A 288,358-nucleotide genomic window follows, 5' to 3' on the forward strand; every position below is an offset into this window, starting at 1 on the left:
CTACTCATTTCTCTTGTAATAAACATATTACATTTTTTTTTTTTTGTATTTATTTTTTATTATTATTTATTTTTTTTTGCAATTTTGCCCTTTTTTGTTTTGTTTTGTTAAACTGTTAAGATAAAGGTTGAGGAATACTAGAGGTGTGGGCCCGGGTCAGTAGGGATATAGAGTGCAGTACTGGAGTCGACCGACAGCCTGACCAGCAGGGGCTGTAGAATGGAGCATCTCTGAATTAGGGCGAGCGCTTGGGACCTCCCCGTACAGACGCTCGCGGGAAGAGTGCGAGTGTCTGTCCGGCAACAGTGTGCTTTAACCCTGGACACTTTTCTTGGATGATACTTATGCCCCATTAAAAGAGTAAATAATCTCTCTGTCTATGGTCGTTATATTATTTATGCACATAATTTTAGGATGAAACTGCAACTGATGCTGAACAGAAAATGACTTTTACGAGAACGGAGGCAGTGTGAGTCTACAACGGTAAGATGGTTTAAATACAATATTGTCATACGCACGTTTTCAATTGATCGCCTAACGTCAATAAAGGCTTTGCAATGTAATGTTTAAAAGGTAAAGTACCACGATCCCACATATTTTTCTTTTGATGGCATTATTTTACATTTGTCTCGTCCCCGTTCCCATGGTGAAGTGTATACCAAACCCGCCGCGTGCTGCATTGTGGGAGATCTACAGGATTACATTTTTTAAAATGAATAATATGGGTTAATTCACAAATACACTGACTGTTTATTGTTATAGGCATATATAACTATTATGCTTTGGTGGTCTTTCATATTAATAGACCTTATTCACACTAGCGTCAAACATTGTATATACAACGAGGCTGTGAAAGATGGTGCTAGCGTTAATAAAGTCTGTTATGTAGCTTTATATGTACCATTAATGCATTATACAATTAAAATTTAATAAAAGGTAACATTCTTTAACCTAACCTTTAATCATATGAAATGGCTTGACTCTGTTTTGAATTCCTTTTAGAAAATATATTTGAAATCAATTGCCTGAAAAATTAAATCCTTGTCCCGTTCTTCTGGTACACCACTTCTATGATTATAGTTATTTATGTATTTATTTTGTACTTCTTTTTAACAGAAGGATTAGTGCAAGGTGGAACAATTGTGCAAAAAAGTTCAACAAAATTATTATTAATAATTTGAAAAATAACAATAATTTAAAAAGAATAATTGTCCCTTAATTTCATGGCATTGGTGTTATCAACGTTAACAATTTTTTTTTTTTAATGTTCTAAAATATTTTTAGAGGCTGCTTAAATATGCATATAATGATTTTTCAGCATGGTAAAAAGTTATTAATTCACATTTTAACCGTAATATTTTCACACACAAATTTGGTGTTGTAACCCATTTAACCATCATTAGTGTGAATTTAGTGTTAACTTGCTTCGTTTGTGAAATAATAAAAGAACAACAGCCAAGTTGTTCTTTATGAATAAAAATAATGTCAACATGTTACAAAATCTTTACCCTCAGCTTGTATGGGCAAAAACTGAACTGAATGGGAAATTTCAATATTTTGTAAGTTGGAAAGCCAATTTTTTTGAGAATGACCCATTTGCAGTTTGGGTCAGTTCCTCACATAAATCTGTTGTGTGACTTTAGAAAACATGGAACACAGCATCACATGAATCATATGGACTACTGTGTACGGACACAGTTATTCACTTGTTTGGAAAGCGAAGTACGTTTTAAGGGAGCACACTACAATTACACATCAATTTCATCATGAATGAACCAAGAATTGTTACTGAGAATATGTAGTTAAAGATGCACATTGAGATATGTTGTACTTGTAATAAATTGTGTTTTATAAAAATAAATGAACTGAATGAATAAAAGATTTTAACAAATAAAGAATTAGTTTTAATAACATCTCAAGAATAGTCCTTAATTTTTTTTTGGGAATTTCACTTTGAAGCATCTGTACGAACCCTATCAAAGCAATAGTACAACAGGCACCAGCATGATAACAGAAGATACAATGAAGATATAGGAAGAACGTCTCGGGTTATGATTATAACCCTTGTTCCCTGAGAAGGGAACGAGACACTGCGTCGTTGAAAACGACTCTTTGGGGAACGCTCCTTAGCGTGCGCCTCTGAATTATGAATGAAACTATTCCAATCTTGATTGGTGTTGCGTCATGACGTAACATGTGACGGCATAACCAGATGCATAAAAGTGACGCCGGCACACAAACACATTAGCCTAGCGATGAAGCAAGCCGCTCTCAGGCATTGAGGGGCATGGCAGGACGACGCAGTGTCTCGTTCCCTTCTCAGGGGACAAGGGTTATAGTCATAACCCGAGGCGTTCCCTTCGAGGGAACTCGCACTGCGTCGTTGAAGCGACTCTTTGGGGAACGAATGCCCACTAGGCCACGCGCCGAAAAAGGCCTGCCCTAGAGTGAAACTGAACTCAGGCACTCAGCTAGGGCGAGAGCACACGTGCGCCAGGCGTACTAAGGAGGTGCAGAAAACCTGATGAAAGTGTGCGGGGTAGCCCAACCGGCTGCCTCACAGATCTCCTGGAGGGGCACTCCCGATAAGAGAGCCCTAGAGGACGCCATGCCTCTAGTTGAATGAGCCCTTATGGCCAAAGGTGAAGGCAAATTAGCACCTTATAGGCCGAGATAATAGCCTGAACAATCCAATTACTAATGGTTTGTTTCGAAGCAGGGAGCCCCTTCTTAGGTGACCCAAAACACACTAACAGTTGGTCCGACCTCCTCCAAGAAGAGGACCTCTCGAGGTAGCAGCTCAAAGCTCTGACAGGGCAGAGCAAATGGAGCCTCTCTTCTTCTGCCGACACATGAGGTGGAGGATGAATGCCTGCAGGACCATAGACCGTGCCGTGTTAGAAGGCACCTTAGGCACAAAGCCAGGTCTCGGGTGCAGAATGGCTTTAACTCCGCCAGGGGCAAACTCCAAGCAAGCTGGTGTTACTGCCAGGGCTTGAAGATCTCCCACCTTCTTTAGAGAGGTAATAGCTAAGAGAAAAGCCATCTTGAGCGTCAGGTCCTTGGGCGAGGCCGACTGAAGGGGTTCGAAGGGGGCCAGGGATAACCCTTCGAGAACCACCGCCAGGTCCCAGGCAGGAACCCTGGACCTGGTTGTCGGTCTCATCCTCCATGTACCACGGAGAAAACGAATGACCAGCTGGTGCCTCCCCAGAGGCCCAGCACTCAATGGTGCATGGAAAGCCGCAATGGCAGCCATGTACACCTTAAGTGTGGAAGGGGAGAGACCTGCAGAGAAACGATCTTGAAGAAACTCCAGAACTGAAGCCACCGGGCAGTTAACTGGATCTACTTCATGTTCTCTACACTCAGTGGAGAACACATTCCACTTGAGGCCATACAATCTCCTAGTAGACGGAGCCCTAGAGTTAAGTATGGTTTCAACCACCCCCGCTGATAGACCAGCATTTAGGTACTGAACCCCCTCAGGGGCCAGACCCACAGTTTCCACAGCTCTGGACGAGGGTGGAAAACTGTGCCCCCTGCCTGAGACAACAGATCCCTCCTCAGAGGAATCTGCCATGGCGGAGCTATCAGGAGTGAGATTATGTCTGAGAACCATACTCGGGCCGGCCACATCGGGGCAACCAGAAGTAGACTGATGCCCTCTTGGCGGACCCTTTCCAGGACTCCCGGGAGCAGAGCGATCGGGGGAAATGCGTACAGGCGAAGCCTCGGCCAGGCCTGTACCATGGCATCCAACCCCAGTGGGGCTTCAGAGGGAGAACCAAAATGGACAGTGGGACGTCTCTCGAGACGCGAATAGATCCACTTTCGATGGTCCAAATTTGTCCCATATCAACTTCACCACCTCTGGATGAAGTCTCCATTCCCCGGGCCTCAGCCCCTGCCTCGACAGGATGTCTGCTCCCTGATTCTGAACCCCCGGAACATACATGCTCTGATAGACAGTATTTTCCCTTGGGACCAAAGAAATTATCTGATGCGCCGGTCTGCACAGAGGGCGCGATCTGAGTCCCCCTCGTCGGTTCAGATAAGCTACCACTGATGTATTGTCCGAACGTACTAGGACATGGTAACCTTAGATGTCTGGAAGGAAGCTCCTCAGAGCCCTGAACACAGCCAACATCTCTAGACAGTTTATGTGCCAAGAATGATGATGGTCCTGCCACAGACCCCTGGCAAAGCGGCCGTCCATGACCGCGCCCCAGCCAGTGAGGGAGGCGTCTGTCGAAACGGTTTCCCGGCGACATGATGCTCCCAACACTGGCCCTTGGGACTGGAACCAAGGTTTCTTCCATATTAGCAGAGAACGAAGGCATCTGCGTGTTACTCTGATTTTACGAAATGGATTCCCCTTGGGGGAAAAAACCCCTTGGCTTTCAGCCACCACTGGAGGGGCCTCATGTGTAGAAGGCCCAAAGGTATAAAGTTGGATGCCACTGCCATGAGGCCCAGCAGTCTTATGGCGCTTTTCCACTACACAGTACCAGTTCGCCTCGGCTCAACTCGACTCGACTTTGTTTGGTTTTCCACTGTGTAAAAGTTGTACCTGTACCTGCTTTCGGGTACTTTTTTTCGTACCACCTCCGGCAAGGTTCTGAGCGGGCTGAGGCGATACTAAAATGTGACGTAAAAACAATGCCGACTGCTGATTGGTCAGAGAGAATCGTTACTATTCACTGCGTCATCATTGCGCGCGCCAGACGGAGTATCCAGAATAACTCCGCCATTTTTAAATAGTTTGCACAGATATAGCCTACAAAACTATTATTATGGCACAGCGGGAGCGCCATTTACAGATGGCACTCGATGATGCAGCACATGCCCGAGAGCTCGAAGCGGCTTTAAGGAGAGAGGAGATTGCTGCAATGTCGTCCTTCAACCAGGCCTTTCTGGGAACCCTGAGCCAGCTTGTCCAGGCACTGAACCGGTGGGATGCTGTTCCACCGCCCCTGGACTGAAACCCCTTTGTTTATTTTAATTAAATGTTTGCACTACATGTAACATATGTATATAGTTGGATGTGTGAATTTATATTAATATTATATTTTTTTCTATTTGTATGCGTGTTTAAATAAAACCTTTTTGAAACTTATTACAAACAGTGTCTTTTTTTGATGGTTTGCTTTTTTACAAGGGTTTGAACAAGTATTTTCAGATTGTATACTGTGATAACCTTTAATGAAAAACAGCAGAGACAACATATTTAATGATAATGTATTTATTTAGCAATTAAAATAACGCACAGACCCTCTCGTACATCTCTGCCCTCCTCCTCAACACCCTGTGCCACTGCCACCACAGGCTCTGCTGCTGCAGGTGCATCCCAGTCATTGTCATAGTCCTCTCCGTGACTCTCACAAAGGTTATGCAAAGCACAGCAAGTAAGAATCATAGATTTCACAATTGTAACATCACATTCATTTCTTTTCATGAGGCAACGCCACCTTCCCTTCAGTCTACCAAAAGCGTTTTCAACCAATACCCGTGCTCGACATATTTTCTTGTTGTAGATCTGCTGTTCTACTGTCAGCCGTCCAGTGTAGTATTCAAAGTTGATTAAATACTTTGCATATAGTATAGTATTTACACATATGCAAACATTAGCTATGTTAGCATAACTTAACCTCTTGCGTCGGCTTTGAACAACCGGATTCGTCTCGTAGTCTGAACTCTGTAGTAATTCCCAAACTCTCCTGTTTTTTTCAGCAGTGTTTCGTTTTGCTGCCCTCAGCCTCTCATGAAACAACGTTTGTCTTCTTGCTGTGAGAAACAGCCACATCCCGAGGATCAAAAACAGCATACACTCGATTTCCTCCATTGTCCTGTGTGTGTGGGTAGCGGATGTGTGTCGCGTATAAGATTACATCACGGCAGTTTCCTGCGGTGTCGCTATGACGACCGGGTATTATTTGTGGCGGTACTGTCTGCAATGGAAAACGGAGCGAAAAGCGAGCCGAGTCGAGGCAAGCCGAGGCGAGGCAAGCCGAGGCGAGCTGGTACTGGTAATGGAAAAGCGCCAATAGAAACTGCTTTACAGTGATGGCCTGGCCTAGCTTTAACCCGGACACCATCGCCAGAACGGACTCGATACGTGCAGGAGACATGCGTGCCTGCATCGTAACCGAGTTCCACACAACACCCAGAAACGTTGTGCACTGGGATGGTTGTAACACACTCTTTTTTGTGTTGAGTCTCAACCCCAAACTTCGAATGTGGCCAAGGACGACATCTCGATGCGGAACCGCCATTTCTCGAGACTGGGTCAGAATGAGCCAATCGTCGATATAATTCAGTATGCGGATGCCCTGAAGTCTCTGAGGAGCAGGAGCTGCATCCATACATTTGGTGAATGTGCGGGGAGATAGTGCTAGGCCGAACGGAAGAACCCGATATTGGTAAGCTTCGCCCCCGAAAGCGAACCTCAGGAACCTCCTGTGACATGGAAGGATGGATACATGAAAATAGGCGTCTTTTAGATCTATCGTGACAAACCAGTCCTCGGATCTGATCTGGCTCACGATGGCAGGAATAGTAAGCATTTTGAACCTGAACCTCCTCAAAGGCCGGTTCAAAACTCTGAGATCTAAAATCGGCCTCAACCCCCATCCTTTTTGGAACTATAAAGTACCGGCTGTAAAATCCGGACTCCCTGTCTGCATGAGGAACACGTTCTATGGCCTCCTTTAGCAGCAGAGATTGCACTTCTTGTTCCATCACCTGAGTCTGCTCCGGAACCACTGTAGTCTGCACCACCCCAGAGAATTTGGGGGCGGTGCCCGAACTGCAGTCTGTACCCTGATTTTATTATATGCAGGACCCATGCAGATATGTTGGGAAGATGATTCCATGCCTCTACAAAATCTACTAAGGGAACCAGCCTCTCGAGGCTGGTCTCGGGTGTTTTTCGAGCACCGTTCTCGACTTCCTGAAGCGAGAGACCGGCAGGATTTAGTCGATACGGTTCTTGTGACCACAATTGATGCTTGTTTTTTATTTATTTTTTATTTATATTTTTTGACACGAACGGCACGGCGTGCGTCCGCTGGAAATTGATGTGGCCCGAGGCGTCAGAGACGGCGGGAACCGACACCGATTTCCTGAGGACTCCGCTGCGAGAGCAACCTCGGTTGCTCTGCAGCGGGGGGGGGTCAGCCCTCCGAGGTTCTACCACCTTGGTAGGACCTCCTTCCCGAAGCTTCTACTAAGGGAACCAGCCTCTCGAGGCTGGTCTCGGGTGTTTCCCGAGCACTGTTCTCGACTTCCTGAAGCGAGAGACCAGCAGGATTTAGTCCATACGGTTCTTCTGACCACAATGGATACTTTTTTTTTTTTTTTTTTTTTTTTTTTTTTTGACACGAACGGCACGGTGTGCGTTCGCTGGAAACTGATGTGGCCCGAAGCGTCAGAGACGGCGGGAAACCGACACCGATTCCCTGAGGACGCCGCTGCGAGAACAACCTCGGTTGCTCTGTAGCGGGGGGGAACTCTGTGGTGCGAGGAGCTGACTGATGGCTGGGGCTGATCTGCTTGCCCTACTCGATTTAGACTTACCTTACGGGGGAAGCATCAAGCAGAAAAGATCTAACCTTTTCCTTTATCCCCGATAAATTCAGCCACAGATGCCTCTCTGTGGCCACCATAGTTGCCATAGAGCGGCCAATAGCCATTGAGTGCAGGCAAGAACCAGCCCGACCTGCCGCCATGTAAGCCCTACTTATTAAAGCAGATGTATCCCTGCAGGGCTTACTAGGCAGCGCCGGGGTTTTAGCCCATATCCCGTGCCCCCAAAACATCATCTGTAATCACCACACTGGGGCTGGAGACACGGGACGAATGCGGTTTACCCCACGATCTCGAGATATATATTTATATATTTTTTTTGTGGAGATCGGGGAAAAACGGCAAACCCCGCCGCTGAGGTTGTGATCTGTGCCGCAGGAAACGCTCATCTAATTTGTCTTTCAACTTGCGTTTCCTGCTCATTTTGTGGCCAGCTGATATCAAGTCTGGCCACGGCACGCGTCACAACCTCAATCAGCTCCTCATAAGCTTGGCCGAAAACTGGCGTGCTTGACTCACGGTCGTCCGCATCAATGCTGAGCATATCCACTTCCTCGGAAGCAGAGAGCTCAAGCATTGGGACCTGATCGTGGGCAGAAGAAGCCGCAACGCGGGCTTCTGCACCACTCTCAGTAGGCTCGGGATCCTCAAACGAAGAATGAGAAAGTGCCGCAGTAGTCTCATTCTCATCTGCAAGATCCCGCTGCGAACCCCACGATCTCAACCGCCGCGCTGCCTCAACAGACACGGGACCAGATCCGTGGGGAACGCGAGCCTGACTGTGATCATCAAAGCACGCCAACTGGGAGCGCAGCACTCTCATGGGTAGTGCTTCACAACTTTCACAGGCAGGTCCCTCGAGAGCTGCCTGTGCGTGCTGCGCTCCCAAACAATTCACACATAAAGCGTGCGTGTCCCTAATGAAACGAGGGCAGGGGTGCACGCACTTCATGAACTGTTGGGTGGCCATAATATTTTTAAATCAGACAAACAACACCAAATAAGACAAACAATACACATAGAGCGCTTGCTGAAGAGCGAAAGCTAATGTGTTTGTGTGCCGGCGTCACTTTTATGCATCCGGTTATGCCGTCACATGTTACGTCATGACGCAACACCAATCAAGATTGGAATAGTTTCATTCATAATTCAGAGGCGCACGCTAAGGAGCGTTCCCCAAAGAGTCATTTTCAACGACGCAGTGCGAGTTCCCTCGGAAGGGAACTGTTTTAATGTAGGCTATGTTCAGAGTATGACCTCTGGTGAAATGCTTGTATTTTGCATTTTCAAATGTATTACTATCTTAATCATGAAATAATATTATATTATATTATTAATAAGTTAAATATCACATTGAACTGAAGATTTTACATGAATTTTAGAATTTCTAACCCCTTTGCTTTAGTTAAAAAACCTTTTTAGCTCACAAGTTTGTGCAAAAACTTGAGAATGAGAATGTTGAGGAGAGCATCTTGTGAGCTACAATAGAAGCTAAGAAAATCTGACCTTTTGTTCAAAGTTATTAAAGGGATAGTTCACCCAAAATGAAAATTCTCTCATCATTTACTCACCCTCATGTCATCCCAGATGTGTGTGACTTTCTTTCTTCTGTGGAACACAATTGAACATTTTTAGAAGAATATTTCAGCTCTGTAGGTGGTACAATTCAAGTGAATGGCAACCAAAACTTTGAAGCTCCAAAAAGCACATAAAGGCAGCATAAAAGTAATCCAAACAACTCCAATGGATTAATCCATGTCCTATGAAGTAATCTAATCAGTTGTGGATGAGAACAGACCAAAATATAACTCCTTTCACTCTATAAATCTTGACATCTGCAGTCTCATTGGTGATCTTGATTTCAAGCTCTATTACACATCCTAGCTCCATTCAGCGCTCTGCGAATGCATCAAGCACTAGGAAGTACAATTGAGTTTGAAATCGTGATCGTGCCTAGAGACTGCAATGGCAACATTTTGGACTGTTCTCACCCCAAACCGATTATATTGCTTCAGAAGACATTAATTTAACCACTGGAGTCGTATGGATTACATATATGCTGCCTTTATGTGATTTTTGGAGCTTCACAATTTTGGTAGTCTTTCACTTGCATTGTATGGACCTACAGAGCTGAGATGTAAGTGGTCCACTAATAAAAACCCTGGCTATTGACTCTTTAAAATTTTAATTAGCACAGTATCAGTTGCCCTTAAAGCCATTTATTTGTGTTGAAATTAGAAAATGCATCATGTCCCTCCACGCGAAAATGTGTTGTGATTAAATTGTCAGATCAATAAAGCGTATCGATCAAATCAATATCCCACTATGTAGGGAAGTGTGTCTGGTGGTCATATATGCAGGCTGCTGTAATGAGGGATTGACCACTAACTTTGTGGTCACTGATCATTCTACATTCATGTCACAGACCTTGCTAGCTGTGCACTATGTGGTGGGATGGATGAGGAGGAGCAGAACCGCTATGTGGCCCAGTTGAAGGCTGAGTTTGACAGCTGTGACACCACCGGCACCGGTTACCTTGACAAAGATGATCTTACTGCCTTATGCCACAAGCTGAGCTTAGATGCCCATCTCCCCTTGCTGTTGGACACTCTGATAGGACCACAGCATTATGCCAGTGTAAGATGTTCTCCAGTGTTGGAAATGTGTCTGAGCTCTTGGGGGTCCCCCACTAACTACTACTGTTAACGCTAAATACCTGCTAGTATGTGTGGTGCAAATAGGTCAACAGAGAAAATTAAAGTAATTTAAGCATATGAAGTGAACAATCATAAATTAACAATTTTATTTGAACAACATTAATTTTAATTAACAAGTGAATATAAGGATCTGTGGTGTCAGTCTTTTTCTGTGAATACCTCACAAAAGTGATGGAGGAAAAGTACAAATGTCAGACGGAAATCACTTTCAAATCTCTAGTTGGAGAAGGGAAATAAATCACAATGTCAGGGCAATACATCTTTGGATTTTTTTGTTTGTTTCTTTGTAATTCAATGATACAGAACAGGACCCCCAAGTTGAATACTCATCCTTCCTTTGTTCTAAACGTCGCATTATTGAATTGAAGCTCTCTTGTGTCATTTTGCAGGTGAATTTTGAGGAGTTCAAGGAGGGCTTTGTGGCTGTGCTGTCAAGGTCTTTAGACTTCAGTACTTCAGAGGAGGAGAGCAGCTATCTTGAACCAGGTACCCAAATGACAAACAGAAGACTGCAATATGCCATCAGAGTTATCAAAGCTTTCAGTCCTGTGTCTATCTTCATGGTTTTTGTTAATACAGTAGTTAGTCTGGACCTAGTCCACTCCAGGTTTGTTGATGATAAATCATGTGGAACTGATGTAACTTCGGTCATATGAAGGACTTTTAGGCTGCTGGGGATGTTTTATAAAGGCTTATCTGCATTTTGTTAATCAACAGCCCATTATGTTTATGGTTAGTTTTGTTTGAGGCAGGGTGGTTTTGTAAACTTAACACTTCTACTTCAAACATACAGTAGCCCTAAAATGTATTTGGACAGTTAAAGCCACATTTAAAAAAGTAATTTCATAGCATTAGATAAGAAAAATGTCACACCAAAACATTAAACGGAAAAAACGTTAATATAACCTGTCTAATGCAACAACATTTATACATTTTAAGTGTGTGGCATAAGTTTCCAAATGCAAAGGGGGAAAAAGAATGTAAAAGGAAGTACATAGATCCATTTTAGACAAAACCAGATTTAAATCAATGGCAGTCTTTACATTTTTAGAAAGACAAAATACAAGCATGACTATTTTTATGTTCATGAAATGATAACAGCTCATAATTAATTAAGGTACCTACCAAATGATTGTTATGGCCTCCTTCACCAGAGGCTTGCTCAGATTTTGATTGAATAATACAGATGCTGGAAAGTATTGTGTAGGGCTTCTGCAAACCAAATCCAGAATATCATTGTTAAGATTTTTCATTCCATTTTTCCAGTGTTGTTGCAGTTTTTCTCAGAGATAAATGTGCATTAAATGAGTTTGGTACATTAGTGTATGTTATGAAATCTAATTTAAATTGCTCAAGGCTAAATGTACCTTTGCGGATGGTAAAATGTGAAACCTGTAATGAGAAACAGATGTTAAAGCATTTATCCTGGGTTTAGAGATGTTGCTTTTAGGTTTTAATTTCCTTTCAGACTTGTTTCTCATTTTATAAGAAATGTTATGACTTGCATGGACAGTATTTTTCCAGTAAAAATATCCCAGCATCCTTAAAACAAGATACATTTACTTGAGAACAATTGAGGCTTGTTTTTTCCTACCTCATTCGCAAATATTTTTTTGCCTTGTTTTAAGCATATACGAACAAAATGTGCTTAGGTTTATGCTTAAACAAGAAGAAAAAAACATTAAGAACAAAAAAACTTAACTGAAGATATATTCACTGGAAACAAGTCATATTAAGAAGCAAAACCGACCTTGGAATGGATGTTTAGATATGTTTACTGAAAAACAAGACATAAATACAGATTTTTTAATTTTTTTTAGCAATTTGATGGAAGATCAGCTTTTACATATGGATTCATATTATAATCAATGTGTATAATTTTCTTTATTTTGACTTCTGTTTATTATCTGATATATTTTCATTATCTGTCACTTTAAATGCATAATTTTCTGTTTTTTTTTAGCTGTCCCGGAGGAGGTGAAGCCTAAATATGTGAAGGGAGCCAAAAGGTACGGACGCCGATCACGGCCAGACAAGACTGACTTGGAGCTCACAGCAGACTCAGAAGACTCCCCATCATTTGCAACAGACAAAGTAGAAACAAATGGTGTGAGGAGAGCCAAGCTCAGGCGCTCCACCTCACTGGAGAGTGTTGAGGTAAAATTAACCATATTTACATGATCTTGATTATCAGCCTGTCCCTGTTGAAAAGACCAGCATTGCTGGTCACCAGCAAATGTTGTGTTTTAGATGCTGCTCCCAAGCATGGGATGCTGGTTTTGCCTGATGGTTGATTTTAATAAATAAAAAAATAAATAACAAGGCAATGTGAAACAGGAGATGTTCAGCAGGTGAGATGTCATAGTATATAAGGAGCCTCCAAAAACCTAGTCCTCAAAGGATCAATGAGACTTGTCAATTTGCCGACAGATGCCTCAGCAAATAATCCAGCACTTTGAGAACAATGTTCCCCAAAGACAAATTGGAAGTATTTTGGGCATTTCTCCCTCTACAGTGCACAATATAGTTAAAAGATTAAAGGAATTTGGTCAAATCTTGGTGCGTAAAGGGCAAGACGTCACTGTCTTAAAAAACGTCATTCATCTGTAATGGATATCATGAACATGGGCTTGGGATTACTTTAGTAAATCTTTGTTAGTCAACACCATTCACCGCTGCATCCACAGATGCAAGTTAAGACTTTACTATGCAAAGCAGAATCTCTACATCAACACTGTCCAGAAGCACCACCGTCTTCTCTGGGCTTGGTCTCAACTTGGATGGAAAGTAGAACAGTTGAACCGTGTTTTTTGGTTCAATGAGTCTCTGGACCAAAGAGGAAAAGGACCATACAAGCTGCTATCAGTGTCAGGTCCAAAAGCCAGTGTCTGTATGGGCCAGGGGTGTGTAAGTGCCCGTGGCATGGGTAACTCGCACATCTGTGAGTGCACCATAAATGCAGACAGATATGTAAAAATTTTGAAACAACATATACTGCCATCCAGCACGTCTTGTCCAGGGACATCCCAGCATTTTCCAGCAGGACAACTTCAAACCACATACTGCCCGGATACAAGTGCATGGCTGTGAAAGCAGAGAGTGCGGGTGCTAGATTGGCCTGTCTGCGGTCCTGACCATCTCCAATTGAGAATGAGTGGTGTATTATTAAACACACCATATGCCATTGAAGACCCCGTACAATTGTGCAGCTGAAGAGATACATAATGGATGAATGGAGGAAAATTCCACGTTCTAAACTTAACAAACTTGTGTCTTCAGTGCCCAAATGCTTAATAAGTGTTATTAGAAGAAATGGAGATGTTGCATAGTGGAAAACACTCAACTGTCCCAAATATTTTGGAGCGTGTTGCAATCATCAGATTTGAAATAACTACATTAAAAAAAACTAACTATGAAATTCACGAGGTAAAGCATCATATAATGTGTAGTTGTAGAGCTTTCAATATAGCAAAGGGTGATTATAATTTACAAATCACAATTTTTTGTTTTTATTAGCATTTTTCATATTGTCCCAACATAGGACTGTATGCAAATAGAAATTGTTAAATAGCAGTAGCACTTTAGATGTTCATCACTAGGTGTTGTATTGTTAGAGTCAGTGTGATTTTGGTGGATGTAGCTGGGCTGACCTGCTTCCCCCCCCCTCTCTCTCTCTGTCTCCAAAGTGCAGGAGCTTTCATAAAAGAGGTCTTTATTTTCAGCTGTGTCTGTACTTTCTCCTCTGGAGTTATTTAACTTGTGTGCAGACAGGAGAGCCAGTACAAATGAAAATCTATGGTGCTGGACCTCTCGTGCAGTCCATTTTGATTTTAAATGTTTTCTGGATTCATTATCATCTTGCCTTGGCACTAGAAACAAAGGAAGATGCTTGGGGGTCGCTATGTAAAATATTAAAAGTGTTGGTCCTCAACCTAGGCTCAAGCTCCGTTCTTCACTACGACTACAACATAACAGAAATGGACCGTTCATCCGGCGTGTTCTGCATAACGCGGCGGCTCATTTTAGCTTATCGTGGCCCATTCGGCCCGTTTCACGGCTGACACACTGGCCCGCTTGGTTCTCCCAATAGCAGTCCATCCTTGATCAGCCCCAAAGTGCGTCGGCCCACTGGGAAAATGGCCGGTATGCCACATTACCAGTCCAGCCCTGGATGTGGTAAAGAAACCACTCTACCGAAACACGTTAGATGAACAGCCACTGTTCTTAAAGAGACAGTACCATTTTAATGTTTGTTATACTGTTATATGTATGTAAACTCAGTGTAAATACTACATTATGCATACAAAATGCATATAATTAAAGGGCCAATAATACATTAGAAAATATTTTAACTTCATCAAGCACTTTAAATATTGCTGAATTTAACAAATACAGTTGTCTACATCTATGCAAGGGTTTGGTGAAATTCGGCAAAGTGATCAGGCAGTTCTGGCTTGCGCTGCTATATCTGTTCTGACTCATCTGAATGATGGGGTGCATTCCATTCAGAAGTGGTCATCCCTACACTCTAATTTCCTTCAAAAATGTTACCCTAAATTGTGAGAGCTTTGAAGGGCTGAAAGGCAAGACGAGTTCATCTCAATGTGAAGGTAGCTATTTTGTAAATTATTTTACAAGGTCTTCTACTTCTAGTAGAGCATGGAAACTTTACCAGGTGGCGTTATAAGATTAAAGTGTGGTTCAAATTATGTAATTAGAAACAGGAAGGCAAAAGGGTCCTATAAGGGGGCTGGGGGCACTCATAGTCACAGGGCCCTGTTGAGGGGCCTTTATATAAGCTGTGGGGCCCACATATTTAAGCATATACAAACATTTGTTTTCAAAGTCAATGGGCTGCAAGTGTCACACACGCAGGACATGTCAACTTCCCAAAAGGGTGTCTTGTCCACTATCTAAAAATCTAGTGTAATGGTGCTTTAGGTTGAGATATCTTTAGAGAGTAGGTCACAGTCTGTGGAGGAGTTGAACCATCAAATTCCTTTGCTAAGAAGGTATGCTGGTCTATCTGGAGTATGCTGGATTTTATGTTGGCAGCGACCAGCATTTGGCATTTATGAACCAGTCTGTCAAGGTCCATTTGGCCCAGTGTATTTAGTGCCTGTATGTTTAGTGTGGTGTTTCTTTATGTGTTGTATGTGTTCAACCAGGATAGAGGTCTTTTTTAGTTGGTCAGGGTGGAGCTCAGTGTACTCCGTTCTTCTTCTTCTAATGTGAAGTAAAACAAGGAAAGGGTTTGACTATAATTTGGCATGGCATTTCCTTTAACTGTGCCTCTCATATTAGAAACACACACTTGCATACCAGAGTTCTCCGACTCTCTCTGTTTTTCTCTGTTTCTCTCTCTCTCTCTCTCTCTCTCTCTCTGTACGTCTCTCCTTTTTGCTCTGTGACTTTCTGTTTCTCCCTCTCCTATCTTCTCTTTTTCATTTAATTGTTTGAAATATTTAGATCATTTATGTAACCGAGTGCAGGCAATTTTACCGGGGCGGGGGGAGATTACGTGCAGATTCTAAAGCCACTCACTACACTGTTGCTAGCGATTCAGTGCTACTGTGTAAGAGGAGGATTCAACTCATCATGTCACTATAAGTAACATTCACAGTTGAAGCATTATGTAAAAGACTTTACTCTACTGGGGTGCTTGTAATTGTGAATACATAATGGTTGTTCTTGTTATAATAATAATAATAATAATAATAAAAAAACAATTGTTTTTCCTGAATGAAATACAAGTGCTTGCGAGGCAGCAAAAGAATAGTGTTAAAGATTTAGTTAAGTTTGGGTTTTAAAGGAACAGTTCACCAAAAAATTATAATTCTCTCATCATTTATCACCATCATAATCTTAAACTTGTATGGCTTTCTTACTTCTGCTGAACACAAAGAAAGATATTTTGAATGATGTATGAGATGTTTTTGTCCATACAATTTAAAATCAATGGGGTCCAAAACTTTCAAGCTCCAAAAGTACTTAAAGGCAGCATAAAAGTAATCCATACGACTGAGTGGTTTAATCCATGTCTTCAGAAGTGATATGATTACTTTGGCTGAGAAACAGACCAAAGTATAAGTCCGTAGTCACTTAAAATGCAGTTTGCAAACCTTATAACTTCTGTAATCTAGGGCATTCCTGAATGTAACAGGATATTAAACAATAAAAAAATCTAGAGCGGGATTTGATTTTATCCATCGGGAATTAATTGAATTATGAAAAGTGGGTGTTCCATACCAGAATGGAGTCAAATGGTTGGAGGGGAGGGGTTGATAAGTAACAAAAGGAAGAAAAATGAAATGTTTCAAATGGTTTCAACTACAGCTGCAACTAATGATTATTTTGATAATCGATTAATCTAACGATGATTAGAGCGATTATTCCACTATGCAGTCGATTATTGCTATGATTAATCGACTATTTGGCTTGGCCTTGACTTAAAAGGTTGTATTAAACGTGCTTGCTAACAATAAAAAGGACAAAATCATCTTTTAAAAATACCTCTAAATGACGTTCACTGAATTAAATAAATATGTCAAAAATACTTTGTTTAATTCAGTAAAGAAATTCACTGCAAAAAAATCAAGAGTTTTTGTCTTATCTAAAAATCCTTAAAACAAGATACATTTACTTGAGAAGCAACACATAAGATATTTAGTCTTGCTTTTAGAGAATGAATATTTAATATATGTATATTATGTATATAAATGTATTTTTTCACTTTTTTGACAATGTGCATTGTTTTAAAAGAGTTTTAGATATTTATATTGGAAAACAAGCCAAAACAACAACAAATCAAAAACTCAGTATTTCTTTAACTCAGTATTTTTTTGCTTCACGATATGATACACACTCCCCATTAAATCCATTCAGGTTTCTTCACGCGACTCAGAAGACGCATTGACCAGATAGAGAAATGCCATTTTTGGAGATTGTACTCATTTACATGACCTGCTTCTTTATTATTTGAACTTTATTAAAGGATGCATTAAATGTCCTTTAAAGACGCTCTGACATGCAAGTTTTGCTTGATTATTTCACAACGAGAGTGCTAATCTATTTACTTATTTTGTATTTTTTTTATAATTCCCTCAAACTTTGTGATCTACATCACTTGAAGCTGTTTGAAAAGTTTGGAGTGGGTCTGTGACTCTCTCCTCAGTCAGGCACAAGCTGCAGTGCTGGTCCTGCACATCATTATCAGAGTTTAATGTGATCTCATGTTACATTAAATGAGATCAAATGACTATTCGCAAGGAACGTTTTTGTTGACAAATATTTATTGTCGATAATGTTGACTAATCGTTTCAGCCCTAGTTTCAACACTGATTTATTTTTTTTATAAATTCTTACTGAATATTTTTGTCTTATTTTCTGATAAAAATATGTAAACATCCTTAAAACAAGAAAAAATTTACACGAGAAGCAGAATGACAGAAGATATTACAACCTAGTCTCATAGAATACATGTTCCTATAACTACGTTTTTGCAAACTGACTTTTACGTGCATCGTTCTTCGCTTCGTAGCAGTTTCCTGGTGTAATTAACACTAGAGGTGCCACAACAACTGTGCGTTTTATTCACTTTTACACAAATCACAAGTACAATGTGTGATGACTTTATTAAAACTTATTTATCACTCTATTGCTCACACACCTCTATGTTATGATATTGAAACACTTTTTTACTATAACGCATCATTGGAAAAATTGCTTATTTTAATGCTTGCATTACAGACTTCCCTATATTTACAAACTTATTCCTTGATTATTTTGCGCAGTAGCCAAGCACGCAAGCTGGCATGTGAGATAAAAGTGACTCGAGATGATGTGGTTGCTTCAGAGAATTAGCTTTTTATTTCTCATTTTCTTTTTGGACACTATCGGTTAGGTTTAGGAGTTGGTATAGGGTAAAGGCCTTTGTCCACTAATATGGCGAAGAAAAACATTTGTTTATTAAAAAAGGTGATACAAAGGAAAATATGCCACGATATTCAGTATGTTATATTAGAGATATAAGAGAACTTCCTTAAGATTAAATGCCATGGCAAAATCTGCATTAATATGGAATAAATTATGAAGACAATCAATCAAAGATCAACTCAATCAGAGAGTTTTTAAAGGGTTTGTAAAACAGTGATGCAGCAATAAAAGTTATATATTAATAGATCCCATATGATAAATATGTTTCAGTTTTTAAGACATTTGATGCAAATTAACTACACATCCTCACTGCTGATTCTTCAGCATTTAATGTTGGTGGTCAGAACAGCTTTTGGTGCTTCACCTGTTGCACTGGTTTTGGTAGCTGCAACAGCTCCTGACACGTGATCCAAGGCTCACAATTTCATTGCCTGATGAAGAAAAAAAATATACACACTCACCATAAAAAAGCTTTGCCTTGTCCGCATGCGATTCAGCGCGAATGTTTGCTCCAGGTGAGAATGGCTCATTTGGAATACGTTTTTTTGATTCAAAATGTTGATCATAGTGAGAAATCGCGGTGAAAATTCACCTTTGGTGTGCAAAGGTCTATAGGATGTCTGTTTTGTGTCTACATCTCATTTGATTTGAGTTTAAAGTTTTAGGTTATGGATTTTAGATCACTATTGGTTAGGTTTAGGTTCAAGTTTTAGGTTAGGGAGGTATGTTCTACTTATTATAACCTCCATCTTAAATTCACCTTAAACACTTTGTCTGATTACGACACCATTTCACTCGCTTTTGGTGCCCCCCGCTGGACATTTTACTGGGAAACTGCATCAAGCAAAATGTAAAACATGCAGTTTCATTTTGCTAAATTGTTGCCACGGTCACGTAATGTTCATGAGATCAGGCTGAATTAAGTCTTGTTTTCAGAGAAAAAATATATAAAAAAGCTGTTTGGCAATGGGATAAGAAAAGTAAAAAAAATGTCTTGCCCCATTGGCAAATATGTAAAGAAAAATTATTGTTATAAGCATAAACCTTACAAAATGTTGTATTATAGTTTTGTAAATGTAAATGTATCTTGTTTTAAGAATGTTTAGATATTTTTACTGGAAAACAAGACAAAAAAATATTTTTCTGCAGTGAGGTGAAATACCTAGGTTTATGGTTTACCAGAATGTAGGGATGAGGAATATCGATACAGTGCTGCCTTGCAGCACTAAGTCAAATAAATATGTCAAATGAGGAAGCAAGCTAGATGGATTTATTTGAGGCTGGACAGAGAGTGATCAGTCCTGCTGTGTAGATTCACAGCTCTGATCACAGATTCCTGTTCCTATATCCTTTTACATTCATTTGAGCAGCAGCACTGTTGATGTTCTGTAAATTATTGAATCGGCTCTTATGAATATTGCACACAAGCTTTTTCACCTTTTCATTCCGCGTAAATTATTTAGTTTTTAGGGATGACACAACATTATGTTTTTTTCACCATGCAGAAGTTATGGAATGCTGTTGATATGTTGTAACCATATTCTTTGAAGGTTTTTGAGCCCACCACATTTTATGTAGCTACCTCTTCAACAAGACATCAACACTTTCATAGCATTGAATGCTTGTGAGGGATTGTGTACACAAGAAATGCCTCAGATACAAATATATATTTAACCCTTCATTGTTTTGTATTCAATTAAAAGGACAGTTCACCCAAAAATGAAAACTCTGTCATCATTTACTCATCTCAAACCTGTTTGATTTTCTTCCATGGAACTCGAAACGAGATGCAGACTGATTGACCTCTGTAAGTAAATGGTTACAGAACATTCTGCCAAACATCTCCAGGAATGAAAGTCATACAGGTTTGGAAGGACATGAGGATGAGTAAATGATGACAGAATTTTATTTTGGATTAAGGTCATTTTTAAGGTTCTGGCTGTTTATAGTTTTATCAAACACTTAATCTACACAATTCAATGAGCGATATAAAAAAGAGGGGAGGAGATAGACAATACAGAAATGAGACAACATTTTGAATAGTTGTTTGTAGGGCTGAAACGATTAGATAACTAAAGAATTTGTTGACAAAAATGTTCGTTGTCGACTAGTCGTTTAATCTCATTTAACGTAACATGAGATCCCATTAAACTCTAATGATGATGTGTGAGAGCAGCACTGCAGATTGCCGTTGACTGAGGAGAGGAAGAATTACAGAGCTCACAGTCCAGATGCACTCTTAACTTTGTAGATCGCAAAGTATGAGGGAATTATACAAAAATACCAAATAAGTAAATACAGAAGCACTCTCGTTGTGGAATAAAGCACCCCGGTGTTATATCTTTAATGCATCCTTTATTAAAGTTCAAATAATACGGAAGCAGATCATTTAAATAACCGCAAACTCTGAAACTGGCAAATTAGCGAAACTAGCAGTCAGCGCCTCTTCTATCAATTGCATGAATGTCCTGATCTAAGGGGGGGAGATTGAAACTGCACCCGGCTGAGATACACTCTGTCACGGGGACGCTCGTCAATCGAGCGCTTACGCTTAATGCAGCTAGATTATAACGTGATGGCTCACGACTTACTGAATATGTGTCACTGTGCATTTCTTATCGTGAAGAAAATTGCCAATTTGCAGCTTTATTAATAAGAGTTGGGCTGTTGATCGAGCGATAGTTTTTTCTTTTCCATTATTTATTTTTTTATCTATATATTTGTTTATTATTCTGAACATGACACCCCCCTTTTTGAAAAATGAAATTCATTTCTTGAAAAAACACAAATATTTCTAAATTAAATTTACATTTCAAACTAAACAAAAATATAATTAAAATAACAAAGTGGTCAAAAAAATCGTATACAACCAACTCCCCAAATCCAAACATTTTACCCCCTCCAACTTCTTCCACCGGCCTTTTTGCAGTGACTTAAAGATCAGGTGGAAATTACCACTACATTATATCATAAATACTATTGTAAATATTAACATAGTAATGATCATTGAAAAGTAAACCATGACCTCTAGATATTTGAACACAAATCTCATAAATTTTGTTTCATAAAATGGCAACAACATTGTCAGGGACATCATTTGATGTTCCACTATATTTTCTGAGTTGTGACATGAACTTTATTACCACCTGCTCATAGAACCTGCAAATTCAGGAACTGATTGTAGACTTTGCGCTGAGAGTAGAAATGCTTCTGAAACGTCTTAGTACAATGACCTATTTCTCAGGAAAATAGTAAATTGTGCTTTGCGCCACTTCATGAATGTAATGTATATCATTGCATGCTGCCTACAGTTTCACAGGCAGTATTTGGTGTAAACTGTTCAGTATGCAGTAAGCTGTACGAACGTATTCCAGTCGATTCCAAAGAAAGCCATACAGACCTTTACAGTTTATACTGCTACTATTAGTTGTATTCCATTTGTCTTTAATGGTATCAGCCATTTGTAAAATGCTCTCTGTGGTGGAACTGTTAAATAACTGTTCAACTCTTAACCATCTCTTATGTAAACTCTTTTCCATTATAGATTTAGCAGGGTTTATGTGAACAAGGTTTAAGCCCTTTAGTGTGAGTATGCAGTGCCTCTGTGCTGATGTGAAGAATACATCACTCTTGAACTTTCTCAGTCTGCTAGTTGTTCCCACCCAGTGTTGCAGAAGTAATGATAGGAGGGATGGAATGCCTTATTCTCTTCTGTTGTTCTTTCGGGTGCCACTACACCATGTTAGTTCATTCAACTATTTTACTGTGCTTTCTCAACTCATCAGCATAGAGGCAATACCTAAAATCAAGGTACGTAGATCTCTTTTTGTGCCTCTTTGTGATCTTATGCTCAGCACACTACCATACCACTACTTTTACTATTTCTTCATTTTATATATATATATATATATATATATATATATATATATATATATATATATATATATATATATATGGGGCACAGTATACACTAAATAACTGGATGACCCACTACATAATCTGAAAAAAAAAAAAAGACTTTTACCAAAAACTCCACTGTCTATAGAACAACGTGTGACAGTGCCATAGTGTTTACACTTCGGGGAAAATCAACTTATGAGTTGCTGACTTATAGTTGCCTCTGCATTTTAAGCTGAGATAGGAGAAAGTATTTAAACATTGAAAAAAATTAATCACCTTCGCATTGTTTTTACACAAAATTGGATTAAAAATACCAAATAACCATTTTTATTTCAAAGATGTAACTGGATTACATGGACCAATTAAATGATGTTTTAACTGTTAAATACACTATTTACAGAGTCTCAAGTCAGATGAAGATCCTGGAAGCAACAAAGAGTCAACACACCACTATTTTGTGGCACAAGGTACATTATATTTCCAAATTTGGTGGAACAGTACCATTCATTTAGAAGGTTTGTGTAAAAATCAACATTTGGCTCTATTTCCATCTGATTTACATATACCCAAGGCCAGTTGAAGCTCTGGACTCAAGATGGCACAGAAAGTCCACAGCGCTCCCTCGATCCTCAGCTGAAAGTCACAGACGGACAGGTGAGGGCAGTGTGGGAGGAGCTGGGGGTTGGAGCCGGAGGATCATTAAACCGTGAGGAGTTGTCACTTGTTTGTGACCACATCGGCCTCAAGGACTTACAATCAGAGGTACAGTCATGTAACATTCTGTACTGATAAATATTCACATTAACCATGAAGGAAATCAAGGCTTGTTAGAATATCATACTAACATACTACTCTTGCTTTTTCTGCAGTATATAGTATGTGTACAGTAGACAGTGTGCAAATTATTTTCGGTATACTTAGAACGGATATATGGGATGACCTACTACTTTCGCTGAAATTAGTGGTATACAGAAAAGCACACAGTCCAGTGTAAGAATAAAGCAATTATAGACACTATTTTTAACATCTATTTGAGATCATTTTTGATCGGATTTCCAAGATGAAGATTTATGAAATAATGTATACAGTTTTTTTTACATAGTAGACAGTATACAGAGGAGTATTCAACAAATAGTAAGCAAGTATTCCATTCTGACCTGAGCCACTCTGTTCTGCTTGTTTGCTACTTACTAACATATTTTTGTTTCACATCATTGTGTCTGTGAGGAGTTAGATAGTCTCTTCAGGAAACTGGACAAAGATCAGGACGGGAGATTAAGTCTCAGTGAGTTACAGAGCGGTTTGTTCAGACCACACTTTCATGCTGCACCCCTCTCTACCTCCACCCCAACCCAACCCAAACCTCAGCGGTCCATCTGCAAGGTCAGGATCAACTCTTATGGTCATTTAAAAAATCTGCATTCATTTCAATATTATCCAAAGCGAAAACAGCTTTGCTGACTCTTCTGTACATGCATATGAAGTTTATATACACTACCAGTCAAAAGTTTGGTAGCACTTGACTGAATTTGTGTTTCTCATGACGATCTTAGGGAACTAAAGGATAGTTCACCCAAAAAAATGGACATTCTCTCATCATTTACTCACCCTCATGCAATCCCTTGTATGGCTTTTTTCTTCCACAGAACACAAATGAAGATTTTATATGAAAATGTCAGCTCTGAAGGCCCATACAATGCAAGTGAATGGGTGCCAGAACTTTGAAGGCCGATAAATTAGATAAAAGCAGCATAAAAGTAATTCATAAGACTCAAGGGGTCATGTCTTACAAAGCAATATAATAGGTGTGGGTGAGAAGAAGATCAATATTTAAGTTCTTTTTAATATAAATTCTCCTTTCTGCCCAGTAGGTGGTGATATGAGCAAAGAATGCAAATCATTAAAAACAAAAGAAAAAGAATTTAAAAGTGAAAATGGATATTTATAAAAATATTATGTGTTTTTCACCAACGTCTATCATATTGCTTCTATTGATGGAGTCTGGAGTAATATTGGTTACTTTTAAGTAGATTACGTTATGTGCTTTTTGAGCCTTCAAAGTTCTGGCCACCATTCACTTGCATTTAATGGACCTACAGAGATTAAATATTCTTTTATTTTTGTTCAGTAGAAGAAAGAAAGTCATAGCACATCTTAGATAACATGAAGGTGAGTAAATGATGAGAGAATTTTCATTTTGGGTGAACTATTCTGTTAAACACTTTTTCATCTGAAAGTGTATGCGTAAATGCTTGATACTAATTTTGTAGATTAATATAAATAGTAATAAAGTATTTAAGTAAAAGAGTTAAAATGTTAATTCAAAATATATATATTAATTTAGAAGATGGACAGAGCATCCCAGGTTGCACCTCATGAAGTTGGCTGAGAGAATGCCCAGAGTGTGCAGAGCTCTATTCCAGGCTTAATCTAATCTGTAAAGGTGACTACAAAATAAAATATAAGATTTTAGAACCATTATTTAAAATTTTTGGTCACACAATTAAAAAAACATTTTTTATGTGCAAAATAGTTTTTGTAGCAGTGAGACTAAAGAGGTGGCTAAATTATTGCCTGACTGTCAAATAGGATTCATTTCAGAACTCCAAAGTCAGGTCAAGTTACTGAGGGCTGCAGAGACTGGAACCAATTAGCTAAATTGGGAAGGCGGAGCCTCTTTTATTGCTCTCCAGTTTTTAGCAAAGCACACTGTTTTTCTGTGCTATGGCCAAACCTGCTCTCAACACTGAGGAGATGTACTGCACCACAGGCCTCATACCTGCATGCAGTGTTTTTATATGGGAACGTAAAGACAGTTTGGAGTCCTTTAGTGATGTCATTTCTGAGGTAAATCACCAACAACAGGAATTTATCTAAAGTGCAACCAGGCAAACAAAGTAAAACCTTGAAGAAGAAAGAAAAATGCAGTGCAGATGTTCTCAATTAGAGAGTTAGTTTATGCAAAAAGGAAAATTGTCATAATTTACTCACCCTTGTGTCGTTCCAAACCCCTAGGACTTTCTGTATTTCTATAGTCTGTGAAACAGAAGAGAAATTATGAAGGCACTGCTCTTTCCTATACATTGGAAGTGAATGGAACTAATCTGTCAGTCTCTAAAATATTGCTTAACATTTGTGAATTTTCATTTTTAGGGGAACTCTTCCTTAAACGATTCTTTAAGAATGCTGTTTGTCAAATTTAGACTCTAAAGATCAGGCAAGATCCGTGGACCTTTAAAGAGGGAAAAAAATTATAATTTTGAATGTTCAGTGGTTGATGATAAATACTGAGTTGCATCTCGGTGACTGGAACTAAAATAAGGATAAGCTAGTTTAAGGATTACATCATGAGAAGGATGTTTATTAGTGGTCAGTGCAATATTTTTGTTCTTGATTTGAGACTAAAGCTCTGGCATTTCAAGGACCATATTGTTCAGTGTGTGGAGGGACTGTGAGATCAAATTTCTCAATCTTTTTTCTTCGCTGATTTTGGAGGAGAACTGACTTAACTGGATAATTCATGTATTTTTCTGATGTTGCTTCCTCTGCTCTCTCAGGCCCTTGAGGAGCGTGTGGTACGTTCCACCTCCCCTTCGTTTCTCTCAGCTACTGTGGGTCAGAGGCTGTTGACCCGGCTGGATGATGGATCGGGATGCACATTCCCAGAGACAGTCATCACCCTCTGGACAGAGGAGGGCATTCACAACAGCATGGACATTCTCCAGGTAATGGAGCACTTCGATTTTACTACTTGGGATCAGTGGCAAAACTTTGGTCCATAGGGCCCCAGTGCAAATAATTTTCAACCTGTCGAGTGGGGGGGGAGGGGGGGTTGATGCATATCGCAGTCCCCCTTCATCATATCACGGCCCACTTTGGCATACAGCATCCCCATTTTGCGGCACTGGTTTCCAAGTCCGCCTCTGCTTTTGGGCCTGCATCTCTCCCCAGGCCCTAGTGTGGCTGCACACCCTGCACTGCCGGTAGTTACGCCACTGCATAGAATGATGTGGATCCCTAAACCAAAGTATTCCAGTTTGGCTCATAGCTTGTCCTGCACTGTTTTAAAAGCAATAAGACTTTTTTTTTTTTTTTTTTAAAGTGTTTTTGTTTTACCCTAGCTGATAAATTGATACATGTCTGCATGAAAATTGGATTACTGTTTTTGTGTAAACCATTAAATGAATTTCATGAGTTATTTTGCATTGTGAACCTGTGTACAGACTCTGGACTTTTCTCTGGAGGAGCGTTTGGGTCTAGCTGAACTCACTCTGGCCCTGGACAATGAGCTGCTGGTCAGCGGAAATGGCGTCCATCAGGCTGCTCTGGTCTCCTACAAGAATGAGATAAACTACTTACAGTGAGGGTTGTTCATGTCTCACTGACTGTGTCTTTACTGTCAAATGAGGATGGTTGAACTTTAGTGGATTAATTGATGTCTCTATCACTTGGGAGGTGATATAATGTTAAACAGTGTTCTTTATATGGCATAATTCTTGTAGTAGAAACCATTCCATGGAAGATTTCACCCAAAAATGAAATTTCTATCATTTACTCACCCTCATTTTGTTCTTTCTTCAGTGGAACACCAAAGGGAAATTAAGAATTTCCTGGGTACTCTTTTCCATATAATCATATAGATCTGTGCAGCTCCAAAATGACAGAAAAGCACCATAAAAGTGGTCCATAAATGCAACTTGACTGAAGCTTTCAGAAAAATATGTTTCTGTTAGACACATGCAGAGACATGTGAGAACAGGACTGGGAATTGATACAGATTCCAGTTTCCATTCAATTTTGATTCACAAGCTTTCCATATAAATTCTTATGGGTTAATTTCAGTTATAATGTTCCTTTTACATATTAAAGAAATTCTCTCCCAGCTAATGCTGTTTATTATACAGATATCAAATTACATTATGAAAATATTATTTTAATCATACTTTTAGTTTTTCATAATTTTGGTCCCATTTTAGCCTTTTTAAAAATGAACAAAGCCATATATTCCATCAAAATATATATTATATTGAATATGTTATGTTTGTTTAATTGCATAGTTTGTACTATTTACAGGTATTTACATTGATTTGTTGAATACAAGCTGAATTCCGGTGCTGTCTCTTTTAGAAAACCGGCTGTTCTGTAAAGGGCGTCTGTAAATGAGTGCATGTTAACGAGAGACTTGAATGGCTTTACCTCATCCATGCAATGGGTGAATTAGAATTAAATGGCTGTTTTTGATCAACATCTGACTGTAAAGAACTGAAAGGGAATTAAGAGAACTTATTCAATGACGTATAGTTTACGTGGAAATTTGGTTGCAAATGGGAGCGATCTCTCATTTAAGTAGAGGGTTGTGCATGGCGTATAAGATTGGTTTTGGGATTTATTAATTGATTTTGAGATCACCCAAGATCGCGACTGCATTAGAAAATACTCAACCCTGTTTGAGAACAACTGGTGTTTGGTGTTTGTGCCATTTTGATCCAATTTATTTCGGAGCTTCAGCAGGGAGCAAGATTATCAGTGAATAATGTCTTCAATGTGGGTCTGTTCCTCAAACAAAGCCATTGTATGCCTTTTAGAAGAATATAATGTACAAGTCAACTATATGGTGCAATTTTTTTTGTCTCTTTTGATCTTGTTGGTCTTATTTAACTTTCATTTTATGGAAAAGAACTGCTTGGATTTTCTGAAATTCAGATGAAAAAGATTGATGATAGGATTTCATTTTTGGATGAACAATCCCTTTAAAAAGTTTTACTTGTGACAAAAGATACATCAGAATGAATTCTCCTCTTTATTGTGTGGTGGTTTTGTGATCCAACTTTTAGAGTCCTGGCAGACCAGGCCTGTCAGGAGAGGGACAAGGTCAAGGCTGACCTGGAACTGGCTGACCGCCGCAACCTGCAGCTGGTCCGAGAGGTGGATGATCGCCATGCCACCATAGAGTCTCTTAATGAATCTAAAATCAAGTAAGGCTTTTGTGTTCTAGTCCATATATGATCAACTTTCTGGAAGCTGTGTGTGCAGGTATTATACCTGTTCTTGTCTCTTCCATTGATGCAGAGGTCTGGAGCAGGAGTTTCGGGGTAAGCTTGCAGCACTGAGGAGTGATTTGGAGTATGAGAGCGAGGTGCTTCTAGAGCAGGTAGAGGAGGAACGGGAGAGGCTCCGAGAGGAGCTGCAGCTGCTCAGGGCTCAGGATGCAAGCCTACAGGAGGACGTTTGCACTGCTGCCAAGGTAACAACTGATATCACTATTATTCAGGGTTCCCCAGTAATGAAAAATCTGGAAATATTAGGGGATTATTTTGATTTCCAGGCCTGGGAAAGTCATGTAAATTTCGATACTGAATATACATTTTTGTAGTTATGCTCTAAAACATTCCATGGGTAATTGCTCTTAAAGGGATAGATCACCCAAAAATGAAAATTCTCATGATTGACTCATGCTATCCCAGATGTGTATGATTTTCTTTCTTCTGAACACAAATGAAGATTTTTAGAAGAAGTGAATGGATGCCAAAAATGTCAAGTTCCAAAACCTATGTAAGGGGAAACATAAAAGTTCTCCAGACGACTCCAATGGTAAAAGCAATGTCTTCTGAAGCGATATGATTGGTGTGGGTGAGAAACGGATCAATATTTAAGTCCTTTCTTTTTTTCTATAATTTCTCCTCCTCTGTCAATCTCCACATCAGTTTCACTTTCCCATTCTTCTGATTTTGGTGATTTATAGTCTTGACTCATATTGCCCCCTACTGGGCAGAGAGGAGAATTTATGATAAAAATGACTTTAATATTGATCTGTTTCTCACCCACACCTATCATTGTGTCTGAACATGTGGATTAAACCACTGGAGTCTTAATTACTTTTATGATGCCATTATGTGGGTTTAGCAGCTTAAAATTTTTGCCCTACTTTAGAGCATTTATGTTTGCTATGATCTTAAAAACCTTTTTGATCTAAAGACTTGTGCTTAAATGCTTGACATTAGTATGGAGACGAATGCTTGTGTATGAATTTATTTTGAGTTGGGATTAGCCTGAAGGAATGTGTAGTGGAGGAAAAGCAGTCAACTGGGCCTGGGACAATGGGTATCTATCTTCTCTATCTCTCAAAAACATTCAGGCTTGTAATTTAAAATTTCATACCTTGATTTGAAATTAAAAGCTTTAGTATTAATTTAAACGACTAATTTTATCTAATTTAATACACCATCCAATAAAAAAATGTGAGCAATTGGAAAATGAGTAGATGGTATGCACTAATTTGTACTTTCTTGCAGCATAAGACACAGACATATTTGGTGTTCTAGTGTGCTTTTATTGAACTTCAAGTGAAATGCTGTGTGTTCATGTTATCTCTGCCAGCAAATCCTAATATATATATTATATTGTGGAGTGATTTAAGTGTTTACATTTTCAAGTAATTTGATAATTATTGATATTGTATTAATCTTTAAATTATATAATAATTTTAGGTTTATTCATATTTTATGGCCAGTGTGGGAAAATGATTGTGAAAATTAAAGTGTCTTTAAACAAATGCAAGACTGCCAAAAATGTATTTCTTGCAAAAAATGATCATAAATGGCTTTTTTTGTAAATTTATAAAATAAAACATTGTCTCAGAAGTGCACTGTAAATTTGGAGTGAGATACTGGGGGAGTGACTGTCACCAGCTGATTGGTCCAGTATCTGGATGAGCTCTCTGATTGGGAACATAACCTGCCCCGGAGCAGGCTAGCTGATTAGTTTGTTACTATGGCGAGGAACCCAGATGAAAGCCCTATACACTTGTACTGCAAATTCAGAGTTCACTTAAACTTAAGTTTAAACTTATCAAGCTAGTTGTGTGTTTCTTTGAGCATGTCCGTGTGTGTTTCTTTGAGCATGTCTGTGTGGTATCAGGTTAAATAACTCTAGCTCTGTTACAGGAGAACAGTCGTTTGGAGGAGGAGGTCCATCTTCTGAAGGAAAAGCTCTCTGAAGCAGAGAGCACCATCTCTAAACTAGAGAAAGATCTAGACCACCTGCTGCAGGACAAGGTGACATCTATGGGTATCTGTTTTCAGTTTGCTTTTAATGCTTTCATTCCCTACTGATAACCGATCTATGCTTGTGTTAATGAACAGTATGATGGCCTTGATCCAAATGGCACAGGACTGCTAAATCAAGAAGAGCACTTCTCAGAGATCATTAAGGAGTTCGAGCAGAAGTGCAGGGTATGAGTGAGTCTACATGTATGTGTTTGGCATGTTGGTAGATATTTTACTTTAAGTGAAAGTTTAGGACAGTCAAGTCATTATGACCAGTGCTTGCTCTGAGAAATAAAGCATTGCATCAAAGTGTGCAGCTTTTCTGCTTTAGAGAGTTGTGATTTTGACTTCAAAAATGGCAAGTGATCTGGCTTACGATTTTTCATAATTTTACATTTAAAGTAGGCATATATGAAGTAGACATATCTAGGGACCAGATTATCACATCAACATAGAGGTGGAATATTTTCACTGGGACCAGGAAGCAACCACCCTAGCAACCCCTTACCAATGCCCTAGCAACCACCAATAATACCCTAGCAGCACAGTAACTGTACATGCTAAAAACCATTCTTAACACCTCAGCAACGCATTGGCAACCACCCACAACACTGTAGTGTCATTACAGTGAATGACAAGTACTAAAAAAAAAAAAAAAAAAAGGTGTTTATAAGTTAAAGCATTATGGTGGAGTGTTGGGGAAACCTGTTATTAATTTTCATCTAATTAAATGGTTTTGCGATTGTATACTTATACATTTGCGAAGTTTTATTTATCTTTTGTGAGTATTTAAAAGCAGAAAGTTTTACCCCCCCCGAAATACAGGAGCTGCAAGACAGGAACGATGAGTTGCATTCAGAGCTGGAGTTGAAGTCTCGGGGCTCAGGGATTAGAACCAAACAATCAAGGGACAGCCTCTCTGGTCATACCTGGTCCAGCCAAAGAGCTTTAACCACTGAATCAGATTCTGGTAAATGTACCTGTATCTTGCATTAAAAGTTATTTTAACTGTAAATTCCACTCTTTCCTATTTTTCAAGATTTCGCACACTATACTTGTCTTGATCTACCTTCCCTTCTATAGTCAATGCTTAACATTTGAATTGGCTTTTCCTATCTGTTTTGTTCTGTAGATGATCCTGAAATGAAGAGTGGTACATCTCCTCAGGTCAGAAAAAAGCTCCAGGTCACTAACAAAAGTGGTGAGGAATTATGAAAGACATTAGTTCTTATTTTCCTATATTATTCTCATGAAAATTGGTTCCTGTTAGCTTTTGCATGTCTTTGCAGCCTTTGGTTCCTTGGAAAGTTTGGCTCCCCCTGTGAGCATTGAGACCGAACTTGCCATGGAGAAGCTGAAAGAAAGATACGTGCAGGAAGTTCAAGATTTGAAAATCCAGCTGGAGTCTACGGTACTAGCATAACATGTAAACACTTGGAAGTGCTCCTAGGTGTGTACTTGCCACGGGCACTACTAGTAATTGGCACCAAAAATCATGGTAAATTCATCATTATTATGCAGATGAGTGATCCCAGGGTGTACTGTATAATTTCTTCCGTTCACCGTCACTACATCTTCCCATTAAAGTCATTGGTGGCTGAGGCTGTCATTTGGGCTAACATCTCCTTTTGTGGTCCAATAATGAAAGTAATATAGGATTGGAACAACATAAGTGAGTGAATGATGACAATTGTAACTTTTGGGTTAACCACTGCTTTAATGTGTAAACAGGTGAACTTCTATGAGCGCAGTATGGAGATGATGCGGCTGCATATGGAGCTTGAGCAAAAGGACACCTCACAGAGCTTTAAGATTGAGATCAGTGAAATGGAAGACCAGAAATCCCAGGCAGATGAGCGGGCAAAGCAGATGCGACAGGCTTTGGAAAGCCTGGAAGCTGAGCTGAGGGGTAGGACTGCAGGAGTCTGGGATCCTGAGCAGGTGTGGTGCGTTCAACGCAAGCAGGCCGACCTGGAGCAGAACTACGATCGTGAGAACAGTAACCTCGTACTACGCCTCACCTCGGAGAAATATCAGCTGGAGGCAGAACTCAAGCTGAAGATGGACCAAGAATTGCTGCTTGTTCAGTAGGTACAGCTTTAACATATTCTGGATCTCAGAACTATCAGGTTAAGATCAGGGAATTTAGAGGTACAAAAGTACATCTTATCCACTTCAGATTAGACAAATGGGTAATAATCTAGGTCTTGATGCACCACTAAGAGTATTCCATATTAGATGGCAGACAAAGCTACCTTGTGAGAAGCCGAGTGGTATGTGTAAATCCTATAACGCAGTCCTTAGACTCCTATTCAATCTCGTAATGGAATCTAATGCAGAAACTGTTATCCATGAAGAAAAGTAAGAAATATAGTTTCTATTTGGGTGAATCAAAACGCATCCAGGGTAAGATTTCACCCCTCAATCAAAAGGAGGAAATCAAATCAAGCCAGTTTTAGGACCATTCAGATTTTTTTGCATTGTAATATTAGTTTCATATTCTCATTAACATAAAATGGAAAAAAATACAAATAATCAAATGATGGTATTTGTCACTTGTGCTGATTTAAAATAAGCATGATTTTAAAAAAATATATATATTTCAGTAATTGAGACACATTACGGTAATAAGAATTGAGGTTGGATATGCACTTTTGTTTGCACAGTGCAAAAATATTGGTCTTTAAAATAGAGGGGGGTTAATGACTTGTATAACTGTTCTGGACAGGTTTTGTGAGATTTGTCCACTTACAATTTTATTTTATGAGCATTCTTAATGAAGGAATACTCTACTCATGGATCTCCTTCATTATAACTAGGACAGTGACCCATGTACAAATCCTGCATTGCACATGACTTGATGAACCTGTTTAATTGTATGTTCTTTCTCATGACCAACATGCCTGTGTGCTAAAACTATATATTTTTTTTCCCCATTGGAAATTAAGTCATAGAAATGTTAGCTTGTTGCGGTGTCCCAGGGAGAAGGCAGTGCAGCAGTTATTGAAGGCACAGCGAGGCTCTGCATAGCCTGCTCCACCAGCTGAAGGAGCAGTCTGAACCACATCGCAGACAAGTTGGTGCTTGGGAGTCCCTGGTACAGGAGCTTGAACGGGAAGCACAGGGAGCATCTCCTCTGCTTTGGGATGAGGAACAGGCTTCAATCTGCCATAGGGTGGCACAGGAAAAGGGGGAAAAAACAGGGGACCACCAGGAGGAAATCAGGCAGCTGAGAGAACCCATCCAATTGATCAAGCTGACCTTGCATCTACGGCTAAGGAGTTGCTCGTCCAACAAAAATGGCTAGAAGATTAGCTGGAAGAGATGTGCATTCTGCTGGAAGACAACACTGTCTTCATGAAAGCCCAAGATGCCCTTTTCCAGCATTTGACCTCAAGAGCTGCATGCCAGAGGAAAATAAATGGAACTTTGAAATAAAAAAGAACAAAGGCTTGGCAATAAACCTAAGGTAGAGCAAAAGCTTAAAGTTGAACGAGAAAGGAGGCAAGAGCTTCTAAAGTAGAAGGAGCAAATGGAGAGGGATACTGCGAAAAGTGTCCAGGATAAGTTATCCCAGCTAGAGGAGAAACTTGTACAGGAAAAAGAGAATGAACGGGTGGTTCTTGATCAAATGTCCCAGTTGACGAAAGAGTTTGAGAACCTGAGCACTGAATCAGTGACTTGGCAGGAGATTGAAATGCAGGTCAGTAGTAGTCATCAATCCAATGCATTTTGTTGAACACAGCTGAGGGAACAAGGCAAAAAACTAGAAAAGCTTCGAGAAAACTTGTCAAACACATGAGCCATTGGAAAAACCGAGATGGAAGACCTTTCGAGCTAAAAGCTGTGGAAATGGAGCAAGACTGACTTGTAGAGGAGCTCAAGGGTCAATGCCGTGTCCTCAACCAGCTACAATTGCAGGTCAGTAGTCTCTGAGGAATGGGAGAAAATGAGCACAAAATGGAACAACCTTCAATGCTTGAATGGTCTTTTTGTATAGTGTAAGATTGCACTGCTCCAAACCCTTCTGAACTTGGAGCAAGAAGAGATGAGGCACCTCAAACAAGAGAACTCCAGTTACCGGCATCTTGCAGAACAGCCGGCATCTCCGATCATTGAAATGGAATAATTTAAAGTCAAAGAGAACATTGATAAATTTGCACTGGAACTGCAAAACAAAGACCACCAAATGTTAGAACTGAACTGCCAGCTTTAAGCCAAAGCCGAAGTGCTTGATTTGCTCTGGAACAAGGTTCAGCTAAAGATTAACCCGTTTTAAAAACCTCAGTGAACTCTAGTTCAGCTTTTGACCAACCAATTGGTGGACAAAGAGAGCTGTGCTCTCTGAGGGAAGAGGCTGACAATACCACAACCGGTTTCAGCAATCACTATTAGACTCCCAAGCAGAGCTTCATCAGATGGAGGCATTTGAAAGCAAGAATGCAATTTAAAGAACAACTTGATATGGAGGGACTTGTCTTTGCTTTAGAACTGGAGATGGACCCAGCCTATCCCCACAGGTTTGTGGTTATCTGGCTAGTAGATGACTGTCGACACAGACCAAAAAGACTAACCATTGCTGCATTGATTGAAATTTAATTTCCACCATATGGATGCCAAGAGTTGATTGCCTTAGAGGCGACGTCATCACCCACTAGTTTGTCCAAGAATGTTTGTCACAGAATGAGTTCATATCATTAACCATAGACATGTGCCTTGAATTTTCAGGCCTCATGCTACATCTCATTAACTGAATGAAACTTCATCACTGGCATGCATTATTCAAATCTAACTATGAATAACAGTAACATATTCTGATTAAAGTGTGTTCTTGCATCCTATTCATTTAATGTTTTGTTTGCCATTGTACTCTTTTTGCCTACTTTTTTTTTTTTTTTTTGAATGTTTGTCGAAAGATCTTGAAACATAACCTGTAATTGTTCCTGAAACTTTAATTATGCAGGTGATTTGTAATATATTGTTTTGGAGAACTGAACTTCTTTTGTTTCCTGACTCTAGGGCAAAACTTGATGTGTTCAACTCTGAAAATTGTGCACTGAAAGATCAGCTTGCCGTCTTACAGCAGGATGTCAAGTTGCTTGAAGATGAGGTGAACAAAAAGAGGTAAGTGAAAATTGGATGATTTCATTACTATGTATCTTGCGACATGCAGCCTTCTAGTTTTACCATTTCACTTCATATTTGCAGAAGAACAATTGAGGAGACTGAGAGCGACCATATGAAGCATCGAGAAGAGGAAGAAAGGCTTCACAAAGAGGCAAGATGGGCAACAAAGTACTTGGTTTTGTTTAGATATTTTAAGAGTGTGGATCTGGGATGTTTCGAAGACTGATATTTTCTATCCCCTACCCATAAACCTAACCCTCACAAAAACCATTAGATTTGAAGCGAAACATGATTTGGCCGATTTGTGGGCCTTTTTATTTTTCTAGTGAGGACCGCATAAAATGTCCTCACTAGTGGGATTTCACAAGTTTCTCCATATTAGTGAGGACATTTGGCACTCACAAATATAGTGAAACCTGTGTACACACACATTAGCCAAAACATTATGACCATTCATGGGTGAAGCGAATGACATTGATCATCGGACTAGTTGAGGAGATGAGGGACAAACCAGCGACAGGGTGATGGGCACCCAATGCTCATCGACGTGTGGGCAACGAAGGCTATCCCATCTGGTCAGAATCAACAGAAGGTCTACTGTGGCACAAGACATGGAACATTTTCATTTGGTTACAGGAGGAATGTGTTACAACACACAGTGCATCGCACACTGCTGCGTAGCCGCAGACCGGTCAGAGTACCCATGATGACCCCTGTCCACCGTCGAAAGCGCATACAATGGGCATTTGAGCATTGGAACTGGACCTTGGAGCAGTGGAAAGGTCTCCTGGTTCGATAAGTCGTGCTTTCTTTTAAATCACGTGGATGTGCCCCGTGTTCACTGTTTACTTGGGGAAGTGATGGCACAAGGATGCACTGTGGGAAGACAACAAGCCGGTGGAGGGCGTGTGATACTCTTGACAATATTCTGCTGGGAAATCCTGGGTCCGGCCATTCATGTGGATGTCAATTTGATATGTGCCACCTACCTACATTGTTGCAGATAGGATATACCCCTTCATAGCAATGGTATTCCTTGATGGCAGTGGCCTCTGCCACACTGCACACATTGTTGGGAATGGTTGGAGGAACATGACTAAGAGTTCAAGGTGTTGTCCTGGCCTCCAAATTCCCCAGATCTCAATTCAATTGAGCATCCGTGGAATGTTCTGGACCAACAAGTCCAAACCACGACAGCTCCACCTTGCAGCTTGAAGGATCTGCTGCTAATGTCTTGGTGCCAGATACCACAGGACACCTTCAGGGGTCTTGTAGAGTACATGCCTCAGCGGGTCGGTGCTGTTTTGGCCGGCACTCGGAGGACCAACAGCATGTTATGCAGGTGGTCATAATAGCCGCATTTCCACCATCGGGCTGAACCGGTCATCACAAAACTGATCCGGGTCAGCTGGTGTGATCAAGGTTTCTTTTTCCACTATGGTACATAACTGATCCATCTTTTACCGATGGTAAACATTAGACGATCGCATATTCCAGTTTTTAGGACTGCTTTTTACCCTTGTTTTGCTTAAAAATGGCAAAGACACTATGTCGCAAAAAGGCAAGTAAAGAGAATCTGGCGTGAGGTTTACCACCTGACATGAACGTGCAGAAAGGATATTTATTGTCAAAATATTATAAGTATTAAATGAAAATATTGAATTGGAATATATTGATGTATTGAGTTTAAATGAGCTTGTAATGTACTTCCGTGATGGAAAAAGGTGTTTAAATAAATGTAGTTTAAAATACTAGTTAATCTATCATAAATACTTGAAACACTAAACGAGTTGCCACTTACTAAAGCCATTCTACCAGCACGGTGGAGCTAACAGTGCTGAGAATTCCGGGCCAACGTGCTCTAGTGGAAATGCTGCCATAGCACTGAAGGGCCAGTGGTGGCTCCGTGGTTAAGGCTCTGGGTTACTGACCGAAAAGTTTGGGGGTTCAAGATACCACTGTTAGGGCTCTTGAGCAAGGCCCTCGGCCCTATCTGCTCCAGGGGCGCCGTTTCATGGCTGACCCTGCGCTCTGACCCCAGCTTAGTTGGGATATGCGAAAAGAACTGCATTTCATTGGCTCTGTACCTGTACTCTGCACAATGACAACAAAGTTGAATCTTAATCTTAATAACCATTCTTGTGTGTGCGAGGGCGTGCAATAAATGAGCATAACTGTCATGGAAAAAAATAGGCCCCAAAATGTTTTTTTTTCTGTAAGAAAATAATTATATTTGGTTCCTTTTTGATTTGCATAAAATACGGCCTGTGTGTTAGTTTTCATGAGAATTGCCCAATTACTACTTCCTGTCCCCTTATCAATTTTTCTTTCAAAATAGAATTCCAAATGTCGAGAAGAGATCCTTGATCTCAGTGCAAGAAACCTGAAGCTTAGCAGCGAGAATGCTGAACTGAGCTCCCGGCTCTGTAATGATCAAAGAGCGCTCCAGACGCTGACTGACAGGCTAACACAGTTGTGTCAGGACAATAAGACAGCTGCCTCTCACAGACAGCTGCAGCAAACTCTACATAAAGAGGAGAGTGAGACACTACAGCTCCAGGAACCATGGCAGAAAGTGAGTGAGCTTCTAGAGAGGGAACTTAAAAATGCCAAAGAGAAGGTATGGTTGCATATATGCCCAACAGCCACAACATTAAAACCACTTGCCTAATGTTGTTTAGGTCCCCCTTGTGCTGCCAAAATGGCGGCAACCTGCATTTTAGAATGACATCTCAGAATGCCATTCTTCTCACCACAATTGTAGAGCGGTTGTCTGCTTTACCGTAGTCTGTCAGTTCGAACCAGTCTGGCCATTCTCCTTTTGACCTCATCAACAAGGCATTTACATCCACAGAACTGCCGCTCGTTGGATGGTTTTTTGTTTTTGGCACAATTTGGAGTTAATTCTATAGACTGCTGTGCATGAAAATCCCAGGAGAGCAGCAGTTACAGAAATACTCAAACCAGCCCATCTGGCACCAACAATAATTGTTGGTGTCAGATGGGCTGGTTTGAGTATTTCTGTAACTGCTGATGCGGAATGCCATTCTGAGATGTGGGGTGATGTTTTGGCGACATGAGGGGGACCTACACAATATTAGGCAGGTGGTTTTAATGTTGTGGCTGATCTGTGTATATACTGTATACTATAAAAATTTGTTTTGCAGTGTAGTTTAATGGTTACTTTTATTATTATTATTATTATTATTTATTTTTTTAGCTCCAGCATTTGACAGTAGTTGAGTCTGCATTGAATAGTAAGACTCTGAAAAACCAAAAACTAGAGAAGGACAAGGACTAGTTGAAGGATATAGCAGATAGAGACCAGAAGTTGAGCTGCTGAAGTTTCTTTAATGTAGCACTTTTCTGCTAGTGGATCTACTGGATATATATATATATATATATATATTATAATTAATGCTAAAACACAATCTGCATTTATTGTAGCTGGAAAAGCTTCAGGAATCTCTCAGCAACTCTAAAACCCAAATAGAACATCTCAACTCCCAGCTCTTGTCTATGTGGCAAGAAAAGGATTTTCACACCAAGGAGATGGCTACACACAAAAATATGCTGCAACAATCTCAGGAAAAGGTAGTTCTTTTGACATTGAATGATTTCAAAGAAACAAGTTAACAATGAAAGCAATTCATGACTATTGGTGTATAAACCCCAGGTCCAGGAGCTTGAAGACAACATGAATCAGCTGCGTGAAGAGAGAGAACAGTTACATCAGACCCACAGTCTTCAGGAGATGTGCAAGAGCTTGCGAGTACAGAATGAGGAGCTTCTTAAAAAGGTTAGTTAGGAAGCTATAAATGCTTTTTTGCAAAGCAATATTAGACATATTATTACTCAAGCCTCAATGTCAACTTTAATTTTATTCTTCGGTGGCTCAGCTGCAGACTCAGGAGCTGGAACTTCAGAGGCTGGTACATGAGTGCCACATTTTAAGGAACAAACAGGCAGAGCTAGAGAGTGCTAATCAAGAGGCAATCGAACAGGTTCGGAGATTCATTTTTGTCAAAAGGCCGTTCTGATAAAACATGTTTTCACTGCATGTGATCCATTAATCGGTGTTAACAATTTAAACTAACCAATAACTACGATTTTTGCAATTTGTTGTATTTTGTGGTTCAGACACTAAGGGCAGACAGCGCTCTGTCACTGATCCAGGCTCAGCATACATGTGAGGTGCAGGAGCTGCGAGAACAGGTGGGGTCTGGCACCCGGGAGCACCTGGCCCACCTGCAGACCCAACTGGCCGAGCAGCAGCGCAGGACGCGAGACCTAGAAGATCTGCTTCGATCTCAGGCCAAGCAAGCCAATGTTCAGTTGGGCCTTCTGCAGGTAGACTTGCTAAACTTCAAATTTAAAATCTGTGGGCCATATAACAGGAAGTGGACAAAGCAATGCATGCAAGGGCTTATGACACATTTTAGAATTGGATCTTTTTTATTTTCTACTTGATCAAATATTTAATGTGTTAACAATTTAAAAAACAAAAAAAAACAAAAAAAAAAACAAACAATAGGAGCAGTACAAGACATTGATGGGGAACATGCAGGAGCGCATGAATGAGGTCGAAACCATGTTGAAAAACACCCGCATGATGCTACAGGAGAAAGTCAGACAACGAAAAGAACAGGTAATATTAAACATAGTTGCAACCAAATTGAGGCTGTGATCGGAACGGGATACTACCTTACTCCTCGCCTAATACTGTGTATAATACAATGTATTAAGCTTTCTAAATATAAAAAAGACTGTATGATACTATCAATATTAGGCAACGATAAATGTTTCCAACTGTAATATTTAGCATTTTTGTCATATGACCCGTTCATGTCGCGCGTGTTAGTCTTAAGAGCGGTTATCTGAGTTACCATAGACTTAACGGTCCAGTTCAAACCAGTCAGGCCATTCTCTGTTGAGTGTGAAAATCCCAGTAGATCAGTAGTTAAAGAAATACTCAAACCAGCCTGTCTTGCACCAACAATCATGACATGGTCCAAATCAATGAGATGTTTTATCCCTGCTCTTATGGTTGATGTGAACATTAACTGAAGCTCCTGACCCATATCTGCATGAGTTTATGCACTACACTGCTGCCACACTGATTTAGATAATTGCATGAATGATTGTTGGTGCCAGACGGGCTGGTTTTAGTATTTCTGTAACCGCTGATCTCCTGGTATTTTCACACAACAGTCTCTAGAATTGACTCCAAATGGTACAAAAAACATCCAGTGAGCGGCAGTTCTGTGGATGGAAACACCTTGTTGATGAGAGCGGTCAACAGCGAATGGTCAGACCGGTTCAAACTGAAAAAGTCTACGGTATCTCAGAGAACCACTGTCCAATTGTGGTGAGAATAATGGCATGGGTTGGTGCTGTTTTGGCGGCATGAGGGGGGACTACACAATATTAGGCAGGTGGTTTTTGTGTTGGTCACAATGTGGCTGATCGGTGTATTGCAGAAACACAGTAGTTTGTTACTATGTTTGAAAGAGCATTATCGTATAATTCTATGACACAATCTAACCACTATTACTTGATCTATTTTATCTTCCCAATAGCTGGCCAAAAATGCCAAGTCAGATCTACTGCTGAAAGACCTCTATGTGGAGAACTCCCAGCTCATAAATGCGCTACAGGTGACCGAGCAAAGGCAGAAAAGTGCAGAGAAGAAATCCTTCCTCCTAGAGGAGAAAGTGATCGCCCTTAATAAACTGCTACGTAAAATTGCCACATCATCCCTCACTGCTTAAGAACAATTTCCCTTCATTCAATTCCAGTGCCTTTACCTGTTGCACTGGACCGTTAAGTCCAAACCTATTGCACTTTTGTGTTTTGGTGTGAAATAATTTTTGTAAAAGCAGGAAGCTATCCTAGTGTTAAATGGAAGGCACAAATAATGCAAGTCCTACATGTTTTATTTTCAACAGTGAAAAGACCTTAAAGCTTGGAACAACTTTAGAATTTGTCCTTTTGTAGAGTTAAATGAATAGTAGTGAACAAGATCTTTGCAGTATGAATAAGGTTGATTGTCAAGCACAGAACATTTTACAAGTTTACAAATTCCATTTGTTTGATTACTGTGATGTAGGATATAAACTGCAAGTGTTAACTGTTGGATCAAGTCAGGCTGTTAAGAAAAAACAGAAGCATTATAAGTTTAAATGCCTGATTAGGTGTGATTAACCAAAAGCACACTATTCATACAATGTATAGTTTTGAGAGAAATGCTTTCTTGAAATTGCAAATTTTCAGTCATGATGCACTAATGTCCCCTTTGCTATGAGCGGTCTGTAATGCGTACTGATTTGAGTAGTTATTTGATTTCTCAAATCAGTAATCTAAATTGATCAACTGAAGAAGAATAAACTGAAGACATGTACATCTTTTTCTTGGATGACATGCTCTATTACACCCTAGCGAATAAGCTGCTCACATTTCCATCTGGGAAAAAAGTCCTTTGAAAAAGAGACTAAATTAGGGGTAGAATGTGTTTAGCAGCATACAAAACATTCAGTGTAGGCTAATTTTATACATGCTGTTAAGAATATAATTACCTGGCTATTTTTCTTCAGAAAATAATCATTTAAAATTCTCCATGGACTTTTAGACAAGGCAACATCAGTCGCATGTTCCCATAGTTAGCAATACTAAATGGTTGAATCTCACAGAAAGGGAAATAAATTATCAAATTAAACTTTGCATTATTAAAGGAATATTTCACCCAAAAAAGAACATTCTCTCATCATTTACTCACCCTCATGCTATTTCAGATGTGAATGATTTACTACTTTAGAACGCACAGATTTTTGTATTTGTGACGAGCAGCAGCTGGTGGAGTTTCTGGTGCCCCATCGGGAGTACTTATGCAGGCTGTGTAATATGCGTATAGGGAGCAGCAGAACCGGTCAGTAATACTATTATTGAAGACCAACAATACCAAGAAATGCACTATGTAGTCAGGTGGTCCCAAACCACATCCTTCACAGTTTTAGTAATAAATGAATGGAGTTAATAAAATGTGTATACCTTTCCAGACTCATGATTTCTAAAAAATATAATTCTTCTATTTCTTTGATTATCTTCTTTATGTACATGTGTTTGTTTACATGTATTTTTACTTTTATTGTTTCTCACTTCACCTGTACTTTATGGCTCAGTGATTGTTTTCCTACATTGCTGGATCTGTGTGATTTTGTTCATCTTATTGAACATGTACACTGTTTGCCAAAGGTTTGGAATAATGTACAGATTTTGCTCTTATGGAAGGAAATTGGTACTTTTAGTCACCAAAGTGAAATTCAACTGATCACAATGTATATGCAGGACATTAAAAATTAGAAAAATATTAAATATTTTTTTCAAAACTTCTATTCAAAGAGTTCTCCTCACAAAATCCTCCATGTGCAGCAATGACGGCTTTGCAAGTCCTTGACATTCCAGCTGTCAGTTTGTCCAGATCCAGTCCACACTTCCTGTAGCACTTGCCATAGATGTGCTTTTTCTTTGCAATTCATCACATAAGTCCTGCACCCCTGAGTCTTCTCTTTACTGTTGTACAAACTGGTGTTGAGCAGGTAGAATTCAATGAAGCTGTCAGCTGAGCACATGTGAGGTGTCTATTTCTCAAACTAGAGACTCTGATGTACTTATCCTCTTGTTTAGTTGTACATCTGAACTTCCACATTAAATTAAATCGATTAATTATTTGCTAAATACAAAACCGCTGAGGCTACTTGAATGTCTCTGGACATTTTTTTTATATTTTATTGTGCATTTATGTGTGTTCTTTTTTAAGTAAATACGTCATTAAAACTATAAATTAATTCATTAAGAATGCATGTAGCCTATTGTGACCCTCCTCTTTAGTCACTTGTTTCCAGCGAGACGTGACGCAACAGACTGCTTTGTTAATGTCACCGCTTATGTCAACACGGAAGTGGTGGCAAAAACCATGCGTAAAAACTTCACTTTTATCGGATTACGTTGTTGAAAAATTATTCAGCGCGAGGGCTCCCATTGGCTGCTGTGGCTTCAAGATCATCAACAGAGCTGACTGGACTGAGATCATTTCAACTCACAACCTTGCAGCAAAAATGTATAGCGAATACGATTATGTTATTAACTCATGATAGTAATTGTATCGCTAAGCATATGTTTGTATTTATGATGGTTTTGTGTCGTACTTTAATTTAATCCACTAATCTATCAAATCTAACACAACAGTCAACGGGCTTTCTGACACCACTTTTTGCACATACGCTGACATTTTTGTGAACAAGATGATTGTTTTATGAACCTTATTCACAGTAGCACCATGTTTGACTTTGATAGACTTACCATCACTTCAATGGCATGCATGGTGTAAATCTGTAAAAAGCTCCTAGAGCACATCTGATTTTCCACAACTCCCTGTTGTCTGGAGTATTCTGTCTACTGAGTGTCCTTGAAAATATATTTTTTCAAAAACACTTTAAACTGCAGTACAGCCCATTGAAAATACCGTACGTCTATCCCGCACAGCCTCGTTGTCATTCTCGTCAAATTAAATATGCTGTGAATAACATTTATATATTTCTTTCTTGGCAGACACCTTTACCAAATACTTTAACATGTAGTTAAGGGCAGTTCATTTAAAAATGACATTTCTGTCATCACTGCTCACCATTGAGCACCTATTATGGCATTTAAAATGTTCCTAATATTGATTTGGAAGTCCCCAACAACAGTTTTACATGCATGCAATGACAAAAAACACTTTTGTTGTCTTATAATATGCATTTATGTTTACCTGATTTGCTCACCGACTCCCAAATGATTCGTTCAACGACTAATTTTTCCAAACCCCTCCTTTGCGTGACGCTAATCTGCGGTGATTGGTCAGATGACCCAGTCAGTTGTGATTGGTATACTCTGTGCAGAGATTGTCGGAAACGGAACGCCCATCACCGCTTTGTAGTAAAAAAATCAAAATCAGAGAAGGAATTTGAGTTGATTTATGTTAGCGATCATAGCCCAAAGTTCGGTGGTAAACACCCAATCAGTTATTGTTTGCGTTAGCCCAACGCATAAACATATTGGTAAAGCACTGCTTTAATACAAGTTATTGCTCTATTCTTTATGATAACTCCAATAACATCGACAAACATTTCACATATTTTAAAAAAATTGACATTGGAGACCTAGAAGCTGCTCTGAGCGTAACTTACACAACACACACAAACACTTATTAAGCATGCTAAAAAACACATAAAAGCAACAATTATTAATAATACTTACAGGTTGTGAACCTCTCCGGGAACCAGCACCTTACTGTGGTGGAGAGGTTTGTGTGCCCTTATGATCCTGAGGGCTGTGTTGTCTGGAGCCATGTGCTCCTGGTAGGGTCTCCCAAGGCAAAGTGGTCTCAGGTGAGGGGCCAGACTAAGAATGGTTCACAAGGACTCATGCAAAAAAATGGAAAGAGGAGGAGTTACCCTGCCCGGAGGAAGCCCGGGGCCCCCGTCTGGAGCCAGGCCCAGATGGAGGGCTCGTCGGCGAGCGCCTGTTGGCCGGGCTTGTCACGGAGCCCGGCCGGGCACAGCCTGAAGAAGCGACGTGAAACCCCCGTCTACATCCCTTGGGCCCACCACCCATTGGAGAAACCGCAGGAGTCGGGTGCGCTGCCATATGTGCGGCAGTGACTCGACGGACCAGACCCGGGCAGCAAAGGCTTGCTCTGGGGACGTGGAATGTCACCTCACTGGGGGGGAAGGAGCGTTACCAGTTGGATCTGGTGGGGCTTACATCGACGCACAGTTTTGGCTCTGGATCCGTACTGCTGGATAGGAGATGGACTCTATTGTTCTCTGGAGTTTCCCAGGGTGTGAGGCGACGGGCGGGTGTGGGGATACTCACGAATCCCCGGCTGAGCGCCACTACATTGGAGTTTACCCCGGTGGACGAGAGGGTCGCCTCCCTACGCCTACGGGTTGTGGGGGGGAAAACTCTGACTGTTGTCTGTGCATATGCACCGAACAGCAGTTCAGAGTATTCGGCCTTCTTGGAGACCCTGAATGGAGTCCTGAATAGGGCCCCAGTAGGGGACTCCATAGTGATGCTGGGTGACTTCAACGCACACGTGGGAAATGACAGGGACACCTGGAAAGGCGTGATTGGGAGGAACGGCCTACCTGATCTGAACTCAAGTGGATGTTTGTTATTAGACTTCTGTGCTAGTCATGGATTATCTATAACAAACACCATGTTCGAACATAAGGATGCTCATAAGTGTACATGGTACCAGAGCACCCTAGGCCGAAGGTCGATGACACGATTACAAAATCATATGAGGGCCATATGTTTTGGACACTCGGGCGAAGAGAGCTGTCAACCGATCACCATCTGGTGGTGAGTTGGGTCAGGGGGTGGGGAAAGACTCTGGACAGACCTGGGAAGCCCAAGCGAGTAGTGAGGGTGAACTGGGAACGTTTGGAGGAGGTCCTTGTCCGTGAGATCTTCAACTCACACCTCTGGCGGAGCTTTTCAGGCATCCCTGCGGAGGTTGGGGTCATTGAACCGGAGTGGGCAATGTTCAAAGCTTCCATTGCCGAAGCTGCGGTGGAGAGCTGCGGCCTCAAGGTTTTAGGTGCCGCAAGGGGTGGTAACCCTCGAACACCGTGGTGGACACTGGTGGTCAGCGAAGCCGTCCGACTGAAGAAAGAGGCCTTCCGGGATTTGTTGTCCCGGAGGCAGTTGCAAGGTACCGACAGGCCCGAAGGGCTGCGGCCTCGGCCATGAGGGAAGCAAAGCAGTGGGTGTGGGAAAAGTTCGGAGAAGCCATGGAGAAGGACTTTCGGTCCGCACCAAAGTGCTTCTGGAAAACCGTCCGCCACCTTAGGAGGGGGAAACGGGGAACCATCCAAGCTGTATACAGCAAAGATGGCACGCTGTTGACCTCAACCGAGGAGGTTATTGGGCGGTGGAAGGAACACTTTGAAGAACTCTTAAATCCCAACACACCATCTATGGTAGAGGCAGAGCCGGAGGCTGATGGGGGATCAGATTCTATTTCCCTGGGAGAGGTCACTGAGGTAGTCAAACAACTCCGCAGTGGCAAAGCCCCGGGGATTGATGAGATCCGACCAGAAATGCTGAAAGCTTTGGATGTGGAGGGGGTGTTATGGATGAAATGCCTCTTCGACATTGTGTGGAAATCTGGGACAGTGCCTAAGGAGTGGCAGAATGGGGTGGTGGTTCCCCTCTTCAAAAAGGGGGATCAGAGAGTGTGTGCCAACTACAGGGGTATCACACTTCTCAGCCTCCCTGATAAAGTTTACTCCAAGCTGCTGGAGAGGAGGGTTCGGCCGATTGTCGAACCTCGGATTGAAGAGGAACAATGCGGTTTTCGTCCTGGCCATGGAATGACGGACCACATCTTTACTCTCGCAAGGATCCTGAAGGGGGCCTGGGAGTATGCCCATCCGGTCTACATGTGTTTTGTGGATCTGGAGAATTCGTATGACCGGGTCCCCCGGGAGAGACTGTGGGAGGTGCTGCGGGAGTACGGGGTGGGGGGGTCCCTTTTTAGGGCGATCCAATCCCTGTACGTCCAAAGCGAGAGCTGTGTCCGGGTCCTCGGCACGAAGTCAAGTTCATTCCATGTGGGGGTTGGTCTCCGCCAAGGCTGCGCTTTGTCACCAATCCTGTTTGTGATATTCATGGACAGGATATCGAGGCGTAGTCAGGGTGGGGAAGGTGTGCGGTTCGGTGGGCTGGAGATCTCATCGCTGCTTTTTGCAGATGATGTTGTCTTCATGTCATCATCGGTCCGTGATCTTCAGCTCTCACTGGATGCTTGGCAGTCGAGTGTGAAGCAGCTGGGATGAGGATTAGCACCTCTAAATCTGAGGCCATGGTTCTCAGCAGGAAACTGATGGAGTGCGTACTCCAGGTAGGGAATGAGGTTTTGCCCCAAGTGAAGGAGTTCAAGTACCTCGGGGTCTTGTTCACAAGTGAGGGGACAATGGAGAGGGAGGTTGGCCGGAGAATCGGGGCAGCGGGGGCGGTATTGCACTCGCTCTATCGCACCGTTGTAACGAAAAGAGAGCTTAGCCGAAAGGCAAAGCTCTCGATCTACCGGTCAATCTTTGTTCCTACCCTCACCTATGGTCATGAAGGTTGGGTCATGACGGAAAGAACTAGGTTGCGAGTACAAGTGGCCGAAATGGGCTTCCTCAGAAGGGTGGTGGGCTTCTCCCTTAGAGATAGGGTGAGGAGCTCAGTCATCCGTGAGGAGCTCGGAGTAGAGCTGCTGCTCCTTTGTGTCGAAAGGAGTCAGTTGAGGTGGTTTGGGCATCTGGTAAGGATGCCCCCTGGCCGCCTCCCTAGGGAGGTGTTTCAGGCACGTCCAGCTGGGAGGAGGCCTCGGGGAAGACCCAGGACTAGGTGGAGAGATTACATCTCCACACTGGCCTGGGAACGCCTCGGGGTCCCCCAGTCAGAGCTGGTTAATGTGGCTCGGGATAGGGAAGTTTGGGACCCCCTGCTGGAGCAGCTGCCCCCGCGACCCAACTTTGGATAAGCGGCTGAAGATGGATGGATGGATGGACTTACAGGTTGTGATTCGGAGGAGGAAGCTGATCCAAATAAACTTAGTACTGAATCTTCCTTCAGTATCAACCGGCTCGTGAATCCACACTTGAAAGCATTCATGTTCGTAAAGCAATAGTCATTAAAATGACGCGAACACAGCACAAGGTTCGGGCTATACTTGTGTGGTATAGTTGTAAATATAAACTCTAGCCACTGATTCTTCACATGCTCGTCCCTGGGCAGTGAAAAAAAGGTTGCTTTTGATATGCACTTCAGAACACAGCGTCTTGTTGTCGACATGATGTTTTCAAGTTTTCCCTGGTGCTCTGCGCGTGCAATGAGTGGGTGTGGCCAATTTGATAATTTTTGGTCTTGACGTCACAACAAAAAGGAAAATGACTCATTGGAAAAACGATTCATTACATTGACTCAGAGTCGACTCCTACTTTTGAGAGACAATAACTTTTTTTACAGTGAACTTTCATATATAAAACTTTGCAGGATGTTTTTGTTCACTTAAATCTATGTTACACACTACATGTACAAAATTCCATAATATAGGTGCCCATTAACAGAAAAATGTTAACGGATTAAATGATGAAAGAGAACTGCTGCATAATTAGTTGTGATGTATATTGAAAACAGATTATATACTATTAATTATAGATCATATATTTTCATATGAATAGGCCTATTATTAAAATTATAATATTTATATAATTATATTAGGCTATTACAAAATGTTATAATTGATTCAGATGGCAGAGAAAATACCTGTACACCAATAGACCGCTCCAACATCGAGCGCTTGCAAATTGCAACGTTGCCAGCTTTGTTGATTTATAAGCAGGAGTTAGCACATCGCTCGCTTATAGAGACGCAGAATACCGGTTTATTAAGGTTTATACATGTGTAACATCGTAAATTCAGTAAAAATGCACTTCCCTGCACGCGCTCACACTAAACTCAAGTCAGCTGCTAAATTCTGAGAGAGAGATGATTATGACTTGTGCAGATTCTGCTGTTTAAGTGTCTACTCTATTCACAGCCCACAATTTAAGACATCTTGTAATTTATTTTAAGATATTTAAGACTTATTATGGCCTTAAATGTAAAAAAAGTTAATTTAAGACTTTTTAAGGACCCACGGGTACCCTGATAGCCTTCATTCCTCAAAACAATGATTGACTGATGAGTTTCAAGAGAAAGTGGGTTCTTTTTGTCATATTTGACCTAATATTGGCAACTCAAAAACAAACACACAGACAATGTTAAGCTTAATTTAATGAATCAAACAGCTTTCAACTGTGTTTGATATAATGGCAAATTAGCAATTCAGCATGATTACTCAAGGATAAGGTGTTGGAGAGATGGCTGTTGGAAATGGGGCCTGTCTAGATTTGATCAGAAATAACTTTTTTCAAATAGTGATGGTGCTGTTTTTTACATCAGTAATGTCCTGACTATACTTTGTGCTCAGTTGAACAACACTTTGGTGAATTAAAGTACCAATTTCCTTGTGAAACAGCAAAATCTGTACATTATTCCGAACTTCTGGCTGCCTGTGTATATTTAACCTACTGTATATCAATTAAAAAACAATCCACTGTTTCAGCACAATCTGTGGACATTTCAGACACCCCCTTGCCTACCATATGAAAATGTCCAACTTAGCAATGTTAAATTAACGATCTGGAACGATTTCACCATGACACCATATGACCAGTTTATGGGATAATTTGCGTCCCATTTTGATTTGATTAATAAAAGATTTAAATGTGGGACGATCCCATATTACAGGACGGGAGGCAACCCTACCTAGAGGTCAATACTGTACATTCTCATGAGCAAAGTGTGGATGCCGAAAAACATGAGATTATCGGGAGAAATTGTAAAGCGGGAGTACAGCGGGAGGAGGGGTGGTAAAATCCGGTAAAATCGAGATGTTGGCAGGTATGCCATGTAACGCTCTGTGCATGCGTCAAGCACTAGTAAGTGTAAGAGACTGAAATTATGATTGGGCCTAGAGATTGCAATGGCAAGATGTATAGTGAAAAAGGGGTTACATTTTTGTCATTTCTTATCCAAACTCAGTTGGATTGCTTCAGATGACATGGATTAAACTAGTCATATGGATTTCTTTTTTTATGCTGCCTTTATGTGCTTTTTGGAACTTAAAATTTTGGTCACCATTCACATACATAGTATGGACCTACAGAGCTGACATATTCTTCTAAATATCTTAATTTGTGTTCAGCAGAAGAAAGTAAGTCACATCTGGGATGACATGAGGGTGAGTAAATGAGATAATTGTAATTTTTGGGTGATCTAACCCTTTTAGCCTATATATATATATATATATATATATATATATATATATATATATATATATATATATATATATATATATAATTTAAACATTATTGTCAAGACAATTAAGCATATTACCCAAACAAATTCTCATTACTGTAATGTCTGGACTTATAGTAAAAACATTTTATTTAAAATTAAAGGCTGTACAACAAATACTACCTGATGTATAAATACTTAAACAACTGTTTCCCATTACAGTGGGAAAATGTCATTTAAATAAATCACATTGCAACAAAATCGTATAAGTTCTACGTGATTACTTGATTTTCGACGAGCAAAATATTCATAAATTTTTTTTGATTTTGTGGTTCATGGACATGATTTTGAGAGATTATATTTGAGATCATTATATTTTCATTGTTGATTGGTTTTTGAGCGTGGGGGATCAACAAACTGGATCACGCCACCTTAAAGCCCAGGGCCCACCCGGGCAGTCAAGGGCCCCTGGGCACTGGCCTCATTGGCCCGGTCGGTAATCCATCCCTGAGTATCCATATATTTATTCATCCATCCAAGAGCAACCTTTATCTTGAATAGTCTTAGATATATTAAATGTAAACAGAACAAATGGCATGAATAGTAAATGATTTAGAGACTAGCCTATTCTGATAACTTTTTCTTTTTCTTTTTTTTCAGAAAAAAATGAACAAATCCAATTTAGCTACTGTCCACCTCAACCAACTGAATTTTAGTTCATCCAGTCTTTAGAAGGTAATGCGATCTGGAGAGAGATAGCGAGATTAACATCCAAGATAGCACCTCCACTACATCGTCTCTCACTATCCGGAGATCGCCCGCATTGCCCAATACATATATCGGTGCACCAACAGATCCACAGCTAGACAACACTCTCCATGAAGTTAGTCTCTTGAGACCACTAATGAAAATACATCTGTTTTGCATTCTATTTGAAAAGGCTATCAGATACATATGGGAGAATGGTTAAGTGTTGCCTATTTTGAGGTAATATTTGACCTGTGCCACGGTGCCATCCCATTAGGCACTGTAAATCTGTTGGCATAATGGCCCATCAAAGGACATTCACCATCAGTACATGGGAAGCAGCATCTCTAAGTAACAGATTCAAAATAATGAGAAAATGATGTGAGAGCTATAAAACTGTAAAATATTGTATGTAAACAGAGCAGGAATCATTTCCATATCAAATGAATAACTGTGCAGTTCTTTCAGTCCTGTTCATACATTCAGTCAGTCTTAATAATATCCTCAGAACTGTATGCGTAAAATGTGAGAGAATGTCGAGCTAAAGCTGAAGAAGAACTAATTAATTGATTTCCAAAGATGGTGGCATCAGTTTGAAAGCTATTTAGAGTTTTGTTTAAGGTACTCATCAGCATGTAGCATTATTTTGGTACATTTTCTCTATTTGGACTTCTGTGGCCTATATACAGGTCCTTCTCAAAAAATTAGCATATTGTGATAAAGTTCATTATTTTCCATAATGTAATGATAAAAATTAAACTTTCATATATTTTAGATTCATGGCACACCAACTGAAATATTTCAGGTCTTTTATTGTTTTAATACTGATGATTTTGGCATACAGCTCATGAAAACCCAAAATTCCTATCTCAAAAAATTAGCATATTATGAAAAGTGTCTCTAAACAAGCTATTAACCTAATCATCTGAATCAACTAATTAACTCTAAACACCTGCAAAAGATTCCTGAGGCTTTTAAAAACTCCCAGCCTGTTTCATTACTCAAAACCGCAATCATGGGTAAGACTGCCAACCTGACTGCTGTCCAGAAGGCCATCATTGACACCCTCAAGCAAGAGGGTAAGACACAGAAAGAAATTTCTGAACAAATAGGCTGTTCCCAGAGTGCTGTATCAAGGCACCTCAGTGGGAAGTATGTGGGAAGGAAAAAGTGTGGCAAAAAACGCTGCACAACGAGAAGAGGTGACCGGACCCTGAGGAAGATTGTGGAGAAGGACCGATTCCAGACCTTGGGGACCTGCGGAAGCAGTGGACTGAGTCTGGAGTAGAAACATCCAGAGCCACCGTGCACAGGCGTGTGCAGGAAATGGGCTACAGGTGCCGCATTCACCAGGTCAAGCCACTTTTGAACCAGTGGCTACAGAGAAGCAGCACTGGACTGTTGCTCAGTGGTCCAAAGTACTTTTTTCGGATGAAAGCAAATTTTGCATGTCATTCGGAAATCAAGGTGCCAGAGTCTGGAGGAAGACTGGGGAGAAGGAAATGCCAAAATGCCTGAAGTCCAGTGTCAAGTACCCACAGTCAGTGATGGTCTGGGGTGCCATGTCAGCTGCTGGTGTTGGTCCACTGTGTTTTATCAAGGGCAGGGTCAATGCAGCTAGCTATCAGGAGATTTTGGAGCACTTCATGCTTCCATCTGCTGAAAAGCTTTATGGAGATGAAGATTTCATTTTTTACAGCACGACCTGGCACCTGCTCACAGTGCCAAAACCACTGGTAAATGGTTTACTGACCATGGTACTACTGTGCTCAATTGGCCTGCCAACTCTCCTGACCTGAACCCCATAGAGAATCTGTGGGATATTGTGAAGAGAAAGTTGAGAGACGCAAGACCCAACACTCTGGATGAGCTTAAGGCCGCTCTCGAAGCATCCTGGGCCTCCATAACACCTCAGCAATGCCACAGGCTGATTGCCTCCATGCCACGCCGCATTGAAGCAGTCATTTCTGCAAAAGGATTCCCGACAAAGTATTGAGTGCATAACTGAACATAATTATTTGAAGGTTGATTTTTTTTTTTTTGTATTAAAAACACTTCTTTTATTGGTCGGATGAAATATGCTAATTTTTTGAGATAGGAATTTTGGGTTTTCATGAGCTGTATGCCAAAATCATCAGTATTAAAACAATAAAAGACCTGAAATATTTCAGTTGGTGTGCAATGAATCTAAAATATATGAAAGTTTAATTTTTATCATTACATTATGGAAAATAATGACCTTTATCACAATATGCTAATTTTTTGAGAAGGACCTGTACACCTATAAATCTTGGTTTTGACTTCTAAAAAGATGCAGTGAGTCCCTTGATACGCTGTAAACCCCAGGGGCATTGCTAGATATAAAGCTCTACTGGGGCACAGGCCCCCCCATTACTCATATCACTTATTTTTTTCTTGAATGCCTGCTGCATGCAAGAAGTGTGCAACACAATGCACTATACAAACTTCCCTTGCTTAACCCACTATTCCTACACTGCAACAAGTACTGGGAAAGATAAACATGTAGAGATATTAATCTTTATGAAAATATTTATTTAAGTATCTTCAACATACTGTACATGAACTTTCTCAACATGTTTTTTGGCATAAAACGCATACACTGTACAGTGCCTTGCGAAAGTATTCGGCCCCCTTGAACTTTTCGACCTTTTGCCACATTTCAGGCTTCAAACATAAAGATATAACACTGTAATTTTTTGTGAAGAATCAACAACAATTGGGACACAATCATGAAGTGGAACGAAATTTATTGGCTATTTCAAACTTTTTTAACAAATAAAAAACTGAAAAATTGGGCGTGCAAAATTATTCAGCCCCTTTACTTTCAGTGCAGCAAACTCTCTCCAGAAGTTCAGTGAGGATCTCTGAATGATCCAATGTTGACTTAAATGACTAATGATGATAAATAGAATCCACCTGTGTGTAATCAAGTCTCCGTATATATGCACCTGCTCTGTGATAGTCTCAGAGGTCCGTTTAAAGCACAGAGAGCATCATGAAGAACAAGGAACACACCAGGCAGGTCCGAGATACTGTTGTGGAGAAGTTTAAAGCTGGATTTGGATACAGAAAGATTTCCCAAGCTTTAAACATCCCAAGGAGCACTGTGCAAGCGATAATATTGAAATGGAAGGAGTATCAGACCACTGCAAATCTACCAAGACCCGGCCGTCCCTCTAAACTTTCAGCTCATACAAGGAGAAGACTGATCAGAGATGCAGCCAAGAGGCCCATGATCACTCTGGATGAACTGCAGAGATCTACAGCTGAGGTGGGAGACTCTGTCCATAGGACAACAATCAGTCGTATATTGCACAAATCTGGCCTTTATGGAAGAGTTGCAAGAAGAAAGCCATTTCTTAAAGATATCCATAAAAAGTGTCGTTTAAAGTTTGCCACAAGCCACCTGGGAGACACACCAAACATGTGAAAGAAGGTGCTCTGGTCAGATGAAACCAAAATTGAACTTTTTGGCAACAACGCAAAACGTTTTGTTTGGCGTAAAAGCAACACAGCTCATCACCCTGAACACACCATCCCCACTGTCAAACATGGTGGTGGCAGCATCATGGTTTGGGCCTGCTTTTCTTCAGCAGGGACAGGGAAGATGGTTAAAATTGATGGGAAGATGGATGGAGCCAAATACAGGACCATTCTGGAAGAAAACCTGATGGAGTCTGCAAAAGACCTGAGACTGGGACAGAGATTTGTCTTCCAACAAGACAATGATCCAAAACATAAAGCAAAATCTACAATGGAATGGTTCACAAATAAACATATCCAGGTGTTAGAATGGCCAAGTCAAAGTCCAGACCTGAATCCAATCGAGAATCTGTGGAAAGAACTGAAAACTGCTGTTCACAAACGCTCTCCATCCAACCTCACTGAGCTCGAGCTGTTTTGCAAGGAGGAATGGGCAAAAATTTCAGTCTCTCGATGTGCAAAACTGATAGAGACATACCCCAAGCTGACTTACAGCTGTAATCGCAGCAAAAGGTGGCGCTACAAAGTATTAACTTAAGGGGCAGAATAATTTTGCACGCTCAATTTTTCAGTTTTTTATTTGTTAAAAAGTTTGAAATATCCAATAAATTTCGTTCCACTTCATGATTGTGTCCCACTTGTTGTTGATTCTTCACAAAAAATTACAGTTTTATATCTTTATGTTTGAAGCCTGAAATGTGGCAAAAGGTCGAAAAGTTCAAGGGGGCTGAATACTTTCGCAAGGCACTGTATATGCAAATAAGAAAACTAGAGAAAACTTTCTTGCGCGTTAGCATTCTTCTATATTACACATTACTCATCAGGAAAACCTCTGTCAAGTAAGTCTATGGAATTGCATTATCCAACATCAGGCAAAATGGCCTCAGACAAAACGGCTTTAGACAAAACGGCTTTAGACAAAAAGGTCTCAGAATGAGCAGAGAGTTGGTCGCTAGGCAGAGTTCATCAAATCAAAAATAGTACTACAGAACACAAAAATATGTTGATTTTCTCTGCAATTCCATAGACTTGAGAGAGGTTTAGCTGAGACTTGATGCTTGCCAACACCTGGGTAGGGTTGCACCAATTGTGCGTAAATTCTCACGTAAGTTAGGATGTAAAGTTCACCCTAAGGTCACATAAAACATGAGCACATTGATGTCATTAAAGGAGTCTGCTTTTTTTATTCCAACCAGTACTCCTGGTCAGAGGCTTCCGTAAATATTTCGTTTATACGTACGGTTACGTCTGTAACGTGATCAATGGAAAGGAGGAGGCAAGAACCGGCTTTTCAATATAAATAATAGTTTAATGAAAAACTTAAAAGAAGACACAAACACACACGACGGACATGTCCTTAAACGATCTCTCTCTCCCGCACAATCATCTGCAGTCAGCCTTTATCCCTCACGGAGGCATAATTAGCCTAATACGGGACCGGGTGTGTAGGATCTCACGCCATTCTAACACCTGGATATGTTTATTTGTGAACCATTCCATTGTAGATTTTACACCACAACTAGGCTAAGTTGTAACGCACGTATAGCTGGTGAAAAAGGCCCCTGAACTTTTGTGTGTGGCTGCACGCGCTGTCGTGGCTTTGGTTATAGCAAGCACACAGGCGCGTGCCACACGGACATGGATTTCTGCGCGCATGCATCAGATTTGTGTTTTCGGTTAAACTGCATTGCTTTTACGTGCGTTGATTGAGTAGGTTAATGTGTTGCATTTAGATAGATCTGTTTCTTTTTTCCGGGATTATCAATCTAAATGAATGCAGTGACAAATAAAGTAAATTGTTAAAACTCAAACTTGAGATTTTACTGGTGCACAGCAGATTTATACTGGGGTACATGCCCCAGTAAAAGGGACGCCACTGGAAAACCCTAATGTTCATTACTGTAAAAATCAAGCTGTCTTAATGAAAATGTACTTGAAATGTCAAGATGTGGTCTCATAACTCATATAACTATGTGCCTTCAACTTATTTTGCTTAAAAATCCATAGACTTTAGATTTTAAGTGTTAATAACCAAAACAACAAAACTGAGGCTATGGGGAATATCCATAATGCATCATGTATGAATTATTTAATTATGTTGTTTTGGTCAAAGGGAACACGTGGGGGCATTTAAATAGTTCTTATTAAGAATTCATAGATGTTTAAGCTCTTTTGTAGCATTATTTATGTTGTCTTGTTGCAAGTAGTTGTTTTGTATGATGACACCATTAGGGTGATCTGTGTCCCATTTAGTTAATTTGGATTAATTAATTAGTTAATTTTATTTTAGTTCACCCTGTGCATGTGCAACTTAAGTGCAGGTGTTTATGCATTTCTGTGGAGAATTAAGTTTATTTAATGATTGCCATATAATAAGTTATAATCTTCATTATTTAAGCTGTGTTATTGTATGAACTAAATTTGAGTCCATTCAATTAAAATCATTAAGTAGAATATAAATATTTAAATAGCAAATCTGAGTTAAGTCCACTTGCATAGTTACCATTACTTAAATAGTTAAGTTTAATCTATATGATCACCAAGTTAAGTGAACTTAATTACACAAACTTAATTACTCAGTTCAGTTGAGGGAGCGAGTTTAATCAATCAATTGAGTAAGTAAACTTTTTAGGGTTTTCAGTGTATTATCAGAACTGACTTTCAAGTCAAAAGGCTACACAAGACAACAAACAGACAAATCTTTGAACGTGATATAATGGCCCAACCTTGAATAGCCCAGACTTGAAATTCATAGAAAAGCCACACCCCATTTAGTCAGCCAGAGCTTGAATGGATCTGCAAGACTAAATGATTGAAGCTGCCCAATTCGAAGTGTGTAAGTCAGCAGAAGCAAACTCAAGAAGGCTCTGAGCTATTAACAAATTTAAAATAGAAATTTCAGTGTTTTAAATACAAATGTAGTAAAGAGCAAAACAATAAATAAATAACACTTCCACTTTTCAGAATGTAGTTTTATATATTGATAGACTGCAAAAGAAAAGATCAATCCCTTTTTGAATTACAGTAAAACCCTTTGAAGTTGTTGTAAGTGCCAGTGTAACATAATAAAAAGCCAGTTGCCACAGACAGAATACAGAGATGGTTTTTAGTATTTACCCATCTCTCAAATGTCTTGTTCTGTATCTCTCATGAATGTTTGATTAGCACACAACAAATTCAAAGAGAAGAATAACAGATCACCGTGCTTTACAGTGTGGGAACTGAAAAGCACGGTTTATGGGTGTGAGCTAGATGAAGGAATAACACCCAAAGGCGTTTATGAGAGGAGCAAGAAGGGAGATATTGTTCCATGTGAAGAAGTCATGCTCTGTGCCTACTCCACAGTTTGATTGGGATGCCACCCAAACTGAGGATAACAGTATAATTAACAGGGACAGCTGTAGAAACGGTCCCCCTGTCAATGGCCACAGCAGAAACCCATCCACTGGGCCTTTGCCCAGACCAGTCTCAGCAAAGCAACTTCTAAAACAATAGAAACAGTTCACAGCCATATCAGTGTCTTGTGCCACAGCAGGTGGTCCATCAAGTCCCCAGTTCATCAACCCCCTTTTAAAGCTTTCTCAAGTTTTATTTTAAATTTCTTTACTATGAACTGCTTGCATCTTAAGGGAATAGTTCACCCAAGCCATTTACAAATGCATTATATGTCATTGATATGCAGTTATAACAACATTAATAAAAATTGAGACTTTCATGCAATACTTGCCAAACAATAAGACATTTTACCTCACATGATATACATGTAAATGCTTAATAATAACACTTATTCAACATAAATAACCTTTGAAAATGGCTAAGAGCGATAGAGTAGCCAAAGTGGACACATATGAAGAATTCAAAAGCTACCAACATTAAGGCTTTTGCATTGCAAATGCAAAATTTCATGGCGAGAACATTTTGAATTGAAACAATTGATTCCCTTGAAACCATCCACAACTGTAATGAACATTCACATGCAGACAAAGTGAGGTATACATGTACATAAAAGTTTGTATTGTTTAATGGTCATCATTATATGATAAATGCTGTGAATGAGCATGAAGTCCTGAAAAGTGTTTTAAGGAGGACTTTAGGGAACTAGGACTAGGTAAATTGGGACATCACTTGAAGTACACCATTCTTTTGACCAGGGTTGGGGAGTAATAGAATACATGTAATGGGATTACGTATTTAAAATTTTACTCCACTACAGTTACAATTTAAATAATTGGTAATTAGAATACAGTTACATTCAAAAAGTATTTTGATTACTGAAGAGATTACTTTGTATTTTATTGTAATTTGTTTCATTTAATATTTAGTCCTTTCAGATGTAAAATATTTATACATATAAATGATGCGATCCAAAGTGCTTTTGAACAGCGGTGAAACACTTTCTTATGATGTGTTACATTCATTCGAGCAGACAGAGAATAGGTTTGAAGTAAATTTGTATCAGAAGAAATAGAAATAAACCTTGTGTAAATTGTCAGCTTTATGCTAAGCTAAAATGCTATTTAAGACCTTTGATATTAGGGCAAAAATCGTATCTTTGATAAAAATGTTTGTATTGTTTTTCTATACAAATATCTAAAAATCCTTAAAACAAGATCAGTTTGATTTATCTTGTTTTAGAAACAACACTGCATAAGATATTTAGGTTTTTCAGAGAATGTATTTTTAACATGTGTATTGTTAATTTTTTATAGTCAAAACAAGTGAAAATAATCTACCAGTTCTGAAGAAGTAATCCAAAGTATTTAGAATACGTTACTGACCTTGAGTAATCTAACAGAATACATTACAAATTACATTTTACAGCATGTAATCTGTAGTGGAATACATTTCAAAAGTAATCCCTCCCAACCCTGCTTTTGACATTACAATATGAGAAATAAAGTAACAACACAAGTGAATCAAGAAATTAGAGGAATTAATACAAACACAAAGGAGACTTTAGCTAAATGACAAGATCCCTCCTTTAAATCTCACTTTAATAATCTATTTTTGCTGCATTGTGACAAATCATTAATTAGGTCATGTTTTTGATTATTGTGTGTATGAATAAGTCAATTTATAAAGAATGTATATATAACATGTAAGATAAAATGCATACTATTTGGCAAGCATTGTGTGAAAGTTGCCTTTTTTCATGTATTAACCACATATCAATGATACATTATTATCATGCATTTGTAAATGACTTATTAGTAATTAATGAATCCCTTTATAAACACATAACCAAGAGAACATTACAGTAAAGTGTTAACAGAAATTCATTAATGTATGTGTTTGGAACAAGAGGGCGAGTAAACAATTTTTCGATGAACTATCCCTTTAAACCCTAGTCACATTTAAACCAGAAGACTCTCATATATCTTCTAAACAACTTACAAACATCCTCTGCTTGGTTTGTACTTTCAAGGCCTAGATAAAATCCCACTTACAGACTCAAACATGTCTTTGTCAGGGCAATGGTATCCCATAAACCCTTTGGGGTTTAGGATGCTGTCACTGTAGTACTTATAGGCTCTCAGATGGTTGCAGGCAACAATGTCACAAGTACCTGGAAAAAGAGCACAAGATTACAGAGGGAGAATGTGATAAGTAGAATGAAGAAATGAATGAAAATGAGAAAGCTGGATCAGAGAAAAGGGTCACAGGGATTTGTCTTGCCTTCTCACAGCACGAGTTAGCCACCATGCGTCTTTGGCTCCTTCAATCTTCCTCATCGACTGGATAAAACAGAACAGATTCAGCTGTGGCCTCCCATCCAAACCCCGCAGGAATTACACAAATGTTGCCACTTGAGCCACGATATCACCCCTCACCCCAACCAAGGCACCACTCAAGCTGATTTCAAAAGAAACCTGCTGTCTTTTTTTGGAATGGAGTTTATCCAATGCTACAGCTCTAGAAAACATACTGATGCCTTGTTGTTTTGGTCAAATATATTCAGTAAGTCACTGTTACATACATAAATGCATGACGGCAGAATCAGATATTATCTTCTTTATAAAGGGGAAATATTTGCTAAATGTGATTTACGTGCCTTTTCTATCCATCGCAGCAGTTTTCTGGTGAAATGAACACAAGAAGCACAACAACAACTAGTATAATTCACTTTCTCACAAATCATGAGTAAAACGTCAGATTAACACTTCACAAACACAGATTTTGTCCCTGTTACTAACACATTGAATGACATCAAAACACGTTTTCTTTAACAGGTAATTTGGAAGATGATATATTTTAAAGCTTCCATTACTGTGCATAAGCAACTACATTTACAAACTTACTCAAAAATGACTAAGATGCACAGTAGCTGAACTGGTGGATCATTGGACTTTGAACGCAGAAGATTGCAGTATGGGTCCAGCAAAGTCAACACACGAGCCAAAAGTGGATAATTGGTTGCTTCAGCTATTGCATTTTTCATAGTTTTTATCATACTGTCGGTTTGGTTTAGGTGAAGGGTTTAGGGTAGGGGTGTTAGTTTTGTTTATTAAAAGCTAGAAAAACAGATGTGGTTTTTAAGGTTAATGCTCTATCATCTCACATTTGTTTTTTATGACATTATTGGTAAGGTTTACATTAAAGTATTAGATTAGGAGTATGGGTTTTGTTCATTTAAATCTCCATAGAGCATTAATCTTAAAAACCACATATTTTGGGGAGAACATTTGACTTGCTTTTAGCACTCCTCAGTGGACACTTCAGCTCTGAACTACTGCGATAAATGTAATAACCACTGAAAATGTGTAACTTTAATCGAATTACAAGAATTGAAAATGTATGCGTTACACTCATTTTTAACTAAAAAGTAATTTGATTACAGTAACTTATTACCTTGCAATCACATTACACCCAACACTGTCTAGCTATACTTCGTGGCAAATATAATGTTAGGGTTAGAGTATATGCCATACTAATTAATATTCACTTAAAAAAGTAACTTTTTTTGTGTAGCACTTTTCACAACACATCATTTCAAAGCAGCTTTACAGGAAATCATGCATTAACAAAATAAAATAAAAATTGTTTTACTAATATCTATAATGTCTTTGTGTAGTTTGATTAAATATAATTGCAAATTGTGTATAAAAATTAAATAATAATTGCATGTAGAACTCCTGTGTGCAAGCTGAAGGCGACTGTGGCAAGGAACACAAAACTCCATTAGATGTTGGTTAATGGAGAAACCAGACTCACTGTGGAGCCAGTTCCCCTCTGGCTAAACAACATGAATATAATGCCAATATTAGTTATTTGTGTGCACTGCAAGTCATGGTTTTAAATGTGTTAATTAAGTAAGCATTAAGGTCCAGTGTTTTAAAAATAAAAATACAATATTTTTTATGAAATTTTAGATTAATGACTAATGTCTTTGAAGTCCATCATAGATTAACTGCAGAAGTTCAAATAGATGCAATTGTCCTTTGTTAGCTGGCTGATGAAGGCTTTTGGTGGCAATTAAACTATAGTCTTTGTATTCAATTTCAAGAGTGTAGTCTATCAATAAATAAAGGTGATGCATGCTTAGATCAATAAGGTGCATTGCAGTTCAACCTTCAGGTAATTTCGGTGAGGTTCTGTGGGGTCCATCCTAAGTCCAAGATTCAGGCAGTGGCATATGAAGTATCTCATGTCTTACAGTTGGCATCAGTTCATCCTCTGAAGTAAAAAAACTGAAGTGATGTCTGGCTAGCACCAGCTGTAGTTTGTCGTCATATCTCAGCGACACGTAGCAGTGGAGTCCGACACAAAGCAGGAATGGAGCTGGATCTGGCAGGCTCTGGTAACCTCGGGATATGAATCAATTAGAACATGGAAACAAATAGACATGGAAACAAACATAATCATATTAGCGTAGATGCCATTCAATTTTATGACAGCGTTATAGATCTTGATGGATGTTTCTGGTTCCGGCAGACCTAATTAAAGCAGCCTAATTGTGAGTTGATGGATAAATTAGGTATATGCCTGGCTAAATAGTGAGTGTTTCTGCATCTCGAACAGTGTTAGGGAGACTATTCCATAGTTTAGGAGCCAAGTATGAAAAGGATCTACCTCCTTTTGTGGATTTTGATATTCATGGAATTATTAACAAGCCAGAATATTGTGATCGTAATGAACGTGATGGAATATAGCGTGTCAGAAGGACACTTAAGTACTGTGGAGCTAGACCATTCAAAGCTTTGTATGCAATTAACAGAATTTTAAAATTAATACGAAAATTAACAGTTAGCAAATGTAATGATGAAAGATGTAAAACTGATAAAAGTTTATTTCGTGAACTTGCTGGACATCCTCCCAGTTTTTTTTTTTTTTTACATTTGGCAGATGCTTTTATCCAAAGCGACTAACAGTGCACTTATTACAGGGACAATCCCCCCGGAGCAACCTGGATTAAAGTGCCTTGCTCAAGGACACAATGGTGGTGGCTGTGGGGATCGAACCAGCGACCTTCTGATTAACAGTTCTGTGCTTTAGACCACTACGCTACCACCACTCCTAACCCACCACTTGAGGTCAAGAAAGCATTAAATAATTTTTCGGCATCAGCAACAGAGAGCATGTGTCATAACTTAGCAATATTTCTCAGATGGAAGAATGCTGTTCTACAAACATTGGAAATTTGATTTTCAAAGGACAGATTGGTATCAAATATATCAACCAAGATCTTTGCTGAAGAAGACGATGTAACAGTACATCCATTGAGAGTCAAATAATATTTTAGAGTTTTTTGGTCCAATAATTAGTACCTCTGTTTTGTCTGAATTGAGTAGAAGAAAATTTCTGGCCATCCAATCTTTGATTTCATTGATACACTCTGCTAATTTGGAGAATTTTGAAGTTTCATTGGGATTAGAAGAAATAAAAGTTGGTTATTGTCAGCATAAAAGGGGAAACTTATTCCATGATTCCTGATAATATCTCCCAGGGGAAGCATATATAAGGAGAAGAAAAAGAAAGGCAGAAGCCCTAAAACTGATACCTGTAGCTCTCCATACTTAAATTTCGTTTGATTTGACAATTCCTCATTAACACATACAAACTGATAAATAGGACCTAAACCATGCTAATGCAAGTCCACTAATGTCAACATAATTCTCCAGCCTAATTAAAAGAATGTCGTGATCTATTGTGTCAAAGGCAGAACTAAGATCTAAAAGCACTAGAAGAGATCAGATGATAAGAGCAAGTAATTTTTAACTCTGATAAGTGCAGCCTCTGTACTGTGATGGGGCCTAAATTCTGACTGAAATTGTTAATATATTCCATTTCTCTTTAGAAATTAAAATAGTTGGGAGGAAAATACCTTTTCTTGTATTTTCGACATAAATGGTAGATTTGAAATTGGTCTGTAATTAGCCAGTGGGTTGATATCTGCCATTTTAAAGTTTCTTGGTACATGTCATATGGATAGCGAGGAGTTAATAATATTAAGAAGAGGTCCTGAGATTACTGGGAATACCTCTTTTAAGAGCTTAGTTAGTATTGGATCTAACATAAATGTTGTGGCTTTTGAAAATTTTATATGTTTTGTTAGCTCTACATGAACTATGACAGCGAAGGATTGAAGTTGCTTGTGAGCAAAATTATGAGACACTGTTTTCTTAGGTGCTGTGACAATTGAAAGCATTGTTCAAATTTTATTTCTGATTATTTAAATTTTAACAGTAAAGAAATTCATGAAGTCATTACTCTTGTGCTGCGACTGAATATCTGGTTCAGTCAATGCTTTATTCCTAACAAATTTAGCCACTGTACTGAATAAACACCTAGGATTGTTGTGGTGATTTTCTATGAGTTTGATAAAATATGCTGACCTGGCAGCTTTTAGTGCCTGTCTGTAGCTACAGACACCATCCTTCCATGCATAGTAAAATACCTCTAATTTTGTATTCTTCCTCTTGTGCTCCATTTTCCATACAGCTCTCTTGAGAGCATAAGTGTAATCATTGTACCACGGTGCAATGCTTTTTCTTTAATTTTCTTTATTGAAGGGGACAACTATATTAAGAGTTCTAGAGAAGACTTTATTTATATTTTCTGTTATTTCATTACGTTTTTCTACTAATGTTCTTTGACTTTTTGGCTTACTAAGTATGTGAGACAATTCTGGAAGATTATTAGTGAAGCTATCTTTAAGAATGGTTGTACCTGAATGATAGTGTGGTGTAGATTGAGTGACATTAGCTGATCGCAACAAACAAGAGTTAATGTAATGATCTGAGATGTCATGACTCTGCAATAGAATTTCTATGATATCAACATCAACTCCATTTGACTAAATTAAATCTAGCATATGATTGGTGATGAGTTGGTCCTGTCACATTTTGTCTGACTCCAAGAGAGTTGAGAATATCAATAAATGCTAATCCCAATGTGTAATTTTCATTATATATGTGAATGTTGAAGTCACAGACAATTAAAGCTCTATCTACATTAACTACTAGATATAAAATGTTCAAATTCACCAAGGAAATCAGAATAAGGCCCGTGTGATCTATAATCTGTAGCAAGGGCAAATGAAGACAACGATTTTTTATTTATATCTGATGGTGTCATATTAAGCAGTATTAGTTCAAAAGACTTAAACTTATATCCTGTCCTCCAAATTACACCAAAAGCTTCAATGTAAATTATAGGAAAACCTCCTTCTCGACACTCGAGGCTCATGTTTATAACAATAACCTGGGGGAGTAGATTCATTTAAACTAATATATTCCTCCGGTTTAAATCAGGTTTCAATCAAACAGAGCACATCCAAACAATGTTCTATAATAACTTCATTTACAATTCGTGCTTTGGTAGAAAGAGACCTAATGTTTAGTAGCCCTACCTTTATATGATGTTTATCTTAAATTTTATTAGATTTATTTTCAAGTTTGACCTTATTCAAATTGTTTTCTAAATTATTTAGTTCAGGGAACAGACACAGTCTTTATATGACATCTAGGTATTACAGTTGTAGTTTATTTGACCTGTGTGAAGTTTCAAGGCGGCTAGAAGATGTTCGGATTAACCAGTTCATCTGCTTCTTGACCTGGGTTCCAGTTAGTCAAATACTGTCATTATTAAGACTATGAGTCAAATTACTAGAGAGGAGAGCAGCACCTTCCCTGGAGGGATGAAGTCCTTCTCTCTTTAGCAGGTCAGGTCTACCCCAAAAACTTTTCCAATTGTCTATGCATCCTATGCTATTCTCCAGCTACCACTCAGACATCCAGCCGTTCAGTGATACTAATCTACTATAAACCTCGTCACCACAAAGAGCAGGGAGGGGGGCAGAGCATATTACAGTGTCTGACATCGTTTTTGGGAGTTCACACACCTCTTTAAAATGAGCTTTAATGATCTCTGACTGGCGAAGCCAGACATCATTAGTGCCGACATGAATAACAATTTTAGAAAATTTACGTTTAGCATTAGCCAGTACTTGTAAATTGTATGTGATATCAGATGCCGAAATGCATTTAACAGTGTTGGCTGGAGTCTCTATTTCCACGTTCCTTACAATAGAATCACCAATTATTAGGGCTCTTTCAACATCATTCTCAGTGGGTGCATCACTGAATGGGGAGAATCGATTGGAAACCCTAACAGAAATGGGAGAGTGGTGTCGCTTATGCCACTGTGACGTCACCCAATCGTCCTGCTTTGGGGGCTCTAGAGCCGGAACCAAAGTGTGCGTGTTACTTGCTGTTCTACCCGCATCTGAAACAGTATCTACCAGCTTCTCTTTCTTACTGACCTCCACTAGTGTACAGATGTGTGCCTCTAGCTCATTAACTTTTTCCGTCAGCCTGACAAATTCCTTACATTTATCACATGTGAATCCCTCACTGTGGATGGAAGAAGCTATAATAAACATGTGGCATGTAATGCAGGAAGAAATAACATGAGCATGCCATGACTTACCTCAATTGTTTGTTTTTATGGTTGTTCTTGAGCAGTGAGGGTTGGAGATCGGTGTGGTTCCTAATCAGCAGATGTTTGAGATTGATGCAATAGTCAAATGCACACAGTCGAGACACGAGATGTAGACAAAACAAAATGGGTGCGCACGGTATAATACGCACAGATGAAACTATAGGAAAGCCGGAAAACACAAAGCATGAGGTAAAATGGCAAAGGATAAAAATTATTAGCATATAATAATAAATATAAGCAATGCTAAGCATCGGCAACAGTAACACTGCATGAGAAGTGTCTAATTCTTCAAGCTACAGAACCCAAGCTTGATTTGATAAAGTAAATTAATGCTAATATGAAATATTACCTACTTTATTGTTAAGATCTTTTTTTCCTGTTCTGTTTTGTAACCATGTATATCATAAATGAGACAGGTACTTCTTATTGCAAAAATTTTACAAAATAGCAAAACTCACCTTCCCATATACTGTTACTGTAATATCCAATATTTGTGAAATAAACATTTTTCACAGCCAGGCATGTGCTCTCCTCCACTGGGGTAGAAGTCAATGTGTCCAAGAGTTTTGGTCATTCCTAGACCTGTAAGAAAATGTTACCTCCGACACATGCACTTTCTTCATTTCTTTTTTGTGTAAATCATAGAACTTGGTTTTATAATTTTAATACACATTAGTTTTAACACACGTAAATAAACAGCACAACGATGTGTTTATTTTTTAACTCTGTGATTGTATTGTTGACTTTTCAGACTGATCTCAAAGCTTATGTGTGCAACACATTGCATACAATTAAAAACAAGAATAAACACATTATCACTTCATAGCACCAATATAAGGGATGATGGGAAGTGAGGAATGATGGGGAGTGAGTCTGTGTGAAAGGCATTGACAGTGATGTGCACAGTCCTTATCATGGACAGGGGTTGAAGGATGAAAAAAGGGCACTGATTTATTTATTTATTTTATTTTATTTGAATGAGGGGTAATTGTATATATTTAACTAATTTATTTGCTTTTTTTTTGAGTAGTTAAACATTTTTGTTATATTATATACTTACATATTATGCATAATTTTTTATTTTTTCCCCCTTTATCACATATTCTATTCTGTTATGTTTCTCACAAAAAGCAACATGGTATTACACTTGTTTACTTATTTATTTTCAGATATGGTCTGTGATAACCCCATGTTTTTGACATATGTCATAGTAAAGCCATGGTATTTTTTAAAGTACCATGAGAGTATCATGAAATAGAAATTCTCTTTCAAGGGCTCTGCACTTTGTAGTGTGTAGGGCATAGGTAGAATCACTTGCGATTAGAATCTGCCCCCGATCTGTTGTTGCTCGTGCTGTTAGAGGCACCTCCACATAATTTTCTTTAATACCGCAGTGATTCACAAATAATAACACATTATCACTGTAGTAACACATTATCACTGTTTAATTTAATTATTAAAATTTGTCGCCATTTTCTGGAAGACCAGAAAGGCACCTTTAGATTTGCTCTCCTCCTGCCGCCATTCTGTGCATGTCACATGTAATTTATTTTTACGTTATCCCTTTTAAATTGTTTGCCGTTTCATGAATTGTTTTCTGTTTCATAAGTAAGTGATCATAATATAATATAATGCCTGTTTGCATTAAATGAAATGTCTTTGGATGGTCAGAAAGATTTAAGAGTACTTTAATACCTTACAGCATACTTGTAATGTAAGCCAATGAAAGCTGTGTGTGAGGCCTCTAAACAGTAGCTGTAACCTTGAGTGATGTACTGTTTACTGTTTGTGTGAGTTTCCACTCTGATGACAGATGTTGTGAATTAAACGGTTATGATGTGGTCTGTTGTAAGACTTTATTCTACCTGTTTTAAAGGTGAAAACAAGGTGGATTTGTAATTGTATGTATTTGGTGGAACAACTTCATCATTCAACATGTAACCATATATTCATCTGAGGTAATTTTGAGGATTTCTTGTTTCAGCTTGCCTTAAATAGTAAGATCATGTGGGCCACATGATTTCCAATCACTCTGATGTTATTGGCTGCCTTTGTGGTGTCCGCCCACCAGTTTCCCAGTCCACGCATATACACATCTTCAGCTGTCAACATGAGCTGCTTGCCAAAAGAGAGCAATGGATTTGAAAGCACTTCTAAAAGTCCACCCTGTCCAACATGAATCATTAAAAAAGAAATGCATATACAAATCAACAAGCCAGTTCTCATCTCCTTTGTCGATATATCCGTGGATTATAAATTGGGTCTTTCTGGTTGGCTTGTAATTGGATATTGCAATAAATTGCCTGTCTGCTAAAATTTCCTAACAATGGGAGCGTTAAAAAATATATTACATATATATTTTATAATTTTCTACAGTTGTATCAAAACAGACAGCATTTGAGAGCTCTGCTTGCCTGATAGTTGTCGGGACTTTCTCGTGTGAAGAGGAGGAAGCGGGTACCAATCTTCTCAGGGCTCCACAGTAACTTGGATAAAGGTCTTTCAATAGTGTCTCCCCATGGTACAACATCAGAGAAACACCCCAGGTTTTTATAGCATACTGTCAACAGATAAAATTAACATGACCAATAATATATCTATGTGTGGCATACTAACTAAATGTCAGAGACGAAAAACATGAATCCATGTGTGACTTAATGTATGCTGCTCCAACAAAGCGGCTCACAAGTCCTGCAATCCCCAGCAGCCACATCTGAAACAAAAGAACAATTTTATCTATCAAAAGAAACTAAAGCTTAAATACTGTTAACATATTTCCCAAAAAAGCACATACTTTGATGATGCCTAGCTTTGTAAGTTTGGGCTCCTTTTAAGCTGTGCGGCTCACAAATTGAGAGGGGAGAGAAAAGCCCAGGTGAGGGGCTGGGCAGGTGGTGACCCATTCTGATATGCACTGCATTGTTAGCCTTAAAATGAAGGGTAACATTTAAAAATAAAAATCTGCGAGAAACTGCAAGGTAATGATAATATATTCTATAAGAAATATATACTCTATAGTGTATGAAACACTGCATCTTAACATGCTTTAAGGATCATAAAGGAATAGTTCACCCAAAAATGAAAATGATCTCATCATTTAATCCCTCTAATGCCATTTCAGATGTGTATGACTTTCTTTCTTATGTAGAGCAAACACACACACACACACACACACACACACACACAGACACACACACACACACACACACACACACACACACACACACACACACATTGTGTTTCCATGTTTTATGGGGACTTTCCATAGACATAATGGTTTTTATACTGTACAAACTTTATATTCTATCCACTAAACCTAACCCTACCCCTAAACCTAACCCTCACAGAAAACTTTCTGCATTTTTACATTTTCAAAAAACATAATTTAGTATGATTTATAAGCTGTTTTCCTCATGGGGACCTACAAAATGTCCCCACAAGGTAAAACATTTTGGGTTTTACTATCCTTATGGGGACATTTGGTCCCCACAAAGTGATAAATACACGCTCACACACACACACACACACACACACACACACACACACACACACACACACACACACACACACACACACGCAGACCTGATATCCTTGAAAAGTCAGGCCAGGGGTCAAAGTCCATGGTGAAGAAAAGGGAATTTTATTAATAATTTGTGTGTATGAATTAGTTTTAATGCTGCTTTGTCAACTTTTCATCAAAGTCTAAGTGCACCAAATGCAAAAAGATAAAATGATCAGTTCCACTGAGGTGCATTAAATGTCATTACCAGTAGATGACAGCAGAGTGCATTAAGCCAACTCGCTCTCTCTGAAAATTGTCGTCAGATATTTATTACTGTAACTAATCAAATCGAGAGAGTCATAATTAAAAGAGATGTACGTGACTCAAACATTAACAAATTATTTTATTACTCACAATTTCAAGATTTTATTGTCTCCACCAGTTAGAATTCTTAAACATGGGACTCATTTGCATTTGACGCCAGTAGGCTTAAATCATTAAAGCCAACCGGTTAAAGTTGGATGGTTTAATTATCTCTCTGTTATTGTAAGACTCTGTCATAATGAAGGTGTATACGCACATAAACCCAATTATTTGCAAATGGTCAAGTGTAAATTAAAGTAAAACAACTGAGGCGTAGGCTGTAATTTTTTCAAGATGAGATACCTAAATGGCTACTTAGCAAGTGGTTCACAAACCAACCCAAGATAATCCTATTTGAAAACAACCTCAAGGTATTTTTGTCACTGCAAGATGCCTGTGCAAGAACTGGTTTATGAAAGGTGTCTGACGTATTGTAGAGGTGAGGTCAACATCTAGAGTCCAAATGTTTTGCCGGATGTGCATCGTATGTAGCCACACAATAGTGTATTCATGAGTAAATCATTTAGAACTGTTTCAGACTTGCACAGTTTACGGTATTTGAAATCCATGAGAAATAATCAATGTTGGCTACAGTATATCTTAATAAAGGTTAGGAAGTGATTTCAATTCATTTAGGCCATCGCCTGTCTTTGTTTTGCCCTATTTGCATCGGAAATGCATCTTCAACTACAACAAAGTCTTCAAATGATTGCTTGAGAGGAATAAATGGTTAAAAGGCGGAGGGGAAGTGTACAAGATAACTGGCAGCTTCTTCTTTTGGATTTACCGCAGGAATTTTAATCCTGCTAACATTGGCCAATTATAGTTGAGGGTTACTATGGCATAGACATGGTCTTGAGGGCAAAAAGGTTTAGAGTGATTAAAAATGCAATTCAGACTAAAATGAAACACATGTGTACATGTAATCCACACATGATTGAGCTGGGAGACAACTCAGTTCTTTTGTTATATACTGTACTTTAGGTTCACAAAATAATTTTGTGTTTTTTTTGTTTTGTTATCGTCATAGCAACATCAGTAATGATCCCTATTCAGCTGAGGCAGGAGGGAGAGTGAAACTATAATTGTAAGGGAACAGCTAGGTTGTATGTATTCTCCCAGGAGCGAAATGGGTGTGAGACGTTGTGTGGTCTGTGAATTTACACCTGCCTCAGGCATCAGTGCGTGGGGTTACTCAAACGATTTCTATTGTATCCATTTTCTAAGTCTAATAGGCCAAAAAGAGGAATTGTGACAAATCATGTAATGGCAAATCATGTAATTATCACCTGCAATTATCACCGTCATTTTTTGAGATAAAGTTTTTTCGATGCTTTTTAGACAAGAAGAAGTTTGGCTGTAAGCAGACTCAGGCTTCAGGTGTCATTTATACAATCTGCTATGGTTTAAGAAAGGATGCAATGGGATTTTAATTTTAAAACAGCGTTTTAATGTGAATTTTCCAGTTTGGGGTTTGTTAGCCATCTATTTACCACACCTTTTCCAAGAGACATAATTATACTTATACAAAGGATCAAGAAGCAAGTGGAAACAGAATTTCTTATTCAAGGGATGATACTTGAACAAAATTAACAAAATATCTGTATTGACAAATACCTTATATGCAGAGTATTCACTGACCTAGCAGGGCATGTTGTCACACTTTAAGTTGTCACAATGTGAACTTGCCATTAAATTGATTGTTTATGCTTTTTAGCTCAATTTAAACAGTAAAACAGTTATGAAATACTTTTAAAAAAAATCATAAATGGAATATCATGTTTTTTATTGTTTTGACAAAAATATTAAACCAACATTTTGTCTGTAAAATGGGTATATTATTGTGTATTCTGTGTATTCTGTGTATTGTGTCAAAAAATGTGATTGACAGTTATGGTGAATGTATTTCTGTTTTGAAGGACATGTTCAAAACCACTTCTAGAGAAAAAGAGAGGCGTTCTCATTTTGATGGACTTTCACAATAACAGGAAGATTTCAAACAATCATTAAGTACACCTATCATTTGCCAAGTCGTGGGACAAGTTTTATTGAGACAGGAGATGCTGCTTCTTCATTTGATCAATTTGTCTTGTTAATAAGTCTGGAGAGTCAGCCAGGCAGATTTTAATTTCTTTAATCCTCATTTGGAACATAGTATAAAAAGACATGATATTTCTTCAGTCAATCTGTCTCTCTTTTCTTTCTATTATTTTCAATACTAATTACTATTACAAAGGCAACCTGTTCAGGTTTTAATTACATTTATGCAATTTTCCTTTTTTAATTTTATTTTAGTCCTCTGACATGAATTCACTGTACCATGGACTGAAAAACAAAATCTGAAATCTAATTAAACCATAGACCTCCAACAATATATGCAAATGACTAAACTGGGGCAGCAGTTCTTGATATAAAATGCCATAGCATTTTGAGTGTCTTGTGTAAGTGATGAGTTTTAATAATAAGCTTTTCATTCTTTCAAAATTAGTCAGCCTTTGTGTTACAAGTTTCATAATATCTTGTTCTTCTAGTCCTTTAATGGTAGTTCATTCTTGAAATATTGCAATAAATTACAAATCTGCCTGCAAACTATTTGATTTGAATTTATAATTATTATTTATGTTTTGTTGAGCCCAACCACACCTTTCATTAGCTGTTTATTTACAAACTAATTCTTAATAAAAATCACAAAATTTAAGAAATAAAATAAAACGTTTAACTGTTTTTTAATGAGTCTTAATTGATGAATACAGCACAATGCCATGAATGAAAATGTGTAACGCTTTACAATAAGCTTGTATACATTAACATCAATTAATGCTAATATGAAGAAGCATTTTAAAGCATTTTTTAAATACTGGCTTATATTAATTTATAATTATACAATTATAAATATGTAGTTTTCTTTTGTATTTTTTATTATTAAAAGTTGAATAGGTTAACATTAGTAAATGCATTATGAACTAACACAAACTGACAATGAACAGTAGTATATTTATAAATTAGGCCTAACAAACATGAATCATTTTTGCTCATTATTATACAAATATAGTTCATGATACCTGATGAATTAACTAATGGTAACATCTAGAACCTTTTTGCAATGTGTTGTTACCTTTCAAATCTTTTTAAAGACTTTAAAAAATCCTTTGTTCACACTGATTTTAAATGTATGGTACCTAGATCACTTTGAGAACGAGTTGGCGTTTGTGAATGTTTGTCCGAGTTGACCAATCAAGAGTCTTAAAATAAAAATCTATTACCAAAGTTTGAAGGTGCATTGATATCTCTGAGCTAGTCGATAACATGTGGTTTAAGGTTTTGAGCAGGTCATTCCTATTGTAAATGTGTTTTCTTTTCAATACATAGAGAGGTAAACATAGTGAACTAGAGGATATTTACCCTCCAAAGAGATATTGATTTACAGAGTCAGAGTGGATCATCAGTGGATCATATACCTCCACACACACATCATTCAGTCACATAGATATACTCCACTGCCTTTATTGTGCGATCAACACATTTACAAGAGTGCCTAAGTTCTACTTGAATTGCTAATCGGTCATCCAGAAAGACTGTACTTTAATTTCATTGTCACAATATTGTGAGCAGATCAAAACAGGTTGTACTAGCATGGTTCATAGCTATACAATTGTCAGTCCATCTGGCAGCAGATAAGAATAACATCAGAAAAAGGTTTTCTCCCATATTTTACATGCTGCATGTACTGTACACTTTTTCATCATAAGTGAATATTTTCCTCTATTCATTTGTTTAGAGGTAAAATTATGAATCTTGTCGTGATTGTGATCATCCTGTAAAAGCATACATGCTTTAATTGTAACACTTTACAATAAGGTTGCATTTGGCAACATTAGAAAATACTATATGTATCATGAACTTATAATGAACAATGTGTTTTCAGCATTTATTCATCTTTGTTAACGTTAGTTTAAAAAATACAACTGTTCATTGTTTGTTCATGTTAGTTCATAGTGCATTAACTAATGTTAAAAGATAATGTATTAGTATATGTTGAAATTAAAATTAACCAATATTAATATGTACTATAAAACTTGTTCATTGTTAGTTCATGTTAACTAATCTAGTTAACTAATATTAACAAAGACAACCTTGTTGTGAAGTTTTTTGTTTTCGTTGTTTGCATGAAATTGGTATTTTGTCGAATATATGCAATTTATTAGTTTTCTCATTGTAGAAATGCTAACTAATTTTGTGTTATACAATGGCAAATTCAACTGTGATTTATTTCAAACAGGCATTTACTCTTTTGGTTGACCTGAGAGAATATGCATCTAAATGTATAATGATAGACTGGTTAGTAGGATTTTTTTTCTGTGGCTGTAAACCTGAGCTTGCTGTTGTGACTCTCTGGAAGGATGCCATATGCACACTCACGTAATCTTGGCAGTATTCCCTTGGAAGTACGAGGCACTGCACCAAGAATTCCTACCGTTACAGGACAGTGAGTGGCGCTCGATGGAAGCCCCTCCAAGACTGTAGGTCAAACAGATCAGTGACAGGCCAAAAAGAACATCTATATCTCTCTATCTCTTGCTCTCCCGCACTGTTGGTTCTGTCATATAACGTTGCCATGGATCTGCGGTTGCGTTGCTATGGTGCCACAAGGAAAATTTTGCGTTTGACCATGTTGGTCTTGGCTAATGTCATTTGCCAATCCCAAAAGTCATTTGGATAGTGAATGAACACTCGGTCAATGGCATTTTCTTTCAAAGCATGGGTTATTCATAAAAACAAATAATAGTTTATTTTAGTTTTTAATGAGACAAAGCAGGTTACACCAGGAAAAGCTTGTTTTATAACAACTGCACTCTTACATACATTATATTACAGTCATAGACTCCCTTTTTTAGAACACCACACAAATCTATTTACTCAATGGCTTTTTAGTTAAATCTTTAAAAAAAAAGGAACAAAAAAAGAAAAGTAAAAGGTCCTAATTGTTTGTATTCTGATAGAGCTTTTATGTACTTATTTTCTTTTCTTCTGAAACTACTCACTGCTAGGGGTTGTCTTGTCATCTTACAACAACCTTTGACCCTTGACCTCTGACCTTGGGTGAATGGAATTCACAACAAAGATTAAAATTCCTTGAGGAGGTACATCATGGTACATCAGTTTAGGCTCTTCTCTTGTGGAACATGCTCTTCTCATCATAAAATACTAAATTTCCAAGATATTATTATCACATACAATACAGAGTCGATTATGTACACCCTCTCGCCTGTACCAGTATCACATCATCTGCCTAGGATTGATGGTGATGGGTTATTTTTGCCTTGCAAGGTCTTCCCATTAGTGCAGTGAAAGTATTTAGGTCCTTTTAGTATTTCACTCTAATCATGCAGTGGACAAAAGCTTTTAAACAGTTGGTCGGTTCAGCAACAAAGTCTCTGCATGTTCAAGCATGAGTTCTTTGAGACATGGTCCATTGTGAGGTTAATTCTCTCTTTTCCTCGTGAGGCCTCTTCCTGTAGCGCTAGGCCTTTTCAGAAAACCACATATTTTTTAAAACAAGTGAGCATTGCAGGGTGATGCCTCAGAGTCAGATGTGGGTTTGGCTAGACAAGGGCTTAAAGTTTGGGTTGGGGTTGTATAGGAACAGACACAGAGACTTCATACTGGCCGGTCCACAGCATACTGGCAGGGGCTTAAGTTGGACACAGGGTTCTGCACGGCCGGGTAAGCAAAGTTGGCATGCTGTTTGGCCTTGAGCCGAAGGCTGGCCAGACTTGAGTTACAGGTGTCTCTGTACATGTACGGGCTGGCCGTGGTGGCATAAGGACAGGCAGCTGCTGATACGGCTGCAGAATTGAGGGTGGGGCTGTTCAGGTTGTTCAGGTTTCCCAGGTTGTTGAGGCCAGAGCCGGGCACCCCTGCCACTGCCGAGGGCACCATAGAGGAGGCCATGTTCATGGAAGGGATGGAGCTGGGTGGTGAGAACATGGGCTGGGAGGACAGGGGACCTACATTCATGGAGTTAAAGAAAGGAAAGCTTTTGGCTGACAAGGGGCTGCTGGCCAGGCTCTTAGTTGCCCAGTTGTTGTAGGAATAGCCTGAGTACATGTCATCGTACGGCTGCATGAGTCCATTGAACTGAGCACCAAAACCATTCTTACAAAGCTCAGCTTGCTGGTTCCTTTCTCTCTTCCTCCACTTGGCACGCCGGTTTTTAAACCACACCTGTTTTAAAGACAAAGAGGAATGCGTTAGAAACTGTGCTTACAAATGGAGGTATGACAAAATTGAGAATGTAGAACTGCAGTTTACTGACATGTTCCAAGTACAGTATCAGTAACGTTTATTCAACGTAAATTGCATTCTCCATTTTTTGAACATACTTTTTCTCTAACTCTGACACTGGAACTTTAATATTTAGATTTTCTTATTATTAGATTTAAACAAGAAAATTTCTACTTGGCAGAATTTAACTGCTTGATTTATTAAACTAATTTAGTCACTTAAAATGAGTTTTCTCTGTGAGAAATGTTATTAAAGAGCTTCCCTCACATTTAGTCATTTAACATCCTATTTTTAGGGGATATTGGGTGGATTCAAGTTTTAATGGGAAAATTTACATTTATATATTTAATTTAGCACTCAGTGAAATTTCTACATTTGTTGCATTGTAAATCTTTTCCTTTTTAAAGTTAATAGACTCCAATTAGCATATAAAATAATGCTTTATGTTAAATATTTGGAAGATCAATACCTTCCTTGTTGTTATAGTATCAGCTCTAAAACACATGACAGATTAAGTTAGTAAGTACTTAACTGATATGATAAACATTTATTTGTATTTTTCTCAACATTGGGCCATTGCATGTCCCAGAGGATTGATACTTATCAAAATGAACAGATTTAAATTAGTTATTTTTGTTATATATGTGTCTCATTAAAACTGAATTGTAAACTTTTTACCATGCCATCTTCATTCATTTTTGTTACCTTTCAAATGCCTTTTATGTATAGATTTCCACCACAACAAACAATTCTGCCTCCTAATAATTGAATAATAAATAATAAATTCATGAAAGGTCATGTATTTGTTCAATGAGTCAATGAAGAGTGTGCTTGGAATAAAAAAATGAGAAAAATGACAAACTTTAATTTTGCCAAATTATGCAAAAAGTGTAAAAATATGATTTAATTGTGTGCAATTAGAATATGCAATGTCATTTATGAAATCAGCAAAGGAAGCAACCATTTTATTTTAAAAAAAATTACTTTCCATTACAGTCATTTCATTCAAATACAATACATAATTTGAGATGTGGTGGAAATGACACTTTGTTATCACAACTTTCAGACAAAAATTACATACATCTCCTGCGATTGTCGACAATTGTAGACAAATGTAAAAAAAAAAAATTTGAGTATGTAAAATGTTTTAACATAACTTTACTTTCTGAATCCACAGTGCTAAAAGCGCCCAAGTTCAAGAAACACCCAACATGGGTATTATGACACAAAGTTAAACTACATTAAGAGACTTCATTACCACTGTGATGGATTGTCTCCACATACTGTATTTAAAAAAAATAATCTCACATTGTAATTGTCTGTTGTGCTTAAATGTCATTCATCCTTATTTCTGGGAATATTTAATGTCATCTGTTATCCAGCATACTGTAAATGATAGCAGTTTATATTGGGAGAGAGGGAATACCCTCCTCTTGTGAATGTTCCACTGACACATTGGCAATGGTGTTTAAAGCCTAACCAAAATAACTGAATGTCAAATATAGATGGATGGTCAGTGTGTTCCTTCCCATAATGATTCAGTCATTTATTTTGGATTGAATGCATTGAATGTCCTTCTGACCCCCCATCTTCAAAGTTTTGTCCAAGGATGTGTTTTCCCAAAAGAATGGTGTGGAAATTATGGTAACAATTTACAATAAGGTTCAATCTGTTAATGCATTAGGCATCATGAACAAACAATAATAAATATATTTTTACAGCATTTATTACTCATTTTGTTTGGTCATTCAAATAAAAATGTTCATTGTTAGTTCATAGTGCAACTAATATGTTAACTTTTGATTTTAAAACTGTATTATTATATGTTTAAATTAACACTAAGTTTAATAAATGCTGCAAAAGTATTGTTCATTGTTATATCGTTTTGACTAATGTTGTTAACGTATGTTAACAAATGAAACCTTATCGTAAGGTGTTACCAAAATTATGTTGAAAACCAAGCAAAGGAAGCACCATATGGAGAAGAAACCTTAATTTATGTGTGGTCCATCCTGGAGGGTTTTTAATGCAGCCTGGGTCAGCCTGGCATTAGGTCAGGGCCATGATTTAGGGTTTGTGTGTTTATTAGGAGCACATACTCTTTCAATTGCATAAATCAATATGACGGCATAAGCATGCGCAATATGTGGCATAAGGTTCCAGCTAGGATTAGTGGCATGCATGCACAGTTCAGGAGGCCACTGATAGACATTACGATATAGGGGTATCTCTAACTCTGTTGTTCTTTCAAAATAACAACCAAGACTGTGTGCTATGTGACCTTTCCTCTGTCCAACATGAATTTGATCTATTAGATGTGAGCCAGCCAAGGAGGTAGCCATTGCATTGTCATCCATCAGAATGGGAGTCCACCTGCTCCCTTTTATGTTGCTCTTCACTGACCAAAATTTACGGGGAGTTTTTTAAGCTAAGTTACATCACAAATTTCAATATAGCTGCTGTCTAATCGCACAGAAAATCCCACAGTCAATACCAAGCTGATGTCTAGTATTTAAGTGTTCTTAAATATCCTGGAATAGCCCAGACCTATGATTTATGTCATATGGTTCAAAGGAGCACCCATTCATTAAACGCAGTATCCAAATTCACTTCATTGACAGCATAGTGAGCATAACTGCCGTGCTTATCCTTTTTAACCCTCTCTTCATGAGTCAGATTGTCTACATCAATGGCACGTACCCGTACTCTTGCTTCTGTGAGGTTGGTCCACACAGCAATCTCCTCTCGCGTGCTCATGTCAGGATAACGGTTTCTCTGAAAGGTGGCTTCTAGTTCCTGGAGCTGCTGGCTGGTGAAGTGTGTTCTTTGCCGCCGCTGCTTTTTCTTCAGAGAGCCGTCCTCTGGGTTTGACTCATCCGTGTGGTTCTGATGAGACTTCTCTGTGTCTGTGCAGAGTTACACGGAAGAGCATTGGTTAAACAGCAGATACATATATAGCTACTTCCCACTTTACTCACGCATCATGCATTTGGGCAAATGTGTGAAATACAATAACCAAAAAAGTTGTTAATTTCTGTTTGACTTGAAAACAAGAACAAGATAAACTGCTGAGGCAAAATTTTCCTTCTGTGGTGTGGATTTCTGCAAATTCAAGACCCCATAAAGGGCTAAATTAGCAGGCCACATAATCCTGGGATCAGCCATAAGTGACAGGGCAGGTTTGGGGCTGTTTGGCAAGAGCTTAACTCTCTAGGAGCAGTTCTAATTCATCAGAAAGCTTTCCAGGACTCCACAGGGCCTCAAGGATAACCAATAAGACATCATCACACTGCTATCTGTCAGTGGACATCCCACTTTAACACTTACTACTGTACCTCATCTGCTATTCAGACCCCTCAAAAACGATCGCTATCCTTCTATTTGATTAAAGAGTAGCATGTATTATTATAACTGGACAACATTGATGGAGGACAAATTGCTGAAATTGAAATCAACTAAATTATGGATCTTTTTTCAATGGACTTTGAATCCCGATACTACTCATTTTCTTCAGTCACTTTAATGCATTACCCTATTTACATTGACTTACTGATTTATTGTTCAGTTTTAGTTCATTTGACTGTTAATCTGAAAATAATAGTAAGATTAAAGTAACGTCTTCCGTGAAAGAGATAAAAGCTCGTGAAATATGGATTTCAATTCTGACGAAAACTGTCGACTGAAATTAAACTCGTTCATATTATTCATTCATTAAACACGTACATTTTAGGATACCTGGCTTTTTATTATTTTATGCCATTTTATCTCTATAATGTTTTGTTCAGACTGACTCTTTTATACTGTTGTTTAGTACCAAGGACCTCTGTGTGTTGTATAACCTCTGTGTAAAAAATAGCTAATAATAGTAGCCTAATTTATAAATGAATAGCATTTATACATCTTTATACATATATATGACTTTAGATACAAAGAAAATGAAAAATAAAAATGTACAAGTATTTAATTAAAAGAAGTGGAAACATGACCTTATATTAAAATGTAACTTTCTGTTTAACCTCAATGCATTCACTTTCAGAATTAAAGTAGTTATGTATCTATGGAATATACATCTAAAGAATATGACATTAAACTAAAAGCTAAGCTGTAGGCCTATCAGCAACGCACATTCGTTTTAATTTGCGTTCTTTGATTGAATCTCATTTTAAATATTTTTTAAATGCATAGAAATTCATCTAGAAGCGGAAACTAACTTTTCTAAATTGTTTATTATCTGATTTGTTTATTATTTCTTAGACTACTCAGTTTAATATCGGGTTTTCCAGCCTGAGACTAGGCTATACTTCCGGCTAAATAGTGACGACAGTCTCGAGCTCAAACATCTGTTATCTGTTATGATCTGCTATCATTGTAACAAACTTAAAATACATTCAAATTATAGACACACATTGGCCAGTTGTTTTTAGCACTAAAAATTAAATGTTTGCATTTTTTCAAACGCATGCGCAGCGCGTGTTTAAACGCTATTAAACTGATACGGGATATGTTATTAATTGAACAGATAGGCCATAGGTGTATTAACAGTAAAAACAATATTAAGACAATTCACTGAACTCAGATTTCCTTTTCTTTTGAGGACTGTATATCACCTGACGTGCATACTGCCCTGCTCACTGCCCATCATGCATATTGCATACATCCCCTATAGAGCTTGCTCTTTCCGTTCCAGGTGTTTAGGTTTATTCGCATAGTCCTACTACCTTTAGTCATTTGGATATCAAATTTGAGGCAGAGGAATTAATGATTTATGCACCCTTCCTTTAGCACGTGATTTGGGTAGTCGGGATCATCTCCTACACATGGCGACTGTCATCAATGCAGTGTACCATGACTATCCAACATCTGTAAATCGTAGGCTTCAGGATTCAAATGAACCCAGCTTATTCAAAACTAAAGCCGCTCATTTAAGTCGCCCATTTCAGTTTGAACAAGAGTACAATGGAAAAAACATTTTTTTTAAGTGCCATAAAATTCACAATAGAATGTGTTCATACAAAGACAATCAAGGCTGGCAGCTGGATCTGGAATGCATATTGGGCTACACAACTGAAAGAGTTTAAGTGAAAAAAAAAAAAAATACAATAAATAAAAATAAAAATAAAAAATACAAATGAAGATAAAAAAAAAAATGCCTGTAAATTTAAAATCATATTGGTTGACTCTTTTAAGAATTAAGCATGATTTTAGCATACTTTGTATGAATGTATGATTGGCTCGAGGCCTACATGAATATGAACTGACCACTGTTGTCTTGGCCTTTGCATCCTGGGTCGTGTTGAGGAGTCCCGGAGTCAGAGAGAGACAGTGCCGGGCTACGAGCCTCACTGTCCGTAAGAAGGTTAAAATCCATAACCTCGACCACCAGGCTCTGCGAACAGCAAAGCATCATATTTACATGAATGACAATTCATCTCAAAGATTCACACAAGCTGATGCCAGAAAAAAGGCTCATATCGTACACATGACACTTCATTGTTTACTCAGGTTTACTGTGACAGCTTTATCACGTTACAATGAATGGATTTGATCTGTTCTGTTTTCTTTAAATAGTGCCTAATAGTCCATGAAATTGCATTGTGGCTTAGGAATTTCAAAAAAGTAGGCTACAGAATAAAGTTAGCCTATGTTGGGATCACATTTCTATGTGTCTAGCTATTAAAAAAAACAGCACGCTATTAGGCTATTCTAATAATAATATTGTTAACTTCCCTGTGAAAAAAAAATAAAAAGAGTGCTACCACAGCAAAAACATATTCTGACTATAGAAATCTCGATTTATTTAGACCAAATTATAAAAAATAGTAATCGGCTTCATTTGCATGGTTTCATCACATCAAATGAGATGTAATAAAAATATCCGGCTCATTTGCTTTGTGTTGCAAATCTCCAAAATGTCAGGGTTCATTCGTTTACAGCTGTACCTCTCTGTGGCACTCTGAAGAAGTTTTGAACTTGGCTTCATCACGGCCAGCTCTCAAAGGCTTTGTTACCAAAAGCTTTAAATAACAGCCTCGTAATAGAGCCTAGAATAACAGCTTGTTTATTTATATAACGGCAGTTAACACCTTAAATACTGAGACACGATCACTCTCTTACAGCGTTTTGAATCTGTGATGAGACTGGCTTAAGCGTTAAAGTAGGTCAGAATTCATCAAACGGATTCCGAAAACCGCAGCGCTCGAGACAGAGTCAGACTCCTCCACATGCGATTTACTCCCCTTGTTAATATGTTGATACGATTCCAGTTCTCTTGAAAAATGCATTCATTGTTAAAATTGTGAAGGTTTGACCAATATAACCTTGTGGATAATTGGAGATTCCTCTACCACTTTTCAAAACAAGATTTTACATTCACATTTTTCTTCACGCATTCGCACTCGCAACATTCTCTTGTTGAAATTCTTTTTTATTAGGCCTACTTCATACAAGTATCCAATCAAACAAAGCACGTTCCGAGCACGTTCTTCACCGTCCAACAACAACAACCAATCCCTTCATCTCATAGAGAACGTTTTCATTACCGTACGTCAGTTGGAGCTTACACAAATGCTATATGAAATAGTCCAGAATGGATCATTTTTATAATTAATATGAAAAACAGTTTCTCAAGCCTAAGAAGAAACCCCTGGTCGGGTTTGCAGAAGCACTAAGTAAAACGTTAGTGGCATTTAAATTAAACAAATGATAATCTCTACTGCACGTTCCCCAAATGCAACGTTATATAGCACGTAAAAAACGCTCCTGAATCAACAAGAGCCTCGGACCACTCCTAAATCCATTACGTGCAACTTCAATAGATTTTGCCCTTGCTCTCACTGTTTATCAGAGACGAAAGGACACAAAATAAACTAGATAAATTATTTTGATAATTGCAAATTCAACACAATCTCTGAGAAAAACGTGTTGGTTTAAAAAAGAAAAAAGAAGAAGAAAAAAGCGGCTTTTAAACATTACTCGACCCTGTGCATGACACTTGATATCCCTGAATTTACATCACAGACAATAAGGTTGGCCTATCTTTATGTAGGCCAACTTTGGTAAGCATAACTAATTGCAATATAAAGAAAATAGGCTAATCGTGATACTTTATTAAATCACAAATATGTCAGCAGTCACATAATGGTACACGTCACAAGTATAGCTTGTACTTTGCTTTGAAATCAAATTAGATGAAAGCAAATGTTTCTTTATGACGTTATAGATGCGGTAATTGCCATCTGTGTTTCATACGTTTGGAGGTAACCTATGAAACACATCGTCACACGCCCACTTTATTAACCTCTGTAGAAACATTTTTGAAACCCTATAGTTTTAATTATTTATTTTCCTATATCCAGTGATGTTTATATTTTTCAGTTTATGCCTCGACAAGATAGCATTCATTTCCATTGAAATTTCCATTGAAGAGACAAATTCCTGGAGAAAGTTTTGGTATGAGTTCAGCACTTTTGGACCCGACAGCTGCCGTAACTGCAATTAGTTCTAATTAAAATAATTTATGAAACATCGTAAAACGAAGTAATTTAAAACGATATTAAAAGTGTGACCTTTTATCGGGAATGCCAGCCCAAATCTAGACAAGCTTTAGGAATTCCAATAAACATTTATTTACAACTTTTTCCATAATTATCTGAACACATTAAATATTTGAGCAAAAGTCCATTAAATTAATTGAAAATCAGCCTGGTATTTGAGAAAATAATTCAGTGGAATATTACAGAAACTTATGTAAATATATTTGAAAAGTATTTTCACAACTTGATAGAAAACCGCATTTCCAGAGCATCATTAGTCACATTTCTTTCTTTCTTTCTTTCTTTCTTTCTTTCTTTCTTTCTTTCTTTCTTTCTTTCTTTCTTTCTTTCTTAAAATATTTTAGGGTCAACAGTATCCAAATTATATGTAAAATCAATAAAAGTTGCAAAGGAATGGATTCTTCCAAGCATAGTAAGAAAACTGATTTCAAAAGCAGACCATGATAAATCATGCAAGTAATCAGTATTCATAAGGTGATAGATACTCATGAGATTAACAGTGAGGATAAATAACAGACGAAGATACAAATATGGCTGATTTGGAAAGCTTTCTGGCAAAATATTCAAATAGGGTCTGCCTTATTTCAGGGCCCCAAAATCAAATTTCCAATCAAGTTGTCAACTAGATGAATCTTTGATATTACACATGGTGAAAGATTCTGTGATGTATGTTCAGCATTTCAAAATCTGTATGCATCAGAAAATATCACATGATCTAAATTAGTCACACATATAAAATCATGTGTTCATGACAATTAATGCTTCAGACTGTTAAGTGAAGTGCATACTAAATACTGTACAAATGCACATCCATAAACTGAATAAAATTAATCCATAAGAACAAATGTATGCTTCGCAAAAGCAATTTGTTTCAGTATGCATGCCATCTGATTGTACAGATTCTGCGGTGCAATTATTAAATGTAATTAAGATAACATATACAATTTAAAAAGATACCTAATGTTTACTTTTAGACTGCATTTCTTTTACTTGTATATTCTTGCCTTAATTTATTCGACAATCAAAAGGTCACTTTTTAAGCTCAATATAAAGAGTACATTCTATAAGCACATCTCTTCGAAATCTAATAAAAATGAGGGTAACGTCCCTTGTAAAAGCAGCTGGCTTATGAGGAAGGTACAGCATCACGAGAATGCTGAATTAAAATCAGAACTACAGATATACTTTAACACATACCCAGAGACTTTGGTTATCTGTCAGGTAGCTGCTCAGGTGCTGTTCTCTTGGCCATAGGTGACGTAAGCTGGTTATTTCATCCTGAGCAATTGTCAGTTCTCCCCAGGGAAGTGCAGCATTATTACATTTCAAACTCTATCAAGGGTCCTCTAAGGATTGGAGGCCAACAAGGCAAGTGATCAAAGACTCAAAAACCCAAACCCAAAGACCCAAAACGGAAAGTGACCAGGTTTTTCAAAAGTGTCTTGGTTCATCTCATGGTCCTGTATAGAATAGTATATCTTAACTCCACTGACATGCTAAAATGGTAGTTATAATGCCAGATGAAGTGTTTCCGGCTAATTTTAGAAAGCAAATGTGTGTGGTGTTTAATGGGCAGAGTTTGTGTGTTTATTTGAATTATTAAAATATTTTCTGTGAATCTGGCCCAAGCCTTAATGAAAGCCATGGATGAGTGACATTATGACCTCTTAGGGGGAAAAATGAATGCTGTTTCAGAGATAATTCAAATTGCTCAGGGAATATCACTGTAGGGTTTGTGTTTATAACACGGACATAGATCTCATTAAATATATATATATATATATATATATTTTAATATATATATATATATATATATATATATATATATATATATATATATATATATATATATATATATATATATATATATATATATATCTAATAAGAGAAGAGATAATGGAGGTAAAATCCTCTCGTTTTTCGGAAGATTGGTTGGTCCATCTGTTGGTCCGACAGAGTCAGACAGCATACATTTCTACAGGCTGCTGCATTATCTCAGGAATTATTCATAAACGCGTTTGGAATTAATTCCTTGGATTAAGAGTTGATTAAGATGTGTGTCACTTTGCTGTCTGAGAACTTATTAAGGGCCCACTCGAGCCGGCGGCAGATGGAATTTCTAGCCAATGTTTGCAGATGTTAATTTCTCCCCTCCTAACAGCCATTTGCATTTGCCCGTGTATGTCAAAGCGCGGCTTTTCCTACACGCAGAACTCCAAATATCCGTGTACGAGGAGACGCTCATCTCAGAATAAGACCGGTCATGTTTATTAGATAACACAATACGTACACAGAATTAATCGTTCGACTGATATACAAATGCTTTCGATATTGAAATGTTTTTCATGAACATTCCCTAATATTCTAGGATATTGATTGTAAGCAAAATTTACAGAAAAAAATGCTTGCGTTTTAATAAGATTTCTTATAAATTAAGGCTGCCTGTAGGCTATTTCTTATTATTATTAACATCATCATCATAGTTATTATTATTATTACTACTGCTGCTGCTGCTACTATTATTATTATTATTATTAGGCCTATTATTATTATTATTATCATTTTAGAATTATGGCCAAACACACTGGACTATGTGGTTTAATCACTCACAATTTGTTTTTATTTTATGACAAATAATATATTTCTTCAACATGATTTTTAATATAGTTCTAGTTCAAATGCAAACAAACAAAAAAAAAACAAGCATTCGACAAAAGAAAACTCCAGTTTAAATATCGAAACAATAGGCCTACAAATTAAGACAAATGTCGGAAAAAATATTAATTATCCTAATGATCATTTTTAACACAGGCTACGTAATATTTTTGATATGGCAAATAAAGAAAAAAATTAATAAATAAAGTTTTGCTAATCTTGTTTGTCTATTTAATTCTATGTTTTATAGATGAACAGTTGCGTTTAACTGAGTATTTTGCATCGTGGTCACTGCACACAAAAGAATGGTCCCTAATCACAATTAACTGAAACATTTAGATTAATTAATAACATTTTTGCAGAGCAGCTTCGTAAATGTGAGTTTTATGAACCGAACTGCTCTAAAATTTTCTTTGGGTAATCTCATAAATCATGTATTTTTGAAGGAAATATGTGAGCACAATGCTGTTAAACAGTGCAAAAAAATAAATAAATAAAATAAAAGGAGAGTATATTTCTACGAGTCTCATGCTGCTTCGACCACCTGCCACCTATCAATTTAGGCATATCACGTAAATGTCCTGACATCTATGACGAACAATCCTTGAAAACAGAGGTCATGTGATAGGCAGCATGATTAGACAGGGAAATACTATGGAGGAGGTTTATTTAATTGTTGTTGTTTTTGTAATCCAGTATGTAGGTTCAGCACAATTGTAATATGGCTATTATTTACTTTATACAGCTTTAAAAAAAAAAAATAATTGGCAAGATGAGGGAACAAAGTTTGAACTAAACGCAGATAATCCCAGAAAGAATCGTTTCGCCCTTCTATATCAAATCACAAGATTATTTAAAATTATAAACCAAATCAATGAAAAGTGTTATAACACAACTATTACCAGCCATTGTCGAATCCCTCCCACAGCCAATAATTTACCTGAAAATCATTTTTAATGTGTTAAAAGTTTCACCAAGTATCTATTTAAGCAGGGGTTTTAAAATATATATAAATCATGCAGCATTTTAAACTGCTGAACTGTTGTTCATCAATCTTCAGTAGATTTTGTCTAAGTCCTTAATGGAGCAGAGTGCTCAATAGCTCAGTTTTTTCTAACTCATATTTAGAAAATGGTCTAATAAATGAGTCAGTTTTAAATCTATACTAGGCCTACTGCTGCTAATAATGTAGAAAAAGTGGTAACCTGCCCGTAAGGAGCTACTATTACTCTTCTGACGATTGAAATGATTTGTGTTACTGTAGCCTATTCGGGCTTATTCAGACATGTTAATATTGTTGACTTGAATAAACCAGAAAGGCTTATTTAGATATTAGCACATGAAGTGTTTGTAGGTTTTCATGTGTAGACACGAGATTGCATATTTGAAACATAAAGCAGCATTCTATTAATATAAAGTAACTCTAGAGATATTGAACTGGACTTTGAATCTTTCGGCACAGCCGGACTTCATCACATCAACTTCAGCACGATGGAAAAGCGACGCATTTTAAATCGTCTTTGTTGACCCATCATGGTCTCTTCTCTCAGTCGAGGGTCAAAACTGATGTTCATGAACTGTAAATGTTGCACCGCGGTTCTTTTTGCCCAACACGACATGTCTGGATTGAGGTAGTCTGATTTTTGTGGGACTGAAAGGAGACAACATCTTCACAGCTCGAGAGCACATTTCACCACAATGACTTTTATCTACTTACATGAAATCCCGGTCAAGTGGAGGTAATCCTCGAAAAATATACAACTTTGTCGTGCGTTAGCTTCTTTTCTGAAAGGATGCAGTCGTCATGTAGAAAGTTCCTTATGGTGACATGAAAAGAGACAGTTTCCCCTCTCGCTCGGTGTTGTCTGTCATAAGTTTTAGCGGCGAGTGAAGGCTTGATCCTCATGCGGGGAAGGACTGACTTTACGCTAAATATCTTGTGCGACAGGTCCACGGCAGAAAGGAATGCCCGCCCCTGGACTCTCTCTCTCTCTCTCTCTCTCTCTCTCTCTCTCTCTCTCTCTCTCTCTCTCTCACACACACACACACCCACACACACACACACACACACACACATGTTGTGTTTCCATGTTTTATGGGGACTTTCCATAGACATAATGGTTTTTATACTGTACAAACTTTATATTCTATCCCCTAAACCTAACCCTACCCCTAAACCTAACCCTCACAGAAAACTTTCTGCATTTTTACATTTTCAAAAAACATAATTTAGTATGATTTATAAGTTGTTTTCCTCATGGGGACCGACAAAATGTCCCCACAAGGTCAAAAATTTCGGGTTTTACTATCCTTATGGGGACATTTGGTCCCCACAAAGTGATAAATACACGCTCACACACACACACACACACACACACACACTATATATACATTCTCTCTCTCTCTCTCTCTCGCTCTCTCTCTCTCACATTCTCATTTCAATTTCAATTTATAATAAAATCTAACATAGCAGAAACACCTGTATAACATTAATCAACAGATTTAAACTGTGGATATTTAGAACACAGTAATTAATAAACAAAAAACTAATGCATTGTATGTCAATATTTTAAATCCCATGTAACAGATCCACAGTAATATACTGTATATATAATGAAATAATACAAGAACTTATGTATACATTTAAGTGATAAAGTTTGGTTTAGTGGCTCAGAGTGTGTTCTCTCTCCTATATGATTTGAATTTGTTAAATTTCAGGCAGTTCACATATTTCAGGTATAGATTCACTGCATTTATGGTGGAGTGTTTGATGGGGGCTTGATATAAGGTGTTTCCAAAATGTAATAGATGGCTTTTGAATGTGTAAAATTAATGGATATCTGCCTAGTTCTATTCTTTTGGACTCTTAAAACATTACTACAGAATTCTGTATGGAGGGTCTCAACAAGGTGTTTAACCCATTTAGTGAAGTTGTGACTATACAGAGAAGTCCGTAGATCTCACATCCATAAAGTGCAACTGGTAAAATGACACTGTCAAATATTGTGTTCCAGGTTTTGATTGGGATTTCTATGTTATGAAATGTTCTTATAATGGCTTAAACTGTTTTCCGTGATTTCTCCTTCAATGTGATAATAGCCAGACCAAAGCCACCTGATGCGCTCATCTTTAAGTCTAAAATAGACATAATTTATTGTGTGTTCTAGGGAGGTGTTGCCTAGTGTGAAAATATATCTGATGTCTTGAAGTTTGGCTTTCTTTTGGAAAAATCACAATTTTGGTTTTAATAGGATTGGCCCAGTTGAGGCAATACTGCCGGAGCAGGTCTAGGTGCTGCTGTAGACATTCAGCAGTGGGTAACAGCAGCACCAAATCATATGCATACAGGACAAACTTCACTTCTGTGTTGTTTAGGGTGAGGCCAGAAGCTGCAGATTGTTCCAGTGTTGTTGCCAATTCATTGACATAAATGTTAAAAAGAGTGGGACATAAATTGCAGCCCTGTCTCACCCCTCAGACTGAGTGAAGTATTCAGTTCTTTCGTTGCCAAGTTTTATAGCACACTTTTTGTTCAAATTAATTGATTTAATGATATCATACACTTTACCACCTACACCAGTTTGGATAATTTTATAGTATAGTCCTTCATGCCAAATGGAGTCGAATGCCTTTTTAAAATAAATAAAACATGCAAAATGTTAGATTACTGTGTTCGGTGAACATGCTTATCAATCAGAGTGTTTAGCATATAGATATGATCTGTTGTGCAGAAGTTTGGTAGAAAGCCAATCTGGTTTTTACACAGGACATTGTGCTCTATAAGGAAGGCCTGTATTTGGGTGTTTAGAATACAGCAGAAGACCTTCCCAAGTTACTGCTGACACAGATGCCCTGGTAATTGATGGGGTCAGATTTGTCTCTGCTCTTATAAATAGGGGAAATTAGTCTCTTGATCCAGATTTCAGGAAAGTGGCCAGTTTGTAATATAAGGTTGAATAACTTAAGTAAAACTGTTAAGTCAGGTGAGCTGTTTTTGAGCATTTCTGTTCTAATTAATTCAGGACAAGTGTATGTGTCAGTTCTTTTACTGTGAGGTTGTAATCTAGAGGGTTCTGGCTGTTTTTGATTGTTGGTTCTAGCAAAACTTGCTCATGGACAGTAATTGGTGGGGCGATAGACTAGTTGATGGGAGCTCTTTGTAAAATATTAAAAAATCTTTCCAGATATTTCTGTTTGATATAGGTATATCCTTATTTTTGGTTGTATTTAAATTATTCAGTTATATTTCTGCAGAGTTGATTGTGTTGATCTATTTGGCTTTCAATAGTCAATTTATAGCTTTTCTTCATTTCTATAAGTTCACAAAGATTATGATCAGTTATACTGTGATTGTGGCTTCTTTTCAGGAAAATGTTAATTTGGCAATGATCTGTCAAGTATGTCTGTGGTCTGACTGTGAAAGCACTTATATAGGAGAGGTTCATGTCTGTGATAGAATAATCAACAACACTCGGGCCAAGAGCTGAGCTGTATGTGAAGTGGCCCAACGAGTCTCCTCAGGTTCGGCCGTTTAGCAGGTGCAGGCAGAGGCCTTGACAGAGCTGTACCGACTCCTTTCCATTTCACTTAACTTTGTGGTCAAGGTTGACGCGAACAGTTGCTGTAAGGGTCAGTTGCAGGGAATTGTTAAAAATGTGGTTATTTCCGTGAGTGTCTATGATGTCACATTCGTGCCCTGCCCTGGCATTGAAATCCCCACACAGCAGTATGTTTCTCTGTGCCTGAAATTCACTGATCTCTGTATGGAGGATGGAAAAAAATTATTCATTATGGTATGGTGATTCTGTATGTGCGGTGTCGACCTCCACCACGAAAGGAGTGTTGGGATCTGGATGATGCAGGATTAGAGCTGAGGTGAAGCGATCTTTTAACTGGTCGAAAGCTTGAAGTGCACCGGTGGATCAGTGAAGCTTGGTGTGTCCCCCTTTTGTAACGTTCGGTGTTGTCTGTCCTATGTTCTCTGTTTTCACCCATCACGTTTATGTCATGTTTCCTGGTCTGCTCCGTGTTTTCCGTCTCACCTGTCACCGCTCCCATTCCATGTCACGTTTTCCCTGTTGTCCGCCAGTAGTCTCACTGTCCGAGCGTAAAACTACATTTCCCACAATTCCCGGCCCACGTCACTGCCTGCACTCATCAGTGTTTCCACCTGTGTCTCGTTGAGTCTTGATTGTGTTTGTGTATTTAACCGTGTCTGTTTCTCCTTTCCCTTGTCGGTCTTTGTTGTAAGTTGATGCCTGTTTCCCATGCTTCCATCATTGTTACTTTGTTATACCCGTTGTTATACCCGTTTATGCCTCCCGTTAACCCTTTGTTTGCCTTTCATGTTTTGTTTATCTTTTTCCCATCGTGGATGTTTACTTTTGTTCATATTTTGTATTACCCTTGTTGTCTAAATAAAACCTCCGCTGCGACTAGATCCTCATCCTGTGTCTGCCTCCACCTTCAATCGTGACAGAAAGACCGACCGCAAATGGATCTAGCAGCGGTTTTCACCACACTGGCCCATGCAAATTTTCCCGTTTGCGAGTACTCACGGCTCTTCTCCACGGTCGCCATCCACACCGGGTTCGACGACGCTTCCCTGAAGCTCATCTACCGGAGCGGGTTACCATCAGCCCAGTGGTGGGAAGCGCCGGAATTCGGAGAGCACACTTGGAGGGAGTACGTGAGTCTCACCCTCAAGAAACTCGCACCCGAGGAACCACTCCTTGTGTTTCCGGCTGTCGAGCCTGAGCCCCTGCCTTCCCGGATCGATGAGCCAGCGCAGCCAGCTTCTTCCGCCGGGAGGAGGAGAAGGAAAGCCTCCGCTCTCCAGCTCACGCCTGCCACGGTCAACGAGCCAGCACCCGCGCCTGCCACGGTCAGCGAGTCAGCGCCTGCCACGGTCAGCGAGCCGGCACCTACGCATATCACGGTGAGCGAGCCAACGCCTACGCACATCACTGTGAGCGAGCCTGTCGCCCCTGAAGTCAGTGAGCCAGTGCCTGTAGCCTCGACCGTCCCTGAGCCAGCGCCTGTAGCCTCGACCGTCCCTGAGCCAGCGCCTGTAGCCTCGACCGTCCCTGAGCCAGCGCCTGAAGCCTCGACCGTCCCTGAGCCAGCGCCTGTAGCCTCGACCGTCCAAGAGCCAGCGCCAGTAGCCAAGACCGTCCAACAGCCAGCGCCCCTCGAACCCTCTAGGGCTCTGCTTCCCGAGCCTCCCAGGGCTCCGCCGCTCGAGCTTTCCAGAGCTCTGCCTCTCGAGCTTTCCAGAGCTCCGCCTCTTGAGCTTCCCAGAGCTCCGCCACTCAAGTCACTCGGGCCTTCCAGGGCTCCGCCCCTCAAGTCACTCGAGCCTTCCAGGGCTCCACCTCTCGAGTCTCTCGAGCCTTCTAGAACTCCGCCCCCTGAGTCTCCTATGGCTCCGCCTCTCGAGCCCCCTACGGCTCCGCCTCCCGAGCCTCCCACGGCTCTGCTCCCAGAGACTCCAGAGCTTTCTACGGCTCCACCTCTTAAGCCTCCTACGGCGCCACCGCCCTCGGCTCCACCTCCTGAGCCCTCCTCGGCTCCGTCTCCTGAGCCTTCCTCAGCTCCGTCCCCAGAGCCTTCCAGGCCTCCGCCTCTAGAGCTGCCTACGGCGCCATCGCCCTCGGCTCCACCTCCTGAGCCATCCTTGGCTCCGCCTCCTAGGCCTTCCTCAGCACCGTCTCCTGAGCCCCCAGAGCCTCCCTCAGCTTTATCTCCAAGGCCCCTTGGATCAGCCCTAGCCCTTTGGCCTCCTCCCAGGCCCCCTGAACCAGCCCTTGCCTTACGGCCAGCCTCCGGGCCATCTAAACCCGACCCTGCCCGGGCAACACCTCCCAGACCACCGAAACCTGTCCCTGCCCGGTCGATACCTCCCTGGCCTCCTAAACCTTTCCCTTTGTGCCCCCGTGGACTGCCTAATTGCCCCTTGTGCCCCCGTGGACTGCCTAATTTCCCCTTGTGCCCCCGTGGACTGCCTAATTTCCCCTTGTGCCCCCATGGACTACCTAATTGCACCTTGTACCCCCTTACTCTGTCTTTGTGTGCCTTGTGTCCCGTTTGGTCTGTTAGTTTTTCCTCCCTTCTAGCCCCTCTCGCCCTGTACATCTGTTTATTCCTGTTGGTTCTTCCCTCCTGTCTCTTAGGACCGTCTGGAATCCGGTCCTTTTGAGGGGGGATTATGTAACGTTCCGGTGTTGTCTGTCCTATGTTCTCTGTTTTCACCCATCACGTTTATGTCATGTTTCCTGGTCTGCTCCGTGTTTTCCGTCTCACCTGTCACCGCTCCCATTCCATGTCACGTTTTCCCTGTTGTCCGTCTGTAGTCTCACTGTCCGAGCGTAAAACTACATTTATCTACAATTCCCGGCCCACGTCACTGCCTGCACTCATCAGTGTTTCCACCTGTGTCTCGTTGAGTCTTGATTGTGTTTGTGTATTTAACCGTGTCTGTTTCTCCTTTCCCTTGTCGGTCTTTGTTGTAAGTTGATGCCTGTTTCCCACGCTTCCATCATTGTTACTTCTCCGTTGTTATACCCGTTTATGCCTCCCGTTAACCCTTTGTTTGCCTTTCGTGTTTTGTTTATCTTTTTCCCATCGTGGATGTTTACTTTTGTTCATGTTTTGTATTACCCTTGTTGTCTAAATAAAACCTCCGCTGCGACTAGATCCTCATCCTGTGTCTGCCTCCACCTTCAATCATGACACCTTTTACCATGGTGGTGAGTGGTGCAGCGATGGTGCTGAAGTTCCTAATAAATCTTCGATAGAAGTTGGAGAATCCTAGGAAGCGTTGAAGTTCCTTCACCATGGTCGGTTGAGGCCAATTTAGTACGGTGTGCACCTTGCTCTCGTCCATAGCCACCCCTTCTGGATTGATGATGTACCCGAGGAAGGCGACTGACGTTAGGTGCAACTCGCATTTCTCTGCCTTGGCGTAAAGCTGGTGATCTGCGAGTCGTTTCAAGACTGCCCTGACCTGTGTAATGTGTTCCTCCAGAGAATTACAGTAAATTAGAATGTTGTCGATGTAGACTATCAGACACTGGTTCAGCATGTCTCTGAAAATGTCGTTTTAAAGGACTGGAACACAGAGGGACTATTGGACAAGCCGAACTGCATCACGAGGTACTCATAGTGCCCACTGGTGGTTGAGAAGGCTGTTTTCCATTTGTCCCCCTCCCGAATGCGGATTAGATTATACGCACAGCGTAGATCAAGTTTGGTATAGATCTTAGTGGATCTAAACTGTTCTAAAGCCACTGGGACTAGAGGTAGCGGGTATCAGAACGTCATTCAGGCCATGATAATCAATACAGGGATGAAGGGACCCATCCTTCTTACCCACGAAGAAAAACCCGGCTGCAGCCGGCGAGGTGGAAGAGAAGATTGAGGGTATCTTCAACCGAGACAGTTTGCGTGGCGAGGGTACGGAAGGACAGCGCGAAGTCCGCCGCTTTCCTTGATGGAGTGTGAGCAACTGTTCCCTAGTGCTCTTACCACTTTCAGGATGGTCGAAAACCTCAGACAAACGCTGCATGAAGGCGTCGAATGTGGTTCAGTTTAAACCCTGATTAGTCCAGACAGCCCATTCAAGTGCTCTCCCCGTGAGTAAGGAGCACACAAATAGGATTTTACTCTCGTCAGAGGGGTAGTGCGCTGGTTGTTGGGTCAGGAATATAGAGCATTGCATCACGAACCCCTTACATCTAGAGGGCGTACCGTTAAACTTCTCAGGTAACGCTAGTCGATGACTGGCGGTTGCACCGTGGTAAGACAGAGCCGTGGCCATCTGGCTGGTGTGAGGCGCTGCAGGCACGGGCTGCGGTGCGGACTGGTAAAGACCTTGTATGGACCTCATTACCTCCTCCATCAATGAAGTGAGTCAGCCAAGCTGATGAGCAAACAAGCAAAGAAAGAGCAAACAGGAATATCAGAGGTAACAGTATTCGTGGTCAGACAGGCAGAAGATCAGGGCAGGCAGCAGACAGCAGAATCAGAGAGATAGGCGTTAACACAACAAGGGCAGGAGGCAGACAAACGTACTCGAGAATACAGGGCAAGGTCAATACACAGAAGATCGGTAGTAGTAATAATAATAACGCTCAGAAATGTAGCCGGGGCTTTAATAAATGAATTAATAAACAGGCATGGTTTAAATAGAGTGATGATGATATGGAACAGTTGTGGTGTAATTGGACCAGGTATGCAGGCTTATGGGAAATGTAGTCTTTAAAGTAAATACTCAGGTGAGTCAGATCTCCTGTGGCCGATTGAGGAGGCGCCTTCACCAGCGTTCGTGACACAATGTCCCCACCAGAGTCTCTGCCATGCCTCACATTTTTGTGTTTGTAGGAGGGCAGGATCATTTCTTTATATCCTGAAGGACAGAAGGTATTTACATCTTGCCGACACCATGTTTCTAACAACATTACAATATCTTGGGGGGCCAGACGCTGGCCACCCCTGGAGTTCGCCCGTTTGAATCCCAGGGCTTGCTGAGTGACTCCAGCCAGGTCTCCTAAGCAACCAAATTGGCCCGGTTGCTAGGGAGGGTAGAGCCACACTTGGTAACCTCCTGGTGATCGCTATAAAGTGGTTAGCTCTCGGTGGGGAGCGTGGTGAGTGGTGCGTGGATGCCGCGTTGGATGGCTTGAAGCCTCCACCTGCGCTATATCTCTGTGGTAATGCGCTCAACAAGCCACGGGGACTTAGAGCAAATTTGGAATTGGACATAACACCCCCCCGATCACAAATTTTTTCATGAAGTGTAATTTTGTGAGTTAAAAGTTAGATACAAAGATAAGACAATACAGCATAGCAGTTTAAAGTATCACAGTATAGCAATATATCCTAACAAAGGTTTTTTGTTTTTTCCCCTCTACATTTGTATAAAAAGAAACAAAAAAAAGAGCATATTGTATTTCATTCTAGATTACTATTTAGCCTAATATCTTGCAAAGAAGCTAGTGCAAATGAACATCTAGGTCTGAAAAATCTGGATTCTCTCTCTCCCACTCTCTTTCAGTCTCTCTTTCTTTCAGCACATGCTCTTGCTACACATACACACAGTAAATCAAAGGCTACGGTCAATCACCATGAGCTCACTTACACAGCTTCTACTTTAAGACATGCTTCATTCATAGATATATAAGATTAATGTTATATCATGGCTTCATATTCACAGAGACAACCTATTATTTTCTGCTAATGACAATGTTTTGTGTTCTTTAAATGACCATTTTCAGTAAACTTAAAAGTTAAAAAAAATACTAAAATTGGCAAAATAAAATTTATATAATACCATTTAGAAAACAGATATTCTGATTATTAAAGTGTATAACAACATGAAATACATTTGACAACTTGCCCTATAATTAAATAAATAACTATCTGCCCTGATCTGACTTTTATAGAAGAATAAATATAACATAAATAAACATTGTCCTAAGAACACAGATGAGCCTTTTAAATTAAATTTGTAATTAGTTGAGTCTTGCCTGATTAAGTGGTTTTATGCCACTGAGGTTTTATTGTGTTCATTTGTTTACCCAACAGTATAAAAAAATATAATGTTATTGGAATGTTAGTTTGTAGGATGGACTGAATGCAAAAATAAATAAATAGATGCAAATTTATAGTGGTTTAAACTGTGTTTAAAAAACAAAACACACTACCACTGCTAGAGAAAACAAGCATTTGTGTGATAGTTACTGATATATAGCCATTGTGACAACTTGCCCCACTCTCCCATATTAATCCATTAAACAATAAAAGAAGATCAAACTTAAGCCAGTAGTAGTTTAAAGTATTACAGAGTCAGTGTTTTATGCTTTATTATATTTTATTTCATTATTTTATAGATTAGTAGATTAATTCATATGGAACTCATATTTATAAGACATTGAGGTGAATTCTATGCTGCATGGATGGTAAACAAGCTGACACATGACAATTGCACATTTGAAAATGAACTAGACAATGCCATATCAGATTCCTGTATGACGGCAGGGTTTGCATGCTTTGACTTGTGACTGTCTCAAAGGTTCAATTCCAGTATAGCCTATATTTCCTTTTTAGATTCTGCTCCAAGACAGTAGCCTACTGTATACTACAACACCAATTCCGATAAAGTTGGGACAGTATGAAAAATACTAATAAAAACTAAAATGAGTGATTAGTCAATTATATTCACCCTTTGCTATATTGAAGCACCTCAACCACAGATTATATGATGATTATATGATTTATTGGAAGGATTTGGGGTATTTAAACCTCTACAGTGCACAATATAGTAAAAAGACTCAAGAAATCTGGTCAAATCTTGGTGTGTAAAGGGCAAGACAAAACCTGAATGCATGTGATCTCTGATTCCTCAGATGTCACTGTCTTAAAAAACGTCATTCATCTGTAATGGATATCATGAACATGGGCTTGGGATTACTTTAGTAAATCTTTGTTAGTCAACACCATTCACCGCTGCATCCACAGATGCAAGTTAAGACTTTACTATGCAAAGCAGAATCTCTACATCAACACTGTCCAGAAGCACCACCGTTTTCTCTGGGCTTGGTCTCAACTTAAAAGTAGAACAGTTGAACCGTGTTTTTTAGTTCAATGAGTCCACATTTCAAAACGTTTTTGAAAAACATAGCCGTCATGTTCTCCGGGCCAAAGAGGAAAAGGACCATCCAAGCTGTTATTAGCATCAGGTCCAAAAGCCAGTGTCTGTATGGGCCAGGGGTGTGTAAGTGCTCGTGGCATGGGTAACTCGCACATCTGTGAGTGCACCATAAATGCAGACAGATATGTAAAAATTTTGAAACAACATATACTGCCATCCAGCACGTCTTGTCCAGGGACATCCCAGCATTTTCCAGCAGGACAACTTCAAACCACATACTGCCCGGATACAAGTGCATGGCTGTGAAAGCAGAGAGTGCGGGTGCTAGATTGGCCTGTCTGCGGTCCTGACCATCTCCAATTGAGAATGAGTGGTGTATTATTAAACACACCATATGCCATTGAAGACCCCGTACAATTGTGCAGCTGAAGAGATACATAATGGATGAATGGAGGAAAATTCCACGTTCTAAACTTAACAAACTTGTGTCTTCAGTGCCCAAATGCTTAATAAGTGTTATTAGAAGAAATGGAGATGTTGCATAGTGGAAAACACTCAACTGTCCCAAATATTTTGGAGCGTGTTGCAATCATCAGATTTGAAATAACTACATTAAAAAAAACTAACTATGAAATTCACGAGGTAAAGCATCATATAATGTGTAGTTGTAGAGCTTTCAATATAGCAAAGGGGGATTATAGGTTACAAATCACTCTTTTTGTTTTAATTCCCTTTTTTCTTGGAATTGGGGTTGTATATAAAATAATGAAAATGAATCATATGCTAATTTATAAAACATGTGAATAATGTGTGCCTCTTGTAAGATAAACATAATAGTATAAATGCTTCTGTTAGATTTTGAAGATGTCTATGTTGAAGATTAATACCTAGACCAATAGTGCTTGATGCTTTTTGATACACATGACAATTCTATGTATAGTATAGCCTAATGCAATTATATAGCATATGAGCAATAGATTTCATGCAGCCAGACAATATTGCCCTACTTAGACAATGAGTCTTCTATCACCTGAATTATAGCTTCATGTGTCTCAAAAGATTAATCTTGAAAGATTCTGTGTTTATTTATTGCACATTAGGTTAATAGGTTCCTGTTGCTCAGTGGGTTTGTTATTACTGTTGCCAAACATGTTATATTCCTGAGGTTAAAAGGATGCTTTGCTGCAATGGATTGTATTAAGAATACACAACTGGACTGCAACATTGAGTTTCTGAATTTGTCATTGTATCTCTCAGAATCTCCCAAAGAATAGCAGAAATCGATCATTGTTAAAGTAATATTCTGGGTTTAATACAATTTAAGCTAAATTGAGAGCATTTATGGCATAATATTGATTACCACACAAATTCATTTTGACTGGCCCCTCCTTTTCTTTAAAAAAAGCACAAATCTGGGTTCCAGTGAGGCACTTACAATGGAAGTGAATGGGCCAAACCGTAAATGTGAAAATACATGCGGTTTCAAAAACTATAGCTTCAAGACATGAATAATATGCATGTTAACATGATTCTAATGTGATAAAATCACTAACTAACCTTTTCTGTGTAAAGTTATTGTCAAAATTCACAACTTCGTTCCCATGACGATGTGATGTCAACAAACCCCAAAACCTTAAAATGACTGTAAAAATGACGATTTAAACATCTTTGAAGAAGAGAACAATTAATGTAAGTGCATTTACAAAATCAATTTCAATGGCTATTGAAAATGTAACATTTTAATTTAATTCTGCTCAAATGAACGAAATTAAATAAATTAATTAAAAAAAACATTCGTTCATTTTGCTGAACGAGACTCAAAGATTCATAACAGTAAAATTATCGGATCTTCCCATCACTATTATCAAGGCAAGCTTGCGTTCTGGATATCCCTCTGTTTCGCGTTATTTTCCCCCCACCCGTATTCTGGAAGATCCCGCCTCCTGTGTTCGGATTGGCTACTTAGAGCTAATTACAAGCGGTCTATGATTGGCCAGTTGAGAAGACGTTCATATAATCTTAGTAACCACAAACAGTGGGACATCATTTGAAGAAAAACGCAAAATCGTTTTGTCAAAAAAACAAAAAAACTCACATAGCGCTCATTATTCAGGACAAAGTGATATTTCACATATAACTAACTATTTTCTTTCCAGTACATTTATTCAGACGTTTACTTCTAATAAAAATAAAAACACAAATAGTTTTTCTACTGTCGGAACAACTGAGTGTCCGAAGTTTATAGAATCGATAACCATCCAATCAGAACGCGCCGGCAAGCTGGTGACGTATAGAAAACTTTCGTCCAATCATTTGACGTCTAAATATAGAAATCGCACAAACATATTCATATTCATGTTATGAAAAAAACATATATCGTCATCAGCCGCTGTATCGTCATCAGTGAAACTCAACCAACCTTGATTGCATGTGATTTTTACCGAATACCCGCCTATTTTCGAAGCTACTTTCGTTTCTACCTTATAAGAAGCACTGTGTTGTGACTGTACAACATTTGAACACGCTAAACGTACATTTACATTTAAAAGATAAACTAATATGTTTGTTAAATTCCAAATAACAAATGCACCTCTTTAAACTCAAGGAAAGTAATGTCAAAGAGTCCAAAGATAATTGGCTAAGAAAGCTGTCAGCTGACAGGAGACATCACTTTTGTGTGCGACAGCACCATTTCCACGTCAGTAAGTTTGCCTGTGGAGGAGATTACCACCAGTGACAGAATATTATCTACCCTACAGAAAAACAACAGGGCATGACAGCACCACGTGAAACTGTCTAAAATGTAAGCTTTTATTCAGAGCAGTTATTGCGTGGATATTATATGTTCTGTGACTAGTCTCTGACAGCCTGCTAAGCCAGTGGAAATGAATCTGAACAACATTTTGGATTCTCTGCCTCAGTGACAACAACAGTGTTTTCATGGCTTTCTGTTATGACAGCTGCCCGCGCGCAAAAATAGACGATCTTATTAAACAATAATTAAATAATAATGAAACAAAACGTGACGGACACGATATCGTATTTCACGCGTTCTTCTGTGTGGTTTTACTGCCGAATTAAGGTTGACACACAGCACGGTAGCTTGTTGACAGGTTAGATAGCTGTAGTATCTGTTCTGTTGTTTATTTGTTTGCAAGTCGTTTGGTTTCCTCATACACATTTCACATCCCTAAGTTGATGAACACATACAAATATGTCCATATTTTGATGTACTGCTGGCATTACATGGTCTGTTTTGGTTTTGACAGGCGATGCTAGCTGTCACAAGCTAGGAGGCTCGCCAAGCTTATTGGCCTAGTAATCAATTCAGCTTGAATCAACACCAACCTTTGCACATCATGCGACTCATTGAGAAACATTGCGGAGTATCCATTTGCAATCAGAGGACGGTGGCGTTGTTTATGTGGTTGGAAATGATGGACCCAGTGTACTTGAGGGCTGTCATGATGACGTTGTTCTCAGCAGCATCGTCATGTTGGATGTTAGTACGTGGCCATTAACAAGACTTATTGGAATACTTGTCTATCTAGGCTTGTTGTAGATTGTGCTTGATTACATGGATTGTTTGTGAATAGTGACTTTTAATAGTGGAGTTTAATTTTCTCTCATGCATTACGTACAGGTCTAGTCATTGGACTCAAATGCAGAGAGCAAAGATGCAACTCGTTCAACAGTACAGTTGGTTGTTTTTTGCCTTAGGGTGAATGCTTTAAAAAAAAAAGAAAGTTTTATCCCCTCTTCTCCCCAATTTGGCATGCCCAATTCCCACTACTTGATTACTACAATCTGGGTGGCCGAGGACAAGTCTGAGTTGCCTCCACTTCTGAGATGTCAGTCCATGCGTCTTATCATGTGGATCGTTGTATGACACCACAGAGACACCCATCATGTGGAGGCTCATGCTACTCTCTGTGATCCACGCACAACTTACCACGCACTCCATTGAGAGCGAGAACCACTAATCACCATCATGAGGAGTTTACCCCATGTGACTCTACCCTCCCTAGCAACCGGGACAATTTGGTTGCTTTTGACAGGGGTTTTCAACCTTTTAGGACATGCGCCCCCCTACATTTGTCTAATTTCACTTGCCAATAAAATACAAAAGTAATGCTTATGAATATCATTAACATATTACTTAAATATGCCGCGTATAGCATGCATAACCTTAGTTACATTGAAACATTAAATACATAAACTGTTTACTGAATTCAGTGTGATGGCTGAGCCTGTTTCTGAGAGCACATCATACCAATTTGTAGTTCAATATCCGACACAGCTAACAGTAAATCATCTTCCGCTGTCAATAAGCATGAGCGGTACTTGCTTTTGATGTAAGTAAATACTGAAAATGTGGCTTCACAGAGCCAAGTTGAGGAAATAGGCAAAAGAACATAAATTGCAAGTCTCACAAGTTCTGTATACTCTGTCTGACAGACAGAATTCTGACTATGTATTTTAGTCAAACAGTGCCTTCAAAGTGCGGTCACTTGAAAGTTCCAGAAGGGCATCCTGCTGATCTGATGACAGACTTTGACTGTCACAGTGGATTGGCTAGTCATAGTTTGTTTTTGATTTGTTAAGCTTGATTCTTTACGGTGAAAATAGTCAACCGGTCGCTTAGTCGCTCGCGTAAACAACTTCCGCTGCAGTTTCAATGGCTTTAAAAAGGTCTTAATTCAGAGAATGCGACATCCACAACGGGCAGTTACGCAAATAAATGTATGATGCAGCAGTTTCCTTCAGGATCTAGCACGATTCTTTTTTTCAGGCAACATGAAGTGGTTGTATTTCCAATAATTTACTGTGATAAACTCTTTGGCCTGTCTCTTCGGACTTGAGTTGAGCCCTTTCATCCTCTGGGAGTAAGCCGAAATGCACACGCAGCTCCTAATGAACTGGGAAGATACTATTACACATTAAAGCGGTAGATCACAAATATGGTGAAGTGCTGAGTTACTCCAAACTAGGGATGAGCATTCATCAATAATTTGGTATTCGAATATTTAAGATCATAAAAAACGAATATTTGAATATTCTATTATTTAAATGAAGGTAATAAATGAGAAAGAGACGTTGTAAAATAATGTTTTAGTCATAAAGGTTGCGTCACCATTAAAAGAAACAAGCTTCTAATTATAATCAAAACAAGCCTATACCATGTCCTGTGTTTTTTTTATTTTTTAGTATATATTTAAACAAGCAATGTGTGAAAACAAAAAAACAATAGAATGAAAGCATTAAGCTCACGCAAAGTAAAGAAAAAGAAACCGCGAATGAAGTAGACTGATGCATTTAACGTACGGGACTAGTATAAATGGCATATAATAGTTATCATGTTTATATTGTACCTCATGTCATGTGTTTGTTGAGAAAAACAAGCATATCAATGTGCTCAGTAAACTATACTCATTTATACACACCAGTTTAAATGATAGGATGTCCCTTACCTCAGCTAGCATAGTCTTTCTTGGCTGCCATGTTTGTTGTTTGCAGAATCGTCGCAGGGATTACGTTGCTACGGGGACGCTGATTTCTGATGAGCTGCGCATATGCGAGAGTAATGTGTACACCGCTTATCCAGTACGTTTATACAGGAACCCAGCTTTCTCACAGTAAGCCACATTCTCACAATAACCCGCTTTTCTGGTGTCCATCTGAACATACTGACAAAACCGTTTGCTCAACAAATGTGATCAACTTGTGTCCACACTCAACAGCGCCACCCAGTGCATTCTTTTATAACTGCCAGTTCTAATTTGTGTGTTCAGGATTTAACATTCATCTCACTGCATATATGGCCAGCAAAGCAAAACTTTGCAAAATTCGAATAGTATTTTTAATATTCAAATAATTATTGCAGAACGAATGTTCTAATATTCGACTACTCTTGCACATCCCTACTCCAAAGAAACAATTAAACGTCTGATGTTTACTGCCAAGTGCATCCAAGTTGGCAAAATTTATTTAGAAAATTGTCCATTGATAGATTTTTACGCTACTATTTGGAGCTGGATGTGATAACACACGCGGACTGTGATAAAGGCCTATATCATATTCACCCTAATGGTGACATCACACAAAACAACTAGCCTATTTGCATCAAAAAAACATTAATAATAGTACAAAAGAGCTAAAACCTCTATGAATTCTTAATAACAACTATGTAAATTTCCCCATAAGTTCCCTTTGACCTTGGAAACATAAGTAAATAATTCAAACGCAAAGCATTGTGGGTATTCCCCATAGCTTAAATTATATTTGAGTTATAATCATTTAAAATGTAGGCTATGGATTTATGAGAAAAATAAGATATTTGAGTTATGAGCCCAAAACTTGACATTTTAAGTCATGTTTAAGCCTAATTAAGTAAAAATGTATTTTTCCAGTAATGACAACATTAGGGTTTAGCCTAAAGTGTATGCAGTTATTAACATGTTTCTTGAATCACGATTAGGTAAGTTAATTGCAGCAGCCTTCATCACGATTATTTTTTGACTGATTGTGCAGACATACTTTCTGCATTATCCATTAATTTATCTATGCATTTAATCTTTAATGTGTTGATAATAGTTACTGAAGCTTCTAAATAAATATTCCAGGTCATCCGGATCCCCTTTTCCGTATGTGTCCTATTCCTATCCCTTATGCGACAGTACGTCTTTTAAAAATCATATGATTTCTGTGCTACATCTGCTTTGCACCCACAAGTCACTATTTTCAATAATGGAAGTCTGAGCTGACACTACGTGGTTGCCACATTACCTGATGCTTTGCACAGAGATTATCTCCAGCTTTAAGCTCTGGTCTGAGAATCAATGGGGAAGTTGAAAGCCCACCTTGAGCTGTTTCACTGGGATGACCGTTGATAATGTTCCTGTATCTCTTTTGCCATCAAACAAAGACATACTCTATATGATTGAGGTTGAGTTGACAGACTTTGTAATCGCATTCTGTTTTCACTCTAGATTCACGATGGTTTACAAGAATATATACATTGTTCAAGGGGAGATTTCTATTGTTGTTGCTGCTATCAAGAGGAACTCTAGATGGAGTACCCACACTCCTTTGGTAAGTTACCCAATTTAGTGTCATTACTAGAACATGGTAAGTGTCTTATACTCCAGATCATAAATTTGCATTGATTTTCAGCCTGACTGTCCTGACCATGAAGTCATTTATTGTTATAAGGGCACATTCAATGGATTTATGTTTCTCAGAATTAAAATTTAAAGGTGCACTAAGTTTTTGTTTATTTAAAAAGTTAGCAGGAGTGTGAACCGACACACAGTCCAAACAGAATAAGATACAATTTCCAAACGAGGGACTGATGAAACTAACAACTACGTCCTCCAGCTCTCACGTTGCGGCAGATCACAGATAAATGGCATGACATCAAATGGCATTTGTGAGTACACAGTGGTCGGAGAGAGCACGTGGCTGATCGTTCACAGTCAAGTGTGCAACAATGCACACATTTGTTTGGATTTAATCCAAGAATGGATTTTCTTAATCCGAGAAAACACAGAATAAATGTAACAAAACAGAAGATAAACAAAAATACTCTGTGTAAATGGCAGCACTTAATAAACATTCCTCCAGTATCCAGGACGCTGTATGTCATAAAAAGACCAAAACCACAAGTACTACTGGGACCAATGGGACTTGAGTGCACCTTTAAATCTTATAATAGTTATTAATCCATTACTCATTGAAATAACATTAATATATCAAATGTTATTGTTTCTGAAATCATAACCTTCCTAATTATTGCTAACCATAATGAAAAAATTACTATTGTGATTATTTTATAGGATGAAGAACAGGATCCACTTCTTAACAGCTTCAGCCACTTGAAAGAAGAACTGAATAAGATAAAAGGTTAGACATAATCTAATTCTGAATTACAGTAGATCAGTTTAAAGAACCATGTGTCTGGACATTTTTCTGTCCGTTTGGGGTCAATTATGTTTATCCTATCTAGTAGTTTTGTAAAAGTGGCTGTCATAGATTACTTTTTTGCTTGAGTACGATCTTCCTAGTAATACAGATTTGTTTGGTAAAAGTGTTTCAGACAAACAAAATAATAAATCATCAAATAAGTTTTTTTCCTCCACATTTTCTCACAGCGCCTTTTCATCTTTTCCTTCATGCGAGACTTTATTTAAACAAAACACGTCCAAACTAAACGGACTCATTTGGCATTCGCAAAAGTGCTTCTTTCCTGCTACAGAACAAAAGAACCTGGTTAAATTTCCAGCATATTTAACCAGGTGTATGCTAAATTTCCTCAGAGAAAAGGGATGGCCTTTTCAAATCAGTCAATATTATATTTCCATTGTTTAATACTGGGCTTTTATGCCACCTCGTAATTTTTGGGGTCCCATGGAAACTACGACAGTGTTTGTTCATTTTGTTAACCAAATGCCTCTTAATGAACAGGACTACAAAGGTAAATGTTATGCAACGATGTGCAATTGTTCCTCTGTTCAAAAAGAAATGAAAATTCCTTTCTTACTTTGATGCTCTTGGTTATGATTGGGTGTAGTAATCATGTTATCATGTTAACACAGAATCATGTTATCATGGAAATTTATATTTTTTAATATTCTATATTTTTATGATAACATCCATGTCATGACAGCTGATTAAAGACTTTTAAAGGCAACTTAGGTCGTAATGCCGACAACTTTGATAGAACTTCATTTTCACAATTCCAGTGACTTTTTTTAGTGACACCTATAGCTTGTCTATACAATTACAATAATAACTTTAGAACTTAAAGGGGAATTGTGTGTTTTTCTATGTTAAAATTGAACCCATAGAGTTTATCTGCTTGGCCGACCTATGGAAATGGAGTGTACAGGAAACCTTTTTGGAAACAATAACTTTTTTTTTTTTCATTTGTTTTGCTCCCATGAACGGTGCAGAAATTACACACTTCACCTTTAAGAGAATACGAGCAATAAAAACAAGGCCTTTAGACTCCCTGTTGGGTAACGGTGCAATATGTTTTCCTGACTAACAAATTCTATTCATTAACTGCTCTTTAATCAGGTATGAAAGTCCCACTCAGCATGCCTGGCCCGAGTCATCATAGTGAATTTCGGTGCATTAAGGAGGGGCGGGGGTGTTGTAAGTTGATCAGATGTGCAACAGCTCTCTGCTGTGTCTGAATGACATAATGCCTCTGTAATGGAAGCCCTGTATGGGGAGTCCTCTCTCTGGATAACACTGCTGCTCTGAGATGGACAAGAGCGCCTGTGTCTGGACCCAGGGAGAAATGTGCCAAACTCCCCCACTGACCAACAACAAATGCCCTGTTAGTTCTCTTGCACTGTCAAGTGTTAGGAGCAAGTGTTAGTTTTTATTCACCTACTTCATAGTCTTTCATAGATGATGATAGCGTGTTCTGCAAACCTATAGGTAGGATGGCAAAGTAATTAAGCAAGAGATTTCTAGAAGTATTGAACACATCCATTCAATTTAGTTTTTTTAGAGGGTCCCATTTGTGTGTTTTATCCCATGTAATATTTGGTATTATTTAGGTGTTTTCATGATCTTCAGCCATGGCTACAGGTTATTCTTTTGGTCTTCAACAAAATCTAATTTGCTTTTGATTTAAGCTACTCTATCTGTTGGACTAATATATGTTCTAAAAAACGCAAGCACCAAGTGGGGGTTACAGGAATAATAAATAATCAATTTTCAAGTACTTTTATTATGCTAGAGTAGAAAGGGTTTGATCATGTTAAAATGTCAGTGTTTTATCTTGGTGAACCATTAATTAAATGTTATGTGTATCTCTTAAATATTGTTGTGTGGGATTTAGTTGCCCAGCTGTCTTCTTAATGAAAGCCTATTAATTCCATTCACATTGTAGCCATTTAATCATGGCCAACAACAAACGCTACCGCCAAAGGAAATTTGAATTAGCCCCAAAGGTTTACTGGCCACTTTCGCTGGCTTGATAAAGGTTCCATTCTCTTTCCTCTGCACCAGACGTTTGATTGGCAGGAACATGTGTCGGATGGCGGCAGAATGCAGCTGGAAGTATATCATCTGCAGTTTTGGTTGGTTAAATATAGCAGGGAGACTTGTCAACCCAAGAGATAGATTGTTCTGGGAAAGGAAGTGTTGTCTCTTGTTCCATACTCATGTTGAATGAGACCATTTTAATATTTCCGAAACAAAGAGTTTACAGTCCCAGGTTTAGTACTTCTAAAACATTTGTTGGCACTTTTTCTCACACACCATACCTGATGGATGACACAAACAACGTATGGTAGGCAAGTTTCATTTGCCATACAAGAAACGGTCTGAGAAGTTATTTTCTTGTTTGAAGCAACAGATTAAATGAAAACCAATATTTTCTTGTTTGTTGTTGTTGTTGTTGTTGACAATTACTTTAAAAGGACCCTACTTTTATTTCAACAAATACAGTGTCTTCCCTGGAATTTCCAGATGTAACAGATTTATTAATGATTATTTCAGCTGGAGTAACTTGAACAAGACTTCTTGAGTGAGCTGCAGTGATGTTCAAGTAGTTGTACTGAGTTGGTGATAAGCAGAGCCATATAAAATGTGGGGCTTTGTCCAAATTTTTGGCTCTAATTTTGAGGCACAATTTGTGGAATGGATTTAAATATGGAGAAAGTTAATCTGAGCTGAGAGGACTATACTCCTATTGGTAGCTGAAAGCATAGTCAAATTAGCCAGAATATGAATGTAATATAGCTGTGTGGCAGATTCTTTGTGAGCCTGCTTATAAGTAATACACACCTTTTAAAGGCTTAATAGAAATAGAATAGTATCTAGAACTATTATTTTGATATGTTGGCTAATAGTAATATTTTTTGGCCAATTTACAGGTTGAATGTAAACATTACTCATCTCTGTTGACAGCAGAAGCCACTTGGGTGTTCTTGTTAATCCTGAGCCACACTGGAATTACAAACAAGCAACTTGAGGTGACAAATTAATGTCATTGCATTCTTGGGTTGGTGTTATTTTGGTGTCTGCTTTTAGTCTCCCTCCATTTTTCAAATCCAAAAAACACACTAGGTTTTGGTGGTATCAGGAAAGATCTTTTGGCTAGCTTGGTGGATGGCAGATCTGTAGATAATTATTTTTTTGTAAGGGAGATATTTGAGCTACAAGACATGTTATGTTTAACATTAAATTGAAAACTAGGATTCAGTATGAGGTCAAGCAATTCCCATGTATATTTCTGATATTGGCTCTACAACAAATATTGTACTTTTGAGGCAATAGGACAGGGGATGGAAACAGTGCATTTAATGAAGATGTCTCACCTGCCCATAGTATTCACTTTTTATACACTATTCAGCCCCAGCCTTAGTCCTTTAAAGCTTTGAATCTTTTTCTCACCCCTTTCCCCCTCCCTTTACATCAAAGGTCAGGTTTTTGACAAGTCTGCAGAGAAAGCTGACAGGCTAAATCCTCTCATTTTTATTCATACAAATACAGGTTTTAAGATGACACCCAGTAGATCCAATGCCAGAGCTTTGTTTGATTGACAACTCTCGCTTACCTTGTACTAGCCTTTTCTCTCGTGTTTTTTTTTTGTACTAAAGGAATTCAAATGTCCATCTTTAATAAGTCAGACCACACCATCCGATGGTTGGATGGCAACTGATTTTTGTAGTTAACATTATAGTGATACTTTGATCACGGGTCTATTCATCTCCAGAACAAAAGTCTGTTGAGGAATCCTTTAACTGTGCCTCGTTGATTAAGAAACTCTTTGTGCCCTTGACAGACCCTTAGGCATACAGTGTTTGAAAATATTATTTGCACAGTCTTGTCTCCATAAATTTGGGAAATGGGAAACAATCTGAAAGATAAGTTATTTTTCAGTGAAAATCTTGATGTCCATTGCACATTTGTCACTTTTTTCTTTTTTTTTTACTGAAATTTATTCTTGATATGTTTTCTTTAGATTCAACCTTGAAGTGTCCTTCTCTGTGTCAGTGTTAACACACATATGTAAAGTGTTCTGGAGCTCAAGGTCAAGTGTGTGAACTGTCTCAGACACACAGCTGTGTCTGTGTGCTGCCGGCCCAACAAGGGTTTCACCCGGGGCATGTGGGAATATCCTGCACTCTTGAGGCCCTGTGGACTCCTGCCATTTGACATCTGCATGTATATCATACCTAAATGAGCAGCAAGAATGCACTTTGGCAAACAGAGAGAAAAGAGCAGTCATAAGTTAGAGTAGACCGCCACATATGCAAATATGTTTACATTTGCTGGCATATGTTCCCAAGAAATGTCCCCAAGTGATACTTAAGTTAATGTGACCTGCAATGATTCAATAATAAAGCAACTTTTCCCACACTTAATGGATATATATTTTGTAAAGATTCCACTGGCCTGCGCAAAGTCCTCCCCTAGTGTTTCTATGAATGACAGTGTTTCACTCGTAGGTGACACTTGTTGAGCTTTGACGATGACTACATTTCACAAAACTTACAGGGAAAATGGCTTTATTATTGTTTAAGCCAAAGTGTGCTATTTCTTACAGAATTTCTAAAGGAATTGCAAAAATAAACTTTGGTTTCAAACAGTTTTCGAAATACCCAACTCTCAACGACCCCAACAAACACCCCCCTCTGGTGTTGATCAAACAGACAGATAGTCCCGCCTCCAACTCACGGCATTGGTGAAGTCAATGTTGTTGTTTCAAGCTGATGGGCTGCTCAAACAGAGGAATTATTATATCACCACAGAGACACAGAGTTTGCTGTTTTTGAGAAAAGTAACCTACAAATGGCTTACATTGTTGTTTTTGCAAATTAAACTGGATAAGAGAAAGTATTTTAACACAGAAAAAGTAACACACTCCAGCTTTAAGTGTCCCGTCTGGGCTTGATTTTTAAATAAATTCCCCATTTTCCTTGACTTGCTGATAAACAGGTGCCCACTAGAGATGGGTGTGTTTGTGAGAGAGAGGACTTTGACAGCTCTAAAGTGTATCAATCGATGGATTTGAGAGGCAGAAACAGCAGCAGCAAGTTTAACAGGCACCTCTCCCTGCCGGCACTGAGCGTGACATGCACAGCAAGATGCTCATAAGTTATAAGTCTTAATGATAAAAAAAAGCTTATTCAAAACACAGACTACGTAAGAAACCCGCGATTACATGAGACTTATAATTCTCTGCTTTTATCTTCGAAATGTAAAAAGGTTTGAGAACAACACTCGCACACACTTGTGCAAATTATGTGTATTGTGAAAAATGCTATACAAATATAAATGACTAGAGCAGGGGTTGTCAATCTTTTTGACATGGTGTGCCACTTTTATTACCTGTACCTGTATGCTGGGTTAGAAATCTCAAGGACTAATAGCTGTGTTTTCCTTATTAAATCACATGTTGTTCTGAAAGCAAAAAGAAACAAATTAAATTCAGAATGTAGGCTGTCATACACGCAGCCTGACCGAAGCAAAGTGGGCATGTTTACTTGCTTGATTAACCGAACGTGAAGCACTGCCGGCTCGTAATGCGCGAATGGCTTGCGCGCACTGTACGAGTCTGTTTGGTATACTTCAATCTCGTCACATTTTATCTTTTTGTTTAGTCTCCCATTCAGCTTTTTTTTTCTTCTCCCCTTTTTTCCCCAATTTGGAATGCCCAATTCTCAATGCGCTCCAAGTCCTCATGGTGGCGTAATGACTCGCCTCAATCCAGGTGGCGGAGGACATATCTCAGTTGCCTCCGCGTCTGAGACCATCAATCCACGCATCTTATCACGTGGCTTGTTGAGTGTATTAACGTGGAGACATAGCGCGTGTGGAGGCCTAGCGCGTGTGGAGGCCTACGCTATATCCGTGGAAACCACACACAGCTCATCACGCACCCCACCGAGAGCGAGAACCACACATTATAGCGACCACGAGGAGGTTACCCCATGTGACTCTACCCTCCCTTGCAACTGGGCCAATTTGGTTGCTAAGGAGACCTGGTTGGAGTCACTCAGCACACCCTGGATTCAAATTCGTAACTCCAGGGGAGGTAGTCAGCATCAGTACTTGCTGAGCTTCCCAGGCCCCCTCCCATTCAGCTCTTGAAAACACGCTGTGTGATCATGAGGAAGAATTACATTAAGATTTAGATTGGAATGCAGGTGCAAAATTGATATAAATAAAATATTATAGCTCTCTCGCTGTTGCTGGTGTGCCAGTGGTTACCCCTAGAGTGCAGACAAACTTATTTTCTCAACAAAAACTTGAAAATTGTGAGTTCAAATGAGTTTTTCTCAATCAAACAATAAGTCAATCAGAACACTCAAACAAAATAAATGCAGTGCTGTTGTTTAAGTTACTTCATTATAGAGCTCTACTTTTTGTTGCCAATTTCAGACACTTTTGTGACATTCAAGATTTAAAAGACTTTTACGTTGAATCCTTGAATACGTTTGAACAAAATGTTTGTGGATTCATGAGCATCATAGCATGAGGCTATGCATCGTATCGTGAAATCATGCATCATTACATGCCCAATATTTACAGCATAAAAAGAGCCTTCCTTTGCTCTGTTTTAACTGTAGGCTAATAAAGCAATGAGAATTTCTATTTAATGTGGCCAATCAACTTTGTTTCAAAATAGTCTTAAGGTCGACCACTCATGTCATGGGGGTCGACCACTCATGTCCTTGGCAACATAATCTGAGATGCCAAACAAATAGAAAGTAGAGCGTGAGTGCTTTCAATTTCAAATGTGATGTTTACTCCAACTGGTACGTCATCCAAGGTTTTTAATTACAAAATAAAGTGTAAAGAGAGAACTAGTGATCACTTCAGCAGTGGACAGGGCATACATATAGTATATAAGGAAATATAATTTCATAATTATTTGATGCCTTACATTAAATACAGCTTTTTTCAATTGAATGTAATGTTCTGCTTCAGACATTGATTCTACTACTTATGTTTTCACTTGCTTGGATCGTACAAAGCGACAACAGTAATTCTCTCTTTATTATTTGCTTAATTCAATGGCAGGTAAATGACTAAATAATATTATTCATAACAGAATTACATTATGTTACAGTTGAAAATGTTAGACTCAAAACAGTGACACTTTTAAACCAAATTTCTAATTGGATGAGCCAAGTTCAGAACAATTGCAAATTAGACAAATTGAGCAAACCTGTGACTGCACTGAATATTGTATATTAATGTGACTGGTTGCAACTTCTCTCGGCAACCATAAACAACTAAACTCTGCTTTGCGTTGTACCTATAAACATCATTCTTTATGATCTGTCATCATCTTGGACTACAGACCTTAGTTGATGTAGATGCTATATTTTATTTTTTGCGATTGAATACGAGGTTGTGAGGGATGAACTTAAAGTCCTGTCAATGCTTTCGAACTTTTATAGATCACACCACATGCTTTTCTTTCCCTCTGAAATCGTTTTGACATTACATTTTTAATGATTCATCAGCTGAATGATCAATACCAATGTTTTAGACAAGGTTTTAAACAGTTGAAGAGGCTGAATACACCATTTCAAGGATGTAAACTATAACAAATGAATTAGAACTCTACTGGCCTGGGAGCACTTCTGGTATCATAACCAGATCCGGCAAATAAGGCTCCTGAAGTGACTTATCCAGATGTGTTGTTGATACTGAGCATCTACACGAGAGAGGCGATGAAACTGTATCGTAGTGAACGATGAAGCCGTTCATTGAAGCTGTCTGCATGATCTGCAGACATGGTAAGTGTTCCTAATTTTTAAGTTGTTTTAAATTTAAATTTTGGATAAAAGCGTTTGCTAAATGACTAAATGTAATAGTAAATGAGTTGCGCAGCTTCATTCTTTATAGTGGGAGTGATCTATAGTCACTTTTATAGGTCTGCCTCTCAAACCTACAATTAGTAGGTTATGCAGCCATCTTGCTTCATAGCAGTGGTTCATGAGTATGCTTTTGGCTCCTTTTTCAGAGATCTAAACACTTTAAGTTCTGTTAGGTCTAGGCATACAGGGAGCATCCAGCCACTGATCCACATGGTCCACATTTGAATAATTTCTTCTTTTAGAGAGACACTGGGGCAAATGCAAACCTTAAGTTTGGAGGTGCAAGTTAGGACAAAACATTTCAAAAGAAAAATATGTAACTGCACACTCTTACAAGTTTATTTTATTACCAACGTTTTGGCAGCAAGCCTTTATCAAGGTACTCTGATAAAGGCTTGTTGCCAAAACATTGGTAATAAAATAAACTTGTAAGAGAGTGTGCAGTTATATAGTCCAAATTTTAATGACATTTTATGACAGTCATGCTAACTTTAGTAACATTAATCATGTTAAAGTCACTATGAATAAATCCCCAGCTGTTGTTTTGAATGAGTAGGAACAAGTTGTTTTGAAGGGACAACTAATAGGAAACCGACGAATAGGAAAAAAGGAAAACACAGATTGTCCGATTTACAAATCATATTATTTGTGATCTACAAAACAAGATTGTTTTTCTCTTCTAAACTCCTAATTTACTTTTTAAAATTTGCACTCTACTAGACTTCCGTTGCATTATGTAGGGTGAATGTGAACCAATCAAGTATGTTCAAAAACATGGGCAAAAAGCATTTTGGCATGGGATTTGTTGTGCCAGCATGCTTTGCTTGGGACTTGATTGTGTAAAAGTGTCAAAAGTGTAATATTATGCATTTTTGAGCAAGATGAGAAAAGGAGGAGAATTAAAAGTGTTAATGTTGTTGTTTTGGGATTTAGAACCAATTCTGTTATGCTGGATTACAATAGATGGGTACACAAACAACATGCTACATGTTAATGTTGCTTTACTCAAGAACCAGTTACTACTCTGCATTCAGCATATTATTGTATGCTATTCAGAGGAAAAAATATATTGATGTAACTAGTTTAATTCGTTTGGAACCGATGTTCATGATTTAATCTTGTAATTTCAAAGCATTTCTTGTATGTCTATCCCTCACTGGCTTGTTTTCATTTGCAATGAATTAAAAATGCCGTCCCTAACTCAGGTCTATTATCATTAACCTCTAGTGCTAAGCTGAAGGTTTTAAGGTAGGGTAACTCTCCCTATTAGAAATGTCAAAGAGATGAGATAGGAGCCTAACCTGCTGAATGGCGAGAGTTTCACTGGAAGGAATTAACAACTGTTGTCCCCTGTGGAGAGAGGCCTCCTTCCATTACGCCAAATCTGGCATCCTAGGTTTCCATCACAAAACAATTCTCAACAGTCCCCTGTTCTCCTCTCCACATTCGTCTGCCTGGCTTAATGAGAGATAAGAAAAGAACACAGAATGCACTACTTGCTAATGTTTTAACCTTGCAACTGATCCAACACATGGTTGATTTCTGGGTAATGTTGACAAGCCAAAGTAATTATGCCATAGGTTAATTGCTACCATTGTTCTTTCTATGGTAGTTTGAAACCTTGATCTCAACACTTGTCCGTTTTTAACTTTAGTTGTTGTGAATGTCAGAGGTTGCGTTGTCTGCCAATTGCTCACTACACGACTCTCTGTCGGCACCCAGTGCTTCAATGCAATAATAGCGCAAAAGTAACTAAAGGGCTACTTTCAATACAAATTCATGATGTAACATAATTATTTTGTTATCTGAAACACATTACTTTTTATAAGTAATATTCCCCAACTCTGCCATTATTAAATAGAACTTACCTGTTTCACGAATGGCCTGAAAATGTTAATATGGACAATATCAAGACAAAATCAGATGTAGCCAGCTGCATACAGGAATGATCTTAAAATTGGGAGGGACATGTTATAAAACAAATCAGCTTAAGAACCATTATTTCGATGAGATAATATTATGATAAGTTAACCCATATATCTATCATATATAATACCAAATATTTATGTAGCCTGTCATTTAAATACTTTATTACTGATTTCAAGTTATTATTTGTAATTTAATGCCATGCAGATATAAACCTGACTTTGACTGTTCGGCCTGTCTTTTATGAAATGCAGTGGGTGCGGTCTTTGATAGATTGCTGCTAACACTTGTGTGTTTGGTTTGCTACTGAAAGAATCATTTGGCAGAGGGTTCTGCTCGATATTAAATTTGTCATTTTAATTATGTGGCTACAATTGCTTTACATGATGACTGAAACTGTACAGTATAATGAAACAGTTTAAAAAATAACAGGGGGATGAACCACAATTTTAATAGATGCCCTAGGTACTTCTGAAAATAAAAATAAAATTGATGAATAAAAATAGACCATGACAGAGATTTTCTGTTACTCAGTCCAACAGTGTGATGAATAAAGATTATTTCTAGTGCATTATTTCTCATTTCCTAAAGACCACATAATTAAATATGTTACATTATCCCTTCCTGAAAAAAATGTAAGTTGGTAAATAAATTATTTTGCTAAGTAGGTAAATGTCATACCGAATTGGTGCATATAGTAAATATTTTTTTTTTATATCATTCTTCTTTGTTTTCACTTGGAAAACATACTTTGATTATTTTTTTTACTTGCAATAAACATTTAGGATCTAGTTGGCTGCAATGGCTGTTTGATTGAAATTATATTTCCTCTGATTTTGTTTCCTCATAAAAATCAATCAAACAAACAAATATCTCACTTTTAAGCCATTTCAGAACAAAAAACAACAAAAATAATATATTTGGTCTTTAATCTTGTGCGACCCCCGCATCCTCCTGCGTGGACATTGTGCTATACGGTTTTTCAGTTCAGAAGACTCTGGGCTATCAGTAAAAGATTAAACTTTTGATGCTCGTGTCATGTCACAAAACAACATGGTCACAGCGGAGATTGACCCATCATGCACTGCTGCCATTGCATTCAGACAGCACGCTGGAGGTTAAGTAATTCACCTAATAGGGAGCAAGCGAGCATCCTATTGCTTTCCTAAGTAGCCATGTGCATTCACTGCTGATATCCGACCAAAAGTTTCAGGCTGCAGATGATGTTTGCATCACTCAACATTGTTGGCAGGCAGAGGACAATGGTAATCAGTAATTAGATTCAGAATTTATAATGTATAATTTTATCTTAACATGTTGGGAGTGCTTGGGGGATTCTGGCCATTACTTGTATCAGAATTATTTATGCTATTATTTCTATTATTTATTTATTATTCATATAATTATTTCTGATTGGTAATTTGCTTCAGCACTGGCTATCACTTGTTGTTTGACTGTGCAAAGAGAGATCATTGAGATTTTGTTTCCAAAATAGAAAGAAGACCATAGCATATAGAAAGCACTATAGACAAACTTTGTATAGGTTGGTATTATTTACAATATCAAAATTTAGTCCCGCTGTCCCGATATGGTGACATACATTTTTAGGAAACTATGGGCTCTAAATATCTTTTTGCATGTTTATTAGGGGCTACTAGTTACAAATCAAAAAGAAAATGAAAAATGCACACAGCAGTCACACTTGGGTCTCAGAATGTTTATATATCTATATATATATATATATATATATATATATATATATATATATATATATATATATATATATATATACATACATACATACATACACCAGACATGGAGCCTATAACTCTTTTTTTATTTTTCTCAGTTCCTTCTCCCCTCACAAACATGCTTTGAATGTCACATAGAGTGTATAGTCTCTGGATAAACTGTAGTCTCCACTAAAGTTGCAAAGCTTGGGCATGAATAATGTAATGCATTGCTTCAAGTAGTGCTTTTCTGTATGTGTGCTGAAATGTGACTTGAGCACTGTAAATCCAGAGTACATGCTTCATATGTAAGTCATCCATCCCTGTGGTAAGTTTAACACGCCCAGCATTATACTGGTGTCACTTGGGGTGGCAGCGTGCTCATCATGGCCTCTGTCCCACTGCAATAAAATGCTCAGTAAGTTGCGATGATGGATGCTTGTCTCCTCTTTGCCAAGCAGCCACCCAGCGCCGGTTAGTAGCTGTAAATTTGGCCAGTTAACAGTGCTCTAACCGGGGACTGACAGTCGGGGCTTAGGCCTGGTGTTAGGTGGGGATACAACTGTTGTCCTGTTTTAGATCCACTCTCAACAATGTGCTGAGTGCATGGTGGGGCCCAGCGCACCATTAATCATGCTTTGGGCTGTGAAAGGTTCTCAGGCCAGGAGTACATGTGTATGTGGAAGAGGTGGAGGTGGCATTGCTGACAGGAACAGAGGACAAGAAGATGGAGAACGACGAGCAGACTGACTCCATCTGGCTTGAACACCCTTAAAGAGGAAATGTTAAAAAAGGTGTGTGAGCTGCAAGGTTAAAACAACTATATGAGAAGCAAAATAATATAGACCTATCGCTCACTCCCGTGGTGTCTCTTTCAATCACTTATTGTGGAATTTGGAGTGATGCTGCCTTAAAGAGTAAAGTACCCAAAATTAAAAATCTGTCATCATTTGATGATTGTAAAATCATCTCTTCATACATTTGATGTGCTCACAATTTGGAGGAATAGACAATATAGAACATGATGTGGTCACTTGAGATTTATGCAACATTTATTTTTAAAGACACCATCCACTCAATAATCGTGGTTACATTTGTATATACCATTGTGCATTATTTTTACTCTATCAACAAAACCCTTTACTGGGTTGTACTGTAGCAATTCTACATTGCACTGAGGAAAAATTGATTTGTACTTGAGGCTTTCAAAATAGTCAAGCTCCTTTTGTAGAGAGTGGCGAAGACATGCAAATTGACTCAAGTTACACTGGCAGCTTTTGTTGTGAGGTCTACAGTAATCCCTCATCAGCGCAGCAGATGATGATTAGCAAACAAGACTGCTTAATTACTTTCTGCCTTCTGAATTAATATTGCGCTCATGTAAACAGAAGTTCTGCTGTCTGGATTGAAAGCTATGTTTAAATTAAGCATGAAATTTCCTTCAAACGAGCTTTGAGGCATGACAAGCTCATGTAAGGGGTGTTTTTCTTCATTGAGATGTAGGGGCTGTCAACAGGGCTGAGAAACAAAATTAATTTAAATATTACCAAAACTGAAATTATATTCAAGTTTTAAAGACATTATTTCAGTGTGGGGAAAATTGCTACAAGAAATTAGTAGCTGGGTTTGCATCCACATATTTATTAGCAAAATTATAGGATATTGCATAAAAAAATGCTGGATGACAACACCAAGATGCAAATAAAAACTCATATTCAATTATGTGCTCATTTGAGGTAGATTAATTTCTTATTCAATAAGAAGACATGCACATAAACTATGATGGAAACACCTTTACAGAATAAACTCCTATAGAACATACAATACCGGTCAAAACTTTTGAAACACTTGATTCAATCCACACATCGTTTCTAAGCAGCTTTACAGAAGATCAGGTATTAACAGAAGATAAAACTGTAATGTCTATAATGTCGATGAGTCATCATTGTGTAATTAGATAAAAATACGATTGTTAATCGTGTAAAAAATAAGTAATTAAATAATATTTGTATTAATAACCCCAGTGAGCAAGCCGAAGGCGACTGTGGCAAGGAACACAAAACTCCATAAGATGTTGATTTATTGGACAAACTAACCTTAGAGAAACCAGACTCACTGTGGGGGCCAGTTCCCCTCTGGCTAACATCATGAATATAATGTAAATATCAATTATGTATAGTGCATGTAGTGCTCTTGGGCATGGAGTTCACCAGAGTTTCACAGGTTGCCACTGGAGTCCTCTTCCACTCCTCCATGACAACATCACGGAACTGGTGGATGTTAGAGACCTTGTGCTCCTCCACCTTCCATTTGAGGATGCCCCACAGATGCTCAATAGGGTGTAGGTCTGGAGACATGCTTGGCCAGTCCATCACCTTGACCCTCAGCTTCTTTAGCAAGGCAGTGGTCATCTTGGAGGTGTGTTTGGGGTCGTTATCATGCTGGAATACTCAGTCTCCGAAGGGAGGGGATCATGCTCTGCTTCAGTATGTCACAGGACATGTTGGCATTCATGGTTCCCTCAATGAACTGTAGCTCCCCAGTGCCGGCAGCACTCATGCGGCCCCAGACCATGACACTCCCACCACCATGCTTGACTGTAGGCAAGACACACTTGTCTTTGTACTCCTCACCTGGTTTCGGCGACACACGCTTGACACCATCTGAACCAAATAAGTTTATTTTGGTCTCGTCCGACCACAGCACATGGCTCCAGTAATCCATGTCCTTAGTCTGCTTGTCTTCATCAAAATGTTTGTGGGCTTTCTTGTGCATCATCTTTAGAAGAGGCTTCCTTCTGGGACGACAGCCATGCAGACCAATTTGATGCAGTTTACGGCGTATGGTCTGAGCTCTGACAGGCTGACCCCCACCCCTTCAACCTCTGCAGCAATGATGGCTGCACTCATACGTCTATTTCCCAAAGACAACCTCTGGATATGACGCAGAGCACGTGCACTCAACTTCTTTGGTCGACCATGGCGAGGCCTGTTCTGAGTGGAACCTGTCCTGTTAAACCGCTGTTTGGTCTTGGCCACCGGACTGCAGCTCAGTTTCAGGGTCTCTGCAATCTTCTTATAGCCTAGGCCATTTTTATGTAGAGCAACATTTCTTTTTTCAGATCCTCAGAGAGTTCTTTGCCATGAGGTGCCATGTTGAACTTCCAGTGACCAGTATGAGGGAGTGTGAGAGCGATGACACCAAATTTAACACACCTGCTCCCCATTCACACCTGAGACCTTGTAACACTAACGAGTCACATGACACCGGGGAGGGAAAATGGCTAATTGTGCCCAATTTGGACATTTTCACTTAGGGGTGTACTCACTTTTGTTGCCAGCGGTTTAGACATTAATGGCTGTGTGTTGAGTTATTTTGAGGGGACAGCAAATTTACACTGTTATACAAGCTGTACACTCACTACTTTACATTGTAGCAAAGTGTCATTTCTTCAGTGTTGTCACATGAAAATATATTATCAAATATTTACAAAAATGTGAGGGGTGTACTCACTTTTGTGAGATACTGTATAATATATATATAAATATATATAAAAAACGGTTCACATCTACACTAGGGCTGGGTTTTGATACAGATTTCCCATTTTGATTTGATTATGATTCACAAGCTTGCAATTTGATTCGATTTAGCGATTCATATTGGTTTATTTCAGTTATAATGTCCCATTTGCTTACATACGAAAGAAATGCTCTCCCAAGTAATGCTGTTAATTATACAAGAGACCTTCTAACTAGGAACATTAGGAAAATATAAATTTTACTAATGATATTTTATTACTTTTTCATCATATTGTGCATATTTTGGCTCTATACAAATAAGCAAATCAATGTATTCAATCAGTAAATAAGATTGTATATTTCATATAGCATTTTGTTTTACATTTTTAATGTTTAATTGCATACTTTATACTATTTACATGTATTTACATTGATTTGTTGAACACATGCAAAAATAGATTTACCTCATCTGTGTTATGCATGATTGGAATTAATTTTTTTGTTGTTGTTGTTTTTAAATCAACAACTGACTATAAAGAACAGAAAGGGTACTAAAAGAGACATTTATCAATGGCAAATGTGTTGAATCTAGTCTTTGGACACATATCACACAAACTTTTATTCTAATCACAGAGTGAAAGGATCTTGCTGCTGAATACTTCACCAATAAACTACACAATTACTGGTAAGTGAAATGTAAAAATTTTCCAGCCAGTTTCCAAATATATAAATTTTAGGCGCATAATGCTAAATTTGGTTGCAAATGCGAGTGATTTCTTCTCATTGTAGTAGAGAGTTGCGCATAGAGTAAAAGGTCGATCTTGGGATTTAAGAAATGATATCGAGATTGTTGAAATGAAGAATGCGATTAATCAGAAAATCTATATTTTTACCTAATCTACACATTGTATCGTTTCTACGTTTATCTGTTTCTGTCCACTTTTTAGTAGGGTCTCAGCCCACTTTTCATCATTATTTTTTGAAACCCAATAAATTATTATAAAGTTAAGAAATGTTCACGTAAATATATTTTTGTATATTATTAAGAACAACAATAACAAAAGTAATATTATTATTATTATTATAAAACAGTACCATATTTATTTAATATTTTCTTAACCTGCATGCAGCATGTGTGATCCAATTTAACCCTTAAGCCTTTATTTTGGCAAAAGTTTAATTTGGTGGAACAGTGATGGGTGACATTTGTGTTTGTAAGAGAGTTGACAATGCCTTTTAATTCAGAGAAATGCTCTCTCTCTTCTTACTTTTAGCAACCAAGCATTTTTTTAATTACGAAAAGTTGCATTTAATTAATCTAGAGTGCTTTATATATAACACCATGTGATGTAGCATTTGCGTATCATACTCTACTTTAACCGCTTTAACGGCATGTATCTGAGTCAAGGACTGCTGCAGTAGTGGCTTTTTAAACAGGACACTTGATGGAACGGAATAGAATGAGGGGATCTTGAGACATGCTGTTCAGAATTGAACTGCTTTTTTGACAGTGTTTTAAGATGCTGATAACAGAGCAAGACCCAACAGCCAAGACCTTTACTTCGTATTTTCACATGCTGTTCCATCTCACACATGATCGAACGCTCAGCCTTTCAAAGTATACTCTTCTGACCGCAAAGCCATACGGTTGCGTTCATTGCATGACGATAAAAACATGTCTGTAAGCATATTTCCCGCCCAAGTTGTCATTGCATTTTGCTTCCGAAGTTTTACTTTTTTGTATATTCAAATCCGTATACATTACATGCAGTACAACAAATACTACCATGATGTTTTAATGCTTTAAAATGTATTTTTGTTTTCGCATTACAGTAATGTTTTTTTTTGTTACGGTAATGAGAATAAAGGATGGTGTGTGTGAAAATGTCACAATTCAAATTACAATTCTTGAAGCAAAACCTAATATCTTCTTTCATTCTTTTGATTTTGTGGTAAAACATGCCCCGGACATGAGTTGATAAAGCAGGACATTGCCCGTGTAGCTAAATGCGTTTAGTAGAATGTTGACTGATTAATTTCTAATTAACTTTATAACTTCAAATCAGATTCAGTTTCACTGTTAAATAAATGGTCATCTCAGTGCATCTGGGGGGTTAATCTATGCAGTTTTACTTCCATAATGTGATATGTCAGCCATTATCAGTATAAGAATTGATTGTTTTTGTGCAGCTGTGTTGGATTGTTCTTTTAATGTTCTGTTAAGTATATTCTTATTAGGTGGTAATTGGTCCAGGGACCAGACTTGTGGTAGACGCCTGCCTACTTGTTACAGTAGAAGGAGAGGGCATTGGCCCCTAATAATTCCACATTGAGAGCTGAGGACACCCATAAAGCGAGGGGTATTAATGTAGGTTTTGGACAGTTTCAACACCTCTGACTTTGTCCCTCGGCCCTGATGAGAATCCATTCTTAAAACAATCGGCACCATTGTGTGGTGACATGTTGATGAGGCTGTCTGTATTTCCAGGAGTGATAAAATGAGCATGTATCTGCAATTTTTGGAAGTGTCAAGTGCTAGCTTTCAGTGTGCAAATCAGAACAGTGCTATGTTTAAACAACACGAGGCTGGGGTATATTTAGCAAGAGGTGAGCGGCTCAATTTTTGCATTTTTATGGGTTGTTGCTATCGACTGTATTGTTGGCGTTTCTTGTCAGCTGGGTTTCGCATCTGATTTGTGTCATGTCAAGAGTCTGTTTTCAGTGAAATCACATGTGAATGCCTAAGGTGAGAGAAAAGGTGGGGCGTTCTGCTCTGATGTCTGTCTCAAAAAATCTCACCAAATCTGCAAGGGCCTGCTTTGCATGTAGGCCAGGCTGAATTAACACAAAGCCTGTTTGCTTATGACTGAAAAGATTAGCCTTTGTTAGGTGTAAAGTGTATGTGAGATGTTGTGTTTGCTGAATGTTTGCATCTGGTCAGTGCAAAGCTAAGCAGAACTGCCAACAGAGAAAAGGTGTGCGATTAATGGCATACGATTACTTTGAGAACAAAGATTCAATGTAACGTTAGAGCAAGAGTGGAGATTACTTGGATTTTATTGACAATAGAGAGACTTATGATGTTGAGAAGGTTCTCTTTTTGCAAGGCTGTCAGACTGGAGAAATCAAAGCGCACAGCATACTAGCAGTACACTAAGCCCCGGTAGAGGGGGAATGGTCTGAGATGGGGGGTTTGCAGAAATAAGGGCCAATATTAGTATTTCACAGGCAGCGCCTTGCTTGTGTGGTGTTCAGATCTTAAGCCTAGGGCGTCCCTGTGCGAATCCCAGACTGCCTTTATGGACTGAGCTAATAAACCTCTCCACACACACGCGTACACACACCCCGAACACAGCTGCTTGTTATTTCATGCCCAATAAGGACCCTGTGACCACGAACATTCTAATACACATTTCTAATTAAATAGGCATTGCTGAGTGCATTCAAGTCCAACTGTCTTGTTTCGGTCCTTGCTCTGCGTGCGCACGCACGCCCGCACGCACGCACGCACGCACACACACACACACACACACAACTACACTAAAACTATAAAATTCAAACTATACTTACCATGTCAATGATAGGACAAACACACCCACTCAATGTCACCCATACAGCATGCACACAAAGGCCATATAATTTTATAGGCAGATTACATTTCATAGAGAATGTTGACAGTTTTTTGTCACTGTAATTGTATACACTTTATCTAGCCCTTGTATTTATTTTGTATTATGTACTATATAATTATTTCTTCCTTTTTTTTTTTTTCAACAATCTGTTGAGGGAAAATTCTTTATTTTGGGGAATTTTATGACATTGACATACTTTATCATGAAGCCAAGGCTTTATTTGGATACAATTTTAACTGCGATCTAAGGATACATGGTAAGAATGTAAGCTATTCAAAACTGATCATCAAACGCTCTTTGGTCATGTAGATGCAAAGACTAAATGCGGCTGTCACTCCCCTTCTGATTACTTAACAGATTTCAGTTGTTTATGCATGTAACAAATCCACTCTACAACTACAACCACTCCCAAAATATTTAGGTATTAATAACCAAAGTTTCATTACATCAGTGTATACAGAACCAAACTGAGGACCTTGTTGTAAATGCAGTGACATCATTGATTGCCCATCTGAGATGCAAGTCGCTCTTCTACAAGAGTGGGGCAAGCAAATCACCAAAAAAAGGTAACACATTTACCGGAAAGTCTTCTGGAATATACCAGAATATATGTTTATTTTTTCATAATTTGAAAGGTCTTTCAACTTCTAGTCTGAAGCGACATATTAGTATAACTTATACGTTTCTGATGTCGGCCAGTCAAACACATGCACAACAAAACACTTGTGCTTACACACAAACACATAAAAATATCAGTCATAGAGATGGTTGTAGCATTTTATAGTTGACTATTCAGAGTATATTGCCTTTACAAAGTATTTTATGCAACCAGTTTAAATATTCTGTCCCATTTGGCAGGGTGAGAAAGAGATTCGTAGAGGCATTTATTGGAAATAATAATTAACAGAAAATTGTCAAAAAAGGGAATAAAGTGCCTGTGGAGGAAAGTGTCCAAAATAAAGGGGAGTGTCCATACGATGGTCCAAGAAATGGGTGGGAACAGAAGACCATATGCAGTATCCTCATAGGGGAAGCAGGTTTGGAGGTGCATCTAACTCTGCTAGTACCCTCTATGCTTGGCAAGGATGCCAGTGTGTGCACATGAGAAGATAGAAGCCAGCTTCCAGGGGAGAAGTGCACTCTGCATTTTTATGGCAGTGGCGATGGGGCTCTATCAGGTGCGCCTCATAATCCGCTGCCCAAACGAGGCTTACTAAATTGCACCTCTCCTCTCTCTTGCCCACTACCATTGTGAGCCTTGCTGAAGGACAGCCCCCAGTGGCGGCGCAAGGATAATGAGAGGGAGGGGCGGGACATTCTGCCACATCGATCATAAAGAAAAATTTCCGAACAAACCCAGACCACTGTCAAATGCAACTCCTCGCAAGACCACAAAATTACATTCCACTCATAGCAAAAACATTCACTCAGTGAACCAGATTATAGCATAGAGTGCATAGATAAGAGTGTTAAACTGTATGTCTATATGTTGATATTTCAACACAGAAATATCAACTTATAGATAGTCACTAACATTAATGAATGAATTGAGTACAGCAGACATATTGTTTTACTTGGAGTAAAAGCAGTTTATTTGTATACAGCATAGACTTCATATGTTAAAAACAGATGTGGCTAATTTGTTGCATTTTTTTTTCATGAAACACAAACATAATATGAAAAAACTTACAGACGATTACTTAAAGCAGAATCACTCTGCTTTACAAAAAAATGTGATGCAATGTGTAAATCCTGAGGTAATCTTCACAGAGCAAATGCTGACATACTTCTGAATTAAATGTAATACACTTAGTTAAACCCCAGTTATGCATGTGACTGGAAATAATGAGCTGCTCAGTATTCACAATTGATATATATATATATATATATATATATATATATATATATATATATATATATATATATATATATTTAATTAGGTAATGTTTCAAAGCGTAAACATTAATTCGACATATGGCAATATGATATGACTTCATATTGTCCTCATAACACACCGGTTATTTCTAATTTCTGGACTATACTGGTTTTCTTCTTTTTGTGCTTTCAGTATCATTCAATGTTGGCCTTGTTTGGGTTGTCTGATTTCAGGTTTATATCTACATTCTTAATACACAGATTAGGCCTAATATATATGTATATTACACATCACAACCAATTTATTAGCAAGGTCTCCTCTCATAGGGATTCTTATATTTATTACATTCAGCCAATAATCAAATATTTTTTTTTAATCCCCTTTTCTCACAATTTGGAATACCCATTTTCCACTACTTAGTAGGTCCTTGTGTTGGTGCGGTTACTCACCTTAATCCAGGTGGCAGAGTACAAGTCTCTTGTTGATTCTGAGACGTCAAGTCGTCGTGCATGACACCTCGGAGACTCACAGCATGTGGAGGCTCATGCTATTCTCTGTGATCCACACACAACTTACCACGCCACTATTGAGAGTGAGAACCACTAATCGTGACCACGAGGAGGTTACCCCATGTGACTCTACCATCCCTAGCAACCGGGCCAATTTGGTTGCTTAGGAGACCTGGCTGGAGTCACTCAGCACACCCAGGATTTGAATTCACGACTCCAGGGGTGGTAGTCAATGTCAACTCACTGAGCTGCCCAGGCCCTCTATAATCAAGTATTTAACTCAGTGACTAAATCTTTGATCCTGGTTGTGAAAACATTACACAGGGCCCTAAAGTTGACCGCATGACTGAACGGGTGACCGAAAACCCATTATTTTCTCCATAGAACTCTTCGCTTAAAAAAAAACACATGTGTAAATGACATGGAATGATTGGAGGTTTCTTTAGAAATAAAGGCTCTTAGAGTGCTGTGGAATAATGTATGAGATTTTTGTGTTACCACTGCTGCACAATTCACAGTTTTTATGGAAGTTGTCCATTGACTCACCTGATGCTAGTCACTCTCAATTACTTTTCATTGAAATGCTTTGAAAAAGCTCAACTCTATGGTTAAAGTACTTACCAGTGCCCACTTTCGGCAAAGAACAGACCCCTGGCAATGTCAATAATATTCAAGTGGTGTGCTGGCATCAAAAAAAGCAGCTCCTATTTTAGTGCAGCAGCTGAGTTTAGAGCAGAGTGCATCATAAAGGTGACACGGGTCAGAACTTTCTTGTCGGCGTCAGGGGTGCGGGGGGTGAAAACAGATGCTCTCATATGATTAAACAACTGCCAGCCGTTCAATGGGTGGAGGGGTGGCAGCATAAATATTCAATCAAAAGAGGTTACATGTGCGGCCGGTCTTTTAAACCTGTTGACGAGCCCTTCTTAAATAGAATCAGATCAACACTGCCGATTACAAATTTTGACAAAAGCCGTCATGCTGACAGGGACAGGAGACTGCGAATCTGGCATGGCCCCTACAGCTGACCAGGGGACATGCTAACAACCCAGCACAACAAGGAGGTGATGACTGCTCTGAAAGCAAAATAGACCTGCCGCTGTTCCGCCGTGCCAGAGTCCCTCCCCATGCACTCATGCTTCTTTTACTGCCTTGCATGGTGCGGTCAAGGCTTTCAAATAAGCTTCTTCTTAGAGACTTTACAGCATTCGAAGATCTTGAAAATAGCATTGCGAGTTTCTTCATAGTTGGAGCATTTAAAGGAATCTCATGTAATGGTTTAATAGCTGATATGTTTACGTAAGTCATGAGAACCTATATGTGACTTTGTTTTAGTTGGATAGAATGTTGGTATTTTAATTGTGTTAACCAGGTCAATTAATCGCCAATATCTGAGATTATCAGCATCGCTCATTTTTAGGTCATTGGCCGATAATAGTGTCTGCTTTGCCAAATATCAGGAGTATTATCTACCCTTTGTAGGCATGTCATGATTACCCATCATGATTATTAGATCTAACCTTTATTATTTGAGATAACTGCAATTTATTGTGCAAATGTTCTTGGTCATTGTGGGTTCATACATGTAGTATTAATGACACACCTGGACATAGAGAAGAAGATGCCTTCTTACTCTATTTCTGTGGAGATGACAGAAAGAAGAAACCTGTTTTCAAATTCACACAAGGTATTCTTTGCAAAATAAAGGCTTGTGGGTTTAATTGTTGAGAAAGATTTTAGGACAGAAATACATTACTATTGCATAATATAATATTTAGTAATATGATATATGTAGGGCTGTCGATTTTATGCAATCGGACCGTACCAAGGAATATTTCTACCTAGGGCTGAGCGATAAAAAGATATCGATTTTTATCGCAATTAAAAATCCATGATGTCGATGATAAGCTTTTGAGTAATTTTCGATATTTAGCCGGTGTATAAGGTATATATAAAAATATATAAAAAAATACTGGTCTGCTGTCATTATTCTTCAAAACAAACAGAGGTTCTTTTAACATTCAAATCCAACACCACTCGATTGAAAAACTCTATAAAATATTTCTATTTTTTGGTAGAAGATCCCTCAGAGCCCACTGCTTTGGCTGTCTCTGGGCCCCCAATGCAGTTTTGTAGAGACTATTTTAACTGTTTAGGATTTTAAAAAAAATCTTCTTCTGCCAACTTGGAAATTTAAAAACAATGTGCAAATGTGAATATATATATTGTGATAAATATCGATATCAAACTAAATGAAAAACAAATATTTTTGGACATATCGCCTAGCCCTATTTCTACCATTGGACAAATGTAAGAATGAAGTACCAATTGTTTTTCAGAAAGGGGGCAGTAAGCTAAAATTCCTGCTGAAAATGCAAAGCACAGCTGTACAGACAACGAACCACAATCACACAGCTGGCTGTTCTGTCACGTCACATGCTCCCCATTGAGCTATTCCAACCCTCTACGATCATGTTGGAGAAAGATTCGTCATTGGCTAGTACATTTTTGTTTTTACGTGCCAGACTTTTGACGATATGTAAGCATAATGTAACTAAAAAAATATATTAAGCAAACTGAGAGAGGGGGGCCTCTTCATATATATTCACGCAATATAGTATTTTGTAATTTTTCTTTATATTTTGCTTTATGATTTTAATCTCAAATTTCACATTCTGTCAATTTATATGATGTCATGAAATCACATTTTTAATAATGATACAAGCTGTTGTCCCTGTTTGAAATTTTGTACATGTTTTTAACAAAACAATTCACAAGGTAGGAACCTAATAAAGAAATTTGGCTGACAATTAATTGTCAAACAAATAATTGCGATTATGACGATTAATTGCCTGTTTTAGGGCTATGATGATTGTTTTAGGTTGTTTTAGATGTCTGTTTTAGGTGTTTCACGAATATGACGATTAATTACCATACAAACTATGTGTGCTTGATGCACACAACAAAGTAATTTATGCAAATTTAGCTTGGGTCATATAATAAAATAAGGGTATATGATTTCCTTTTCAGGCTTCAAAAATGTATGAATGACAGTCAAATATAAAAATATAAAATAATATTTTAATTATCAAAATATGTCTAAATAACTCAAATATATATTTCTCTTATTTACCAATTTCCATTTGATCCATAGGACTTTTTCAATGTTTTGTTTTCTTTTGCTTCTTTTGTAACCCAACTAACCTGTATAGCTATTATATGTAAGTAATAATTGACGACAGCCATTTGAATTGTTTAAAAATATTGAACACCCGAGGTGGTGTGCAATACTCGGGAGGTGTGCACACATCGGGTGTGCATTATTTTTAAACAATTCAATGGGCCGTCATCAATTATTTAGCTATATCATGGTTACCACACCTTAAGACATCGTTCAGAGTTTATCTCAAGACATTTTCTGATTTTCATCCCTAAAACGCTCTTGTGAGTGTAACCATTTTCTTCCGCCACATATTCAGCGTCTTGTTTTAATACAGTCGCAGCCTTTGTTGCTAATTCAAAAACATCACATTACAACTAGCAACGGATGCTTGTGTTCTCGAGGACTTACTGGAGTAACAAGTTAGTGCGTTGTGCATGTGTGTGAGAGTTCGCATTTGAGGGATCGAATCGCTGGGATTAACGTTTTTGTTGCAACTCTGGTCAGAAGTGACATAGTTTTAAAAATTGCCAAGATGCGTGCCACCATATTCCCATTATAAACTTTATCAACTTTTTTTCATCCTCACTGAGATGCAGGAGTGTGCTGTCATGACAACTCTGTTTTTCTCTCACAAGTATGTTTTGGCCTTAAGTGTGTGCGTTATGTGTATAGTGTGTGTGTGTGTGTGAGAGAGAGAGAGAGAGAGAGAGAGAGAGAGAGAGAGAGAGAGAGGGGGCGTGAGGATTTTTCACACAGATATTTCAGATAATAGTAGGAACTTTTGAATTGATCTAGTGGATCTAGCTTTAATACAGCTCAAGCCTTCATTGCTAATTCGAAAATTTTATTTTAGAGCTAGCAAAAGAGGATGTGCTGCTTTTAAGCACTTTTTGGAGAAACAAGCTAGTGTGTGTGTGTGTGTACGTGCGTGCCGTGCGTGTGTGTCTATTTTCCTGTTATGAAACAGAAAAGCTTGTGAGCAAGTATCAATATTTATTTGTTTTATTTTTCTATTATCTGCAGTTATAAATAACGAAAAAGTGCCTGTGAAGTAGGCCTGACAAAAGTAGGCTTTTAGGGTTTATTTATTTATTACCATTTCTTTTTAATTATTCTGTCCATTCTATTTAATTTCTATATTTCTTTATTTGACTTGGCTATGGTATATTTATTTAAATTAAACTGCACATTTCCATTAATTGTAAATTAATTGAAAATGGCAGATCAAATGCAGGGGCTGCTTGATGTTCTTTTTTGTTTGTAACTTTTTGCCGCTCAGTTGTTGAAATTTAAATTCTTTCCATAAATATTCAAAGTTATTTCTGGAAAATCAAAATTGACTGTCGTTTTGTTAGATGTTTGATATTTTTGTTTGATCTGTGTGCTGTGGTGGACTGTAGGCTAGCCGGTTCCATAGTGATATGGAACCGTTATGCGGTCAAGACCTGGAAATACTTCTTGCATTTCGTGCGTTTCCTTGAAAAATAATTGCACACCTTACAACATCCATCAACCAATCAGAATCAAGCATTCAACACACCCGTTGTATAATGTATTATTTTATATTATAATATATTACATTATATTATGCAATAGTAAAATATTTATGCTTTAAATTCTTCACATTCACACATTATTTTAAGGCTCTCTTATGAACTCAAAAGCCCTTATTTCTCATGAAGGAAGACTTCGAGATTCTAAACAGAATTAGAGCAGGGCATCTCCTCTGCCTCACTGCGTGTTATTAACACTGCGTGAATAAACCCACAATGACCACAGACATTTGCCATTACATGGCCATTAAGTGAAACTGGGGCACTTCGCATTGACAAAATGAATACGTTTATACCTTGTTTATAATTCCGCTGGAGTTTGGCGCAAGCCTCTGTAGACGGCGTGCACATCAGAGCACTTGAGAAGTGGTTCATCTTCACACGCTCTCAAAAGAGCTGCTCTTGTGACGTCCGCGGTGCGGTTCCCTGAGATTCTAGGAGTTCAACTGAATGAGACACAAGTGCTTTTTCCTGCGCGCTCATGAGACAGCATGCAGGGAAAGACGAGGCTGAATCCAGCTTCTTAATCAACTGATTTTTATTCACTAAAAGGGCCTCTGTGCTTCGACACTACACACCTCTATCACTGGCGAGTGAAATGTGACTATTTACTTGCCAGTGGCTAATAACAGATGTTTTTTGGTCGCATAGATGCTAAATTTACTCGCATATGCGAGTGATTTACCCGCAATGTAGAGGGCTGTACTCTAGTATGTACAGCGCAGTCTTAAGCTATCCCAGTTATGCACATATGTCAGAGTTGGTTTAAAACTGTAAAAATTCCTGCTAAATTGACAGTGCTGGCCATTGTTATGAGTGATGAAATCTTGACCCTGAATTTATGACCTGGGAACAGGCACTGAGTCGCTGTTTTTTTCAAGTGGCCTGGGGGATGAAGGGGTGGGAGGGGTGATGCCACAGTGGGCTGAACTTGTGAACGAGTCGGCTGCCTTGTTACTGTTTAGTCAAGTATAGATTGGGCTAATCCTGGGCTCACTGCGCAGATTCCATCAAACTCAACAGCACAGATATATAGGTCTGGACTTAATATAGCAAGCCCTCAAACTACACTCTTCATTCTACATGGTTCTGCCTATTGGTGGACTCAACAGTGTAGAAAGACAACAGATTACTCAAAGGTTCTGTTAGCCTATTGTTTAGCATATAGGCCAAGATCTGAAGTGATCTTAATATGATCAACTAAAAATAAAGTTTTGATGGGGAACTTTAGCCAGACTCTGCCCATTTTCCAAATGACCTCCTAATTGTCTCATTGTTTATCAGAGAATTTTAGTCGCCTTTTTAGTTGGGCAATTCAGTCTCTTGATGAGGTCATGTTGTGCCATGTAGTGCAAGCTGTAGTCTTTTAGTGATTTGAGTAGCACAAGATCTCAAAAGAAACCCATCATTACAAGACAAAAAAACACTAGCTTTTTTTTTTTAGAAGATTTATGTAATTATAGGAGAACCCTCAGAGTTAGATTATGAACATTTTAGCATGTCTCAATGGAGTATTGATCGATCAACTATTCCACCTTAAAGTCCCATAATATTCATCAGGTCTCAGTGAGGCTCCTGATCCTTTGCCTATGATTGGCCATCTCTTCCCCAGCACACTTTCAGCTATTTTCTTTTAAGGTGACAAAGGGGATAGACAATTGTTTTTCTGTTTATCAGAGGTGACATGACCACTGGCGCAAGTGGACGAGGAGAGGCCCACTGTTGCCATAGCTAAATATACATCCCTGACAGCTTCATAATAGGTTCCAGGAAGTTCAGTTGAAAATAAAAACAAAGCAACATTTCTAGCTGATTGGTTTTGAAAGGCCGTTTTTCCTTGCTGAATGGGAAAAATGTGGACTTCAGCATTCCATGGCAGTGATGCCAGTCGGATTGGATAGACGCAGCCTTGCGTGTGCAGAACGAACGGACCGAGATGGAGACGCAACAGACTGCAAAAACTCGATTTATGGGAACGTATTCTGTGCACCTGGCACAAAAGAAGTAAAAAACAAATTATACATTTGATGAGTTAGATGTAATGTGAAGAAAATTAATGTAGTTATTCGCAATCTTTCACATGGCTCATGTAAGTAGGAGAAAAATACAAAAACAGGTCTCTACACCGAGTCACTGAATATGTCAGTGTGGGATAATAAATCCATATCAGTGTCATGCTTTTATCTGTGGACTGACCAGCTACGAAACTGGGCTAGTTGACAAGTGTGAAAGGGAATGAAGGTCTCAATTATGCACTTATAAACTAAGCCTAGCAAAGCCCGTAATGTAAGCAACATTGTGTCAAGTTTAGTCTGAAGTCTTCAGAGCATTGTCGGCATGTGGATTCTGACCGCTTTAAAGAGGGTGTCTGACAATGTAGCATACTTTTTGGATTATTTGTTTTTGCTGTTTGTATGGTTTTACAACCAGACTGCAATTGATCAGACTATATTTTTGAATTTTTATTTATTTATTTGTTTTAATTAAAATAACTAAAGTATTTTATTTGAATAACTTTATTGAGAAAAAAAAAAAAATAAATAAATAAAAATAATATATATATATATATATATATATATATATATATATATATATATATATATATATTAGGCTGTCAATGACAATTTTAATCTAATTAATTACATGGTGTCCCCATTAATTTATCGCGATTAATTGCATATACAAATATTTGCTGAGAAAGCCCCTCATATAACAATAATTCAATATATAAAGATTATACATATTTATATCAATATATAATTATACATAGTTATCTTTAAATATGTTATCCAAACAAGTTATCCAAAGTGACTTACAAAAGAGGAATAGTAGTATCCAATTAGAATATATATATTCTTCGAGTGTTTTGAACTTCGAGTGTTTTGAACGCAAGAACGTAATGCATGTTTGTGTTGTTCTGCCTACTGAAGTGTTTTCTTCACTGTATAAACTGTGCGTTGCTCATACAGCTGAAATTTCACTTACTGCCCTCTGGAGTAAACAGGTGGTACTACAAGCTTGAATCTCTCAGGAATCTTCCTTATTATGGTGCGATTAATGGTGTTAATTGTTTTAATGTGTTATTTTTTGTCAAATTAATCGCACTGAATTAACGAGTTAAATCAACAGCTCTAATATATATGTATATATATATAGAGAGAGAGAGAGAGAGAGAGAGAGAGAGAGAGAGAGAGAGAGAGAGAGAGAGAAAATGGAAGTATTTTAAAATAGTCATATTAGAAGTCTTTAGAAAATAGAATAATTTTATCAAAATATGAATGTTATATGTATTTTATATTAAAACAAATCATGTTTTTTTTCTGTACTGTATCATTTTCATCTCTTTGTTTGTTCTGTATGTGTTGGTGTGTAAAGAATACCAACATAAAATGTACTTTTACCTAGGTTGGCCCAGATTTAACTTGCAACTAGGAGACGTGAAACATTTTCTTGCACAGTACATAGACGTTTCTGCTAGATCTCCATTTGTTTGAGATGTTCTCATGTGAAAACAGAGTTTGAATGTTTACAAACACCTATGTTGCTGTTGCTATCTAGGAGGAATTTGACATGAATTCATAAAGTTTAATGCACTCCCTGGCCAGGGGCCCATGTTTTCAGCTGTCCCACATTACCACACAGTACGGTGGAAGAGCCACTTAACGCTGCACGGTTTAAAATTACCACACTGCTGGCAAACTGCTGCAGTATTCTAGTCCACCGCCACTTCTGTAAATTGTGTTTGTATTTCTTTTTTGCTTCTCCGGTTTGGGGTAAATTATGTGCTGAGAGATGTTTTATGACAAACAGCAAGCTCCAGGGAAGTGCACTTTAGACATCACTAGAAAAGGTTGAGATGGGATGGGAATTTGGCTTGAGTACTTTTGCTCTTCAAACTCTCAAACCATGAATGGAAACTAAGAGGGAGTTGAGGCCACGCATGGTCTTAGGAGTCGTTCTGTAATCTTTCTTCCCTGGAATCGCTGTACTATCTTTGTGTGTGCATGTCTGTGTAAGTCTGCTTGATTTTGAGTGTTCCAGTAGTTGAACCGGGCATAGCAGATGACAGTCTTGGCCTACGGAGTGCACATTGTGCTCTCTTAACCCTCTTTCCATGGAAAGCTGGTTACAGTATTGCAGACATGCTGACTCACAGGGGAATAATTTATGACAGTTGTCGCCTTGGTCTGCTAAGCTGCACAGGGCATTGCCCGCCACTCTCAGCGTAGCATTTCAACATCCCACTGGGAGTAAACCTGATAGGCTTTAATGTTTGCCCACTGTGGAGACCCTATGGTATCACTGCACAGAAATGTTGTCCCGAGCCTGTGTTGTCCAAAGTTACCAGCTGTTACCACGGAGAGAGAGATACTGGCACTAACAAAAGCACAGTTCTTTTGGTCTGGATGGATGATTACACTGTTATTGTTCCTGAGAATGTGCTTTTATTTGCCCAGAGTTATAATGACAATGCTATGTAGCTGAAACCTTTATTTGTTAATTGAAAGGCATTTCATGTTGTGTAAAACTTTGTCTGAACAGAACATTAGAAGTCAAATTCAAACTTTAATTTTAATAATCAGTATAATGAAACTGGAAAATTGTAGCTCCATAGTTGCAAAACCTTATCAGCTACCTAACTAGATGGCTTTTTAAGGCTTAATTCTTTGTTACCTTGTTTTGGCCAAATTCTTAGGCCAAATCATGTATCCTTTAACCTTCTGAGACCCGAGAGTGACTGCTGTGTGCGTTTTCCATTTCCCTTTTTTATTTGTAGCACATAATAAACATGCAAAAAATAAAATATATAATAATAATAATAAAATAAACTAATAATATATATATATATATATATATATATATATATATATATATATATATATATATATTTTTTTTTTTTTTAGAAAATAGGTTTTCTAAAAATGTATGTCCTCATATGAGGACAGCAGGACCAAGTTGGACACATTTTAAATAATACAAAGATAAGTTTTTGAGACTTTACAGACCTTACAGTTGATTTTCTGTAAAGCTGCTTTGGAGCAATGTGTATTAGGAAAAGCACAAATAAAAACTATATATATATATAAAAAAAATGATTTGACTTGATTTGACTTTTATGTTACAAGTTTGTTCTTTTTGCAAAACTAAAAGTATTGATAAACAAGTAAATATTTTCATACTTATAGAGTATCGTATTTTAGCTTAGTAAGATGCTAACGTCAAAAACGGTTGGATTGAGTTGTATGTGGCTTTGCCTTTGGGCTTGGTATTGTATTTGTGTGGCGCTTTGAGTTACAGCCTATGAAAAGCATTCCAAAGGTTTTGGAACAGTCTGAGCTTTTTGACAAATATTTGACAAATTCTCATTGTAAATTTGTTGACCAAAGCTCACACTGACATACTCCAATCAATGATTGCATTTTACTTGCATGAACTTACGGTTATGCTTAATGAGCAAACAACATAAAAGGGCATGTAAACGCTTTAAGGCCTGTTCACATCAAATCTGTGATGATTTTGCGAGACAACCGTCCAATGAAAGGTCCATTCAGACTGAGTCCATACAGTTTTTTTATGAAAAACTATTTCAAACCTGTACAGTATGTTGCTTTTGCTGTTCTACTAAGATTTACACTGATGAGCCGAAACATTATGACCACATGCCTAATATACTGTTGGTCCTCCGCATGCCACCAAAACGGCATCAACCCACTGACGCATGGACTATACAAGTCCCCTGAAGGTGTCCTCTGGTGTCTGGCATTAGACATTAAGATATTAGCAGCAGATCCAAAGTCCTGTAAGTTGCGAGGTGAAGCCAGTGTGGATCGTACTCGTTGGTCCAGCACGTCCCACAGATGTTCAGTCGGATTGAGATCTGGGGAATTTGGAAGCCAGGATAACACCTTGAACTCATCATCATGTTCCTCAAACCATTCCCGAACAATGTGTGCAGTCTGGCAAGGCAAATTATCCTGCTGAAAGAGACAGCTACCATCAGGATATACCATTGCCATGAAGGGGTGTACCTGGTCTGCAACGATGTTTAGGTAGGTATCAAGCGTCAAATCGATGTCCACATGATTGGCTGGACACAGGGTTTCTCTGCAGAACGTTTGTGGGTTGTCCCACCTCAGACCACTGTTGGTAGGTACTCAGCACTGATCAATGGTTTTCACTTCATCAGTGAGTGGTCAAAATGTTTTGGGCTCATCAGTGTATACTTGTTTTCTGCCTGGACTTTTCAGCATTCAGCTTTCAATGCAGAACTTTTGTACTTTCCATGGTGTTGATGCATTTTTAGGAGTATGTAATCTGTTTTTTATGCGAGTGAGATGAGTAAAGAACGCTGTTGCATAAATATAGAGTATGTCCTCTTTATATTTGAACATATATTTTTTATTTAGGAGTATTTTTAGGTGTCCATTTGAAATATATTTATATATTCCAAATGTACTCCCAAACCCAAGTTCTTTTTTCCAATGACTGGAATATATAACACAAGGTACAGTGATATAAACACATGTGGAATAATGTATATATATATATATATATATATATATATATATATATATGTATTTATATTAAACTCCTTTAAACTCTGCTTTTTTATTGGTGAAAGGTCACAATTGGTTTAAGCAATTTGATTGATTGGGACACTTAGATTTGTGACATTTAGATTTTTTCATATATGTGAGCACACTGATTGACTCGCACATATGAGAGCTGATTTTTTTAACCCCTTGTAGTGCTCTTCATTAATGCTCTTCTGTTCTGTTTGGGCTGTTCCTCACATGGCCTTCTGCACTCTCACTCACTCTCTCTCTCACACACAGCAAACTGAAACAGCTCAGATTAAGATTAATCCTCCTTAATGCACCAGCTCATAATATAGTCATTAGGTGATTTGAGCCTAATCCAGCCTATCTAACCACTGTGCTTTATAAAACACACACGCAGGATTTGCTGTCAATGCTTAGAGTCTGGAAACACAGCATCACATACAAATACAGACTGGTCTGACACTTAATACTGATTAAGGCTTTGCTGTATGTTAAATGTAAATGAAGAGCTCACATTGAGCTGGAGTGTGGAAGGAGGCCTGCTCTTGGGAGGAAGCATCCACATTACATTAGGTGAGTTTATTTTTTATTATAGGGCCTTTGACTATCATCCTGTTTAAGTGTAAGGTGACATGGAAAAGATGGTGGCGTGATTAAAAAGGGAAGAAGAAAGGTTATGACCATTATCAGTTTATTTGGAATGGTGCTGATGAACTGCTTTGAATCCCCTGGTTTGGTTGTGTCCAGACAGCCTGCAGTAGCAGCATCACAGCTGGCTTCTCTTAAACTGAAGAGGTTGAGAGAAAACTCAGCACCCTGGAGATTAATCATCTATACTCAACGAAGAGCACTGCTGGACACAAGCCAATATCAAGTCCCATTAGATAACTCATACTGACAACTCTGGTGCATAGTACTGACAAAAACCAACTTCTGCTGATCTCTGTTTGCCGCATATTGGGTCGCCATTTGTGTAGTATAGCGTTTTCATGAAATGCAAAGTTTTTGTCAGTAACATTTTGAGTGGTAAATACATTTTTTTATGCCATTTTGTGATTTTATGATTTATTTATTTTTTATTCATAAAGTAGTTGAGTCAAGCAGGATCAGGAAATGTAATGAGTTGGATTTAGCAATTTCAAGAAAGTTGCAGGTTGTGACTTGTAAATGGCACCAAACGGAATTGCAAAAATAATGACTTTGGACAAACAAGTAGCCCCGTGCTAAACTTAAGCGATAGAGCGGAACAGAAACACACTTTTTTAAGCTGTCTTGGAAGTATTTTTCCCATAAATGTTTTCCCTTAGAGATTGTGACAGGGTGGGGCCAGGTCATGATTCCACGCACCCGGCCCCTAATCAGGCTAATCAAGCTCAGAGAGGAATGAAGGCCAACTGGAAACTGCAGTGGGACAGAGAGAGAGATTTACGGACAGCTGTCCGACACCTTTGTGTGTTTGTCTTTTTGTTTAAGTTTTGTATAAAAAGATAATTTATATTGTCAAGCCGGTTCTCGCCTCCTCCTTTCCATTAATCCCTTTACACTGGTGCCGAAATCCAGGATGGAGGAGGGATGCACCATAGTAGAGTCCTCGCCACTACCATCCACACCAACGGAGCAGCTGCGGCCATCCTCCAGAGGACTGAGGAGCCCGGCTGCCTGAGAGCAGACGAATGGCTGCCGACCACGTAGGGAGAAGGGGCTCCTAAACGACTGCCTGGAGCAGTCAGGGCCACTGCCAGGGGCGGAGGAGACCACTACCAGCCGCTGAAACCCAGCAGGGTATGAGACTGCCGACCGCGAGCAGGAAGGGGCTCCTGGACGACCGCCTGGAGAACCGCTGCCAGGGGCGGAGGAGACCCCTTCTGTTTCCCGAGAACGCGGCGGGCCGTTTCGTCCGCCAGGGGCTGGAGAACTGCCACCGATTGGTCCAGGAAGGCACGGCTGTCGTCCATTGGAGGTTGGAGTAGTGGCCGAGGACCAAGCTACGGCGTATCGGGAACCAGCGAGTAAGTTTTTTTCTCTCTCTCTCTCTCTCTCTCTCTCCTCTTGTTCTCCCACTGCCACTCCTTGTTGGCCTTTCTCTCTCTTTTTGTTTTGTTAATTTGGCATGATTGCCGTTATGGAGTGCAGGTGCCACTTTTTTTTGTTTCCCTCCCCTTGTCCTCTCCCTCATCCAGGTAGACGGGGATGACCTGCCGGCAGATGGGGTGTTAGGCACGCCCCTCCCCAGGGAAAGGGGGGGTGTACGTCATGCCGGGGGTTCCCCGGCCTGAGAGATCGAGGCTGGAAAAACAGCATGGGCACAGCCGATTAATTCAGATTTCAATCCTTTGTTTCTTTCGATCCTTTGTCTGAAATCCTCAGGGGTAAAATGTTCACTGCACACCCTCCAATATTTGAGAGAATGTGGGGGGGGGTACTGATATACAGGTTCATCGCAATAAGCCAGAGCTTCAATCGCTCATGATCATATATAGACAATCAATAATAATATTTTTCCTGATGTACATTTTCTTTGGGGTTTCTGAAGGTTGAAGCATCCAGGATACACACGCCCAATGACCAATTTGAAAAATACACTTATACAAATTCAAATCTACAGCAAAGACAATTAAACTTTTGTACAGCGCTCCTTCTCTTGCAAACAGTGATGCACTTCCTGCCTCCTCCACGTGACACATGACCTTACCAACAAGCTTTTCATCCCTCTCATGAGCACTTGTCACAGAGATGTACGGAAGTGAACATTTGTAGTAAAATTATATAAGTATTGTTTTGTTTTTAAAATTAATCAATTGTTTGGGTTCAGAAGAACTTTTTTGTCGACTGGAGTCGGGTGGATTATTTTGATGAGGCATGAAAACTCATAAATGAATCTATCCTAATGCAGAAGTTTTTTTAAATTCTTTGAAAATAGAAGTGCACCTTTGAAAGTTGCTTTCTCTTTTTTTCCTTGTATATACCGACTCCAACAGCAGTCCAATGGTAGGCAGGGCTTATTTTAGTATGTGCCTTGGTGTCTGTGGCTATTGTGTCTTGCTAACACAGTAGCTGAGGCTTGTTGACTACATCTACAGTGCATGGTTGCAGGATATGCTCTCACACCCCATAGGAATGCCATTAGTCTCGAGCTGAAGGAACACAGCAGGTGAAACAAATAAGGCCCAGATTTTTTTCCCCTCTCATCACCTCTTTTTTCCTTTTCTTGCTCACTTGCTCTTTTCTCTCTCTCTTTCTTTCTCTCTCTCTCCCTCTCTCATTCTGCATTTCTCTGCAATTGTGGATGATAATAGTCATCAGGAGTGGTGTGAAATGTGCTCCAAGCCAGATCATGTGTGGTGATTTATCCTTCCGAGCTGACCACTCTCCCAGGCTTAACCCCTCACTGTACGCCACCCAAACGCTCACGGCCCCCATACCCTTACTTGAGACACTCAGGAAGGTGTACGCATGGGTACATGTTCAAAGGATGCAACAGAAACAGCTAGTCTTGTATTGGCTGTTTTTTATTCCTCTAAATAGAGGTGCTAATTTGGGGCCCTCTCGGCTTAAGGTCACTCTGGGGGACAGCCTGAGCACTGCATTTCTAAATTAATAAGGAGCCAATCTGATTAGATAACAGAGTATCAGCGGTGTGAAATAGTTATAGGGAATAGAACGTCTTGTCTCTAAATGACTTGCTAGGTTACCACTGATCATGTAGTCTTTTAATATGTTATGTCATTGAAGGGTTGTCAACACTTTTAGTTAAGAGATTTGGGGTGTCATTACACCCATCTCGTTTTCTGAAGGGGTTTTCTCAGTTAACTTTCTAAATTTGAACTGTAACACACTGAATTGTATCAGAAGAAAAGACTCATTCTTTATTATTGCAAATTTCCACACTTCGGAATAATAGAAGTCATAAAAACTATGAAATGACACACATGGGAAGTTTTGCAGTTGTGCAGTGACCAAAACAATACTCAGTGTTGGGCATTTTGGGCAATGGGCATTTTGGTGGAATTTTGAAATGTATTTGATGTGTTCAGGTGTGTATCCACATTACCACGAGCGCTCTCGAAGCACACGCGCATGTAAAGCTCACACATAAGCTGCCTGTCAGTCAAACAGGGTGCAACTAGATTGCTAGTTAATTGAAACAATATGGCTCACTGCCACAGCCTGAGATAATGTCGAATTGCATTCTGATTGTTTGTAAGATATTGCTAGTTCCAACCTAGCTGTATCACTAATATGGCCAGCTATTTTCCTTTATTAACATTTTAATCTAGAATCTTGTCCGGTCTGGCAGGTAAAATTCTCTTTCACATGCCTCTTCAAAAATGCACATGTCCACAAAAATCAACAAGAGGACAAGCGCTAATGTTAATCCCTGTTTTAGATAGTAGACACCGTTTGCACCTTAGCATGAACCAACTTCATGAGGAATGCATTTTAAACATTATTGAAGGCATTCCAATGTATGGCACTTGATGAAGACTTTTCCTTTACTATACGGTCCAATTGAATTAACACATTTCCAAGTTTAGTAAAGAAAATCATAAATAGGCACAATTGATATTTGTCTACAAACTAATCAAAAATATATAAGCATGAGCATTAGATTAAAAAAAAATGTATGATCAGTTGAAACAAATTCAATCAAGTACTTCGAAAGAAGTGAGTGAATTGTAACATTTGCTGCTGCATTGCATGATTATTCGAGTGTCAGAACTGAAACTCTTCTGAAACTCTGTGATTGGCATATTATAGAGCTGTATCATACAGTAAAGAAAATCTGAATGCTACAGAGATACGCTCGCATGCTCCTGAAGACTTTGCACTAGCCTAGGACTCATTGAGCCTATGAAGTAACCTTCAGCAACACATTCCTCAGGAAGCGCTCGTTGGAGACACACTCACACATGCACAGCGGAACTGGAATCCTTATGCTTGCCATCTCTCAAATGTTTTAATTCAGCATGATAAAACATCCGTTATTTGTAAGGTGATTGAGCGTAAAGAATTCTGGAGCACAAGTCTATCAATCATAAGCAGACAGCAAGCTGTGAAACACATTACTGTATGGCCATGCCTGCTCTTCACTGACCAGCTCAGCTCTGCTCTGCTCAGCGGTCGGGCTGGAATAATGTGGCTTCTGTTCAAAGTATGCAGCATAAAAAATACATTCCGTTTGCAGGATAACAGGTGCAAGCCAGGAAGGGAATGTCCACTAATGAAGTCATGGTTCATGAATGCATCATGTTTGGACTTTAGAGCGGTTCCCGCGTGTTGTTTTCATATATTTTCCAATACATTCACAATAAACAAAATCGTATTTTTTTTACGACTATTAATTTGTACATTTTATCACAAATGAAATGTTTTGCAAAAGTTGATATTAGTGGTTGGCTGATAACTAGACCAAAATTATGACCAATAAAATGCAATACAATTTATGTATCTGTAAAATTTTATGATTACAAATGAGGTTCACAAAATTGCTGAAATCAAACATATTTTACAAAATACATTGATGGCAATACATTTTATAATCTTTTGACATGTTACAGTAGATTTTGGAGTTACAAATATACCAGTCGGAACTTACTAGGGATGCACCGATACCACTTTTTCACTTCCGATAACTGAAATCTCAGTATTGGCCGACACAGATCCGATACTAGTGTTTTTTTTTATCAGTTTAGAATATCTATACTTAACTGTGTGATACTAATTGGTGGCATTCTTTTATTTGTAAAGAAACACAAGCCTCTAACTACACATCAATATAAATGTACAGCCTATTAAGAAAAACGTTATTGTTAACTAGTCTACTGGATTATCCAGCTGCAAAATGAACAGTGCGCCTTTAACTTAAAAAAAAAACAAAACTATTTTTTTTTAAAGTTTAAAGTTTTTTAAAGATTTTTAGATGAAGATAGAGCTCTTTAAAAAAACCTACTTTAAAAAAACTATTTGGACAGTCGGAACACTCCAGGAAGTCCTGTAAGTGTCTGTATTTGGGGTAGTTTACAGTAGTTTAATTCGCTTCCAATTCAAAATCTGATAAATGCTTTTCCAGTGCCTTTCTAATGCATGTTATTAGTGAACCAAACTATTGAGCTGATGTTATTTGTGTGGAGCACTCACATATTGTGTGCCGCTCTGAGAGCTTGAGCGCATCACCAGCCTGCACGTGCTATTTATGTGTGTCAACAGAGCTGTGTAACTCCCTAACATGCTACGCATGCATACTCTACATTTGCTTATTAAACTCGGCCTTTTGCGATTCACAGAGCTATCGCATGTCTTCAAGTGGCTTTGAATAAAATGCACGAGTCATATGAACTACTTAAATGGTGCTTTTATGGTTAGTTTATATCACATTTAGAGTTATATTGACAGTTATTATAACCGATCTGTCTAAAAATGTCAGTATTGGAGCAATACCAATCCAGGTAACGAATCTGGATTTAATTAACATTTCTGTTAATTGGCCAGCACAGCTTTTGGCTAATGCAGATAATCTTAAATTGGTCTATCACTAGGTCCTGTTATTAATTTAAGATTGTCTTAAAGTTGAAGTGTGTAATCCTCCGTTAAAAACAAACAGGAATGCTAATAATGATGTCTTCTGAAACAAATCGATACGTTGGTGAAAAAAAAAAATAGATAACTTAAACTTATAAAAAGCGTTTACCACCAGCAGTTGACGCATCACGTAGCTGCCGCGTGATGTAAGTGCATCGGCAAGTTCATACGAGAATTCGGAAGTGCCGCTTATTTACAACAGAAGAACGAACGTCACGCGAGTGTTCTGCAATTTCAAACAGCATCAGAGCCATGAGACGGAAAGCAGATTTAAAGATAAAAACTTTTTAATTATTGACTTGTTTCTTATATAACTCTATCGATTCACTTAAGAAGATATTAATTGATCAAATGGAGTTGTGTGGATTACTTTTATGCTGCCTAATTGTGACTTTTGGACCATCAACTTGCTGGCACCTGTTTACTTGCATTATAAGGACCTGACAGAGCTCTATCTTTGTCTAAAAATCTTCATACACATCTGGGATGGCATAAGGGTAAGTGAATAATGACAGAATTTTCCTTTTTGGGTGAAATATTCCTTTAATAGTCAAATTAAGATCTAAAAGCCTCTGCATCATGTCTGTTTTTACTCCGCCAATGCAGTGCTTGCAATAATGTTCAGATGGTTACAGTAGAAGCTAGCTGATCCTAGTTGAAGCTGGATCTAAAAAAAAACATTTATTTTGCAGCCAGACTTTATTTTTTCTTTATTTTTTGTAACTGCACCTCTTTTAGTTAATCAAAAAAAAAAAACAATTATAAATTGCTGCACCCTCAAATACTTAATCATCTCTCCCTCCTTCCCTCACTCTTTTCAGTTTTTTCTCTCACACTTGCAGTATTTCACCCCTGTCAAACTTAGCTGCATTTGAATCTGCCCGAAATGACTGGAGGGTGATTTGAACAAAACTCTGCAGATCAAAGGTCACCCTCAGCCCTGCTGTTTATTTGTTTGCTTTTGTCACTCAAAATCTCTTTGCCACTTTTTTTTTTAATATCAGCCTCAAGGTGCAGCAAACAAAAGCCCCGGCTGCCCCTTTAGTGCAGGCGAGAGTGATGAGGTGCAAGAGAGAACAGAGAAGGCTGGGATTATGGCTGAGGGCTAGCTAAACAGGCCAGTTGTTTGTCTTTGTGAAGTGAAGGTAATGCTGTGCTGTCACTTTCTCATTGCTCACATAAAAAACACGCTCCTCCTCGTTCCCTGTGCTCATGGTCAGTTGTGGTTTAATGTAAGATCACTTCTGCATACCATCTTCTCATTAGCTTACATATTTTGCTTTGATCTTGAAGAACAGACTGCTTAATGCATCACAAACAATTAAGGTTATTTATGATGGCCCACATTTTTTTTTGTGTGCCTATTTTCAATTATTGCATTGTAGTTTGAAAATGCATTAATTTCACTTTCACCTATGTTTACAAAAATTGAGCATTTTGAAAACGACCTCTATTACTACATACTTTCGAAAACGATCATATAAGGAATCTGATAACTTAGTTTTCAGACAAAAACACAACAGTGACTACTGTTACATATTATACACAATTATGTGGACATTAGGTACAGACAATATTTTACATTCTTGTGAATAAATGGGTATAGTTTATAGTGTATGTGATTTTCCCACTGTACTCCCATGTTGAATTCTTTCCGCTGTGTTGACATGTTGTTGGCTCCATCCTATGGTATCTGTTATCACGGTCTGTTCCATGCACGCGCACTCTTCCAGCACCAATCAGAACGATGCTTATGTGTTTACATGAGTACATTAAGATGCGTTCTCCGGGAGAAACCTAGGTGTGTTAAACCGCTTTCTCTTAATCCCTTAAATGGCATAAGGGAATCAGCGTTCTTGTTTACCTGAGGTTTCAGAAGGCCACTTTCTGCTTAATCCCTGGAATAAACAATTTTCTTGAATGCATGTAAATGTAGTAAGTGTGGAATGTGGATGTGGCCTAATGCTGCGTTCACGTTGTGTCAAAATAACTGTAATTACGTGATGGCAACTCAGATTCTATTTGAAGCTGTTCTCAGATCTTGGGAGATATTTGTTTCTATGGCATCACTCATAACGCCGAAATGGTGTTGAGTTTTTCATGGAATTCCGAGTTTACAACTTGTAATTCCATGTTTTAGAAAGACATTAACTGTTTTTACAAGTTGGAATCTTGTAATTACGGTAATTCTGAAATTCTGTGAATGCACCATAAGTATTATACTTTTGAAAATTTAGCTCCATCCACTTAATCCATTCAAACTTGTTTAGAAGAGTTTGGTTTTAGTTTACATTTTTAAATCATGACTTGCACTACACACAAAAAACTAATATTTGCATTTATTTATGTCGTTTAGCCAGAGGGGAACTGGCCCTCACAGTGAGTCTGGTTTCTCCCAAGGTTATTGTTCTCCATTAACCAACATCTAATGGAGTTTTGTGTTCTTTGACACAATCGCCTTCGGCTTGCTCACTGGGGTTCTAAATACAATTATTATTAACTTATTTATTTTTATACATAATTTACAATCATATTTTAATCAATGTCAAAATGATGACTCTAATGACGTTATAGATGTTAAAGTATGATTTTCTGTAAAGCTGCTTTGAAATTATGTGTGTTGTGAAAAGCGCAATTCAAATTAAAATGATTTGAAGATAATTTTGGTGACAACTATTTTTTTAATGAACATTAGACATTTTAGCTATTCTAAAAAATGTACTATTACATTTTAAAATCTCTTTGACTTACATTGCTAGAATGTTCAGCATTGAAAATATAAAATCATAGTATTTTTAGCGTACTGAATTGCGATTGATTTAAGTTTAACTCATACTTACCACTTACCTCTATTCTTTTACTACCAGCACTGGAATTTCCTTTATTACATGCAGATCTAGTTACTTTTGTGAGTGTATTATAAAGTCTATTTTTGTTTATTAAGATTATGTATTTAATAGGGATGTCATTTTTCCAGACATTTTCGATTTGTCGTGAAAATTTGCGATCAATTAATAGATTAATTGTTAACATTAGTACAAAAAACCCACGTGCATGTAGCTTACTGTTTAAATATAATTGAAATTAATCCACTTAAGAAATGCAAGTATTGCTATTTTCCTCCCTTTATGCCCAATTTGCGAATGAATAATTATTTTGAGTCGGTTCTTTTCAGTGAATTGACCAAATGGACTTGCAAAACGGCCTAAATTGTTTCGTGATACAGTAAGCTTACAATTAGTTTGGAGCACTCTCTCACTGAATAATTTTGAATGGTTTCTCACACATGCAAAATAGTATCGGGATATTTACGAACAATGAACAAACAGCACTGGTTAAAGTGGAAATTTACCTACAATCAACTGAAACAAAAGGCTGGCAGGCGGAACTGCTGTGCATTGAACAAACACAACATGGATGCCTTTAACAGTCACCACACTGTCACCATGAAAACAACCGGGTCTCCCGCTGAAAGCATTTAAACACACTCCTCCCATTTGGCCCCATGGAGTTGTTGGCTGGGCCCCATTGGAGTTGTTGGCCCCTGGGTTTCAGCCTGTATAAGCCCATGCGTAATGCGCCCCTGATGATTACTGAACGCTTTTGTCTTGAAAATTAATTAAACAATGATCGATAAGCTTAATCTTATCAAATAATTAACTTCAATTTATCGATTATCGATTAATCAGTAACATCCCTTGTATTTAATGTTATATACGTTTTATGTGACAAATTAAATGGCTAAATTAGATACACCTCGGCAAAATGAGCACTATAAATACAAACAATATTTCATTCTCTGACTCTACAATACTGCTTTGATACCACACTGTAAGGGAAAAACATCTTCAATGAGTTACTTGGGAAGCTCTTGGAAAAGTTTTAATTTCTCTGGGGCTTTCAAATTGCCTGTTTAGATTGTGGCGAGCATTGTTCGACACATTTATAAAACACCACTGCGGGTTGAACAGAATGACCATATGGAGTTCCATAACATTGTTACAACCTAATTGCCCTGTTCGACAAGTGCCAATTATCTTCAAGAGTCGGAAGAGATGAGAGCAGGCGGGCGAGAGCCGCGTTGACATGCGTCAAACATCTCCCCACAGATGGATCAGTCTGTGGTTTGGGCCTGAGATGAGAAGTCTCCCTGGGCTTGCATTAGCTGTGCTGGCCTTGTTAGTTCGTCCCCTCTCCCACAGCATTACAGCCGGCTGCTGGAAAGACCCGGCTCTAATTCCACTAGCAGATCAATAACCATCAGTGTTTGGTTTTGGGCTGGTGGGTTGGTCATGGGATGATCCCACACCCACCTCTCACGCTCGCCCCCATTCGCAACCCTCGTGGTCTCTAGGTCATTTTGTTTGGAGCTAATTTTCACTGCAAGCTTGTGAACTGTGTCTCAATTGAGTCTGAACTCGTGCTTATTTGTTTTGAGTGAGTTGGTTAGAGATTGTATGGGAAGGTTTGATTCACATTCATTAATTCATTCATTCGAAGAGTATAGAAACGTTAGAGCACAGAAACAAAACATTGACAGACTGATGTGTAGCATGTGTGTGCAAATGTGCAGGTTTTCAGTCTTTTGAAACAATACAAAACTCTTGATGTTCAGATGTTTAGTGAACTTCTTGAAACAATCGTATATTTGTTCTTTTTCTTGTTAAGATTTATAGCTTAATTCGTACATATCTATGTTGTTGCCTTTCTGAATCTGGTTATAACATAAATATCTTGTGTTACCCAATTCCAGAGTTGTGTGTTTTCAGGCTGCAGTTGTTATTTAGAGATCAAAAGGCTGGCTACCACAAAATAACAGTAGACAATAAATAGACAACACGTCTTTCTATTGCATTGTCTTTGTTTGTTGCTTGAAAAAAGCAGTCGTGACAAATTCTATTCAATATGTAGTTAATTTGATTACAAAAACTAAATTCTGTAAGAAACACTGACTTGGTCATTACTTCTTAGTATGCAAAATGACAGAACAATTTATCTATGTACATTGCAAGAGTGTGATCAATTATTTTTGTAAGTTTATTTATGTTTTGTGTATCGATGTCTTAAAAGTAAAGGGCATAGCTGTTTTCACCCTGTCAGAAGACAACTGGCCTGCATGATTGGCTAAAATATGTGACCTAGCAGTCTGACAAATTAAGTTATTCATTCTTTTGTGATTAAATTAAGCAAATACAAAAGGCCCAGCAGGTCTAGTGTTGAGAGTCATCCACGGTTTGTATTGCTGCTGCTGTTGTAACCTCATGTGCTGCTCTGAATCTCTCTCTCTCTCTCTCTCTCTCTCTCTCTCTCTCTCTCTCTCTCTCTCTCTCTCTCTCTCACACTCACACTCACACAGTTTATAAAGTCTCTGGAAAATTGCCTTTTCTTGTTTGCCTGGTGTAACATATGCGTCTTACAGAATTCTAATGTGTCAGTGGTGGTTTAGTTACATTTACTACAGGGGGAAATCTCAAACAGTTTAAGTAACTGGATACCAGATAATTTGGGTCATTTTTACCCTCTACTATTTTTTTTTTGGTTGTTCTTGAGTCTCTATGTAATGACCCACCAGTACTCTACTGTAGGGTGTTGGTGGTATGACCAAAATCTGGAATGAGTAATTTGATATCAAAGTAATGGAGTGTGTGTGTGTGTGTGTAGTTGTGTGTATATATGTGCTGTATACGTGTGTGTGTGTATATACACATATATATATACACACACACACACACACACACACACACACACACACTACCGGTCAAAAGTTTAGGGTCACTTGTTCTTTATTATTATTATTAATCACATTTAAGGATAAAAGAAAAGTCATCAAAACTATGGAAGAACAGAAATGGAACTTTAGGAATTGCATTGTGACAAAAAAATTCCAAACTATGGTGTATTTTAGCATCTTCAAAGTAGCCACTCTTTGCATAGAATTTGCAGAAACATACTCTTGACATTTTCTCAACCAGCTTCATGAGGTATCATCTGTTTTTTAAACAGTATTGAAGTACTTCCCATCAATACTGGACACTTATTAGCTTCTTTTCTTTATTATTCGGTCCAAATCATCTATTTCAAAAAGGTTTTTATTTTTTTTATTTTTGATTTGTAATGAAATAAATTAATAAATGGCAAAATTATATTTTTGTCTACAAAACTAATTTCAAACATTTAAGCATATGCCTTCAGGTCAAAAGGTTTTTAAGATCATGAGAAACATTTCAGTCAAGTGACCCCAAACTTTGTGACCATTGTCTATTTGGAAGACTTATTTGTGACCAAGCTTTAACTTCCTGGCTGATGTCTTGAGATGTTGCTTCAATATATCCCCATTATTTTATTTTCCTTCCTTGTGATGCCATCTATTTTGTGAAGTGCACCAGTTCCTCCTGCAGCAAAGCACCCCCACAACATGATGCTGCCACCCCGATGCTTCACGGTCAGGATGGTGTTCTTCAGCTTGCAAGCCCTTTTCCCTCCAAACATAACAATGGTCATTATGGCCAAACAGTTCAATTTTTGTTTCATCAGACCAGAGGATCTTACCAAAAAGTAAGATCTTTGTCCCATGTGCACTTGCAAACTATAGTCTGGCTTTTTTATGGTGGTTTTGGAGCAGTGGCGTCTTTCTTGCTGAGCAGCGTTTCAGGTTATGTCAATATAGGGCTTTTTTTTCTGTGGATATAGATACTTGTCTACCTATTTCCTCCAGCATCTTCACAAGGTCCTTTGCTGTTGTTCTGGGATTGATTTGCACTTTCGCACCAAACTACACTCCTCTCTAAAAGAATGCATCACCTTCCTGAGCTGTATGATGGCTGCGTGGTCCCATGGTGTTTATACTTTCGTACTTTTGTTTGTACAGATGAGCGTGGTACCTTCAGGCATTTAGAAATTGCTCCCAAGGGTGATCCAGACTTGGGAAGGTCCATCATTTTTTTTTTCTGAGGTCTTGACTGATTTCTTTTGATTTTCCTATGATGTCAAGGAAAGAAGCACTGAGTTTGAAGGTAGGCCTTAAAATACATACACAGGTACACCTCCAATTGACTCCAATTAGCCCATCAGAAGCAAATTTGCTAATTGCCTAAAGGCTTGAAATAATTTTCTGGAATTTTCCAAGCTGCTTAAAGGCACAGTAAACTTATGAAAATGTATGTAAAGTTCTGACCCACTAGAATTGTGATATAGTCATTTAAAAGTGAAACAATCTGTCAATAAATATTGTTGGAAAAATTACTCGTGTCATGCACAAAGAAGATATCCTAAACGACTTGCCAAAACTATAGTTTGCTAATATGAAATCTGTGGAGTGGTTCAAAAATGAGTTTTTATGACTTCAACCTAAGTGTGTGTAAACTTCTGACTTCAACTGTGTGTGTGTGTGTGTGTGTGTGTGTGTGTGTGTGTGTATGTATATATATATATAGGGGGTCTGGGGCTATTTGCAAAGGTCCCAGCTACACTTGGCTGCTCAGGCTTATTGTTAAGGTGTATATATATATATATGTTGAACTGAGTTTGGCTGACATGCTAAAGCTATCTGCAACACATTACATGTGTTTGAAACATTGCTTTCATCAGCTGAAAAACAGTGAATGCTTCTGTGTATTAAAACAAAAGTAAATGTTCCATTTAGGACAATACTACACTTCATACAGTAAGTAGATGGTGGAGTACATAGTGCGTAATTTGGGTTACGGCTCTAGTGACACACATGGATAACTTGAATTAAAAATAGTGTTAAATCTCACAACTTTGCAAAATATACAGTCAATTATCTTAAAATGATCTATCATTTTAAGTTCTGTGCAATTGAAATACAGATTGGATCCTCCTTAGGATGAGTCTGAACCTATTTGTTACAATTTTAATGTACTGTTCTGCTGCATTCAAGTCTCAGACCCACAACTGCTAAAACTGCGTCCTTTGTTTTAAGGCCTTTCTGCACCAATGCCAATTGATGTGCATGTGATATGTGCACCATCTGAGTCTTCTGCTGAGGTTCTCCCAGGGGGCAGGGGGTCTGGGTCTATTTGCAAAGGTCCCAGCTACACTTGGCTGCTCAGGCTTATTGTTAAACCAGACTTTGTACACTCATCAGTGTTTGGACCTGCGCAAAGTAAAAAAGAACCGATGGCAAAATGCACTCCAGTTCTCACTCTGGTGGCCTATACTTCAAATACAATAATATTTGTTAATTATGTTTAACAGCAGTGCATTATAAAGCACTAGTTATCATTAAAGAGAGCCATGTCCTGCCTCTATTTTTTCCAACCATATCTCTGCTAGTTATGTAGAGGCACAATTGAATCTTAAGGGATCTGTTCCGGTTGCTGCCAGCAGGCTGCACGGGTCTGTATTTGTTGCTTGCTAGCCTTCTAGCATTGCTTAGCATCATGCACCCATTTCTCTCTTTTTTTCTTTTCTTTTTTCGCTTGTCTATATCTTGTGTCTTGACTGTGTATATTCATTTTCTGTATTTTAAATGGATTATTGAATCAATCTCAAACATATGCTGATCAGGAACCACATCAAACCACATCAATCTCATACCCTCAATGCTCAAAAACAACCATAACGACACAACAAAAAATTGTGGTAAGTCATGGCATCTGCTCATGTTATTTTTTCCTGCATTGCATGCCACATGTTTACTATAGCTTCCTCCATCAGCAGTGACGGATTCACATGTGATAAATTGAAGGAATTAGTCAGGTTGACGGAGAAGGTTAATGACTTAAGAGACACGCATCCAAATGCTAGTGGAGGTCAGTGAGAAATAGAAGCCGGTAGATACTGTTTCAGATGCGGATAGTACAGCGAGCAACACACACTTTGGTTCCAGCTGTAGAGCCTCCGCAGCAGGGTGTTTTGAGCGACGTCTTGGCGACATACTTGCTCAGCAAAGCGACACCACTCTCCCGTTCCTGTTAGAGTTTCCAATCGATTCTCCCTGCTCAGTGATGCACCCCTAAAGAGCCTTAGTAATAGGCGATTCTATAGTAAGGAACATGGAAATAGAGACTCCAGCTGCTATTGTTAAATGTGTTTCGGTGGCTCAGGTGTCTGCCATCAGATACAAAGTTCAAGTGCTGGTTAATGCTAAACATAGATTTTCTAAAATTGTTATTCATGTCAGCAATAACAATGTCTTCCTTTGCCAGTTGGAGATCACTAAAGATCATGTTAAAGAGGTGTGTGAACTTTCAAAATCTATGTTAGACACTGTAATATGCTCTGCCCCCCTCATTACTCATTGTGGCGACGAGGTTTATAGTAGATTAGTGTCACTGAATGGCTGGATGTCTGAGTGGTGTTCAGAGAATAGCATAGGATTTATAGACAATTGGAAAAGTTTTTGGGGTAGACCTGACCTGCTAAAGAGACAGGGACTCCATCCCTCCAGGGAAGGTACTGCTCTCCTCTCTATTAATTTGGCTCATCGTCTTAATAGTGATAGTGTTTGACTAACTGGGGCCCAGGTCAGGAAGCAGACAAACTGGTTAATCTGAACGTGTGCTAGCTACCTTGAGATTTCACACAGGTCACATAGAGACTGTATCACCTAGATATCATATAGAGACTGTGTCTCCCATTTAGATTTTTTTTATTAAGGTCAAACGTGAAGTTTTTTTGAAGATAAACATCATATAAAGGTAGTGCTACTAAACATTAGATCTCTTTCAAACAAAGCACTAATTGTAAATTAAGTTATTATAAAACATAGATTGGATGCGCTCTGTTTGAATGAAACCTGACTTAAACTGGATGAATATATTAGTATGCAGTATCTCACAAAAGTGAGTACACCCCTCACATTTTTGTAAATATTTGATTATATCTTTTTATGTGACAACACTGTAGAAATGACACTTTGCTACAATGTAAAGTAGTGAGTGTACAGCTTGTATAACAATGTACATTTACTGTACCCTCAAAATAACTCAACACACAGCCATTAATGTCTAAACCTCTGGCAACAAAAGTGAGTACACCCCTAAGTGAAAATGTCCAAATTGGGCCCAAAGTGTCAATATTTAGTGTGGCCACCATTATTTTCCAGCACTGCTTTAACCCTCTTCGGCATGGAGTTCACCAGAGCTTCACAGGTTGCCACTGGAGACCTCTTCCACTCCTCCATGACGACATCACAGAGCTGATTGATGTTAGAGAACTTGTGCACCTCCACCTTCCCTTTGAGGATGCCCCACAGATGCTCAATAGCCACAAACGCTTGACACCATCTGAACCAAATAAGTTTATCTTGGTCTCATCAGACCACAGGATATTATTCCAGTAATCCATGTCCTTAGTCTGATTGTCTTCAGCAAACTGTTTGCAGGCTTTCTTTTGCATCATCTTTAGAAGAGGCTTCCTTCTGGGATGACGGCCATGCAGACCAATTTGATGCAGTGTGCGGCGTATGGTCTGAGCTCTGACAGGCTGAACCCCACCCCTTCAACCTCTGCAGCAATGCTGGCAGCACTCATACATCTATTTCCCAAAGTCAACCTCTGGATATGACGATGAGCACGTGCACTCAACTTCTTTGGTCGACCATGGTGAGGCCTGTTCTGAGTGGAACCTGTCCTGTTAAACCGCTGTTTGGTCTTGGCCACCATGCTGCAGCTCAGTGTCAGGGTCTTGACAATCTTCTTATACACAAATACTTTTCCAGAGTTGTCCCACATACCAGTAAGCCAAAAAGTCTAGATGAACTTGTTTTCTAAGCAGTGTTCTCTAGCACTCTTGATAGTGTTGCCCCCCCCTTCGATTAAAGAAAGACTACCACCCCTGGAGTTGTGAGTTAGAATCCAGGGTGTGCTGAGTGACTCCAGCCAGGTCTCCTAAGCAACCAAATTGGCCTGGTTGCTAGGGAGGGTAGAGTCACATGGGGTAATCTCCTCGTGGTTGCTATAATGTGGTTCTCTCTCTCTGTGGGACGCTTGATGAGTTTTGCATAGATGCCGCAGAGAATAGCGTGAAGCCTCCGCACTCGCTATGTCTCCGTGGTAATGCGCTCAACAAGCCACGTGACAAGATGCGCAAATTGACGTCTTAGATGTGAAGGCAAATGGGATTCATCCTCCGCCACCCAGATTGAGCCGAGTCTCTACACCACGAGGACTCAGAGCGCGTTGGGAATTGGGCATTCCAAATTCGGAAGAAAAGGGTAGAAAAAAAGTAAACAAATTTAAAGAAAAATGTCTCACACTTTGGCACAATAACCACACTCAGGCTCTCAAGAGAGCAGCTCGAAAAATTGAGCACAAGTGGAAGAATACAAAATTAGAGGTATTTCGCGGTGCATTGAAGGATGGTGTCTGTAGCTACAGACAGGCACTAAAAGCTGCCAGGTCAACATATTTGATCAAACTCATAGAAAATAATCACAACCATCCTGGGTGTTTATTCAGTACAGTGGCTAAATTGGTTAGGAATAAAGCAACCACTGAACCAAAAAAATCAAAAGCCACAACATGTTATGTATGTTAGAACCAATACCAACTAAGCTCTTAAAAGAGGTATTCCAAGTAATCTCAGGAAACCTTGCTATCCTTAGTATGTCCCAATAAACTTTCAAATGGCTGATTTCAAACTGCTTATTAAGAAACCACATCTTGAGCCTTGAGAATTGACTAATTACAGACTGATTTCAAATCTACCATCTATGTCGAAAATACTTTAAAAGGAAATCATAGATTGGATGGCCAGAAATTTTCTTCTACTCAATTCTGACATAAGCACTAATTCTTGGACCAAAAACATCTAAAAATAAGCAGCTAAAATATAATTTGACTCTCAATGGATGTACTGTTATGTTGTCTTCAACAGCGAAGAACTTGGGTGTTATATTTGATACCAATTTGTCCTTTGAAAATCAAATTTCCGATGTTTGTAGAACAGCATTCTTCCACCTCAGAAATATTGCTAAGTTACAACACATGCTCTCTTTTGCTGATGCCGAAAACTAATTAATGCATTCATGACTTCAAGACTAGATTATTGTAATGCATTACTGGGAGGATGTCCTGCAAGATCAATAAATAAACTTCAATTGGTTCAAAATGAAGCTGCTATAGTGCTGACTAGAACCAAGAAATATGATCATATTAGCCCAATTTTATCATCGTTACATTGGCTACTTGTTTAAATGTCATATTAATTAAACATTTTGCTAACAACATAGAAAGCTTTGAATGGTCTAGCTCCACAGTACTTAAGTAAACTCAGTCACGCTATGTTCCATCACAATCATTACGATAAAAACATTTTGGCCTGTTTATAGTTCCTAGAATATCAAAATCCACAAATGGAGGTAGATCCTTTTCATATTTGGCTCCAAAACTATGGAAAAGTCTCCCTAACACTGTTCGAGATGCAGACACTCTCAGTTTAAGTCTAGACTAAAGACTCATCTATTTAGCCAGGCATACACCTATTTTATCCATCAACTCACAATTAGGCTGCTTTAGTTTGGTCTGCCAGAACCAGAAACATTTCTCATAATATATAACTCTACAATAAATTGAATAGCATCTGCAGTAATGTTATTTTATTTGTTTCCTTGTTTCAACCTTGGGATTCATATCCAGGTTACCAGATATTCCGTTTTTGCTTGGTGTCAGACTCCACTGCTACGTGTCACTGGGTGATGACTACAAACTACAACTGGTGCTAGCTAGACATCACTTCAGTCTTTTACAATGGACTTCAGAGGATGAACTGATGCCACTGTAACTATAAACTGTAAGACAACGGATACTTCATATGCCACGGCCTGAATCTTGGACTTTGGATGGACCCCACCGAACATCACCGAAATGACCTGGCAGTCGAACTGCAATGCAACTCATTGATCTCTGCTTGCATCACCTTTGTTTACTGAAGGACTACACTCTTGAAATGGAATACATAGTCAATCAATTAACTGACAACAAAAGACTTCATCAGCCAGCTAACAAAGTACAATGCATCTATGTGAACTTCTGCAGTTAATCAACGATGGACTTCAAAGACATAAGTCATTAATCTTACAGTTCATACAAAATCTTTGTTTAAACACTGACCCTTAACACTTACTTAATTTACAAACTTTAAACCAAGACTTGCACTACACACAAATAACTAATATTGGCATTATATTCATGCTGTTTAGCCAGAGGGGAACGGTCTCCCACCAGCCAGGTTTCTGCCAAGGTTATACAGTCACCATCGGCTTGCTCACTGGGGTTCTAAGTACAATTATTATTTAATTATTTATTTTTATACCAAATGTACAATTACACAATGATGACTTTATATACACTACCGTTAAAAAGTTTTGGGTCACTTACCTGAAATGTTTCTCATGATCTTAAAAACCTTTCGATCTGAAGGTGTATGCGTAAATGTTTGAAATTAGTTTTGTAGACAAAAATATAATTGTGCCAACATATACATTTATTTCATTACATAACGAACATTTTATGAACTCTGTTTATATAAGCGTCCCAGGGTGATACCTCAAGAAGTTGGTTGAGAAAATTCCAAGAGTACATTTATACAAATTATAGTCAAATTGTGGCCACTTTGAAGATGCTAAAATATAACATAGTTTTGAATTATTTGGATTATTTGGAATTATTTTGGATTTATCATAATTCCCACGTTTCCATTTCTATTATTCCATAGTTGTGATGACTTGACTCTTATTCTAAAATGTGAAAAAATAAATAAAGAATGAGTAAGTGACCCTCAACTTTTGAATGGTAGTGTATATTACAGTGTAATTTTCTATTAAAGTATGATTTTCTGTAAAGCTGCTTTAAAATGATGTGCGTTTTGAAAAGCACTATACAAATAAAAATGACTTGTTTGTTAGGAGCCATGCTGTTGCTCAATTCTCAGAGCATGTTCTTCAAGGACACGCACATTCTTCTAGACTCGAAATCTTTAGCCGGAGCATACATGGATGGATGACTGACTTTAATCCCTTTTTTATTTTTGGCAATGTCACACAGAGGTCATCCTAGTTACTGTGGGATTGTCTCACCATCGTTGTTCAACACCTCATTTTCTTTATTTCCCTTTGTGGCCCTGGAGATTGCTCTAAAGTACAGAGTCATATTTAGCTTTTATTTAAGAAGATTGGTGCACGTGGGGGATGGAGAGGAGACAGACCGCTGATGAAATGCCTCTGCTTGCCGATGGCCAGCCAGATCAATACAGTACAATTGAGTTCTCCAATCTGAGAGACTAGCTGCAGTAAAGGTGGCACTTACGGGGTGATTGCCTCTGATGAAGACTTTATTAGCCCCTATTGACAGATTCATTTGAGATCCTTCACCCTTCATCCCCCCACACACACACTCCAGACTCCCACTTTCACTGTAAAGTAATATAGTCTAACCCCACCTTTAAAAGTTTCTGGGGTTGATGAAATGGTTAGTTATTTTGTCCTATGTTTTCAAACGTTTCTTCAAATAGATTTCAAAGTAACTTTTTGTTATTCTTCTGCGGCCCTGAATTTTTTTGTTTTTTGTGAACTTAGGTTAAGTGGTAAGCACTTGAGACCCTTATTATCAGATACTGCAGCACTGTCAAAGAGTTTTCACTGAAGAAACTGAGTATTATGGAGCTTTCCCCCCTGGGGAATACAAAGAAAACATCAAGTTCCCCAAAGAAAGTTTGCAGCAGATGATTTGCTTTTGGAAGCAAGTCTAGAAGCAACCTGGCCATGGATAAGACAAAGTGTGGAAATTTTCAAATTATTTTATATATTATCTCCAAACAAGCCGCAGGCATATTAGATATCACAAGCTAATACTCGGCGGTCATATGTGCGCTCTGTAAAATTGGCTGAGGCTCGTCTTGGGCTTTGAAGTCACAAGTTGTTTTTTGCGTCAGGGTAGCTGTTCGAGGGAGCCCTAATCCTGGCAGTATTGCTATGGCGAGCAGAGCCTGAGCTCGACACTCGCAGCAGGTTTTCGTGACTCCACTAATTTTTCCTTTGTTATTTTACCTGGTTTGTATTTTGTAACCCTTTGCCCCCCTCCCAGCCGCCATTCTCAGAGGGGCTTTTCCCTGAGCCTGGGTGGATTGGCCCGAGGTGCTTTCCCATCCACAAATAAAGAGCTCTGTGGAGATAATGAAGTGTGTTGCATCCTTGACTGCAGCTGTGTTTTGTTGGCTCTGTTAGATTAAGGCTTTTTGTGTGGTGGACTCTGACTTATTTCTTATAAGAGCTCATCAATAAACTCTGAGCTGCAGGCCTAAATTTGTATCATGCATGTGGGGTTAGTTTTTTGTCTTTGCTTTTTTCATCAGAAATTACTTTGGGGAACATACCGTGCTGATCAAAATGTAATGTTTTCTTTTTCTTTTAACTGCAATTTAAGCATGTTTAGTATGATGAGTGTTTACTGCACCGCGCTGTTCAGGAGTGGCGCTGTGCTGGTGCTGAAACTGCAATAACGCTGCAAAATATAGATTTATTTTAGCTGAGTTGTGAGAAAAAAGACTGGGCACTGTGAAATAACTGACAATTAGTAGTCAACACAACTCTTTATTTTCTGTTTTCTTCGCTGATCACATGCAACATTGCTTGATTAGTTGCGGTTCTTTTTAATGAATCAGTTGAACTTATTTGTGAATCAGTTTAAATCAAACTTGGGAGTCATTGGCCTAAATACAGGGGTGGGCAATATACTGGTTAAACTGATATAGGCTACTGGGAGAAATGTGTCAACTGGTAGAAATGCTCCAGTATAGTTTCTATCATTGTTAAATTTCCATCAAATCTGGACAGACTGCAATCATTGATGTGGGGACATGATCTGTATAGCACCGCAGCTGCAGATTGGATCTGTGACTTGCCCATGTGCAAACCAGGTTGGCACATTGACCCTGGTCGGTTCAGGACCGATTTAGCATGCATTGGCCAACCTGTTTCGCTGGATCCAAACTGCAGCTGCGGTGCTATACAGACCATGTCCCACTTTGTTAGTGATTGCTTTCTGACAAGATTTGATGGAGCCTGGCCTAGCTCTATATCAAGTTTTTAATGAAGAAGCGGTCTAATGGCTTGGTACGCAATGCACACGCTAAGAAGATGATTACGGTTATGCAAAATGCCGCTGTATGGTAGCGAATGTCATTACATAATATAATTTTTTGCTTATATCGCCCACCCCTAAATCATTACTTAATCAGTAAGACATTACTTCCTTACTGAATCTCCTTAGATGGCTCTTTCTTTTATTAGCCCATGGGATATTTTGTCTAATTTGAAATAAATCATGAACCGTGACTGTCACATTTACTTTTTGAAAGCAATGTTAAATATTTGTAAGGTTTCTGAATCTTCAATCAGTCAATTTACTGACTGGTTGTTCATATGACAACTTGTAATTGAATATAGATATCTGCAACAGAGTTATGTTGTAATGATATTTAAACAAAAATAATAATTAAACAATATGTTGGATAGAATAGTAAAAATTAGGACTGTCGATTTAACGCGTTAATTCAGTGCGATTAATTTGCCTAAAAATAACGCGTAAAAAAAAATGAACGACATTAATTGCAATGCCCACGGACCATAATATGGAAGATTCCTGAGAAATGCACGCGTGTAGTACCACCTGTTTACTCCAGAGGGCAGTAAGTGAAACTTCAGCTGCGTGGCAATGCGCAGTTTATACAGTGAAGAAAAACACCCTTGAGCAGCAGAACAACACAGACATACATTACGTTCTTTCGTTCAAAACACTTGGAGCGCAAATCCGAACTAAGGGATCTCAAGATGTGTTTAAAGATTGAGTATTAAACAATATTTGACTTGACACAGTGACCTAAACATTTTATGTTTATGATGCAACGCACCCGAGACGCTACACATGCATGTCTGACACAAGTGTACATTGACGGGTCCTTAAACAAGCCCTCACAATAAATCTCCAACCGATTGACAATGTCTTATCAATGATTAACTCTTCTGCTACAAGAATGTAATGCATTTTAATTATCTGAATATATATATATATAATTTTTAAATATTTAAAGATAACGATGTATAATTATTTCATCATTATATATTAAATTATTGTTATATGAGGGGCTTTCTCAGCAAATATTTGTATATGCGATTAATCGCGATTAATTAATCGGGACACCATGTAATTAATTTGATTAAAAATGTTGACAGCCCTAGTAAAAATAAATGGCTAATATAACAAAACCCTGTTGGAAACGCATATGATGAGAGATAGGCTTTAAGTTTCCCAGCAACTGTTACTCCAGCAGACTAATAGCAGAGCCCAACCACCCCAGTGAGTTCAGTCATTTTCATTAATGTTAAATCCCACATCCTACACAGCTGCTTTAAAAAGAGCTTTTGGAAACTGAGTTGTAATAAGATACCCAGTTCTACCAAGGTGAATAGGAAACAGCCCTTGCTTAACTCGCTCCTCGACTCTCTCTTTCTCTCCCATTGCATCTTTTTCACAGGAAAATGCACGGAACATTTGTAATTTGTGACACAGGATATGTAATGCTGACTCTGTCAATTATTTATGGGGTGGTTTTTATCTTAACAATGATATAAATGTTCATACACCCTAAAATAAGTCAATAACAAATACCTCATTTGTTCTCATTGTTTATGAATGTAGGCTCTCCTCTGACCTTGTGACTTTTCTTTTGTCTTTCCAGATCTTTCTGAAGTGGTGCCCAATGAGTTCCTTAGACCTTTCCTGGAAGTGGTCCGCTCAGAGGACACAACTGGACCAATCACAGGCCTTGCTCTCACCTCCGTTAACAAGTTCTTGTCTTATGGTCTTATAGGTAAGTTTAAATTATGTCTTAGAGAAACTGACTCATCAAACATATTTAGTGGTGCTTGCTAAATCAAGCTTAGTTTAGGCATGCGTCTGTCAAGAATGACAATGCTTGGGTAGTTCACATTAGTCCATGTTGGTTAACTTCATCCGTCTTTCCCTCAACTTTAGAAGGTTGTTGGCGTAGTCTAGTTGTCTTCCTTTGTGAAGTTGAGCCCTCCACTGATCCCGATTCCTTGATGCTACGGTCCATGATTCAGGTTGAATGCCAAAGTCCACAAGATCTCTTTTGAGTACATCTTTAAAGCGAAGCTTTGGTCTACCAGTGTGACGAGTTCCCTCTTCCAGAACGCCATGGAGGATAGAATGAGGGATGCGGGAAGGTGGCATTCTGTTTACGTGTCCTGCCCATCTAAGACGAGTAAATTTGAGCCTAGATGATAGAGGTTCTGAATTAGTTATCTTAAAGAGTTCCTCGTTTGTCATCTTGTCCTCCCAGGTTTTTCCTATGATGAACCGTAGGTTTCTGGTGTGAAAAGCACTGAGTCTACTTTCTTGTGGGCGATAGGTTGGCCAGCTTTCTACTCCGTAGAGGAGAATACTCAGGACACAGGCTTCATAGATTCTGCCTTTAGTTCGGACGGACAGGTACTTATTCCGCCAAACTCGTTTAGTGAGTCTTCCGAAGGTAGAAGGCGCTTTACCAATTCTGGCACCCAATTCAAGATCAAGTGTCGCACTTCGAGTTATTGTAGAACCCAAATAAGTGAACTTCTCAACTTCTTTAAGTGGGGTCTTATTGATTGTAAATGTATGAAAGTCATGGACATGTGACATTGTAACAGTCTTTTCCATGTTTATGGTGAGTCCAAATTTGTCACATGATTCGGCTAATCGATCTATCAGGATTTGAAGCTGATCTGGAGATGACGCGCATAACGCAGCATCATCGGTAGAGTAGTTCACGCACAACAAATTGCTGGGTCTTTGTTTTAGCTTTAAAACGAGACAGATGGAAGAAATTACCATCGTTACGTGACAATAGAGAGACACCAGTGTTGTTGTCCAGGTCTTCGTATGCTCTTTTGACTACATATGAGAAGTAAATACCAAACAATGTAGAGCTAATACACAGCCCTGTTTTACACCTCGTTTGATGGGAAACGTATCAGACAGCTCACCATCAAACTTCACCCTACCCAGCATACCGTCATGAAATGACTGAATCAGTAAGAGTAGAGTAGGTGGACAGCCAGCTTTCTCAAGGACCTGGAAAAGAGATTTTCTGTCCACATAGTCAAAAGCTTTTGTTAGGTCAACAAAAGCCATGTAAAGCGGTTGCCGCTGCTCTCGTGACTTTTCTTGCAGTTGTCGGACAGCAAAGATCATATCAGTGGTTGATCGCTGTGGTCGGAACCCGGACTGCGATTCTGGATATGCATCTTCAGCGATTTCTTGCAAACGTTTCATTAGAATACGAGCAAGTACTTTGCCAGTGACAGACAGCAATGAAATACCTCGATAATTGTTACAGTCACCACGATCGCCTTTGTTCTTATAAAGAGTGGTGATCGTTGCATCTTTGAAATCTTGTGGTACTTGTTTGGCATGCCAGCATTTCAGAATGAGTTGATGAAGATGACTGGCTAATGGGATTAGACCCGCTTGTAGCTGCTCACTTGGTATTTCATCTGCACCTGGTGCCTTTCCTTTATTCATACTTTCAATGGTGGATAACACCTCAGCAATGTCAGGTTCATCATCAAGGTGATTACGGATTTGAGATTGAGGGAGGTTTAAGAGAGTCTGACGGCAAGCGTTTCCCTCTGCTCCATATAGCTCGTTGTAGTGCTCTATCCATCTTTTAAGTTTCTCCATCTGATCATCTATAGTAGATCCGTCTTTCTTCTTTAACACACTTCAAGTTTGAGATGTGGGTCCTGTTGCAGTCTTGATGGCTGCAAACATTTCCTTGAGATTTCCAGAGTCTCTTGCGGTTTCTATTCTAGAGCAGAGGGAGTTCCAGAATACCTGGACACACCTCCGGACAGTTGCCTGGGCAGTTGATCTTGCTGCGCGATAGTTTTCCTGAGCTTGACGAGTGGGTCTTGACTTCAAACGAGCTAGTGGTTCCCTCTTTTCCTCTAACACAGGTTGGATTGTGTCAATGGATGATTTATACCAGTCTAGATCTTGACGTTTTCGTCTTCCGAAAGTCTTAACCGCCGCGTCATGTACAGTATTTCTCAGCGAGTCCCAGTATGAGTCAGGGTCAGATTCTTTATCTATGGATAAATCTCACCTCCGTTAACAAGTTCTTGTCTTATGGCCTTATAGGTAAGTTTAAATTATGTCTTAGAGAAACTGACTCATCAAACATATTTAGTGGTGCTTGCTAAATCAAGCATCAGTGTTATTAGTGCTCATATTTGGGTTATGGGGTTTTCAAAATCCTTAACCTGTAGTATACTTCTACTGGTAATTTGTTTCACACATGAATGCGCTACAAACAATAATGATACCTAAAATCAAACAGCTTGTTAAGGAAAAGTATGTTGTTACTTTTCAAAACAAAATGACTTTTTAAAGCCACTTCGAACAGCCTAGCTATGTGGCATTGTCTTTTGCACAGGCAAGCGCCACTCACATTTTTTGTTGTAAAAAGTAAGGCTGATTAATAATATATATAAAAAAGTATGCAGTTAATCTTGCCCCTGGACCGTTATAATTAATATACCTACAATCGGAGTAGTTCAAGCTTGAAGTACCACCTTCATGTTTTCAGCAGGGGGCAGTAAGTGCAAATCCAGCTGTTCAGGCAACACTCAATCATACCGGCATCAAACCACACTTACTGACAGCATTCAGCACAAGATTAGGTTTTATGCATTCAAACACAGCTGGATGGAGTGTAATCTCCAAATGCAGGGGATCTCAAAATGTGTTTTTCTCTTGTTTCAAACTATGTTTAACTTTATACAGCATTCTAAAATGCTGTTTCTATGTTTTGACAGAACCAAATTGAGACACTCCAAAAGCGTCCATCTGATGCTTGTGTACATAGACACGTCCTTAGGAAATCCCTTATAATAAGTCTACCTTGGATAGATGGATGAATTAAATTGCAAAATCGATTGGGGGCTTCTGATAGGCTTATGTTAAATTGTATTTATAAAGCCACTTTTCCGTTCTGTACTTGTCTGAAACAAAAATGTTATTTAATTTTAATCATGAATTATTATATTTATTGTATATACTTTATATGATATTTATACATAATTATTTAAAAGTGTAGTGAATGTAGTGAATAATCTTTATTTGGGGGCCTTTCTCGACAAATATTAATATGTGATTAATTGTGATTAATTCAATTAAATAATCAGGATTATTAGGCCTATATTTATTTTGTGTATTATATTCATAATAATTTAAATATACTGTAATTGTTTAATTATTATATACTGAATTATTTTTATTTTGGGGCCTTTCTCAAATATTGATATGCGATTTATTGCAATTAATTAATCTGCATATCATGTAATTAACTGTATTAAAAAAATGTATTCGATTGACAGCCCTTGTATAAAATGTTGTTAATAAGTTAAAAGATGGCCAAAGTTGATCAGCGGTCCTGATATAAATAATCCAGAGTCACTCAGTATGTTTACATGCTCAGTTACAATCGAGTTACAGGTTTTTACTTAGTCAAGCTACAGTCTTCATCTGTCTGTAGGCATCAGGTATTCATGGAACAATGCGTAAACTAATATTTGAAGTGAGGATGTCAGCTGAGGAAGGGTTAAGTACATGCTGTGTGTCACCTCTTTCTTTCAAGTCAAGTCAGGTTTATTAAAGCACATTTTAAAACGAGTTGAACCAAAGTGCTGTACAGTGGTAAAAAAAAAAAATCAAAATGTAATGATCAAACAATTAAAATATAAAAAATCAAAAGAAATAAACAACTGTTTATTTAACAGTGTGAAAATAGTGCAACGCTCCAGATGCTAGCTGTCTCAAATTTTTCTTGTGGAATAAATGCTATTATTACACTTGTCAAGCAGCTGTATGGTTTGCACAAGTGAAGGCAGGTTTTATAAACCATAGAGTTAAAGATGGTCAAACCCATAGCACAACCCCTCAAGCAATGGGCCAGAAATTGGATTGGATTTAGATCTGTGTCCATTTTTAAATAATTCTGTATAACATGGATCATCAGGTTCTGCACAAACTTATGGACTTCATGCCAGCTCGAGTGCAGTTCAACTTTTCACTCAATTTGCTATGCTGATAATATAATTTGTAATGAGGGAAGAAAACTGTATTAAACTGGAAAAATCTCCCTCTGTAGTCAAATGTAGGCAATATTTTAAAATGCAAGTAAACCAATCGACTGTTTCTGATGGGTATACCTTCTTTCATTCTTTAACATTAGTTAATGCATTAGGAATCATAAACTAACAATTAACAATATACTTTTACAGCATTTAATAATTTTTAATGTTAGTTAATAAAAGTACAATTGTTCATTGTTTGTTCATAGTGCATTAACTAATGTTAACAAATACAAATTTTGATGAAAAAAAATTATGTTTCTCCCAATTTGGCATGCCCAATTCCCACTACTTAGTAGGCCCTCGTGGTGGCGCGGTTACTCTCCTCAATCCATCTGCGCATCTTATCATGTGGCTTGTTGTGCATGACATCGCAGAGATTCCCAGCTTGTGGAGGCTCATGCTACTCTCCGTGATCCACGCACAACTTACCACGTGCCCCATTGAGAGCGAGAACCACTAATCACGACCATGAGGAGGTTACCCCATGTGACTCTACCCTTCCTAGCAACCGGGCCAATTTGGTTGCTTAGGAGAACTGGCTGGAGTCACTCAAAACACCCTGGATTCGAACTTGCGACTCCAGGGGTGGTAGTCAGCGTCAAAAATCACTGAGCTACCCAGGCCCCCAATGTATTGCTATGTTGAAAATAACATTAACTAAGATTCATAAATTCTGTAAAAGTATCATTCATTGTTAGTTCATGTTAACTAACATTGTAACTTTGGAAGTTAACAAATGGAACCTTATTGTAAAGTGTTACCCAAATGTTTAACTTAAGGTAATCATAAAGATTTCTTTATTAGTTCTTGTTTTGGAATTATATAGAAAATTAATATGCTATTGAATATTAAATGAATCTAATTCAAGAAATGAGAGCTGCTGTCCTAATCCCCCATGATGGCAGCATCTCATCCGGAAGCTCTGGAAGGGTTGCTGTGGCACCATGCTTCTTCAAACCTTGGCCCTCTTTTGCTGTAGGATAAGAGATAGCATTCATGCACATGTGCAAACTTTCCGCCCTCGAACAGTTCCAACAACAGCCAAACATATATTTGAACAGCTATTGGTGCCTTTATGCTTCTAGCTTTCTCATTCTTTCAGATAAAGACTTCATATACAGCATTGCTATTACTTTTCCCCCTCAAAGTGGCATGCAAATTGTACAGATATGCTTTTCCCCAGTAGAGATTTTTTTTCCTGTCACACACACAGCGCTGTGCTAATCCCAGGTGAGCACTCCTGAAGAGCGTGACATATTAATGCACTCGTATGAGTGTGTGATTAAATGACCTTTAGGTATGTGAAGGCGGTGTGCTGAATGATGGGTTATGCTCATTCAGACTTCACTAATTTGCCTTGAAGAGTGACATTATAATTACTCCCAATTAGCATTTCATAGATACACAGCCTCACACTATAGTTCTTCCATTTAAAACTTTGCTTGATTCACAGCTCGCTGTGATGTAGGGGGTCCTCACTTTGGATATTGATTATTGCCGGTCTGTCTGTGTGAAAATTCAATCAAATACTATTGATTCAAAAAACTACTTTGGACTTGACTATAACTTGAATTTTTTAATTATACAGGATTGGGGAGTAACGAAATACATGTAATGGTATTACGTATTTAAAATACATAATATAAGAAACTGTATTCCAAAACAGTTACAGTTTAAATCATTGGTAATTATAATACAGTTACATTCAAAAAGTATTTTGATTACTGAAGAGATTACTTTGTATTTTATTGTCATTTGTTTCATTTAATATTTAGTCCTTTCAGATGGAAAACATTTATAAAAATAAATTATGCGATCCAAAGTGCATTTGAACAGCGGTGAAAAACTTTCTTATGATGTGTTACATTCATACGAGCAGACAGAGAATAAGTTTGAAGTAAGTAGAAATAAACTCTTTGTAAATTGTCAGCTTTATGCTAAAATAAAATGCTATTTCTAGCCATTTTACATGCACGTTACCAGCACGATTATATTTTTTTATCAAGAACATTCACGTTGGATCATAATTTCGTTTTTTTCTAATAAGACCTTTGATATTAGGGCAAAAATCATATTCTTAATAATAATTTTTGTATTGTTTTCCTGTAAAAATATCTAAAAATCCTTAAAACAAGATCAGTTTGATTAATCTTGTTTTAGAAACAACACTGCATAATATATTTAGGTTTTTAAGAGAATGTATTTTTAACAAGTGTATTTTGTCTTACTGTACTGGCAGAGTTTTTATAGTCAAAACAAGTGAAAAAATCTACCAGTGCTGAAGAAGTAATCCAAAGTATTTAGAATACAGTACTGACCTTGAGTAATCTAACAGAATACACTACAAATGACATTTTACAGCATGTAATCTGTAGTGGAATACATTTCAAAAGTAACCCTCCCAACCCTGAGTGTATATCTAAAAAACAATTCAAAGATGTTGTCATGGCCAAAACGCAAAACATCTGGTATCTCTGAAAAGCAGTTGTGCTCCCTAAGATGCTCTAGGACTTGCAAATCACAAGGACATGCACTAAACAAGTCACAAATGTCACAAAAACCTGCTGAGTCCCAGGAGTGAAGTGTATTTGGAGAGTGACTGTCCAACTCACTGCTGTAATAGACCAAATATTGCCATCTATTGGTCAGACATATAGATGCAAAGATCTGTGTTTCATTTCGAGTTGGTCTCCAAGAATTCTTATTCTTAGTTATTTGCCTGCCCCACATTACCACTTTGAATTTGTGACCAGCTCTTCTTCACATGTTTTGAACTTTTGGTTTAGGCCAACCAATTAAACCAAACACTCTTCATGCTCAGAGCTTGTGATTTTTTTTATTTAGCACCCAAAAGCACAAGGCCTGCTCTCCTGTTGTTCCCTCTTTCTTTAACTGTGTACAGTGAGACCCGAGCCCCTCTCGCACACTGGGGGGTCTCTCTCTGTCACCACACACACACACACACACACACACACACACGCACACACTTGGAGAATTCGTTTGGTGAAAGCTAATTCCCCTCAATCTCAGGCTTGAGGTCGGTGGGCTCGGGGGGATGGCCTTATTGACAGATAACCACATCCCATTTTTCCCACTCTCCCTTTCCCACTCTTTTTCCCAGGCCAGTACTTTAAACCAAAGGCTCACTTACAGAGCCACTTATACTGCTGAAAACTGCAACAGCCAATGCACATGCTTTAACAGATGATGTTTAGATGTTTTTTAGATTATACTGTATGCACTTTTAGTGTCAAAAACTTTCTTAATTTTTATTAATGATGTGATATTTAACCCCTGAAATTGATTTTCAGTAGCTTTTTACCTCCATAAGGGCATTTTTATAAAAAATTTGTCACCGTAGATTTTGATGTGATACCTTTTTTAGGTGTTGGAGTTTTTCTTTTTTTTTTTTCATGACAAAATAAATAAACAAATAGCTATTCACTACTGGGGCATTTTTGGCCACTGCATTAAATTATCTGGGGCATTTTTGTCACTTGGTGGCATTTTTGCCCTGAGCTCTGGTTAATTTCTGACCCTGCCCAATTTTGATGTGACATGCCAGGAAAGGATTTTAAAAAATAAACCAAAGATCATTTGTTAGTCACTCCATTGACGAACAAATGTAATGGAGGAGACAAGGCATTTTTATATTTTTTTGGTCTTAAAGAGCCAGAATGTCGCCCATGCACGCCTAGTTTCAGGGGAAACACACACACCCTTTTCTGTGACGAGCAGTTCTTTCACTTAAGGGACACCCTGCTGTCTGAAATGTACTTTTACTTTACCTTATAGTACACGACAGCTGTTTTAACCTCTTTAATATACACTCTCATACACATGCACAAAGACCCTCCAGCCCCGCCCAGACTTCAGTAATTTCAACAATGACTCTCCCGCTTGGCTGTGTAGACCGTGCCAAGTGAGGATTAGTATTTTAGATGACTTCTGAAGTTGTGCTGAATAGACTGGCTCTTGTTTCCGTGGAGATCGGCTGTTTGGAAGGGGGTCCTGTGTTTATTATGGGCTGCCTCTTCATGGCTGTTCCATTCACTCATGCTCACTCGATAGGTTTTCACTCGTAATTTAGTCGTTTGGTTGTTGTGCCACGTCAGCGAGTTCTCTAACGCTATAAATACTCGGTTGTTTGTTAAATATGGATTCTAATCTAAAAAGGAGAATGTTAAAAGTATTTAATTACCTGGATTTACAAACTCTTAAAAGTTGTATTTTATGAACATACATTTTAGGGGTGAAACTGTGTATTTTGTATATTTGCATTAATTATTGACCAATCAGCATCCAGGCCTGACACCATTTATTTTATTTTTTTACTATTTTATAAGCAAAAATCTATAAAACACTGCAAGTTTTATCAAGATTTTTGTACAAATACAAATCTGTTATATACAAAAAGTGCAAGGGAATGTAATGGCAGAAGACAGGCAGAATACATTATAGAAAATATTCTTCCATCAATGTGGATACAACAACATGTTGAAATACTCTGTGTTTCTTGCGCTACCGTTCAACGGCAGTGCAGTCTGATATCTGAGCAGTTGACTCTTATGAGCTGATTCTTTTGAATCCTCAGCGCCAAACATACAGCTCAACCAGAATGACTATTATGAGCCGGTTCTTTTGAATCTTCACCATGAAACATACAGTGCAACTATTCTGATTACCGAACGAATGACTCTTATGAGCTGGTTCTTTTGAATCTACACCACAAAACATACAATGCTTCCTCCCGAACGAGTGATACTTATTAGCTGTTTTCCATGAATTCCAATGGCATTTTAAGATTTTATGAATTTCCATGACTTTCCAATTTATTCCTGATTATTGGATAAACATTTTAAAAGGTTTTAAAGAGATGGTCCTAATTCTAGCTGATGAAATCTTTTATGGCTGAGCATAACTAGAAAAAAATATTTTATATTAAAATTGTGTGTTATTTGACTGTAAAGTTGTCTAAATAAGGTGTGGTCACACTGATTTTCTGTGTGGATAAACATTTGGTTATTGTTCCATGTAAACTAAAACAGTTGTAAATGAACCTAAATCAATAAGATGAACCAGAATCTGAAATGTCTTTTGATTCTCATCCCTCTTTCTACCTCTGATGGTTTCATTGCATTTTACATGGCAAAAATGATATTGTATCTGCTTGATATCTGTTTTTAATCCAAACCAAAAAGTAGCCTTTTCTATTTTTAGTTGACCATAAGCTTTTGCTTTGATCCTGAAGCAAACCTCTCTATCACACATTTTCTTGCCAAATGTCACATTATGGATAGTACATATGTAGTTATTCTATATGTTATTTAACAATTCCTTAGGTAATTCATTGAATCCCATTGCTTCTCTCAGCATGTCATGACAGCGGCAGAATAAATGCACGTAGGAAAGCTTGATCATTTTAGCAACAGTAACTAAAGGGGGTGTGGCTAAGCAGAGCATCAGTTTCACACATCACAAGCTCTTCCTCTATCTCTCTTCTCTCTTTTGCATGATGGCTAATCTTTGAATGATTTGGAATAAACACCCATTTCATACTACATGGTAGCGTTTTGAATAATCCTGATAATTTTAAACAATATATCACCCACTCCTAATACCAATTCAATGACCTGGTGAATATTAAAGAGCTGGTTGATTTGAAGCCCTAGATCTTAATAACTATAAGTGTGCTCACTCAGAGTTCAGAGTAAAGGCTGTCCGTGTCTCAATCTCCTTTCTCTCTGTTATTTCCTGCTAATAAGTGGAATGCACTCTTATGTCAAGGCTTTACCTGCAGTCACAGACCCGGCCTCCTCCCCAGGCAGCCTGCACTTATTAGTTAATGAAATGCTCTTTAAAGGCAATGGGAAAGAAATGCAGCCCGGCTCCAACCTGCTATCTGGCCCCGCTTGGGTTTCAAAACATCGTTGCCTAGACAGCCGATTTAGCAGGCCATCCACAAAAGCACACATCTGGTGATTAGATGTCAGATGGTGGTTTGGTTCTCTTCACACAGAGCGTGGTCAGTTGATAGGGATGTTTGGGATGAACCGGTGACCAGGTTAATTGTGTAAGATTAATCATGTATCCATGGTCATGTCGTTTTGACCCACGTGCAACTTATTTGGCTGAGAATCTGACTTTTTAATGGAAGAGTGAGAGCGAATATATTAGGGTATTTTGTTTGTTTTAAAGTTAGCTGTGGTTGTCCTCCACAGATGCCAATCATGAAGGGGCAGCAGAGGGCATCGAGAACATGGCTGATGCTGTCACACATGCAAGATTCGTGGGTACTGACCCTGCGAGTGATGAAGTGGTGCTGATGAAAATCCTTCAGGTAACACACTTAAATCACACAAGGTGCTGTGCTCCGACATAATGAAAACTGCAAAAGTTAAATATATATATATATATATGCCAAAAAAATTACACAAACATACATTTTTGAAGTAGGCCATTTATTTTTAGAAGGTTAAGTTGAAAAGACATTTTCGGCTATGTTCAGAATTGAAAACTAGCTTGCTACATACTGAATGCTGTGCAGTATATACCAGAGACTATTTAGCCTGAGTCGAACCACTTGTATTAAAGTGAATGTGAGAAATTGGAACGTCCAATATGGCGGATGTTGAAAAAGAAGTCCCACTTTACAGGCAAAAGAGCCAATCACCTTGTAGATACAGACGCTGCCTTTCAGTCAACTCGAGAATGTGCATGCGGATTAGCTGGACCAGCCTGAAAAATAGTTTTTTTTTTGCGTGATCTGAGCTTAAGAAGCACAATTTATGACACCAGTGTTGTCAGATTTTACTGCTGATTTTAAATATGTTCTTAACCAATCAATCAAGTCTTTCCCCATTCAAGTAGATAGGTCCTGTACTTTTATGTCGCTTGTATTCAGGCTGATTCCCAAGATCACGGCCGAGTGGACTGACTTGCCTTGAAATGGAAAAACTATATGAAACAGTGGGCATTATTGCACAATAAATGCTTCAAACAGTTGTAAGCCATGTTGTTATCATTATGTCTGACCTCATCATATTTCATGTTTTATTCGGTGAGTTGGCTCCAGTTTCATCTTTAAACAATTTTGTGTAAAAATATCTCAACTCTTGACAGTCCAATCAAATGAGGAGTCAAAAAGATCTTGGGAATAGTACAAATCGTGTTGATACTACTTCTGGTTCATCAGTCACACTGGAAAATGGAAGGTGAAGTCAAGCGCATTGTATTGTGGGATCCAGTATATAACGCAGTGTGCTTTGTTGTATACTGCATATTTTAGCAAAAATAGTAGGTCATCCTTAGAAGTGCACTGCACTGATAATGTTAGTATCTACCGATAAAAGCAATTATCTCAATTAACATTCATTAGCCGATTGTTTAAAAACAGCCAATGAACCGTGCTGATTATTTCCTGTCTAAAGGGAATCATCAGACAACTAGCCTACAAATCTTACTGTATTAGTAACTTAATGTGAGCCTAACAAGGCTGTTCAAAATCCATTTACTGTTAGTTAAGTACAGTTAAATAAATTAAGAAACCTTACCAATTTAATGGGAGCTTAATAAGAGGATATTCAGTTAATGTGAACTTAATGTTAATGTCTTTTTTTATAACTGAGCTCATTTATTCTGCAATGTGGAAGACTTTTAGAAAGTTGAGTAATTAATTATCAGTCATTTTAATTAAGGTCTGTTTTAGCTGATCGAATTTGGTTTCTACACACAAATTATGTATTAATATATTCCTTGTTATCCTATTATTTACATACAGTGCACAGTATACATTAGTATGATAGAATGCTACAAAGCCATGCTGTTATTTGCAGGGACCCCCCCCCCACCCCACCCCACCCCAAAAGAAAAAAAAAACAGTAGTCTTAAATGTTGCTAAGTGCTTTCAGTACAAGTTATTGTTTTTATATATCCAGGTTTTGAGGACTCTGCTGCTGACTCCAGTAGGAGCCCATCTAACCAACGAGTCCGTTTGTGAAATCATGCAGTCCTGTTTCCGTATATGCTTTGAAATTAGATTAAGCGGTAAGTTAAAACTGGAAAAAAAAAGCACATTTCGCATCTCCTAATGATTTCCACTTTCTCAACCATTTTGCTGATCAGCCTGTACCAGGAACTGCTCAGTGTTTGAATCTGCCTCCCTCAGTTGTTAGTCCTGTGCTCTCAGGACAGTGATAAACCTCTGCACTAATCCTGACCAAACACAGACTGGACTCAGAACCCCCGAAGTGCTGCTCTTGGCCTCTGGACTAACATTTCCTTCTCTTTTTCTCCATTGTTTTTTTTTCTGTTCTTTTGCCCTTTTCTCATCACAGAGCTACTGAGAAAGTCAGCTGAACACACACTGGTGGACATGGTGCAGCTGCTCTTCTCCAGGTAACTAGAGAGAGAGAGAGAGAGAGAACGAAAAGAAAGGGAAGAGGGGATGGAGGGATGGGGATTAGGAACAGAGTCGTGTTCTTGCTGTTCACATAATCAAACCGAACCTGAGACCAAACACAACAGGAACTAGTTCTGTCTCCGTAATGGGCTCTGGTTTCACTCTCAGGCCTCTTTCAATTACCACCGGAGGTTTTCAGCCACACACACACACACACACACACACACACACACACACACACATGCACATGCACACACACACACATAAACACACTAGGACAGGTGAAAGCTGCAGTCTCTGGCAAAGGAAATCAAGGCTAATTACTCTTGAAGGATTATGAACCTTAAATATTTCCTAAAAAAGATTTCATTTGTATATCAAAATGACACAAGAATATCACATTTCAAAACAAGGTGAAATGCAATAATGTCGCATATTTCTATAAAAAAGTTGTACTTTCCAATAAATTCTCAGTATTAATTCTCATTAAACCACCTGTGTAATATTGTGTAGGTCCCCCTTGTGCCTACAATGCAGCGCCAACCCACTTCTCACCACAATTGAACTGAGCGGTTATCTGAGTTACCGTACACTTTCTCAGTTCAAACCAGTCTGGCCATTCTCCGTTGAACTCTCTCGTCAACAAGGCATTTTCGTCCACAGAACTGCCGCTCACTGGATGTTTTTTGTTTTTGGCACCATTCAGATTAATTTCTAGAGACTGTTCTGCATGAAAATCCCAGAAGATCAGCAGTTACAGAAATACTCAAACTAGCCCATCTGGCACCAACAATCATGCCTCAGTTTACCCATTCTGTTGGTTGCTGTGAACATTGACTGAAGCTCCTGACCCATATCTGCAAGATTTGATGCACTACACTACCGTTTCCATTAGCGGTAAAATTTAGACCATTAACAGAACCAAACGTCTTGAAAATCATTTAATAAAAATTAAAAAAACCATCTAAGTATTTTCCAGTGTTTTTTCAAAAAAACTGAACCAGTTCTGAAAATAAACAATTTCTTTATTCCCATCCCTAGGTATATCTCTGTATTTAACAGATTGTTTTGATTTCTTAAGGCCTTAGTTGCATTAATCATATAAAATCTAGAAATGTATGCTTTTAAATTTGAGTTCTGACTTGGTATATATATATAGGCTAACACATAGCACTATAATGTGGTGTAATTGTAAGCGGAAAGCCCTTCATCTTGCCGTGCAGGTCATAGTGTACTGCTGCTGTAATGCAATAACATGATTATGGTGTGGCATTTATCAGAGGTTGCATATCCACTTGGATTAGACTTCCAGTCACATCCCGCACAGATGAGGGGATGAGACCACGGAACACATCTCACTCTACCATCTGCATATAGATTAGGCACGTACAGACATGCATACACACGTGCGGTCGCAAGCGTGCACACACATATGCAGAACAAATACGTGAATACAGTATCTTATGAAAAACTGAAAGAAAGAGGTACAGATCCTATTTTTGCATAGAGGAAAATCATCTGAATATAATTAAAGTGTTTTGACCTGAATTTCAAACCTTGTAAACATTCTCTGTTTGTTGTTATAACTGCATGCACTATAAACCTCATTTATATGAGTTGCATTGATTTCTCATTTTTAATTATAGTTGATGACACCTTTTAATCTGTGATATAGACACACACACCAAACGCACACCACCTAAGTTTGCCTCTCCCATTGTGCACGTTCTTGTTGCTTAGACCCTCTTGTCCACGTTGCCTTCACAATGAGGGTGTGAAAGGCCTTAATAACGAGTGTGTGTGTGTGTTTCTGTGTGTGCCTAAGGGTAATAAGCAGTGGATGTAGTGTGAGTGTGTGTGTGTGTGTGTGTGTGTGTGTGTGTGTGTGTGTGTGTGTGTGTGTGTGTGTGTGTGTGTCGAGAGAGCCCGAGTAATGAACAGCAGATCATATTGAGTGCTCAGAAGGAGGCTTAAGCAGCCTGCTGAAAGCATTAGGGATGTTAATCTGTTGGACTCACAGATCATCCCATAATCAAGCCGGCAAGACAACACTCCATTAACACAGAGCAGAGTTAACATCAGGACCCGTCTCTCTCCCAGCCCGCCTGTGCAAGTAGTGACATCTCACTCAAGGAAAAGCAGTAGTGTCCACACAACACACACACTGCACACAATGCCTTTTGCAGCTGTGAACATCATCCATCTAATTCGGCTAATGAACCAGCGCACCGGGTCAAAAGTCACGCCCTGGGAACAAAGAGGGTGGCTTTTTGGACATATTACCTCCTCCGTTTTGGTTCCGATGAGGTTTCTTGGAATGATAATTCACAGGGTGTTAATTAAACGGCAGTTTTGAGAACAATTTCTGACTCCTAAGTAAATGTATTTAAAATTTTGTGGCATGAAAGCAAAAGTGCCATTTTTGTTGGTGGTCAATTAGAGCAGTGGTTTAAAAATGTCTTTGTTTCAGAACCCACATTAGACTTCGATAGGTGACCCAGCTAGAGACATTTAATTTATCAGAGACGGGCCACTTCTATTTAAATGAATGGGAGAAATTGGAATGCCCAACCAAGGAGCTTGCACTCAACGTTTTAGATACAGACATCACCTGTCAATCAACTCAAGAATGCGCATGCACATTAGCTATACAAGCCAGGAATATACATTTTTTCAGCATAATATGAGGTAAAGCAGTGAAATTTATGATACCTGTTCTGTCAGATTTTACTGCTGATTTAAAATATGTTCTTTGATCATAATCTTGACCAACCGTTTTTTTTTTGTTTTTTTTTCGGTGTTCCCCCAGTCAAGTAGATAGGAACTGTACTCTCATGACTGGAAGTAGACTCCCGAGATCATTCCAAATATGTCCGACAGTGGACTGACTCACTAGAAAGACTTTGACTCAACACAGAATCAAAAATTGTAATCATTCAAAAAGGAACAAATACAAATATTAAAATAGTAACATTGATTTTGCATTACCTTCAACTGCATAGGCCCAAGTTAGAATATGTCAAATTAATAAATGTTTGGTTTCTAAATAATTTTTGACTTGCGACGGTTTCATGCTCACGGCAGCCAATAATTCTCTGCACAAAACATTTTGTGATCGACACAAACCAAAATTATCCTTGTTGCAATTGAATACATATTTTTGTTACCAACTGATGAATTTATTATACTCTATTTGAGTTTGAGCCTTTGACATAAACAACATCAGGTATTGAACATGTTTCTCCTCCCTTTTAAAATGTGAGCCTATTTATTTTACTAATTTATTTAATTAATTATAAATTGTATAATTATATGGTTATTTGCATTTAGAATTGTATTTTCCCTGGTGTCATACTTGCAATCCACCAATTGAAAACCACTGATTAAGAGATAGAAGTACATTTAAGCATACATTTTCTTTGGGTTTCCATTGAATAGTAAAATAATAGTAATATTATGAATCACTGTTTCCTAGACCACTATTCAGTGATAGCACCACTGCAACATAAATTCTGTTTTAGCTCAATCGTTAGCCTGTTTCTGCATTGAAATGAAATAAACTGAATGTGGTTGCCACAAAATAATTAAAAGACAATGAATAGACAACACATCTTTGATGCGTTGTTTTTGCTGGTTGTCCTGCAAAAACAGTTTCATGTATGAAACACTGTTATGAATATATCATAAACACATGCTAATAATTCTCAAAATGTTTTTTTTTTGTGCTGTTTCTGCAGATTACCACAGTTCAAAGAGGAGGCCAAGAGTTGTGTGGGCACTAACATGAAGAAGGTAAACATGAAATCACCCTAGATCTCCAATCTGCCTCTCCTCCAAACCTTTTACACTGTTTCCCTCATCTACACTTTTTATTTCTTATTTACTTTATGAGCGTTGTTAGGTATTGCTCTCCATACCCATTCGTGATGTCAGTTGCTGTTGAACAATTATTCATCAAACATTATCCAAGGTGATTGAAATAGTATCTAGTGGGAGCTGAAAGGGTTTTTCAGCCACAGTGATAACTATATTGAAGTGTGGTTTCTGTACTTGAGAGACCGATGCTCCTTTACATCGCAGTTATTCAGGGAGCAAAAATCCTCTTTTTCGGACTTCTCATACCTGATCGTTGTCGTCGAGTTGATCCTTGCCCATTTACCTGTTCTAACTCGCAGATCCTAGGCAGATCAGTCTAGAAACACTAATCAGATGGGCTTAGAGAGGGGACAGCACATTTACATGCATTAAAATTGTGTTTTTATTGGGTTACGGCTAGTGCATTTACATATGTCGTGACGCATGGCTTTGAATTCATGGTGGGGAGATTTGCTAACGAATTCTAGCAATCTCTTTTCATGGCAAAGAAACAATCTCATTTTGTTTTTCACAAAGGATGCATAGTAGTAGCTATGGTTTCTGTGTACTGTTATGCAAATCTATAAATTGTGAATTGTTACAATAGGAATCTCAGTCTAAACTAAAACAAGAATTATATATGATATAAACAGTGATAGATGATTAGTGTTATGTAACAATATTGGCCCTGCATCTATACTTAATGCGAACAAGTTAAATTAGTCCCCTCAGTGTGAGGTTAAACCACAGGTTTTTAGTTCTACAGTTTTGTTAAATATATCTTTCTTAGCATTTGTATTTTACTTTATATTTAATTCTTCATTGGGTAGAATCTTTTTAAATCTAATTTTTTAAAAACTAGAAATCCTATTTGAGTGCAATTTTGCATGCTCTATGCTTCTGGTCTGTTTATTGCATCTTACCTTTATTCTTTATTAGTCTCCCTAATTAATAAATGTTTGCTTGTATGTTGTGTTATACCCCCTGTTTCCTATAAGACATGCAATGTGTTACTGTCTTTGAATGTGTATGAGTTACTGATGGTGTGTGTGTGTTGCCATTTCCTCATTGGAACTGCATGGATGTGGACTTGGTACAGTATGCATATCTTTTTCTCCCACGTGTATATTCCACATATACCCAGTGCATGGTGTAGTTGTATATGTGCTACTATGTCATGCGTCTCCCTCTGAGCTTGTGACATGTCCATCACTAATACTGGGGCATGCCCCTTCTCTCCTGAGGCTTACAATATCTTATGGAATAACAAACGAGTGCAGGTAAGGAGAAGAGATCATCACCAATCAGACTTACTGTAACCTTCTACAACCCTTTGTATTTAACCTATCACAGCGCTTTGACTGTATTACCAGGTCAAGTTATTTTATGTGTAGTCTTTGGTGTCATGTTCATGTGAGAATTGATTCAATACAGTGAGTCGAGATTTGGAAGGTAGTAGAACATGCTGAGATGAGCATTACATGGGGAACACTGATACCTTTCAGTTTGTACTTCAAATTCCCTATTCACACTGCCAATGATTTTATCACTTGTGGTCATCAGGTGTTTAAAAAAGTCTGAACACAAATAGAATATATTGCCAATAAACATAAGATTTCATATTTTTTTTTACAAATATTATGTTTTCTTGCTGCTACAAATTTACCTTCTGGAATATGTAAATTGCTTTATATATTTTTTTTTAAATTCCTTTTAATATATTACTTTATATTTTTTTTAAATTCCTTTTAATATATATTTTTTTTACATTGTAACATTATATAAGGACAGTTACAGATATCGACCATAACCTCAATGCAAAAAAAATAAAATAATAATAATTATGACATTCCCATTACCACAACAAATAATTTATTCCACTGTATTTGCCCCAGGGACAAATCATAATTTATCAGTTGCAATCACTTTATATTCCTATCATATTTCCTGTTGGTGATTGCCACATTGCATCACTGCTGTTGCGTCTTTACGATACGATACTACTTTGTTCATCCCCAGAGGGAAATTGAGGCATTACAACAGCAGAAACATAAATAAATAAATACTAAGGACAAACATAACATAAATAAATAAAATACAACTTAATAATACAGTAACCCAACATAAAAATACAATAAAACGAACCAAGTCATCGTTCAACTGCAATAATAATAACATTTAAAATTAAATTATAAGAATGCTATGCAAACTACAGAAGTTCCAGTACAATCACATAGTTCATAAATAAAACACTAATAAAAGTATTTATTTATTGCATCAAAGTTAAACTTTTCTCAACTGAACTTTATTGCTAGGCACACCCACAACACGTCTCCAAGGGTCTCTCGTTGCTTATGTCACTGAAAATAGCTTCATTTGTCAAATTGAAACTGATTAAAGTTTTGGCACTGCAAATCAATGTCAGTGTGAAAGCCTCTTAAAACAACAGGAAGAAGCAGATGGCTAAATCAGGCAATGGCTGAGCTTGGTCTCTGTGCGTTCACATTTATGGATATATGCACCGTTATCTCAGCATACATTTAAACCTAAGAATGCAAGTGTGATGTGTATGCCTCTATTTGTGTGTTGGCATTTTCTTAAGATGTTTTGAGGTGTCTTAAGATTTTGTTTTAGCCTTTCCCTTCTGTGTTGGACACCTGTTCTTTGTGCAGTGAACTGGTGTGCTTGGCTTGATTTAACGAGACTCCATGTTTGTTTTGAAGCTAAAGATGAGAACTGGGGGAATTAACGAGTCATCCAAGTGGAAGAAACAGAAAAATTCACCCCGCTCCCCTCATCACATGGTGCGCAGTGCCTCTGGGCCGATGGATCCAGTCCAGTCGAGTACCCTCACTAACAACCTTTCAGGTACACCGACAGTTCAAACACTTACTTGAACGCAAAGATAGAGATCATTCACAAATTGTCTTTCTTTTCAAAGCACACTGTCATTGAAACAATAAAAGCAAGCCCAATCATCCCATCCTCAAGCCTCGAGTGTGTCTTTATGCAGGTGGAGTTCCATTCATAGAGCAGCAGAGTGGAGGTTCCACTATTTTTGGTTCAGACAGTGCAGGTTCATCCATCTCCAGCCCCACCACTGATAGTGGCCTGTACGCTGGCTCTAAAACCACCTCTAAGGAAGATCTCACAGACTTGGAGCAGAGCAGCTCATTGGCCACCACTCCAATTTCACCTTCTGAGCTAGACAGACTAGAATCACAGGTAACCACTGGTCTCTTTTGATTGTTGGCATCAAGCCTGATCCACTTTGCTGTTTTTTCTTGCATAAAACTACCCACATAAGGCTAATTTCTAATTACGGGATAAAAGGGCATGTTTTAGCCTCCACACGTGCTATGTCTCCATGATAACACGCTCAACAAGCCATGTGAAAAGATGCGCAGATTGACGTCTCAGACACGGAGGCAACTGAGATTCGTCCTCCGCCATCCGGATTGAGGCGAGTCACTACGCCACCACAAGGACTTAGGGTGTGTTCACACTTGTAGTTCGGTATTCTTGGTCCTCTTGGTCTGGAACAAAAAAGAAAATTATATATTTAGTCCTGGTTCGCTTAGCATTCACACTGGCATTTTTTAACACCGAACCTAAAGATGCAAAACTAAAGGCATAAGGATAAGTTCACAACCTGATTGAACAGCTTTTATGATGTATATTTTGTGACGGAACTTGCCGAACATCCAAAACAATCCTGGCTGCTAGGCTAAATTCGCTCGTTAGATTTATATATGTATATATGGTGGTATTTTTACCAGCTGAGAACAAACAAAGAGCTAGTAAAATGTGAAGGAGTCAAAACAGTGCTAGGAATTCCTCCATTGCACACACGAAGGAAGATATGCTACAAGGACGGCTGACGGCGGTTCTGATGCTTGTACTGAACTGTAATGGGCATCATAGCTCCTATGTTGAGAAGAACCTGGTATGCTTGAGGTCAGTTTTAAGCGAATTACTTCCTATTTTTGGTCCATTTAGACATCTTTGGTCCATGTTGCGTTCATATATCAATAGAACCACACCAGAGTTTGTTTGGAGGCTGATCAAGACCCACTATTCAGGCGGTCTCGGTCCGATTATTTGGTGTGCACCAAGGTTCGGATGGAAGTGTTCACACTTGTTCAAATTAACTACACTAACAGAGCAATTGCACCCGAGTTTGTTTTAATCAAACCAAACCTGACAAGTGTGAACACACCAGAGCGCATTAGGGATTGGGCTAGTCGTGAGTGTGGTTTGGATGTGACATTATTTATTTTCCTGAAAGAACTCATTCAAAAACGACACTGCGTGTAGTATAAATGCAGGCTTTGTTCACCTAGGATGCTTTAGTTCATTCAGGGAGAAAAAAGCTTAAATTGAAATGTATAAATAAGGATTTTGATAGGAATGTCCACAACCAACCAAAATATAATAGACTAAAAGATTTAATTGGAAAATGTTTTTAGGTGTAGCTGATGCATACAGTGTTTTTGGAAGTGTCCAAAAATTTTTTTGCCTTCACTAGTACAAATATAAAGGAATGTAGCATGACACACTGCAGGAAATCAAAACTCTTCATGAATACTACCTATAGACTTTGTGGCCAAATAGTAGCAACAAATCCTGCTTATTTTTTCATTGTAGAACCAGGGGACTGATTACACCCTCAGACTCCCTGAAAGTGCACATAAGCCAACAAATAAGATTGTAGCAAGAGGATTCTGAGAACGCTTTTGCCTTTTTTTAATGCAATATGCATCAGACAGTCCATAATAGGGCTGAAACGATTAGTCGACGTTATCGACAGTGTGAACAATAAAAAAATGTTGTTGTCGAATAGTCGTTTGATCTTATTTAACGTAACATGAGATCAAATTAAACTGATGATGGTGTGTAAGAGGAGCACTTTAGCACGCGCCTAATTGAGGAGAGGAAGAAGACACGGCTCACAGTCCAGATGCACTCCAACCTTTCCAAACAGCTTCAGGTGATTTAGATCATACAGTATGAGGGAATTCTAAAAAATACATAATAAGTAAATACAAAAACACTTTCATTGTGCAGTAAAGCGGAGCTGGAGCTGCCATTCCGCTGAAGCAAAACTTGTGTGTCGAGTGCCTTTAAAGGAAACACACCGGCATTATATCTTTAATGCATCTTTTATTAAAGTTCAGATAATAAGGCAGCAGGTCATGTAAATAACTACAAACTCCATTAAAAACATTTCTAATTTCTCTGTGCTGTCATCGCCGCTTCTATGAGTCTTGTTATGTGACCTGATCTAAAGAGGATAGATTGAATGCCCACTGATGCACACTCTGGTGCGGGGACACTCGTCCCTGATGTTGCTGCAGCTAGATTATAACGTGATGGCTCGCAATGTATTGAATCATAATATATGTGTCACTGTGTGTTTCTTAATCATAAAGAAAATCTGCAATATGCAACTTTATTAAGAGAGAGTTTTTGTGAGTTAAAGATAGATCGAAGAATTCTCTGAAAGCAATTCTTAATATCTTATATGTTGCTTCTCAAGTAAATGTATCATGTTTTAAGGATTTTTAGACAATTTTAAATGGAAAACAAGACAAAAACACTTGATAACAATTGCAGTAGATTTTTTACTGAATTAAATTTAATAAAATGTTTTCCTTTAATTTAGTGTATGTCATTTAGAGGTATATTTTAAAGATGATTTTTCCCTCTTTATTGCTAGTAAGCACATTTAACACAACCTTTTATCTCAGGGCACAGGCTGAATAATCGGTTAAAAGCTAACGATTAATCTTTCAATAATCACCCAAATAGTCTAATAATCATTAGATTTTGTCGATTATCAAAATAATATTTATTTGCAGCCCTTGTCCATAAACTGGGTTGTGCTGTCAGTGTGCATGCAGTTGAAGACTAAGTAACTACCTACAACTAGCCTCAGAACTAATTGTTGAATTCTGATGGTTGGCGGTTTGTGCCATCAGTCTGAGGGCAGAGAAGTGGAGTGTGCCCATTCAGCCTCAGTGGAGTCCATTCCTGAAGTCCTTGAAGAACGAGACTTGCTGGCTAACCAGTCTGTTTCTGCATCAGTCCACGACATGGACTACGTCAACCCCCGAGGAGTGCGCTTCACTCAATCCACCCAGAAAGATGGTAGGAGAACTTTTGCAAGCAGGCCAACAATTCTTATCAGTCTGGCACACTGGAAATGTGATTAGACTGTGTTTCTCCAGGTGCTGCTCTAATCCCGTATGGACTCCCGTGCTTGAGAGAGCTCTTCCGGTTCCTCATCTCCCTCACCAACCCACACGACAGCCATAACTCTGATGTGATGATGCACATGGGCCTGCAACTTTTGAATGTGGCACTAGAAGCTGCAAACATCGCCCCCTACCAGTCACTGCTCTGCCTAGTCAAAGATGAGCTATGTAGGCACCTAATACAGGTGGGCATTCATAGATTGGTGTTCTTGTGGGTTTCTCTGGGAATGTTTTCAACTGTATTAAAAATCTTTGTCTCTTTGCAGTTGTTAAGCTTGGACAGAATTAATCTGTACGCTACCTCCATACGTGTTTGCTTTCTACTCTTTGAAAGCATGCGAGAACATCTTAAGTTTCAGCTTGAGGTATGTAACTGAATAGTCTATCCATGGTGAGACGAACACCATCACAGATACATGAATTCACTCTTTGTACACCTCCCACAGATGTACCTGAAGAAGCTGATGGATATCATTACCTCAGAAAACCCTAAAATGCCCTATGAGATGAAGGAGGTGGCCCTGGAGGCCATCGTACAGCTCTGGAGAATCCCCAGCTTTGTCACCGAGCTCTACATTAATTATGACTGTGATTTCTACTGCTCCAACATGTTTGAGGACCTAACCAAACTGCTTTCCAAGGTGAGCCTGCTCCATCCTCAGATGCCCTGTTTGCAGGGGCTGATAGGGAGGAAATCGATCTCAAGTGCAAGGGTTGTAGTGTTGTGATTGATTTCATTTTTCATTATAAATGGGGGGCTCCTGAATAAATATTTCTATTTTGGATTCCTATGTCTTCCTACACTTTCACAAGCATAAAGCTTATTAATGCACCCATACCTTCTTTAATTTGAGGTCTCCTGTAATGTCAATTGTTTTTGTATTGTGTTTGCAGAATGCCTTTCCAGTGTCTGGGCAGCTCTATACAACTCATCTCTTGTCTCTTGAAGCTCTGTTGACTGTGATTGACAGCACAGAGGCTCACTGTCAGGCCAAAGTGCTCAAAAGTGTTGCACAGCAGGACCAGTCAGAATCAACAATAGTTGAAGGAGACAGTTTGTTCAAGACCACCACAGATTCAACCACAGGTGGGCAGAATCAGAGTCCCAGAATGAACACTAACACAATTGTTGTTTGTTAGTGATTTTAACCCCATGTCAGTTTCCATGGCTATTTTAATGGAGATCACAACTCTTGTAGTTAATCAAGCAAGAGCTCAATTGTTTATTTCTCATAATGACAAAAACTCTTCTTTTGTGGTTTACTCCATACAGAGGCTGGCAAATCTGTCCTCATTTTTAATGGGCTGAATGCTGTTGCTTCGCAGGCGAGGGCTGCCTGTCCTCCGACCAGTGGGCATTTGATGGCAGAGGAGATGATATTAGGAAGACAGGACCAGGAGGAGACAGACTCAGGTTTTTTACATTGAAGTTTTTCCTGTGAAATGCAAACAATTAGTAAGGGACGTTCACTCAGAAAAAGTTATTACGATTGCCTGCACTGTTTTTGAATTGTTAATGCTCATATTGTAGTACACATCAATTTAAGACTTAAAACTCGTGAAAAGACTGATATGAGTTCAATAGACCTTTTTCACACTCTGGGTTTTGGAGGGCAGAAGTAAACGTTTGCAGAAGAGCAGTGGATTAAGACATTAAAATGGGAGAAGATGCCACATTTACTGTCACTCAGCAGCTTTAATAGAAACCCCCTTGCAGCTGTGGCAATTCGTTTTTTTTAAACTAATTCCAGTGTAATATAACACAGAGCATAATGTTATAAATTTACACTCAATATTTAAAAAAGTATAATATAAAAACATTTGCTAGATTTACGCTGCTAAATAAGGTGGAAACGCGCCATCACAGTCTGTGAAAAGGTCTGTTGAGGACACTTTATGTTTATGCAAGTGAACCATAATACTGCAATTGTAGGTCTATGCACGGCAAACAGAAAGACTGTGTAATATAAAAACTAAATAACAAAACAAGGTTTCAATAATGATGGGGATGAAATGTTCTTTATTAAACATGAAAATAATATCCAGAATTTTGCAATATAAGATTACAATATTAAACAGTTTAATCAATCCTTTAGAAGAAAAGTTATAAACTGGTAGTTACATGCCAAACAAATTAATGTACAGTACATTACTGTTCTATGAAATCGGTATATTATGAACAACTTGAAAAGAACATACATTTATGGGATCTACCTTGTTCCTATAGTGACTATAAGATGCAATTTGAAATGGCCCACTCTGTTAAACAGACTAAACATCTGCTAAAGAGGTGACTGGAAACTGACAACAGCTTGTGCGTTTCTGTGACGGGGGTAAAAGAAATAAGAAAACAGCAGCACACAAACACTTAGGGAACCTCAAACCGTAGCAATGTTATAAAATACTCAGAAGTCATGAATAATAGTAAGTATGTTACAGTATCTTCACTGGAGAAATGAAACTTATAAACACATTGCGATCAGTAAACACATTAGTAATGTTCGATTTATTAAAGCATGACAACCAATATAAGCTTCAACAACCCTACCAGAAAACATATTCAATCATTATAGTAGGTAAAAAACTTCGCCAAACAGATAAAAACAGTTAAAATCCATTAGGAGAGTGATGTCACGCTGCTGCTTTCCTGAAAACGCAACTGACTGAACTGCTGTCGCTTTCCCGATACTCGCGTGATACAGCCGGACCTTCTTTATGGGCTTACAGATATGATGTACACAGTCAAGGATGAATGACGTTAACCTGCGATTTTGAGCGGAATCCGACCCACAGCTCTAAATAAAAACCAATATTTGTGGCTTAGTGAATCAGGATAAGGCAAGGGCAGTCTTTGAACATTGACTTTTTATGTATTCACTCAATAATTAACTTTTAGTAAATTGTAACCAAAAAAATATGACGTTCTGTAGTGCAGCTTTAAAGGAATTAGAGTTACCAAATGCTGCTTTGTCTTAATCCATCAGAGAAGAAAAGCCTCAAGAAGCCTCAGCGTTTCACCAGCTGTCTTCCAGACTCTCAGGAACTTCTGGAGATCAAGAACAAGAAGAAGGTGCTCAAGCTTTCATCTGCTTGCTCTTTGCAGTTTGGTTTTGGGAATATTACAGTAAAAGCTCATTCAACTTGCATTTAAATTTGTACTTTAATTACAATAAATTATTGTTTTTGTACTTTAAAGATTATTATCACAGGTACAGAGCAGTTTAATCAGAAGCCGAAGAAGGGCATTCAGTTCCTGCAGGAGAAAGGCCTGCTCAGCACCCCCATGGACAATAATGAAGTGGCCCAATGGCTGAGAGAGAACCCCCGTCTGGACAAGAAGATGATCGGAGAGTTTATTAGCGATCGCGAGAACACCGACCTGCTGGACAGTTTTGTCAAGTAAACCTCCTGTTATTGCACATGTCTTGGTGTGAGGGTAAGGCCAGCTGCCCACTAACCAACTTGAAACACCTCGAGACCGGTAGAGGATGTTACAACTATCAAAATATTTTGGGATGAATCTCGTGAAAACTATCAAGAAATGTCATACTTCATCCCTAAATCAAAAGAATGTAATTAGAAATTGTATAAGAATTGAGCACATTTGCCTGCAATTCTCATTGCCGTTATGTGAAAAAATCGAATTCTCATTACTTTAATGTGAAAATAATAAACAATGCTATGTTATTAACATTGTAAAGTATTTATACACACATGGTAGTGTTTGTTATACTTTCTGGAATATATGCTGGTTTAAGTAAGTCATTGTTATACTGTATTTTTTATGTAGTGCTGATATACTGCATTAAATTTTTTGAGAATTTAAGAATTTAATGAGAATTATTCGCAAGGCTTGAGTTAGGCTATATTTCATTTATGTATATTATAACAATTTTTAGTTTTGAGTTGACACAAATCTGAATCCAGTCCTGATCTAGTTTCCCTCCATTGTCCATCTCTCTACTATTGCTCTAAATAAAAGTGATAAAAAGGAGAAAAAAAAATGAAAGAAGTGTGAACAATAAAACTGTTGTCTCTGGCATTTCTCACTGATTCAGTGTTTCGATTCCTGGTCTCTTTGAAGGTCACGAGTGCTGAGAAATTCCAAGCAATCTGCTGTGCTTAAAAAAAAACAAGAATCAAACAAATTTTAGTTTGTCAATCATTTATGTAAATAAGGCTATTGCCTTAAAATGGCTGCTAAAATCGGTTGGTGGGCCGCTAGCTTTGGATGCTTTTCTTTCTAACGATAACTTAAAATGATTGAGCTCAAAATGACTGTCAGTATGAAGTTGAAGACAATTATGCTTTTACGTTATTTTAATGCTGTCTTTCACTCTCCGTTCCCCAGCACGTTCAGCTTCCAGGGCCTGCGCTTAGACAAGGCGCTCCGTTTGTATCTGGAGACATTCCGTCCTTCTGGCGAATCGGCTGTCATTCAGCACCTCTTGGAAACCTTCACTGACAACTGGCATGTAAGTCAGCTGCCAGCAACACACATACACACAAACACACTCTCGTATTGGCAGGGACGAATATAAATACACTCAAAGGGAACATACAGACATGCTCTTTAAATAGGTTGTATGCTAGTTGCTTTCATACAGTCACAGACACACACACACACAGAGGCGTTCTTACCGTTCTTCCATTACCACACTCCAAGGCAATCCTGACCACCAACTGGCCCCATCATCAGGTAATTAGGGTCAGTGGAAGAGCTCTTCAGTTTGAGATCAAGGACAGTTTCATTCGTCATGCAGGTAATCAGGGAAGAGGAAAATGTTGCGATGGAAAGGGAGACAGCCTGGAGTCACTATACACTTATAATTTAATGGCAAAAAGCCATGAGAAAGCCATTCCAATTTTTACTTTTATGTTTCAGGGAAGATACACCGCGAAAGATTGCGTTTGCTGTATCAACAGTCTGTTGCCATATAATGAGACTTAATTATTATTTATTTATTTTTTAAAAAATCCTTTTTTTTTTTTTACAGACTTTAGAAATGAGAATTTAGAGATGACATCATTAGTCAAAAAAAAATTGTGCAAACTATAAAAATATTAAACAAACAAACAAAAAAACATCTCAGTTATTGATTTATTACAATGGCAGTGCAGTGTTTAGCAGTGTTCCTCATAAAATTAGTACTCCACTACAGATTAATTACTTCTTTATAATTGTTATAAAAAAAAATGTAAAAAAATACTTAATGGAAAAAGCAATCACATTTCTAATTACTTTACAGTCAACCCTAATATTGAACATTTAAGAAGTGTTTTTTATTTATTTAAAATGTATTTTATTGCATTTGAGGGCACATTGGGGCTTAAATAAATAAACATTTCCTTGTCTTTCTTCAAAATATTACTCTAATTTATTTAGCTTGCTGATATCAGGAAAATAAAATATAGGAACCTTTGCTTCGAGGTTATGCCTACACGACTCAAGCTCAACTCCTTTTATGTTTTGAGTCGGTGGCTGGTCTGTGACGAGAAGTCTTAGAGCACACAACGAACAACAGACAGGTGCGCACTCCTGCGACATATTGTGACTAAGCCCAGATGCTATGACAGTTTTGTCGTCAGTTTTGATCACTGTCCCGACGAGAAACTGTTATTAGCCAAAATCAAATAAATATAGAGAAAGCACAAGAGAAGGGCAAGGTATAAATGCATCCCATGTAAATAGTAACGAAACAATTACAAGAAATCTAATTGTAGCGTAATGGAAAGTCAGTAACTTCAAGCTGATTACAAGAATTTTAAATGTAATATGTTACATTACTTTTCGATTCACAACTTTGGTTCGATTACTGTAACTAATTACCCAACACCGGTCATTAGTCATGATGTTTGCAGGGAAGAGGAAAATGTTGCAAAAATAAGTGAGACACATCCATCTGCCCTGTGGAGAGCAGCTCAGGCAATTCAAGGACATTTCCAAAATGCTCACTTGCACGCATGCTATAAGCGTCTCTCTTTGAGTGACCTGGAAAATATTCATAGTAATGTATTTACTTAGTCTCCATTCTCAATCACTACGAATGAGCACTTGTGATTATTCTGCATAGACAAGGGGGGTTGTGCCCTTTCCTGAGGCACCAATGTATCAAAACTAGAATGGATTCATTGTCTGACATTTACACTGGTGAGAGATCCCAGAGGAATTACTGTGCCCTTTCATATTTTTCTTGCGGGAAATTAGTCTGTAAAGATGAGCGTACATATGAGGTTATGTGATGATGCTTTTCTTCAGGTCTCAGGCAATTGTATGGCCTTGTTCTCTTGTGTACAGAAAGTGAATGGTAATCCCTTCCAGACAAAAGACGCGGACTTAGTCCTGGCTTATGCCATAATGATGCTGAACACCGATCAGCACAACCATAATGCTCGAAAGCAGAACATCCCCATGACAGTGGAGGTGAGTGTGGTCGACACAAATTCTGTCTACCAACTGGAACAGACTGAAGTCATTCACATGTTCAGAGCCACACACACACAATGTATCTCTAAGATATATCAGGATCAGCTGTGTGATTTAACAGTGTGTGTGTGTGTATTATGTGTTAAGTGTGTTATAAAACCATCTGTCCAGATTTGCCTCAGTGCAGGTTGCTGTTTTGCAGCCGTACCTTAAAGACATGCTTTTACATGCATTCTACTACCTGCCACAATTTATTGAAGCTTTGAGCTGAGATGAAATAAAAAAGAAGCTGACCTCAGCTGTTACACATGTAAAAACATGCTATAACCATCTTTTTTTTTAATCTCATACACGCATGATAGCATATGAACCAAAACTGCAATCCAGTAATTCTCAAAGCTAAAAAAAGATATGAAACAAACTAGTATTTAGGGGTGAAACTGTCAAGTTTCACCCCTATAAAACCCATATTTCAGCCCAAAAACAAAAGAAAGAAATGCACATTTTTATTTTTGTGAAATAAATATTTAGCCTATTTTTGGGACTGTCAAAATGTTTTAAATTATGGCATTATTTTCCATTATACACCTGTGTATATATCCACTTCTCATTACTGTAATGCGAGGGGAAAAAAACTGTGATATTTAAATTATTAATTATTATTAAATTTATTGTTTGTATTGTACTGTTGTTATTAGTAGCAGTCATAATATATAATAAATAATATTATTATACATTATAGATTTTAATATTATTTATTATATGTAGTTATATAGTATATTATACTTGAATGTAATTATAGTAAATTTGTATGTAGTATTTAAGTATTAATATTTTGTGCTGCGTGTATGTTGATTTTAAATTGGAAGGCATCTGAAACCGGGACTGTATTACAGCAATGAGAATCAAATCAGAATCATTATTGAGAGTAATGGAAATTACAAACCTTAAAAGTATAAAGTGTGTATAATTGTCATAAAAATAATGTCACATTGCACAAATCACAAAAAAACTAAATTTCCTTCATGCTAAATATATGTGTTATATACTGTATATATTCTAAGGTACTGTAGAACTGAGACCGCACACATGGACACACCAAGTTTTCCATACATTAGCACCAGAACCATTTAAACAGATCATCGCACACTGGTGTTGTAAAGGAATACAGGGAGCAGTGGGAATGGTAATCAGCAGGTATTCAGCCCGAGCACAGAGGGGATAAGTAGCAGCGGAGTGAAAGGCGAGTAGCGGGAGATGAGGCTGGACTGGGCTTTTGGCAGACGCCTCTGTGTCAGCTAGTGTGTGTGTGTCTGCACCGGCTCTCCAGCCTTGGAAAATGCAGTCCTGGCAAGATCTTCGTCCCTCTGTTTACTCCTCTGTTTATTTCTCCTTCTGTTCATCCCTCTCTCAGGGGGAGCTCAGGTTTCCCTTGCTTACCTGCCATTAAGAAAGTATGCAGTAAAACAGTGGCCTAACGCCATCACTCAACAGCGGACGTGTGTGTTTATTTGAGCTGCAGTTGGCCTTAGACCAGTCCGCTTAACACTAACACCTATTAAGTGACACCAGCAGTAATAAACCAAGGCCAATTATTGGATTTGAAAGGCAATAGTTAGAGGATGTTGCTGTAATTGGTTGGAATGAAGGCATTTTAATCAGTTACCTCCTGTTTGTTTTTTTGTTTGTTTTTTATTTGTGTAGCAATTCAAGAAGAATTTGAAAGGAGTTAATGGAGTGAATGACTTGGATCAAGACATGCTGGAAGACATCTATAATGCAATCAAGTAATTTATTTAATGTATTTAATTGACTTTATTGTACAATATGTGGTATGCTCTGCGTACTGTACAGTGTTTAGTATCTGTCTATCTGTCTGACTGTCTATCCATCTCTGTCTGACTGTCTGTCTGTCTGTCTGTCTATCTATCTATCTATCTCTCTCTCTGTCTCTGTCTGTCTTTCTGTATATGTCTGTCTGTCTATCTCTGTCTGTCTGCTATCTATCTATCATTGTCTGTCTTTATATGTCTGTCTATGTCTGTCTCTGTATGTCTGTATCTCTCTGTCTGTCTGTATGTCTGTCTGTCTGGCTGTCTGTCTTTCTGTATATGTCTGTCTGTTTATCTCTGTCTGTCTGCTATCTATCTATCATTATCTGTCTTTCTTTATATATCTGTCTCTGTATGTCTGTATTTCTCTGTCTGTATGTCTGTCTATCTATGTATGTTTGTCTGTCTATCTGTCTGTCTCTATCTATCAATTTCTGTCTGGCTGTCTGTCTTTCTGTCTATCCTTTTCTGTCTGTCTGTCTATGTCTGTCTATCTATCTATCTCTGTCTGGCTGTCTGTCTTTCTGTCTATGTCTTTATGTCTGTCTGTGTGTCTTTCTTTCTGACTCACTGTCTGTCTCTTTAACTTTGTCTGTCTTTCTGACTGTCCATCCATCCATCCATCCATCATCCTCCTCCCTCCCTCACTTACTTGCTTAATGCTTAAGTTTGATTATCTCTTGCATGTTGAACTGATGTAAGATTGTGTGTAATATATTTTTTTTGGAGAGAAAAAAATGGCAATAGAAAATTGTGGAAACATCTTCACTGTTAACACCATTTCAAACCACATGAGTATTTATTAATTACCGCAGTCCCTCATGTCCATGGATCTAATGGCTATTGTTAATAATGTATACAATGGATCAGATGGGATAAGCTCAGATAAACGTGTGTTGTCCTGCAGGAATGAGGAGATTGTGATGCCTGATGAGCAGACGGGGCTGGTGAAGGAGAACTATGTGTGGAGCGTCCTGCTGCGCAGGGGTGCCACGTCTGAGGGGATATTTGTCCATGTGCCCGGCAGCAGTTATGATCGCGATCTATTCACCATGACTTGGGGACCCACCATCGCCGCCCTCTCCTACGTTTTTGACAAGAGCCTGGATGATGCCATCATTAAAAAGGCCATCGCAGGGTTCAGGTAACACCAGCTGGATAGTACAGTAGGATATGCATGCAATATCTTGGCCAAGAAGGAATCTGCAGATATTTGTGCATACGTAATAGCCAAAATACTTAAATTAACACAGGATTTGTGGAACTTTGTGAATGATGGGAATCTCAATTCTGTGGAAATCTGCAGAGCTTTTTGCTAGAGATTCTGCCTTATGGGCATAACAATGTCAAGGATATTTAGAAACAATTTTGGCTGTGTCCAAAACTGAAGGTAGTTGCCTTGCCTCCCAGTCAGTCTTAACAGACATCATTTTTGTATGAGGGTACCTGCCAAGGAAACTGGTTTCAGATGCCTTCCAAGGCAAGGCAATGTAATGTCATGTCTAATGATCTAAAATAAATTCAGATGAGCTTTAAATATAACAAATCAAAACATTAATAACTACAAATCATATTTTTTTAGTAGAAATGGAATCATTGAAAAAATGAATTTGAAATGAATTTTTCAGGTACTGGAAACATCTCTTGAGTCATTTGTCCATCGGTGTTCATGTTCAGTTTGCGACAGAGTTCAGTATATACACCAACTTTCACACAAAAACATTCTAGATGGTGATTTTTTATTTATTTCAGTAAATGTGCCAAGATCTCTGCACACTACGGCTTCAGTGATGTTTTTGACAACTTGATCATTTCTCTCTGCAAGTTTACTACTCTCAGCTCTGAGGTACGATCTGAGCCACCCTTTCCAGATGTGTTCAGTTCACTACAGTAACAGATGACAGAACTGAGTGGGCTCTGTGTGTTTGTTTAGTCTGTAGAGAACCTGCCCACCGTGTTTGGCAGTAACTGGAAAGCTCAAGTGGCTGCCGACACAGTTTTCAGCCTGGCCCATCGTCACGGCGATATCTTGCGAGAGGGATGGAAGAACATCATGGACTCCATGCTGCAGCTTTTCAGAGCTGAGCTTTTACCCCCGTCCATGGTTGAGGTGAGAATGAGATCTTCTCCAGACAAACACATATTGGAGGCACAGTAACAGTCTTCTGGCAATGCTCTTGGATGGTTAATTGGTCCTGTTTAGATCATGCAATACTGCCACCTACTGCCTTACAGGAAGTGTTTGCACAAGCTATCTGATTTGATACACCAAAATATAACACACCTCATTCTCGTTTAAAGGTTGAGGACTTTTTAGACCCAAATGAGAAGATTTCTTTACAGCGTCAAGTGACACCATCAAACAGGTACCTTTAATTCCCTCAGTCTTTGTTAAAGATGCAAACTTGTATATTTGGACATACAACCTATATGTTTTTAATGGTATACTTTTTAGGAAACATAATTTCCAATAAAATTATTGTGATATTCACTGTTTTTATGAGGTATCATGAATATTCGATATATTGCCCAGCCCTTTCGTGAATGACTTCAGTTGTTGTGGTTCCTTTCCGTCTGTGTATTTCTCTCAGGAATGAATCAACGATGTTGAGTTTAATGAACTGGTTGACATTGAGTGAGCAGTCAGGGAACAGAGGCCCCTCCACTGAGAACCAAGAGGCCAAACAAGCGGCCCAGCTTTGCATTAAGGTACACCTCAGGCATTTCACTTATAAAAGGTATTTGGGCGGGAAGTCGGCGTGAATCAGTGCTCAGTCTGAGACAGTCCAATCCCATGTGAACAAAAGACTTTTCAAAGGCAATTTTCTCCTTCCTTCCTGTCAGCAATGTAACCCAGAGAAGCTGATCACAGAAAGCAAGTTTCTGCAGCTGGAGTCTTTACAGGAGCTCATGAAGGTGAGGTCTGCTTTTCAAAAAGCATGTCTATGACACCTCATTATACTGCCTCAATAGGCAGCTTATTGGGTTTTGAAACAGATTCTAGAATCTAGATGTATATAGTGAAAAAATAATTTTCTATTGGGGTCTGTCTTACTTTTGAAGTTTGTTCATTATGTAATGTCGAACATTTCTAGACTCTAATCTCTGTGACCCCTGATGAGGAAACAATGTATGATGAAGAAGATGCTGCTTTTTGTCTGGAGATGCTGCTACGTATTATTCTTGAAAACAGGTACCGCATGCATGCCTTGTCAACAGGCCCCTATAGTGGTACTTTGTGAAACTTTGCAATGCCATTATAATAAAGTAAGAAAAGGATGTAGTGACTTGTAGGTTTTATAGAGAAATGACTGTGTTTACAGGGACAGAGTATCATGTGTATGGCAAACCGTACGGGATCACCTGTATCAGCTATGCGTACATGCTACTGAAAGCTGCTTCCTGGTGGAGAGAGCCGTTGTGGGATTGCTTAGACTTGCTATACGTTTACTACGCAGAGAGGACGTTGGCTCGCAGGTACAAACATGGATACGCACAAACTCTCACTTTCTGTTGTTTTGCTGGCTGCTTTGCAACCTGATTAAAAGGCCATAACAAAAAGGAGAAGACAAGTAGAAATGGCAAATTACAGGTATTTTATTTAATAGCATGGTTGGGGAGTAGCAAACTCAAAATTGCGACTAACTAGAATGAACACTAAAAGGTGGAATTTTGAAAATGTCCCAGCCACTGTTTTACATGTAATGGCAGTTGATAGTGACTCACTTTAAAGCTTTAACACACAAATTACAAATAAATCAATTTATTTACTGTGATCAGTTTAAAGCCTCTGTGAAGACAGCTGCATTAGACCCTTATTGCATTTTCTCCCTCTCTCTCTTTGCAGGTTCTCCTTTCTCTTCGTTTGCTGTTGATGATGAAACCACACGTTCTGTCCAAAGTCAGCAGAGATGTGGCTTACGGCTTGCACGAGTTGCTTAAAACCAACGCTGCCAACATTCACTGTAGTGACGACTGGTACACGCTCTTTTCCCTTCTGGAGTGTATCGGGGCCGGGGTCAAACCTCCGGCTGCCCTGCGGGTCACCAACACCAACCTTGACAATGACACGGGTGATTCATGAATTCTTGCATGTTTCCAGCCATAGTATCTGAAATACAGTCGACTAAGATGTAATGCCGATTTTCAGATGTGTATTAATCCAGTGGCTTATTCTTTCATTTCAGGTGCTCAGTCAGATAGTGAACTGAGTTCATATCATCAGAGTGAAGTTGGTCTTAACCGGGGCTACACGTCTGACTCTGAGGTTTACACAGAGCACGGGAAATCCAGAATGCTACGTTCAGCTACAGACGTCAATGTGGGTTGGCTAGTCGTGAGTATTTCCCTGCAAAATCTTTTATTGGACCATGTCATACATATAGTAGTTCTGCTTTACTAGTCATCAAAGACAGATCGAGGTCCAGATATGTGTCTGTTACATCTCTCTGTGTGTTTTGTTGTGGCGCAGTGTTTAATGAATGTTTTTAGGTTAAATTCAAGTTAAGCTCATCTTTGATATTCTTTTGATTTACTGTACCACAAGTTCACTTCCAGTTTATGACTTGAAGAGATTATAAAAGCAAACCACAATTATGTATATTAAAGCATTTATGATGGAATATGATGGGACAAGGCATTCCACTAGAATAAAGGTTAAAGTGTACACTATTTCAAAAGTATTGTGCCATAATATACAATCGTTCAACTCAATCATGACTGTGTAAAGTCAGTAACACTCAAAAAAGAAGTCATTACCCTTACTTAATTGAATTAGAGAACGTTTTTTTTTTTTACAAGTAATTGAATGATTTTCATTAGGATTAAGTCATGGGTTAGGTCAAATTAATGTACTATAGTAGTTTTTACTCAACTTCATTAGGTTTGTCACACTCAATTTACTAATGTTTTTTTAATACATTTTCTTATGTTGGTCCAACTTAATTTATTTTATTAGCCATTAGTATATGCCAGATGAACAAGTGTAAGGACAGTTAAACTGTTGCAATGTCAATTTACTAGTAACTGCTCACAGCGCTGAGCGACACTAAAATCACATACCACTTGAAAGTGAAGGTCCATCCTCAAACTAAGCACAAGCACCGTTCTTCACCTCATAACTCCAGCATAACAGACAATCTTTTTAAGTACCAATATAACCGAATATTAAACATTAATAAATCTCTTCCTATTCTCATCGTGCTCAAAAATGCTTAACCACCTGAGACCCGAGTGTGACTGCTGTGTGCATTTTCTATTTCACTTTTTCATTTGCAACTAGTAGCACCCAATAAACAAGAAAAAAATTTATTAATTAATAAATTAATTCTAGAGCAAATAGTTTTCATAAAAATTGATGTCCACATATGTGGACAGAGGGACTAAGTTGTGAAATTTTAAATAATACCAAGGTATAGAAAGTCATATATATATATATATATATATATATATATATATATATATATATATATATATATATATATATATATATATATATATATATACAATTTATTTTAATTTTTTCATAAAATATTTTATTATGTGTCCAGGAGTGTTTGGTTATTCATGTTTTTAGACTGTATAGACATTACAGCTGATTTTCTATAAAGCTGAATTAATAATTCTGATCAAAAGTAATGGCCAGAATCATCCAATCACTGCTAACCATGTTGAAATAACATGTTGTATTATACAATTCCAAATCTATGTACTGATTATCATGCTCCCATGTCTGCCAAACATGAGAGGTCCAAACATCATCTGCAGCCTGAAACTGAAATTTTGGTTGGATTTAGGAGTGACTACAGTGTGCTGTCTGCACTGGTCTCAGAACAGTTTGAAATGCACCTTAATTTCATCCTAACTCCATATAAATCTCTGAAAGCAAAATTATTCAGCTTTTGGATGAACCCATTGATTCTGAATGTGATAATGCACAGTAAATATAGGAATGCATAATGTTATTATTGTTACCTTATTGTACATTTATAACAAAATAAGATATAACAAAATCTGTATTAAAATGAAGCTAATTGACCCACAGATGTGTTAATGATGAACGTTATTCAAAATAGCTAACATGTTTTTTCAACTTCTGATGCAATAAGGTCCCATTTTCCACATATTGGGGGGTCGCGCGGGGATAAAATAACACTTATTTTCAACACTTGTTTCCCTATCTAGGCCCATGCAAACCATGCTGGGAAATGGAAATCCCCTGTCCAGTTTCATCAATGCTACATTAACACAACAAAAAATATTTGTTGTCCCAACACAAATAGATTAAGTAAACGTCCATATTCAATACAATTTAAATGGATCGAACACAGTGAAATCAAGTTGTGACAAAATGTTCAAGAATTGTATTGCTTTAGTTTATTTTAATTAAGTACATTTTTTTATGTGTATTTTTTACATGAACCTTGCAATGACATCAGAGAAGGACACTTTTAAAAATCTATCTAAAAGTCTAGCCACATAGAACGGGACAATTTAGACAACGTAAACACATATTTTAATATATTTTATCATAAGTGCTCTAACAAAAATACATGCTGCACATTCCTGCTTTTAAATGCTCCAGAACACATTGCCCCATAGACTTCCATCATAAGCACATGACTGTAAGCAAAAGTTTTGGTTTGAGTCCAGATTTTGTTGATCATTAGTAATCAACAGCAAGCCATGCATGCTTTCCATAGAGATCGATTTTCTTTGAAACTGGAACATTTCTTTTGAAGCATCTGGGTTGCTCCAGGTGTTGTCCCTGCCAAAAGTGTACTGTTGGATAGAAGCGTCTGCTAAATAACAGCTAATTGATTTTCCACAGGTGGGTAAAGATGATTTGGAATGCACTAAGGCAGCAGTGGCACCAGCTCTAAAGCCCCTGTCCCATCCTCTCATTAACCAGTACAGTCTGACTGTGGGCCAGGACATGGGGCTGCATGACACCAAGTCCCTCATCAAGTGCGTGGATTCGCTTTCCTTCATCGTACGCGATGCCGCCCACGTCACTCCAGAAAACTTTGAGCTTTGTGTTGAAGCCATACGAGTGTTTGTGGAGGCAAGCCTTAATGGAGGTATGCATTTCTTATAAAACTATTAAGCTATATCACACTTGCAGCTGTGCATGATTGGGAGAGTGTAATTGCGTCAGATAACAGTACAATAAACAAGAAGTGAAGATCGAGCAACTTAAATTTGATATTGTGGCCAGTTAATTTGTCTATAATTCCTCCTCTTATAAAAATTGTTCCGAACAAACCAAAAGCAGGATCAACTTGCTTATGCTCCAGTTTACATGCTTCTTCACTTACGAAATATTCAACATTACCATGAGACAACACCATGATTAAAAGAAACATTTAATTTCTAATGGATTTCATTCCAAACAAACTTTCAGTAGTTTAAGAATCTTGACTCCTTGTGGGATTAGAGTGTCTGCTTGCCTTCCATCGCTCTTTAATTGGATGTGTCAGTGCCTGCAAGCTCTTTAGTGCTGTGTTTTGAGTTGTGCTCCACTGGTAAGTCATTTACCCCAAGGGGCAATTCAACTGTGTGCCTATTCCATTTATACTTCTCCCTCCCTCAGTCCATCTATCTGGGGTGGTCGGTTATCTACAGTAGGCTTAGTGGAGACTCTTTCAGCACTTTATAGCTCTACTCTTTCATTCAGCAGGGCCTCTTTATGAGTTAAAGGCCTCTGTTTACTTCAGTAGATACGTGCTGTCATCAGGGGCTTATATGCCCACTTTGTGGGTTACTGATCAAAGCTTGGAGTTTTTAATGTCTAATGGAGACATTATGATATTTACTTTAGTCTCCATTCACAGGAAACAGAAAACAATATTTTTGGTTGCTGTCCCAGAATTGGCCAAAATACGTCTCATCACAGACAGGTTCTTCCAACAGAGAAAATAAAGGGTGTGAAGATGAGCTCGGACGAATATTTACACCTGTGATTCACTCTCGTAGCTTTGTTTGCTAACATTATCAAACGTCGCTGGCTTTTACAGTACCGTGCTTCACAGACATGGGAATGGGGCAGCATGAGCTTTATTTGATTTCCTTTGTTAGTCACTGTGTTGATTGGTTTCACACCCTCTGCAGGATATCGCACCCACGAGAAGAAAAAGAGTCACAAATATGACTCCAAATCTAGCCGGCTCCGAAAGAAGCCACGAGAGAAGGAAAGCGCATCACGGCGAACCAAAACGTCCAGTCAGCGGCCCACCCGTTCCTATAGCGACGATGAGGAAGACGAGGGCGTGCCGGCCAGTTACCACACGGTGTCTTTTCAGGTTAGTCTGGATGTAAGTACAATAGCTTTTTCCCTAATACCTCTATCTGTCCATCATGTTTGCTGAGCTGTTGCTGTGGGGACGGGCATACTAAAAAAGTTTTGTTTTTTCCAATTGTTTTACATTTAAAACTCTGTAGGAGTAAAACAAATATGTGTGCTTTGCTTGAGATTTATTGCATTTATTACCTATATGATTTACTGTAGGGATTTTACTATCAGAATTTCAGAAGGCAAATGGTGATTTTGGTTTCGATACCACAGCAAAATCTTTCTGTTATTTAAAAAGATATATAATAACAAGTTAAATGTCATAAATATTAATAAACACTCAACAGAAATATAATATAAAGTACAAAGAAACAAATTGCTGCAGAACAAATAATAATATTAGTAGAAGCTGGAGCAATAGTACAAAGTTGTCAGTCACTAAAGTTTTTCAGGTATCCAAGTAATGATTCAATCATTGAAAATAAACACGTAACAACACTTGGGGAGAGTTCAAATTAGTTGGGACCACCGATACAGTAGAACGTTTTAATATAAAGTGCAGGTACTTTTGATATCTCTATGATTGTGAAATCATTGGCTAAATCAGGTTCAATCATTGCTTATTTTTGAGTTCTGCCAAAATAAACCATATTTACAATTTTCACTGATTACGACCCCCCCAATTACAATAGCCTACTGTTATAATAATAATAAATGTAACAGGGTTGTTGTAAGGAGGAGGCGGGAATCGGCAGAACAGTCAACATAACTTTAATAACATAAATCAACGTAAACAAACGTAAACATACAGGCACACACGCAGCGGTCACATATGTCTCTCTCTCAAACTGGCACCCCCGGCTTGTCTTTATCCCCCTCCCGGCTGAATAGGACAACTCATGCCTGGCCACGCCCTCCTCATCATCACACTTTTAAAATACTGTTATAGTAAAATAAATTATGCAATTTTAAAGTACAACTGTTAGGTACACTGTATTGTACTGAATTTAATTAATGCTGGTTTTACAATAATTTTGTCTGGACAGTTTTCAGTTTTGTTACTGTATTGCAGGATTTGTTGTAAAAATAATCTCTTAATGCAAATTTTTTTTATCTTAATGGTTCTAAAAATAGACTTAATATTCTTTATGCAAAATGTATTTATTTATTAATATTTTTCATTTAAATTTTGCTGTGAAATATGATCTTTACATTTCTCAAGTTTCACCCAGTGGTTCATGGTTTCTCCATCTTTATAACTTGAAACGTGTACATAAAAACTATATCATCTCATCTGAGCAGCATATTATGAAATTAGGAATGTTTTTCCACTCCACCTGTTTACAAGTTATGTAATTATGGTTGCGTAACAGTCATTTCTTTTGTGCCCATGAATACAGTGAAACTGTGTCTGTTAGTAAAGTAAATATTCATTTAATATACCATTAACTATTATGTCCTGATTATTAAAACATCCTGTCTGCCCATTCAGTTGTTAGACCTGATGCATACACTGCACACAAGAGCAGCTGGCATCTACAGCTCTTGGGCAGAGGAACAGCGCCATCTAGAGTGTGGTGTCAGAAAGATCGAGGCGAACTCTCAAACACTGTGGTCCAGCTGCTGGTGTCCTCTGCTTCAAGGTCAGATCAAAAGCATTTAAAGCATATTGTCAAAGAAACACTAATGGATGCATGAACGTAATAAACAATGGATGATATGACCCCTGTATTTAGAGTGAGCTGGACTGCCAGAAACTCTGTATAATGTGTGTTTTCCTCATGTAGGTATGGCTTGGTTGTGCTGTGACGCTCGGAGACAAGTCCGCATGCAGGCTCTTACCTACCTACAGAGGGCGCTACTCATACATGACCTTCAAATACTTGATGCTGTGGAGTGGGAGTCCTGCTTCAACAAGGTACACAAGTTATGCTGATAAGGCTATTTTTTATGAGTTAACACATGCATTCTAGAGTGTTAATAAATAGAGCTCTTTTTTCTCAGGTCCTGTTTCCCCTGCTAACCAAGCTGCTAGACAACATCAGTCCAGCTGATGTGAGCGGCATGGAGGAGACAAGGATGAGAGCCTGCACTCTACTTTCTAAGGTCTGGCTTATGACGTATACACTCATTAATCCTAGTAGCTTGCACTTTAATTAATAGGAAAGTCATTATTTTAATTAGATTTTGATGAGTATGTTTTTGTGCATATAAATGTCCTCCTCAGGTGTTCCTGCAGCATCTCTCTCCACTGCTCTCTCTGCCCACTTTTGCAGCTCTCTGGCTCACCATTCTGGACTTCATGGATAAGTACATGCATGCCGGCTCCAGCGACCTGCTGGTGAGAACCTCTCAAATGTCCATAAGAGTTAATAACTGATGTTGATATTTGAAGGTTTAAAGTAGTAATTCACCCAGAAATTACAATTCTGTAGTTATTTAATCACTCATGTTGTTTCAGACCTGAATAATGTTATTTTTCCTGTGGAACCAAAAAGGAGCATTTTTGAGAAACCTTCACGCAGCTCTTTTCCATTTTGTGTGGTGACTTTGGCTTTCAAGCTCCAAAAAGCATGAAAGACCCTATAAGAGAACAGTTAGTGTAGTGGATATGACTTGGGTTCCAAGTCTTTTGAAGCAATGCAGTAGCTTTGTGTGAGGAAATGACCAAAATTTAAGTTGTTATTCACTGAAAATCTTCCCCTCTGTTGCTCTCAATTTCATTCTACTTTCCAAATATTTTAACTGGTGTGTCACGTTTGTGCACCATTTTTAAATCTGAACACAAAAGAGATTTCCGAGGTTCGGTGGAGGGAAAGATTATCAGTGAATTCCGACATTAAAAAAAAGTCCTCACACAAAGCTATTATATGGCTTCAGAAGACTTGTGAGTATAGCACACGTTATATGAACTACTTTATGAACAGTCACTATGAATGAACTGTCCTTAAATGGAATAGAGCTGCATAAAGTTTCTTCCTTTTTGTTTTTCACTGAAAAAAATAATAGCATCTGGGTATGGAACGACATGAGGGTGAGTAAATGACATCATTTTCATTTTGGGTTGAAATGTTCTTTTAAAGCCTAAGAAGTTGTAAAAACTAGTAAAAATTATGAAAAATAAATAAATAAAATAACATCTAAATCTGTTGTGTGTATTTTTGGTGCACAGCTGGAGGCAGTCCCAGAGTCTCTGAAAAACATGCTGCTGGTGATGGACACAGCAGGGATCTTTCACAGTGCAGACTCTCGTACAGGCTACTCAGACTTGTGGGAAATCACCTGGGAGAGAATTGACTGTTTCCTGCCCCGACTCAAAGAGGAGCTCTTCAAACAGGCTGTCATTCCAGGTACACTCCACACAAACATTCTTTCCCATACTGAACAGACAAATATTTACTATTCAGATGTAATAAATGTATTTGTTAACTGGGGATAATTGGGGTCTTCTGATTCTTGTACAGAACCTGTCTGTAATGTTCCTGTGGAGCCCGTCTCACCCCCTGTTGCTGTTACACCAGCCTCTCCCCCTGTGCCAGCCCCCTCACCAGTGCCAGCTGCCCCTGCAGAGCAAAACATCCCCAGCAGACCTGCATCACCTCAGGATATGCCCACTCCTAGTGCCAACGGTGATCGTAAGCATTATTTAGAGACATATGCTTAATGCTGTGACTGAACTGTAATGTGATTGCTAATTGATCATAAACTTTATAATGGATAACTAGGACTGTGGGGTATAACAGTGGGGTATAACAGTATGTACAATGTGGTGGTAGAAATGTGTCCACAAGTTCAAGGTCAATTTATTTTTATAGTACATTTAAGAACAACTAGTGTATACCAAAGTGCTGTACATATGCAAATAAAACAATAACAGGATACAGATGAATAAAAGACTAATAAGAATAATCAACACAAACATAACAAAACATTACCCATAAAATCCACAATATACATTCATGTAAAAACCAAGGAATACAGATACGTCTTCAGGCATGATTTAAAAACAGGAAGGGTAGGGGCAGACCTAACGTCCAGAGGTATACTATTCCATAGTCTAGGGCTAGCAACAGAAAAAGCAAGATCCCCTTTAAACTTTAGGCGAGAGCGAGGTATTTGCAGGAGAAATTTGTCAGAGGATCTGAGGGTTCTAGAGGATTGTTGATAACTCAGAAGTTCTGACAGATAAGGAGCCACACCATTTAAAGCTTTAAAAATAAATAACAAGATCTTAAAATGGATCCTATATTGCACTGGTATCCAGTGGAGAGATGCTAAAACCGGTGAAATGTTTTTCCTCTTCCTAGCACCATTAAGTAACCTTACAGCTGCGTTTTGAACCAACTGCAGGCGATACAGAGATGAGTGATTTAGACCCATATACAGTGCATTGAATTGTCCAGTCTAGATAAGATGAAGGCATGGATAACTATCTCCAGATCCTTAAATGGGAGCAGAAGTTTTAATTTGACTATTTGCCTTAGTTCAAAATAAAGCTACTCCCACCACAGCATTTATCTGTTTTCCAAAATTGAGCTCAGAGTCAAAAAATCACAGCTAGGTTTTTTGCAAAAAGATAAACATTTTAAGACAGAGTATCTAGGTTCCAAGTGATATCAGAGACAGCTCAAGGGAGACCAAACACAACAACCTCATTTTTTTGCAGTCCAGCATTTAATGTCCTCAAAGCATTTTAGAAGCACAGAGCATGAGTAATCAGAACTTAGAGGAATGAAAATCTAGCCGAGTATCATTAGTTTAGCAATGATATGAAATATTATATTTCCTCATGATAGAACCCAAAGGGAGCATATAGAGAGAAAAGAGAAAGGGTCCCAATAGGGACACTTGGGGTTCCCCACAAGTGAGCAGTGCAGAGGAAGAGGAAGAATTTCCAATCGTAACCCTCACAGTCCTATCTGAGAGGTAAGATGTAAACCAATCTAAAGCAGTGCCCTTGATGCCAACCTCTGCCCTTAAACGTTTAAAAGGATAGCATGGTCAACTGAATCGAATGCAGCAATGAGATCGAGTAACATTAGAACTGCAGATTTACCAGAATTCAGAGTGATCAATAAATCATTCAACACCTTGAGAAGTGCCGACTCAGTGCTATGTTTTGACCTAAAACCTGATTGAAATTTATCTAGAATATTGTTACATGAGACAAATAGGGAAAGCTGATTAAAAACATTTTTCTCCAAGATTTGTGATTAAACAAAAGACAGTTTAGACCTGAATTTTTTAAGATCGGTCGTGTTTAAATTAGGCTTCTATTTGTTAATGTGAATAATTTTCACTACATGTTCCACAGTGTTAATACACTTTGATTAAATGTTGAAATATCGCAAAGACAGGCAAAATACAAAAGGGTTTCGTTTAAATTAATGCCGGAAAGGGCGTAATGCGAGTGTGAGGGAAAAATATGTCTTGGGGGAAATATAAAAAAATCTGGGTTAAAGGAGGGCTGGGTAAAATATAGATTTTCCAATTAATCGCAATTTTCATTAGAATGATCCTGATGAACGATTCAAGTTTCAGCGGCTACACAAGTAAAAATTTGCCCATTTCAATTCTAGTGAGAATTTTTCTAGTTTAAATTCACTATTGATGAAGTCAAACGTAATGACACATGGACAAATGAATGAAGCATACCCTAGCCTTAATACATCACTGTTTCTTTTCAGATTTTCTTTTCAAACTTTTCTCAGAATTTAGAACAAAAGCATTTCTCTGGCATTTTTGTTTATTTCTTCTCAGTGTTCATTTATTCTAATGACATGTATTTTTCTGCTTCAATCCCTCTTTGCAGGAACAGATAGATTGTCTCTTGTTCCTCCCTCAACATCTCCAATTCCCAGTCCAGCAAAGATGAGTCCTCCAGAGTCACTGCCCCTCCTCAGCCAGTCTCCACTCATCCTGCAGCCCCTCGCCTTGCCACTGCAAGTGGGCGTGCCCCCGATGTCCCTGCCGATCATTCTGAACCCCGCTCTCATAGAGGCTACTTCACCTGTGCCCCTGCTTCCCCGCCCCTCCACCGACTAACCCACCCACGAACACAAGGTGTGAGTGTCATCACAAATTGTGAAGGAGAAATACAGTGGAAGAGAACCATCTTATTTCACTGTTCTTCTATGTACTTGCACTCTCCTCAACTATAGCTCACATTATTATTAATTATGTAACAGCAGGACTTGAATAAGAGAGCATGAGAAAGAGGATATTGATATGCATGGTTGCCTCTCTTCATTTCAAACATCAAAGGGCAACACTCAGACCGGAATGTCCTTCAGTTATCCATGTTACATAGATAACAATATTTATTCAAACCAGCTCAAACTTAATTAACCTGTACTACAGGATGAAGAAACCTTCATCCTGTTGTACAGAAAATTTATTTGGAACAGTTCATGCAGTTTCTTTGGCGTTTACACTACAAAATGGCCCTCACTTATAAAAACAATACAATTTAGATACACAACACCAGATATACTTATTTCAGTGAGATCCAGTAATTAATCATCGTGCTCTTACAACTTTTCAGTCTTGTCAGTGATTTTTTCAACAGTTTTATATATATAATTTTTGAATTTACTAAACGAACCAGCAGAATTCTGAATGTCAGGTGTTATTTTATTTTAGTTTTTTTATTTTTATTCATAAGATGTCTCAAAGAGAGATCATTTTGTTTCTCACGTTTATGCTGTATCACTGTGACAATTCTGAACTTTAAAGGCTTTTCAAGAGTTTCTCAAATTACCCGAACCTGGGCCATTTCAGACCATTTTGCCGCACTATTTGGCACGTTATTATGGTAGCTTTAATCTCATTGTCGACAATGACTTGAACAACAGATCAACTGCAGTTCTTGAAAAAAAAATAAAAAAAAAATAAAAAATTATAATAATAAAAAAAGAAAAGAAAAGAAATTCAAGGCATGTTCTGGGATCAATACAAGTTAAGCTCGATTGACAACATTTGTAGCATAATGTTGATTACCACAAAACATTATTTCCACTCATCCCTCTGTTGTTGTTCTTTTAAAGCAAAAGTCTGGGTTACAGTAAGACACTTACAATAGAATTGAATGGGGCCAATCCGTAAACATTAAAATACTGTTTCAAAAGAATAGCCACAAGTCATAAATCATATGCGTGTTAAGATCATTTTAGTGTGATACAATCTCTGTTCTACAGGATTTTAGTATGATAAAATAATTTGCAGGGTGACATTATGCTTTAGGGATATTTCACCCCAAAATGAAAATTCTCTCATTCACTCACCCTCATGCCATCCCAGATGTGCATGACTTTTCTTCTTCTGCAGAACAACAAGAAAGATTTCTAGTAGAATATTTCAGCTCTGTAGGTCCATACAATGCAAATGGTGACCAGAACTCTGAAGGTCCAGAAAGCACAAAGGCAGCATAAAAGTCATCCATACAGCTCAAGTGGTTAAATCGGTCTACAGAAGTGATCCAGTTGGTTTTTTGTGAGAACATACCAAAATGTAACTCCTTTTTACTGTACATCTTGACAGCAGACTCCTTGAGGATCCTGTTTTCAAGCTTGAGTACACTTCCTATTCACAGTAGTCCCATCTTTTGATTTTAAACGGGAATGAAAATGAGGCTGTGAGGGATAGACTTCTCTTCAATGGCACAAACGGTATAAATCTCCTAGATCACATCTGATTTTACACACCTCATGTTGTCTGGAGTTGTTTTGTCTACTGAATGTTTTTGGGAACATATTTTTTCAATGTTTTGTCTGAATGATCCAAAAACACTTTGAACTGCAGTTCAGCTAATTGAAGACACTATACGTCTATGCCTTACAGCCTTGTTGTCATTCCCTTAAAAATCTAAAATGGCTAGTCTAAAGTGTAATCGATCTTGAAATCAATTTCATTCATAGAGACTGCAACGGCATGATGTACAGTGAAAAAGGAGTTATATTTTGGTCTGTTCTCACCCAAAACAAACGGAATCAGTTCATAAGATATATATGAAACCATTGGAGTCGTATGATTTACTTTTATGCTGACTTTATCTCCTTTTTGGACCTTCAGAGTTCTGGTCATGATTCACTTGCATTGTATGGACCTTCAGAGCTGAAATATTCTTCTAGAAATCTTAATTTGTGTTGAACAGAAAAAGAAAGTCACACACATCTGGGACGGCATGAGGGTGAGTAAATTAGAGCATTTTTGTTTTTGGGTGAACTATCTCTTTAATAGCAACAAATTTGATAATACTTAATATGCATTAATATTGGATAATACTTGATATGCATTTACATAAATAAGGTTAGTAAATGATTTTATCACATACCTTTGAAACTGTGTATTTGAAAATTTATGGACTGGCCCTATTCACTTTCATCATAAGAGCCTAACTATAACCATGATTTTTGCTTTTTTTTTTTTTTTTTAAGTAGTCTAAATTATTTAATGTGGTAATCAACATTATGCCACCACAGATGATTTCGCTTGAGCTTAACTGGTATTGAGCCCGGAACATTCCTCTAGTCATATCCATTTTTATGGTGATCTCGACTCTGGAACTGTAACCACTTCTACTTTTGTATGAAGTCATAAATGCTTCATGAACCTGAGAAGGTTATCCCAGAAGAGATCTGCAAAATTCACCAATATAATAATTCTCATACCCACACTTCAGTGTCCATAAGCCATGACCACCCAAGACCAGCACAAGCTTCCCACAACTATAATTGTGACGTGGCAGTGGACGGGACGGACTTCCTTTATTTTGTATGTACAATTGTTGTACTGCATTCTTAGATACATCAGGACCTAATTCTGTAGTCAACAGGTAATTAAATGGAAATAATCTGTATATATATGAATAAAAGTTAAATGTACTTTTTACAGTGTAATAAATATATGGTAAAATATCCTAATCCTGTGTCATTGTGTGTGTTCTTATTGTATCTCAATTATGACATACTGCCTAATATATTCTGTTTCACTGAAGAAAGAAAATAATATTGGTTTTGAAGGATGTGCAAGGTTTAATATTTGTGAAAATGTTTATATATATTTCTGACAGTTGTAGTGTCATTTCCACCACACCAAACACTTTTGCCCTATATACTGTATATATATTTGATTTTATAATTTATATACAGTATTCTGCAAACATTTTAGACGCTTAAGATGTTTCACAAAAACATTTGTCTTAAGATGGTTATTTATATCTTAAGCTTCAGTGTGTCAATAGGAAATATAAATGTTAGACTCTCAAAAATTACTTTTGCAAATAGAAAATATTAGAATAGAAGAACAGGGAGCCCTGAAACAGATGGCATGGCCCCCACAAACCCCCCACTGAACACTGAGTCAGTCTGAGATTACATAAAGAGACAGAAGCAATCGAGACAGCCGAATAGAAGAACTGTGGCGAGTTCTCCAAGAAACTTTGATCATCCTATCTGCCAACAACCAAGAAAAACTGTGTCCCGGTGTATCTAGGAGAATTGGGGCTGTTTTAAAGGCAAAGGTGGTCACACCAAATATTGATTTAATGGACTTTGTATGATACAAAACTATTTATTTAATTATTTTTGAAGACAATCTCACTATGCAACATTTTTGTGCCTAAAACATTTGCACAGTACTGTATATTTTCATCTATCTATCAAGTTGGTGTACTTGTATAGGAAGCAAAATAAAATCTTATTTTTTTTTTTATCCGCAAATAAAAATTTGAGGAAAGAAAATCAAGGTAATTATCACTTGTGAGCGGAGTATTTTTATTGGATGTAATTTTGCCAAATAACACAGAATGAGTGAAGTTGTTTGTTTGTATTTAAGATACGTAAAACTTTAGCTATAAAATTAGCCTAGGCGAGACAATGTGGCCATTTTCCTTTAAAAGAATTAAAAATGCATTTCCATCATAGAATTATATTAAACACAATACAGAATTGAAGATGTGGTAAAAATGACACATACATTTTTAAGACTTTAATAATAAATAAAAAAAAGGACAGAAATCTCTTGTTATGCACATATAATGTATGTGCTATTGGACAAAGAGGACAAATAAAGGAAACGTGATGTATGAAAAATGTTTTAATGAGACTTGACGTTCTAGAAATCCACAAAGTGGAAGAAACACCCAAATAGACACCAGTTGATTTACTGCAATTAACCCACAAATGTTGTTACTATTCAGTGACAGAAGACAGCTTGACTTGTGGTGAAAAACGTTTTTTTATTTCAAAGCAGAACAAGAAACACTTTTTTAATTTTTTTATAAACCAAAACGATCTCATTAACCACATATGATATCTAGCCAAAAAACAACGGTCAAAATTTCAACTTGGAACATGGAATGTAAAAAAAAAAATAAAAGATCAGTCTAAGGATAAAAATGGCAAACAATGAAGATTAACTTGATCTATTCTAAATGAATGTCTTTTCTTTAAAGGAGAACAGTGAAACATAAGTGTACAGTACATCACTCACAAATATCCTTGTTTAAACACCTCCAAATAATCTGTTTTCAAAACATATACCTACAACATCTTTCACCAAGCTGCACTACACTCCACTTACTAGCCAGGATGCATCATCTGCTAAAGCTTATGTCGGTTCAACTCGTTTTACCTTCCGACAATGTTGAGGCAGATAAAACTAGTCAAACAGCAGCTGTAACAGAGAAACATCAAGGCTGTTACACTTTCAAAGAAATCAAAACCATGGTTGAATATCACTTGCTGTCCATTTTGGCCATCTCCTGCAGGTATATCCCAATGCTCTCACTGTCAAAGAGCACAAAGTAAATGTTCTTCAGAGAGGAGGTGGTGGCAGACACAAAATGGTTTGAAATGGCCTTCAGTATGAGCTGGGCTGCTGTTTGCTTTGGGAAACCATTTCTGGGGGCAAATGATTGAGGTGACCTGATTATTGTGATACAACTACTTGCTATTATCACAAATCACAGCCATACAGTAAATCAACTTTATTTTGTAATTAACTTTCATTAAAGCATTTTCTTCATTGTTTTTTCATCCAACCATAACCAGACATCTGTTTTAAAAAGGCGATTTAAGTCATAAAAGTATTTCAAGGCATGGGTGTACTCTGAACCTTAATTATCATAATATTTATATATACAGTGCTGTCAAAAATGATTTGCCTAACATGTTATATTTTGTGTATTTATTCGAACGAGATATAACATAAAACACAGGCACACAAAATACAGTTTTAAAAAATATATATATATTTTATTGAATCAAAAATGTTATCCAACACCTATATCACCCATGTGAAAAACAAACTGCCCCCTTCAACTTAATAGCTGGTTGTGCCACCTTTATCAGCAACAACTGCAACCGAATGCTTCCGATAACTGGAGATCAGTCTTTGCAGAACTGCTTTAGTACAGACACATTGGAGGTTTTTCAAACATGAACTGTCTGTTTATGTTCCTGCCACGTCATCTCAATCGGGTTCAGGTCAGGTCTAAAACTTTAATTTAGCTTCTTTTGAGCCATTCAGAGGTGGACTTCCTCCTATGCTTTGGATCATTGCCTTGCAGCATAATTCAGTTGTGCTTGAGCTTCAACTCATGGACTGATGACCGGATATTCGCCTTCAGGATTTTCTGGTTGAGAGCAGAATTCATGTTTTCCTCAATTATTGCAAGTCGCCCTGGCCCGAAGCAGCAAAGTATCCCCACACCACCACACTACCACCACCATGCTTGACTGTAGGTATGATGTTCTTTTTGTGGAATTCTGTGTTTGACATAGACCAAATGTACCTGGACCCGTCTTCCAAACAGTCCACAGAACATTCTCCCAAAAGGTTTGAGGATCATCAAGGTGTTTTGGCTAAATTCAGACGAGCCTTAATGTTCTACTGGGTTAGCAGTGGTTTTCGCCTCGCCACTCTTCCATGGATGGCATTTTTGGTCGGTATCTTTCTGATAGTGGAGTCATGAACTGTGACCTTTATTGATGCTTGAGAGGCTTGCAGTTCCTTGGATGCTGTCCTTGGCTTTTTTGTGATTCCTGGATCCTGGATGAGTCATCGATGTGCTCTTGGAGGATTTTTGGAAAGTCGGCCACTTCTGGGAAGGTTCACTACTGAGCCAAATTTTGTCCATTTGGAAATAATGTCTCTCACAATTATTTCATTAATAGAATTTAATTTCATTAGGTATTTCATTCACCTGTTTCCTCATCATTTCTGGAATTTCTTTTGACCTTGGCATAGTGTGCAACTGTTTGAGACCTTTTAGCCAACTTCATGCTGCTGAAAATTTTCTATTTAAGTGTTGATTCAGCTGAACTGTTTCATGGATTTGGGAATTTAGTAACTAAGGGGGAAAATACTTTTTTAATCAGGCCCAGTTGGTATTGGATAACTTTTTTGCTTCAATAAATAACATTATCATTTAAAAACAGTATTTGGTGTTTACTCAGATTACCTTTATTTTATGTTAGATTTTGTTTGGATTTTTGTATATTTTTGATATACACAAAAACAGAAGAAATCAGGATGGGGCAAATACTTTTTCACAGCACACCATCCATCCATCTATCACTTTCTCTTGTGTTGTTTCTGCTCTAGCTTACTCTTCTTACTCTTGGATTTTGTACAAGTTGTTTGTTATGTTCCTTATTAATGAATAGCTTTGAATAAATTTGTCTGCAAAATGATTACATGTAAATGTAAACACTTAACCCTAAATATTAATCATATGCAGTGAATTCAGCACAGACTGCTTAATGTATAGACTTTGTTTTGTAGATAATTTTAACCTCAAGTGTGCTATCTATTTTTAGTTTGTGTAAATATTTTAAAAGAATTTAAAGTTTGAAAATCTCCCTTTGACTTAAATTGATAAAATGTTACAAAGATGACATCATCTTAAAGGGATAGTTCACCCAAAAATGAAAATTATCTCTCATTTACTCATTTTCATCATCCCAGATGTGTATGACTATTTATTCTGCAGAACACAAATGAAGATTTTGTATCTAGACTAATATTTCAGCTCTGTTGGTCCTTACAATGCAAGTGAATCATGACCAGAACTCAGAAGGTCCAAAAAGCACATAAAGGCAGCATTAAATTAATATATACGACTCCAGTGGTAAAATCTATATCTTCATTTAAGCTCTTTATTACTATAAATGTCCACTTCCATATTCTTCTTCTTTTGTTTTTGTACATTTGCAATCTTTGTGCATTTCACCACCTACTGGGCAAGGAGGAGAATTTATAGTGAAAAATTACTTAAATATAGATCTGTCTCACCCACACCTATGGGGTCACTTCAGAAGATATGGATTAAACCACTGGAGTTGTCTGGTTTACTTTTATGCTGCCTTTATGTGCTTTTTGGAACTTCTGAATTCTGGTCACCATTCACTTGCATTGTAAGGACCTTCAGAGCTGAGATATTCTTCTAAAAATATTCATTTGTGTTCTGCAGAAGAAAGAAAGTCATACACGTCATGGATGGCATGAGGGGGAGTAAATGATGAGAGAATTTATTTTTGGGTGATCTTCTCATTTAATATTTGCATAATAAATTGTGACTGTTCTTTTGTTCCTTGCATAAATGTAATCATCTATAGTCACCTTTAAACTGCCAAGGCAAATTATGATTCTTGTGTGCAGCCCACAGAAAATAAGATGCGTGCCGTATTTAGCCTTAAACCTACCTTACAATTTAACACTTATTTCTTTTGCTGCCTTGCAAGCACTGCTACTTCCTTCAGGAAATTAAAATCTAGTTAACTATTGATCTGAAAACAACATCAACCCTCTTTAAACCAATTTCAGTGGCTTGTTTGCACACATGCTAGTTTTAAAGAGTGAAGTTTAAGTTAGTGTTGTGCTATTAAAACCAATCCTGATGCAAATAAAAACTTTGACTCACCGTCCAGCTGGAAGCGAGGGGAAGGCCACCGATTTGAGCTTCTTCTCCTCGGCAGCGGACAGACAGTTCTTCACCGTCTTCTCGAGCTGATCCTCGCACTTCTCCGAGCCCCACTGAGGGATGTGACAGTGGATGATGAAACGTGCTGCCATCCCATTGGCCTGGCTCACTGCCACTGCAGGGCACAGTGAATAACACAAACTAGGATCACAACACCAACGACAGCGTGAGAGATGTTACTAAAACATCTAAAAGTGTTTTCTTCCCTTTTTTTTTCTCTTCCAAATTTCTTGTTTTACATTTTTCAGTCCTGAAATATTTAACAAGGCCATTTCCTGCCTCACATGTACACTAGTTTGCTTTCTCTCTGCATGTATCAGAGGAAGTATGTGTGTGTGAATGAATTCAACCTGATGCGACCTCCAGGGGTCCCTGGGATTTTCTCAGCTCCTTAACGGTCTCTAGGAAGTCTTTTCCTCCTGCCTTCTCCAGAGCGTTACCTGGATCACAGAAAATATACAGTACAGTTGCTGCACAAATCTAGCAATTTTTTTTAAAATAATGACGTTATTTACTCAACCTCATGTTGTTCCAAACCCGTTTGACTTCCGTAGAACACAAAAGCAGATGTTAGACAGATTGACATCCTCAGTCACCATTTACTTTCATTGTTTGGAATAAGATGCAATAAAAGTGAAGCATTTTGCCTAGCAACTGTTTGTGTTCCATGGAAGAACTTTTTTATGGGTTTTTTATTTCAAGTTTACCGACGCAGCATGAGGGTGAATACATGATGACACAAATGTAATTTTTGGATGAACTACTTTGATAGTTGCAAGCCCACTTAGAATTTGAACTCGCAAAAAGTCGGCAGAAAGTTGTTTCTTTAGGAATATTTATGTTAAACTGTATGTTTGCATGCAATGACTTAACAAGTAATTTAAGTGCACTGACCGATTCCCTCTTTCAGATCAATATCTGCATTTGTGGGGTTGATGATTCCCTCCACTTTGATTGTTCCAATTTTGCCGAGTTCACTCTCTGTAAGCGACAGCTATAAAAGAGCACACATAAAGTTAACTTGTTGTAACATTAAGTCTTAAATCACCAGTGTATTCCCACTATTACAATCTAAACCAGTAGATATTACAAATGAATGGTTGGACAAACTGAACAAATACCATTCCACAGTATGGCAGGGCAATGCATCAAACAGTCATGATATATTAATGATTTTACCCAACATTACAAGTAACACAAAGCTTTTAATGTGCTTTTTATTCAGCCATGAAGTCTGTCACTAAACAAGTGTCTCTAATTTAAATGCCAATAGCCTTTTTAAAGGAGGGGCAAGTTAAAATGTATTTTTGTGGTAATCAACATTATGCATCAAATGCTGCCGATAGAGCTTAAAGGGATAGTTCACCCAAAAATGTAACTTCTCTCATCATCTACTAACCCCCATGTCATCTCAAATGTTTATGATTTTCTTTCTTCTGCTGAACACAAATAAGGATTTTTAGAAGAAAATGTCAGCTCTTCTTAGGTCCTTACAATGCAAGTGAATGGTGACCAGAACTTTGAAGCTCCAAAAAGCCAATAAATGCAGCAAAAAGTAATGCATACGACTCCAGTAGTTACATCTATATATTCAGAAGTGATATGATAGGTGTGGATGAGATACAGATCAATATTGAAGTCCTTTTTGGCTAGAAATTAATCTCCCTGCCCAATAGAGGGAATACAAATCACCAAAAACACAAGAAGAAGACTGTGAACATGCAGGCTGACTGAGCAGGAAGGAGAATTTATAGTAAAAAAGGACTTAAATATTTATACTTTCATATTGATTCAGAAGACATTGACTTAACCACTGGCGTCTCATGGATTACTTTTATGCTGATTTAAGTGACTTTTGGAGCTGCAATATGTTGGCACCTATTCACTTGCACTGTATGGAGCTAAAGAGTTGAGAAATTCTTCTAAAGGTTTAGCAGATGAAAGAAAGTCATACACATCTCTGGTGGCATGAGGGTGAGTAAATGATGAGAGAATTTTCATTTTTGGGTGAACTATCCCTTTAACATGTATTGAGCCCAGAAAATTCCTTTAAGAGCTTGTAAGTTTAATTATATTCTGGAATCTATTCAAAATGCACTTTTCACTGAATTAAACTGTATTAAAACTCTAATTCAATTATTCGTTTTTGCCATGAATCAAAAATGTTCACGCAAATGTCACTGCATGGCATTTTAAATACTGTATATTAAAATATTTGAGTAAAAACATATGTAGGTCAACACTGTATAGTTACATTGGCACATTTAAATGAAATTATAAAATGCAATCTTTCTTGTTTTAACTTGGCAACGACTGTTTCTTGAAATAATAATACAAAATATATATATCCCCCATTAAGCCATTTCAAAGCAAACAATTTTACAATGACATCATCAAAAGGGAGAAAAATATTTAGATGTATAAATATTTTGTATATATATCGCCCAGCCCTATTTTACATTTTATGATCAAATTTTATAAGATGCCTTTTAAAACTAAAATAATTATTCTAATTCTAAGGACCCCCTTGAAAACGAGATGGTACATCTCAAGGGGTTATTCCTAATAAAATAATTTCCAACAAATAAAAATTTGATGATGTGTGGTTAGCATGGCAACTTCCACACCTTTTGTCCAAGGAACAAGCTCTTTGCAGAAAGAATGGTAAATCCCTCTCCTGGTCCATCCTCCACTGTTGTGTTGGCATCTGCTTCTTTGTCATTCTCTGTGCTTTTCTGCAAAAGGTAATAGTTTTTGTACTCAAAGAAAGACAAACGCAACATATTTACATTTCTTTTTCATATTTATTAGATAATTCTCAACTTGCCACTGCATTTACCTTGGGTTTGCGACCTGGTTTTCCTTTGCTCTTTTTGCTGGGTTTCTTAATGCCCTTTAGCCGATTTGCCCTCTTCTCGGGAACTGCCACCTGAGTCTCCACCTTAACTTTGCCTCCTCTCTTCTTGGAGAGCAGCTCAGGATGGATACGAGGCAGTACTCCACCATTTGATATGGTTACCCCCCTGAGCAGCTATTCAGAAATACATAATATCTGATTAATGATAACAGAGCTATATAATATGACACTGATAGTGGTAACTAATTAATATGGGTAGAGTAATAATAGCTATCCAATGCCAAGTTCATGGGTTCAGTTCCCAGAGAACTGGAAGTATTGATAATACTGTTTACCTAGAGAGAACTAGAAGTCACTTTGGATAAAAGCATCTGCCAAAAGCACAATGCAAATGTAACAACTACAGATCTGGGCTACTATTACAAACATAGCACATTTACTGCTAGTAGTAGTGACCAATGAACAAATGTATTATGTATTCCCATTGTGCCTTTACACAAAAACCTGGGCCAACAGCGCATTGTTAAATGTTAGTGCTCAATATTAACCCTACCAGTTCTAGTAATTCATTACCTGGTTGAGTTCTTCATCATTGGCCACAGCCAGCTTGATGTGTCGTGGAGTGATTCTCCCCTTCTTATTATCTCTTGCTGCATTTCCAGCCAACTCCAGAATCTCAGCTACAAAAACATCAGTAGTGATGCAAAAGAGTGGCTAAGGTGACAACAAGACTATAGCAATGATGATCAGATCATTCTAACTACTTCATATAAAACATGAAAGCAAAGTTGCAATGGAGACATTGAGCTTTCTGGATTCTTACCTGCCAAGTACTCAATGACAGCTGCCATGTACACAGGAGCACCCATGCCAATGCGATACTTATGAGTTCCTGTGCGCAAGTAACGCATCATTCTCCCGACAGGAAATATGACTCCAGCCCGTGAAGAACGGGACAGCTTGGTGATCTTTTTCTTTCCTCCTCTGGCCGACATCCTGCCTTTGCTGTTGTAGAAAATTAATAATTATATATATATATATATATATATATATATATATATATATAGAAAGAGAGAGAGAAAAGTGGGGTGAAAATGAGAAACTAAATATATTTTTTACCTCAAATATTATTTTTTAATAAAGATAACCATCTATTCCTAGATCAAATCAAAAGATGTGTCTAATCCCGGAGTGAATGTCAAAGTGAACCCACCTCCTCTAAACTCACAGTGCCACTGGATGAAGTACCTACAGTGGGATAAACATAAAATTACTCATTTATTACCATTTCTGGTATGACTTAACAGTTTCTGTCTTTTTCAAACAAATGATGGTCACATGCTCTATTGTAGGTTTCCTTTGTCCATGTTAATGACTAAACAAATGCATGAATAACATAAATAGATTTCAGGTTCACAGCTTTTAGGCCACAATGAGGGTGAATCTAACGAAACCTCTCAAGAACATATCCAGGTAATACAAATAAATAAATCGGTGATGCAAACTCGTGAGAGGTGGAAAAGGTGAGAACGTCATAGCAGGTGTTCCAGATGAATATTTTAAGTAGATTTTTTTTGCTGTATTTAAGGTTAATTTTTCCAACAATTGTTTACAGACAGATTGATTCACTCTTAATTCACTATATCACAATTCTAGTGGGTCAGAAGATTACATACAATATGTTAACTGTGCCTTTAAGCAGCTTGGAAAATTCCAGACAATTATGCCAAGCCTTTAGGCAATTAGCTTCTGATAGGAGGTGTACCTGTGGATGTATTTTAAGGCCTACCTTCAAACTCAGTGCCTCTTTGCTTGACATCAAAAGAAATCAGCCAAGACCTCAGAAAATGTTATTTGTTGACCTCTACAAGTACAAAAAGTGCAAATTATTGCCAGAACAACAGCAAAGGACCTTGTAAAGATGCTGGAGGAAACAGGTAGACAAGTATCTATATCCACAGTAAAGCGAGTCCTATATCGACATAACCTGAAAGGCTGCTCAGCAATGAAGAAGTCACTGCTCCAAAACTGCCATATGAAGCCAGACTACAGTTTGCAAGTGCACATGGGACAAATATATTTTTGGAGAAATGTCCTCTGGTCTGATGAAACAAAAATGTAATTCTTTGGCCATAATGATCATCATTATGTTTGGAGGAAAAAGGGCTTTCAAGCCAAAGATCATCATCCCAACCGAGAAGCATGGGGGTGGCAGCATCATGTTGTGGGGGTGCTTTGCTGCAGGAGGAACTGGTGCACTTCACAAAATAGATGGCATCACGAAGAAGGAAAATAATGTGGATATATTGAAGCAACATCTGAAGACATCAGCCAGGAAGTTAAAGCTTGGTCCCTTCCAAATGGACAATGACCCCAAGCGTGCCTCCAAAGTTGTGGCAAAATGGCAATAACAAAGTGAATGTATTGGAGTGGCCATCACAAAGCCCTGACCTCAATCTGATAGAAAATTTGTGTGCAGAACTGAAAGCGTGTGCGAGCAAGGAGGCCTACAAACCTGACTCACCAGTTCTGTCTGGAGGAATGGGCCAAAATTCAAGCAACTTATTGTGAGAAGCTGGTGGAAGGCACCCCAAAACATTTAACCCAAGTTAAACAATGTAAAGGCAATTCTACCCAATGCTAACAAAGTGTATGTAAACTTCTGACCCACTGGGAATGTGATGAAAGAAATAAAAGCTGAAATAAATCATTATCTCTGCTATTATTCTGATATTTCACATTCTTAAAATAAAGTAGTGATCCTAACTGACCTAAGACAGGGAATGTTTTCTACGATTAAATATCAGGAATTGTGAAAAACTACATTATATATATATTAAAGTAAGCTTAAAGTAACTCTTTCAAGTGATTTTAATAAGGAACATTTAGAAAATGTAACCAAACAATTTGGGCAAACTTCAGCTGAAATGGGAGGGGATATAAGAAATTATATTTTGCATAAAGAAAGTCCTTTCTAAAGCACTGTTAAAATTATTTGCATTGTGAAATTATTATGCACATCCCCTCCCAAAATATTACCATAATGCATCACCATAATGCAGCTGGGTATTTGACTTTTGATGGCATTTTGTAATTTCCATTATTGTTCACAGTGATTGTCATTAGACTCTCATTACTCATTACTTTTTAATTAAAATCAAATTCATGATGTGTATGGATTATATTACATTTTATAAATGTTTGCTGTAATCAGAATAAGATTTATAACATTATAATAATACGATTTTGTTTGTAAATGTTACATTTTAAAATTGTTATTTGAGGGCGATTGAACTGGAGATGTTCTAAACATGTTTTACACATATACATTCTTCATACTGCATGCACTGCATGTAGGTTCATGTCCAATGTTTTTTCCAATTACAAAGATAATTAATTCACAATGATTGAAAGCAACAAATGACACATTATCAACCCAAGACAAATATGACACAGGCTCTGTGAATGACACGCAGTCACTGTAATCTGCCGTTGACGGAGCCTCACGGGCTGCAGCGACATTCAAAATTAAAGGCGCAGTCCATGTTTTTAAAAAGAAACAGGAAAATATTAGACCGGCCTTCCAGCCAGTAGCAGCACCAACCAGTGTTGCTTTCGCTCAAGCAAGCAGAGCGTACTACGTGAGCGCGAGGCCATCACCGACAATAATGCACTACTGATCATAAGTCTCACTTTAACTTTCCTACTTTTACTTTCATAATCAAACTGCACACTGATGCACTTGTTTTCAAAATATTTCTTTTTTAATTAAATAAAAAACAAATATTTTCTGTTTAACACCGCTCCTCCCACATCAGCTCACCCCCATTTTGTTTTCACTCGGCTGCATTTATACACAGTGTATAACACCCATCGCAAGCAATTAAAGCGACGCGACACAACCAAAACGTTCCCTTTATAATAAATCTAGTCCTAGTGTGCAAGTGAAAACAATGTAAGCAGCTGCGCTCGTTATAACGGATGCGTTCGAGTTTTGTCGCGTGCAGTGTAGGAGCTCGAGCTAATCAAGAAGAGCGAAGTATTTGCATGCATCGCGCGCGCGTATCATCCCAACATCCCGTGCCAACATTTACCTGTTTGTTCTCTACAAATGCGTCATATACAAAATATATTTGTCCTCTGACAGGCGCAAAAACCGGAGGAGTTCCTGGTTATATTCCTATTCCCTGTCCTTGTGTGCTGAGCCTCTGCTGTGTGCCTTAAAAAAAAAAAAAAAAAAAAAAAAAAAGATTTGGAGACACCTACAACAGCCAGTACCAGCGTAGTGTCGATGGAGGCAGACTTTAGCCTAGAGCTGCTGTTGATGGGGGGATGGGGGATGCATTAAATGCAAAATGTGAAATAAAGCAGAGCGAATCCAATAACAGCGTTGGTCGAATATGGAATAATATAAGGCTACAGTGTATAAAGGCAGTCAATTCAGAGCTGTATACAAACAAATAAAAAAAATTGTCACTTCACCTGGCCTCTAATTCAGGGAGCACTGATTTCCGTTCGTTTTAGCACAAACAGACCCTCTCCATCTTATTCAAATGAACGAATCCTATATATATATATATATATATATATATATATATATATATATATATATATATATATATATATATATATATATATATATATATAACTCTATATATTGATATGGATAATGTAAAATCGAATATGCCCTAAAATGCTTCAAATTATATAGCCTAGTTTACACAGCGTCAAGTATCTCCTAAATTCTAGTCTATCTGGGTTCTACAGAGGGCAGTAGAAGACAAGAACTCGACCGTGTGCGGTTGATTTTATATTTTATTTCCGGTAGGAGGCGGTATTGTTTTGTATAACCGGGTATTTCTATGCAATCAAAGGACGTGCTTTAAGGGAAGACCAGCTCTAAAATGAACAGTTAATGTAGAACATTGATTAATAACATTAGATAATTTTTAATAGGTTCAAAAATAATTAGAAATGTCATTCAATTCTCATATATCTAAAATGCATCTGATTTGAATGCTCTACTGATGCTTTCTTCTTTTCTTTTCTTTTCTTTTCTTTTCTTTTCTTTTCTTTTCTCTTTATTTGCTCTGCTGATGATTGTTGTGGCTAGGCCTACTACTGATATGATGTTCTTCAACATATGGTCCATGACCCCAAGGGGTAATTTTTTTTAGCATAAATATTTCCTTGCACACCAATATTTTTAAGTCAGTATTTAGATTTACATTAGTTATGTTTTTATAATTTTATTATTTTTCTTTATTATATAAAAAAAATTAGAAATAATTATATTACATTTACAAAAAGACACGTGAATATTGTGAAAATTGCTTCAAAAATCATCATCACTGTTGGCACTTGAAGGACACACCATGCCCTGTCAACATTTTTTATATTGTTATATTAGAATGTCTAAAGTCACATGTGTTTCATATAGGGATGTCCCAATATGAATACCCATTGTGTGGCAGATTCCTTACATGACCTCAAAGTGACATTGAAAATGATTTCCTCAGCCCTGCAGACTCTTTTGGGGCAACTTTCAGGGATAAAGCCCGCTTTGCCTTTAGAATGGGCCCATGAGTGTGCTGAGATGCGGGACATGCCTGCTCTTGGTCAGCAGCACACAGACTGAATTATCTAAACACCTGGTTCCAGCAATCTAAACAAAGAACTGGTGATGACTGGACTTGGTCTACAGGGCCCCCTGACATCAGCATCTCTATGATATTGAGCACAGATAGAACTATGACATATGCTTACAGAAACTCATTTAAACAATTTGCTTTGTCAAATAGTGCTCAGACTTCTTTCATGACTTCTTGCTCATTAAGACAATAAAATTATATGGTTCTTGGCAAGATGAAGAGATAATAACTTTACTTTTATTTTAATGGTGTTACCCATGACCAGAAATGAACTATGGCTTTTTTAACTAGTTTTTTCCCCTTTTTATTTTTCTTAAACACTTATGTATTTATTTTTTTATCTAACATTTGATACGTTTCATAATGTTCTATTCTAGACCTTTAGTAGTAGAAACATAATAAGCTCTCAGGTAAAAATGCCTCTAAAAATCAGGGGCCAAATGTTGCCCCATAATAAACTAAAGTTAATTTCCAACACTGGAGTGGCCTGTCTTTAAATGCTGTATACTTACTTGGGGGGATTTCTGACAACTCAAAACCTGTATCATATTAACATGGCCACCCTTTCACATTCATGTGGATGCAAAGTGAATCTTCTTTTACGATTTCCGTCTGTGTTTTCTTATTACTGTTTGGTGTCTTGATGGTGAATGAATGTTGCCTTGTTTATTTTAGCACTCTTACAAGTAATTTTGGGGGTCGCAACTTCCCAAAATGGGTTGGAAATCTGTTCTGATGGGGTTGTGGGCAGCAGACAAATAATAAAATGCTACTACTACTAAGATAGAAAATTAAATAGCCTTATAAAGGGAGGGAAAAACACCACATCTTTTGTAATTGATGTCTGATTGCCCAAAGCCTATGTGTTCAATGGAACTGCACTGGATTGTGGCGCATATTCATCTGTTATTAGTTGGAATCTATCCAAATTAGACAGATGCCAACATGGACATGTTGCATGGCATGCCCTCATCCTCAAAAGTGTGCAGGGTAGACAAAAATCTGGCTAAACTACCTTGATGGTTCACTTGTAAGGACATAGTTTGAGCTGATCTCAATGTGTTTGGCCAAGAGCACGAAACCACTGAAATTCAACAGACTTGAACCAAACTGACCCCTATAAAGACAAGTCGTTGATGTAGTTCATGGTAATATTAACACATTTTGTACATTTTTTATTTTTAGGTCATTTTTGTTTACTTTTGTACAATAAATAATTCTGTTATTGTTAATCTAATGGTGACTTTAGATGAAACAACTAATTGCAGTAAAACAACATAATAACATTAAATAGAGTTAAATCTATATTAATTCTTAATAATAACAAATAAATGCTGACATAAGTTAATTTTGACCTAACAAACATGCTTAAATTATTAAAGAGCAAGCAAGGGCTTATGGGTATTCTCCACAACATTAGTTCTGTACTTGATCGTTTGAGTTAGTAGAATTTAAAATCGTAATTTTATGCATTTTTAAGCCACAGACTCACAATTATTATTTTACTTTGTTAGTTCAGCTTATAATTGATATTTTGAGTTGTACAAATTAATTAAAGCTAAATATGGTATAAATATGTACGTTTCTGTGCAGAAGTTAATTATTTTCATACATTATGGTTGTTGAGCCAGTTAATGTTTTTTTTTTTTTTTATTTTTTTAGTGTGGTTGTGAAATGAACAGTAAATGTTTGTGACTTGGAATGTGGTTTGTTAAAGTGACTTAAGTTTGTTTACTTGGTCCTGGTCAATTTCCATCAGTTTATTTTATCTTTTTATTTTTAGGTAATACTTTCTGTGAAGTCCATATTTAACACAGTAATGCATTGCAAAGGCATGCATTAATAATGTCTCATAATACACCTTATTATATGTTATAATATGGTACATAATTGTGTTGTGTTTTTATAATTGTTGTCCTTTTATATGTTATGCTGGAGATTGTATGTAGTTTGTATATTTAATCTGCTTCTCTTATAGATCTGTCATGTTTGTTTTTGTCCTTATCTGGCCCATATAATACTAAAATCAACATCCTGGTTTGTACTATATGTTCAAATGGGCACATGTAGGCCTATTTGTTTATTATCTTGGCTTTTTATGTCTTAAAGGTGCTATATGTAATATTTTTACTGTACTAAATCATAAAATGACCATATATGTCAGAGAATTAGGAAACATGCTAAGTTGAAATACTGGCTTCACCGATAACAATGCTACAGCCAGTATATTTCACTTTGAAGTTTCCATTCCCGGACAGAATTTCTGTTTATGTTTTGGCCTGTGTGATCCTGCCCACCGGCCATTTCCCAATAGTATTTCAACACCGCTGGGTTGCCAAATTTGAACAAGTTTGTAGGCAAACAACACTGCATGCTGCAGCCATGGAAGCCAGCAAACTAACTAGATCACGAAAACATCCACACGGGTTGGTTTATAATTTGCAAACAATAAAAATATTGCAAACATATACATTAGTTGGTCAACTTAAAGTGTAAAGCTCGTCGCTTGACAATTTCAGTTTCAATCGTTCCTGTTGCTTGTCCTCATTCTATCAACCCGCATGAGCTTCGAGTCTGGGGCGGGGCAGACAAGTTGAGACAATGCTCCAATATTTTGAATTTGGACTGCAGTACCCATTTCAAATGCTTGTTGTCAAGCTTATATAGCAACTTTAAAGGCAATTAACCTCTGTTCCTCAGGATGGTGTTTCCCTCCCAATGGAACGGCTGTGTTTTCTCTTACAGACATTCATCACACATGTTACTTAACTATATTTTTCAATAGCGTGGCAGTAGCTCCGCTATCTTCTCAATAGTGTAGCTCATCCAGTAAGGGCGTCACAAATACGCTACATTTGTGTATTGTGAATGCAGCAATGGAGCAGAGAGAGAAAATCAAATGTGCTCACCTGAACCGTCTCTCATTTACAGTATAGTCAGAGGTGGGTAGAGTAGCCAAAAACTGTACTCAAGTAAAAGTACAATTACTTCAAAAACACAATTACTCAAGTAGAATAAAAGTAATAACACAAATAATTACATGAGTAAGAGTAATAAAGTATCCAATTAAAAGAGTATTCAAGTATTGAGTAACTCGTTACTTTCCCAAATGACATAAAAGACGTTTACTCAACGATATTCCATTACATAATACTGCCCTACAAAGCAAAAAGGCAGTAACTACGCAGAGTGCAGAACTGAGAAAAATGACTTTAAAGTTATCCTGTCATCCAGCCTAAGTAGTTGTAGGTAGATTATTGGACATGTGGCTGTTTTGTTACTTTATATTAGCTTATTCTTTGTACATATCAATCCTCATATTTAATTTGATATTTTACCCCTATTTTGCAGTTACTGTATTCTTGCTTTGTATTAATTACCAAAAACGTGGCACCATACCAAGGAAAAAGGCGGTAACTACAGATTCTCCAAAAACTATTTTGCCACAACTTGGGCTCTGGGTGTGTTATACACTGTATTTGAAATAATTGGAACCATTTGTTTTCCTGAACATGGATATACCAAACCCAAACTAATTTGACCATTTTAGGTCAATATTTTCCACCCAGAAGCTGTTCTGATGCTGAAACGGCTGCTTAAAATCTCACATTGCTAAGCTGTGTCAAGGCCCAAATTGGGAAAATTTATTTTGAATAGGACCCCATGCTTTTCTAGTTATTGAATATTTTTCCACCGCTGGTTGGATTGTAACTTTGTGACATGAACAACAAAATGATGACATGGCATTGGCGATGATGTGAAGTTACAGAGGATAAAGTTACAGCTAGGAGCAGGGAGGATCAGGGGCAGGTAAGCAAAGCTATTTAAAACATCGCCTGTCAATTAGCATAATGCTATCTGAATGGACCTCTGAGAGGAAGTCCCGCCCTGGTGGCTGACAGGTGTTTATATTGTGATGGCCTAGCCTCTAAATGTTTAATCTGTCACTGTTACTTACCATTCTCCGGGTATTTTCTTTTCAATGCCATTTCGACCATCTTCTTTCCCCGGCTTTGTGCCATCTCAAACAAAATTTGTGTGAAGTTAGAAGTGTGAAATCGCAAATGTTAAAACCGTCCCGTGAGGATGCCGCGAAGTCAGCTGTGTGTGTTCACCATGGAAACAGTAACTTCACTGCGCAGCAACACGGTTATTTTTTGTTAGGTAAAACATAACAAGAATACAGTAATGGATGTTACTGTACTCTTGCTTTGTTTCACTAGGGCTTTTTGCAGTTACTGTACAAACGACTACCATATTTCTCCAAAACGACACACATTTGAGATAAGATGTTTTGTCACATAACAAAGGATGCCTTGAATGTCATGAAAATGATAATAACTCATTTTTGACCAAAAATGCAGTTACTGCCTTTTTGTTTTGTAGGGCAGAATACACATTTAACATGTATTATATAATTATTATTAATGGAAATTCTGTCATCATTCACCATCATGTTGTTCCAAACCCGTAAGACTTTCTTCCTTCCATGCAATGGTTTTCAATGCTTTGGAGTTGTTGGAGGTACAAAGAGTATTTAAATAATATTTCAAGTCTTTACAAAAAAGTGCAAATAGGGGCTTTATAGACATAAATTTACACTTATGTATTAAAAACTTGGCAAGAAAAATAAACAGATTAATCAGAAAATATTAACTTAAGTTATCAAAACTGTGAAAACCAAATAAAACGTCTTTATAAAGCAAAGAAAAACTAGTTAAAATAGAGGTACGTACAAACAAACAAACTTTTCATCTACAGCATTACAGAAGGAGCAAAGTGGATCTGTTTCAGGGAGCATGTTTCTTAAATAAAGATTGACTGGGTAAAAACGGTGTAACAGTTTAAAGACACCTCCTTAACCTTGTTGGTAATTAAATATGTATGAGGTAAAGACCGTACGACCTGCGTCAGACATGCTTGTGTGTCTCGGGTGTGTTGCGTCATAAAAATAAAATGTTTAGGTCACTGTGTCGAGTTAAATATAGTTTAATACTCAATCTTTAAACACATCTTGAGATCCCTTAAAGATCGCATTTGCGCTCCATCAAGTGTTTTGAACGCAAGAAATTGTTTTCTTCACTGTATAAACTATGTGTTTCTCACACAGCTGAAATTTCAATTACTGCCCTCTGGAGTATACAGGTGGTACTACAAGCTTGCATTTCTCAGTTAAGCATTGCGATTAAAGTGCATTCATATTTTTAACGTGTTAATTTTTGTCAAATTAATCGCACGTTATTAATGCGTTAAATCGACAGCCCTAATACATATACATATTGAAAGTGAATGGTGACCGAGACTGTCAGTCCCCATAACATTAGGTCTAACATATTTTGTGTTCCACATAATACAAAGCCTCATACTGGTTTGGAACAACATGAGGGTAGATCAATTATGACAGAATAATAAATTATGGCTGAGCTATCACTTTAAAGAGATAGTTTACCCAAAAATGAAAATTCTCTCTAATTTATTCACACTCATGCCATCCCAGATGTGTATGACTTCATTTGTTTTGCAGAACACAAATCCCCCCCCCCCCACGGAGTAAATGGATAAATACTGCTTATGACATACAGGACAAAGCACACTGATATATTGCTGCACTAATTTAAAAATGTACACTTAAAAACTGATGTCATAAGAGCCCAGTTACAGAATCTCCCTGAAAACGACCATCTCATTACACAGAAAATCTGCGTTAGAATTAGAGCCCAAATTGACCTCAGCGTGCTGCCTGAAGTTGGAGCTGTGACTTTAATCTTGAAATATCAGCTTGTCTTGGTGTTAAATTAAGGCATTGCATGACGAAACTATTATTTTTTCACTGTGTGGAGCGAAGAGCTTCGCTTTGAAGAGTTTGATGATGCTACAGTGATTGAGTGACAGTCTCATCGCTCAAGTGGGAGCGTCTCATCACATGCAGCTGTGAACTTCCGCTCTCGTAAAAGTCCCATTTAATAATCTCTCAATAAATTACACATTAAATCAAATTAAACCCAGTAATGTAACGACAGTAATGCCACACATTGTAAAGAAGTAAAAGTAAAAAAATTATGAGAAATTTACTTGAGAGTAAAAAGTACCCACTTTATTCTACGTGGAGAGGGTCCGTACATGGGGGCTGCCATGTTAGAATCACATGACCAGCTGAATACTACCTGCTTTATCTCGGTAACCGTCCTGTTATTGGACACTTTCACTCATTGATTAAAGTCATCATGGCTGACTGTGAATTCTAAATTTCTACAATACCATCTGAAACTGAAAACTGTTGATTTTAAATGATACTGCATCCACACCACAAGGTGTCAGTGTAAGTCCAAGATGACACAAAGATATAAGTTACTGAAAACTCTTTTACATTATGACTAGCTTATTTGGAAGTTGCAGATTCAAAGTAGCTTCCGTATTGAACACTGCTGATGATACCAGTATAAGGCTAGTTAAGAGTGAACATTTTGACCTTTGCTAAATTAATCAGACATAATCTAATGTCAACAAATTCACATGGAATGACTTTTAGTCTGACGGATATTAATACAATTATACGTAGGTTGTTTGGGAGGAGTCTTCAACAGGGACAAACTGTCCTGCCAGTGGTATGATTAAACAACATCCTCTAGCAAAATAACCCCTTCACGCAGCTCCGGCATGGCTACCTTTGCCAGGTATTTTTAGGCCTCAGACAAGTGGACGATGGAGTGTCTCCCTCTCCTAGAACAGAATCCTCCAAAAGAGAACACCCTCGAGGATGATGGTAAAAGCTCCCATTCTGTTTAAACTGCACCGTAAGGGCCGGTGTGACTGCAAAGGGCCCTAAGAGAGTCCCAAGGCAAAAGAGCTTTAAAGAGAGAAAGATAGGGAGGGTAATAGAGGAAGGGTTTCAGATTACACTCAAAGGCGGTTGTCGTGTCAAAATAGGCCTTCAGAGTGGCGACAAACGGTGGGCCACCGACCTTACTCCTTTGCCAAGCCGAACATTCCTACTAGATATTTTTAGAGGTGGCATTTAAAGTTGGCAGAGGGTCAACTCCCAGGCAATCAGCAGTATTTCCTGTTCCTGTAAAAAGGGAGGTCTGGGACACAAATGCCCACCCAGACAAGACCTATATAAAAATAGATAGATTATCAACCATATTTTACTTTACTTTACGAATAGCTGTCTACAAAATTGTATCAGATTTTCAAAACATTTCCAAGATAATGACAAATTAATAGAATAGAATATATGTTTTATTTTGCAAGTAGATGATGCAACAAATATAAAACAGGATTAATTACATCCTCACTGAAATTTAATATGACTCAACTGGCACATACACATATAAGCTACACAGAATTATTTTCTCAGGCACTTATTGAGTCTAAATGGACACAAAACTTGCATTATTTCAGTAGTGCACCCAAATGGCAACAGCCAAATCATACTGTTCATTTGTTACACTTGCTATAGTTTATTTACTAATTTCATTCTTTGTCAAATAGCAATGTCAAATGTAGGTCAAGTCAGTCACTGAAACATCAGCACCATCTTGGGTAAGAAATAGCATGTAATATGTAAGTGTCCACATACACATATGGAGTAGTATCACATAGAACATCATCCTGAGTTAGTATTTATTTGTATGAATGTAGTACCATTTGTCTTGTAATGAAAAAAAAATCATGTGATAGTAAACTTATATAGATAGAAATAATCATAAATATATGATTTATTGAAGTGCAAAAATCATATCTTTGGAATGAATGACCCTATACACTTTTGGTAATCAAGCAGTTAAATTAAATATATATATTTGAAATTTTGCACTTTTGTTACACTATTCAGAATAAAAAGTTGAGGAATACTAAAGAGGTGTTTGCATAACCCCAAAAAAAATGGATGAGGTACAGAGGGTGAAATGAGGTCCTGGCTCGCTAAAGACCTAAAAAGCGTTTTAAATGAGTTCAGTTACATTAAATTAAACTAAATTTCAATAACATGGATGGCCCTGGAAAATTCAATGCATTTAAACATATTTAAATGATATTGATTAATGCATTAACTTTGGCAGCCCTAAAATATAAACTGACAATCATTGATTGAAAGCTAACAAAAATGAAACTAAATTGAAAGGACAAATTTAAAATAAAATAGCAAATAAAAACGAAATAAAAAAAAATAATCTGATCCTATCTTCAAAACTATAACAATAAGATTATGTGGCCCTGATCCAGTCCAAACTAGGGTCACACACACACACACACACACACACACACACACACACACACACACACATGTTGTGTTTCCATGTTTTATGGGGACTTTCCATAGACATAATGGTTTTTATACTGTACAAACTTTATATTCTATCCCCTAAACCTAACCCTACCCCTAAACCTAACCCTCACAGAAAACATTCTGCATTTTTACATTTTCAAAAAACATAATTTAGTATGATTTATAAGCTGTTTTCCTCATGGGGACCGACAAAATGTCCCCACAAGGTCAAAAATTTCGGGTTTTACTATCCTTATGGGGACATTTGGTCCCCACAAAGTGATAAATACACGCTCACACATACACACACACACACACACACACACACACACACACACACACACACACACACACACACACACACACACACATACAAACACTTTTAAATCTGTGGAAAAGCAAAGCGGTTTCTTTGATCCTTTCATATGGACAAGGCCCCATTGACCGAACACAACAGATCATCTATTTGTACTATTTCAACATACTATTAATTCAACACAGCAGTTTGACTTGACACAAGGATTTGTTACAAGATCATTTCTTTGGTGTGATTATTAATGAAACCTGTGCCTCTGTCAGCAAGTTATTTTAACAAAGTTGTAGGCCTTTTCTGTGTTCAAAGTTACACAGAAATGGCCTTCCGTAAGTGATTTAATCACACTAAAATCATGTTTACTCACATATTGTTCATGTCTTGTGGATATCATTTTGAAACAGTGAGTATTTTAACGTGAACAAATTGGCAACCATTCACTTCCTTTTTAAGTGCCACACTGTAAACTGGATTTTTGCTGTTTTTAATGAAAAGGAGGAATGCGCTGATATAGATTTTTGTGATAATCGACATTATGCCTCAAATGCTGTCTATTGAGTTTAACTTGAATTGAACGTGGAACATTCCTTTCTCAGTTACAGCATAATATGCTTTTGTCTGATCTATAAATCTTGTGACTCTATTTTGTATATATACATATTTTTATTTTTTATTTATTTTATTTATATATATATATATATATATATATATATATATATATATATATATATATATATATATATATATATATATATATATATATATATATATATATATATATATATATATATATATATATATGGGACAGTAGAGAGATGACAGGACAAGATGGGGAACAGGATCATGTTGCAAGCCAAATTTAAAATCACGTGAGGTCCCAGTCTCATCACATTGTAGCATATGCATTAACTACAAGTCCGTGTCTCCACCATGATTCTGACTCTTATTTAACACATTTTTTTGATCGTCTATGTCCCAATCTTTCCCCTTGTTGAGCTTTGGATTTGATCCAGCTCCATTTCCATATCTGCTCCCTATAGAGAGCGAACTGTCACTTATCTCACTCTTCTAATGTCTTCTGAATACCCTCCCTGTTAACAAGAGCGCCGATAGTGAAACTGGCCCCGGTGTCGTAGATGCTTGAATAAGTGCTTGTTTTTATGCTGGAGCGGGAATGGACAGGATAGTGATGACCGCATTTTTCTTAAAGTTAGTGTTTTCTGTGACATGGACTGATTGGCGATGAAAAGCTGAATGATCCTGGGACAAAGTTTTATTCATGCTAAAATCCTTTTATTATCAACAAAGCATGAAATCTGCATTTAAGATTGTAATGATGTCTTTCCATTACCTCACATTTTTCTAAATCAGTTTCAATGTGAAATACTCTTCACAACCAATTTCCTTAAACAACCCAATATCCATTTGAGATATTTCCCAAGTGATATTTGGCATATATAGGACGAGACTTTTTTTATCCCTCTGGAATTGATGAACATGAAAATGGGCATTATGTAGGTAAGGGGATGAATCCAGTGGTGGTGAGCAGGGGTACTTGGGGTACTTGGGGGACTCAAGCCTCTGATCTATTCTGCCAAGATCTTTCATAGGTACCCCCAGACTGACGACAAACACCCAGGGTGGAGCGAACCCAACCTCTCAAACAAATGGCAAATACACCCAACAGTCACACCGACAAAATGGAGCTCACACATGCCTGTACACCCTAACACTTACCGCTTTGGCCAATGGAGGCAGTGTTTTAAGTTTCCGTAAGCAAAAATCGATTTTAGCTAAAGAAAAGTCGATGTACTCAACCTATTCGATTTCACTTTGAGATCAGGCTGCCTACCCTTGTAGAGCAGAAATCGGTTTATTCAACCAATGGCAGACAGGGGAGTGTCTGGGAAACCTGTTTAATATTTCTGCAGTTCCATTTGGGGATGCTAGTAGCACAGAAACTACAGTTCACATTTAATATATTGTAAACACAAACAGCCTCTGATCTGAATGGTTTTGCCATGATATTTTCCTGTATTTGCACAGGCATCTGCATTAGACTTAAAAATACACTAATATATTACGTTCAGAATTCAACCCGCAAAGCATTTGCCAATGCTCATTTAAGGTCTAAGTGGCTTGACCTGAGAAGGTGCCAACCCTTTCCTAACACTCGATACCTGCAGGAGCGTGTGTCGTTCAGCATATGTCAAACCTGCAGAAGCTTTGGATCTGGCCAGCTTCCTGCTGTAAGCTTTGCATCCATCTGGAAAATGAGTCTGACTCATAAATCAGAGGATCCAGCGAGATACGCTATCACGGACTGCCTGGCAACAGGACTGGACACAGAAATGGGGGTCTATCAAAAAAAGAGAGCAATGTTACGACAGCAACATATAGAATTGCCCTCACAAATACAGATGTTTCACAAATCTCTGGAGCTCTTTCCCAGCAACAGCATTGACATCTGCCGAATCGCTCAGTTCACCTTTTCTGTGTACCCCTGCACAATGAGCTCTTACCCAAGACAAACAGAGGTATGCTGTGTGAGATAAAATAGAAGTGAAATGATGTACAACATTAGAGTCTATCCAGTTACTGTGAAGTGGTATTTTTGATTCTGTTAACTACTGTAGATCTAATGTAAACGTAGAATGCTGGTGAAGGGTTTAATTTTAGATGCCCACACCGGTCTAAAATCGGGGAGTGAAGGGGTGAATATTCAGTTCCCTTTTACTCTTACAAATTCTATCTCATCTTTTATCATCCTAATGTATTATTATTATATTAATCAATGTCATATTTTCCTTTTACAATCAGGTGCAAGTAACATGTATGTAAACTGAGGGGTGACTGAGGGTTTGACTCTGATGCCAGGAATGCAATAACTGTGATTATTTATTTAGACTGGCTCCCGGAGAATATGCATGTATATTGTACTGCATTTATTCACAAAAATATAAATCTGTTATAATTATTACATCTTTAATCATCTTTACTATAACCATTTGATTCTATTTTAATTCAGTCATTATTGACTGAATGAGAGAGAGATTTTAGTTATGAATTTAATATTATCCATTTTTTATATGGTTCGTAAAAGCAACCATAGGATACAGTATATCTACCTCATGTAAACATTGAACGATTTTATAGCCTTAGAGGGTGAATATGTGCCTTGTTGGGCATTGTGTGTGTGTGCTCTCTTTGTCTTTCTCCATGCTCTGTCCTTATGTCCCGCAGATGACGAGGAGTCTGCATTCCCCCCAGATGAGGGAGAAGGACTCCCGTCCTAGAGCAGATAGCGCCTACCCATTGCAATGTCTAACTCATTCAATGTTTGAATTGTTTATGTTGCCCTATAACATGTGACTTTGCCATAGCCAAAAACCTCAAGGATTTTAATTGTTCTCCTTGTACCTTCTTGATGTAAAGAAAGAGGAGTAATCATAACTGAATGTGACATCTGCACATTAGTTCTGTAAAACCAATGATGGGAACTTGATTAATGTTATTGCTAACTAATTGTTGTTGTACAAAGGTGAAAACAGACCATATTTGTAAAACGCTAAAATGTTTGAAGTGACGTATCAGAATCTTGGAAAGTGTTGTAATGTGACCCCTCTAATTCAATTTGCATATGACTATAATTGATTGTTAATGTTTCTGAATGTGTTTCTTTCTCTTTTTGCTTCTTCTCCTTCTGTCTTTCTGAACTACTGGATCCCATTGACTTGTATTGCTTATTGGAATTGCAGAGAGCAATATATTTTTATTCCTAAATATCCATATTGGGGACCCAGCTGTTTCCCCCAACACTAGAAAATCCTTCAAATTAGTGATTCAAACTGGTGGGTTGTGTCCCAAAGGGTCAAGGGTCTGTTCTTATAGGGACAGCAGGGGAAAAATGCTAAAGTGAAATAATAAAATACATAGTTAGGATAGCAACTTGTCAAATTTTAACAGGTAAGAGAATATGCAACTAAAATCTGTTGTTGTTGAGGTCAAAGGTGTGACCAATAACATAAAGCATTTTGCAAGTATTGGGAGAAGCTAGCCTAATTAGCCAGATGCCAACATGAACAGGTTGCGTGACACCCTGACCTATGCATGCATAGGTAACATGCATAATAAATGTAATATAAAATATTTAATAGTTCAATTTTAATAAACAACTTGTATAGTCAACAATTTTGGTTCCGTGTTGGGTTGTCACTTGATGTGTGATGCAAATTCTGTGTCCTGAAACAAAATTGCTTCAAAGAGAATGTTTCAAGGTACAGCATGATTACTCTATACCATTCATATACCATTTAATATCTGGTATTTCAAAGAATACCATGCCATTCATATGGTACATGTCTCTAAAACATGATAAAGCCACAATACTTTTTGTCAGTGTAATTAATGTCCCATTTGTATGTCTCTGCAGTTATTTTTGTTTTGATGGAATATATTAAAGATGGAAGTGAAAGTCATGTGTACTAATTATCTCTTGACAACTCTGAAATGTCCTGTTTAGGCCGCTTGTTTATAGGCTTGTTGCTTTGATGGACAGTTACCGCAACAACATTGCACAACAGTGTTGAATTTCAAAGACATGGCAGCATGCAGGCTGCTCATGCGTCCATCCCTTTGAAGCCCATGACTAGTATCGGATATAAACAATACTGGATAAATATAGAGGCAGTGTCATTAGGTATTACATGGAAGAACAGAACCTTGCCGCCTTTCACATAAAAGACTCTTTTTGTACTACTAACAAAGAATGGACACCACACAGGCCAAAGAGTTGTAGACTAGGTTAAAAAAATTATAATTAAAAAATAAAACATGACATAAATATTATTTATTTACAGGGGATATCAGTTCCAGTTGTCACACTTTTACTTCAGTAAATATTTCCCAGAGTAGGTTTATTTTTTAAAGTCATATCTTGAACATTTCCACCATTGTAGAAACGGGTCATTAAATGTGCAGCATTTTCATGTAATATTCTTATTTTTTTTTTTGCCAATGTGTGAATGGCTTGTAACGCAACTTAAAAAATTATCTCTTCCCGGACTTCCTAGGTTGCCTATTAAAGCCTGTAGACTGATATTCATGCGAAGGGAGCGAATCCAAAGGATGTGACTTTTATGCGCACACCCGAGAGCCCTCTACTGTATACCGTCTGGCTAAGCGGGAACGTGATTGTGGTCGATTGAAAACTAGAGTGAACATCGGCAGGGCATTTGAATCCTGGAGGGACATTTGTTCAGTTTAGGGATCAAAACCGATCCTGAATTGGAGTTTTCTTATTGGACAGGTAAGCTTACATAACTGCAAAGCATGTGAAATATAGTGCCATAAGGAGTGATCTGTGTAATTTTAGCAACTTGATCTTGCCTGATAACGCTGACAAATTGCAAGCTACCTTGCTTCGTAACTTTCAAATAATTTCAACAATCATCTCTTTATACCAAAAGTCAGGTATACAGGATAAATGTAAACAAATATGCTGGTTTCTTGATCATAGTACAACATATGACATACAAAACACACAATAGTGCAACATAACAGTGCAACAGTAAACTGTCTGGTATAGTTCAGTAGTATGTAGCTGTATGTGTGTGTCAGTATGCTATGTTAGCTGATAAGTAGTTTTAGTTTAGTCTCAAAGTTTGTAGTAAAACAATCATAACGGTGTAATTTTAACTATGCTACCTCATCTGTCAGCATGATGCCGGTGAATCACGTTCAGTCTCTTTGTTATGTTACGTCATTGTTTTGGTCGATGCTCGCTCACATCCCTATGGAGTGTTTGCAAACCTTTATTGCAAAACATGTAACCCTTGTATAGTTTTGTATATTGGGGAATGTCACCACACTATACAGTGTAAGTTGTCACAGTGGAAACTTGCCATTAAACAGCCTATTATATGCTTTTCAGCTAAATGTAAACAGTAAAACAATTCTGACAGGGGCTTTCAAACTTTTTTTATGCAAACGCCCCTTCCTGAAATATAAAAGCTGCTACATATTTTAATACTTTTTATTTTGTGAGAGAAATAGTAAGCATGATTGTATAAAGACCACATGCTGCAAAAATCTAACAAGATTCACATTTGCTACTGTTGAGGTTGAGGTACGGGAAGGTTTAAGTTGGTTGCATAAAACTGTATTAGACTGGTCTTACAAGTTAGTTGTCTAAAATTTTGGTCTTACTTTTTCAGTAAGTTGCATTAAAACTTATAACATTATAGTTTCAGACCGAAATGTAAGGCAGCAGACCCCTAGGCTAACTTTTATTTACTTTCATGGAAAATAACTGTCAGCTAAGCCAGTGGGGCTTCAGTTGAGACTTTATAGAAGACTTGGACTTCAATGATGACACAATTCCTTAAGTTTTTTTATTTTATTATTATTTGGGTTCAAATAAATGTTTAATTTAAATGTGTTCATTACAATTGATTTTGAAGCATTACATTCTTCTAACAGGCAAATAATTTCAGCAAAGGAAAACTGAGTTGTGTGCCCATTGTCCATTTTATTAAGCTGTTCAGTGTCTAACTTTCCCAAAATGCAATGCAAATTAGACTGTCTTACTAAAGACAATTGTAAGCTTGTTTTATCGCAACAGGCTTTCTATGGCATCTTTAACAAGTCAGACTAATTGTTAGATGAAGTCTTAAGTTAATGGCTATGTTTATGTAACCGGCCCCTGGTTTAGAAGTAGCGGTTAAGTGTTAGGAAAGGTTTGTTTTAGATTTAGTGGTAAGGTTAACAGTGTAACTACAGATGTAATTAAATGCAGGTACTTCAAATGTAGGTACAATGAAACAAAACATATGTCCACAATAAGTACATTGTATCAAACTCTTAAAGACACCTAATATAAAGTTGGTCCAGTTAATATATTATTGCTATATTATTATTAATAATGAAAATATTATCTGAAAATATTTTTTTATTAAGTTTTTTATTTAACTTTGTATATATATATATATATATATATATATATGTATAGTATATACTATATATATATATATATATATATATATATATATATATATATATATATACTGTATGTTTTACATATAAAAAAAAAAATATTCAATGTAAATGACATTTATTTGTAATCTTTTGTAAATGATTGAACCAGTAAAAATACTGGTTTTGGTTTAAATAATTTTTTTAAACTTTTATCACTGACATTTTCCATGACCCCCTTGAACCCTATAGAAACACAAAACAATTGATTAAATAGCAAAAATGCAAAATGTAAAAAAAAAATAAAAAATCCATTGACATTAATGAACAGTATAAATTAATGACATTTCAAACACATGTAACAACAATAAAAATGTGTCTCAACCTGGCACAAGCACAGTTCAACACCTAGGCTAAAGTCTACCTTTGTTATATTGACCCTTCCCTGAATTTATGCCAGTGTTTTAATTGCATCCGCTTTTTACAGCTATTGCAAATACATGATGATACTGACATTTTAGTTTAGAGGAGAGAATTCACATTAATCGATCTAATATAAAAGGGTTTTGATTTAGGTGTTTGTACCCAACATACAAAACAACAAATAGCTAGATAAAACACACATTTGTGTAATTGGACTCTTGACTCAAAAGCTTATAGTAAATGAGAATTAGCCATTAGGGCATCTAGCCCCAGTCTCCCTGTTTTTATTTGTAAAAAACATGATTATGATTGTTGCTACTCCATATGTTGTATTTTCATGAACATTATCAACTAGACTTTTGGCACTATATCACATACATTTTAAACAGCTTGGATATAAGTATCACTATAAATACTCCTGACAGACAGTGATTATTCTTGACCCATTAGGGGGCATTCTCATCATATGGACTGATGATTGAATACAGAAACACAGACTGATGACATGAGCTCCATTTATTGTGTCTCCTCTTTTTTTTATATAGATGTGGCCAACCCCACTGCATTTGTAAAGCAGGTTCAGTGATCTCTGGAGCCAAACCGGTAATGGGGTGGTGACCTGCTGGCAGTGCAACCTGAGAGAAGTCCTTGACCCTGGGGGAACATTTTTTTATTTAAGCCCTTGGCCACAGCTTGTTTGGGCTCCACTGTGGCTTTCAGGTATGCATCGCCCCACTGCCTTTAATGGCCCTGAATAACTGCAAAGTGCCTGTTAATTCAAACATAGATAAATGCATATGGAAATGACACACATGTTGCTCAGTCATACCAAACAAAATGTTGTTTCCAAACCATTGTTCTTGCTGGGAGAGCAAAGCATTACAAATACATGAAATTTTGTGCCAAAAACACATTTTTGTTCTCACGTTATAGAGGAATTTCATGAAAATACTTTCAGGTATTTGTCATCCCAAAATTTTTTTATACGTTCAAGAAGAATTACATTATTACATTATGAAGACAAACAAGAAAGTAAACACATGACAATTTTCATGACAATAAAGCACATTTTCCCAATTTTCGTTGTTGCCAAAATGTTTCATTTGATTCTGATATAAAAATATAATACAATGTTTTAATTGTTTTCTGCTAACTTTAAAGGCAGTACAACAAATACTCTCCTGAAGTATAAAAACTTCACAATTTAAACAATATGTAAAAGTTTTTTAACTTTTTTTTTTTTTATGGAATTTTGCTTAATGCTTTATTTATGGTCCTTAATTGTTATCAAAACAGTGTCACAGTTCATAATGATAATAATAATAATAATAATAATAATAATAATAATGTTTCCTTTAATTTAGGCTGAATAAAATGTCATTTCTTTTGATTTTGGGGTGATGTGACCCAGTAATGTTCTTGACAGGTTTTGTGAGGTTCACCCTTATACATCCTAAAAACAAACTACAACCCTCAAAATAATTGCTGATCACTGGATTGAAACTGCATCTACTGAAGCCCTGCGTGTTTATGATGTATGAATACAGCTGTGGAACAGAAACACCTGTCCAATCCTCCATCACCAGACCCTCCAGCAATCTGACACAGCATGCTAACCTGAGCAGGAATTTCACCCTGGAATTTTGACCCTGAGGTCAAAAAGGGCATGTCTCAAAGACAGACCTCTTCAGTGCGGCCTTGTTCCTCTGGCCCTGTTGTTAACGTAATGTGTCTTGTCATGGAGTGAGTGTCACCTCTAACTTCATCTCTTACTCTCCCACATGTTGTTCCAAACCTGTATTCTTTGTACAAAAGCACAAAAATGATGGTTGGCAGAATGTCAGCTTCAGTACTCATACAATTCCAATGAATGTAAATGAGGACTGAGGGGGACATTTTGCCACTTCATTTTAAGCAAAATACAAAATACCAAGAAACTCTGAAATTCATATATATTTTTTCAATTCAACTTTTCACCCAAATTGTTTTGCCAGTAACATAAATTGCAAAGAAAGAATTTCAGTAACACTTTATATTAATGTCCACTTTGTGAAGTGATAATGAAGGAGTTCACTAATGACTAACATTAATTTACAAATGCATTGTAAATCATTAATATGCTGTTATAACAACATGCAGAAAAAGGTGACTTCATATTTATGCAATATTCGCCAAATAGTGAGCCATTATACCTCACATTTTATAAATGCATACTAACACTTGTTTAACATTAGTAACCTATACAAAAAATGTACCTTGATATATGGTCAACTCCATCAGAAATTAATCCTTTATAAATCAGACAATGTCATTGTCAGCTATATTTCTGAGTACCCCTTTCCCACTTCTGTTCATGGTGGATGCAACAGTAGGACACGAGGTCTGGTAAGTTTGAAATTTCTTCATATTTTAAACCAGTTTTTTTATTTTGTCAGCTTTATCAGAATGGTGTGAAAACAGAAAAAGAAATGTATAGAATGCATTTTATCACTTAGCTTATATAATGAATGAGATAATTGAGGACTTTACACTCTTGATGCATGGATCGAATTAAAATAGCATGATTTTTAGAGTGTCTGATGGAGTTGACACAAATGACAGTAAGATAAGTTATGAAGTGAATAAATGTCAATTTTCAGAAAAAACGTGGAAAGAAAAGTGAAACCACAACCAAGTCAAGAAAGTACAGTAATGAATACAAACACAAAGACTATATTGAAATGACAAAATCCATAATTTTAATGTCACTATAATAACTTATTTTTCCTGCATTATGACATAAATCATGACTTTGGACATTTTTTGTATTAAATTAATATAAGAATAAGTGTATTTATTAAGCAATCATAATATGTGAGTTAAAATGCTCACCATTTAGCAAGTATTGCATGAAAGATGCCTTTTTTTATCCCTGTTGCTATGACTACATATAAATGTTTTTATAATGTATTTTTAAATGGCATATTAGTCATTAATTAATCCCTTTATTAATCCTTTAACATTAATGTAAAGTTTTATCAAAAGTTTTAAATGAGAAAAGAATGTGAAATATAATGATTTCAGTATGGTTTCACTTTTCAGGATACTCTTGGACCTCACTGTATAAGTTTTCTAACAGAACAATGTATTGTGTATACTTTGCTGTAATGTAATGATCTATTTCAAAAGTACTTTCATATATACAGTACTTTCATATGTAGACAATAGAGCATGTTATGGATATCCAGTGAACAATGAAAAAGCTGCCAAAGAAAACAAATGCAATCTCAAGACTAACGAGTGGAAGACGGAGGCCTCGCTATTAAACGGTATGTCACTACAGCGTGGATGACAGGTCCTTGAGAAAGAGGGTGATTTGTGGATGTTAAGGGAGAGGTTATGGTACAGTGACCCTACAGGAGGCCCAAAGTAGCTCTGCAGCCTTTGCATGCCTAAAAATTTAAAGGATGAATCCACGACTTCACTGCATAGCCCAGAAGTGACACCTCCAGGTGGTCACTGCTTACACTGATCTGAACTCAAGGACATTTCTCTGTGTGCTAACAATTCAATAGTAAAACAAAAGCTTCTCCCAGTCAGTCTGTCTTTCAGCACAATTCTATATCGTTTACACCCCAATTAAATCAAAATGAGTTCCCTTTCATGGAACTTGAGCTGCATATGATGGCTATGGGACACCGCCCGAGTGTCACGTGGTCTGAAGCCCTTATACAATCATGCCAATTTATTTAATTATTTAGCTGATGGTGCTTATGTGACGCCTTGGGCTCCATAATGGTGCTTGATTTAACGCCATCGTGCCAGATTTTCTGTTCTACAGTGCACAAATTATCTAAGGCCATGTTTGTTTTGGAGACTCACATTAAAGCGAGGATAATTATTCTCCCTTTTGAGCGGCAAACACATAAGGACGCGTTGACACAGCCTAAGTGTGTAATTGTGGTGAAAAATAACTGTTGCGAATTTGAAAACTTAATTTTTAAGTATTATTATTTATTTAAACTTAAAAAAAAAAATCCTCCAGTACTGCAACAAGAGTAGTTGTAATTTGTTACTTTCCACCTCTGTAACTTTAGACACTAAATAATTTATTGATGAAGCAGATTTCACTATCGAGTAAAATTTGCATTCCCTGTAGCTTGCGCTGGGGAGCTAACATTGAGAGACTGCATCCCAAATTCAGCTTCTGTCTCCATGACCAAGTGTCTTGAGACGTTCATAACAGAATTCGATGTTCAACAAGAACAAGTGTACATAAAACACTCAATACACTACATGCTGTCCCCCAATAGGAATGCTGGGGTTGTTGTGGCTGACCAGCTTGTTCCCAATATCCCCCTTGTTTACACACTATTCCCTGCTCAAAATGCTGTGGAAGAGATTTTATTAATAAACATCCCTGCTGTACACACACTTCAGTGCAATTTTTATGCATGCCTAGATATAAAATAGGCAATTCTCCTTACATTCTTCTCCGTTCAACACGCCAGGGAAGTTGTTTTATTCCATGAGTGTCCCTGCTGTAGACACTTTAGGGTGTATTTTATACATGCCTAGATATAATACAGGCAAATTATTATTTACTCTCAATCGGCCACAGTAGCAAAGGCACAGGGATCTCCTTATGCTGCGCCGCTGATTGTTGAACAGTCGACAAAAGTAAGCCAAGACCACCATGTAGTGGTTACACTTTGCGCTACAGGAGAGAGCCTTGCATTAATTAATCTTTGTGCCCGTCTAGTGTCTTGGAAGAAATTGCAAAAATGGGTTTTGAAATGGGTAATTAGAACGATAGGGCATGATTATATGACAGCGGCTTGCATCCCATTATGGATTTGAGACATTTGAATTTCACGTTAATGAAATGTCAATTCAGAATTTGACACAGAAATAAATAATGTCACAAGTACAGCAGGTGACTGGTTTGTGACAATAGATTTCAAGGACGCTTATTTCCATATGCAGATTGCACCAAATCACTGGCGCTTTCTCAGATTCGCTTCTGGGGGCAAAGCAAACAAATTTTGCACCCTTCCATTTGGATTTGCTCTGACACCATGCACTTTCACAATATACATGGATGCAGCTTTATCGCCATTGAGGCTTCAAGGCATCCGCGTTTTGAATTATCTCAATGATCGGTTGGTGTAATGTCACTCAGACTGTCTGGCTGCCCAGCACTGAGATGTCGTTCTCTGTCATTTGAGCAATCAAGGGCTGCAAATGAACCTAGACAAGAGCATCCTGTTGCCAGGGCAACAGACTATGTTTCTAGGTATGGAGCTAGACGCGTGGGTGATGCAGGTACGCCTGTCTCCAGCTCTCGTTCTGTCATTACACCAGTATCTAGCGATCTTCAGACGAATTCTCCCTGTGAGAAAATTTCACAGGCTTTGGGGATTCGTGGCGATCAACTCTCATTCTTTCTTGCAGCATGCAAGACCTTTTTCATTGCCGGATGAACAACACAAAGGGACTTCAAGCACTGAGGAATGCACTCATCACTTCAGAGTGCCGCATGGGTTCGACCAGGCTCTGTTACCATGGAAACTGACCCGTTTTCTGATATCAGAGGTTCCGTTGGGACAGATGTGTTGCTGCTAAGTGGTAGCTGCAGACGCCTCCTCCTTGAATGGGGGCACTGTATACGTCAGCAGCTGGATTGACACATACACTGTCTGGATATGTTCACGGTACTGCTCGTGCTATGCTGAGACTGGCACATCGCATCCTTCTGTGGGGACAGAACAATGTACTGTCTCTTCGAGCTGTACATGTTCCGGCCGGGCCAGTTGTCCAGACAGGGTCTGTTACCTGGAGGATGGACTTTACATCCTCATTGTGGAACAAATCAGGAGGAAGTTTGGCAGAGGAGAAGTGGACCTGTTTGCTTCAAGTGGGATGTCGCACTGTCCCCTCTGTTTTCTCTCGCCCAGAACCGCTGGGCATCGATACACATTCAACAGGACACACTTTTTATCCCCTGCTGTGGTTGAAATTAGTTTTGAGGTACAATTAATAAAGATCAACATCATGGGTCCTGTGCTACTGTGCTCTGGTGTACAGACCTCCAAAAAATAACAAGGACTTCATCCGTCAATTTTCTGATTTTCTCTCTGATGCAGTATCTCGGAGTGAAAGACTGCTGATGTTCGGTGATTTTAACATCCACCTTTGTTGTTCATACAAACCTCTGGTGAAGGATTTTTTTATGCCTTTTAGAATTCTTTAATTGTATACAGTCTCACTTGATTCACACACTTGATTTGGTTTTGTAATATGGTTTTCTGTAACCAATCTAAAAATTACTGATGTTGGTATTTCTGACCACTATTCAATTGTATTTGATTCTGTTGGTTCAGGTCCTCCACACACTATCTTACAGTCTTCATATTACATTCCTCTACTGCTAGTCAATTTACAGACTATTATCAGGCACATTTCTCAGATTCCTGCGATGGACTGGCGACCTGTCCAGGGTGTCCCCCGCCTTTCGCCCAATGTTAGCTGGGATAGGCTCCAGCCCCCCGCGACCCTGTACACAGGATAAGCGGTTGACGATGGATGGATGGATGGATTTCTCAGATTCTCTATTCACTGGTCTGGATACTGAGGAGCTGGTTGAAGTTTTCAATAAATCATGTTTTGCTGCCTTAGATTTTGTTGCTGCTGTTAAGGCTAGGAGAGCTAAGGGCAAAGGTGCCATCCAGCCTTAAATGACCACACCTGCTCTCTCAGACAAGAGTGCAGAAAGGCTGAGCAGAAGTGGAAGAAAGACAAACTCCAGGTTTCATATGACATTTCAAGGACTTGTGAAAATTACTACCAAAAATCTGTGAAAACAGGCAAATAAAATGTCCTCTCTAAATTAATCTCAGAGAATGCAAATAGGCCCAAAGTGCTGTTTAACGCCATTGGTGTGTCCACTGAAACCTCCCAGAAGTTTCTTAAATTTTCACTCAGAATGTCCTAGAAATTAAGGCCTCTATTCAGCCTGCAAAATTCTATTCACCATTGGTATTCCAGCCACTCAGCTCTCTAACTTGCTTTCAACCAGTCTCTTCAGCCTATCTTGTTGATTTAGTTTCTAAGATGAAGTGTTCAAGTTGTAAAATGGATATGCCTGCTCGTCTTTTCAAAGATGTCTTTGAAACAAAGAGCTCTGATGTGACTGCAATTATTAACAGCTCTCTAGAAAATGGGGTAGTCCCAGCTAGTTTTAAACATGCAATTGAGGAGCCTCTGCTTAAAAAAATGCACCTTGATCCCAAGTTGCAATTCATCTCAAAGCTTTTGGAGAAAGTTGTTTATTCATAGTTATACTCATACTTTAATTATTTTAATATCTTTGATAAGTACCAGTCTGGTTTTAGAACCATAATACTGAATCTGCTCTTCTGAAGGTCACCAATGACATTTTGTTCTCACTTGACTCAGGATCAAGTGCTGTTATGATTTGATTGGTTCTGAGCACAGCATTTGACACGTTTGATCCCAAAATACTTTTAAACCGGTTGGAGTGTATGGTGGGTCTCTGCAGTGGTTTGCCTCCTATCTGAGAGAGAGGACTTTCTCTGTAAATATAGGTAATTTTTCCTCTACAACAGCCACCCTATCTTGTGGTGTGCCCCGGGGTTCTATTCTGGGACCATTATTGTTCACTCTCTATATGCTTCCCCTCCACTCCGTTTTTCAAAAATATAATGCCGCCTCTCACTGTTACGCAGGCGACACACAATTTTATTTACTAGTTAAGCCTGCAATTTTCTGCAATTAAATGAAAGCAAAACTGAAGTATTGATTTTAGGGTCTGCCAGGACTTCATCTGTAATTTAAGCCCAGTTAGGTCCACTCTCCTCCAATGTCAAATACACATGCGTGTCAAAAATGTTGGGGTAATTTTTGGGGTAATTTTCATTCTGGTAAAGACATTGAAACTGTGATCCATGCTCTTATTACTTCACGGCTGGATTATTGTAAATCTCTGTATGCTGGTTTGCCTCAGTCAGCTTTATCTAGTTTGCAGATGGTTCAATATGCCGCAGCCCAATTTTTAACTGGGACTAACAAAAGACGTCACTTTACCCCTGTATTGACTGCCCTTCATTGGCTTCCTGTCAAGGCTAGAATTGATTTTAAAATTCTTATTTATGTGTACAAGGCCCTGTCTGGTCTTGCTCCTCAATATATCTGTACATATCACTGACCTTATGCACACATATTCGCCTCCTAGAATGCTTAGATCTTGTAAGCAACTCCTTTTTATCAATTCCCCACTGTCGTTGCATGTCTAAGGGAGATCGAGCCTTCTCTGTTGTTGCTCCAAACTCTGGAAGTCTCAGTCTCCCTTTACACGTAAAGTCTGCCCCATCTTTAACCATTTTTAAGTGTTCTCTTAAAACCTATTTTTACTCTGTATCTTTTGATTTTATATTGTTTGATTATTTTTATATATATTTGTACACTCTTACACGTTTATATCTAATCGTACAGCACTTTTTTTTATGTTTTTTTATGTGCTTTATAAATAAAGTTGACTTGACTAAATGCTAGAGCTCCATCAACAAGGAGGATGTATACATTTATGTGGCTTATTTTTGCTTCTTGGTGTACAGTGTGAAGTGAAAATCCAGTTCACTGCCCTGTTGGTACAGTGCTGGAATTTTTTGCAGGAGTGTTTCGGGGCTGGGTTTACCCCGGCAATGCTTAAAATCTATGATGCCGCTATAGCGTCGGAACGTGCGTATATCAATGGAGTCTCTGTTGGTAGACATTCTCTTGTTTCTTGTTTTATGCCCAGGGTATTTAGGCTTAGATATTGTGTTAGAGGCACTCTCGGGTGTCCTGTTTGAGCCCTTGACAACAGTTATCGGTAAGTTTTTGACTCTCAAATGGCCCTGCTAGTGGCATTGGCATCGTTTAAGAGAGTTGGTGATTTGCATGCCCTGTCGATCAATCCCTTGTGTACGGATTTTGCGCCAGGGCTTTCAAGGGTTTTGTTGAGACCTTGTTTGGGCTATTTTCCCAAGGTTATTTCTATGTCATTTCGCTCGCAGACCATTCATTTTCAGGCTTTCTCTCCTCCCCCATTTGAGTCGGAGGAGTATGAAAGGTTACATATGCTTTGCCCAGTTCAGTCATGCAAGTTTATGTTGACCGTACTAGCCAGTGATGTAAGTCAGAATAGTTGTTTGTGTGCTTTGGTGGCCACAACAGAGGTGCTTTGGTGTCCAAGCAAAGACTGACTCGTTGGCTTATTGATGCAATTTCGAGTGCTTACGAAGTGCACGGTTTACCTTCACCTTCGGGTATTCGATCCCATTCTACAAGGAGCATGGCATCCTCATAGGCTTTGGCTAGATGTGCATCATTGGAGGACATTTGTATGGAGGCAGGGTGGTCCTCTCTGCATACATTTGTTAGATTTGATCATCTGTACGAGAGTTTGACTCCTGCTTCCTAGGTTCTCTCGGTTGGAACAGGAGTAAATTCATAATTCCTTTTATTTAGATGCTTTAGCTCACTTGAGAGCCGCTGTATGCTTGCCACACGGGCTTAGACAGTTGGCAGCTACTGTTTGCATGGCGTGAATCTATTTTGTTCCCATTACGATCACACGACCTTGTGTTCCATGAAAAGGAACGTCTTGGTTACGTACTCCCTGAGGGGAACAAGATGCTGGGTAGCTGGCCATACTCTCTAGCAGCTGCATAGGGTCTTGTCTTTTGCAGAAAATCTGACTCGATGGCACGAATGTGAGTGCCTTTTTGGAACCTTTGATATAACTCCCAAGGGGGCGCCATCAGCCAATAAATTGGCATGATTGAAAAAGGCCTTCAGACCACGTGACACTCGGATGGTTTCCCAGCGATCATACGCAGCATCTCGTTCCCCTCAACGTAACCGAGATGTTTTTTGGCTTTAAGTCCATGTGTGCTAGCTTTGAGGTCATCCAAAATTATTAATTACTCATGCTGCACTACATAGATTTTTGTCAAAACTAAAAGCATTTTGGCTAATTTAAAAGAAGAGGGTTGAAGCATTAAAATTCTTCAATTTTTACATTATGACTCATCTAACTTCATGAAGTGCAACTCTTGTTTTATAAGAAAGCCAAGGTCAGCAATTGGGTAAAGTCATCAGCAGCTGGAGGCATTTGAGTTTGTGTGTGAACCATGCATTTAGTCAGTCCAAATTTTACAGCAGCAAAAAAACTAAAAAACAATTACAACATGTCTGTGATTATTTTTTAGTCCTGTGTCAAATGCTTTAGTTCCAACATATTTTTTGAATTATTTCTATAATTATGATAAAGTGATACTTATTATCACACTGACATTGACATGCGTTTTAAAGAGGGAAAAGTCATTAGTGCATCATGCATGTAGGCAGGCTTTTCCCCTTCTCCCATTAAAGCATTTTCATGACAATTACAAAGAAGAGGAAAGGTACAGGATTACAGAGCAAAATACAGGATTCATAGTTTTGGGATTAAGATCTGATCCGATCACCCAACCCAAACATCTGGTTTACGTCAGGTTAATTTGATTCGTTTTGTGTGTTCCTCCTCTTCTGAAATGTGTAAGGCAGATACACATTCTGGAAATGGTGTTCCCACTGAAAAACAGAATGCTGGTGAGACAGATGTTAAAATGGTTTTAGAAGAGCCAGTGTTAGACTAAGTTAACCCAATGCTCCAAAATAAGGAGAACCTCCAAATTGCCTTTGAGGCTATCTAACATAGGATTGATCAACCTTAGCAACGAAGAGCTTTCCTTTAGTTAATCAAAAATCTAAAATCAAAATAAATAAATATTTACACAGCCATGTTTTTGCATTTGCTGAATGGTGCACCTATTAAACATCTCTTGTTTGAAGTGTATAATTTCTGCAACACTAGTGGCACCAAACTGTACTGCAAAAACGAACATTGTTTTCAAATAGATTTCTGAATACTTCCCTGGTCTGCTGTTCAAACAAACTCCATTATGTGCTCAGTAGATTTTTCTAGATGTTCCTCAAGAGTTCCCCCTTTTCTTCCTCTTGTCTTAAGAAATGCAGGGCACTGCTCGTCCTAGTCACCACAGTTATCTTCACCACAGCTCAAAGCACAAATCCTCATCATACTATAATTTCAGTCTGCTAACCTTTCAAGGGACATGCTCACTTGAAAGCTTTTCTGTTCTTTTTGAAATTATATACTGCCTGTCCTGCAGCCCTCAGTACTAAAAGGGAGATGAAAGGTCCCAGCCAAGAATGGGACTCTGTCACAGAGAAGTCTGTGATCTGTCTGTCTGTCTGTCTGTCCATCCGTCCGTCCTGTCCGTCTGTCCGTCTCTCTCTATATCTCTCTCTCTGTACATCAGTCAGTCTGTCTGTCTGTCTCTCTGTCCGTCTGTCCATCTCTCTATCTCTCTCTGTCCATCGGTCAGTCTGTCTGTCTGACTGTCTGTCTGTCTCTCTGTCCGTCTGTCCATCTCTCTATGTCTCTCTGTCCATCGGTCAGTCTGTCTGTCTGTCTCTCTTTCATCTGTCCATCTCTCTATATCTCTCTCTATCTCTCTCCGTCCATCGGTCAGTCTGTCTGTCTGTCTCTCTGTCCATCTGTCCATCTCGCTATCTCTCTCTCTGTCCATCGGTCAGTCTGTCTGTCTGTCTGTCTCTCTTTCCGTCTGTCGATCTCTCTATATCTCTCTCTATCTCTCTCTGTCTTTCTATCTAACAAGATTTTTTTGCTTCCCATATACTTTGTACAAAAGCTCTGATTTTCTTGCTTCCCTTGAAACACACAAGATGCTCTTTGGAACATACTAAAATCATGCTGGATGACATGGACATCAGGTTTTGTCCATGCCAGCACGAGTGTGAATGCTAAAGGGACATAACAAATACTACTGTAAGAAATTCTGAATTTCATGTTATTATTCAATTCAGCTTTTCATGCAAATTGGTAAGATGATAATCTAATTTATATAATTTAAGAATGCAAAATCTAAGCAAATATAAGGTGTTTTTTTTTTGCTTCCAGAGGAAAAAAGCATATAACTGTACCTTTAAATGTAAACAATAGGTCCTTATGGTAAAATGAAGTAAAACAGTTGACGTGAGATTCAATTAAAAATATTGTTATGGAAAAAAGTCTATGGCCATCATTAATTAATATGCCTTACCTTAGATAAACCACAATTTTAAAATGGATTCCAGAAAACTATGCAAAACATTTAAGCAGTAAAAAGTAGTAGAGTTATGCAGGTATTTAATGGGCTGGCACCATCTTTTTGGAATGGGATATGTAAGATAATTCCTGAGTGCAGCAGCCAATGAGACGCTGAGCTTTCATGGCTGATCAGTGTCCATTGGAAATGAGTAGAACATTTAGCTCCACCCCTGTGCTATGAAGGTTCTCATAACTCTCATGCCACACACTGAAGACAACTTCTTGAGGAAGGTGTGAATAACTGCACCAATGAAGAGATGAGAAACGGATGTTGAACTCACAGGACACAGCATCTCTATATCACACATCGATTCATAACAAAATAAATGTATGTCTGCAATAAACTGTGAAATGTTTTTTTAAATTTGTATTCCTGTTCATGAGAAACTTTTACAGCCTTTGTGTTTTATTCATTTACTTGCTTATGAAATAAAGGGCATATTGTCACACTTAATATTCTGGTGAATATTTCTCAGGGGTTCATTTTTCAAAGTAAGCATACTTAAGACTTGTCTACAAAAATAAATAAATAAATAAATTCTATGAACATTTCCACTATTATTGCCCAGCAAAAAAGAGAAGGAGCATGTTGTCACAACATACGGGGTAATGTCAGGAACACGGAATGGCTCCCTGTTTGTACTGTTGCCTGCCTTTGTTGGAATAAAGCAGTTTTCTCCGACATTGTGACTGTCTCGTCTTGTGTTTGTGTGTGCGGGTTACAGGTAAGTTGTCACTGCCATTCCACCATTAGCATAGATATCACTTCAAACCCTTTGAAGTGTATTTTGCTCCATATCCGGTTAATTGCATAAATCATGAGTGCTTCATGAGGACATAGTCCAAATGCATACTTTCAGAGTTTGATTGGATGCATGACCTTTCATCTCAACAACAAACAAAATGGAAAATATTTTCTTCTCCTGTATAAAAGTTTAAAAGCAAAATTGAATATACTGTATGCTTGTCTGCATTGAATTATGCTCATTTAGATTAACTTTTTCCACTGCTATCCACCACAACCCATATCCAAACGTGATTTAGGAAAAACATAATTGGTATATACAAAAAGACTTTTCATTCTCTCAAATGTCTTTTGAAGCACTGTAGCCTGCAGTCGTCTGATTGTAGACCGAAAGATGAAGAATTTGATGATCTTTCTAAATCTTATTAAAGTAATAAGTACACAAAGGAAATGGAAATGAAAGAGTAGCACAAACAGCTTCAAAGGAGCAGATAAATCCCATCAAGCACATCCTGTAAAATAAACGCAAATATATCAGTATTTGAAGTCTGTGATATAATGAGCTGGTCAGAGGGACACACTGATGCAGTCTTTCACTTCTCTGTGGATGCGTGTAAACATGAATGGCATAAAAGTGGCCCGTGTCTATCTTTAGGGCATGGTTCAGCTGAAGGCATAATACTCCCAGATGGCTGGTGGGAACTATCAATTACACAGCTATAGCACTCCAGCGGGCTGGTTGCTATCCCCCTCGGAAAGGGATGTTTGTGTTGTCTGTCCACCTTCTCAACAAGTGTTCCTGAGTTGTGTGTAGAACCTCTGTGAGCATACTGTCATTTATTAGAAAGCAAAATGAGTCATTCCCTATAGAACCTGTGATATATGTATATATGGGCCAGAAGTGCATTAAAAAAGCCTTTCACAATCCCCCTGTGTGTGATAGAAGTGAGACGGAATGGCTGTCTTGGTTTGTTCTGTATGTTTTGTATTTGTTATGATTTCTTTAAAGGTACATCTTTGCTCATGAGCGATCAGTTCAGGGCACATATTCTTTGAGCCAATCTCCTAAACCAGGGGTCCCCAAACGTTTTTCTATGAGGGCCACATCATTTTTCCTTTCTATAATGGAGGGCTGTAGTCTAACAGAAAATGGCATGGGCCGGAGTGATTTATTGTGGAGATTTTATTATGATTTTAAATGGATTTACAGTATTATGCCTCCTAATGCTAGATTAATTTATTATTTATGCACCATACATATCAAGTGATATATAGCCTATTAAAAGAGCATTATTACTATCGTAATGACATTTTTTCATATTCATTGCTATTGAAATCAAATTATTTACTTACTCATGCGTATTAGGCTAATCAGTGTGAACTATGTCCCCTTGACGCGCCAACCATACTAGGAGCTCCGTCAGTCGTGATGCTGGCCAGCTTAGACCAGTCTAGATCCAACTCTTCTATCGTTTGGCACACTTTATCAAAAATATCCTCCCCTGTCGTAGTACCTTTGAGACTTTTTAGGGCTGCCAGATCCTCGGACACTTCAAAGTTTGAGCTAACTCCGCGAAGAAAAATGAGCAGCTGTGCCGAGTCCTGCACGTCATTACTTTCATCCAGCGCTAATGCAAAAAAATCTAATTCTTTCACTTTTTCCTTCAGCTGGGCATATACATTATACCCCATTTCTTCAATTCGTCTGGTGATTGTACTTGCGGACAGACTCACCGCATTTAAGACAACTTTCTTATTGGGGCACACCTCCTCCGCAACAGCATTCATACATTTCTTTACGAACTCACCATCACTGAATGGCCTACCGCAGGTTGCAATCAGTTTAGCTACCTGAAAGCTAGCTCGAATGGATGACTGGTTCAACTGGGTTTGCCGTACAAACATATTTTGCTGAGCAGATAGTCCACTTTTTAGCTTCGACACTTTGTCTGCTCTCATTTGGCCTTGTAAACTCGCATACTTGTCTCTGTGGCGGGTTTCATAGTGTTGGCGCAGATTGTATTCTTTGAACACGGAGACTGTTTCTTGACAGATGAGGGAAACAGCCATTTCTTTGCACTGAACAAAAAAATAATCACTTTTCCACTGTTGGTTAAATACCCTGCATTCTGAATCAACTTTTCTCTTTCCCAACCGTTTGGCCATTTTGTTGTCACTTTAAATTTTCTTGCTGGATCGCGTGCACCTGCTCGATCACGATGGAACGTTAATCCGGGTGAATCTAACAAATAATTTGGCTACTTTAATAATTATAACTAAGGGAAATTTTATTTTGAAAGCCAATATGTATTATCAAATACAAATATGATATGATTAAAACATATTTAAAATTAAATTGTAAAAATATTTCTCTGCATGGCATTGTTCAGAGGGCCGGTCCAAATGTGGGGGCGGGCCGTATTCCGCCCGCGGGCCGTAGTTTGGGAACCCCTGTCCTAAACTGTTAATGCCATGTGACAAATAATTATAGAGCCACTGGAAAATGATGTCATGACCAGTGCTAGGTAGATTACTTCTGAAATGTTATCGGGTACTTACTACAAATTACACAATTTAAATTTTAAATGACACTTTTTAGATAATCTAACCTGATGATTTTTGGATTACCCATTATTTTGACGAAAATCGAATAATACAATTTAAATGTGTTACCAATGAACTCTCCTTTTATTAAACATTGGTAAACACAAGGCCGTAACCATGTCTTGAACATACAGGGGCTCCAAACCATTTTGGGGGTGGGGGGGTCGCGGTTGTAGTGGTCACAAATATAATTGTCCTCTTTGTTCCTTTAAAATAGTAAAGGCTCTGAATGCAATCATTTTCTGAATAAAGGCTTTAAATGTGATAGTGAAGTCCCAAAATATTATAATTTGTGGTTTTAAAAGATAAAAATAAAATAAAACAGTTTACACAGTACAAGACTACCACTGTGTATGCATAGCTAGCAATTTGCCTGTTTTAGACAACTATTATTTCCTTTTTGTGCTGTATCAAACAAAAGACAAAATGATTTACTGTACTCAAGCCCTCATTGTATCCCCCCACATTTTGACCACTGCTCTCAAGGTCCAAATAATTATAAAAAAAGCATTATTGATATACCACAAAAGTAGTCCATACAACACAAAGTTGTTATGTGGCCCCAGAAACTTGTAATATAATGCACGAGTCATATGGACTACTGTCATCATGTCTTTATACCGAACCTTTAATAGTGCTTTATAGTATTTGTCCTTTTTAAAGCTTGATTGTATTCTATGGCTGCTTAAAATATCTATTTTTATGTTCCAAGAAAAAGTAACAGCATATGGGTTTTGAACAACATAAGGGTGAGAAAATGAGTGAGTAAAAGTACATTTTCCATTTTTAGGTGAACTACTCCTTAAACTGGTGGCTCATTCTCAAAATAAAATGGTCTCTTTTAAAAGAAGTGTCCAACACACTACATGACTTTCAAAGATGTCGGATTGTGGTACCGTTCATATTACACAACTGTCTGTCTTGTCATGGAAGTCGTAGCGTTTTCAAATTACACAAGGAATCGGCGACAGGGGTGAACACATTACAAGACATTTCACTATTGCTCCAAATTACGTTTCACAACAGAGTACATGCAAGAAATGATACGAGATACAAAAACAAATGCATGATCATATGTTATGCATTTCAGAATATGATGTGTATGTTTTTAATTGCCTAAAGTCATCATATATTTTATTGGTTACAATATGAAAAAGTTCCTCCTACTCTAAAATCTACCTTTTTGCTTACCTGACTGTCCAAGAGAATTGGCAATTTCTCTCCAACTCTTCTCTTTCTCCACCCGGTTGTGGTACAGTTCAGATGAAACATAAAATTATAGCAGACTGCCAGTGTTCCACTCATTTTTCCTCCATTTCTTCGGTCCAATGAGACTTTCTTGATACCGCAGCCTGTTGCAGGTACATCATGACTCCTCCCACTGAACCTTCCCGTGCCCTGTTTCTTGCTCTCTCATTGGCTGTAGGTCAACGCTGCAGTTGTATTCAGTCAAAACACATTTCACATTGACAGGTCCAGATATTTAACATGCTAGATATCTTGCTGACATCGACTTCTCTCAGATCACGTGTTTGATAATTCATACATTGCTTTAGTCGCTCACAGGAGCGAGCTCTGATTTGCCAATGATTTCTGTCTTTTGTCGGCGATCTCTACAAAACTGTCGGCGAGTGAATATCAGGCCTAAAATTGTGTCGTGTAAACTCGGCATTAGGAGATGCTGTAAAAAATTCATTATTTAGAAAAATTTCAATTGATTTTAAATTATTACCTAATAATATTTGCATTAAAATATATGACACTGTCCTGCAACAACCTAAAAACTCAATAGAAGTCACAAGTAACAGGTCTTACCATGTTCTACTTCTAATCTGAGGATGAAGATGCTCTACTTTGTGTTATAGATCATTTTCTAAGACAATATCAAGAGAATTTTCTAAAAAGGTACTTCAGAAACTTTCTAGATAACCACATTCATTCAATTCCTTAACAATATAAAAGTCTTAAACCTGACATGCTGACTACGACTCCGTTAATGTTTTCACATTCACAATTATGAATTACATCCGAATCACGTACTGTGGGCTACATGACATGTTTTTTATTCAAAACGGCGAATTTCGACAAATAGTGAATAGTTTACACTCTTGGGATTTACTGTAGGTCTGTACAACATTTCAATGATATAATAGTGGTCAAATATTGCATGTTTATTTACATACTGACATCTTACACGACACAAACACTCTTAACCTGAACTGCTTAGCACCTTAAATTTGAGTCCCGCCTTCATTGATTTGATTGGCTGTTTCAAATGACATTGACAAGTGGTGTTAGACTACTGGGCACACAAAAAATTTACTTTTTTGTTTTTAAACCATTATGTAATTCGTGCAACAACTTAATGGCAATTAAAGAGCGGTGCATAATGGACTGTTAAAAGTTATGGTGTCTACCAGCAGGTCAATGCAATCCAGACAAACCTTGACATCTTGAACCAACCTGACACAGCAAAACTGGCTTAACCATTGGTATGAGTTTGAGGCAGGACTATCAGATTTGTCTGACCAACGAAAGACAGAGAGTATGTTTGGGAAACCAAACGCAATAAAATGGATGTAACGACAGTACTAAGTACTACTGTAAGAGGAACAATCATACAGATCACTGTCATTTAACAGTCTGCTGAGAGTAATAATAAGGACGTTTATTGCTGTCTTTACCCTTTCAACAGGGCTGGCCTTTGGGTGCCTCAGTTTCCACATTCAATCCACCTCCAGTTCTTCCTTAGATCAAACAGCATGGCTGTTAAAATCATCAGGTCTGCTTGTTGGAGGGAGAATGAATCACATTGTAATAACAGACATCAGCAGGTTTAAGGGGAAGGTCTGAGCTACAGTACATGCCATAAATCACCTGCCCACTGGCCGCCCAAGTGTCCACTTTGGTGTGGACGGCAACGTGTAATCTGCACTTCTTGTGTAGTGCATGCCGTTTGATATAATGAGAGAAATTTGTTTTCCCTTCATTTACTTTGCTATTCAGCCTTAGCTCTTCAGCCAGAACTCTATTGATTAATAGCAGGAACTCAAAGTATGTTTATGAGTTTTGTTGTATTTGTTGTGTTAAAACTGCATTATGGGTAGGGGGCCTGGGTAGCTCAGCGAGTATTGACACTGACTACACCCCTGGAGTCACGAGTTCCAATCCATGGCATGCTGAGTGACTCCAGCCAGGTCTCATAAGCAACCAAATTGGTCCGGTTGCTAAGGAGGGTAGAGTCACATGGGGTAACCTCCTTGTGATTGCTATAATGTGGTTCTCGCTCTCAGTGGGGCAAGTGTTGAGTTGTGCATGAATCGTGGAGAACAGCGTGATGCCTCAACACGTTCTTAAGCACCCAAATTAAGGGTTTTAGCAGAATATTTCAGCTCTGTTGGTCCAAACAATGCAAGTGAATATGTGCCAAAATGTAAAGCTCCAAAATGCACATAAAGTCAGTATAGAAGTAATCTATAAGACTCCAGTGGTTAAATCGATCTCTTCTGAAGCATTATGATACGTGTTGGCAAGTAGTGCAGCACAAGCCGTATACCCACCTATCTTTCTTAGGATTTTGCGTATGCCCACATGAAATAAGTGATGATATGCATGACCGCCAGTACAACGAGTAGTCTTTTGACATGTAACTTTTTGTAATAACATGATGCTGCAACATCATGGAGTGAAGTGTTTTTTAGTTTGTATTATTATTTTAAAAAGTGTACAGAGCTCCTCTCTAAATGTGCACGGAGCTGCAGGATGATAGCACAGGCAAGACAGACTGTTCGTCTAAGCTGATCCACCAATCAGAACGTTAATTTCAGTCTTGATTGGATATTTGCTAACCAATTAAATGGTTAGAACCAATAATTCTATTATTCCAGAAGTGAATGTATAATTTGTACAATTCTTCTTAATAAGTTTGCATACAGTATGTACCTTAGGGCCCAAGGTTTTAGACCACGTTGAAAATCTTTCTTTTTTTTTTTTTTTTATCCTGGAAATAAACAGTAGATTTTAAGATTGACAATTTGTAAACAAAGAAAAGTTATGACATAAAATGAAAGAAATATTTAAGATTCTGCTTTTTTCTTTGTCACTAATCAAATGTGATATGCTTCATGCCTATTCACCACGCGCACCACTGAGAGCGAACCACACATTACCCCATGTGACTCTACCCTCCCTAGGCCAGTTTGGTTGCTTAGGAGACCTGGGTGGAGTCACTCAGCACACCCTGTTTTCGAACTCACGACTCCAGATGTGGTAGTCAGCATCTTTACTTGATGAACTACCCAGGCCCCTAGCTGCACTATTATTAACAGTCAGGGCACGATCTTGGTCCAGAATGCTACTGCCCCTGTCAAATGCTGTTATAACACTGCTCCTTTCTGGTTCACTGTTAGGTAAAAGTTAGGTCAAATACCACCAGTTGGTAACATAACTAATCAGGATATAGAATGATTATGTCTCAGGTAATAATTGTTCCTATACTCCTATTATAATATCAATAGTTTTTATCAATATACTGTGATTTTTCAATCTTTACAAAAGTGTTAATGAAATAGCATATGATCTCCATAAAAACTTCCACCCACTGGGTAAAAAAAGAAAGCCATGTGTGCTTCTTTGAGAAAATGCATTATCTATTCACAAAAAGGCTGGGCCTATCTGTCACCCATATTAATTCTGCTGACAACCAGGGCCTGCCAGCTGTTTTCATTTTTCCTTTAAAAGAAGACCATTTAATGCTTAAGCATACTGCACTCTCCTGTGACCTCCTAAATAACTGATGGATACCATCCTAGTCATCTTGTAGGGCCTTTTGAGTTGTGGAAACAGGGCAGTATATCCCACAGCTGAGATCAATCACAGCAACACACTCTCTCAGCAATCAGTATTTACCTTAAAAGATATTGTGTGGAGCATTAGCATCTTCAAACAAAAGAGCTTGTGACTTCAACCAATTAGCCAGACATGCTCATTAACTGTGTTTTCAAAACAGGTGCATGATAAGGTATGGGCTTGAGACTTAAAGGGACAGTTCACCCAAAAATGAAACTTCTGTCATCATTTACTCAATCTCATTCACTCATGCACATATACAAACTTGGTGTAACACAACTGGCAAAGAGACTTGTGAGAATTAGGTTTCATTGATGTCTTGACAACTTTGAATATGCACTAGCATGAATTAGATATCAGATCTACAAAGAGGGGCAGGTTTTTCAATGAACAATAAGTTACATTTCAATAAGGAATTCCTTGATCCTTCCTCAACCTTTGACCTCAGTCATCTCTTTGCTCGTTGTGCTTCCAGTGTGAGAACGCTAGGCGCGCTTGTGCTGCCGCTTCACGCTGGTACCTGTTTGTCTGTTGTTGTTACGTCTGTTTTGTGGATATGTTTTTTCTTGGATCTGAACTGGACTTCTTGGACTATTCACTGGACTATTTTACACCCTCGAAACACTTCTTGGATTATTCACTGGACTATTTACACGCTCAAAAGTTTTTGGGTAATTTAACCGGCTGTTTCCGTGATCCTGTCACACTGATCGGCTACGAGCCCTCTCCATTCTTATCCTCATATCTCTCGCGGCATCTGATACTGTGAGTCTCCCCTCTCTTTATCATTTTTGTTGTGTCAATCTTTGGTATGGTTGGGTAGCCTTCCCTTCTGTGGATTGTGTGGATTGCGGGTTTGATACGTAGTTACGTAGTTAAACCGATAAATTGTTGTGTAGGTCGCGTTGGACATCACTGGTCATGTCGTCACGGATCCACTTGCAGATTCTGTTTTTTGGTCTTTTTTGGTTTGTGCTGTTTTTGAATGACGTTAATAAATTTAGCTTCCCCGAGATGGCTTTACAATTTTCTGCAGCCCATCTCAGATCATATAAAGGATCGTTCCGTTTGGCTCTGGACACTTATAAATGGTGTGAACAACTTGGAGTTTTACGCCGACCGCGCTACATACACCGGTCATGGAAGAAACTTCGGAATTATCACTACTCGTCTTCTAATAATATTCCAGTTGTCTGTACCAACACCCTTGCTTCTGATACAACACAGCTGGAAAATCGATCCATTAACTTTGGAAATCTAAGATCATTGTGTTTTGATCCTGACCTCGGTACCTGCAGACGCGCATCTTCAGACCTGCGATGTGCGCTGTTGAACACACACTCTCTAACTGATAAAGCAACACTGTTGAATGACATAATCACTGACACAAACCTGGACATGCTACTTTTGACGGAAACTTGGCAGGTTCCTAACGACCTTTTCAACCTGAATCTCTTAACACCACCTGGGTACATCTATTTCTCTCAACCGCGTCTCCATCGTAGGGGGGGGATGGCTGGCTGTGATTTGCCGTGATACTATTGAAATTTCCAAGATCGAGTTTCATGATGCTTCAGCATTTGAATACCTAGCACTTAAAATGACTGGCCACACGCCACTGGCTGTAATCTTAATTTACCGACCTCCGAAATGTCCCACTGACTTTTTCTCTGAGATTAGTGAGTTACTTACTCTTGTCTGTGGTGCTTATTCATCTGTTATTCTGCTTGGTGATTTTAATATACATGAAAACACTACACAATGCAATGAATTGATGTCTATACTGGACTGTTTCAACCTAACTCAACATGTAACTTTTGCTACTCACTCCAGAGGCCATATACTGGATCTCATATGTACATCTGGCTTAAATAATATCTCTGTTAATGGTTCTGATTTTGCTTTCTCAGATCATAAAATCATAAGCTTCAGTTGTAGTGTTCCAATATCTATATCACCACTGAAGAAAATGCTGACTTATCGTAAAATCAATTCTGTGAATCCATCTTCTTTCTCTGCTTCAATAAGGGCTTCTATATTGTCAGAATGTCTACTATCTAACTGTCCGTCAGAAATCTGCCGTATATACAATAATCCTTTGTCTCAAATACTTGAGAGACAAGCTCCTGTTAAAACTAGACTGGTTCCATCTACTCCTGCCTCGCCCTGGTTCACTCCTGAACTACGAACGATAAAAACTGAGGGTCGCCGCCTAGAAAGACTATACAGGAAAACTGGACTAATCGTGCACTCCTTGGCTCTTAAAGAACACTTGCTTAAGTACCGTACAGCCCTTAACGACGCAAGAACCTCTTATTTCACCTCTACCATTAGGAATTCCAAGTGCAGGCCCAAATCACTCTATGCAATGGTTAACAAACTCACAAATCCACCACAACATGTTATTTCAGGCTCTGTGGGGCTGGTAGATAGCTTTTCTAAATTTTTCTCAGATAAATTGAAGTCAATCACTGCATCCATTACCAAAAACACTCCTCACACAAGTGACTCAAATTTTCATTTAATGTTATCTGTTTCCACTCACTCAAACTCTCTCTCGGCTTTCACTCTAACTACTCCTGCTGCCATAATTGATCTAATTATGAAGTCAAATTCCACATCCTGCCAGCTTGATCCTACACCTACTGTTTTGCTTAAATTGTGTGTGCCCGAGATTGCACCCTTCATAACACATATGATAAACTGTAGTTTGGCATCCGGCGTTGTTCCAGCAGAATTAAAAATGGCTGCGGTGACCCCCATTCTGAAAAAAGCTGGCCTAGACCCCCTAAATATGGACAATTACAGACCAATATCCAACTTAACATTCTTAAGCAAAGTCCTTGAAAGGGTTGTTGCTTCACAACTGCGATCACACTTGGATGTTAATGGTCTTTTTGAACTTTTTCAGTCTGGATTTCGCCCATCACATAGCACTGAAACTGCCCTTCTTCGGGTGGTTAACGACATTCTTTTGTCCATGGATTCAGGGCTGATAAACATCTTGATGCTCCTTGATTTAAGCGCTGCTTTTGACACAGTCTGCCATGAAATAATGATCTCTAGGCTTTCTGATATTGGCATCACTGGCTCTGCTCTTTCCTGGCTTATTTCCTACATCAGCGACAGAAAGTACTATATCACTATACAAGGGTTTAGATCTGCCACTGCTTCACTCACACAGGGTGTTCCTCAAGGTTCGGTTCTTGGCCCACTATTGTTCATTATCAACATATATCCACTCGGTGACATCATACGCAGGCATGGACTTAAATTCCATTGCTATGCTGATGATATTCAAATCTATCTAACAACCAGCTCCGATAGGCCATCTCTGCCTGACTCACTCACTGCATGTATCAAGGACATCAAGCATTGGATGTCCCTGAATTTCCTCAAATTAAATGATAAGAAAACTGAGATATTAGTGATTGGCTCTACTGCCTCAGTTAAAAGGATGGACCAGTCCTTTGACATGGATGGCATTCACGTTAAGCCTTCGTCATCGATTCGTAACCTTGGTGTCTTAATCTTTTGGCTCTCATATTTCCTCTGTTGTTAAAAACTCTTTTTTCCATCTTCGTAATATTGCTCGTCTACGATCCTCTCTCACTTTAGCTGATGCCGAAACCTTAATTCATGCATTAATCACATCACGCCTGGACTATTGCAATGCCTTATTTCTTGGTCTTCCCAAAAAACGTATTGCAAGATTACAGTATGTGCAGAACTCTGCAGCAAGAGTTCTCACCTCTACCAGGCATTCTGCTCACATTACTCCTCTGCTTCATGACCTTCACTGGTTACCTGTGGCATCACGTATCCACTATAAGGTAGTGCTGCTAACATTCAAAGCATTAAATTGTCTTGCTCCCCAATATCTGTCTGACCTACTCTACCCTTACCGTCCTGCCCAGTCCCTTAGATCAGCTGAACTTGGTTTACTGTCCATCCCTCGTTTCAGGTTGTCTACTGTAGGTGGAAGGTCTTTTAGTATTAATGCTCCTCAATTATGGAATTCGCTACCTCTTACACTACGTAATACCTCATCTGTGGCTACTTTCAAGACCCAGTTAAAAACATATCTATTTAACATGCGTTTTTGATAAGGTGACTCTGTATCCTATGTGACTAATGTATGTGAGGGCGTCTAAATGTATTTGAAATGTACAATGTAAAGCGACCTTGAGCTATGGAAAGGCACTATATAAATAAAACTTCTTCTTCTTCTTCTTCTTCTTCTTACATTTCAAAATATCTTCTTTTGTTGTTCCATGGAACCATAAATGGAATCAATGTTTGAGCATAATCACAGAAGACATTTATAAGTATCTCATGTACCCACCTGACCCCATGATCGAAAAGCACAACAGCATCTAAAAGAAAGGTGATGTAATGGTAGTGTAATATTATTACTTGTATCCTAACGCATTCAGTCATCGCAAAATATCACTTATAGTGGTTTCAGACCCAGGTGCTGCATACTTTGCGTGGTTTCCTTACCATGTGATCTAATGAAGATCTAAATCATGATCTCATTGTAAATTTTTCTTTGCAAACTCCAGCACTGTTTCTGCATGACTTCAGTTGAGAGGGCTGGTAAAGAATCTTGGTAGAGCAGACACTTTGCTGTATCCTCTCGAGTTGTTTCTCAAGTCCTCATCTGAAAAAGGCATCAACAGTCATGGCTGTTCTCACTGAGAGGGCTATAACCCACTCAAGCCGACTGGGACTTACGCAGGGTGCCTTTCTCACATTTCCCACTGAGGGGCAGAGCAGCATTCCTGTGATGTTTTCGAAAACAAAGTAGAAATGCAGATCAGTTGGATTTGTGATGAAAAGGAACTCTGATTATTTAGAGTATGATTGTTTGCTTCAGCAAGTAGGAAGAAAAGCTGTTAGCAAGCCCACATGGAATCTGTGCACACCAGCTTAATCGGACAGGGTAGGTCGAATTTTCGTTAGCTAAAATCGGTATGTGCTTTCCAAAATTTACACTGCCTCAAGTGGCCAAAGCGGTAAGTGTTGTAGGGCGTATAGGCACATGTGAGCTCCATGTATGACCAGGAGAGGTCGCCAACAGCAAGTTATGAAGCAAGTTCCTTTTAGCTGTACAGGATAAGACAGTGAAGAAGACTGCATATTTTATGGACACTATCCCCAACCCAACCCAACCCAAACCTAAACCTAACCATCAGTGGAGTAAAAATACAATTTTAGGGGGGAAAGTGCAACCTCCAAATCATGCAAATCACTGATTAAGCGAGCGTGATTACATCCTGGTTTCAACATGGATACGATCCTAAATCTCTCACACAGCTGACGCAACGCGCTGCCAGTTCGAGCCACGTAGGAAGGTAAACACACTGAAACTGATGCAAAAATGTATGGTTGGAAATGTCTCATGTCAGTGAGTTGGCATACTGTCGCTGATTCTAGGATCGTGGAACCTTTAGAAACAGCATGCAGACTTGCTGTGTGATCATGTTCATGTTCAAATCCAGACTGATCGCATTGTAAATTCAGTGATGGTAGGTCAAAAGTTCTGCTGCTGAAATTGGTCTGATGGTGTTTTTAGAGCTGTTGCTCATTTTGATTTGTTCCGAAAAAGGGGCTAAAATTGTTACATTATTGCATTTACTTCAGGGTTTGGTTCGCTTTTACAAGGCAACATTTCAAAATGAACCTAAACTGTGTCAATAAAGTCACATGTAAGCAAGCTGTCCCATTTTTGATCACAATGTTTACACACTGCTCCAGGATTTAGCGCATTCATTGATATAGCTGTTAAACTACTACACATTTGTCAACTACTACAACATTTTTATTGTTTATGTCATCCTATGCAAAACATGGTACAGAATGCGTGTTACAGTCAGAGGTTGAGCTGCAAATAATCTTTATCTGACACATGGATGATTTGAGTTGTAAAATTTACGTTATGGTTATTTTTATCAGTTATTAGTTGCTCATGCATTATTTCTGCATTGAAAAGTGCCTGTTCTCAGGTATGCATGCAGACACACACACAAACAGCAGAGTGAAGTCATGTAAAAATATTTAGAATCTGTCAAAACGTTGTTGATGCCATTCTACCTCTGTAACTATCCAAAAGAGAGAAGCGATCTGACTAAAATTACCTCAGGATTCAAATTAGCTCATACATTAAACGTGCAATAATGACCACCAAAAGGCTATATCCACATTTTGATGATGAATAAAAGTAACGAGCTGACCTACAGATGTCGTTTCCAAAGATCCATCAGGTATGTTCATGGTTTTAATAGGGACATTGTTTGGTTCGTTAGTCCGCTGTGTCAGGTTTCATTCTCACCACAAGCAAACTGCTCCAGAGTTCAATCAGTCTGAGACCACCTTGTTCAAGAAGGTTTGGACTGATTGTTTTTGGTGATGATTGTGTGATTGCCATGTTCATATATACCTAAATGCACAGAACTAAGGGAGAAATCACACCATGTTCCGAAACAAATGCTCCAAACGAGCCAGGTGTAAAAATGTTTACCAAAATTTGATCCACTGCCCCCAGTGGCCTAAGTGGGAAGTGTTGTTAAACCTACAGTATGGGCATGTGTGAGCTCGTTTCCAGGTTAAATGTCCACAGAGTGCGTCAAAATCTAGTTTAATTTCTAGTTTTAAATAATACAATACAATTAAAAGAAATGCATATTTTATTAATTCACCCTCTAACCTAAATCCCAACTCTACTTTTACAAAAAAATCGTAACTTTCCGCAAATCTGCAAATCATTATTTTCACATGCAAATGAGCTTGTGATTTGCTGCAAATGTTTGACAGATCCTTGCAGCTCTTCACCGGTAATGGTGAACATCCAGCAAACCTTTGGCAACAATGGACAATTTGCCTTAAGTTCTCTGAAAAGCTCATCTGCATGTAAAAATTATCAGTGGCGAATTTGCCATGAACTCTCGATTTTTTAAGGGTAAACCTTACCACAGTGTTACCACTAAAAGGCATGGTGATAAGCCATTCACTAATGCAACCTATTATTCACAGTCTACTGCCATGCAGAATCAGAAAGAATGACAATATACTGGTGTTCAGAAGATGACAAAGTGACATGTGCTTTATGATTTTGCATTTTCATTCCACTTTGGCTCCATAAAGTCTATGGATCGACTGTCTCGTGAAATTCTCGATATGGTCCAACAAACCAGGGTTAGGTATCATATACCCTGCATTAATTGGCTGTCAGATTGAGTTTTTGTTCGAAATAGGAAGTATTTCACAGAACCAATAGAGGACGATACGCCGCTGTGCTTTATGAAGAGCCATTCTCATTACTGCCCAATTTTTATAGCGAGTCTAAAGAATGGACTAAAGAATGGACTCCTTCCAAAAACCAGCTGTGAATCTTTTGTTGAGGTTGAACCTTTTTTTCCACCGCAGGGAGTTTGGGAGTGAAATGCGGGATGCTTCCTCCCCTCTTGCCCTGATGGGCTTTGCAGGTTTGGGAATCAGGACAGAGAGACAGAGATGTTTGTTGTGTTAGAGAGTGAGTTAGTGAGACAGAGGTTTAGGACTGGGAAAGTGATCAGGACACATGATAGGGGATGTAATGAAAGCGTCTTCCTTTTGCGATGCATCGTTCTCACTTTCTCTTCCTATCTCTTTTTCTTACTTTTTATGCCTTGCATGTCACACCCGCTGCGTGTCTCATGTCTCAGTTTCTCCCTCTTCTTCAGATTTCTCACTTCCTGTGTGTTTTTCCTCCAACTCAAGCCCAATTACCATTAAGCTTATTTAAAGTCATTCCAAGCCCATACGATTTCCTTTCTTTCTTTCTTTCTTTCTTTCTTTCTTTCTTTCTTTCTTTCTTTCTTTCTTTCATACAATAAAAGTGAATGGGGACTTGGGCTGTCAAGCTCCAAAATGACAAAAAGCACCATCAAAGTACCATATGTAATGTGGTCTCTTCAGTATTCATAGGTATTCCTACATAAAGAGTGGTTCTAGCACATGCATAGGTTTAGACACTGAAATGTACAATATTAAAGTATTCATTTGTCATATGAACAACTAGTAACTTACAAATGTTCACAATTCTTCTATTGAATTCATAAAATTAATTGATTGATTTTATTGTATTTACAATTAATGAGATTATTAAAATGTTCAATGCCATCACACTTATTTAATGCATTTAATGCATTGAATTTGACATCACTTTAAAAAAGACAAAATTTTTAATGATTTTAAATGATGGGTAAATGATTTTAAGGACATCTCTGCCTTTGACTGTCAATTAACTTCGCACCCCACACCCCACGTTCCTCTCTCACCTCTTCTTTTTGTGTCAGTTAAAAGATGAAGGGAACAGAGAGGATGTGGATTTTAGGTCACCAGTGGGTGGGAGTATGTATAACGTTCTCTGCTTACCAGAGGCAAGACACGGCAATGGCACAGCCAATCCCACATAACATAAACCTGTCACACACCAGCTGAAGGTGATGAATTGCCACTGCCAACATGCAGGACCATGACAAGATATTAAATGCTTAACATGAAAATTGTGTAGGTAGTCTGGCTACAAAATCTTTCTAGCAATAAAAGGAGGGTCAACGCTCCTAAAAATGACTATTACTTCCGAATTTTATGACCTGTCCAATAAAACCAAAATGCTGTTTTAATGTGGATGTAGTCTAATGAGCATGTGCTCTAGCAATCCATACAACCAAAGATTGATTTATCCATCCAAGCTGAAAAGTATTATGATAAGTTTATTCTCATTGACCCGTAAGGAAAAGGTGCATGTTGTAATGACCTGAATCAGTTGCATGCAAATTAAGGCAACATTGTAAAACATCTACCTCTTTAGTGAATGGACCACTTGAAAACAATTAGCCCCGTTGTAAGATTCAAAAGGCCTTTGGCTTGTGATGTCACGCCACCATTAAGAACAATGTTTATCATGAGATTTCACCACAAGGCCCAGCTTTCAGTTGCTTATTTCATTAAGAAAACCTGTCCCCCTTGATAATGGCTCATTAGGCCCATGTGTTTGTTAAATATGGAGGACTGGGGCATTTTTCGATTTTAAAGGAATAGTTCACCCAAAAATTCAAATGCTATAATTATTTGCTTACTATAATGTTGTTCCAAACCCATTTTTTATTTATTTATTTATTTTTTTTTACAGTGGAACACAAAAATATATATTTTTTAGAGCAAAGCTTTTATCCATACAATGACAGTTCATAGTGAACATGTGCTTTTAAGCTCCAGAAAACAAACAAAAATGTATATGATAAATTCTTTACCCAAATGTAAAAACAATATGGTGCCTGACTTTTGTGTCATGAGACATGACGTTTGATGTTATTGATGCCAAGCTTTTTCCATAGGTGCAATATTTGATTTTGGAGATAATAATATGAATCATTTGATTTAAGAGTGAATCATGACTTAAAGTCTGTTCACACAATGTTATCATATGGCTTCAGAAATCTAGGAATATACACACAAGTCATATGAACTACTTTTATGGTTATTAATAATGTCATTTTAGTACTTTTCTGGAACTTGATAGGTCTTGGTCACTATAAACTGCTAATGTAAGGAATTCATTTGTGTAAGAAATCTTTTTTTAATTTATTTTTTATTTGATTTTCACCCCTTTTCACCCCAATTTGGAATGCCCAATTCCCAATGCGCTCTAGGTCCTCGTGGTGGCGTAGTGACTCGCCTCAATCTGGGTGGTGGAGGACGAATCTCAATCACGTGGCTTGTTGAGTGCATTACCGTAGAGACCTAGCACGTTTGGAGGCTCACGCTATTCTCCGCGGCATCCACACACAATTCAACACACGTCTCACCAAGAGCGACAACCACATTATAGCGATCACGAGGGGGTTACCCCAATGTGACTCTAAAGACCCTAGCAACCGGGCCAATTGGTTGCTTCGGAAGCCTGACTGTAGTCACTCAGCATGCCCTTGATTCAAACTTGTGACTCCAGGTGTGGAAGGCTCCAGTGTAAAAATCTTTAAAATTCTCCTTTTGTGTTCCAGAAGAAAAAGGGAGAAGAAAACACACACAGCATACTTGTTTGGAATGACATGAGAGTGAGTAAATAATTACGGAACTTTCGTTTTTGGGTGAACTATTTCTTAAACTCATTGTACCCATCTTTAACTGTCATTCTCACCTGCTGGGTAATTCATTCATGTTTTTTAATGCTCGTTCCTGGGTCAAAGGGAACAAAGATTTGTTTGACGGAATGGCAGCTTTAAATGAAAACTCCATCTCTATCCTTCACTGCCTCATCATCCCCTTGGGGGTAAAGAGGTGCTCCCTAGGGCCGAGGTCCTACTGCCCCCTTTAAGTGCTTCTTAAGCTTCCTGCCATTGCCTATCTTTGTTCTGATGTTGTGAGAACAGGGGCTGCACACAGAGTGCAGTGTCTGTGAGCATATGTTCTTCTAATTTTCTTTAATAACTGCCAGATGATGGGGCCAGAGGCCCCTCTGAGTCTGTGCTGAGAGGGCTAGGACAGGACTCGTCTGGAAAGAGGGACATTGGAAGTCTAGAGATCTATTCCTGTAATGAGGACCCACTTTCACTTCCTGTGACAGGCAAGCAGTTTCGGTCACTTGTCTGTTGGTGAACCTGCATCTGTTGAGGTAAAGTAACAAGGAACAAGAATGAAATGCTGATCCTGTTAAAGGAGAAAAAGTTTTACTCACCTTAATGTTTTTCCAACCACATAGTTTTTCCCCTTTTCTTCTGCGAAACACAAACAGAAATGTCTGAGTTGCTTGTTTACATACAAGGAATATAGATGATGATTTATCCGGCCAAGCTAAAATAAAATTATTAAAAAGTATTGTATATTGAGTCCTTATTATTTGTGCTCCAAGTCTTCTGAAGCTATTTGAAAGCGTTGTATGAGGAACTGACCAAATCTCTATTCGCTGATAATCTTTCCCATTGCCAGAGCACACAAATGTAACTCGCGCTTGCGTCAATTAAAAAATGTTTTGCTTTTAAGGCCCCTGAATACTCCCTATGAAATAAAAAAGTAATTTAGAACAAAATCTGTCCAAAAAGAAGGTGTATCGTTTCTGTGGTTCATAACATCTCGCCAGGGCAAACTTCCAGCCAAACGTCTTACTGGCTGCTAAACACCTTCTCACTGCCATTGGTCCACATCATTAGTAGGTGTGACCTTGAGCTCCACCTACTTTGAGGCAGACAGCTAATTCCCATTTAGTCAGTTAAGAGAGTGAACATGACCACACGAGAGTTGTGCAAATTTACCTACATCTGTGTGATTGTTTGCGTAAAGAGACATTTTCCAAGAACGTCAAGCGATTTTCAAAAGGAATACAATCTACTTAAATAATCCTAAATGCCAATTCACTCATGCGCCACCTGCAGCGAAAGCCATTCACACATCTGCCCATTCTAAGATATATCTATTATAATTTTTTTGTCTGTATTCTACCCATTAATATTGTTTTATACACCTATTTTTGCAGTATCACTGTCTTCATGAATTACAATAACAGAATGTAACCAGATCATATTATCTGTGGCCTTTAGATGCACCACACCAGTTTTGATGTCACTGATGCTAAATGCCCTTAGTTCTTGCATGTCATGTGACTGATTGTAATTTGAACATTTTACTTTATGTAACTGCAAATTATATCTGAGGGCATTGCACTAGCAACCACCTAGAACACCATGGCAATGCACCACAGCACAGTTTTGCATGAGCAAGTATCACTCCATAATGTAAAATTCGGGATTCAGTTTAGACTTTTTTTATTAAAGCATTCTTTATGTATTTTATTTATTTACATATTTATTTATTCAGTCCTCAGTCTTCTGGAAATTTTGGTCACAGATACATTTCTAATATAATTAATTTGATATCTGCAAATCTGACATTTAAACAAAATATGACATACAGTATATGACAAATTATATGACAAATATGACAATATTACTTTGAGAAACATTTTGATCAGTTATGCAATAATTATTGAAAGTGATTATTAATCAGTGACAGTGGTTTTATTCCATTTATGCACTGCTGAAGACTTTGGCTGTGTCTCGTTTCGAAGGCTGTGTGCTAGCTAGCACGTGTCCTTCGAAGGCAGTGTTATATCGAGCGTCCTCCTTTAAACAAGTCTCATTTAAACGAGACATTTTTAGTATATAGTACTTTATTTTAATTATATATTACTATAATTATATACATTATATCTGCACCCATCTACTGAGGTACTTCAACTTGTGAATTAACATTACTTGCATTTGAACATCATATTTAGAGCAAATTGGCGTAATTTTATTTAGACAAATTATGTTCATTTCCGTTGAAGCAAAGAATTGTGGGTTGTGAGTGCCCACGAAGGATGCACCTCATGCATCCTCTGAAATCCCGTGAAAGAAGGTTGCATTAGAGGTTGCTTTCAGAGTATCCTACTCCCATTTCTGAAACAAGACTCAATGCTGCCGACAAATGCGACCTCTGGAAAATGCAGCCTTCAAAACGAGATACAGCTTTTGGGTTAAAATTAATGCTTACAATAAACTGCTGCCACTTTCGTTTACTGGCAAAAATGTGTTCCTTTTCTGTGTTATAGTTTCAGTAGGCTTCAGTGGTCATAGATGTTTATTTTGTTTTATATACCATTCCACTTATGGTATAATTTGTAAAGGGGGTAGCTGAAGCTGGGGATGGGCTTTTTTAAGAGCTCTGTGGAGAAGTAGATGTACTTCTGAGTGTGTCTATAACTCATCATGCTGAGCTCATGCATCTCTTCACTCATGCAGCTGTCTGGGCAATTAGGTCCTGTAGACCCTCACACACATACAGACAGTGGAGATGAGATTGTAAATTTGAGCAATCAGTGACAACCCTCCACTATGTAATTTAGTGCTAATGTCTATTTCAGAAGTGAGTCAATCCAATACACTGTGTAAGGCAAGGTCATGTCACCCAGAGATGAGAAACGGCAGATGAGTCCTGTCGATTTCTTCAGCAAAGACAACTAAAAATGAGATGCAATTTATGTTCTATCTTCATATACAAAGTTAGTTCTAAATTTCATTTAAGAATTGATTTATTCTTTTTTTATTTAGCATGCCATTCACAAGCATAAAGGCATAGGGTTCTGTATAACCCGTAGGGTATATATACATTTATGTATATATATTGCTTGTGTATCGCAATCATACTGTAGTGTCTGTAATATCTTAAGTATCCATTTCATAGAAAAAAATTACAACAATGCTTTAATATTTTTGTCTTTAGGCCCCCATTGAGAAAGCCAATGTGACTGTGGCAAGGAACAAAAACCTTCATAAGAATAGTGATTGGAAAACTGTATCGCCATATCAACTTGCATTGATTAGTTTACAAATTCTTTTGGACAGACTATGTTATAATAAGATGTAGTCTGTGTTTTGGAAGCTGTATGTTCTCTGTTCAACGTTTTAAACCTCTAGAATCTGTTTGTGTGAATTATGTATTGTTTATTTCTCCCAATTAATTTACTGATGCAATGTAACATATTTCTTTTTTATTCCTAGTTGTTCAACATTCCCTCCACAAGCAGGACAATATCCTGTTGTCAATTACCTGGCCATTGTTGTAAATAAGAATATATAATTGGCAAATTAGAGTAAAAAAATTTTGAGGGCAAAAAAGTAGCTAGAAATGATAGATTGCCTTTAGATTTTCTACATAAATTACCCTACAGATGCACCCCCTGACATGATCATTTGAAACCATGACCAGGAAGCAATTAGTTAGGGCTGTGAAGTCTGGACTGCAGGTCACCCCAGCAGATATTTCCACCTGAACCCTATCACAGGAGTGAAGAGCTGTAGGTTTTGTGCTGTGAAGTTTCCTTTGAGTGGGGGAACACATTCAGAAAGTATTCAGATCCCTTCATTTTTTCACATTTTGTTATGTTGCAGCCTTATGCAGAAATGTTTTTAAAAAAAAATTCTCACATCAATCTACACTCCATACCCCATAATGACAAATCAAAAAAATTATTTTTGATAACTTTGCAAATTTATTAAAAATAAAAACTGAAATATAAAATAAGAATTCAAAACCTTTGCTATGACACTTGAAATTTAGCTGAGGTACATCCCATTTCTCTGGATAATCTTTGAAATGCTTCTAAACTTTGATTGGAGTTCATCTGTGGCAAATTCAATTGATTCAGCATGATTTGGAAAGGCACATAGCTGTCTATAAAAGGTCTCACAGCTGAAAATGCATATCAGAGCAAAAACCAAGCCATGAGGTCAAACGAACTGTCTGCAGAGCTCAGAGACAGGATTGAGTCAAGGCACAGATCTTGAGAAGGTTAAAAAAAATTTTGGCTGCATTGAAGTTTCACATGAGCGCAGTGAACTCATAATTCTTAAATGGAAGAAGTTTGGAACAACCAGAACTCTTCCTAGAGCTGGCCGCCTGGCCAAACTGAGCAATCGGGGGAGAAGGGCCTTGGTAAGAGAGGTGACCAAGAACCCAATGGTCACTCTGGTTGAGCTCCAGAGATCATGTGTGGGGATGGGAGAAACTGGCAGATGGACAACCATCACAGCAACACTCCACTGATTTGGGCTTTATGACAGAGTGGCCAGACTGAAGCCTCTCCTCAGTGCAAGACACATGGAAGCCTACTTGGAATTTGCACAAAAGCACCCAAAGGACTATCAGACTATGAGAAACAAAATTCCCTGGTCTGATAAAATTAAGATTGAACTGTTTGGCCTGAATACAAAGCATCATGTCTGGAGGAAACCAGGCAACGCTCATCACCTGAGCAATACCATACCAACGATGAAGCATGTTGGTGGTGGCATCATACTGTAGGGGTGTTTTTCAGTGGCAGGGACTGGGGGACTGGTCAGGGTTGAAGGAAAGCTGAATGCAGCTAAATACAGTGATATCCTTAATGAAAACCTAGTCCAGAGTGCTCAGGACCTCAGACTGGGCCTAAGGTTCAACATACAACAGGACAATGAACCTAAGCACATAGCCAATATAATGCCAGCATGGCTTAGGGACAACTCTGTGAATGTCCTTGAGTGGCCCAGCCAGAGCATAGACTTGAACCCAATTGAACATCTCTGGAGAGACCTGAAACCTGCAGAGAAGAATGGCAGAAAATCCCCAAATCCAGGTGTGCAAAGCTTGTTGGATAATTCCAAAAAAGACTTGAGCCTGTAATCGCTGCCAAAGGGGCTTCAACTAAGCACAGAGTTAAGGGTCTGAATACCTATGTCAATGTGATATTTGAGTCTTTTTAATAAATTAGCAAATTCGATCCTAAAAAACTCTGTTTTTTCTTTTTCATTATGGGGTATAGAGTGTAAATTAATGCGATTTTTTTTTTAAAGCATTTTAGCATTAGGCTGCAACATAACAAAATGTGAAAAACATAAAGTGTCTGAATACTTTCTGAATGCACTGTAAATATCACCCACATATCCCATATAGACCAGAAATCTTTTAAAAGCGGTATGTGTAATTGAAAATATAGTCAAACCTGAAATACCATGAAATAATGTTTGATCCATTATTCTTACAGGTATATACAGTATATATATACACACACACAATATATATATATATTATGATTTTTTTTTTTACATAGTAACTAGTAAACATATTGTCCTGATTTTATTGTCTTGAAGACAGGAAAGCATTGGAATACAACATTTTTCAGAAAAAGAGTTCACGGTGAAAAAACATAAATGTTAAGATGAATCCTGGGGGAAAAATGACCCATTTGTAATTAGAAATCATAAGTAAAAATATGGTATTTTATAGGACTGCATATAGATGTCAGCACAGTGATAAAACTGAAACGTTTCCCTTCTGTTCAGCCCTCAAAGGACTTCACTCAGCACTGATGCAGTAGTGGTCAGGCTGTTGTGAACCAGGATATGGGAAACAACAGCAAAGTCAGCCAAAACGAAGCCATTAAATGCTCCATCAAACAAGACTTATTGGGTAAACAATGTATGATGAAAGGCAATAATGATGACAAAGCTCTCTATTGTAAGGTACAGTATTTGAAGAGCCTTGTTTTTTGTTCTCTTTCCAAAAATATAAATATAAAAAGTTTTGATATTGATATTTTAGAAACATCTCATTAGCAGCTGCTTTTAGTATATACTATTCTGGATATTTGCATTTTAGGATACATGGAAATTCAGTGGCAAAGTTAACATGACTGAAATCTCACTAAGCATATTGTAGAATTACTTGTAGATTACTTGTTTGTAATTTTTTTTTTTTTAAAGAAACCTGAACTGAATTGGCCCTGTCAACTGTGTTCATCAATTTATTTACTTCTAACTTCTATCTCTTTACTGGTCCTTGATGAAAGCCATGAATAATACATATTTTTGCGAGGACTTTTCTGTTTTTCCTGTGATGTGAAATGCCATGCAGTGTTTGAACCCAAAAACAATGTTATGTTTCTATGTTAAATTACATTTCCCCGTCTGTCGCTCACTTCGAGGTTGTGTCGAAGAAGCAACACTAGGGGTCTCTCTTGAGCGCCGAATTTACCTCTGAGGCCAATGAGAAGTTGGCAGACAGAATTTGCATGTCCCGCGTACGGGTATAAAGGCGGGGAAATACGTGTGTTTCATTCAGAAATTTTCTTCGGAGCCGATGGTCGTGTATGCAGCGAGCTGCGAGTCACACACACCTGTTCCTTTTACCTCTGGTGATCTGCTGTTGGATCTACAGCGCACTTCAGCGGCTTTCTCTTCTCTGCACGACAGTGCAGTTTGCCACTGGGCGCTTCGACAGCGCAAACTAAAAAGAGTGATTTTCTCTAAAAGAGTATTTTCCTCTAAAAGAGCAATACACAGCGGCGTTGAATGTCCTTTTTAGGACGCATCTTTATAAAGATGCCTTTCCACCACTGTGTAGTTCCTGGATGCGGTAGAGTGCTCTCCGCTTCAGACGGCCACAGGCGCTGTCTCGTTTGTCTGGGCTGCGATCACACCAAAGCGTTTGTGGATGGTTAATTTTCTCACTGTGAGAGCATGACCATGGATCGTTGGATCGTTCAACCAAAGGAACTCCACCCCCCCCCCGCAACGATCTGGGGATGGCAGCGGGCTTGGTTTCGCGTGTACACCCCCGCGAACCACCCGCCCCCCGGCACGCTTGTTGACCGTCTGGTCTCAAGGCAACAGCGGCTCGCCTCACAGCCAGCCTGCCTATCCTCTGGAGCCCCTCGAGCTGGATGAGCTCGCCGCTGCATCGTAGAGCGGTCCGGCATCTAACACAGATCTGACGCTGATGCCCAGATGTCTGACATGCTTGCCCGGGCTGCCACCAGCGTGGGGCTGGACTGGAACCCTCCATCCTCCCCACAGCCATCGCGGCTGGATGATTGGTTCATTGGGTCTACCTGCTCCGTCCTGCTGCTCCGCCCCGCCGGGTACGTCAAAAATAGCCGTCCCGTTAGTGCCCCTAGCACGGAGCTTGGATGCATGGCTTTCACTTCCCAACCCATCACGCTGGCTGGCCAGGACCATCCGACTCTGTTACGCAATTCAGTTTGCCTTGACATCGACCCTTTCTATGGTTCGCGTTCGATGGCCAGGCCCCTTTGGCATGTCCCTGTCCCCTCGAAGATCGCAGAGACAGCCCGCTCTGAGAAGCCAGCATCCACATACTCAACTACCTCGACTGGCTCACCCTGGCCCACTTCCGAGAGTTACTATGCGCCCACAAGGACCAGGTGCTCAGGCACCTCAGCCGCTTAGGGCAGCCCCTTCGTTGCTGTGTCCGGTACATGCCTACGTACCTATTCGGACCACACGCAGAGCTTTAGATGTTCTGAGCAACTCTTTGTCTGCTTTGGTGGACAGCAGAAAGGGAACGCTGTCTCCAAACAGAGGTTCTCCCACTGGGTGGTGGACGGCATTTCATTGGCCTATCGCACCAAGGCCGCCCCCTTGCGGGTCCGAGCACACTCAACAAGGAGTCCCCACTCACTCAGCTCCCTGGATGACTCCTCCCTAGCCCTCTGGGTCCGCAATTAAGTGGAGGAATTTGCCGACCCAATCCACTGCGGGTACTCAAATCTACCCTGTACTGGAATGGGTGCTCAACAGGTCTGGGCTCCTATGTGGACTTCCCCCCGTGTGTATTTTCCGCGGTACGGTCCCCTTACGAGCGGACCCGCGTCTCCCTTGGGCAGTTCCCACTGCCCCCCGGATCTACCACCATGCCACTTCCCACATGTGACCTAAAAGCCCATGTGGTGTATGTCACCACTCTTACCTCCCCCTCTCTGGGCAGGTGTGGTCTCCGCAGGGTCTTTTCCCCCTGAAAGAATAGGAAACTGGGTAAGATCTCCTTCCCCGATGTGTGTAAGGGCCACAGACATTGACTCTATGCAAGAAACATAGAGAGAAAAGAGGCCCGGCTAGGCTTGGCCCCTTCCCAGGTTGGCAAGCGTCGCCTTGTTCACCTGTCTAGGGTAACTATAAGGATCCCGACGACTTTATGGGGCATTGGGGAAGGGTACGTGCAGTCTGATACAGCTGGTCGCTTTGGCATGTCAAGTATCTGTCCGCTCCTGTGTCAGCAGTACACATACACGCTCAGCACATGGCGTGATTTAAATTGGACCCCTAGTGTCGCTTTTTGACACAACTTTGAAGTGAGTGACAGACGGGGAACATCTAGGTTACGGATGTAACCTCCATTCCCTGATGGAGGGAATGAGATGTTGTGTCCTCCCGGCCACATCGCTGAGCCTAGCAACTGTTGTGGTCGGACCATTTCCGGCTCCTCAGAAAAATCCTGAATGAAACAGACGTGGCCGGCAGCACTGATACCGAAGAGACGGAACCCCAGCACAACATGAAGACTGCTCATGACCCAGGCATACACAAGAGACAGAATAAAACAGAGAGCTTACACTCACACAAAGACAGACATGGGTGGATAATGCCATGGTCCCATCAGACCAAAACCCAGACTGACAAAGTGATGGGAACTATGACAGTACCCCCCACCTGGCATTCCAAAATGGGAACATCAAACAAAGACCAGACACACCGAAAGAGAACTAACACAGACCAGAAAAGACAGAGAGGGAGGGAAAGGAGGAAAGCTATGGAGGGAACTTAGAGAAAGGGCTTAGGTAGGCTCTGGGGGCCTGGGAGGCAGCCTTAGGCCAGAGGTGGGTTCAGGCAGCCTGCAAGGTGGCCTCAAGGCAGAGAGAACAGAGCATTGGGCAGTAGCCGCTGAAAAGTTACCAGAGCTCAGGGCAGCAGTGGCTGCTAGATAGGGACCAGTGTTCAGGGCAGCGCCGGCTGTTGGACAGGAGATAGGGGCTCAGACGGTGAAGGGGGAGCGGTCTCAGTGGCCGGCAGCACTGGCAGTGACTGGAGAGTGGTCTTAGTGTCTGGAAGCACTGGCAGTGTCGGGGTAGTGGTCTCCAGGGCCGGGGAGCACTGGCAGCGACTGGGGAACGGCCTCCATGGCTGGGAGCACTGGCAACCACTGGGGAACAGCTTCTGTGGCCGGGAACGCTGGCTCTGGGACAGACGAGGCTTCAGACACTGGCTCTGGGACGGACTGGGCTTCTGGAACCAGCTTGTTGACTGTGGCAATGAGTCAAGCGAGGGGTAGGTGCCCTTCTCTTCTTTCCCCGGGCGTTGAGGGGCACAGTGAGTGGCTATGTACCCTGGAGCAGGAGCAGCCTTTTTGGCTATGGGTACTGGCTGCGGCAGCAGGGGAACAGCCTTCGTGGCTCTGGGTGCTGGCTAAGGCAGCAGGGGAACAGCCTTCGTGGCTCCGGGTGCTGGCTGTGGCAGCAGGGGTACAGCCTTCGAGGCTCTGGGTGATGGTTGCGGCAGCAGGGGAACAGTCTCTGTGGCTTACATGCTGGCAGCGACTGAGAAGGTGCCCTTCTCCTCCTTTTCTGGGTTCGGTAACGGCTGGCAGCTTGCAGTCTATGACTGGAACGATGGAATGGCTAGTGTGCTGCCTGTACAGCGGGGTAATCCACTCCTTCCGATGATGGACGTAGCCCACAAAATCCCAGCGCGAGACAGGCCACGAGAGACAGTCACAAAGACAGACATAAGTTATCGACGCAAGTACATGTCAGTAATATCCAGAGTATGGATGTCTGGGTCCCAACACAGACCAGAACCGAACTAGACAGGAATTCAGAACACAGACATAACACTCCAGACATGAAACACAACAGGCAGAAGAACATGCGGCAGGGAATAAAACAGAGACTGCGCACTCACACAAAGACAGACATGGGCGAATAATGCCATGGTCCCGTCAGACCAAAGCCCAAACTGACCGTGACACTGTACTAATGTATATTGTCAATTCTTATTTATTTGTGGTGGTGGCATAGTGGGCTAAAGCACATAACTGTTAATCAGAAGGTCGCTGGTTCGATCCCTACAGCCTCCACCATTGTGTCCTTGAGCAAGACACTTAACTCCAAGTTGGTCCGGGGGGATTGTCCCTGTAATAAGTGCACAGTAACTTGCTTTGGATAAAAGCGTCTGCCAAATGCATAAATGTAAATTTATTTACTTTATAAACTACTTACTTTCTGGATGCAAATCATGCAAGCATATTTTGCAATGAGAATGAGATGCCCTGATTATCTACTGTCTGAGGCTGTAAGACCCAGATGGTACAGCCTCCATACAAAACATGTCTGCACCCTGGCTTTGAAGTCTTACACTACAAGTTCAATACACCAATGATTTCGCAAGAGGACAGGATAAATTGGACTCCACAAATGACAGAATCAATAAAGCAAGAACCCAGGCATGGGCAGTCATTAAAGACTACATTAGACGTAATGTTTTTACCATGTGCTTTGGATTTTAGCCCTTGGATGAATGGAAAATAATTACAATTTCAATCTTTAATCCATATGAAATGTATCTTATTGCACTGAAGTTCTATTGACAGATTTAAAGCCAGTTGGACCATTATAAAACCAACTACTCTTGACAAGATGCTTAGAATTATTTTTACTTTTTATACTATGTCTAAGTAAATGGAGCTTCCATTAGGCCACAAGGTCAGGCACATACACAAGCCTCTGTTCGATATTGTGGAGTATTCAAGCAGTTTTGGAGGAGATTCATCATCACATGAATGGATTACCACATATCCCCTTTTTTCCCCCCAAAATTGCTTGACTACTATGCCCCAATTCACTCACTGGAAGAAAAAAAAACAAATGGTCCGTTTAAATTACAATAACAACTAACAATTGCCCTGGTAATGTTCCAGAATGGTAACAGAATGATAATACATCTGTTACTTTTTCAAATTCACTAAAATTAGTTACAGAGACATTCAGAAGAGCTCATCAAACTTAAAAAAGTTAGAATACAGAAATGGAGCCAAAACTTCAAAGGAGACAATGAGTTGTTGCACAAGCGAGCAATGACAGTAGACAGTAAAACCAGCTGCAGAAGATCTACTGGGAAACATTATTGAAAAGACGTATGTGCTTTCATCTGGGAGATGACTGACTCTGTGTCGTGCTCAGCGTGTTTGCTTAAATTCATCCTTTCAGTGGATGAAGAATGACACTTTCAGGGCGTATTATAATTGATGTCTTAATATCAAGGTTCTTTTGATAGTCTGATATGTATTCTGTATTTGTACTGACATTTTTATCAGCAGGATATCCCTTGCATTAACAAAAGTGCCACGGAAACTCTATTGTTTGTCCATTGCTTGTTCAAAACTGGATACTATATTGTTTTATCCAGCGTCATGTCAGTATCTTATATACTTTCTTGACCTCTTGTCCTTGAATACTGGCTCTCAGCAGACCTGCCCTCTGTAATCACATTCAATTATATAATGTTGTTACACTTCATATAGTTTTCCTATAAGGCTTATTAATATTCTGTTTTTAGCACTAAAATTGACCACGTCATGATAGAGATAACTTTTTCCCAAAGTTCCCCTATTCAGTTGTGAAGTGCATGGTGTGGATTAGGAAATACCCCTTGTTTCACCCAGGTCCACCCTCTATGCTAGACAGCATTGCAATTCATACCATATGTATTCAGAATTCTATATTAAATTGAAGGTATAACAAACTTTAATATTTGAAATGACTTCACCCAAAATAGATGGTCAATACTATAAGAAATAAATAGGGATGGGATGATATGATTATCTCATGATTTAGTTTGATATCCGATATTGTAACAAGGATTCAGGCTGAGTGGGATCCATGTGCGGTTTATATTAAATGACAATCTCAAGTTCAGACAGATGTACTTCGATAATCAGGCAAACAGTGTTATCAGAGACAGAGCAGAATCGTAGTCAGACAGGCAGAAGTTCAGGGCAGGCAGTAAACAGCAATAGTAGAGATCCAGGCAAAAACACAACAAAGGTAGGCAGCAATCAGACGTAAACGATAGTTCAAGGCAGAGTCAGTACACAGGTGATCAAGACAAGGAAATGGTAAATGCTTAGAAATGTAGCCGGGGCAAACAAGACTTTGCAAAGAGTGAAGAAACAAACAGGGCTTAAATAGAGAGATAATGAGGAACAGCTGTGGGGTAATCAGACCAGGTATGCAGGCATATGGGAAATGTAGTCCAATGTTAATATTCGGGAGAGAGAGAGACCTCCGGTGGCCGATTGAGGAATCTTCACCGGCGTTCGTGACAGAGCCCCCGTGAGCGGCTCCTGACATGAGAGCACATCCGACATCGGGGTCTTCCTCGAGGTCGAGGGGCTGGTTTCTCCGGGTTGATCCTATGAAATTCTGAAATGAGGTTGGGGTCGAGGATATCATCCGCTATGACCCAGGATCTCTCTTCCGGACCGTACCCCTTCCAATCTACCAGATATTGGATCTGGCCTCTCTGACGTCTGGAATCTAGCAGGTTTCGCCCCAGAAACGCTGGAGTATAGTTGGGACTATGACGATGATGACGATCCACTTGTTCCTTTGTCCTGTTTAAGCCCATTGTAGATGGACGTGGGTTTGGTCCCACACCGCCTCGCTGCGCTGAAACCAGCTGTTCACAGCAGAAACTTCAGACGGTTCACCAGACCAAGGAAACAAAGGAGGTTGATACCCCAAAACGCACTGGAAGGGTGTTAGTTTAGTGGAGGGCTTGAGGATCGAGTTCTGCGCGAATTCAGCCCAAGGAAGGAAACGGCTCCAGTCAGTTTGGTTACGTTGACAGTACATCCTTAGGAATTTAGTGATCTCCTGATTTAGCCATTCCGTCTGACCATTAGATTGAGGATGGTATCCTGAAGTGAGACTTATGTTGACATTCAATAATCGAAAGAAGGCTGTCCAAACCCTAGAGGTGAACCGGGGACCCCGGTCAGAGATGATGTCCTCAGGAAGGCCATAATAGCGGAACACATAATGGAAGAGGTGTTCCGCAGTTTCAAAGGCTGATGGGAGCTTTGCCAGGGGTATTAGGCGACATGCCTTGGAGAACCGATCGATGACAGTTAAAATGGTGGTATGACCCTGAGAGATGGGTAGATCGGTCACAAAAATCAATGGCAATGTGAGACCATGGTCGTTGTGGTACAGGCAGGGGTTGCAGAAACCCTGCCGGAGGTTGTCTTGGAGTTTTTGCTGTGTTGCAGGTGTGACACTCTTTACGAAGGTGCTAGCATCGGTTTGTAACATTTCCCACCAGAATCGATTCCTCAACAAGCGTACCATGGAAGTAATACCTGGATGACCAGAGTTTGTGGAGGAGTGTACCCAACTAATTACCTACTCCCGCAGATTAGGTGGTACAAACATCCAGTTGGGCAGGCATCCAGATGGAGGCGGGTCAAGTGCATGGGCCTGGAAGATTTCTGCCATGATATCCCACTGGACCGGAGCTAGAATCAGTGCTGGCGAGATGATGGGTTCTGAGACAAAATTCTGAGGAGTGGAGTCCTGTTGACGGGATAGCGAATCGGCCTTGACATTCTTTGATCCAGGGAGATAAGAAATTGAGAAATGTAATCATGTGAAGGACAGTGCCCATCTGGCCTGTCTGGGGTTGAGTATTTTGGCTGAATGCAGATATTCCAAGTTGTGATGGTCAGTTAAAACTAAGAATGGGTGTCTGGCCCCCTCCAGCCAATGCCGCCACTCTTCAAATGTTGCTTTCATGGCCAGCAATTCGCGATTGCCCACGTCATAATTCCGTTCAGCGGAGGAAAGTTTGCGTGAATAATATGCACATGGGAAAAGCTTAGGAGGATTACCTTGGCGTTGAGAGAGAATGGCGCCAATACCGGTGTTAGATACATAGACTTCCACCACGAAAGGTGTGTTGGGGTCAGGATGATGCAGGATGGGAGCCGAGGTGAAGCGATTCTTTAACTCATCGAAAGCTTGGAGGGCATCGGTAGACCAGTGAAGCTTGGTGTGTGTCCTCTTTACCAGGGCGGTGAGTGGTGCGGTGATAGTGCTAAAGTTTCTAATAAATCTTTGGTAAAAGTTGGCAAATCCTAAGAAACATTGGAGTTCCTTCACGGTAGTAGGTTGGGGCCAATTTAGAACTGCGCGTACCTTGCTCTCGTCCATAGCCACCCCTTCTGGACTGATGATATACCCGAGGAAGGCGACTGAAGTTTGATGAAACTCACATTTCTCTGCTCTGGCATACAACTGGTGTTCCATGAGTCGTTTCAAAACTGGCCGGACCTGTTTGACGTGTTCCTCCAGTGAGTCTGAATAAATTAGGATGTCATCAATATAAACTACCAGGCACTGATTTAACATATCTCTGAACACATTATTGACGAAGGACTGGAACACAGAGGGGCTATTGGACAAGCCGAATGGCATAACGAGGTATTCATAGTGCCCACTGGTGGTGGAAAAGGCTGTTTTCCACTCATTCCCCTCTCAAATGTGGATTAGATTGTAAGCGCAGCACAGGTCAAGCTTGGTGTAAATCTTAGCAGATCGTAACTGTTCCAAGGCTGTGGGGACCAGAGGTAACGGGTATCGGAACTTGATCGTGATATCATTCAGGCCATGATAATCAATACTGGGACGAAGGCCCTCATCCTTCTTACCCACAAAGAAGAAGCCAGCTGCTGCCGGTGAGGTGGATGGACGGAGAAAGCTCGTCATGAAGGTCATCAAAGAAAGGAAGGGACTAATATAGCGTTCCCTTCCTCTGTCTTATAGTTTGGAGAGTTTGGGGGGGTGTCTCTTTTTCGCATGGCCAGTCTAGCAGTAGTCTGGCCACAGCCCAAGTAACCACCTCGAGTCATTTCTCAGCCGCTTTATTATTATGCGTGGAATGTACTGAGGTTCAGCATCCCCCTCATTAACCGAAGAGGCGCGCTTCAGGCTTACGAGAAGGATCAGCTGGATCCCTGTCTGAGTGGAGACACCAAGATAAATTAGGCATTCCAATTCAAAGTCTGCAAACTATTATTTGCATCATTCTTCTGCGGATGTCTCCGATGTCACAAGGACATCCTTGCATTCTAAGATACCACTGCATCCGGGTGTGATATCTAACCTCTGCTAGATTCTTAATAAAGACTCCAAGTGAGGACTAGAACATAAGCGTGGACTGTCAGAACCACTCCCGCCCACTCATGGTACAGAGTGTGGGGTGTCTTAGGCCTCACTCACATACAGTCCCTAACAAAATAATCAAATCTACCTATCTTATTTTTGTTGGTTGATCAAGTTTACACCAATAGAATTGCCTGTATTCTTCCACCATAAGGTGAAGGGGGCGACAGCTGGGTCCTCAATATGGATATTGAAGAATAAATACTCAGATTCAGATTTAGCATTAATCAAATGAGAGAGAGTTTCTGATTGTTCTCTGTAGGCTTAATAGGCATCACAAGTCGATGAGATACAAAATAATAAAAATGCAAAATGATTCAGTGAAATCAATAAGTGCAGCGCAATGCTCAGTCAGAAAATGCACAGTTAAATAGAAGTGGTTCAGTTTGGATTTAAATGTGGCTACTGTTGGTGCACATCTAACCTCTTCTGGAAGCTGGCTCCAGCTGCGGGTGGCATATTATCTAAATGCTATTATATTACCTTATTTTGAGTGAACCCTCTGCATGTCTAATTGACTTGATCCTAATGATCTGAGTGATCTGTTAGTTTTATATTCATCAAGCATATCTGAAATGTATTTAGGTCATAGGCTTTTGAGCAAGTTATAAATGAGTAATTGTACTTTAAAATCAAATCTAAATGTAACTGGAAGCCAGTGTAAAGACCTGAGGACATGAGTAATATGCTAATATTTTTTGGCTTGGGTGAGAATCCTGGCAGCGGCATTCTGAATGAGTTGCAGGTGTCTAATGGTCTTTTTTTTAAGGCCGGTAAGGAGTCCATTGCAGTAGTCTACCCTACTGGTGATGAATGCATGATCAAGTTTCTCTAATTCTGGCTATATTGTTTAGATTATAGTAGGCTGATTTAGTTATTGCTTTGATGTGACTACTGAAACTTAGGACTGACTTCAAAATGATACCAAGATTACTTACATGATTTGTGGTCTTTAGGCCCTTGGAGTCAAGGTATGTATTCACCCTTGGAATTTCGCCTTTATTGCCAATTACAATGAGAGTTTATTATTATTTTATTATTATTACTATTATTATTATTTATTATTATTATTACGTTTTAAAGGTTAAAAAGTGTAGGACCTAAACTTGAACCTTGTGGTACCCCACAATTCATTTTATAGATTGTAGATGAACATTCATCCATGCTTACAAGAAATCCTCTGTCAGTAAGAAAAGATTTGAACCCATTAAAAACTGTACACTTCAGGTCAGGTCAGGTCAGGTCAGGTCAAGTGGTTTTTATTGTAGTTT

General features: G+C 38.5%; 4 protein-coding genes and 1 pseudogene across 10 annotated transcripts; 2 read left to right on the forward strand and 3 right to left on the reverse strand.

Moving 5' to 3' along the window:
• The first annotated feature begins 291 nt into the window (after positions 1-291).
• LOC127617463 (ninein-like protein) lies at positions 292-43,053 on the forward strand. 2 transcript variants are annotated; one of them, XM_052089435.1, is made up of 26 exons: positions 292-483; positions 10,013-10,224; positions 10,694-10,790; positions 12,268-12,461; positions 22,540-22,606; positions 22,711-22,901; positions 23,367-23,522; positions 25,697-25,864; positions 26,363-26,499; positions 27,974-28,114; positions 28,209-28,383; positions 30,083-30,193; positions 30,281-30,370; positions 31,010-31,154; positions 31,317-31,385; positions 31,474-31,595; positions 31,916-32,271; positions 35,204-35,308; positions 35,393-35,462; positions 37,650-37,886; positions 38,759-38,905; positions 38,988-39,110; positions 39,211-39,315; positions 39,452-39,661; positions 39,846-39,959; positions 40,891-43,053. In XM_052089435.1, exons 2-26 carry the CDS (start codon positions 10,042-10,044, stop codon positions 41,080-41,082), a joined length of 3,705 nt encoding a protein of 1,234 aa, XP_051945395.1. In that variant the 5' UTR covers positions 292-483; positions 10,013-10,041; the 3' UTR covers positions 41,083-43,053. The 2 variants fall into 2 exon arrangements, with proteins under 2 accessions (XP_051945395.1, XP_051945396.1); XM_052089436.1 differs by lacking the exons at positions 292-483; positions 10,013-10,224; positions 10,694-10,790; positions 12,268-12,461 and adding an exon at positions 21,331-22,049.
• An 8,164-nt stretch (positions 43,054-51,217) lies between these two features.
• On the reverse strand, positions 51,218-69,345 carry LOC127617753 (inactive pancreatic lipase-related protein 1-like; annotated as a pseudogene).
• A 5,780-nt stretch (positions 69,346-75,125) lies between these two features.
• Positions 75,126-88,710, reverse strand: LOC127617632 (pituitary homeobox 3). The gene is made up of 4 exons (XM_052089625.1): positions 88,518-88,710; positions 81,852-81,978; positions 79,293-79,498; positions 75,126-76,532 (listed from the first exon to the last, which is right to left on the reverse strand). The coding sequence occupies exons 2-4, from the start codon at positions 81,958-81,960 to the stop codon at positions 75,966-75,968; spliced, it is 882 nt and encodes a 293-aa protein (XP_051945585.1). The 5' UTR covers positions 81,961-81,978; positions 88,518-88,710; the 3' UTR covers positions 75,126-75,965.
• A 12,425-nt stretch (positions 88,711-101,135) lies between these two features.
• On the forward strand, positions 101,136-211,486 carry LOC127617629 (Golgi-specific brefeldin A-resistance guanine nucleotide exchange factor 1-like). Of its 6 annotated transcripts, XM_052089619.1 has the most exons (41): positions 101,137-101,253; positions 103,968-104,086; positions 105,440-105,542; positions 106,286-106,352; positions 163,054-163,185; positions 173,734-173,852; positions 175,450-175,558; positions 175,849-175,909; positions 179,651-179,705; positions 182,492-182,636; positions 182,782-182,993; positions 185,750-185,918; positions 185,999-186,210; positions 186,292-186,390; positions 186,472-186,666; positions 186,920-187,112; positions 187,299-187,439; positions 189,010-189,095; positions 189,222-189,424; positions 190,377-190,500; positions 192,324-192,449; positions 194,157-194,239; positions 195,192-195,428; positions 196,037-196,130; positions 196,218-196,394; positions 196,586-196,650; positions 196,876-196,993; positions 197,129-197,200; positions 197,380-197,477; positions 197,608-197,761; positions 198,132-198,357; positions 198,472-198,620; positions 201,114-201,363; positions 202,394-202,596; positions 204,067-204,217; positions 204,362-204,492; positions 204,579-204,680; positions 204,802-204,915; positions 205,747-205,924; positions 206,039-206,209; positions 208,387-211,486. In XM_052089619.1, the coding sequence occupies exons 3-41, from the start codon at positions 105,447-105,449 to the stop codon at positions 208,617-208,619; spliced, it is 5,550 nt and encodes a 1,849-aa protein (XP_051945579.1). In that variant the 5' UTR covers positions 101,137-101,253; positions 103,968-104,086; positions 105,440-105,446; the 3' UTR covers positions 208,620-211,486. The 6 variants fall into 6 exon arrangements, with proteins under 6 accessions (XP_051945578.1, XP_051945580.1, XP_051945581.1 ...); XM_052089618.1 differs by lacking the exon at positions 103,968-104,086 and having other exon boundaries at positions 101,136-101,253; XM_052089620.1 differs by lacking the exon at positions 103,968-104,086 and having other exon boundaries at positions 101,136-101,253; positions 206,039-206,203.
• Positions 211,487-212,654: 1,168 nt separating this feature from the next.
• LOC127617631 (core histone macro-H2A.2-like) lies at positions 212,655-223,653 on the reverse strand. Its single transcript, XM_052089624.1, has 10 exons — positions 223,510-223,653; positions 220,629-220,663; positions 220,239-220,420; positions 219,989-220,095; positions 219,398-219,589; positions 219,186-219,293; positions 217,453-217,552; positions 216,909-216,998; positions 216,499-216,673; positions 212,655-213,475 (listed from the first exon to the last, which is right to left on the reverse strand). The coding sequence occupies exons 3-10, from the start codon at positions 220,408-220,410 to the stop codon at positions 213,310-213,312; spliced, it is 1,110 nt and encodes a 369-aa protein (XP_051945584.1). The 5' UTR covers positions 220,411-220,420; positions 220,629-220,663; positions 223,510-223,653; the 3' UTR covers positions 212,655-213,309.
• Positions 223,654-288,358: the final 64,705 nt, after the last annotated feature.

Source organism: Xyrauchen texanus, chromosome 24 (assembly GCF_025860055.1).
Source record: "Xyrauchen texanus isolate HMW12.3.18 chromosome 24, RBS_HiC_50CHRs, whole genome shotgun sequence".
Lineage (NCBI taxonomy): Eukaryota > Metazoa > Chordata > Actinopteri > Cypriniformes > Catostomidae > Xyrauchen > Xyrauchen texanus.

Excerpts from the sequence above, each read along its gene's own strand:
- LOC127617631 (XM_052089624.1), bottom strand. The coding sequence starts at position 220,410 with ATGTCGGCCAGAGGAGGAAAGAAAAAGATCACCAAGCTGTCCCGTTCT. Across the intron at positions 219,294-219,397 it reads AACCAGGTCGCAAACCCAAG|AAAAGCACAGAGAATGACAA; the intron begins GTAAATGCAGTG and ends TACCTTTTGCAG. Across the intron at positions 216,999-217,452 it reads TGATCTGAAAGAGGGAATCG|GTAACGCTCTGGAGAAGGCA; the intron begins GTCAGTGCACTT and ends TCTGTGATCCAG.
- LOC127617463 (XM_052089435.1), top strand. The coding sequence starts at position 10,042 with ATGGATGAGGAGGAGCAGAACCGCTATGTGGCCCAGTTGAAGGCTGAG. Across the intron at positions 10,791-12,267 it reads GAGCAGCTATCTTGAACCAG|CTGTCCCGGAGGAGGTGAAG; the intron begins GTACCCAAATGA and ends GTTTTTTTTTAG. Across the intron at positions 32,272-35,203 it reads CAAGAATTGCTGCTTGTTCA|GGCAAAACTTGATGTGTTCA; the intron begins GTAGGTACAGCT and ends TCCTGACTCTAG.
- LOC127617629 (XM_052089618.1), top strand. The coding sequence starts at position 105,447 with ATGGTTTACAAGAATATATACATTGTTCAAGGGGAGATTTCTATTGTT. Across the intron at positions 194,240-195,191 it reads GACATCTATAATGCAATCAA|GAATGAGGAGATTGTGATGC; the intron begins GTAATTTATTTA and ends GTTGTCCTGCAG. Across the intron at positions 202,597-204,066 it reads CTTTTCAGGTTAGTCTGGAT|TTGTTAGACCTGATGCATAC; the intron begins GTAAGTACAATA and ends CTGCCCATTCAG.
- LOC127617632 (XM_052089625.1), bottom strand. The coding sequence starts at position 81,960 with ATGGATTTTAACCTTCTTACGGACAGTGAGGCTCGTAGCCCGGCACTG. Across the intron at positions 79,499-81,851 it reads CAAAGGCCAAGACAACAGTG|ACACAGAGAAGTCTCATCAG; the intron begins GTCAGTTCATAT and ends AACTCTGCACAG. Across the intron at positions 76,533-79,292 it reads TCACAGAAGCAAGAGTACGG|GTGTGGTTTAAAAACCGGCG; the intron begins GTACGTGCCATT and ends TCTTTAAAACAG.